The sequence below is a fragment of the Muntiacus reevesi genome, chromosome 1, assembly GCF_963930625.1.
Source record: "Muntiacus reevesi chromosome 1, mMunRee1.1, whole genome shotgun sequence".
NCBI classification, from domain to species: Eukaryota; Metazoa; Chordata; class Mammalia; order Artiodactyla; family Cervidae; genus Muntiacus; species Muntiacus reevesi.
This window is the reverse complement of record NC_089249.1, coordinates 186,473,866-186,690,485: the sequence shown is the minus strand read 5'-3', so window position 1 is coordinate 186,690,485 and position 216,620 is coordinate 186,473,866. Positions and strand designations below refer to the sequence as shown.

The window sequence follows — 216,620 nt, the reverse complement described above, 5'->3', positions numbered from 1 at the left end:
GGGTGCACAGGCAGGCCCAGCAGGGTGTCCACCCGGCAGGCTTGGGGGTGGAGTGGGGGTGAGGAGCCTATCTGGGGGGATGTACATTATCTAAGTATCTGATTAACCCTGAGCTTAAATGAAAGGAGGAGTTCGGCTGAGGCAGGCAAGGTGGGAGACGTGGCTCAAGTCCTTTGGGTGAGTGGGAGATCAGGATGGAGGAAGGGCAAAGGGGAAGAATACTGTCTGGAGTTCGGCCAGGTTCTGCTGGAGCATGTCACCAACTTCGAGTCCGGAGGGAGGGACACCTGGGCTCCCAGTTACAGCTTCAGCCTAGAGGGGGCGGCTCCTGCCCAGGGACAGGCCAGGTGGTCCCAGGTATTAGTTCTTGTACGGAGGCGGTGTATGTGTGTGTGTGGGGGGGTGGGCAGACCTAGCCTAGGCAACAACAGGTGGTTCACAAAGAAATATCAGGGAGACGCCAGCATTAAAAAAGAGAGATGTGTTTATTCCATGATCAGTACAGACCAAATGCATATTCACCGTATGAAAGTCACACCAGTCAATGACTCCAGAGTTTGGCCAACACTGAGGCGCCAGCGTCATGGTGTAGAGTGGGTTCTCATGGCACGCGTAACCTCACCAAGGGCTCCAATTATAAAATTAAAAAAAAAAAGTCAGGAAGGGGCAGCCGGTTGGTAGGGCCAAGCGCCGGGCAGGGAGTCTGCCTCAGTCTGTGGCCTATGGCCCCTTGCGCCCGCCTCACCCCATGGCCCTTCCTCTCCTGGTTAAAAAAAAAAAAAAAAACCTCAAAAACAAAACAAAACAAAACAAAAACAACAACACAGATTTTACATTAAAAATAAAAAGAAGAAGCCAACAAACGGGGGGAGGAAAAAAGGATAAGAAAACGCAGTTTTCTGGTTTTATAATTAAAAATAGACTAGTAAAGTTTGAAACTGAGTAAAATATAGGCAGTTTTTTTTGTGTTTTGTATGTTTTGTTTTTTTTTGTGTGTGTTGGGTTTTGTTTTGTTTTTTTTTTTGAGTTTTTTTTACACCAGTTTGGTGGAGTCACCAACAAACTTCAAACAAAGATATGCCAACTATGTTTCACTACACAGTACAGCCACGGTCACACACTACCCACAGCGCGGTGGCAGCCGCCGCTCAATGAGGAGACGATCACACCATTTCAGAGATAAGCAGTGCCATTGTGTCTGGAGGAGAAGAGAGAATTAAAAATAAAATAGAATTCAAAAAAAAATATATATATAGAAAACAAAACAAAACAAAACCAGAAACACAGGTGGGAAGGAACTGACTTTGGTTGGTGGCCTCACTCGCCAGGCGAGGCCGGCCCACACACACACGTGTGACAGTCACCTCGCTCCAGATTGCCATGGACACACACACACCTCCACGGCACTATTCCCTTTTGCACAAGCGAACACTTACAGAGAGCGGCTCTCAATTAAAGGCTTGTGGGGGGAGGGGAAGGGAGGGGTGGGGTCTGTTCAAGGCAAAGTCAGTGCCAGCAAGGGGGTGGGCCAGCGCCCTTGCCACCTCCAGCTCTTGCAATCCTGCCCTGGTCTCCTGGGTGTGGGCAGCGGCAGCTGGGGTGTGGGAAAGGACTCCCGGCGGGCAGGACGTCACGAACGTCACGCTCTTGGGGACAGTAAACCAGTCACGGTGGCGGCAGCAACGATGTCCTGTGTATACTGTGTAGACATTTGGCAGAGAGAAGGGCCTCTGCCCCACACGCGGGGACTCGGGGCTTGGGTCTAGCCAGCACTTGCTCATGGCGAGGCGTGCCCTGTGCCGACGTCCTGTGGGGGTGGCAGGACGTCCGACTGGCTGTAAGGCAGACAGGCTCTGCGATCCTCAGCTGCCCATCAGGCCTTCCCCAGGCATAGCATGCAGGAGAGCCAGGCCTGGAGACACCCCCTCGCCGCTGCTACTGCCTCCACTGCTGCCCCTAACACTATGGAGAGTCAACGTTTTGCCAGGAAATCAAAGTCAGAAGTCACCCAGGTGCTCTCAGAAAAGATTTTCTTCAAATATTGACAACAGATCACTCTGGAAATTCATGTCAATGGTAGCTGCCATCTGGAGGAGAGAGGAGGGTGGGAGGAAGTGAAATTCGGTGCCCTGCCCTTGCCGTGGCTCCCAGAACCTCAGCCCTCCCTCCAGCAATCGCTCTCCCCACAAACCCACACTGCAGCACTTCCCGAATCAGGCCTGAGCACCCCGGAGGCCCAGAGGCCAGCACAGCAAACAAGGAGAGCTCGGCCCTGAGTTTCTGCCCAGTGGCTCTCTGCTTGCACCCTGCCACCTCCTGGACCTCCTTTCTCAACTCCCCCAGGGGTGGATCTCTTCCCAGCGGTGGCCAGCAGAGCCCCCCCGGCTCACCGCTTCCCGGCGCCTTCGCTCCTGCTCCTGCTTCCGGGCCAGCTCTCTCTGCTGGTCCAGCATGGACTGGGGCTGGGAGCTCCGGGCCTGGGGGGCAGCGGCGGCAGCTACAGCAGCTGCCTGTTGCTGCTGCTGCTGCTGCTGCTCCTGGCGCTGCTGCTGCTGCTCCTGGCGCCGCCGTGCCTCCTCATGGGCTCGCCGGGCCTGCTCCAGCGCATCCTCATCCTCCCGGCTCCTGAGCAGGGCAGGGCTCCGGGTCAGTGTCCACATGGGAATGGCTTTGAGCCCAGGGAGCCCCATGCCCCACCCAGATCCCACATCCACCTCATGCGCTCCTGCCGCAGCCGCTCCTTCTCCTTCTCTGCGTGCTCGGCCTGCGCCTTCAAGGCCTTCTCGCGCTCCTCCTTCTCCCGAGCGGCACGGCGGAACTGCTCGAAGCTGTCACTCGAGGACTTGGCTGTGGAGGACGGGGTGGTGGGATGCTTCTGCACCAGGCTCGCCCAGGAGCCCATGTTCTTGATCTTTAGGTCCTGTGAGGCAGAGAGACCACGGGGCTGGTGAGGGACTCTGCTGTGCCTGGGCTCCTCGAGAGGCCCAGAGTCAGAGGACGCACCCACCAAGGCACCTCCCTGGGTGCCCTGGGTGGGGTGGGAGTGAAGGGCATTCCTGGGTCCAACCACTCCTACCTTTTTGGGTGCAACTGGCGTCTTCGGCTCCTGTTTCTGTTTGTCCTTGTCTGGGGCCCCTGGTGGGGGTGCATTCTGCTCAGGGGGCCGAATGACAGGCCTCCCGACATCCACAGGCTTCATCTCAGGTCCTGGAATACAAACAGCCCATGGGCCTGGGCCCTGCCCACCTCAGCAGGGCACGGCTGACCGGCCCGCAGAAAGCTCACACCCAGTGCAGGCCGGAGGCCCTCCACCTCTGCTGGGGCTGGGGAGGGCACTCACGCTGGGGCAAGTGGACGGGGGCCTTGATGCTCTCCGGGTGCTTGGGGGGCTCCGGCCGCAGTGAGGGGCTGAAGGGCTCACTGCGGATGATGGGTGAGTGGATCTTCTCCTCCTTCACCACCACCAGGGGCTGGGGCTGGACCACGGAGGCCGCGCGGAGCTCCTGGGACAGCATAGGCATGGCAGCCGGTGAGGCAGACAGCCACCTCTGGTCCCGCTCGCCCCCACCCCTGGGGGCTGATGCCTAGCCCTGCCCTTTACCTGCTTCTTAGGCTGGACATTTTGCTGGGGTGGCGACTGGTGGGTCAGGCTCTGGAACTGTGGCATCTGGGGGGAATGTATCATAAGCGGGGAGGGGGCTTCACGGAGGTGACCTAAGAGAAGAAACAAGGAGCTTATCAGCCAGTCTGGTGTGGAGGCCACAGGCCCTGATCCCAGCCAGGGAAGCCCTCCAACGGCTCAGCCACTGGCATCCGGGCTCTCTGCTCACTGCGCTGCACTCAGAGGTTCAGCTGTGTCTGACTCTGCAACCTCACGGACTATATAGCCCACCAAGCTCCTCTGTCCATGAGAATTCTCCAACCAAGAATACCGAATGGGTAAATTCCTTCTCCAGGGGAACTTCCCAACCCGGGAATTGAACCAGGGTCTCTTGCATTGCCAGTGGATTCGTCACCAGCTGAGCCCACTGTGTTCACTGTACTCACTGTAGAACAGGGTTCTATGGAGCCATGAGCTCAGTCCTGGTTGTCTGATACCACTGTGTGTCAGGAAAAACAGCGTTCATACAGATACATTTGGGCCTAGGTGGGGTCTGGACTTAAGCCCTTTTTATAATTCCTCAGGTGGTCCCATGGTATGACCTAGGTCAAATATGGGGGATGTCAATAACCCCACAGAGCAGGCAGCCTGGGTGCCCAGCTGTCCCCATGTGACTGGGCCAGTCTGCCTGGACAGCTGCTTTGGGTCTAAGGCTGGACGCCCAGGAACCTCCCCAACACAACTCAACCTGCAAGGCCCACACAGTGGGGAGAAGGCTGGGACTGGCCTACACCACAGCGGAATAAGCAATGGACATGTGGCTCTTGCAGAAAGTGGGCTGGCGCACCCACCTTCATCCAAGCGAACACTGGGGGGATCCAGGCAGCCTTGGCCCAGGCCTGCCAGAAATCCCCAAACACACAGCTACAACAAGCCCCCCGTGCGGCTCGCCCCCTTGGGAGCCCCTTCTGAGGCGGACCTAGATAAGGCTCCCAGGCCTGTGACATGGAGGCATCTCCTGCCTCCTGGTGGCTCACCCAGCAGCACATAAAGCGGAGCCCGGCAGCCTGGGGCAGCGCTTGCAAGTTGGCCGTCCCAGGGACGCATGGCAAGCCTCCTTGGACTCCAAAAACTTGGCCTTTGACCCAAAGACCCCAGCTGGACTCCAACACACATCACTCCCTGTGATCCATTCCAGGCCACAGAACTCAGGCGGAAATGGGCCCAGGGCCTGTAAGCACAGGTAGCCAGAGGGAACTTGCCCTGCCCCAGATGCTGACTCTTCCAAAGGCACCTCATCACCAGCCCACCCCTGGTCTCAGGCTCGAGGAAACCTCCAGACTTCTGCAAGCTGCTGGGACCACTACTGCTCTTCCCTGGAAAAGACGGCCAGCTGCTCTCAGCTCAGGATGCACCGCGAGCCGCTTGGCACCTGGCAGCTTTTACCGGGTTTAGGAATAGTCACAGCCTAAAGCCAACAGCTTTACTCAATTTGTTGGCAGCAGCCACAGCACCCCTCAAGCCAGGCCACACAGTCTATGTGCCAAGCCCAGAACACTCAGCTCTGGCCCTCACATGCCACCACAGCACAAGGCATCAACAAGAATACTGCCAGAGTGTTTTGGTCAGAGACACCTAGAAAACAAGTACTCAGGGAAGGCAGGAGAGCTTGGCCTGCCCAATGCTGCTGACTGAAGATGGGCAGTCGAGATGAGGCTAGAGGCTGGGAGCAGAAGACACAGATGGCTCCCCGTAAGTTGTGTGCTACCTTTTAGCGCTTTTACCTTTTAATCAGGCTACATCTGATTAAAACATGAAGTATCATTGCTCCTTTTCTGCTGCCTCTCTCCAACCAACCCAGAGCCTCCAAGGCTCAACTCTGAGCTCATCTCAGCCTGCCGCACCCAACTGACCCACCTGGCTCCTCGGGACGAGATTCTGGGCCTAGCCAGCCTCCCCAAAGCCCGGGGGCAGTGTGGGGACACTCACCAGTGGAGTAGGGGTCCGACTTGTGGTGCCGAGGTGAAGGGTGGTGCTGGATGACCTGTTGAGGCTTGGCGGGCTGCGGTGGGGGCGGCTGCTGGCCCGCAGGTGGGTGGGGCGGCTGCTGGCCGGGGGGCGGCGGGGGCTGCTGGATGTGGGTGGGGAACGGCATGGGCTGCATGTGCACGGGCCGTGGGGGGGGCTGGTGCTGCTGCTGGGGCGGGGGTTGGGGCTGGGGCGGCGGCGGGGGCGGCGGCTGCTGCTGCAGCTGCTGCTGCACGGCGGGGTGAGGCGGGGGCGGCAGGGGGGGCGGGGGCTGGGACTGCACCTTCACGGAAGGGAGTAGTGGCGTGGGGGGCTGCACCTTCTGCAGCTGCTGCAGGTAGAGCTGCATCTGCATGGAGGTGAGGGGTGGGGCAGGCGGCTCTTCGTCCTCCTGCAGCAGCACTTGGGGGGGCTGAGCCATGGGGGGCTGCGGGAGGAGGGGTGGCTGGGCCAGGGCTGGCGACACAGCAGGGGGACGGGACGCCTTGGGGGGCAGGGCAGCAGCTCGGTTACTGGGCCGTGATGGCTGCTGAGGCAGCGCGTTGTGCAAAGCTGCAAGGACGGGAGCCGGGTGGTGAGGATCACACACTGTGCGGCCCCCAGCCCAGCCTTTCTCCTCCATCCTAACCTCTGACTTGTTTCCCTCCAGCTGGCAACTTCTCCCCACCCTCCTCGGCTTCCCCAGAACTCGAGAGTCAGGACGGCATCCAGGGAGGGCTACAGGAACAAGCCCCCCCCCACCACCAGCATCATCCTGCCCTGCGCTCCGTGCCCTCAACTTTCCTCCCTCCCCTCCAACTTTCCTCCCCGCTCCAGGTCTCTCCCCATCCCCACACCCCTTCCAGGATGAAAGTTCGTGCCCCCTTCCCTACCCCTGACTGGGAGCCGCAGGAGTCCCATCCTTTCCCACCTCACACTGTGAGGCCTGGCCCAGCAGACGTGAATCAGTGTCTTCTGCACCAAAGCACTGTCTTTCTACACAAGGTCTGTCCTGTCCTGTCCACGCTCCTGGCGTCATTTCCAGGATGGGCCCCAAGGAGCGGCCAATCTCCCCTGAGCAACCAGACGGCTGAGGCTAAGAGGGGTTCTACCGGCCGCTCGGGGGACCCTGTCAGCGTGCTGAGACCCGAGGGGCGCGGTGGCCGCTCACCTGGAGGAGACACCACCGAGTGCTGGTTGAGATGAGGCGGAGGGCTGTGCTCAGCAGGCTGGGGCAGGTGCGGGGGCAGCTCGGGCTGCGGCAGGTGCAGGATGGGCTGGGTGAAGTGGCCGATGGGGTCGAAGACGCTGCCTGGAAGCTGGGGCTCCAGCACAGGCACCTGGGCGGCGATGAAGGGCGGAGGCGAGGACTTCATCGCGGGGGCCGCCTGCTGCGGCATGGCCGGGGGCGGGGGCGGGGCCGGGGGCTGTGGCGGCGGCTGCTGCTGGGGCGGCGGTGGCGGCGGGGGCTGCTGGGGCGGTGGCGGCGGCGGCGGCGGGGGCACGGGGGCCGCGGCCTGCTGCATCTGCTGATGGTGGTGGTGGTGGTGCTGCAGGCAGGCAGGACAGGCTGATGTGAGGCCGGCTGGCCGCGCGTGTCTGCGCGGGACGCGGGGGCCCTCCCCGCCAGGGCCCCCACAGGCAGGCGACCACTGCCCACCTGCTCCCAGACGCCCCGGAAAGCACCTACCTTCTTCTGCTCCCTCCCAGGGTGCCCCTTCTTTCTGGACTTCGGAGCCATCTCTGTGGAGGTAAAGAGAAGGCGGTGAGGCTCTAGGGGAGGAGACTGGGAGCGGGCCTTCTGAGCGCAGCAAGAAGAAAACAAAGTGTGACTTCAGGAGAAGGGCCAAGTGACGGTGAGAGGGAGGGTGGCTGGGTTCCGTCTGGGGCAGGGGTCACAAGGGAGGGAAAGGTGTGTGGGTGTCACCTACCCATTTTACCTGCGGCTTTTTTTCCTAGCGGGGCCCATGCCTAGCTTCCCCGCCACATTCCAGACCACCAGCTCCATGACAAGAGCACACCCGAACGCGTGGGGGACTGTGCTACGAAGGACCTCCTGGCCCAATCGTCCCCCCTTCTTGGCTAGTCAGAGGCCTCCACAGGAACCTGAGCATCTGCATCCCAACCTGCTTCGCCCTGGGACCACCACGGGGCTTGAAATGATCTTGTCCATTTAAGAAATTAGCCAAGTAAGGCTCAGAGAAGTTGAGGGACTTGCCCCAGCCACACAGCCTAGAAGTAACAACTCGGCGGCCTCCAGCTGCACTGCCCTGTGACACTTGCGCCTTCCCACTGTCCCAAGGGATGCAGAAATGCATGGGCTGGGGTGACAGGGACCACTGGTGCCAGCATGGGTCAAGGCCCTGGCCACAGAGCCGTAGGGCAGGTGAAGAGAGTGCTGACAAGTGGGAAGTGCTGACAAGCTTGAGCACTTTGTGGAGGGAGAGAAGCCAGCCAGCCAGCCAGCCAGCCTCTCTGGATGACCCAGGAACCAATGAGGGAGGCACTCAATGCCACGGCCAGCAGAGGCGGCGGCCGCTGGCCAGACTCCTCTTCCTCTCAGGAGACCAGCCTCAGAGAAGTCCCTGTGTTGGGACACGGTCCATGGGCTGCAGGGAGAAAACAGTGCGCGTCCTGGCTTCTCAGGAGCCCGTGGCCTGCTGCCGCCACTGTGGGGGCACACGTGGGGTCTGCCCGTCTCTGTCAGGAGTGTGCCAGAGCCAGCCTGAGCCCCTCTGGCCCCACTCTAGAGAGCTCCACCTTCTAGAGAGTTTGGCCCACGGATTCACCTCGCCAAACACTGCTGGGTGCACATCCTGGAGCGGGAGACAGGGAGGGGAAGCCGGGCCAGGGCTCGAGGGCTGGGAAGTGAAGCCGCCGACCACCAGGGAGGACTTGGGACCCCGCCTGTGGTGCCTTTGGGATTCCTGTCACTGAGAGGCACCTCGTCACTTCACCTGGCCTCCCCTGCACTCCTCACCAGGGTGCTGGCTCTTGCCGCTGGTGCTGGAGGACACACGCTTTTTGCCCAAAGTGGGGCTAGCTCCGCTGGTAGCTGCTTCACGGAGAGCAGTGCTAAGGAAGTTTTGGAGAGGCGTATGGCCTTGGTGCAGCGTGCCACGTACAGGGGTGAGGGGGACCTCGTGCTCTGCCAGAACTCACCATTCCATGCAAGAGGTAAGACAGTGACACAAAACTCTGCGGCTACAGACAGGTTTTTACACGAGTGGCGGTGACTAGGGACGCCTGGGGTGCGGGAACTGCAGGCCCAGTCCCAACCCCAGATACTAGAGATGCTGGGATACAGGGCTCAGGACTCTACGGGTCACATATGAGAGCTGGTAGAAAGGACACTCCTGAGTCACACGTATGAAAGGGAGCAGTTTGGGTAATTTGCAGGGCTGGACCACAAGCCGGGTGTCTGGGAGCCTCAGGGTGAGGGCATGCTGGACCATACAGAAGCTGGAAGCCCAGGGCCAAGGGGACCCTACACGCACAAAGCTGGAGCACGGCACACAGGAGGAAGAGGGCGGGGCGTTCTCCCAGGCCGGGCTCCTCTCCCAGCATGGATTCTAGCAACAGAAACTGCAGCTCAAGGGAGGCTGGGGGCAGCTGCTCGCACCCTGGCCTGCCTTTGGAGGGCCTGGGGTAGGAAGGTGGTCAGTGCATTAACTATGACCAGGACAGGACACTGTGTCGCAGGGAGAAGGTTGGATGGGGCTGGGGTGGCCTGTCATCTCACGGCCTTGGTGGGGAAACACTTTTTTCCGACACAAAAGAGGGACAAGTGGCTTTGAGCCCTCACCATCTCCCTGTAGCCATGAGCAAGAGAGGCCCACCCGGGGAACTAGTGGGGACGAACTGCACTGGGGCCCTTAAGGATCCAGGGAGTGGATATTAGCTGCCTTAGAAAGGTCACCAGGAGTAACCCCCCCCCCCCCCCAGGCTGCACAGAAGTGCGGGGCGGGGCTTGCCTAGAGCGGGAGAGAAGGTGGGAGGCACCCAGAAGACCACCAGGACCTGAAGACTCAAAGGGCCAGCGGCGGGGACCAAGGGGTGCCACAGCCTATCTGGGGCCGTCACATCTGGCTCATGTGCACCACTCGCCTTGTGGTAGGAAGACAAGACAGAAGTGCACAACTTCACCACACACCAGCCCCAAGACACCCCCCACACAAAACTCTCTAGAGAGGGTTACATGAAGATGGCCTCAAGTACTGTGTGATCTTTATTCCATGAACATCTTGAACTCAACACAAATTTCAGCTTTACATAGGATGGTAATTGTACAAAGAATTAAAACGTTTTTGTAAAATCTGATTAAAACACTGATTCCTCCCCACTCCCCCACAACTCAAGGGAAGGAGACAGGACGGAAGGCAAGGGCAGAGGTGCAGAGCCCCCTCAACTGAACCGACTGGAAGCCTCCGCACCAGCAGACACCTGGCCCACCACCCTTCCCGAGAGCAACTTCTCAGGCCCGGCTGGCACCGCCCGCCGCCCGCACACTGGAGGCTGCCGCAAGGGTGAGCGGGCTTCTGCTCTTCCTGGGGTACCGGTGCCAGCCCGAATCAAACGATTGAGTTCTCTGTCAGACGGAAGCACCATGGGCAAGGACAGGACCCCTGAACAGAGAAGTGCAAGGATCACACGGAAGAGCTGGACTGGGGCTACAGCCTCTGTGCCCATGAGTGGGAAGGGGTGGGGGTGGCACACAGGCTGACGCCGTGGGAATCTAGCCTGCCATTTGTTCCAAGACGGCAGAATCTTCCCAGAAAGACAATGCCAGCAGCTTCCCAACTGTCCTGTGGGAATCTCTGGGCATGAAGCCCCCGGACCCAAGCCAGGCCAAGCAGTACTGGAAACACATCAGGAACAGGCCAAAGGGCAGCTCAAAATAGTCTGTTTGGCAAATGAGCTCAACTGGAAGCCGACCGGCTGGAGGATCCGGGAGCAGCTGAGGCACTCCCAAGTATCACCGCAGGGCCCGAGGGGGTCCGGGGAGGCTGAGCACAAAACCCAAGGCCAAGGCCAAGGCCAGTCTGGGGCAGTTACAGCTGCTTGGGCCCAGGTCCCAAGGAGCTGGGGAGGGGGCCAGGGCTTCCATGCAGCTGCTGGCCAACTGCACCTCCTCAGGCTCGCTCCCAGGTGCAGGAGGAGGCTGATCCCAAAACGCCAGGAGACAGTCAGGCCTCGAAGTACACACCAACTACACTTAAAACAAACGCTATTCCTTAGGGGACTTTTCACGCCAGGCAGTTTTATGCTGAGATGTTGGATTCATGACCAAAAAAGGGCTGATGTTTATTTTTAGAGCCGGAAAAAAAAAAAAAAAAAAGCCTATCCAGTGCCTCTCAGAGGGCTTGGATGATGCGGCCCACCCGGTGGCTCCCATCACTCTTGGGGGATGAACTGAGGGGAGTACTTGCATGTGCACGAAGAGGGCCCAAAGGCTCCAATGCCCTCACACTGACTGGTCCAGCTCTTTCACGCTACTAGCCCAGATCCCGAGGCGAGGTAGCCCTAGCCAGCGGGGCGAGGATTGTGGGCTGGAGGAGTCAGGTCAGCCGGAGGCACGGCCACATCTCCCCAGATGTCCCTCACTCCCAGCCTGCCTGGCAGCTCCTGCAGTCTGCATCTATGTACCTGGGAAGGGAGGAGTGAGGAGGCTGCCTAGGAGGTACTTTCCCTGTGCGACTTTAGGAGAAGAGGCCAAAGAAGTTGGGAAGATGCCCAACAGACAACAGTGGGAACAATGAAAACGGAGAGGACTCCGGGGGGCTGAGAGTCAGCTGTGGCTGGTGGGAGCCTCTGGCCAATAGAGCCGCATGGGTCACCAGAGAAGGCAGACTGAGGGACAGCCCCGAGGAGCCATGGGCCCAGCTGGCCTCGCCTCTAAAGCCTCGCTCCTCACTTGGGGAAGCTCTAGATGTTACAGTGTTCTTCCTGAGGCTGAGTTGAGTGAGATCTTCCCTGGGCTAACATCATCATAAGGTCCAGGAGGGAAGCAGTTAGGATCCAGAGTCCCCCCAAAAGAGGGAGGGGTGAAGACAGAAAACGTGTCTGTGATGGGGCCTTGCACACGGAGCAGCACCACATGAATGTGTGTGCAGGGGGATTGTCATCACCCTCTGGGAGATGCCACCCACTCAGAGGACCCCAGACGACCAGGGAGGCTGGGCAGAACAGCCAGGCAGTCTTTACACAGGAGGCCCGGGCGGGCCGGCAGCCAGGCAGGCAGCCTTCCCGGAGGTGGGACTAGGTGTGAGCTGCTGGACATGACTAATCCACCCCGGGGGACAGGCCCAGGGCTCTGAGGAATTCCATAACTTGATGGAGTCCTGTCCCTTTCACGGAAGAAAATGGACTTAAGCTATAGCTTGCTGGGAAGGAATCTGGAACTGAAGACCGTTTTATTAAGAGTCCGTGTCCAATGATTAGGCAGGACCTACGTAGAGGGAGAGAGAAACCAGTGTGAGAGAAATGGTGTGGAATGTACCGTTCAAGTCACAAGAACAGAAGAACTGCAGACCAAGCCAGTCTCCGGTGCCCCGCCTGCTGTCAGGGCACGAGAAGACAGCGTTGCAACTGGGAGCTCCACCCCCTGCCTGGCCAGCTGTGGGTGGGGACAAGCCCACCTTCCCCTGAGAAGGGCCTCAGATCAGGCACGCACGGATGTCTCCAGAACTGCCTGAGCCTGCTCATGCCTCTAAACAGAACGGCTTCCAGTAACGAGCTCCATGTGTGCCCACTGCATGCTGGGGTCTCCTTTGCTGGGCTCTGCTGCTGAGAGATTACCCCACCTGTCCTCCCCTCCTTGCATCACTTCTGAAGTCCTGAGTGGTGTGCCACGCCCACTGGGCACCCACTGATTCTGTTGTTACCCCCCAGGGTCCGCTTTTCTGCACCCTATCTCAGCGAGGTAATGCTGACCCTGACTTGAGGCTCAGCTGGAAGGAGGGAATGCCCCTAAGAAAGCTCTGGAGTGCAAGACCTCTAGCTAACAGCCTCTGCATTCCTCTGAACTCCAAGAAACAAACAAAATTATAAGAAAGAGGAGCCAGTGACACATACTGTTAAGAGAGCAAATTAAAAATAAAAAAAAGTTGAGGAAGAAAGTTGTCCTTTCTTTTTTCCCAGGAATCAAATGCAGCTTCCTTTGACTGGGGAGAGGGGCTGGGGCTCTTTCCCACCAACAGAGCAGAGCAGATGCTTCTGTTAGAATCACGGATGCAACCGACACTGCACTCCCAGGGTCCCCAAGTGTGTGCGTGTGTGGGAAAAACCCGCCCACCGGCTGCTCTCTCATTCAAGGCACATTCCACAAGGCTCGCCCTCGCCCGTGAAGCCCTCGAATCCCTCCCTGCATGTGTGTGGGTGTGAGGGGTCACCTGGCACTGCAGGCAGATTGGCTATAGCCCCATCCTCCACATCTCTTCCTGCCCCCACCCCAGCCAGGGACTTAGCCCTTCCCCAGGAACAAGCATCACACCCTTGGAGTGGGCAGCAGCAGGCCTCAAGATGGGACAAGAACTGAGTCATTCCAGGACCCAGGGTCGCGGAAGCTGAGGCTGGTTGTCTAGGAAGAATGCCCCACCGCCTCTGTCTGCACTTTCCAGCTCAAATCTTTCCAAAACATACAGCATTCCTTCTCCCCCTGGAGTTATTAAGAAACACCCACATGCTCCGATCCTGGGAAAAGGAAACCAGGAGACTTAAAATAGCTGGTGCATGCTCCCTCTGCAACTAGAAGACCAAAACCAAGTCCAAGAGAATGCTCTGAACTCCTATCCCAGCGCAGGCTAGGGATGCTCCTGAGAGGGACAGGAGGTACTGGCCAGCCCTGTGTGCCCATAAAACCTGTGGGTAGCACTGGGGAGGAGCCAGACATCAGCAATGGGATGGGGTGAAAATTTACGCTGGCTCAGGGGCAGTGGGAGGGTGGCCCTTGTACCACTGTCTTTGTCCCAATACTGAACTCTCAAGCAGATTCAGAGTTTAACCACAGTCAAAGCTCAATGGAAGACTACGACTCAGGTAACAGTTGGGTTCAAAAGACGTGGTGGGTCTGGCCAACAGTGCTGCATGTTGCTCAAGGGAGGAGGTGCACACGGTGGCCTGGGACAGAAAGACCCCCCCGACCCCAGTCTGTGGATGCACCGCATCCCTGAACAGTAGCCCTGTCCCAATAACCAGCGCCCTATCCTGAGCAGTTGGCAGCACCCTTGTCTGTGGGCAGCGGCCAGAGATGAGAGCGTGCGTCACTGCCCCGGCCCCAATTTAGTGCCTCTGGTCAGTTTCTTTTGGTGATTCGTGTCCGGGGCTGTGTTGGCAGAACTGACAAATACAAGCCCTTCAGGAATTTCGGCTCTAATCCAAATGGAAACACAAGAACAAGAAGGGTGAAACAGTTAAGCCCCCAAAGACCAAGAGAAATACCCCCAGTGCCCCGCATCCCCTCTCCCTGCTAAGGCAGAACCACCTGTACCTAGCCACAGCAATCTACCCAGCTCCAGGGACCCCACACAAGGAACCACCCAGCAAGCAAGCAGTTTCCTGTGCAGGAAGGTGGTGGCAGACAGCCCATCCCCTGGAACCAGGGCACGGGCTCCCACTTGGGACCTGTAGCATCTGAGGTGCAGGGCACAAATCTACAGGGTGGGTCCCTCCCAAGAGCAGAAGCTCTCAGTCGGCCCCCGGAGCTCTCCAGAGCACACAGATGGCAAAGGAAAAGCCAGAACCACGAAGACAAAGGACAGCCTTGCAAAACCAAGGTGGGGAGGGCGCCTGGGGAGGAGGTGAGGCAGCGAAGGGAGCCACCAGGGCTGGACTGCCGGAGCCTGGGAGCCTGCAGGCTGGCGGCTCCGAGACTGTAAATCTTGCCCTCCTTCCCGCCAGGACAGCTGTTCCCAGGACTCTCAGATTACTTGTTGCACAATCTTTCCACTTTCTTTAAAGGAGGGAAAAATGTGAAGGAAAAAAAAAATCTCGGCAGCAGCAGAGAGCTGCTGGCAATGCCGTCATGGCTACTCCACAGGAGGTGGCAGCAGGAGGGGTGTAAGGCGCTCAGAAGCTCAGGAGTAAGGGACAAAGGCCATGGTCACGGATTAACGACTGGGACACGGGGTTATGATGGTCATGACACCTTAAGGTGCCAAGTTGGGTGGGGCCTGGTCGCGCTGTTTTAGCCATCAGGTCCTCTGCCAGTTTCAATCTCTGGGGTTTTCTTTGGTAGCTCAGATCCTTATGAGAAAAGGCTGCAAAACCCCTAGTAGGAGAAGCCTGCTAGAAAACATAGGCGGTATAATACCCCAGAAGCAAAGGCAAACCTGTGGTTTGGCTGGAACTGAGACTGAGAAGTCAGTAGCCACCTGGAATGCTAATTAAGCCCAAGAATACAGCCATTCACCCTTCGGAGGGCGCTGGGCCCTGGCCTGAGGCCCCACTCTGCCTCAGCAAGCATGGGGTGTGGTGCCCCCTACTGGCCAGCAGATTCTAAAAATGCACTGGAAGGGGAAGCTGGTTAGGAAGAAAGAAAAAAGGGTAAAGGATAAGAGAGGTGACCAGCAAACTACCCACACCAGTCTCTGCATACCACAGGAGCTCAATAAATACAGAACATCCTCAATGGATTTCACATCATTTGGGCCCACTGAAAATGAGCTAATCCAGAGCACTGATGTCCTAGAAAAGGCTCCCCTCCCCCTCCCCTGGGAAACCTGGTGTCCTTACAAGGGGAAAAGAACAGTGACAAGACTGTCTTGTCACTGTCACTGTCCAGGGACCCCCTGCCCCACAGGACCCACACACCTCACTGCAGCACCACTCTTCAACTGCTGCAGATAATCCTCACACCTCCTCAGCACACCAGATCACATTATCTATCTATGGGAACTAAGGGAAGCGTGTCGTTTACTCCCAGCCACAGTAAAGTATCAGAGACAGGGTTAGGTACACGGAAGAATACTCCAGGAGTCCTGCTGCCCGCTGTGGATGTGCACACTGCAGCCTGCCTGGAGGGACGGGCCCAAGGCAGGCTCGTGGGCGGTCTGCAGACTGTCGACTCAGCCAATGAAGACACCTGCCTGCCCACCACCAACCCTATTCACTCAGAAACAGAAAGTTGGCTCCACCTCACAGAGCAGCCTAGTCACCAGGCTTCTTCCCAGCCTCTCCTCTGGGCCAGTCTGAGCATCAGCTCCCCTGAGAATAACCAGAAATGCTTGTGTCTGGAGAAAAGGTCCCCTGCCCCACCACTGGCACAGCTCTAGGCATCTCCACCTGCCCCCGCCTCCCACGTCAAGGCTGCTGCTCAGCTGCACCAGGGGGCACACGTGCACGCCCGTGGAGCATGGAGAGAAGGAACTGTTAGAGGTACAGAACACGCATGTCCAAGTGCGTGCAGTTAGGAGCAGCCAATGCAGCAGTGAGCAAACTTCGGGGAGGACGGCAGTGCTCTAAGCCCCGAGAACAGCGGGGCCAAAAGCAGGCTGCTCTACACCTGCTGAACCACGTCACCTGAAAGGGCCGAGTTGCAGGCTATGGTGCCGCTGGGGGACTCTGAGGCGGGGCAGGGTCACGTGAAGATCAGTTCCATCATCTGCCCCCTTTCCTCCTTTCCCAGGGCTCTGCAGGATCAACACCACTGGCCACCTGTCTCGCCCACCAGCCCAGGTCAGGGGTGGGGTGGAGGTAGGTGCTGGGATACCCACCACCCCAGGTACAGGTCAGCATGGTGACCAAGAAGATGGACAGATGGGAGGGCCCCGCAGGCTCCTTTGACTGCCGTCTCTGCTCCCTGGTAGCCTAAGGGCGGAACACAGGCAGGAGTGCGGTAAGACTACATCAAAGACACCTAACCTGTTTCAGAGTCTTCGCTGTCAGAGGAGCTGGACTCGCTGGTGCTCTCCGACTCTGAGGACGAGAAGCCCTTCATCTTGGAGGAGCCAGCGATCACATCAACTTTCTCAGCTGCAATAAAGCAACGAGGACACGAGTCAGGCAGGGCCAAGAGCCCCATGAGCCAGAGAGCTGCTCCCAAAGCCCGGCTGCTGTCCTTCCAGACCCCGGTCCGACACACACTTCCCAAGGGCGCAGCTAGCCTACCACGCACAACAGCCAAAATCCCGGCTTATGCTCAACTTTCAAGGCCCCTTCAATCTCTCAAAACACCTGCTCAGAGTTCACTGAGGACTAGGAGACCAGGGCAGGAGGGAACTCCCTCACCAGGGACTGCTGGAGCATGCTCCCTCAGCTACTTCTCTGGCAGTGGGGAGAGGGCCTAAGGGGACCTGACAACCCGAGACAAAGGGAGACGGGGGCGGGCCCCAGGGGCCTCCCAGCACCTGGGCGCGCAGAGGGAGGCAGGTGTCACTGTGTGCCACCCTGAACAGAGGGGAGGGGTACCAGGGACCCCACGTTAGTTTGCGCTGGGATGAAGGCTGTGTGCAAGGCCCTGACTCAGACCCTAAATCCCGTTGGTCCTGAGACAGAACTGTGAGCCAGGACAAGGCACTGATAACACCAAAGAGCTACTTGGAAGACTTGCAGAGCAGGTCACAAGGAACTAGAGAAGACAGCAGGCACGCGCAGTGCCAATCTAATGCTTTTCTCCTAGCCATGTCCCCCACCCCAAAGAGGCCAGGGTGGGGGGTGGGGGGGTGTGGGCGGTGCCTTCTGGGGAAGACTCAGAGGCAGCAACGGAGGATGAAGACTGCTGCTGATTAGAGCAAGGCTTAGGACCCCGAGGGCAATCTGCCAGAGAGGTCAAGAAAGGTGCCCTACAGCCCAGGGTCGAGATTGATGTCACAACCCTCCAGAGGCTTTCACGTCGAGGACACAGACTTCATAATTGGAAATTTAAACAGCCTGTAGAGGGAGAGGGCTGGGATTGGAAGGTCAAGTTAACTAAAGGTGCCAATGGGGCCTCACTAATACGGGTACACGGGCAGCACCTGGCCCCATCTGCCAGCCCTCTCCCTCACCAGGACCAGGAACCCCCAGCCCCACCCCAGAGGGCCAAAGGGCACCTTGAGGTTTCCTCTTCTTCCGCAAGCAGGAGGTGACATAGCGCTCCAGCTCACGCAGGGTGGATGGCTTCAGGGTCTCAAAGTCGATCTCGATCTCGTCGGGGTTGGAGTTCTTGAGGGAGGGCTCCCGTGACTGAATGATGTGCACCACGCGGCCCAGCTTCTCGCCAGGCAGCTTGTTGATGTCCAGGCTCAGCTGCCGCTTTTCCTCGTATGACATGGGCTTGCACTTGTCCTCTTCCTCCGACTCATACGCGGGAGGGGGCTTGCTCTTCAAGGGTGCTGGCTCCTTCTTGCTACGAAGGGGTGATGCAGATACCATTAGGAATGGGTCCCTGCAGAAAGCGGGCACCCATCCCTTCATTTAGGGCTTGGGAAGGCTTCTACACCCCCTCCCAGTGGTCTTCACAGGGGACAGGGGACACTGGCAACGCCTTTCTGTGAGTGCGCAGCTGACGTTGAGACCAAAATCGGTGAGCTGGGGGCGTCTCACTACCCACCACGCCCTACCATCCTCCCTCCGAGGCCCATCCCAGAGAGGGGGCATTTGTCAAGCAGGGGCGGCCACAGACCTCGTGCTGCTGTTACTGCTGTTATTTTTCTTGGTCTTTTTGGGAGGAAGTTCCTTGGCTTTGCTTTTCTTATTCTCCTCCACTTCCTCTTTCTTTTTGTGCTTTTCTTTTTTCTTTTCCTTTTTGTCTTTCTCCTTTTTCTTTGGTTTGTTCTGCTGGGGCTGTGAAAGCGCCGCAAGCTGCTCATGCACGGCTTTGAGCTATGGTGCAGACAAGCAAGACACGCTCTTGTTATGACCTGCCATCTCACCAGATATCCACGGGGCCCAGGCCCACGCAGACCCTTGAACCCCCAGGGCAGACCAGTGTCCTCCCTGTCAGAGGAGCTGACACTGAAGCCCCATGACCATCATTGGTCTCAGGAAGAGGGTCCCTAAAGCGGCGGGGCAAGAGTGTATAGACACGTATGGGCTCTAAAGGCCAAATTGCAGGGAGAGGAGCATCCAGGAAGCCTCAGGAGACTGACAAACTGGCTCAACCACCTCCTTTCAGATACCAGAATGTTCCAGAACCTGACTTCTGCCCAGAGAACGGCCATGTCAGCCCACGTCCATACCCACGATGTACGGATAAGTATGAACATGCACTGACTGGGCACAAGGGGGCCGGCTGGCACGCGAAGCTCAAGATCCCGTGCGCACCCCTGCCCCGGGCGGGGCGGCCCCCGCCCTCGGGGGCCCTCACCTGCTCCTGCAGCTCGGCCAGCCGCTGGGCCCGCTCCTCCTCTGAGTCGTCGGTGGAGCTGTCACTGTCTGAGGAGCTATCACTGCTGCTGTCACTGGAGGAGGGTGGGGCAACAACCTTGGTGGGAGGCGGCACTGCCGGGGAGGACACGGCTGCAGCAGGCTCCTCGGGCTCATCCGGCATCTTGGCAAAGCGCATCTCGAACACATCCTGGAGGCAGGGGAGGGAGGGGAAGCCGTGCCCATGAGGGCTGCTGGGTGCCCGGGGGACGCCTGGGCTGTGGCCCCACACATGCCATTAGGCTGGGAGGGCTGACTCAACAGGAAGCAGAGGGGGCTGGGTCAGCAGTGACCCCCTTCCTGCCACTAAGCTGAGGCATGCACAAGGGCTCCCGATAGCTCTTCCAAAACTCCTCTCTCAAATCTCACTTGGAGTGAAAGGCACTCCCGACATGGCCTAAGTAAGGACAGGTGACCCACATCCCAGGAGACGGCTGGCCCAGTGAGGACATCAGCCTGGGGATCCCTGAAGCTGCAGACCTGGAGAGACTCAGAGAGACTGCTCTGAGGCTCCCGACAGCCGGGTGCTCACTCAGCACCCCCAGGGGAGCCTGCTAGACACTGGGCTGGGCACCAGGACCCAACAATGAAGAACAGGAGGCTTTCTTACGGTTCACATCCCCACAGGCAGCAGACAGGACCCGCAGTTTTAGAGTTCCAGAGGGAACGAAGGCCCCAAGGTGGAAGTGTGCCCAGCACAGAGCCCACAGCCTGCGGTGATCAAGTCCTCACTGGCGGTGGCGTCTCCAGGACACAACAGAAACGTGAGGAAGTTCAGAAGAGGTTCAGGGCACTGTGGACAGGCCATGGCAGAGAGCTGGCTTTGTGAGGCGCAAGCTACCTGAGCAGAGACCCTGGGTGAACCGAGCATCAGATCCTACCCCAGGAGATCCCAAGACCTTCCAACTCTTGAGATTCAGAAATCTGATGGAATTGTGTGGGTCACAGAACCCAGGGCGGGCAGCAATCCTTCCTGGGCTCCAGGGGTTCAGCTGTGTGTTGCCTTGCCAGCCAGCTGGCCACTCCCTCTCTACCCAAGGGGCTTTGTCACCAGAAATCCAATGACAACTCAGAACTGATAATGGTGGAAGGAACAGAGCTGGCTTCCCAGCAGGATTTTGAGATCTGTTTTAAGCCCAGAGAAAGTCAGTTTAATACAGAAAGTCACACAACAGAAGGGGGTGGGAACCTTTCTCAAGTGCGAGCAGATGTTTGAGAGAATAGCAGGGCCCAGAAGGGCCACAGGGTCAAACTCCAAGGCTGCTATTTCAACCTGGGGTGTATTTGACAGGGCACAGCCTAGGAGACTCCCTTGATGTCCCTGGAAACACATCTTCAGGTTTCCCCAGGCCCAGAGAGTTGGGAAAGCACGATCCGGGCAGCAGACTGTGGTGCTGTTCCCTCCCCTCCAGATCACTCAGTCTGACCTCCTCCAAGGCAGTTTCTCCTCTCAAAACAAGGTGCCTGCCTGAACTCTGCTGAGTGGGTTTGAGGTTAAGAAGGGCAATAGCTTTCTATTTCTATATTTATTCAGAAATAAATCCTGGAGCAGATCCAAGGGCAACAAAGAAGAACAACAGGAGAGATGACCAGACATCATCATTGTTCAGACTGCCAGGCGCAAGACCCTGTGGGCAAGACCATCTCTGCCCACAGCGCCCTGAATGTGGGCAGGCTCAGGCCCATGACTGCCCCCCACAAGCATCTAGAAGAGCTGCGCCCACACTTAAGAGAAGTGTGTTTAAGAAGGCGATGGAGCAGCTGGACCCCAAGAGAGGACAGCTGCAAGCACTTGGTGCTGCTGAGAGGTGATCCTTTACCAAGCAGAAGCTACCTGGTGTCACTTGTCCTCGAACCAGCCCCCCATGCCAGCTGCCAGACAGCTCTACCTTACCACAAGGGCACCCCTGTTCTTGCCCCACAGGCTACGGCTGTTGTAGAAATGAAGCCTCCTTCCACTTCCTGGCTGCTTTCTGGCCCTTGACCTACTAAGGCACCAAAGCCAAACAGCAAGGAGCATGGGACAGAAGGCCAAATGGGCTGCCAGCCTCCGAGGCTGTGCCCAGCTACACATCCATCATTCCATGGTCTGTTCCAGCCCTGGGGGGCCACCCCAGGAACACACTTGGGCCTGTGTGCCAGTGAGCTAAGCGCTGCTGCAGAAAACCTTCCCAAGTGACCGAGTCAGACCTGTACCTGCTCTGTGGTAAACAAGAATGATGTGCTCTTTGATCTCAAGGGGCAAACATAGATTGTTATAATGTGTCCTAAGTGCTAAGGCAGAAACAGCAAGAGTTGGCAAAGAGACTGTGGGGGAACCTGAGACCTAAGAATGAGAAGAGGGTAACAACAGCTGCAGACACACAGGACGGTCCAAATGAGAGAAAGGTCAAAGTGGTGTGGGGTCAGGCAAGAGATAGGAAAACCCAATGAGCCACACCCAGGGCAAGTGTCTCAGGAGGGGGGAGTGACAGGAAGGAGCAGTCATCAGCAGCACATACCACGAGAGCAGGGCTCAGGCCTTCTGTGATAGGACGGTAGTGTCTTGAGGAGAACCCATCTACTCTGCCTAGCATGACATGACCTCCACCCCACTCCAAGAACCTGAGCCACATCACAATTCTCAACATCGGAAAGGACACTGGTTTCAGAGAGCAAGTATCTCTTCTCACTATAGTGCTGACCAGAGCCATCTACCCTGGGCAGTATCAGACTCATGGGAGGAAGCTCCCCACCCTCTTTAGTGACAGAGATGCTCAGGTGCTAGGAGGCAGCAGTGTCCAAAGACTCTCAGGCAAACCAGCCTCCAGCTGAGCAGAGTTGGAGACCAAAGGGGAGGCGCTGTCCAGTCAGCCCTTCTTTGCCCCACCTGGATACTGCTCTCGGGCTTAGCCATACCTGGGCACACCAGGCTCAGGGGCTGGGGGCACGGAAGTGGGAAGCAGAATTCAGGCCGTGGAGGTCCACTTGGCCCCCGGTGCTGGAGACACAGCCACAAGTGGACACTCAGATACACACACGAACACACACAACCATACATACACTGGAGGTACATTGGGGTCCTGCATATATGTGTACCTTCCTCAGTTTAATATTTTTCCCTTGCTATAAAACAATTGTGTACCACCATGAATTTGCACTTTCTGCCAAAATAAAACTCTGGTAATCCACACAGGCACAAAACTTCCTAAATTACCCCTCCTCCCTTCACAGCAGAACAGAGAGCAATGGACATTAGCAGCAGCAGCTCTGGGCCCAGCAGCTAGGCTAGCATCCCTCAGCTCAAGTCACCTGCAGCTTCCCAAGGACACCCTGAGGCCAAGGGTTCCTAGCTGTCTTTGTGACCACAGCTGCCAGGTGGTGGGATGTGGGCTTTCTAAAGATCCAGCATTTGAAGGCTGGACAATAAATATAAAGTGGATCCTTTCCCATAAAACATTCTGGGTAAACCCCAGCCCCTGGGCACAGCAGGTCCCAATTCCTCTTACTGAGGCAAACAAGGGCCAGAATTTTTTTGCTCCTCCCCCCCAGTAGGCAATCTAGCCCCCTAAACCATGCTAATCCTGGAAAACTTTGAAAGAAAGAAGAAAAACAAAGCTCTAAACGCTATAAAACACAGGAACTGTGTTCCAGAGATGCCCACACAGGACCTGCCACATCGACTCTGCTGAAGCAAACATCCCTACCCCCTACCGGGCGTTTTACTTTCAGTAGCATAGAGATCCACCTTGCGAAGGTCAAAGCAAGCCGGGGACAGAGGCAGCCCTGTGCTGAGTGGCCCCGCTGGGCACTGCCCTCTGCCCCCCACCTAAGCGAACCCTCCTCGAGGGCAAGGACCTTGTCCCATTCCAGCCTTGCATCTGGAACCAATGTTTAGAAGAGAGCTGCCATGTGGCAACAAGAAAAATGCTGTGTGTGTGTGTGTGTCTGTATGTGTGTGTGTCTCTGTATGGCTTTGAGGACACCGCTGCCACCCGGTGTGTGTGTGTGTGTGTGTCTCTGTGTGTGTGTGTGTCTCTGTGTGTGTGTGTGTCTCTGTGTGTGTGTGTGTCTGTGTGTGTGTCTCTGTATGGCTTTGAGGACACTGCTGCCACCCGGTGTGTGTGTGTGTGTGTGTGTGTGTGTGTGTGTGTCTCTGTATGGCTTTGAGGACACCGCTGCCACCCGGTGTGTGTGTGTGTGTGTGTGTGTGTGTGTGTGTGTGTCTGTGTGTGTGTGTGTGTCTCTGTGTGTGTGTGTGTCTGTGTGTGTGTCTCTGTATGGCTTTGAGGACACTGCTGCCACCCGGTGTGTGTGTGTGTGTGTGTGTGTGTGTGTGTGTGTGTGTGTGTGTCTCTGTGTGTGTGTGTGTGTCTCTGTGTGTGTGTGTGTCTGTGTGTGTGTCTCTGTATGGCTTTGAGGACACTGCTGCCACCCGGTGTGTGTGTGTGTGTGTGTGTGTGTGTGTGTGTGTGTGTGTGTCTCTGTGTGTGTGTGTGTGTCTCTGTGTGTGTGTGTGTCTGTGTGTGTGTCTCTGTATGGCTTTGAGGACACTGCTGCCACCCGGTGTGTGTGTGTGTGTGTGTGTGTGTGTGTGTGTGTGTGTGTGTGTCTCTGTATGGCTTTGAGGACACCGCTGCCACCCGGTGTGTGTGTGTGTGTGTGTGTGTGTCTGTGTGTGTGTGTGTCTCTGTGTGTGTGTGTGTCTCTGTGTGTGTGTGTGTGTCTCTGTGTGTGTGTGTGTGTGTGTCTCTGTGTGTGTGTGTGTGTGTGTGTGTCTCTGTGTGTGTCTCTGTATGGCTTTGAGGACACTGCTGCCACCCGGTGTGTGTGTGTGTGTGTGTGTGTGTGTGTGTCTGTGTGTGTGTGTGTGTGTCTGTGTGTGTGTGTGTCTGTGTGTGTGTGTGTGTCTCTGTATGGCTTTGAGGACACCGCTGCCACCCGGTGGCGATGTCTGAGAATTGCAGCACAGTTATGAAGCCTGAGCAGCTCCTATAGGAAAGGCAAAAGTAAACAGTAAAAAAGGCAACTTTGTGAAGAAAGCAGACAACACAGCACCAAACTGAAGACAGTGCCCCGTCCAAAAACAAAAAACCTCAAATAAAATAATAAACAGTCAGCAGAAATAAAAATCTTCAAGTCTGAGTGCATGTTTAATTAATAATAACCAGGTTCACACTAAGAAGGTTTTCTTTTCTTTTTAAATACGTAGAGGTTCAGGACATCAAAGGCTGACCCAGACGGGTCCAAGTGAAAGAACATCTTGGCTCCAAGATGATGACATAGGAGACAATATGCTGGTGAGTGTGGGACAATGTGTGAAGCTAGCAGAGCTGGGAGACAGGTGGGCAGCAGAGCCTGAGTGGTCTCCGATAGACAGTGACCCAAGGTCACCAAAGGTCTTGTGCAAGTCCTTGCTTCTGGAAGCATTCCACAGCTGACAGAGAAAGCCCGGTGTAAGGAAGCCCCACCCAGACCCCAGGAGAGAGCCTGCAGCAGGATGTGTGACTTGGACCGTGTGACAACGGGTGGTCCAGCCTGCTCTGACCCTGAAAGCAGAAGCACAATCTGGGGTCCTGGGGAGAAGAGGCTGGGAATTTTCATTACATGTGATTTCAAAAAATTATAATAATGAAAACAGGTAACAGTACTAAATGTTGACTTTATTCTCCATAATTTTTAACTCCTGATCTTTCTACTCAAAATATATGTCTCTGGTGAAATTTGGGCATATGTCGTTCCTTGTTTCTTTTTAAAAATAAAAAGAAAGAAAAGTGGAGCTAGCTCACACATTTATGCTGTAATCTGCCCCCTCCCCCCCACCCATGGGTGCACTCCACAGCGTACACCACCCAGAACCAACCTGAAGGGGCCACGAATCCCACCCCATTGGGGCTCCACGGCCACACAAAATGTCTAGAAGCAGCCGCCCTGCAGCGGGAAGGCAAACTTCATGGCTTTCAAGGCTCTAGTGAAGAAATGCCCGCAAGTGAGCAGTTACTTCAGCTCACAACTGGGACAAAGTGTCTACCTGGCAAGAGCGTCCCTCGCCGACTTGAGACGGGTCTGTTTTGGAGAAGAGTTGGGCCATGCACAGGATGCGCACTCTTCCAGCCAAGGGGAATCGAATGCAGGGGGTGGAGGGGGTTGGGGGGGCTTTCAGTGGAACACCCCAAAACCCAAAATGCCCAAGACCAAAACCAACCACCCTACTTTAATCAAAAGACAATAATCCCAATGTAAAATAAATGTGTTATCCTGACTTTAGTCCACTCTTCCAAAGCAACATGGCATTATACCAAAGCAAGCGACAAGTAAAACCTGCTGAGGCCCACAGAGGCCTGGCCCACCCAGGACCCCAGCCTGTCCTGCGGCAGGACGCCACACCCGGAGCTGCCCCAGAGCCTCACCTGGAGCTTGCGGGCCATGGCCACCACTTCATGGTCAGGAGGGTTGTACTTGTAGCAGTTAGAGAACATCAATCGGACGTCGGCACCAAACTCCTGAGCATCACGGTACTCACGGGCCTCCAGTTTAGACTAAAAAGACAGGACGGGTCCTGGTTAGTCATGGCTGCCCCTGCTCCAAGAAGGGCTGTCTGCAGGAGCAGGTCAACTTCTCAATGGCTCAGAGTTTAACCCAGACCTCAGTGGGGAGAAGTTATTACCTCAGTTCTCAGCATCAGGTAGACACAGAGATACTCTAACAGCAAGTCTCAAGGCCAGGAAATGCCCTGCTAGCGTCTAACCCACTGTGCCTGGCAGGAGCACACACGATCCACACAGACAAAGCTTAAGCTTCAACTGTAAAGAGAGGGCTGGGCCTAGTTCTGACCTGGCCTGTGCTTGTTTTGTTGACGTCAGACAGGACACCAATCAAAAGGAACACAGCAATGTCCTCTGCTCTGTCCAAGTTTGGACAGGTTTACTCCACTCCCACATGGAAAAAATGCCAAAGGCTTAAAATAAACAAAACCAAAATGCCAAGAAAATGCCAGCACTAGGGACTTCCCTGGTGGTCTAGTGACTCAGATTCAGAGCTCCCAAGGTAGGGAGCCCTGGTTCAACCCCTGGTCAAGGAACTAGCTCCTGCATGCTGTAACTAAAGATTCCACATGCTGCAACTAAGACCCAGCACAGCCAAAGGAAAAAAAAAAAAAAAAAAAAAAAAAATATATATATATATATATATATATATGTGTGTGTGTGTGTGTGTATATATATATACATATTTAAAATGCCAGCACTCATATACCTCTTAAGAGCCTGTCAAAGTCACCACTCTCCATACCCTATTGGAGCACCTACCACGTGAAGATGTCTATGGGCACTGGGCCTCAAGACCACAGAGGGCTAGTCCTCAGATGAGGGAAGGGGCAGCACTGCTGTCCGTGACCAACATGCTCCCACGATCTCAGAGGCTGCACCCTCCACGATGCCCAGCAGGGGGCGCTGGGCTGCTTTGGGTTGGTGAGGAGATCTAGACAGCTCCTGAGACTGGGTCCTCCTCCTGCACAGGCCTCAGAGGTGCTGGTCTTTCCGGTTCTAAGGGGTCCCTTCCCCAGCTTCAGGGACACATCCACTCACCTTGATTGTGCTCATGTCCATGGGGTGCTTGATGATGTCACAGTAGTCATGCAGGCCCAGTGCCTCCACGTCCACGGGCTTGTAGAAGGGCCAGGCGTAAGCCGCGTGCTTCTTGGCGAACATCTCCTTAAGAATGCCGCTACAGCACTTAAGCTGCTCTGAGACCTTGCTGCTCTTATCTGGCGCTGGGTGCTGCTGCGAGTCAGGCACGTCCTTCTTCGGGGGTTTAACAGGCCGGCTGCTCTCCCGCCGGGGGCCCAGCTTGGCGGTCTTGGGCTCCGGGGGCAGCGAGGGCGGCTCATGAATGGGGTCGATGGTGGTAGGGGTGGTGGTATCCGCTTTCCTCTTAACCCCCTTCTTTGTCTGCCAAGAGCACAGGCGCGACAGGCATGGTCAGAGGCAGCGGCTGGCACAGCGGGCCCTCTGGGTCACTTCTGAAGCCAAGTCCTTTCTAGGGTCTCAATTCTCACAGTGAACAGAGCCCAAAGGTAATCCCACAGGTGAAGGACTGAAAACAGGGAGGCCCTGTCCCACCACTCTGTTCTGCAGCTGGGACAGGACCCAGCCAGTCGCAGGAGAAAGCACATAACCGAGTGTGGGATCTGCTCACCAAAGGCCAAAGAGACTTCTGAAAGCAAATTTCCTACAGGCCAGGGACCTCTCCCGAGCCCATCCCTGTCACTGGCCACCAACAGAAGGCACATTTCAGAGACTATTTAGACAGGAACTGCAAACACACAGTCCAAATTAGAACTGGGAAGGGGGCAGCAACCACCTGGGAGGTGTTACTCAATTACAGAATCTCTGGGTCAGCAGCTTTCAGGCTGTGCTGATTTAAACATAGCTTGATGCCCCCTCGAAATACCCACAAGTGCCCTGGGAGCCAGAAGCATTGGCAAGGATGGCTGACTGTCTCCTGTAAGTCTCATTGCAACTGGGGGAGTGGGAAGGGGGTTCTTCTCCCCCCTTCTGACGTAGCGGAGCTACAAAGTGGCCAGGCTGGGTCACACACGCACAGGACACTCACCTTCACAGGCTGTGGGGTGGCTGCAATGATGGGCGGGTGGCTCTGCACGGGCTGGGGGGCTGGCGCAGGGGGGGGCAGTGGCTGGGGGGGCACTGGCGGGGGCGTCTGCAGCGGCTGGGCCGGTACCACGGTCATGACAGGGGCCTGGACGATGAGGTCTGGGGTGACGGCAGGGAAGGGGTGAGGTGTGGTCTGCACAGGTGGAGGATTCTGCTGAGGGGTCTGGGTCTGCGGAGGAGTTGCCGCTTGCGTCGTGTTCGGTACCGCAGAGACACCAGGCTTCGCTGTCCCTGTCAACCATAAAAGCAACAGGGGTGAGATGCCAGGCGTGCACGCTGCCTGGCCTTGTGGGGACACGGCCACACGCAGTGAGCACACAGTGCCACGGGCACGGTACAAAGAGTCACCAGAGGGATCTGTCTGCGAGACGGAGCAGCCCGAACTCCCTGGCCCTCAGACAAATCTGTCCACCTGTCCCAGGAGGCTCCAAGGGCAGCGGCACGCCACATTCCACACTTCCTGGGGTGTCCTGGCTCCATGTCCTTACTCAGGCACAAAGACCCCTTCATGAGCACGAAGGCTTGAGCCAAAGGAACAGGAAACTCACACTGAGACTTAGCACCAGGACAGCGATAGCAAAAAAATATTCCTTGGCACTTACAGGCAGAGCTGTCCTCATTCCCAGAAACGCTGCCTTCTGAGTAAGCGTTTCTGGCAAGAGCCCGGGATCGGCAGCCCAAGCCAAGGTTTCTGGAAACTGGCAGCCCCCCATCCCTCTGAATCACAGGGGCAGGCTGGACAGCTGCTGCCCTTTAGGACTGGCTCACACGGCCTCCTTGCAGCAATGTGGGTGAGCCAAAACACACAAGGCCCCACAGCTACCCAGGTGAACCCCAAATCCCTCCCAACAGGGAGGGTGGGGCTCCTTGGTTCTGAGTATACTGGACACCCATGGGCAGGTTCCACAGCTAAGGGGTGACCCTCAAGACCAGCTCTCCTTGGCTACCCTTCAGCACTGCAGGGGAGACAGCCAACCCCCTTCACTCCCATGAAAATATTCCTTCCACGCAAGACAGGAAGTCAGGTGAAAGCTTGCGCCTTAAAGAAGCAAACAACTCACAGCACAGGCCACCTTGCAAGCATCATCTTTCTGCAATTTGGGTGCTACAGATGGCAAGATGCAGAAGGCAGCTGTGAAAACTTCCTGGACAGAAACATTTCACGAGTAGGCTACTCCCTACCAACTGGGCTTCAGAATGGTGTGTCAGGCTGGGGGGCAGGGGTGGGGTGGGAGCTAAGACAGAGAGAGTCTGACTTCAGAAGACTATCCAGTTAGCAAGTATGACTCTGACACAAGTGGATTAAGATAACCCAAGTGACAAACCTTAAGGCTCTAGGATTAGTTAAGACTAAGACTACCCCTGATCAGATTAATTTTATCCAAAACGAAAAAGATGATCTATGGCATTGGTGGGATGAAGAACTCAAATAATTTCAAAGTAATTAAAAAAAAAAAAAAAAGCCACACTTTCTTTTCAACTGAAGTCCATCGAGACAGGCAAGGCCCAATGTTTTCTACTGTGCTGGAGGGTCGTATGACCCTCTGCGCTGGCTCCACCGTATCCCAAACAGCACCAACACAGGGGGCATGTAACACAGCCGCCTTCCCTCCACTCTAGCCCCCAGGGGCCCTGGGGGAGGCTGGCCGACTAGGAAGGCACAGCCGCTCCCGCTGCCGCACAGTGGAGCCGCTGCGGGTACCCTACCTGCTTCTTTCCTCCCGCGTCCTCGTCCTTTCGCCTGGACTATCACGATCTCGGTTTCTTCAGTGGGCAGTTCGTTGATTTTTTGCAAGAAAAGCTTCTCCAGAGCTTCTGCCATTAAGACTATGTCATCTCCAGGCTAAAAGAGGAGACACACACACAGTGAGGGTTGGAAAGCCCTCCCCACCTTTCTAGACAGAACAAGAGCTCCCCATCCTAGGTCCCTAAGTGTGGAGCGTCGTATTTGGAGTCCTCCAATCTGAACTCCAAAGGGCCACAACACAGCTATGCTACCTGGCACTGCTGAGGCTTCACAGGCCTGCAAGTCTGCTGCCTCTCCAGCCTTTTAACTTCTGGCCTGAGAAACCATCCTAATGCCTTCATTATTTGTCAAGCACTGCCAACCACAAACAGGGGTCCCTCCCTTGACACAATGCAATTTCACCAGAATTACCTGGATTACATAGGATATATGAGCAGGGCTCCAATAACGTTCCCCAGGGTATTGCCAAAGCAGCTCACTGAGGCTTGGGGAAATGCCCATTCTTCACTGCCTTATGGGTCCCACTCTGCCACCTCACCTGTAACATCCTTCAACCCACTCAGCTCTAAATGGAGAATCCTACCTGTACATATTTCCCTTAATCCTAGCGAGCGATGAGAGCTGAGACTTTAAACAAATGATCTGGCTTCATGGCATAGCCAAGATGAATGGCTTGGCTACTGGGTTAAGACGTGATCTTTAGGCCTACATGTAAGACCCTACAAGGGGATACTTGATTCTACAGCCACAAGCTATTATTGATGGTCATGTCCACAGCTGCAGATGCAGCAGGCCGCACACTGTACCCTCTCTCACATTTAGGTTTCTGTTTGAGCACACCTTTCTTTACAACTGGGTTTCCCTGGTGGCTCAGCTGGTAAAGAATCCGCCTGCAATGTGGGAGATCTGTTTTGTTTAATCTCTGGGTTGGGAACATCCCCTGGAGAACTGAACGGCTACCCACACCAGTATATTGGTGTGGACAATTTCACAGACTAAACAGTCCATGGGGTCGCAAAGAGTCGGACACGACTGAGCAGCTTTCACTTTCTTTACATTTTTCTCCATTTTAGGAGGTTCCTTCCTGACAATTTGAGTCATCCTAACAAATTTTTTAGTGATTCTCTACTGTCCTTTTCACATCTTCTCTACTAGATATGCTCAAGAACCAACGTCCCAAGGGCATCAGAAGCACATGCTTCCAGCTAACAAGGACGGCTTGGAAACATAACCAAAAGGTTATTGGCCTCAGAAGACACATACCCAGTTCATACACAAAACCAACAGTCCCATTTACCTCTGCCACCAGTGGTCTTCTCTGCTCAGAATGCAGTCCCAGCTGCACCCAGTGCCCCTGCCCATGGGTTCAGACATGCCCACCACCTCCTCTGCCTTCTGTTTCTACACCAGCCCCCGCATCTCACCTTGTTGTAGATGTAACAATTTGTAAACATAGTGTTGAAGTCCTGGATACATTCCTGAGCATTCCAGTAATAGTTGTTTTCCAAGCGCTTCTTTATTGTTCCCATATCCATAGGTGTTTTAATGATCTTATAGTAATCCTGGAGAGCAGAGAAAGCGAAAGGTCAACGTCACCTCCGCAACCAGGCAGCACTCACCGGTGGGGCGTGGCTCTCACCCCACGTCTCACCACAGACACGCAGGCCTAAGTTCTTCTACCGCCTCAGTGAGCCATCTCATGGGTGGACTCCAAGATAAAGTGGTTCACAGAAGAGCTGCTAAAAGCTGAGTGGCAATTCAGAATAACTAACAGGGAAAGTCGGTCAACCTTTAAAAAAGTGGTTATCATCTGGTAAAATAACCCACGGTAGTTTCTACCTTCTCCCTACCATATGAAATTATCCACATCCATAAAATACTTTCCAGCCCACCAAAACAAACTGGACCCCTTGCTTCCTGTCACACTGAAGTGCCACGGAGCAAAAGCCTCTATCTTCAGTTCATCTCACTTCCATTCCTTTCACCTACATACAGTCTATCACTAAGGATCCACTAGTATCTCTGGATACATACAGTTCAACAACAAACCAGGTTAAGTGCCAGATGAGGAATCAAATGGAGTCCTCACAATTCTTAGTTTAAAAAAAAACAAAAAAACAAAAACTCAAAATTCCAGCAGACCCACTCCTCAAACCTCTGGATCTTACTGTACAAGTGCTGAACAGAAGACATCAGACAGCAGGTGTAGATGTGGCGAGAGCCCTTCCAATCAAATTCTCTTCTACCATCATCCCTTTCCCCAAATCGAAACCTATCTTAAAAGCAAATGTTCATTTTAAAAACCAACCACAGGAGGATTTGGGGACAGATCAGACAGTGCCTGGGTTCCAGGAGGAAGGGCCACAGAGGGGCAGGCGAGAAGGCGCAGCTGCACATAGCCAGCCAGCCCCACCGAGGGCCACTCTCTCTGAGGCCCCTACAATCAGGCCCAGGTGGAGTATCAGAACCGTGTCATGTCCCGGGGCAGCCTGATGGCAGCGGTGCAAGTCCGTGCTTTGGCAAGCACCGAGGTCCTGCCCAGGAACAGAGGCAGGCAGTGCTGAAAAAGTGAGCCAAGGGTGTGAGGTTCTGAGTTGCTCTGACGCCCATGAGAAAGGAACAGAAGTCGCTGGCATACACCTGAGAGCTGACACAGCTCACACCCCTGGCTCCAAACGGGGCTGCAGGCACAGGCCTAGGTACCCTGGCAAGCAAGCCTCAAGAGGGGACTGAGAGAGATTTTCTACACTGTATTTGCTCTGACCACCTTTCCCGAGAGAACCAAGTCCAAATATAAATGCCTTGGGGGAAATTCAGAATCTATTCCATGGCCAAGGACCGCGGTGTCACCACCTGAGACTGGTGCCAGGTGCTTGAAGCGGCCCTGGCGTGTGGAAAGCAGTGTGAGGCCCAACAGCACAGAAGCTGAGGACAGAGAGGGAGGAGGAGGCCAGCTGCCAATAGGCGAGGGTGAGCGCGGGGGCGCTGAAAGGGAGGCAGGGGCATAAGGGGCAAGACGACCATCTGCATGTTTGTGCCCAGGGACAGAAGCAGGCATTCTGCTAAGTCCTTCGGGGACCAGAGCCCAAGACTTGGAAAGATCTGGAAGGGATCAGAAAACAGAAAAAGAACAAGCTCTTGTCTGGGATGGCCCTATTCCCATTTCCTGGGGAGGGGACTGTCCCTGGAAAACTGGGCTTCAGTATGACACTGTCCCCAGCCGAAGAGCCCTGCCCCAGCCCTCTGGGTTAGCCCCTAGCTCAGCCAGCTCTGTGAAGACACCGGATCAGTGCCACCACCCCCCAGCCTCCTCTTCCTCCACTGGAGCTGCTGAGGGTGACACCAAGTCACACTGGGACCCCAGGGGCGCCTGGCCTCCACTTCAGAGAATGACCTCAAACTCCCAACCACTTAGCCTGACAGCCCACACACACCCTTGTCTGTCCTACTGACAGGCATGCTGCCTTCTCCACATCTCTGGTCCACTGACGCCCTTTCTCCTCAGTCTTCACCCTCTTAGCTCTCCATGCCTCTGCTCCCTCTGCATTTACCTGAACAAACCAAACCCTCCCTCCTTCACCTGGCCCTGCCACGTTTTCCCTTCAAAGTCAAATTTCTTGAAACGGAGGCTTCACATCCTCACCTTCCTATTCACACCAGTGCGAATCTGGTTTCTACTTCTGCGCCACATCTTCCTAAGGTCACCAATGCCCTCCTAAAGGTCAACGGAGGGTCAGGGTGGAATCCTTAGCTCTCTGACCTTCCTGTAGTCTCTGATGTGGATACCTGGGGGGCTGCTCTCTGTTGGTGATCCTCCTAGCCTCCTGCTCCCTCCAGTGCTATAAAAGCCGCCGGCCCCCTTGGACTCCAGTCGCAGCGCCTTCTCTCCCCACTCTTTGCATGTGCTCTATAGGAAGGTCACCTCACCTGTGGATCCTGCACAGCCCAGCCCTCTGTCTAGTTAGAAGCTAGTACCGCAAGCTCTCCCAAGAGCCTCCTTCCAGTGACGGGGCCCACGGCCTCTACTCCTGGTTGTGCTCAATGAGGAGAGTGACCTTTGGAGCCCAGATTCCATGAGGACCCTTCTTTTGTTCCCACTCGCTTTGCTCTGCCAGTTCATGACCCAGGCCTGCAGCGCCCCACCTGACTCTCCTCCTGAGTGCATACGATGTGTGTTCAATGGACAGACAGTACTGACAGCTGTCAGAGAGACAGCGACGGTCAAGCAAGGAAGGCGGCACTGATGGATCCCTCTTCCTTGAAACCAGGTGCTGGGCAGAGGCTGGGGTCCACAGCAGTGTAGCTCTGCTTTGCAGACTCACATCTGGGTCAGCCGCAACAATCATCTAATTGCAACTCCCTTGCCCAGGTGTGTGTGGGATTTGGCAAACAGCAGAAGACAATTTAAAGACAATTAGTCCTTGATGCTTTGAAGACAGAAAAAATTAACACGTTTATCCTGTTTCCTCCCCAAGGTTCAGTTAAAGGCAGAAGTTCAGTTTCCAGAGATATTTGCTAGGAATGTGGGCAAAGAGAAAGCTCACAAAGGAGAAAGGAGAAGAATAGGTGCACTTTTAAAAGAACAGCAGCAAGTGTAGCATGGCCACAACACAAACCCCCTCCAATCCAGGCCACCTCCGTGTACCTGGCTCCATTCTGCTACCTTTCCCCACCCCATGCTCCGAGTGACAATGAGGATGCCAGTAGCAGAACAGGTACTGCAGCCAGCCAATTCTCAGAATTTGACCAACCATGTCTGCTGAACCTACTGGGTCAATCTGGCCAACCAAGTCTGAGGAGTGAGGGCCTGGACCACCAAGTGACCCCACTTTAGCTCCCCTGAAGCAAGGGCAAGCTGCAAGCACCCCTCCACTTCTATTCCTACCTCGTCACACAATATGTCCCAGAATCGTAACATCAAAGAAACCAGTTACTATTTAATCCAGTCAGCACCTCTCCTCTTTCCCCACTTCCATTTATCAGGACTGCTAAAACCACTCACTCAAGCATACTGGAGTTTCATCAATCCACCCTCACAGGAGCAACATGGGAGGAGACCTGGAGGACGGCAGCCCTGGACCCTGCCCAGGTTACTCACAGGGAGGTTTAGCTTGACGGCATCCACAGGCTGCTGGAAAGGCCACGCAAACTGGTGTTTCCATAGTGTCTTGAGCACCACTTTGAGCAGATATTGCAGTTGGTTGGTCTGCCTCTTGGGCTTGTTGGGGTTGGAAGTCTCCGGGGGAGGGGGGTTGGTGCTGGCTGTGTTGGCTTGCTGGGGTTGGGCCTGGGCCTGCGTTGTAGACATCTGGGTAGTTTCTAGTCCATCCCCCATTACTGGCAGATTTCTCAATCTCGTCCCAGGGCCGCTCTCCGCAGACATGCTACTGATCCCATCACATTCTTCACCGGGCAATCTACAAAGGAAAAGCCACTGTCAGAGACGAGGCAGCATAGGGGAGCCACTCACAGTGACACAGCCCCCTGGGCTCTGGCCTCCAAAGGCAGAGCCCCTCTGATGAAGACCGACTGGGTCGGCTGGAGAGACACTCCAGGCACTGACTGAAAAGGCCCCACTGTCTGCTCCCCTCAAAGATTCATCATCCAGTAGGGGAGAGAGACCAGGAACCAACTGTGCGGGCCAGGCCATGGAGTCTAGAGTCAGCCAGGTGCTGAAAGGGGCTGTGGGAGCTACGGAGTTCATGGGAGGGTGGATACAATAAACCAAGCTTTCACCTCTTGAGTTTTTAGTGGACACTGTGTGTGAGAGAGGATGATTTGCAACCCTCAAATTATCTCTTCATTAAAATTCTTGTATTTGCGGCTCATGAAACATCTAGCCGTATCTGTAATTCCACTTGGTGAGTGGGGGCCAAGCAGTAAGGCCAGACTGCCTGTTCCTTTTTAGCCCATGCAATCCACTGCTGAGTGCTCACACGAAAAATATTTTCTTGGTAACTTAAATAATGTATGCTTGCGGATTAAAGAAATACCACACGGTAACTGCTGATAACATAAAAATGAATCCATACTTGACCTAACTGTTTTATTAACCAGCTTTTCAAAGTTTGTTTATAAAGGGATAGAGAGGCACTTCCTGTGATTCTTTGGGGGCTCGGGGTGGGGGACAGCACATGTGACCCCTCCCTCCCCCCAATCAGTGCCTTATTAGCACTGTGTCCATGCACTGCCCTCAACAACCCCTGCTTCAAGCCATACTATGGGCATCCCTACGATGGTGACTGTGCACCTGTCCAGTTATAGTAACAGGACAGCCACAGGGCAGTGGGTTCATGTTCCTAATGCCAAACTGCCCCTCAGAAAACACACTAACCCACCCCTTACTCTTCACTCTTTTAATGAGAAGAAACATCTGTTTAAAAGCGCACTGATCATTTGCATTCTTTGTGCACTACTTTTCTGACACTTTACTACTAGCAAGAAGAAGGAATAATCAGAAAGTGAGGCAGGAGCTGCTTGCATGTAATGAGAAATTCCAGTAATAAACCCAGGAGTTCGGTGAGGGTAAGAAAACCTTCATAGCTGAGAAACTCAGGCAAAGGCTTAAGGAAAGAGGGACTATAGGACTCTGGTAGGCAAAGGGGACAAGAAAAAATGGGGCAAGCTGGCTGGCTCTGTCCCAGCTTTCTTTCTGGAAGACACTCAGCACATACTAGGCATTCTGGTTCAGTCCAAGTGTAATTTAAAACAAGGCTTTCACAATGGTTTCCACAAATGCAGTTCTGGCAAAACGTTACTGTTGTTGTTCTGTCGCTAAGTCATGTCTGACTCTTTGTGACCCCACAGACTACAGCAAGCCAGGCTCCTCTGTGCTTCACTATCTCCCAGAAGTTGCTCAAATTCAAGTTCACCAAGTCAGTGATGCTACCTAACCACCTCATCCTCTGCTGCCCCCTTCTCATTTTGCCTTCAATCTTTCCCAGCATGAAGGTATTTTCCAATGAGTCAGCTTTTCACATCAGGGGGCCAAAGTATTGCAGCTTTAGTTTCAGCATCAGTCCTTCCAAGGAAGGACCGGCAAATTACTGAATTTTAAATGCACAAGGTAAGAACTCACTACATAAAAGCAACTCAGTAGTGAAGTCCGTCATGGGGGGTGGTGGAGAGCTGAACCTCTTGGTCTGAGGCCTGACAAAGCCGACAGGGAGACCACTTTCCTTCCAGGGTGCTCTGGCTGACCACAGACCTAGCTATCAAGAGGCTAGAGAACCCAAGAAGAGAGCGCTGCTCCAAAGAAAAAGCTGATGTGGGGGCAGGAACCCACGTGGGGAGCCCATGGCCATCCCATGGCAGACTGTGGATCCTAGCGATCTGAATACTTGTTTGCTTTGAAAGGTTCTCTACCCCCTTTCACCATATAGATATAAAACTTAAGAGCACCATTTGCGTGTTCTGAGATGGAATACCAATCACTCAAAACAAACAAACAAACAAATCCATCACCCTGAATAAGTCATTAATCATTTAGCTCACAAGAAAGGTCAATATTGTCAATGCTAGAGGAAGGCTGTGTTACAGCAGTGCCAGTCAGGTGTCTAGAGGTGGTCATGCAACTATTCAATAAGCCCAACTGCTTCCAATAGGCTAGTAAGACTTTAAGGTTTATGCCCTCCAGGTAACTCCCAAGACCCAAGAGGGAAGGGACAGCTCCTATGGCAACCTCTAAGTTTTATACAAGGAGAATACCAACCCAGTTCTAACAACGCTTACACGAAAAGGGGTTTTGCAGGTGCAAAACTGATTCCTGGTACCTCTCCTGCACACAGTGCTGGAGACGGTGAAGGGACACCCAGAGTTAAAACCAGAGAGGTGTCTGGCATAAAAGCATGAGGGAGACTGATGGGCCAGCAGCCTGTGGGAAGCACCCTCCAAGCCGTGAGAGCCGTGTGCTAGGAGCTGGGCCACGAAGCAGCACTTCCCGAAGGAACTCAATCTGATGGCAGGCCAGTGAACAGTGCAAAAGCACAAGCTCTCAGAAGCACAACTACGGGACAGGACAGGTTTGCTTCATGCTCTGAGGGTACAAGGCACTTTCCTTTCTCCACCAAGGGTACTTCTGGTACAAGTATGGCGGGAACTAAGGGCCATGTGGTCCTGAAAATGCGTCATGCAGTGAGCTGTGGTGGGACAGTGGGGATTGAGGCGCTCCTAATGGGAGCAGGGTAGCAGGCTGGGAGCCTGGAGAGGAGGAGGTGGATCCTGGAGCCCTGAGCTGAGTAAACGCACCCCAGTGAAAGAAGGAAGGAGGCCACAGACTGATTCAGGGAGGGGAAGCATCCAAAAGCTGGGTGGGATGAGGTGTGTACTCATCAGAAAGTGCTCAGAGAACAGAGGGGAAGACAGGACAAGGGGTTAGGCTGAATCACTCAACACTGAGTGTTTTGCGAGAGGAAGGAATGAATCCGGTTGAGAGCCCTTCACTGCTGACCTCAGGTGAAGCAGTGTGGAGGGCAGCCGAAGGGTGTGAGAGAGGGAGGCGGCACCCTGGAAGCTGCGTTTGGCCGCGTGCGGAACCTCGCACACAAAATGTATGCCTTCACTCCTGAAGTGAGTGACAAGGACAAGAGAAGACATTTCTCTAATTCTGAGGTTCAGGTGATAAAAGAGTGGGACTTCAATCCCACAGAAGCTGGGTCTTACAGCCACCCGCAAAGTAATATGACATGGCAAAGTTCAGCCAGGAGTTCACAGAACCGTGTCCCTGAAGGCAGCAGAGGAGTGCAGACTGCCTTTACGCAGCTGCCATTTACTTACTTATTCCCATCTTCATTTCTTTTTATTCTCACCCCAGCATTGCTAAGGAAAGCCCCTGTTTGTACCAGTGTTAAAGGTTGTACTTAGAGGTGTCAGCAGACAATAATACTATTTTCTGGATGAAATTTAACAACACTGTTTTGTTCTCATGGTTTCTAATGTTACTGATTATCCATATGTGACTTCTGATTTAGCTTTATTTCAAAATAAAGGTACTAGAAACAAAACAGTAAACTAATTAGAAAACAACATAGTAAAGGATACAAGTATCAAAATAGGAAAATAAAGTGGGAGTTGTGAGAGCAACTTGGCCTTGCCCTATGGTCCCATTCAGAGGGAACCAGGCGAGACCTGCTGCAGGTTCCAGGTGGGGAAGCCAGTGAAGGTCAAAGCCGCCCAGTCGTGTCTGACTCTTTGCAACCCCATGGACTATACAGTCCATGGAGTTCTCCAGGCCAGAATACTGGAGAGGGGAGATGCTCCCTTCTCCAGGGGCTCTTCCCAACCCCGGGATCAGACTCAGGTCTCTGGCATTGCAGGTGGGTTCTCTGCCAGCTGAGCCCCCAGGGAAGCCTAAGAGCACTGGAGTGGGGAGCCTCTCCCTTCTCCAGCGGATCTTCCCAACCCAGGAACTGAACAGGGCGTCTCCTGCATTGCAGGGGGATTCTTTACCAGCTGAGCAACTAGGGAAGCCCAGGGAAGCCAGTAGGCTAGGAAAATTTGCAGGAAACTGCTGGAAGAGGGAGTGAGGATGGAGAGGCATCCCCAAGACGGCGGAGACTATGCAGTGATCCCTTGAAGCCCTCCACAAGTAAGTGAATGAAAGCAATCATTTATTGGGCAGAAATAGAAACTGGAGTTTTGGGCCAATACAGGGAAGACAGAAGGACAAATGACACAGGCAACACAACAGCTGGCCAGGAGCCTTTTGTCTGGTGGCCACAAGCAAGGTACAGAGAGACACAAGATATGCTAAGTGTGGGACACAAGCACGGACAGAGGGGCAGCACACAGAGATGGAAATATGTCAGAGGGGTTTAACAACATCTGGAGAATAAATCAAAAAAAAAAAAAAAGAACACGTGGAGTTGGCTGGGGGACGGTTTCTATGCAGCAGGACCAACATGTCCAGAGGAGCACAGGGGATGAATGTTAACTGTGGCCTCATCATGAAGGGGGGAATTAAGTGAGGATAAAGACTGACGTGCACTCTGGTTTCTCCTCTTAGCTCTCTCCCAGAAAGAAGCTCGTAAATGACACAGCCAAGCCTATGCCAGGTTGAGTTCCGGCAGGCAAGGGACAGAAGCCACCCCACCCCAAGGAGACAGCCGGGCTCTAGGGCGGTGGCACTCTATCAGCTACAAGAATGCAGGCCGCCCGGTGGTGGAGCCAACCAGGGGTGGAGCCAACCACATCCCACCAGGAGGAGACAACCCCATAGTTTCCATTAAGTAATGACATTCTGGAAATCTTCAAGCAGTGTCCCCAAGGCAAGAAAGAGTCAAAGTAAATGACTTCTAAAGCTTCAGGGCTGGGCTGTGCCTTCTCTCTTTTCAAGTGGACTGTCAGCAAAGCCAAAGGATGGTGGGCTCTGGACATAACCAAACCATTTTCCTTCACCTTCAAGCCAGGCCCACATGGGCCCTTGAGCCAAGGAAGCTAAATTTTCTGCTCAAAGAATGAATACTTTTTCTACAGAAAATCTGACCCTTAACTTTGCTTCATCTCTATTTTAAACCAATATGTCTGTGACAGAAGCTAAAACATCCTTTCGAGCCTCTAAGAACTGGGCAAGTAAACTCCTTAAGAAACTTTCAGAAGCCGTTGATTCATACTGCAGCAAGAGCACCAGGGAAACCAACAAGGATCTCTAATCTGTTATGGACCAAGAGAGGCACTGGTGAGCAGCGCTGTGTGAGAGCCAGGATGACTTTTTTAAGGTACAGATCCAATTGGGTTGCCACATCAAGTAAATGGGTCCCACGGCAGTTGTCCCTAGCCTGCACTGTCCCAGTGCCTAGTATCAACACACCAAACAACATGGGGGCCACGATGGGCCCCTTCTCTTGTCACCTTCACGCCTTTCATTTGCTGTATCTGGTGCTTCCCTGACATGTCTTGTGGTTTTGATGGTCGCCTCCCCAACATACGCAGCTGGGAGCCCGAGGGCCATCTTGACTTCACTCTTGTCCTCCTAGCACACAGCAGGTAGTTACTCAATGACTCAAGTACTGAAGTCACCCTACACTGACCACACACAACGGTTACTCTGGGGCTTCTAGCTCAATTTCACAACTCTGGAAAAGGAAACCAGCTTGCATTCTCACATGGAAAACGTGACTCCTGTAGTCTCACTTGCTCAGCCAATGCATCCCATCTGAGCTACAAGCCATGCTTGGGGACTCTGTAGTCCACATGATGTCCTCTGAGTGATGAAGCAACACTTGGGCAAGTACCGTGAAAAAGAATGGCAGGGTTGCTGTGACCACTGACAGAGGGGATGGGCACTCCTATGGTGGATAAGGTGGAGAGAGACAAGGTTTGCGATGGACAGGGGAAGGTACCACTGATGCAGTAACACAGGCACAGGCCTGGAGGCAGGAGAGACACCAGTGCAAGTGCATGTGACCCCACTGGCCGCGTGTCCTCCGTGAGTCCCTGACTGTGGAGCAGGGAAGACAGTGAAAGGAGCACAGGGTGGGGGGTGGGGGGCGGAAGAGGCACTGAGGTCTGATTCTAGGGACACCAGGAGGTAAAAACTATGAAGAACCTCATTCCTGCCTGGAATACAGTTTCATCCTCAACTATACCTGCACACAGCAGCATGCTGTTTACAGATGCAGAAGATGGGATGCGCGGGGACAGGGTAAAACCCTGTGTGAACACAGGGTGGCTCTCTGTCTGCTCTTGAGTCCTGCAGGAAATGAACAGCTCTCAGCACCAGAGCTCTCTTTAGAGAGAGGAGGCTGAAAAGTCACTTATAAATCTGCAGATATGGAGGAATTTATTAATTAAATTCACATGACAAGTATAAATCGTCTTCAACTAATTCAACCGAAGTTTTACATCTGAAAGATTCAAAAATGCAGTTCCCCGTTTTCACACTGACCTGTGGCTGAGACGCAGGAGCCCCCGGGTACAGGGCTGAGACAGGGGAAGGTCAAGGGACAGGAAAAGGATTTCACCTATTGTTTTCAACCCAAAGGCTGAAAGACCCCACAGGGTGTCAAATTCTGGACCTACTCCCAACAAGCATCTTACAGCATGTTCCCAGTTTAGAGGAATAAGAAAAAGATGAAGAAAACTTGGATGGTCAGTATCCTGGTTCAAAGACTGACTGTTGAGGCACCACAGAGTGTCACAGTGGGAACTATCAGCGCAAGGTAATTGATGTTATACCCTACTATATTCAACAATGTTCCATCTTCCAAAGCCTGCATTCAGCAGTTATTGTCATAAAAAGCAATGCAGCTGGTCCTTCTTATCTGCAGATTCCACCAACAGCAGATCAACAAAATGTGGGGAGGGGATATTCTAGAAAGTTCTAAAAAGCAAAATTTGAATTGCTATGCACTGGCAACACAGAATTTACACTGTCTAAAATTATTTTTATAATGTTTACATTGCATTAGCTATAAATAACCTAGAGGTGATTTAACCTATAGGAGAGGACAGAGGATACACAATTGGTGATATGAAAACACTATGCCATCAAAATTTGTTTCTTTATTGGAGGCTAGCTGATTTACAATGTTAATTTCTGTTGTACAACAAAGTGAATCAGTTCCATTTATACATATACCAACTCTTTCTGAATACTGATTTATTGGCTGTGATGGGTCTTAGTTGCAGAACACAGAGCTTCGATCTTCACTGAAGCATGTGGGATCTTTGGCTGCAACATGCAAACTCCCAGCTGAGGCATGTGGGATCCAGTCCCCTGATTAGGGAACAAACCTGAGCTCCCTGCAAGGGCAGTGCAGAGCCAAGCAGCTGGCCCACCAGGGAAGTCCCTGACTCGTCTTTAGGCTCGTCTCCGGTGAAGGTCATTAGAGTAGAGCAGAGCTCTGTGTGTTACACGGTGGGTCCTTAAAAGTTCTCTATCTGATACAGACAGTGTGTGTCACTCCCAATCTTCCCATGGGTACCCCCCTCCCCCCACTGGTAACCTTAAATATGTTTTCTACAACTATGATTCTCTTTCTATTTTATAACTAAGTTCACTTGTATCAACTTTTTTGGACTGTACATACAAGTGAAAAGATATGTGCAATGATCTTATGATATTCGTTTTTTTTCTGACTTACTTCACTCAGCATGATAATCTCTAGGTCTATCCATGTTGCTGCAATATAAGAGACTCGAGCACCTCTGGATTTAGGCGCCTGGCGGTGGGTGTGTTTGTGTGTCCATGTGTCCTAAAACAGAATCCTCAACAGATACCAAGAGATGACTGTACCATGTAAAACTCAACATGGGATAGAAAATGTGGGTGACAGATGTCTTAAGGTTCCAGTTCTAAGGTTTAAGGAGTTGTGCTGTAGCCAAGAAGCACACATATTCCATAAGCAACTGGCTGTAGTAATGCAAGAATATATTTTTTCCTTTCAATTCATGTGTTTTCTTCAAACAGTTGTAAACTGTTGTTGGGATATTAGTACTTACTTTGTTGTTTGTACCTAACTATCCAATAAACAAACTTGTTAGGTATTCCCTGTGGCCTAATATCATGATAAAAAAAACTGATATGCTACTACTGCTGTGAACTAAAGTCTGGGAACCTCTGGGTTGACTAATAAAGTTAAAATGCCAACTCCATTTATCTCTGTCTGCGCTGGGTCTCCACTGCTGCTCGCAGGCCCTCTCTCGTGGCGAGAGGTCTGCTCTCCAGTTCTAGTGTGCAGGCGCTGCACCGCAGGGCTACTCTCACGGTGGAGCACAGGCTCTAGGGCACACAGGCTCAGCTGCCCGGCAGCACGTGGAATCTTCCTGGACCAGTGACTGAACCCTTGTCCCCTACACACTGGCAGCTGTATTCTTAACCAGTAAACCACCAGAGAAGTCCAAAATGCCAATTATTTTCCTATGTTTATAGTCCCCTGATTAATCACTCCTGCTGTGAAGGATATTGCTTGCTATCATTCCAATTCATCTAAGGACAGTGTTTAGCAGACAATACAACTGAAATGTTTTTCAAATTTCAACAGAAATATTTTCTGTCCTGGAGATTAGGAGGCGAGACAGACATGGGAGAGGCTTGGGTTTAGGCTTCTGAAAGTAAGCAAGAGAGAACAAGACAAAGACATGATTCCTGGAGATTCAGTCCCAGCTCTGCCTCTGGAGACAGGTTGACAGTTACACTTTGTACTTGAAGTTCCACCTTAACTCCTGGCCTCCCAGACGGCCCACAAGCCCAGTGATCCCACCTTGACTGCTTCCCGTCCATTCACTCGCTCTGAACTAAAGTGACACAGCACATAGGCAGTAAGATGCAAGAGAAGACAGAAGCAGTGCAGGTTAACTGGGAAGCCTCACGAACTCTCCCGTGAGATACAGGGACGATACGCAACATCTGTGCTAGGACCTAGAAAAGCTTGTCAGTAGATAACTGCTGCTTCCTGGGCTGATGCCCTATCCTGAACACTCACTTAATCCTCAAGGCAAACATACAAGGGAGGTGGTGGCATTACCACCTTCATCATCCTGGCAACAAAGCAGCATAATGGGTGGCAGTCTAGTCAGCAGGAGGTCACCCAGGGCTGTGTGTCTCTTGCGTGCTATGTTTCATAGCTGCTTCTGCTCACGAAGCCCAGGGGCAAAGGCCCAGACAACTGCTGGGCCCAAAGAGTGTGCTTTGGCTGAGGGCACCCCACTTTCATGTCCTGGCATCTATTTCTTAAAAAATGTCTTTGAGCTGTGCTGGCCCTTCGTTGCTGGTGGGTTTTCTCTAGCTGAGGCAAGCAGGGGCTCTCTGGCTGTACTGTGCGGGCGTCTCACCACAGCGGCTGCTCACTGCAGCTCCCGAGCTTAGCTGCTCTGCAGCATGCGGCATCTTCTCAGATCAGCGATTGAACCTGTGTCTCTTGCACTGGAAGGTGAATTATTTAGCACTGAGACACCAGGGACACCCTTGGCATGTATTTTAATCAACAGACTTGCCCTCTCTGCAGAAGCAGCTGAATGTCACATGACCCCCAAGTAAATGAGGTTAGCTTCCAAAGAATTTCACCCCTGCAAACAAAGTCAAGATAACTCTCACAGCACCTGGCCATCTGTGACTTGGCCATCATAGGTGAAATCAGCAGCACACTCCCCTGCTGATGCCATGGGGAGTGGGGTCAAGGGGAGCGGAGACCAAATTATTTATGCTTCCCAGGCAGTAAAGGGCCTGAGGGGCTGTGGCTTTAACTGGTTTCATGCCAAGAAAAAAGCTGGCCAATGCCAGATCACCCCATTGTGTCTTGAAAGTATAACTTGACGGTAGCATTCACCCTTCAGACAAAGGAGATGCCTCCTCACTACTACGAGGCTCTCCTACAAAAAGGAGGAGACACAGACGGTGATAGGGGTCCTTGATTCTGGAAGGAAAAAAAAAAACTCGGCCATGTCTCATTACTAGTTAATGTGCAGCAAATCGTATCCTGTCCTAGGAGCATCTTTGTGGAAATGTTAGTTACAATGATGATGGAACACTAATATCAGAAAGCATGTTCCTTCTGGTTCTTGAGGAGAAGCTCCTTCCCTTTCACAGTGAAGGCCCCTGTTTCACTGTGCGATCTGTATTGGTGGGGGAGCACAAACAGGATTACTTTTCCATCTGACCAGCTCAGACGGTTGGTGAGAACAGCAGTCATGTCATCAGCCAGACTGAGGTGTCTGGAGGCTGGCCAGTGGCTGTGCACTGAGGAAGCTCTCAGAAGCCTTAAGCCTCCTCCTTGCAGCTTGTACATGCCCCGACACCCTGACTTGCCAAGCAGGGCCCCATCACCTCAGAATCAAGCTGGCGGCTGCCTTGAGTCAGGCAGCTCCAGGTGGAAATGAGTCAGCCTTGCTGCTAAGCGTGCACAGACACACTCATGCTCTCTGTCCCCCACTGGAGGGAACCAGGCCCATGAGGACCCTGCAGCCGGAAGACCAGGACCCAGAAGGCTGGGCAGGCCACAACCCCGCCAATCAGAAATCCACTCGCTCTGCTTTAGAAACCAATCAGCAGGCACATTACATTAGGGGCAGTGAAAAATGTGTACCATCTTTTCCCTATGAAAGCTGCCAGCAGCTGGAGGTAAAATAAAAGGTTCCATTGTTACATACGGCTTACATCATGGGGTTGATGGTTAAATCTGGACAGATGATTTGTGAATTTAAAGTGTTCCTGAGATGGACATACAGTTAAAAAGAAAACAAAACTTTGATGTGGACAAGACTAAAACTACTAAAACATACATCGGTAGGGGGAGGCTAACTTTTCCCAGAGAGTAAATACAGTCAGCTATGCAGGATAAACAGTCTTTGTAACACTTCATTCTGCTGCTGCTGTATCATGAAAGCAGCCTGCTGACAACCCTGGGACAAGGCACCGTAGTTGTGTGTCAGTAAAATTCAGTCTGGTCGGCAGGCCTTAGTTTGCAACCCGTGTTTCATAGATTTCTAGACTTTGTGTCAAAATGAAGGAACTGTAAGTGACAAGAGTGCTATGTTAGAAAAGCAGAATACACAGTTACAGATAAAATTAGGTAAAGCCACACAACTGGGTGTGTACATGAAACCATAAAATGGAAGTGGGACATAGGGGCAGCTCTGTGGACAACTATACCTACTTACATTTAAAAACCAACCAACAATATGCCCCCCCTCTCACAAGTCCCCACTGACCTCTGCTGAGGTGGTCTTTTGATCTGTCTGCCTCTTTACCTGGTGAGCTGGCCTCCAGGCACTGCTTCTCAAAGCAGCCTTGACCTGTCAAAGTCTCCAAATTAGAGGCTGGAAGACTGACAGAAACACAACCTGCCATTAATTCACACTCTCCATTTCCACAGACCTAAGTCTAAGGTTGTGCCCTTCGTAGGTAAGCTAAGAGTGATACTTTCTTCTGGTTGCCTCTTTTAAAGCTATTACTCCTACTATTCTGCCTTTACTCTCCTACCATCTTCCTTTACTTTTAAACCTTTTATTTTCAGTGATTTTGTTTTCCAAAAGAGCTGTTCTGATGTGTGTAACACTAAGATTAACCCACACTACAACACATAATGCCAACAGAACAGACTGTCATTTCATGCAGAAAATTCCTGCTCGCTTTGAGAGGTAGACTCCTTTATGGCTAGAGACATGCAGATCACAAAGTCAAGGCAGGCAGAGAGACCAGGAACTTCCTCTGCCTAGATGAGAGTTTCCCAGTAGGAAGGAAACATAGGGAACAATGCAGAATTGAATAATCTGCAAGGCAGCAAGAACGAGAGATGGTGTTCATTTTGCAGCACAGAGAAAGTACTGAAACGAAAATGTCTGAAGAGTGAGGAACTAGCATTAGCCAAATGAGGCTGACAGTAGTGTCATGGGAGACCTGCATGTAGACCCATAAAGCTTCTGAGGGTGATGCTACACTGGTTCTCTGGAACTGTCACACTGACTCTCTATAACCCTCCCATTTCCAACAAAAGGATAAAAACCAAGTTCATGATGCTCATGAACAAAATTTACAACTAAAACTAGTACAAGGAAGACAACTGTGGTGTTTCTAGCACACCAAACACCAGGAAAACACGTTAGTGTTAAACCTTCAAGCTAGTGGTCAAAGTCGAGCTGTTTGGGAATTTGGGAGGCCAAGAGGAAGGTAAATGCAGTACAGATGATGAACAATCTGCAACAGGCAACAGGAAGCACTGGGGAAGAGGCAATCTACTGTCTGTGGCTGAAATGTTCCAGAATATGCCAGCTCACAGGCACACAGGTCTGCTTTGTTTAAGTGGAAACAGCAACATCCCAACCAACTTTCCCACAATGTCATTCCCTGAAATGAAAAGCAGCCTCCACGAGAAGGTCAAGCTAACAAGGTGGGAGATACCCCACAAAAGCATATCATGGCTCTGAGCTTCTCTCCAGAGCAGCAGAATGGAAGCTGAGAGGGAGACTCAAAACTACACTTAACTGGGACTTCCCTGGTGGTCAAGACAGTGCTCCCAACACAGAGGGCCCAGCTCTGATCCCTAGTCAAGGAGCTAGATCCCACATGCCACAACTAAGAGTTCACATGCTGCAACTAGAGATCCTGAGTGCTGCTAAATAAGTGTTTTTTAAAACTACACTTACTGGGGACAAATGGGGCTCAGGAAGAGGGCTAACACAAGAGCTTCCCAAGACACCACGACCCCAACATCTTCAGCCATGACCACCAAGGAGGCAGGAAAAGATGCATCTATCAAGGACAAGGGCACATACTGACTCCAGCTTTAGCGAAGGAGAGTCTAGTTACCTTGATGAAGAGCTGATGCTTACGGGTGACCTCTTCTTTAATGATACTACCCTCTGACCTTCACTGTGAAGCTCAACTTTAAAAATCAGAAAAAGGAATTATCTGTCATTATCAGACACTCTCAAGAAGAGGATGCAGCTAGGATGACCTGTTCCCCTCACCTTTCATCAGGTACAGAACTCAAATAATAGTGAGAGTTGACAGTGTCTGAACTAGACATCCACTGCCAAGGGTACAGCAAAGGCTGGTGCTCTGAGAGTCAAGCTGCCCCCGGGGAAATAGGCCGAGGGGCCCTGGCCTCCACAATGCACTGATTTCCAGACAGGTGCTTCTCTCAGGCAAGGGCAAGCCACCTCCATGCATTGCAAGGAGGTCTCTACCCTCAGCAAACATCCAGTGTTGACTTCTGCCCTCACAACCTCACCATGTCAGCTTGAGAAGGATGTGTGGATTTAACCAACCTCCTCTAGATCTCAGTAACTTTTGGAGTGCAAAGAAGCCAATCACAGACAAAACTCAACAATGCTTTAGATGAGAACAGCGAGGGAAGCAAAAAAAGAAGTGACAGGGATCGGTTTCCTTGTAAAGACTGATATTTTTGTTTGTCATTGATTCCGCCTAACTTCCACCAAAGTAACTGATTCACAGAAGTCAAGTGCCCCAACTCTGACAAAGACAGGAAAGTGGATACAGGTGCTGGAGAGAAAAGGTCAAATCTCACAAATCACATATGATCTCTTCAGCCACTGTGCTCTGGGCAGGGGGCCTTGCCACAGGCAGTGCTCTGCCCTGGGGGACCTCAGCTGCAGCACAATCTCACAGGCTCAGATCCTGTTGCACAGTCCAAGTTTACTCCCTGGCAGACATGGTCAGGTCTATCTTGTCCCCAGTGTCCACTTAGGAAAGTAAGGGTTGCTCACTGGTGAGGAGCTCTCAGTCCATCAGAAGTCAAAACCCCTGCCCCAATGAACCACACCCGCAATGAATCCACAGCATTTCCTGGAACTCTCTGCCACTTTTCTATTAATATCAGGAAAAATACTTAAGGATGCGGAACATACACCCGACATGAAGCTTCAAACCAAGGTCCAGGGCACAGAATGACTGAATTTAAAACATGTGCGCACACATGCCTCTGACTGAGAATGCCACCTGCATTCACTGGATTTAGTAACTGGTTTTCCCAGTGCATGGGGAAAGCTGGAGACCCCCATGCTGGGCAAACTGAGGCCTGTGGCCCTTCCCCAGCTCTCCACACAACTCTCTGGGATTCTGAGTTCTTCTAGCCTTCATGCCAGGTATGTCTCACCCAAGAGAGAGCAAAGCTGAACAGGGCCACTGACCCCATTGTCCTCTCTGGGGTCTCAGCGCCTTCCCACCAACGACTCCCACACCAGTGCAGCTTGGGGCCCGGGGCAAAGAGCCAGACAGAAGAGGAGCGAAGATGTGTTCTCCTCCTGTTTAACCAGGAACACAGATGGGTCTCCATGTAATAAGTCCCATCCCCCACAAGCCTTACCCAGATGAGATGTGGCTGGGCCCCTTCCCTCCACCAGTCTAACACTCAGTGGAGAAGCAAAGGCTTCAAGAGGTGTACCCAGGACTTAGGTGCTCCCAGGCCTTATTTAGGACAGAAGAACAGAAATGAGAGAGAGAATCCAGTTGAGAATTCACCAAAGAACAGCAGAGCCCAAAAGTTTTCAGGAGTCTTCAGAAGTCAGAGAAGGACCTGGGAGAAGATGGCAGTGCAAGCTACCGCACAAAGGAAGAGATTCTTCACTCTTACATCCTATCTACATGTGTCTGACAGAAATAAATGTGACCATTCAAGCACCATCATTTTCTTGTAGCCAGATTAATGTAAAAAGGTGAAGTTAACAATATATTTCGTGGAATCCAACATACTCAAAATTCCATTTCAATGTGTAACCATGTAAGAAACTGAGACACTCTACATTTTTTCATACTAAATGTCTTAAATTGGTGTGTACTCCACACCTTCAGCACATCTCAATTCAGGAGTTAAATTTTCATGCAAAATATTTTATCCGTGTGTACATTTTATAAAGTTTGACGTTTAAAGTCGATTCACGAACTTCCCTGGAAGTCCAGTGGTTAGGGCTCCAACCTTCCACTGCACAGGGTACGGGTTCGATCCCTGGTCGGGGAGCTAAGATCTTGCATACCATGATGCATGGCCAAAGAAAGAAAAAAATAGATGCGCGTGCCCACGCTGTTCCAAACATACTTAAAAAGTTCTCCAAAACTAAATGGTGGTTCTAAATTTTTAATTAGAATTCATTAAAAATTTAAAACTTAAAAAAAAAATTTTAAACTTAAAATTCAGTTCCTCAGTCACAGTACATTTTGATGATGCCTAAAATCCCGATGAGATTAGTACTGACCTTGACTGTAAAGATGTAGAAGGTTCCTCTTGTAGAAGCTAGGCAGAGTGGGGCATTCAGGTTAGAAACTCAGCTCCAGGGCCAAAGGGACCCAGACCACTACACATTCAGGGTTGGTCTGACCCTGGTCAGTTCAAACTCATCACTTTCATCACCCACAGATCCACCTGCACTTTGTATCAACTTGCTTTTTATAAATTTAAATACATCTATTTAAAAGAATATGCTAACATATCACATGTGGTGTGTCAACCTATTTGAAAGGGAAACAGACATTTTTGGAGACAACATGGGAATTCCTAATATGGAATGGAATTATTGTTGATTTTCCATAATGTTTACTGTGGTTTAATAGGACAATGCCCTTATTTAAAAAAATAAATAAAAACCTCAATAGCCTTTTATATTATTTATCCTTTTATTGTGGAAAAATACACATAACATGAAATTTATCATTTTAACCATTTGCAAGGTGGTTCAGTGGGTAAGAAGTTCACCTGCAACGTGGGAGACAGAGGAGACACTGGTTCAATCCCTGGGCTGGGAAGATCCCGTGGTGGCGGATATGGCAACCCACTTCAGGATTCTTGCCTGGAGAATCCCATGGACAGAGGAGCCTGGCGGGTTACAACTGTGGTAAACAGCTGGATACGACTGAAGCGTCTGAGCATGCATGCGAGCATACAGTTAAGGGCACTAAGCGCGATCATGCAGTTGGCCAGCTGTCACCACTGTCCAGCTCCAGAACTTTTTTCATCTTGCAAAACTGAAACTCCACACCCACTAAACACTAACTCTCCATTTCCTCCACCCTCCAGCTCCTAGTAATCACCATGCTACTTTCTGTCTTTATGAAACCAACCTAATGCAAGTGGAATCACAAAGGATTTGTCCTTTTGTAACTGGCTTCTTTTTCTTAACATAATGTCCTCAAGGTTCATACATGTGTAGCATGTATCAGAATTTCCTTCCTTTTAGGGCTGAATAATATTCAATCATGTGGATAGACCGTATCTGTTCATTCATCCCTCCATGGAAACTTGGGTTGCTTCCATCTTTTGGCTATTATGACCAATACTGCTATGAACATGGGTACACAAATAACTGCTGGGAGTCCCTGCATTCATGAAAACACCCTTATTGTGAAAGAGATGCTTGCTGAAGTACATGAGGTAAAACAGCACATCTGCAACCTACTTGAAAAGGACTGGGGTGGGGGGAAGCCTGTGCAACGAAAAATCAAACAAATGTGGCAAAATATTAATTGGTGAATCTACTTTTTGAAGCTACAAAAATTTTCAAAAATAAAAGAAAAAGTCATTAACTTAAAAACAAGCACCAGCTGCCATGAAGAGAAAGTCCGTGTAAAAACAAGGACAATGAAAACAATGTTGGCATGACTACTGGCCCAAGATTCTGACTGGCATTACAAGTGCACCAAGGGAGACTAGCAACAGTTGACACTTTTCCCTCAAAGTGAACAGAAGCACTGTACTGCGCCCTTCTCTCATGAGGACTGCTAGCCCTAGCACTCGCTGAAGTCACTCCACTTAGGGGTTAGGCATCCCACCATTTGGGAGCACTACTGAGGGGCTGGCGAGCAAATTTATCATGGAGACTACTGCAGGAACGAAGCAAGACCCAGGTGGGGCGGGGTGGGTGGGGGTGGTGCGTGTGGAGGACGGGGTCAGACCCAAAGATAATTTAAGGCGACAAATCCCAGTTGTTGAGGCTCAAAGGAAGACCAGAATTAACTGATGAGCCATCACAAGACAAACCTGTATCTGTGTATAGGAGCAGAGCACACCAGAGCTGAGTAGCCAGACTGAGTGAGGCCATTCAGGACACTGTGCCCAGAGATGAGAGTGCCCAAATTGAAATCCCTGCCAGGGAGGTAGACAGAGTCATTAGAATCAGCAGCCTCCTGAATGGCGACACCACAGAAACAGGTTAGAGGCAGTAGGTGTGGGTCACGTGGTCTCAGCATCACAGCTGCTCCTGGGATTTTCAATGAGGTGGTTGGCAACCCTAGGGCAAGAGTAGAGTGACCCAAACCATAGAATTTTGTCCTACAAAAGTTGAATAATGGATGTGAAAGGGGAGGAAGTGGAAAATAAGTCAGAACATGTTAAATGTGAGATACACAAAGGCTTTTAAAGCATCAAGACACTGAAGGAGAGTTTTAGATCAAGGCAAAAAACCCAAAAGAAAATAAATTTCAAAGATTCCAGAGCCTGGGCTATGATCCTGCAGGGCCCCCATGTTTCCCTTAACTAGAGGGAGGGGACTAGAGCACAAGTTTTAGTTATAAACTCAGCTCCTTCCCAGACGCTGTTTTGTGAGACACAGGCAGAACTCAGTCAGGACTACTGACCCTGCCCTGAGCCCTCCACAAACTCGGGTGGCTCCTCCCACTAACTTAAAGGCGCGCGGAGTCACGCTGCATTTCCCTTGTTCTGGCCTCAGCAGCTGGTGCTATGCAGGATAGCATGCTTCACCAGGCGGATGTGAGGAAGTCAGCCCGTGAGGGTGGTTTCAGAATAGGGTGGAGGGCACCAACCCAGGCAGAGAGAGGAAGGCAGAGCTCTGAGTCCACCCTCAACGGATGGCATGAATGAGCTCTTTCACTGGCAATGGAGAGCGTGCAGCAGTACCATCTGCTACAGGGAGAGAAAGGTCAGAGAGCAGGCACTGAGTCCTCGGCCCTCCAGAGTCGGGTGAAAACCACCTGCATCTCCACCCTGCCAAGGCTGCTGGAACAGGCAAGGCCTAAACACGAGAAGATGAAACATGTGAGCTACAGGCTCTGTAACAAGTGGGGGAAGTCAAAGTGCAGAACTCTCTCAGAAGAACTTCATAACTTCCACCTCTGGCTGCCCTGTTCAATTCCATGTCCCAAACTCAGCCCCCCCCCCCCACGCCCCCGTTTCTCAGCTCAGAGATTAGCACCCAGAGCCAGCGAGGGTAGAGATGCTTCACCAAGATGCCTCCAAATGACTCCAGCAGAAAGCTAGGCTTCCTATCAACTTAAAATCAGAAAACAGGCAGGCATCATTTCCCCAACCCCAAACTGCTAACAGGTTAGCTTAAGCTGATGAAATCAAGAGAATGGAAGCTGGGAAAGGTGTGGTTTGTGGAGGCCACTGCTCTCTCCCCATTGGGGCACCACCCATAGCCAAGACCATATCCACAGAGAGAGGAAGTTACAGGGCACTATCTCTCCAGATGCCACTGCCACCTCAGCAAGGGGTTCAGGTCAAGGAAGGCTTCCTGAGAAAGGAATTCACAATTTTGTTTTGTCTCTTGGAGAGGCAGGATAAGTTAAGTTAAAATCACCTGATCTCCAGGCTCAGGCTGGGGTAGAGAGTTTCATGCTTGAGCACAAGAATCCCCAATGATAGAGGCCTCTAAACAAAGTTTTGACATCCGGAGAATGGACATTTTACCAAATACCCACTTTGGATTAAAAATAAGCTTCCATCAACACCCCCACCACCCACCCAAATGACATTTAAAACCAGACTAACTTGACTGCCATGCAGATTATCAGAAGTGGACTCAAATGAAGTCAATGTTGAAAATTTGGTGTTGGACCATTTAAATTCTCTTCAAACTGCAACAAACTTATAACGGTATTTTTGATGTGCCTTCACTAATCCTGTTACCATGTTAGAGCACAGAATCTGTTCCCTTGGAGTTCACTGGTTGCCATAGGAATGGTATCAAAATGTATTATAATTTCAGGTGTAGAAATGCACCATAGGTGCTTAAGAAGAAAAACCCTTAACAAACCCAGTTCAAACTCAAATCCCTTTAAAAGTAAATGGGTACAAGTATACTAAGAACACAACTCAAACAGATGTGCTCCAGGTCTGGGGAAGAAAGGGAAATGTCACTCAACACAAACACAGAACACCAGCCCTGCGAAGACCCTCCAATGAAACACAGCCAACCTGGCCAGGACCCCCTACACCCCGCCCCAGCCTGGGCACACACACCCGAGGCAACAGAGCTCATGCACACATTCCCACTCCAAGCCCGCTTTTCTTTTTCCTGATTTATTCCACTTTTATACAGACCCACATTTATGAAAGCATAAGCTTTAACCCCCAGCGGATTCAAGTTCCCTAGTGAGTTACGCTCACTACCTCTAGAGAGTAAGGGCTATAAGCTATTATAGATGTGACTTCAACCCAAGGCATGATCTTAAACATTTTAAAAAGTGTTCTTTAAAAAGAGAAAAGCCTATTGCATTACAGAGGTAATGGTCCCCAGCACACCTAGATGGAAAGAGATAGGCATGATGGTACTACAGACCCCGCAGAAACCCAAATCAAGGGGTTCTGAAAAGGGCTGAGCTTGCTCCTCTTTCTGTTCACCTGCTCCTGTGATCCAACTACTGCTCTTCTCACTAACCATCTGGCCTGTCCTGCTTCTTACTTTTGCTTCCTTCACTACACAGATATATGCTAACATAACACATATTTGTGTTGTGTGAATATGTAAGGAGATGATGTTGAAGATTAAGAACAAGCTGAAAAAAAAAAAAAAAAGAACAAGCTGAAAACCAACTGATCCAGTCTGGCCAAGCGGCAGAGGCCTGGGGATAACTGGGTATAACCCTGTCATTTGAGGTGTTCCTAGTTTAGGTGAAAACTTTGGATTTGTTACAGTTTTCAACAAACACCTCACTGTGTATCTCTTACTTCTACAGGCTCTTGAGATTCAGCACGAAGACAACTACCCTCATGGGCTTATATTCTGGCCCAGAGGTGGGGGAATGGAGACAGACATGCAACCAAGAACTAAAATTATGTGATGTATATCGTAAAGAAAAATGATAGGGGGAACATGGCATTGGAGCTTTTAAAAGTAACTACTCCTTGGGACTTTCACAAAAAGCGAGGCTGTGGTTTCTGAGTTCTCCCCATTTCATCTATATTATGTATTAAAGGAATCTAGCTGACAAATTTTTTCCATTAAACTCTCATTCATGTGCAAATTACTCTAAAGATGGTTCCCCAGGTCTGTATCTATTTTGAACTCGAGGGCTTGTAGCTTCCTTAAAACCACGGCTTTCATCCAGTGACAGGCTCACCTTTAAAGATAATGAAAAAGGACAGAATTCATTTACTTTACAGGATTTACATATAAGACAAAAGAGCTCATTAAGCCAGTTCCATACTACAAATTCACTTTTTGCCTACACATTTATTGCATGCACGCACGCTGAAACGCTTCAGCTGCGTCCAACTCTTTGTGATCGTATGTACTACAGCCTGCCAGGCTCCTCTGTTCATGGAATTCTCCAGGCAAAAACACTGGAGTGGGTCGCCATGCCCTCCCTCCAGGGGATCTTCCCAACCCAGGGATTGAACCCGAGTCTCTTATGTCTCCGGCATTGGCAAGCAGAATCTTTACCACTAACACCACCTGGGAAGCATATTTATTATTTATTATACAAGCATATTTTCCTGCAAAGAGTCATGTCTGAGAGGCAAGTCATCCTTGATTCCACCCCTCAGGCAGGATACAGCCAGAAGAAGGCAGTTCCTTCTGGTACACCAGTTACTTGGGTTGCAGTAACAAAATAATGGGTTTCCCTGGTGGCTCAGCGGTAAAGAAACCGCCTACAATGCAGGAGATGCAGGTTCAATCCCTGGGTCAGGAAAATCCCCAGCAGAAGGAAATGGCAACCCACTCCAGTATTCTTTCCTGGGAAATCCCATAGATAGAGGAGCCTGGCAGGCTACAGACTATGTGGTGGGACAGGACTTGGTAACTAAAAACAAAATGATTCCCTAAATAAATGTCACAGTTGTAAGCCTTGCCGAATGGCAACTTCTCAGTTGATCAAAGCCTGATTTTTCATTTCACAAATATATTCCACCTTTAATTAGGAAAGCAGGTCAAAGACAGTACCCTAGTAATAACAAGCCACTGTTACACATTCCCTATCCTAATCTTCTATCTCAGAATCCTCAGAAGTTCCACTGCTTCCATGTGGCAAAGGCAAAAGTGTGTCTTCACCTGGGGAGGTGCCCTCACAACCCCCATCCACGACTGCTGACTCGGGGGATTTAATCTACACCCTAAGGGTCTCCTCTTTGCTGCTGCAAAGTCCTTGTCATTATTTATACTGAGCAATGGGCTGTGGAGAAACCTGCCAAATACAACCCCGGGAGCACATGAGAAAAGCACAGAGACACCAACCTGAAGCGGCCCAGGCCTTGTGTCTCACAGTCTCAGGCCGCAGAGGAGCCCAGCAAAGGAAGGCGAGCACATCTGTCCTCCTCACTGGGCAGGGAGGAGGGCGAGCGCCTCCTTTCGGATTTCAGTGCCCCTGCAAGGGCTGGTTTATGCGAGACCACCATGCCAGTGCACACCCAGGGGTCCTGACAACAGCCATCTACCATCGATGCCAACAGCTCAAGGGGGCCAAGAGAATCACCACTCGAGTCAGTGACATCCAGATGGAAAAAACCCATGAATAATAAAGTCACCTTTAACTCAAAACAAGATGAGCTGAACCTCAGATGCCAGTGTAAAACCAAAGCTGGGGAAACCATGAAACCCAACCACCACAGTGGCTATTTGGAGGAAGGGGGGGGGGGGTGGTTCTGGCCACTTGAAGGCCTAGAAGGGTGGCATCAGGTAAGGCTACCACAAAGCCCAACACCACTGAGAAGACAAGCTTATCTCCGTCCCCAGGACACCAGATTAGAAGCAGCCCATTGAAAGGGGAGAAGGGCAGTTTAAGGCACAGGAGGAAGCAACAGCTGGCAATGCGATAGCAGACAAGGAGACAATTATGCCGTTTTACTAAAAGAAAAAACAGCCAACAATTTAACTGCCGCTATGGCAGAGAACAACAGCCTTAAGTAACCTGTGCAGACCAGAAGCCATTAGACTGCAGTGATTATGATCAATATACAGCTAGTCACCTGGAAGAGGTAAGGTACACTCATTAATTTTTTTTTAATTGTGGTAAAATATACACAAGGTTTACAATTTTAAAGTGTAAAGTTCCATAGCATGAAGCACATTCACACTGTTACTCAACCATCACTACCATCCATTTTCAGAAATTTATCATCTTTCTAAACAGGAACTCTGTCCCCATTAAACAAGAACTCCCACTCCCCTCCTTCCCCCAACTCCTGGCAACCACTGTTCTGTTTTTTGTCTCTACAAATAGACTGTCTTAGGTATCTCATATAAGTGAAATCACACAGTATCTGTCCTTTTGTGTCTGGCTTCTTTAACTTAGTCTTTAAGGTTCGTCCATGTTGTAACCATATGTCAGAATTTCCTTCCTTTTAAGTTGAATAATGTTCCATTATATGGATATGCCACACTTTGTTTAACCATTCATCAAGTGGACATTTGGATTGTTTCTACCTTTTTGCTACTGTGAGTAGTGGCAGTATGAACAATGGTGAGGGTACATCTCTTTTTATCTCAGGACAAAGATTCTGGTAATTCAGTTCAGAACATGTTCTATCTCCAACTGACTGGCAGAAACAGCTTCAACACTTAAGTCCATCAGGGGCCTGCATCCCAAATTTTAACAAGGCCCAAATATAGCCCAAATAGTTAACTGGGCTTTAATAATAAACCAGACCACCATTCCCTCTGTCCTCACACTAAGAAGGTGCTCTACAATGAAGACAGCAAAGGAGAAATCCAGTCCCAGATTTAAATCAGGGCCTTTAAGCCAAGCATGCCCAGAAGAGTCTGTGACTTGCCCAGTGTATGTCTCTCTTCACAAGACTGTGCAGCTTCCAGATTCTCAATACTGAGCACTCGACCTGGGGTGCAATCTGGGTAAACAACAGTTTACAGACCTGTACAGTTAGCAGCATCTGGAAAACATTTTAAAAAAGAAAAGAAAATAAAGATGCCTGGGCCCCTCCTCAGAGAGTCCAGTGGCAGAGAGTCTTGGGTAAGGGCCAAGTATTAGGAGTCTCACATGCTCCCAAGGGGATTCTTAACAGTCAGGCCAAGACTGACCCACTGCACAAACCAAGAGCTGGGGTGCCAACGCCAGGACACACCAGTGCTCTGGAGTTCTCACAAATATACTTCACAACAACTTTCTCAAACTATATGCTGAGTAAAGCACAAATGAAAACACCAAAATCTAAGGCTCTCTGTCCTCCTGCATTTCTTCAGCTGTAACTGATAAAATAAAGGTCTGAAGGTGTAAGTGCACAGAGGAAGACAAAGACATGCTGGCCTCTACAAATACATTTGGCAGACAGTCTGTGATCTCCGCCAACTAGGAGAAAACCACCTTGTGCAGAGATTTCCTGGGTCCTCGTTTCCTTTCCAGTCCAGAAGCCAAGGGGACAGGAAGAGGAATACGATTCCGCTGCCAGCACTGAATACAACTAAAACTTGGCTATAATTGCAGGGCTAATTTCTGGGTGTGGAATTTCCCTCTTTCCCACTGTTTTTTTTCCAGAAAAGTTTTCTCAACATACCACAGCAACCTAGGGCAGGCTCCTGTTCCAAAGGTTCATGAAGTCAGCTCTTGGGATGTCTCTGCTGGGTTCCCAGGGAAGAATGCTGTAAAAGATGGCTGGATGCCAGGACTAATCCAAAATGAACAGGCTGATTTCCTTGGAGCCTAGGGCTCTAATATCTGGCTGACATCCAAGATTCATTCCAAGGATGCAGAGAATCAGCGTGAGGCAAGGCCTGGAGTTTGGGCCCTGTGTGGTGAAGTGGCAAAGCAGTCATGGATACACTTAAAGCTAATGAATGGTGGGGCAGGCTGTCCCAGACCCCAGAGGCCAGAGAACAAAGAACTAACACATCTGTTTTTAAGAAGAGGAAAGATAAAATTATTCTTCAGTTATGATCGTTTCCCCAATTGCCTCAACATTCAATATCATAATACTTCATCTTTTTTAGAATTTCAAAATCAGGTCCCAACTGGAGGTGCCACGAATAGGGACAGCGGCCCAGGGAACAAGTCACACAGTTGAAACTGAACCTTGGTAGTCTGCCCACTCTAGAGAACCAGCATGCTGAAGGAAGCTGCACCACAACTAAACTCCTCCTGCATTGTGCAGCTATGTCCCTGGCATCTCAGGGCACTGGGCCTGTAACAGGAGCCCAAGGATTCTAGCCAGAACCCTCCTCCTAGTCCCCATCTTTCTCAAAAAGATGCTTGCTGCTGCTCACTTATGCACAATTCTGACACACCTGACTTCTTTTCACTATACTAGGCCTTCCCTGTCTAAAAACACCCTGTCCTCCACAGCTCCCTATCCTGGCGCACCACTCTCCTTCAAGAAGCCTTTGCGGAGTCCCCACCCCCTGCCCACTCCAAGTGTGCCACAGGTGGCTTTCCCAAGAGTTCCTGTGGCCAATTTTGTCTTATTACCGTCACAGGATCTACTTACTACTGAGAAACTAGACACTGTCTCCTTAAGATCTTGGACCAAGGCAAGGATGTCCTTTCTTTTAATATTTATTATTATTTATTTATTGACTGCACTGGGTCTTAGCTGTGGCACTCAGAACCTTCGATCTTTGTTGTGGTATGTAGGATCTTTAGTTGAAGCATGAGAACTCTTAATTGTGACATGTGGAATCTAGTTCCCTGACCAAGGAGAGAACCTGGGCCCCCTGCATTGGAAGGGCAGAGTCCTAGCCACTGAACCACCAGGAAGACCAAGGATGTCCCTTCTCACCATTCCTTTAACACTGTACTGTAAGTCCTAACAAATGCATTAAGAAAAGGAAATAAAAAGAATACAGACTGGGAAGAAACAAAACTGTCTTGAAACAAGACTGTCTTTATTTGAAAATGGTATGATTGCATCTACAGAAAATCCGAAAGAATCAATCAAAAAAAAACCACCTGGAAGAAAGAAGCAATTAGGGCAAAGTTGTAGGATAGAGGGTTAATGTACAAAAGTCAACCACTTTCCTGTGTATCAGCAATGAACAATTAGAAATTATAACTACAGCACACAGATCTGTGATCATGTTTGTTCTCTTTCTCCAAGTTCATATTGCTACAGACAGCATCAAGTCAGTATCTGACAGGTTGGAAGGTCTCAATAAAAGTTCGAAGAAAGCTAGAAACCAGTCACAGTTGCCAGTTATGCAAAGCCCAAAGCCTGGGACAGAGACCTCCCAAACCCAGAGAGAGAGGGTGGGATGTCTGCAGACAAGTCAGTGTGTCTTCAGACAGTAGTAATGCAGAGAGTATGACATGTCAGCTAAAGTGAACAAGTAACCTAGAGGATCAGTGTGGGGGGTGGATCATCAACAACGATAATCACTGATCATCAAGGTGGCACCACAATATGCAGTGTGAGTGCGTGCGTGCTAAGTCACTTCAGTCGTGTCCGACTCTTTTCAACCCTATAGACTGCAGCCCGCCAGGCTCCTCTGTCCATGGGATTCCCCAGGTAAGAATACTGGAGTGGGTTGCCATGACTCCTCCAAGGGATCTTCCTGGTCCAGGGATCAAACCCAAATCTCTCTTGTCTCCTGGATCAGCAGGGAATTTCTTTACCACTAGCACCACCTGGGAAGCCCAATGTGCAGTGTACTGACCTCCCATACTGAGTTTCTGAGGCAGCATTTCACCCAAGGACAGAGCTTTAAATTTGAGTTTGGGAAATCCAGACACCTAAAGCTTTTGAACTATGGTGTCAGAGAAGACTCTTGAGAGTCCCTTGGACTGCAAGGAAATCAAACCAGTCAATCCTGAAGGAAATCAATCCTAAATATTCAACACAAGGACCGATGCTGAAGCTCCAGTACTTTGGCCACCTGATACAAAGAGCCAACTCATTAGAAATGACCCTGATTCTGGGAGAGACTGAAGGCAGGAGGAGAAAGGGATGACAGAAGACGAGATGGTTGGACAGCATCACCGATTCAATGGATAAGAGTTTGAGCAAGCTCTGGGAGATGGTGAAGAACAGGGAAGCCTGAGCAACTAAACGACAAAAGGGAGACAGACCAACTTACTCTCAATCTTTTGAAAATCCACTTAACAAATGAGATGTGTGGGAAAAGGCACCTCTAATTTGGTTATCTAAGCACATAAGTCCCTTTGCCTCCATTTCCTGGGGGATTGGTCTCTGATGGTGGTGATTCCCCCAGGTGAAAGACTTATCAATACTTCAAAGCCAGAAAGACCTTGGTTCAGATCCTGCCCGTGTGACCCTAGGCAGGCACCTTAGCCAGGGATCTTCTTTTGCTGGGATTTTGTCTTATCTACTTGTGTTCTTCTGAAAATTAAAAAGGATAAGAAGTCAGCACAGCTTCCAGCAAAAGATTAAAGAAAAAAAGTTCCTTCCCCTCTCACACACAAATAGGTAATAACAAGTTGTGAAACACTAGTAGCCCTCAGTTACAAGTGTCATAAGCCTCAGGAAAGACATAGCATGGAATTTCCCTGGTGCTACAGTGACTAGGAGACCGACTGCCAACACAGGGCCTAAAGGTTCGATCCCTGCTCCAGGAAGATTCCATATGCCAGGAACATTCCATGACTGCTGAGCCTGTGCACCTAGAGCTGTGCTTTACAACAAGAGAAACCACGGCAGTAAGAAACCCACGCACCTCAATGAAGAGTAGCTCCCACTTGCTGCAACTAGAGAAAGTCCTCACGCAGCATGAAGCCCCAGTGCAACCAAAAATTAATTGAAATAAGGGGAATGGTTGTTTAAAAAAAAAAAAAAAAAAAAAGGGAGGGGGACACAGCATGGCAACCAGGTCTGGCATCACTGCATTACATCACCTTCAAATGTCAGAAAGGTCAGGGTATCCTGCCGCCCTCCTGCTGACCAGGCCACACCAACTGGGAGGACTTTCCAAGATGTTCCTTCACAGTTCTAAATTTAATGAGAGCTTTTTCTCTTTTCGGTCTCTAAGAAAAGGTCAGGTATAATATGTTGCCCCCTCATCATCACAAACAAGCAATGCACAAACATTCTCAAGTCTTCTGCTCATCAAAGCCTGACACACTCCCATATCCTCCTTTGTTCTATTGGACAAGTACAAGGAACTTTCTATTTGCATAATTAATAAGCGTCCTTCAGGCTTCCCTGGTGGCTCAGATGGTGAAGAATTTGCCTGCAATGTGGGAGACCTGGGTTCAATCCCTGGGTCAGGAAGATTCCCCTGGAGGAGTCATGGCAACCCACTCCAGTATTCTTGCCTGGGAAATTCCATGAACTGAGGAGCCTGGCAGGTTCCTGGCTACAGTCCATGGGGGTACAAAGAGTCAGACATGACTGAGAGACTAACACTTTCACTTTTAACCCTCCTTCAGGGGCTTGTTGACATTTCATCAGCTTTTGTTGTTGTTGCTCAGTCACCCAGTCATGTCCGACTCTGCAATCCCATGGACAGCAGCACACCAGGGCTTCCTGTCCCTCACAACCTCCCAGAGTTTGCCCAACTTCATGTCCATTGCATCGGTGATCCATTCAGACATCTCATCCTCTGATGCCCTCTTCTCCTTCTGCCCTGAATCTTTCCCAGCATCAGGGACTTCTCCAATCAAGTCAGCTGTTCACATCAGATGACCAAAATACTGGAACTTCAGCTTCAACATTATTCCTTCAAACCCTGACTATTCAGGGTTAATTTCCCTTAAGACTGACTGGTTTGATCTCCCTGCTTTCCAAGGGACCTTCAGAAATCTCCAGCACACAGTTCGAAGGCATCAATTCTTTGGCACTCTGCCTTCTTTACAGTACAGCTCTCACAACCATACATGACCAGTGGGAAGAACACAGCCTTGACTAAACGGACCTTTGTGGACAGAGTAATGTTAACTTTTCTGCTTTTCAACCTGCAGAGTCTAGGTTTGTCACAACTTTCCCACTAAGGAGCAATAGTCTTCTGATTTCAAGGCTTTAGTCATCAGCTTTTAGATTTATCTTTATAAGGGGCTCAGGTCTAGTAGGAGACGCCCCACTTGCTGATAAAGGGAAAACAGAGGTAGGCTCCACCTAGGAGAGTTCTCATTTTCTCTTGTCTGAGGTGGCAAGAGGCAGAAAGCAGCTGGTTCACTTGGAAATTGACGATAGAACCAGCAGCATAGATGGACCCAGCCCATAAAGCAAACACCCTCACAGCAGGAAGGAAGAGGTGATGCCTGCGAATCCTTGTTCCCAATCTCGGGCATTTTTGCAATCTCATCTTCGAGGTGAAGGTATTAACAACAACAGGGAGTTGCTACAACCAGCAATGACCCCAGATGGGAGAACCACTATGAGCCACAGCACAACAGGCAGCCAGACATCAGGTACGCAGCAGCTAACTGTGATAAACGTTCCTGTGTGCCTATTCTACAAAGGCAATGGAGCACACCGCAGGCGGAAGACTCACAACCCAACTGGGACTTGATTCTTAAACTGGTGTTTTTGGTGGGCTCTGCAAAAACACACAAACATGGATAAAATTCCACAAACAGAAATATTTAAGTACTGCTGGAATATTTAATTTCTTTTTGCCCAAATCTTGCCTAAGTCTATATGAAACTGTGGTTAACTCCAATGGTAACTGAGAAAAGAATCACAAAATGCTTTCCTTGCATACTTAATATAAAAGCTTGCAGTCACATCATTCCTCTCCTCACTCCATCCCTGAAAAAGGGATGAAACTATACTTCTCTACAGCCTCCCTAACACTTGTGAACTAGACCAAATTATAACAATCTATTTCCTACAATCAGAAAATTGGCATAACAAAAAGAAAGCCAAATCGTTTATCCCGAGAAGACTACAAAGTCAATCCAACTCCACCCGAGGCCTCGAGAAAGAAAATCGGTACCACACTGAGAGCTCCCGAAGCAGTCCAGGCTACCTCCTGGGATTCTAGCACTTGGGTTACCGCTGACACCTCATGCTGTCACTTCTATATGTTGTGCCTCTGGCACTGTGGCAACAGCCCTCTTCTGCTGGCACAGAGCCGGGCACTATAAACATCTGCAGACACAGACGCTCCTTGGGGAGCAAACGTGCTTAGCTACCACCAACTGCCCATCTGAATGTGTTAGGTTCTGGACTGGCTCTGCTCACACTTGTAACCCATGTGACTATCTCACAGCAGAAGGATCTAGCATTTTACTAGAAGGGGACCATCATGCATGGGATGGGTAGAGCACCCCTCCTCGCCATTTAAAACAAATCCTCTCCTTCGAGAATTTTGCAATTTTCATACAATTCTTTCACAATTCTTTCTTTGTGCTCCATAGGCACAGTAACCAACTCAAGAGTTCCGGGTGGGGGTGGGAGAAGATGGGATGAAGGGACAGAAGGGATAGGATAGGACCTGGGGCATTCAAGCTATGGCCAATATCAGCTAAGAAGCAGTTTACTCTGTGATTCCAGGCAAGAGATGCCTTTGCCTAAGGCAGAACCCCCAATGTGGACAGATGTAGAGAGGCACACAAGAGGGACACACTTCCACAGCTTTCAGGAGGAGTGCACTCTGTGGCATGATGTTCAAGCTTCCTCCTCCCTCCCCAGGCAAGGCAGTGACAACAGCAGGCAGGCAGCCACCACTCAGAACAAGACCCAATATTCCAGGGCTATCTCTCCTTACATCAAGTGGCCATCTCCTTCTGCATCTTACCCACCAGGCTCATAGGCAAAAACATGACATATCGGCCGCTCTGGAGAGAGTTCCCAAGGCGGTGGCGCTCATCTCTGGCTGCAGAGAGAACTGTTTAGGGATCTTGCTTTAAACCCTCATGTGTATAGCTGGTGACAGGAGGAAGGGCTGACTGCAAAGAAGCACAAAAGGAGTTTGGGGGAATGCTGGAAATACTCTATCTTGACTGCAGTGGTGTATTTGTCAGAGTGAATTTTATAGCATACACACTTAAGAAAATGAATAAACCAACCAACCATGTCTGTGCCCCCAACTACTTCAGACTTGACGCTCTGCAGGGAACATGGAGACAGACCTGCAGATGAAGAACAAAAGCAGGCTGGCCTAAGCCTTGTCAACCTCCAGAGCTAATCTCTGAAACTTTTGGCAACAGACACTGTCATTAGACTTGTGACTCCTCATCTGTGAAAGAGAGTGGCTAACAGGACCCATCCTTAGGACTGTCTCAGGTTCAGGAGGCTTACAAATAGTGCCTGCTTTATGTGCAGTGCCCAATGCTGCTCAATCACAGCTTTTGGAGGGGGGTGGGGTTGAGAAAGACCCAAACTGCTCTACTTTCTGGGAATGATCCATCCACCTTGTGCAGACTGGAAACACCTCCAAGATGAAAGCAGCTACTGGAGCACTGCATAACAACTAAGTGTTATGAAGTGCTTTTCTGAAAGGAAAGTTTAAGGTAAAGAACAGGTTCTATGACTTGTGGTTTACATTTAAGACAGCAAAACAGTGAGATTAACAATCTTAAAGGAGTAATAAAAAATCTTTGTGGGTCGCACAACCACAAAATTTCGTGCACTCACATCAGTGGGGACATGGGGCTACTCCTAGCTCAGAAAGTTGATACCCAGCTATTCAAGAGTGTTTAATGTACAAGAAAATTTATTAATCTTTTGAGAAAATTAACTTACCCTTATAGAACAAAGGTGTTCTGCAGAGCAATTTTTCATAGTAAACGTTTCCTTGAAGACCTTAGTCCAATGTTACAGTTTTGGTTAAATCTCAAAACTAGTAAAGATATTTGCTGAAGGGCTGGGAGTGGGACTCCCAGGCAACAAGTGCCAGAGAATCAAGGAACTGCCTACTAGCCCTGACAAAAGAACATCTTCCAGTTCAGGGGGAACAAGCAACATTAAACAAACAGGGCAATTCTGCCCTATATTTTTAGAGCTCTTGATTAACACATTTAGCTGTTACTATAATAAAATGTAACAAAGCCACAAGTAGGGGAAAGGTCACCCTAAATCACGAACATCTGTGTTCCCATCAGTAAACTCAGAGGGTCACTTACAATCAATATCCCCCTCATACTGTGTCCCGGCATTGATGGCACATGTGTATAGACCCTACCTATCACCTTCACATGGGACATGACAGCCACGACAAAGGGCAAAGTTTACCACTCCTCAGCTCTTTTACACTGGGACATCTCCAGTTTTTCAAGTGTGGACATTATAGGATTGAGAAGGCTCAACAAATGTTTGCTGGCTTAATATTCCACGCTCAACTCAGTGGTCTCCTCCGTGAAAGGTGTTATGACAAACCCCTGAACAAAATGGCAGCAGGAACGCTGGAGAGTGAAACCGGAAACAGCTCGAGAGGCCAGTAACCACCATTACAGACTCCACAAGTAATGCTTGAAATCCATACCTTCAGTCTCCTCTGACAGTTGATCCTCCCAGGACACATGAAAAAATGTCCATCCATCCTTCACTGTCATTACTCTCCTCCAGAGGAAAAAGCAAAGCCTCTTTGATCACAGGATCTCTAACTGTACCTCATGACACAATCCCAGCCCATTCTCTCCACGAGTCAGAGAAAGCATACTGTGACACAAATGCCAAACATCACCAGATCCCCAGCCTTCGTTTGCTCACAGGACTTACACACTGGATGTCTGCACATGTGGTCGCTGGCAGTCACTTAAGCTCCTTTCAAGGACCACAGCTCCTGGTTAGAATGTCCAAACTCAACTTTGTAACTGCATGGGAGAGTTAGGAAGCGGTCACTTCTACAAAGCATCAGATCTACACTAATAAGCTCTAAGACCGAGCATCTGCTTGCACCAGGCAAGTTTGCACGCTGCTGAACATTCTGCAAGCCACCAGTGCCCTGCCAGGGGATTTGCTGAGCAGTCAAACCCAGTCTGGCTGCGGTGGTTGTAGCAGTTGGCAGGCAATGTACTAGCAACAACTTTCCCTGTTAAGTGCCAACTTTCCCTGAGTGTCCACATGTTTAGGGAATGCAGCTGGACTCAGAACAAGGAGCAATTACTGAACGCTTACTGAGGCTTGCTGTCTGACCTCACAAGAACCCTGCACAGAGTAGGGATTAGAATCTCATTCTGTAGCCAAGGACACTGATGTTAAAAGAAATCAGTCATTTACATGAGGCCACCAAGCCAGCAAGGAATTCAGAGGCTGCATGATTCTTCACCCTATACCCCAAAATCATTTCCTGATGGATGAAAGGCAAAACCTGATCAATTTTAGAAGATGGTGGCCCAGTGGCTAAGAATCCACCTTGCAATGCAGGGTATGTGGGTTTAATCCCTGGTCAAGGAACTAAGATCCCACCTGCCCGGAACAACTTAAGCCTGTATGCCACAAGTACACCGGACAGTCCAAGCACTGCAACAGAAGATTCTGTGTGCCACAACTAAAAACTGACACAGATAATAAATATTTTTTAAAAAGATACTAAAAAGTGTGTGTACATGGTGGTAGTGGTGGTGGTGGTAAGAGATACCAAACTATGAGGAAATATTTGTAAAATGTACTATCCACAAAGATCTGGCACTCAAATACAAAGAACTGCTGCAAATCAATTTTAAAAGATAAACAAGCTAAAGGAAAAGGAGCAAAAGTCAGAAACAGGTATTTCAAACAAGTACGATAAGCAAACATGAGACGATGCTCACAGCTGAATTAACTCGCAAATATAAGAAGTCTGTTAATGTCAAAATGTTGGTGAAAACACGGTTCAACATTTTCCGATGTGGGAAGGTAAACAGATGCAACTGCTTCTTTTAAGTAATCTGGCATTAAGGTATCCCTGATGGCCTAGTAATCCCACTCCCAGGGCACCTGAGACACCTGCATACCCCTTGGATGCATGCACACATGCAAAAGAATGCTATAGCAAGAATGCTTATCAATAGCGCCTCTTCCACCCTCCCTTCTCTGTTCAATAAAAGCAAATCTACTGACCTAAATGTCCACCAACAGAACAAATTGTGATACATTCACACTTAGGTGAAAATAAGTTACCCATAGACAGCTACCACAACATGGATGAACTTTAAATGAGGAAGTGGCAGAAGTCTGCAAATGGTACACAGCATTGATAACAAAGCTGAGAAACAAGACTGAACAACATATCGTTCACCAACACAAGCAACTGAGACAAAAGATGGTCTCCTCAAAATTCAGGATGGGGCCAGAAAATGTGTAGGGAAAGGAACACACACGAACCAGAAATTAATGACGTAGTCCCAGGTCCCCTCGAGTTGAGAAACAAATTACAATCATTCGAATTTAAAGTGAAAACCATTACAGCTTTAATCAGTATGACTACAGTATCTTCTTGAAATCAGACCACCCCAGAGTAGGCAGAAGCAATCCTCTGCTGTCCCTGATTCTCGTCACTAACAGTAGGGCCACTTGATCCCAGACAAATCTTCACCATCTCCAGGCAGGTGGAGTGCTTCTGTCATCCCATTTTACTGATAGGGGAACAGAGGCGAGAGGTTAAGGAGTCTTTGCCAGATCACTGCCAAAAGCCTGTGAGTCCATTTTCAACTTCAATACTATCAGTCATAGCTCATCTGCTCACCTCCTTAGTAGTACATTCCATTTTCAGCATGCTCTAATGGTCAGCATAAAACACACCGGAGGTACAGAGAACTTCAGCTAAGCATAAACCCTTAATGACTAGCTCACTCCCTTCCCAAGACAAGAAAATGACACTGGCAGTTTAACAGTTTAAAAAAAAAAAAAAAAGGACTTCAAAATTACAGCAGGTTTCAAAACTTGATGCACAGTCTACCTAAGATCCTTGATGAATCAAGTCTGCATCCTCTGGCCTCAACTAGAAGCTGTTTGGCAACATGTACGACAAGATGGATTCTGAAACACATCTTTATATTCAGGTACGCATGTGTGCCTATGACTAAAAACTGGGAGGGAGAGTGTGGATTGGAACCCTCACCCCAAGATCCCAACATTGTATTATCTAAAAAGAAAAAAAATCAAGACACTACTAGATTAAAAGTTTACAGAAAGCGAATCCATTAAATACTTAAAATTCAACCTCTTTAAAACATCAGGCATCCAGGTGCTTCACGTGCATTCAGTCACCTTGTAACTTGTGTCACATGACAAGACTCATCTGGGTGGAAGCTGCCTTTGGAAGTGGGCTTCAAGAACACTGAGAAACAAAGTATCTTGCAATGGCTGCTCAAGTTAAAGATCAGAAGGAAGAAAAAAAAAAGGCAAAAGCTGAAAACTACTTAACTTCTGCTAGGTTTAAAAAGCGATAATCAAGAAATTTAAAAAAAAAAAAAAGCTATAATCAAAAAATTATTCATAAGTGCCAGCAAGGATATTCAGAAACTGCAGTCCTCATACATTATGAGAATGTAAAATGGGGCAGTAACTTCTGAGAACAGTCCAGCAGCTCCTCAAAAGTACATATGACGCAGAAATACTACCGTGGGTATACAGCCAAGAGAAAGACAAACACAAAAACTTGCAAATGAATGTTCACAGCATTATTCCCAAGAGCCAAAAGGTAGAAACTGAAATGTTCATGAACTGATGACTGGACAGTCGAATTTATAAGGATATAACCAGATTTTCTGAAAATGGCGGGGGGGGGGGGGTGGCGGCGGGAGGGGGGGAGGAGCGGCGGGGCAGGGCAATCTAAGCTGCTTCCTTTTGGGGGAGCAAATTGTCTAGCTTATTGCATTCCCCTTTGAAGGAGATGCTTGGTACTCAGAAGCACAGGGACGCAGGATGAAGCAATTAAAGTTACCCAGGCTTGGGACTTCCCTGGTGGTCCAGTGGTCCATCTTCCAATGCAGGGGAAATGGGTTCTATCCCTGTAAGACCCCACAGGCCACGGGGTCACTGAGCCCCCGAGTCACAACCACGTGGGCCACACGCCACAACAAGAGAGAAGCCTGTGAGCCGCAACGAAGATCCCGCATGCTGCAAGGGAGATCGTGCATGCTGCAAAGAAGATCCTGTGTGCTGCAACGAAGACCCAACACAGCCAAAAATAAATTAAAAAATTACTAAGGTTGTCCAGGTTGCTCTGGTCACATTTTGAGGCAATGCATAGAGAAATGTTCAATTACAATAATTCTGTGAGTCTTTTTAGGGTTAGACTGGTTGAAATTAAGACACAAGTCATGGAGCGTATAGCCAATATTTTATAATAACTATAAATAGAATATAACCTTTTGAAAGTGTGAATTGTGTTGTACACCTGAAACATATAATAATGTGTATCAACTATACCACAACTTAAAAAAAAAAAGACATAAGTCAAACCAATGGCTGTGGAAAACGCTGTCTTGGTACTTTGGGGGTTGAGAAGCCAGAGCTGTGGGGTAACTGACAGACCTTGAGAAACCAAGATGGGGTGGGATCCATTTCAATTTTAACCAGTCGCTTCTTTTAGGATGCCCTGAAAAACAGCTAGTTGAATACCACAGTGCCACTGCTTGAACCATCTCCTATACCTTTTGACCATCTTCCAGAGCTGCTTGATAAAAATCCCCCAACCACAAATCAGTTTCAGAGCAAAATCAGAACATGAGAAGTTTACAGTCCTTTGCAAGCTTGTTTCAAGGTCTAACTTATTTTCAAAATTGCCAGGACTTCCCAGGTGGTCTAGTGGTTAAGAATACACTTTGCAATGCAGGGGACACAGGCTGGATCCCTGGCTGGGGAACTAAACCCATGCACTGTAACCAGCCAGAGACTGCATGCCTCAATTTTGGAGTCCACCAGCCACAACGAAGATCCCATGTGATGCAACAAAGACCCAACAGATAAATAAATATTCAAAACAGCCAAGAAGTGAAAGCAATTTAAATGTCCATCAACGAACACCTGGATGGATAAAGAAAATGTGGTATGTGTATATACACTGGACTAGTAATCAGCCTTTTAAAAAATAAGGAAATCCTGGCATTAATGATAACATGGATGAACCTGTATGACATTACGTTCAGTGAAACAAGTCAGTCATAAAAAGACAAAGACTGCATAACTCCACTGCATGAAGTATCTTAAACAGCCAAACTCTTAAAAACAAAGTAGAATGTAGTTGCCAGAGGCTAGGCAGAGAGGAAAGGTGAGAGTTTTCAGTAGCTATAGTTTCAGTTTTGCAAGATGAAAAAGTTCTCAGGATCTATTGCACAAGAATGTACACACAGTTAACACTATCTTATACTTACAAACGTTAAGATGGCAAAACTGTCTTATGCATTTTTGACCAGAAAAAATAGGTGGATGGCGTCACTGCAGCTTCCGCAACTCTAAAATGGTAATAAGGCCCTTACAAGGCTTGTGTAAGAGCCAAATGAGTTGCAACAGAAAGTGCTCAATAAACACTATTAACTCTGAAAATGTTCACGTTTCACGAGCTGTAAACCACAAAACGTGTAAAACCAAAGGCAGCCCACCAGCAACAGCTCAGTGGGCAGGTTTCTGCCCACCTTGCTCAGTTGACTCACTCCAGGTGAACCCACCACCGGCACCTTCTAGAGTCAAAGCTCAGTCTTCAATCTCTGCTTGAACCTTGGTTCACATTCTCCACAAACAGGTAATGGGGCCAAATGATCCAGCCCTGCCCCTAAAGGTCACAAAAATGAGAGTGGAAGGGAAGATGACAGATAACGCAAATTCCAAAGAGGGGTGGGGGATTTTCTAGGCTATAAAGACAGGCAGAGACTAGAGAACATAATCTTTTCTAGATAACTCCAGGATGAATAGCTTCCGAAGGCCAAGACCTCACCCTGATGAGGGCTAATTCTCTGAGCTCTCATCCTGCACAGGCTTGGCTCTCAAGTCCAGGCCCTTTCTGGGATTCCTCTCCCAACCTCCTAGGGGTGGAGGAGAGGAATAGAGGAGAAACCTTCCTATCCACAAATCAGGATTCAGTCCCCACTATCTTCTCATCTAAATGCTGGCCCCAGGTCCCTCATTTCTCCCCCCACAGCCCCAGGGAGACTTCTCTCACCTTCCTGACAATTGCCCAAAGCTTTCAAAGTCTGGCAAACCCTCCCCTGAATTCTAGAACTGCACATCCACCTGCCCATAAGGCCAGTGTTAACTCAGATACCTGAAAGCACCATGGGACTAAAATGAGTCCAGCTTCTCTAAAATCTGTCAAACCGAGCACAATGTTAGTCTTGAGCCACTTTCAAGGCCTTATGTGCCACGTGAGTGTAGTGTTAACACGCTAAATAACCCAGAAAACAAATGTTTCTATGACAGTACAAAGTTCCACTGGAGAGCACTGCTTTGAGTGGGTAGCCTTCCCCTTCTCCAGGAGATCCTCCCAATCCAGGGGAGGAACCCAGGTTTCCCATATTGTAGGTGGATTTTTTAACCAACTGAGCCACAAGGGAAACCCTAGAAACTGGGCAATCACTGTAAAATAAGAATGCTCCAAACTGGACCCTAAAATATGGAGGGAGTGCAGAAGCAGCAAACAATCAAGACATGGAATTGGGCAATGGTCTTGTGACAAAAGCCAGGAGCTCACAGTACCACAGGATGGGAATTTCAAATATGCAATTCTAGAGTTTTAGAGCAACAGAATTATGCAGCAATAAATCTATTATATTTTGATAATGTACTGAGTTGGAAAAAAGTTCCTTTGGTTTTTAAAGTAAAACTAAGTTTTACTTTAAAGTTCACCAAGAACTTTATTGAACAATGTATTCGCCATTTTGTTCTACTACCTTTTGCCACTTTTCAGGCAACTTTGTAATTCCGTCTTCCCAAAACTTACCTTTTTTGAGCAAAGAACTGTTTCAGGTGCCTTTTACAGTCTATCAGGGAATTTAATTTTCTCCCATTGAGAATTTATAAAGACCAAAATAAATGGGCATCCAAAGGTCCAATGTGTGGTGAAAACAGCAGACAAATCAGAACTTCCCAGACAAGCTGTAACAATTTTTGCCTAATTACCAAAGAAACATGTGGTCTTGCATTATCCTGATGGAAGATTATGCATTTTCTGTTGACTAATTCTAGATGCTTTTCATCAAGTGCTGCCTTCAGCTAGTCTAACTGGGAGCAGTACTGGTTAGAAATAATTGTTTTATTTTCAGAAGGAGATTGTAATAAAAGGACTTCCTTCCAATCCCACCATAGACACATCACCTTCTTTGGATGAAGACTGGCCTTTGGTGTGGTTGGTGGTGGTTCATTTCATTTGCTCCACAATCTTTCATTTCACATTACTGTACAGTATCCACTTTTCATCTTCTATCACAATTTATTTTAAAAAAAACAGAACATTTTTGTTACGTTTCAGTAAAGAAATCGTATGCGGAAATACTGTCAGGAAGGTTTTTTTCTGCTTCAGTTATGTGGAACCCAAACATCAAAGTGATCAACATAACCAAGATGGTACAAAAGATTTTCCACGCTTGATTTGGATATTTTGAGTATGTCAGCTATTTCCCACGTGGTGTAACAATGATTATTCTCCACTAATGTTTCAATTTGATTGCCAGCAACTTCAACTGGTCTACCCAACTATGGAGCACTGTGCAGTGAGAAATTTCCATCGCAAAGCTTCAAAATACACTTCTGACACATTCAGTCAGTCACAGCACCTTCTCCATACACTGCACAAATCTTTTTGCTTTTTAGTTGCATTTTGCCTTTCTTGAAACAATAAAGCATAATATGCTGAAAATGTTGCTTTTTCTTTCATCTTCAATATTAAGATGACTACACAAAAATTCATGGGGTCACAAAGAGTCGGACACGACTGAGTGACTTCACGTTCACACACAAAAATTCACCTTTTTGTTGTTTTTTTTAAATGCATGCTGATATGACAGCCGTCACTATACAATCTAACAAAGCTGTTTCGGATGATATTAAAGACAGCTAACCGCTACTACAGGTCTTATGGAAAAAAGCAAACGAACCTTTTGGCCAACCCAGTACTTTGCAACTAGCTTACTAGTCAAGTTTTGCAGGCACTTTGTTTAACATCTACCATTTTCTCTTGACTGGATAATTTTTTCACAGATACTCAGAGTCAAACCTTTATTCAATGAGATGATTTGCCATTTTACAAACTGAAAGGAAAGTTTTAAAAGTAAAATGAAACATCTATTTCTGCAAGGCACACTTGTTAAATGGATTACCACCGTTCTAACACTGGGTTGCTGCTCACCACTGAAGATACTAAGGTCTCTGAAACACCTGTCTCACTCCCCCAAGCCCCAGTCACATTTTAAATGTATATGGCATATAAACATGGGAGACACTTCTACTCATCACTGAACCCTCACTGCACACACAGAATAGTGAACACAGTACCTGATTACGTAGGAAGACCCATGCGCACACGAAGAAGGAATCATCCAAGTCAGCAAGTTTGCTTTCGGCAGGAAATTCCTTGTAAATAAGAGTCCCTAGGTGGGAAATAAGCACCCAAGAGCTGGAATTCAATTTCACCCTACAAGAAGCTGAGCTTAGAGACTGTGCAGCTCACGGTAATCTTAAGAGATCATCCAGCTCACACCGATTTAACAAGCCTGGGCTAAAGATGACACTCCAGCTTACTGCTCCCCCAAAATTCCTCTTCTGTACTCATATACTTCCACTGGAGTATCAAGGGGAAAACGGAGGTGAGACTAAGTCAAAGCGCTGGTGGAAACCTTTTCAGGGTGTAGCCTAATCCCACTTGTTTGCATTTCCTCATCAGACTCTTCAGGAGAGTGGCACAGAATCCTGGATGAAAAGATCTGTCCAGTGAAAGCAACGACCCTCCTCTGGTAATTCTCTGCCATGGGGACTGCCTCCAAAGGACAGGTGTTTGCTTGCAGCACTATCCAGGTCTCCATCCAAGCCTTAGCTATGCTCACTGACAGACCAGCCTAAATGTCATTTCTTTTCCAACATTCACAGCTGGATGGTTTCTTCCTTCCAGGACTGCCTGGCCTGTACCTCTCAGGGAGTACTTCCAAGATCTACCTTATTCTATTAGGTACCATTCCAACCATCTGCATGCGTTACATTCCTTCCTCCCTAGTCATAAACCCTTGAGCTCTAGAGCCAGGCCTTGACACTTACCAGCAACACTGTCCAAGTGACTGAGCTCTCTGGTTGTCAAATTTCTTATCCGTAAGACAGAAATGATACCAGTACCTATCTTCAGAGGACTTTAGAAATACAGAAGGTCTTAGAAATTCAACAAACAGTACACCTGGCACACAGTAATCACTCAGAATATTCACTAAAATGGAGATCATAAACAGATGCACAAGCTCCATCTGTGCAGGGGAACAGAGTAGAGAAAGGGAAGTGATTCACACTGAAGTTCCATACATGAAGGCTGACTCAGAGAGCAAGCTGAGTGACTTCTGTTCCAATCTACCACTTCAGAATAGGCCAGCAGTAAGAAACAGACCACAGCCATGAAATTAAAAGATGCCTGCTCCTTGGAAAGAGAGCTATGATCAACCTAAACAGCATTTTAAAAAGCAGAGACATTACTTTGCCAACAAAGGTCCATCTAGTCAAAGCTATGCTATGGTTTTTCCAGTAGTCATGTATGGATGTGAGAGTTGGACTATAAGGAAAGCTGAGCACCGAAGAACTGATGCTTTTGAACTGTGGTGTTGGGAAAGACTCTTGAGAGTCGCTTGGACTGCAAGGAGATCCAACCAGTCCATGCTAAAGGAGATCAGTCCTGAATATTCATTGGAAGGACTGATGATGAAGCTGAAACTCCAAAACTCTGGCCACCTGACATGAAGAATGGACTTGATAGAAAAGACCCTGATCCTGGGAAAGACTGAAGGCAGGAGGAGAAGGGGCCAACAGAGGATGAGATGGTTAGATGGCATCACTGCCTCGATGGACATGAGTTTGAATAAAATCCGGGAGTTGGTGATGGACCAGGAAGCCTGGCATGCTGCAGTCCATGGGGTCACAAAGAGTCAGACACGACTGAACTGAAGAAACAAAAAAAGGCAACCCACTCCAGTATTTTTTGCTGGAAAACTCCATGGACAGAGGAGCCTGGCAGGCTAGTCTATTGAGTCGGAAGAGTTGGACATGACTTGGTTAACTAAACAATAAGAAATCAAAAAAGATCTATTCAGAAAAGGTATTTCTACCCTTTGAAGGGAAATCTGTTCATAGGAAACTACTTGCTAACTCCTTTTCACAAAGAGTCAATGATCAAAGATAAGCAACTGTCTCAAGGTGAACAACTGGGGGGCTGGGGTGTTTAAAGAGCCACAGGCCAGGGAAGGTACCCAGCTCTCACAAGTGTAAGAGAAGGGTATTCAGATGGACTCCCAGAGCAAAGAGGCCCACAGGTGTCCTGAAAATGACACTGAGGACAGGCAAGCTAAGATGCAGGCTATCAGCTCCAATGTTACGGAGTCAAAACTGCACTCCTGGGATTACAGATATATGTGAGCTATTATCTTGAAATAGATGAACATGAAGGTGGTGTTACTTCCAGACGACTAATCTGTGAGCACAATAGTTTCCTGGAATCAAAAGGAAAAATGAAGACACATATGCAAACTTCATTACTTAACAGTTTTTTTTTTTTTAATATAATTTAAAGTACTTCAGAGCTAAAAAACTTTAAATGAAGATTATGAATGAAAACAACCTACACATGGGTGGTACCACCTCTTATAAAACTCCTTCATATAAGTTATATTTCTTTTAATTACAGAATAAAAAGAGCAAACTGTTTAAGCAACAAAGCCACGTCTGTACAATACATAAAACTGTAATTCAACTGGGCAGAGCAAAGGGATTAATTACAGCCAAAGACCAATAGAAAATGAATGGGGGAAATATCCATTAGCACATATAAATTTAATTCAAACTTTAGAGATTAGGGGAAAGCAAAGAGGTTTTGATATTGCTAAAAAGAGGAAAACAGGCCCAGAATGAGCCCCAGGTCAACAAACCACAGCTTAATTAGTTTCGGCTCTCCCAGAAATGGAATCTTAAAACCAGTCAATCAGGAATCACCTGGTCAGCACTAGTGAGGTAATCTGCCCGACAGACCCCTGTCATCCCTAAAAAGAAAGTGACCTTGCCACAAGCAATTTGTTTTTCAATGCCCTAGTTTCCCCCACCGCACTCTCTGTCACAAGTCTTTCCCTCCCTATCTGCTAGGTAGGATGCTGCCCCATTCACAAACCACCGAAGAAAGTCACTAAGACCTTAAAATTTACTCCACTCAATTTTTAAAACAATATGCACTATTCCTAGAAGTAATACAAGTTACTTTGCATCCTTTGACAACTCTGCCCCAATTACAAAGCACGAATTATTCAAGCTAATGATAATGAATTTCCCCTTCCTTCTACCAGACAAAGGATTTATTTGGAAGAGAGAAGAATGGCATCATGCACAGCACCTGTGCAGCACGTTTCAATCCCTAAGCACACACATACCATGCTGAAGAATGGCATTTTCTCATCCCACAAGTTCTGTCTCCCTCAGTCTGCAGGTTCAAATGCAGGCACGGAAAAAAAGGTCCCACAGCTAAGTGCAGGCACTAAGCTACATAAGGGACCACATCCACGAGTCTTTCTCTAAGTTTACCCATACCCAGCACAATCAAATGATCAGGCTGGCTAGCAGGTCATTGGATTACCTTCTGCAGCAAAGGCTCCAAGCCAACACCAAATCCGGGAAAACAGTTTTATGAACAGCGGAAGTTGCTTCAGTGAAGAGCCCTAGAACAAAAACCTTCCTTCACCTGCAGCCACTCCAATAGGCCCAGTCTGGCATTTTGAGACATTCCTCATATCCAAGAAAAAGAACAAGTTGAAAAAGAGGGGTGCAGAAGGCCCCTGGGCAGATCTGCACCACAGCTAACACAGGTTGACAGCTCTGAGAAAGCCTCTGGAGGATTTTCCACAAGGATAAACCAAAATGGGTGCTCCACATTGTTTCCTAGGGTCATAAAAATTGCAAATGTTTGGAAAAGCAGGATACATGCAAAAACAAAAGTCTTCAGAATCATCACAGGTCATTTAATTAACATAATAACTTCTCATTCACAAAGTAAATTCCAGGAAATTCATTTTAGTACATGCTTCTTGGATGGGCTCTAGGGTTCTAAGAAATGCCTCTACCCCTAACTATTCAATGTTCACACATATGCATTTTTCTGGAGAAAGGATCCACAGCTTTGTCACCTTTTCAAAGGGACCTCCAACCTCCCCTTAAATTAAGAACTGATGCTCTAATGAGAAGCAGAGCTGATCTATCCTTGGCCACTGGATCCTCAATTATTTTGAGTCCCTTAAAGAACTGAATAAATCCAACAGAAAGAACTGTAGGAAAATGATTACTCTAGCAGTGTTTAACACTTGTTTTTGATTATGGAAATCTGAGTAAGCTTTCTGTAATACTAGAGGAATGCCAAGCAGCCGACTTTACAAGAATTTAAGTATAGAAACAGCTTAACAAATGGCAAAATTACAAATGTAGTTTTTGTGTGGACAAAGATGAATCCAGTCTACTGAAACATTCATTCTCCATTACAATTTCATTCATGAATGAATATGCTGATGTTTACCTACCTGGTCTCTTAACCCAGTCTTCCCCTGCACTTCCTTCCATGTTATAAGCCTATCCCACCCCTGTGCTTCCTGAGGGCTGTTTACTGATCAAATTAGGCTCTATCACCAGCGATTGGAGTCTTCTTATCCACCCAAGAGACTATTGAAACTTGGCTTGACTCCTCCCTGAGTCCCCACAGCAAATCACTCTGTACCTGAACCTGGTATAAATCATGTCTTTCATTTAATTCTGGACCAAGGATTTGGAATACCCATATCCTTAACTATCTTCACTTTATCCTTTTTCTTGAGAAACTCGTTATAAGCTGATTGCAGCTAATTCTGGTTTTTATGACCAAGTATCGAAAATTAACTTCCCTTCAGTCATCCAAAATTTATTGCTTCAAGATAGGGGGTACACTCTACTTCAAATATAAAATGGAGACTGTTCAAAAAAATTATCCCATCTAGCATGACTCACAATGAGGAGCAAGATGCTGCTGGGGTTACCACTGGAGGTGAGCAAGTGGAGGGCAGAGATGAATGAATGAATGAATTATGTTCGAGTGAGGTGGCTTGGCATTCCCACTCTGAACATGGTCAGGGATGGGCAATGATCCAAGCCAGTGTCTTCTGTCATCAGAGCACGACTCAGGAAGAATCATTCTTGACCTCGAAGTCAGGGTATCAGCGATAAAAAACAGCTCTGATGTCCCTATTTGAGTCCCTGATTTCAGCTGTGCCTGAGGTTCATTCTAGACTTACTACATCAACCAGCAAATTCCATTCTGTTTCAACAAATCCCCTTTTGTTTCGTGTTTGTTATTGATACCATAAGTAAGTAACCAATATAGCCATTTCCTTTAGAAGTAACATCTTGCTTGATTAAAAAGCTGGGAGGACATGATCTCAAGAGTAAAAATAACTTGCCCCCCCCCCCCCAAACACACACACAAAATACTCTTTACTGGTTTTGCTTGTTGCAATCTGCTGACAGCCTTCCCCACATGCTTTCTCCTCAACTTCCCCATCCCACTCTACCCTCCAAAGAGTTTCTAGCAAGCACAGCACAAGGAAGAAAAGAAACTAAAGATCAATGCAGTTCACATGCTACTAGAAAGCATATTCAGGACAAACACCTTGGGCAAATGATAAAGAAATGATTGTAAAATGACCACCAAAAAAAAAAAAAGAAAAAAAAAATTCAGAGTACCCACAGTTAACAATGAGCGGTATCCAAAACAAGGCTATTTCATACTAGTCTGAAAAGATTCACAATAGGAAACAGATTTTGCCGTGTACACAATACACAGAATCACAGCAAAGGTTTTATGAAATACCCTTGAATGTGTAACACCCTTTGAAATTTCCTTCCCCCCCCTTAAACAATGATTTCAACCTACTAAATTCACTTCATAATCCAGAGTTTGAAAAACAGACCCAAAACAAGAATTACTTTCTCTTAAAACCTAGACTGTGGTCAAAGTTCACTGGAGCCCAAATCTGTTACCTCATTTTACATATGAGGTATCGTTTTTACATATGAGCCATGGTTTTTCCAGTAGTCACGTATAGATGTGAGAGTTTGACGATAAACAAAGCTGAGCGCCAAAAAATAGATGCTTTTGAACTGTGGTGTTGGAGAAGACACGAGTGTCCCTTGGACTGCAAGGAGATCCAACCAGTCCATCCGAAAGGAAATCAGTCCTGAATATTCATTGGAAGGACTGATGCTGAAGTTGAAACTGCAATACTTTGGCCACCTGATGCAAAGGACTGACTCATCTGAAAAGACCCTGATGCTGAGAAAGACTGAAGGTGGGAGAAGGGGACAACAGAGGGTGAGATGGTTGGATGGCATCACCGAGTCAATGGACATGAGTTTGAGTAGGCTCCAGGAGTTGGTGATGGACAGGAAGGCCTGGCGTGCTGCAGTCCATGGGGTCACAAAGAGTTGGACGCGACTGAGCTGAACATATGAGAGACTGAGGCCTGGGAGGATATGCAACTTGTCCAAGGCAGGCACACAGTAGATGCAGAGTGTCCAGCCCAGCTCCTTCTCTCCCTCTTGTGCACGGAGGCACAGGTGCACGCGCGCACAACCAGGACTGGCGGGTTCACGCTCCATGCAGTCCTCTTGTTTCAACCTTCAGAATTTGCTCACCTGAAATGTATGTTTCCTCAAACATAGTGAAGAATGTTTTAAGTGTAAAATCCCTCAATTTATCTTGCTCTCTCTCTTTTACACAAAATAATTTCAAAGGCCAATTCGCCTGTAGGCATGTATGTGTTACTGCCTGGGGTATGTTAGCCACACACAAAGACACAGAAACTACTAGTTCCTGTTTCTAGAAATTGCATAATACCAAGCCCAACACCTCTCCCTGGCAGTGCTTCCACAATGTGCCAGTGTCTCTTGGCATGAGAGTAACTAGAAACAAAGTTTCAGCCTGAAGTGCACACCAAAACAAGAGAAATGACCACAGGCACAGTGAGGCCTGCGCAGCTATTCTTGAAACCCTTCGGCAGAGCAAAAGCAGCACTCCCTCCCTGCCCCCAAACAAATATAGTACAAGTCAGAGACCCCCTTCCCTTCCCTATCTTAATACAACCCAGATGCCAGGCACCCCCATCTTTTGTCTACCCAGTCAACGCTTAAACATACAGATCCTGTTTTACCAATAAGGAAATTGAAGTGTAGGGAGATTGTGCAACTTGCCTGAGGCTGAGGTCAAGGTCAGAAGGAGGTAGGGCTGGGACTGATGCCCCAACGTGGACTCCACAGGTCTCCCTTTTCAGTACACAGCTCCACCCAAGCCCAACTCTGCTAGCCATAGCCTGAAGTCCTGAAACTCGCTACACTGAGAACAGGCCAACACTTGTCAAGGAACAAATCACAGAATAACCTATACCTAGGGTGACCTTTAAAAACCCTTTATTTGTAAGTATGTCACAGATCAAAAAGAAGAAATACACATTCATTTAGATGCTCCTTTCAGTTAAATGCTTGTATCTGATCAATCTCTGAAAGAAATAGACTCTTCGATTGGGTTTCACACACACACACGAAAAGCATTCCACATGGAACTGGATCCTGACAGTCCCTAGTAAAGGTGACTGGCATCGACTGGTTTTCTTCTGGTCAACAGGCCCAGAGTCCATCAGCAGGAACTTAGCCTCCCAGTCAGCAACTCCACTTTCCTGGCCCACCATACAACTGCCTGCCTCCTTTCCAAGGAGACCCTGACTTGTGATACTTGTGATACAAAACTTCCTGGAGACCAGAATCCTCTCACCGAGTCCAAATGTCAACGTACTTTAATTCAGTGCCAAACAGGCAGGGAAGGGACAGAGAGACGCTGTGCTTGTGCTTTGGAAAGACTTCCTCCACCAGCAGTTTCGGACAGCTGTTGCATTGTTCACATAACCAGGTTTTAATGAAATGGTTCGGTTTCATCTTAGGACTGAAAATACACTGGACCACCTTGCCCAGCTGGATCATTTCTCCAAAACCATACAGCCAACAATATCCCAGGGTGGGCACCCCCAGAGCTTGCTGAATTTCCATTAATCCCATTACCCCCCACTTTTAATCTCATTATCAGCTAAAGACAAATCTTCACTTGAAAAACCCAATCCACACTTTAAATCACCTCCCCCACTGAGTGCTACTCAGAGTTCACTCGAAGGAAGACTTTACAGCACAGAGGGGGATCTGAAAGGCACCTGGCTGATCTTGGTATCACCTGATGACACAGTGTCCAGGCATGTCAGCTGGTGCATCTTCCAAACCCTCAGCCACTCTACTTTCTAATACCTCTCCCCACTTCCATTCTTCACCCTGGGTAATGACAGCAAATAACCTTGAGAGAGCACCACCTCACTTTACCCTTAACTGAAAGGTGGACAAGTGAAGTTTGCGGAAGGTCGCGTGACAAGCTGAAAGTCACACGGCAGGCAAGAGGGCCAGGATTCAAACGGGGGTCTACAGTGCCACCCTGGCAGTATCAGTCCTTGGAACAGGTCAGCAAAAATGAGACAGGATTGGATGCCAAGAGGCTGTTCAAGCCTTCCCCAGAGCATTCAGATTACACTGGACTTCTATCATGGAGTCAGGAATTCTGAGACCTGATTTCAGGAAGCAAAGTCCAACTCTGGGCAGGAGAGAAGAAAGGTCAAAGAGCAAGATCTTCAAGACACTTCTGCTTCTCAGAAGGCTTCACAGAACACCAAGACCACACTTGGGTTTTACCTAATTGCTATTTGTTGGGGGTTGTTAAAAGCCTCATCTTTATAAACAAGACACTGTCAAGTTTGATTGGATAAAAGAAAAGTCATAAAACTTTTCCAGAAAACTAAATTGTACCAAGTTTCCAAAAACACACCCCCTCTGGTTTGGTAATTTCACTTCTAGAGATGAAAAAAGGGGAAAACTTGAAAATCATCACCAGAAACAGCAGAATTATGGTATGTTCACGTAATAGAATTTTAGACACCCATTTAAAATAGCGCATTTTGGAAATGTTCACAGTGTAATATTTTTTGAAAAGCTAAGCACGGAAAACCCTTACAATCTCTTCTGCAAATGATGTGGACCAACCAGTGCTATTACAGGACAGCTGGACAGAGGGCTGCTTTGCCCTAACTTTGAGACTGGACTCACTCTCCATCTATTTCTTTAGAATGGAATATATCCCACGATTTACAGTGGCCCATGTGGATGCAGTTTAATCAAGTTTAATCAGTTGTAGCCTGTTTGGACTGGGGGGGGAAAACCCTAAGTGTTTTTAAACATTTTACAGCAATGGTACAAGTTTGGGGTGCATCTTCCAGACTACTCTCTGTACCTCATCAGCACTTCAAGCTGTTCTCTAACAATTACAATTAAGAAACCAAATGGGGATCAAGCCATGCAGACTATACCACAGGTCAACAGGCTGACATCCTTGTACTTCCATTTCCCACTCTTTTAAATGGCTACACCACATTCCATTAAGCTTTTTTCTTTTTTAACCCCTCCATGAAAGTACTAGAAAAATCACTGCAATAAAAAGTCATCGCACATGGTTAAGTACCATGACCTAGCAATTCCACTCCCAGCTATCCACCCAACAGAAATTAATACAAAATGTGCACACAAGAATTTGTACGTGAATGTTCAGAGCTGCACCATTCACCATAGTCCAAAACAGTGGAAACCCAAATACCCATCAACTGAAGAACAGAGAAATAAAATGTGACATATGCACATAAGGGAACAGTATTCACTCATAAAAGAAATGAAGTACTGACTCATGCTACACCATAAATCTTGACAACATTACACCAAGTGACAGAAGTCAGACACAAAAGCTTATATATATTGTACAATTCCTGAAATACCCAGAACAGGCAAATTTATAGACACAGAGAGTACATCAGTAGTTGCCATGGATTGAAGGGATGGAGAGTGCCTGCTAATGAATAGGGATCTCTTTTTGGAAAGATAAAAATGTTCTCAAATTGGTTGTGGTGGTGGCTGCACCATTCTGAATATACTAAAAAACCACTGAATTATACGCTGTAAATTGGTGAACTATCATTCGTGCACAATATCTCAATAAAGCTATTACAAAATGACTAAAAACAAAACAATAAGATTTTACAATAATAGTATAACACTCAAAATGTATATAATTTATAGTCAATGTTTGGGGGTGAATAAATTAATTAAAATTATATGTGCCATAAAGAAATCATCGTGCAAATATCTTTTTGTCTTTCTTTATACATAGCAGAAGCTCAAAAAATATTTGATGAAACAGACTGGTCAATCATGTGAAATCAGGGCTCGATGCCTTTTTTTAAAAAAATTATTTTTACTGACAAAATGAGATTCACATTAAGAAATGCTACCCATACTTATTTATTACCCACTTCATCTCCCTCTTAAAATACTTTTCCCAGGTCAGGACTGAACCACAATCCAAACCCACTCACCACATTTCAAACTTCAAAGTGGGAAATGTACAGTAGACAATGTACAGAGGCAACTGCATGTCATGCTATTCCAACTATTAATAAATTTACCACAATTAGAGACCTTAACGTTATCTTAGTTAAAATTCACATTCCCTGAAAGTCACTACTTACTAATTATGCCCGTTAATATTTTAATGACTTAAGAGAAACTATTTGCATTTGGTATTATGGGCATGCCAAATTCTTCTTCAATTATCTCTCCAGTTTATTCACTCAATGAATATCACAGCTGCTCTTCAAAGGTGCTGAGGATACACTAAAGAATAAAAATAGGCAAAGACTGGCAAACAAAACCCTGTCCTCATGGAACTCACATTCCAGTTCTGTGGGGTTCTTTTTAAGTATAATTTAACGAAATTTTATTTATTTTTAACAAACTCATATCTTATGAATTAAATGTCAGCATCAGCAAAGAATCCCAATTCTCACCTTGCAAATGTTCAGTCTTTTCTAAACACTAAAAATCACAAAGATTTATTAAACATCAGGAGCAGTTTTCAATGACAAGCCACCCCCCCCCCCCCCCGCCGTTTTACAGCTGTATCTGGAACATAAAGACAAACTTGTCTACCTTACAATTTTATTCAAAACCAGAATTTGAAACGTTTTACATCCACACCATTGATACAGAAGACGACAGTGGGCTCTCAGAACAGATTTAACAGCCCAGGGTCTTCACATCATTGATTCCAAACGGTTTTTACTGAAATTTTAAATAAAGAGACTCCAATCTCCTTCTGAAATTCATAATCTCAAGTCATTCAATAACCTGAATTGTGTAACACGAAAATATTGCATACCTCCACCTCCAAAAGCAAAAGTGCAATTTAGTTCAAAGATCACAACAACTGGCTCAAAGGGGTAACTTTTAGAAACAAAGTCTAAATTCTGTTAAACAATTCAATAATTTAGTGGAAATTTTACAAAGTGGCCAATGATTCTCTTGTAATATTTTTCCTCATCACCCTCCCAACCAGGGAGGTTAGCCTTAAAGACACCTCAAAACAGCCAACCCATCCTTAAAATGCAGTCACTTTCAGGTTCTAACCTTCATCGGTTAGCAAAATTTCTTATCTTCAGCAATTTGGTTGGGGCTGAATTCTAGCAAGATGTACACATGTGGGTTCACGTCCTCAGATAAGACAAAGTAAAACCATCTTAAGAGACTCACTCCACAGTTTGAACCCTTAAATACTATGTTTCCTACTAAGGTTAAGTGGGTATAGCAGGTAACAGGGAGCAATGCATTTGTTTCAGATCAGACATTTCTCGATTTGGTTGAGGGAAATCATAGGAGAAGTTTATCCTTCCCAGGTTGAAGACTGAGGGGAGAACAGGTTAGTTACCTAAAACCTTGGGGGAAAGATAAACCCCATCCAAATTTAACCGAAAATAATGTTTTACCAGATTACTGGCAAGGTCATAAAACAGACTGTGCCATCCAAAAACTTCTTGAAACTGGTAACATACTCATAAATCCTATTGGGGATTGCGTTCTTTACAACCTCCAAGAACTAAATCCCAAGAACCAACAATTTAAGGAACCTGACAGCCCCATTCACAGAAATCTCCCAAACATTATTACAGAACCAAAGAGCCACTGGCTTAGAGGTACTCTGATGAGACAGAGAAAACTCTCTTGAAGGTAAGAAAAGCACTTTAATTTTCATGAGGCGCAGACTCCAGAGGTTACTTCTTGCATCCAGCACACATATAAAAAGTAACCCAAGGGCCAAGACCATACACAGGACCAGGTTGCACAAAATGTTAAATGAGTAAACAAAAATAACACTTCAAAATACAATGCGTGATCTTGAGTAAGAGAGATGTCAGCCGCACAGTAAAAGCACATGACTCATCCACAGGCCTGAACAAAAGTATTTGTACAGTCCACTACACCAGAGTGGGATTTCCCATCTTCATCCAAGCCTGGGCCTTAGGGGTATCTCAATCGGGAGAAGTTGTGCTATTTCCGTTTTGGAGGGGAGGGTCATTTTATTTCGCTGAATCACAACTCCCCCACATCCCCACCCCAAACCACCACCACGCAAAATACTGCAAATAGAAGAGACGGTGCAAAGGACGCCAGCGAGCACCGACCGAGCAAAACAAAGCACCCAGTGAGGAGCTGTCGTGCCGGGAGTGGGTGGGTAAAGGGGGCCAGGCTCGCCCCTCGGAGCACGGCTCCCGCCCCCAACAGCCTCTCTCCCGGTAGGTGTGTGGCGGCAGCCTCCTCTCTCCACCTGGGGACCAGCTCCGTTCTCCGCAGAGCTCCGGGGGACAGTCCGGAAGGTGAGGAAATGAGGGCGGGGGCGCGCTGCCCCGGCCTGAGCCATAGGACCAAAGCTCCAGAGGGAGGGCGCGTCGGGCCGCCCCACGTGAACACCGGGGCCGAGGCCGCCCCAGGGACCGCGGCCGGGAACAGCGGCGCTCGTGACCACCACGCCGTGCCCGGACTTACCCGGGCCAGGCGCACCGCGGACTCCGCGGCGGCCTCTTCCTCCTCCTCCTCCTCCTCCTCACTTGACAAAATGGCGGCGACAGGAAGTGCCGGGCGCCTCGGCCCGCCCCCCGCCCGCCCCCGGCCACCCGCCCCGCCGCTGCGCCCGCGCCCCCCGCCCGCGCCCCTGCCCGGCCGCCCAGCCGGAGCCGGGGGGCCGTGGCGCCAACGGCGGGGCGCCCGCGAGCCGCCCTGCCGCCCCGACGCCAACGGCGCAAGCGGCCCTGGTCCGGCGCGAGCGGCGCGGGGACGCGGGAGGCCCGCAGGCCCGAGCCCGCGTCGCCCCAGCCTCCCCGCCCCCGCGCCGCGCCGATGGCGTAGCTCCTGGCGCACCAGCCCCATTACGCAATGCAGGTTACGCGGACCGCGCCGCGGGCCCCAGCAGGCCGCCCCGCGCCGTCTGCTGCCCCGAAGGGCACCGGTCCTCACCTGAGACGCTAGGCCGCACGCCGCCCCCGCCAGCCGCCCGCCACCGCCCCCTCCTCTTCGGGCTGCCTGCGCGGCGCCGGGGCCCGCCCGCCGCGCCCGCCGCTCCGCCGCGCTCACAGGCCCCGCTCGGCCGCGGGCACTGCCGGCAGCCGCCGCCGCCGCAGCCCCTGCTTTGGCTCCTCGGCTGCGGGAGAGCAGAACAAACAGCCGTGCCGCCGCCGCCGCTGCCGCCGCCGCCGCCAGCGCACTGACGTCACCGCGCACGCTGCGCGCGCGCTCACGCGCTGCCGCCGCCCGGCGTGCGCGCCCCAAACCGTGACCAGCGAGAGCGAGCTTAAGCGAACTGGTGGTGGGGCGGTGAGTGGGGAAAGCAGGTGGTCGCGGTCCGCGGAGAGATGAGACCACCCCCACCCTCCGACACCCCAACCCAGACCAAGGTGAGATCGGACAAGAGATTTTGCACACCTGAGGTAGGGGACCGCTTCGTCGGAGGGAAGGGACCCCGCAGACCGAGGGAGGAGAAATCTCAGACTGGGAGAGAGGACCTCGCAGACCGAGAGGGGAGATACTTCAGACCGAGAGGGACCCCCCGCCCCAGACCGTGAGGGGACCCCGGAGACCGAAAAGGATACACCTCAGACTGAGAGGGGACCTCACAGACCGGGAGTTGGGATCCCGAAGACGGAGAGGAAACACTTCAGACCGAGCGAGGAGACCTGCAGGCTGACGGAGGGTGTCCCTTGGACTGAGGGAGGGAATAGACGCTTGGAAGGCTGAAAGTTGAGCCTGAGGGAAGACATCTGAAAACACAGGGCGACATCCAAAAATTTAAGAAGGGATTGATGATAGACCCTCAGAGGGAAGACAGTGAGGATAGGCTCCACAGACTGATGACCGAGGCCGGGAGAGACACCTGCCTGAGGGAGGCCGCGCTGCAGGAGAGGCTGAAGGGTGGCTGGAGTAGGGTGGGGCTTGAATGTTAAGGGAGAGAGCTGCGATGGGGGCGCTGGGGTGAGGGAAGGCAGGTGGGAGAGGAGGCTGTTAGCAAGGCTGGGGTGGCATCTTTCTTGGCTGGCTCGCCAGCCGCTGGGATCTAAGGATTAGAAGGTATCACACTTTATGCCCAGGGCGCCCTCCCTGCAGTTGGCCCCCAGCTGACCTTCTCATCCTTAAGATCCAAACCACAATCCAGCTCCCTAAAACGAAGAGATGAGGTTTAGGTTGCTGACAGTTTAGTGTGGTAATCCTGTTAAAAATTTTCAAATGGGAAGCCATAACCTCTGTTCCCCTTTTGCCCTTATTATCACTCTTTTAGCATTTTAAGTGCCATCTTTTAAAAATAGCAAACTCAGTTCTTCTAAAAAGTCTAGGTAATTTAAAAAAATTCCTGATGTCCCCTTCTTTCAGAACATGTTGATACACCAGGATAGCAGTCAAATAGTTTTGTCTCTCTTATGGGGTTTGCTCCCCTGAGAAATCTGTGTGCAGGTCAAGAAGCAACAGTTAGAACCAGACATGGAACAACAGACTGGTTCCAAATTGGGAAAGGAGTACATCAAGGCTGTATATTGTCACCCTGCTTATTTAACTTATGTGCAGAGTGCATCATGCGAAATGCCGGGCTGGATGAAGCACAAGCTGGAATCAAGATTTCTGGGAGAAATATCAATAACCTCAGATATGCCGGTGATACCACCCTTATGGTATAAAGTGAAGAGGAACTGAAGAGCCTCTTGATGAAAGTGAAAGAGGAGAGTGAAAAAGCAGGCTTAAGACTCAACATTCAAAAAACTAAGATTATGGCATCTGGTCCCATTATTTCATGGCAAATAGATGGGGAATCAATGGAAACAGTGACAGACTTGTTTTCTCGGGCTGCAAAATCACTGCAGATGGTGACTGCAGCCATGAAATTAAAAGATGCTTGCTCCTTGGAAGAAAAGCTATGACCAACCTAGACAGCATATTATAAAGCAGAGACATTACTTTGCCAACAAAGGTGTGTCTAGTCAAAGCTATGGTTTTTCCAGTAGTCATGTGTGGATGTGAGAGTTGGACTATAAAGAAAGCTGAGTGCCGAAGAATTGATGCTTTTGAGCTATGGTGTTGGAGAAGACTCTTGAGAGTCGCTTGGACTGCAAGAAGATCCAACCAGTCCATCCTAAAGGAAATCAGTCCTGAGTATTCATTGAAAGGACTGATGTTGAAGCTGAATCTCCAATACTTTGGCCACCTGATGCAAAGAACTGACTCATGGAAAAGACCCTGATTCTGGGAAAGATTGAAGGCAGGAGAAGGGGACGACTGAGGATGAGATATGGTTGAATGGCATCATTGACTTGATGGACATGAGTTTGAGCAAGCTCCTGGAGCTGGTGATGGACAGGAAGGCCTGGCATGCTGCAGTCAGTCCATGGGGTCGCAAAGAATTGGACACGACTGAGCAACTGACCTGACTGATGGGGTTTGCTCACTCTTCACTGAGGTCAGCTATAAATTAATGATAGGTCCTGGGCAAAGTAAAGATTTAACTTTTGCCCTTTATTTTAACAAAGCATGAAGTAACAAACTGTTAACTACCAGCAACAAAGGAGGTAATTGTAACACGTTCATTAGTAAGGTTTATTCTAGTACTGTATTACAGAATATTGAAGTTTGTGAATATCTCTGGCTCCTAATGTCACATACCTGGCAATTTGCAGAAGGTGATGAGAAATGGAAAAAGAATAAGAAAGTACACAGGGATAAATGAATATGGAGTAACAACTTTTTAAGGAAAAAAGAAGACAAAACAGAGTATATCCATTTAAAACTCATCTTCCCCATAGTAGCCTAGTTGTATTATCTACCTAATTTATTGTTGTTGCTGTAAACATGTTTAGGGAAGCATTTGGAACTGCCAGTTTGCAAGTAACATAACAAAGTCTTCTGTTACACTTCATTTTAGACAAAGCCATAATATCTAGCTTGATTTACTGGGCCCTACTACAGGGCTTTTGGCTATGACTGGAAGTCAGATCCAACCTGAAGAGAATTTACAAGCTGTGAAGGCAGTCCCAAAAGCTTTGTCCAAAAATCTTGTATGACAGCAATGTCTCACCCAAGATCACACGTTTACACAGTTTAGAACCCAGATCTCATGACTCCATGATGGATGTGTTCTCAAACTCAGGAATTAACTCTTTGTTGTTGTGTTTTTGGGTTTTTTTGCTCACTTAGTGCACTTTGTGGGACCCCTACCAGGGATCAAACCTGTGCCCCTCTTAACCCCCAATGAAAGGACAGAGTCCCAACCCCTGGACTGCCAGGGTACTCCCAATAAATGTTTTCTATAAAGAGCCAGGTAGTCAATATTTAGGTTTGTGGGCCATGCCATCTCTGTAACATTACCAATCTTTGTAGCTTTGCCATTGTAGTACAAAAGCAGACATAATTAACATGTAAACAAGAGAGTGTGGTTGTTTTCCAATAAAACTTTATGGATACTAAAATTAGAATTTCATGTAAATTTCAAAAGTCACAAAATGTTGTTCTTTTGGGTTTTTTTTTTCCCCCAACTGCTGAAAAAATATGAAAACCATTCTTTGCTGGAAGGCCTTGGAAAAAGAGACAGCAGTCCATATTTGTCCCATAGATTTGCTGATCTCTGCTCTTGAACCTCAAGTTTAGAGAAATGGAAATTTCTTTACCATTATACAGAAGCTATCTGCTTACAGTTTTTTTTTTTTTTAATTCATAGTTTTGGGAGAGCAGTTTTAGATTTAACATTGAGTAGGAAGTACAGAGTTCCCTTACACCTCTCACTTTTCCCCATCTTGCAGAATGTGGTACATTGGTTAGAGTTGATGGGCCAATAGTGACACATTATTAACTAAAGTCCATAGTTTGCATTAGAGTTCACTTTTTGTGTTGTGCATCTTATGGGTTTTGACAAATATATAATGACACACTCGTCAACCATTATGCTTGCCAATTTTTTAACTCAAAAGCTAGCTAAGAACAAAAATAAGTTTCAGAATAAAGCATTATAATTCTGTCAGCCACAAATAGGTACAAGGTGACCCTCTAAGGGTCATTTTGGTTCCTGCTACTGTGTTCATGTTTATTGGCTGTTTTTGCTTAGTTTCAAACTATTTACAAGTATCATTCACTATAACACTTAAAATAATGCGTGCTGGAAGACCTAGTGTGAAGAACTGTGCAATTGCAATTTTGAAAAGGAAGTGATTTTTTTTCCCCTAAGTTTCAAAGTGGACAGAAAATGCAAATATAACACATGGGATAAAAGTGCTTAAGAGGAAGGAGTCTGGAAGTCAAAGAAGGAATGATAGTTGGAGCTCTTATATACTGCTCATTGCTTGATTTAATCATTGTAGAATACATTTGGCCTTGTTTGGTGAAGTTGAAGCTCTGCACACTCCATGGCCCACTAATTCTAATTCATGGAAACTCAGTGACATACTTAAGAAAGTTCAGCATAGTCCTATGAGCCCACACTGAAAACAACCCAAATGTCTGCCTGATAGAATGTAGTATAATGAAAATGAACAAATCACAGCCACACACAGTAGCACAGATGAAACTCAGGAAAACCAAAGAAGCAAGGCATATGTGATGATTCAATTTCTATGTTGATTTCTAAAACAGATAAACATATGTAGAGATTTTTAGGAAAATTATACAATTTCCTGTCACCTGAGGGCTCTGAACCTGAGATCCAGCATCACAAAGTCCTGTGGAGATAGGAGGACTGCTGCTTCTGCATCTTTCCTTGATTTGGATGTGTTCTGGGCAAGAACCAGTGGAGTGGCTAGGAAATAAAATTTTGATCATGAGCTACTGATGGTCACAGGGATTCAAGCCCTTGTGGAATCATCATGGCATCAGAATGAAAGACAAGTCAAGTGAAATTGCTCCAACTGCTCAAAAATTCTCTTCAGCACTTGCTGAGCAGAAAAGGTTTCTTGACAGATCTTCACTATAATTGCAGCCAGCCTATTTTGGTGAAGGATACCTGACCATTTATTTCTGCAAGGACTTCATGGATAAGCCCATGTTGGAATGCTCTAACTGGAGTAAGTACATATCAGGACTGAAAGCTTACATCTCTTTTGCTCCTTTCATCTTCAAGACAAATGCACTGATGAAGCATGTTCTTGCATGTGGGGACTTCTCCAGCATCCCAATGGTTAAGATTCCGTGCTCCCAATGCAGGGGGCACAGGTTCAATCCCTGGCCAGAAAACTAACATCCCACATGCTGAGCAGTGCAGCCAAAAAAAAAAAAAAAAAAGCATCTGCATCTAGATTTATACTAGTATTGTCTGGTAGCCAACTTTCAAAAATGGCCCCCAAAGATTACCCTTATGTAAACTCCTCCCCTCGAGTGTGGTCTGAACCCAGTTACTTGATGATGACAAAGAAGTTATGGCAAAAGCAATAGGGTATCTCTTTCATGGTTAGGTTACAAAAGACTGACTTTCCAGCTGGACTCTTTTTTGCCTTCTCAGGTTCAACTTTTTTTTTTTTTTTTTAACATTTATTTATTTATTTGGCTCTGCCAGGTCTTAACTGCGGCATGTGGGAACTAGTTCCCTGACCAGGGATCAAACCCAGGACTCCTGAACTGAGAGCATGGAGTCTTTGCCACTGGGCCACCAGGGAAATCCCAGGTTCAACTTTTTTGATGAAGCAAGCTGCCATGTAGGAGAGGCCCATGTGGCAAGGGACTGAGGGTAGCATCTGGTCAATGCCAGCACTGGACTAAAGCCGTCAGTCCGACAGCTGCAAGGAACTTAGTTCTGCCAGCACATTAGTACCATTGAAAGTAGATCCATAATCAAACCTTCAGAAGAAACCACAGCCTAGGCCAACACTTTGATTCAGTTCAGTTCAGTTCAGTCGCTCAGTTGTGTCCGGCTGTTTGTGACCCCATGAATTGCACCTCACCAGGCCTCCCTGTCCATCACCAACTCCCAGAGTCTACCCAAACCCATGTCCATTGAGTCAGTGATGCCATCCAGCCATCTCATCCTCTGTCATCCCCTTCTCCTCCTGCCCCCAATCCCTCCCAGCATCAGGGTCTTTTCCGATGAGTCAATTCTTCACATCAGGTGGCCAAAGTATTGGAGTTTCAGCTTCAGCATCAGTCCTTCCAATGAACACCCAGGACTGATCTTCTTTAGGATGGACTGGTTGGATCTCCTTGCAGTCCAAGGGACTCTCAAGAGTCTTCTCCAATACCATAGTTCACTTTGATTACAACCCTGTAATTCCAACCAGAGGATCCAGCTAAGTGACACCTGACTTCCAGAAATTACAAAATGATAAGCGTCCTTTAATTTTTTAAGACAGTAAATTTTGGAGTAGTTTGTTATGCGGCAATAGATAACTAATAACACATCCTGGAACCAAATACCCTTTCCCCTAGGGAAGACATATTTCAGCCTTTGTGGGGTTGATGAACAGTGTGGCAAGCAAATTCTTCCTTCTCCCAAAATATCCCCTTAGTTGCTCTAGTTTTGCATTGTTAAAGTAGACAAAGTGTATTTGAGTCACTGGGGAATGTTGCTGTGGTCTTAGTTCTTTTGAGACAAACAGTATTATCTTTAAGTTCTCTTCCAACGGGAATGAGTGAGGAACTTATGTCTCTAAGGAGGCTAGAGTCTTCCTTCTGGGGACTATTGTAGTAAACAATTCACACATTCTGTTACCCTGAAGTTAGTCAGTCATTGACTCTTGGGGGTTATCTCTAAAGAGGAATTCTTCCACAGATAATTTCAAGGCAGCAAATAAGGGGAATTTATGATACATTTGTGAGCTGTCTGTCTTCACTCCTAGTTAGAGAAATGCTCCCAAATCTTTGTAGGCATCTAAGAGGCTAAAACACCCAAGCATTTCCCATGGGGCAAGTTGAGGATCTGTCCGGAGTTTGTATCTGTGGACAGGTTACTGAACAAAGAGTTGACGCATGCATCCACAAGGCCTTGGCCCTGCAGGCATTCAGCAGTCAATGTGTTGACCTTACTCATAAAGAAGCTGCTGTATACTTTATGTTCTTTATTTAAATAATCCAGCTTAAATGGATTGGCTGGAATTAAGAGTATTTGCAGGAACCTAGACACATGGTCGTCCACATAAACTTAATGCAATTCACAGTAAGGAGAAATTACTAAGGATATAAGTAACTTTATTTAAAAGAGTATTGTAAATTCTCTGGTGGTCCAGTGGTTAGGAGTCTGTCACTGCTGAGGTTTGATTCCTGGTCGGGGAACTAAAATCTCACAAGCTGTGCAGTGCAGCTAAAAGAAAAAGAAAACAATTCCATTTATAGTTACACCAAAAGAATACTTAGGAATAAATTTGACAATGTAAGTGCAGAAGTTATACATTGGAAACTATAGAACACTGCTTAAAGAAGTTAAAGAACTAGATAGTGGAAAGACATACATAATCATGAGTTGGAAAACTTAATCTTTTTACCGATGACAGTAATCTCCAAATTGGTCTGCAGATTCAGTGTAATTCCTGCCAGAGTATCGTTGACTTATATATAGAAAATAAGATAACCCTAAAGTTAATATGAAAATTCAAAGGACCTAGAATAACCAACGGAGAAGGCAATGGCAACCCACTCCAGTAATCTTGCCTGGAAAATCCCATGGACGGAGGTGCCTGGTAGGCTGCAGTCCATGGGGTTGGGAAGAGTCGGACACGACTGAGTGACTTCACTTTCACTTTTCACTTTCATGCATTGGAAAAGGAAATGGCAACCCACTCTAGTGTTCTTGCCTGGAGAATCCCAGGGACGGTGGAGCCTGGTGGGCTGCCATCTATGGGGTCGCACAGAGTAGGACACGACTGAAGCGACTTAGCAGCAGCAGCAGCAGAATAACCAAAGGGCTTCCCAGGTGGTGCTAGTAATAAAGAACCTGCCTGCTAGTGCAGAATGTGTAAGAGAAGCAGGTTCAATCCGTGGGTTGAGAAGATCCCCTGTATGAGGGCACAGCAATCGACTCCACTATTCTTGCCTGGAGAATCCCATGGACAGAGGAGCCTGTCAGGCCATGATCCATAGGGTTGCAAAGATTTGGACATGACTGAAGCAACTTCACATGCAGAATAACCAAAAACAATCTTGAAAAAGGGGAAGAAAATTTGAAGATTCACACTTCCTAATTCCAAATCTTACTATAAATCTACTTCATGGTATTGGCATGAGGCTAGATATAAAGAGCAAAAAAATACAGAGTATTTAAAAAATACAGAAATAAATCCATGAAGCTATGGTCAACTGATTTCTGGCAACTGTGGCCAAGATCATTCAATGGGGAAAGATGGTCTCTTTAACAAATGGTGCTGAGAAAACTAGATATTAACATGGAATAGAATTTTTGTATATGGTAGGACTACCTCCTACCATATACAAAAATTAACTCAAAATAGATCATAGACTTAAATGTAAGGGCTAAAACCATACAACTTAGAAGAAAACATAGGCGTAAATGTTCACAGCCTTGGAATTGGCAATGATTTCTTACCTATTACACCCAAAGTACAAGCAACAGAGACAAAAAGATAAATTGGACTGGACCAAAAACCCATGGAAGGGTGCCCAACATCGTTTGTCATTAGGAAAATCGGTCAAAACCAAAGTAAAAGAGTTCCCTGGCAGTACAGTGGTTAGGACACCATGCTTTCACTGCCATGGGCCCAGGTTCAGTCTCTGGTCAGGGAACTAAGATCCCACATGCCATACAGTGGCATAAAAAAAAAAAGAAAAGAAAACCTCACAGTGAGATAGATACCACTTCACACCTACTAAGATGGCTAAATTCTTAACAAGGAGAAAGGGAAATAAGTGTCGGTAAGGATGTAGTCTAGTCAAAAGCTATGGTTTTTCCAGTAGTCATGTGTGGATGTGAGAGTTGGACTATAAAGAAAGCTGAGCGCTGAAGAATTGATGCTTTTGAACTGTGGTGTTGGAGAAGACTCTTGAGAGTCCCTTGGACTGCAAGGAGATCCAACCAGTCCATCCTAAAGATCAGTCCTGGGTGTTCATTGGAAGGACTGATGTTGAAGCTGAAACTCCAATACTTTGGCCACCTGATTTGAAGAGCTGACTCATTTGAAAAGACCCTGATGCTGGGAAAGATTGAAGGCAGGAGGAGAAGGGGACGACAGAGGATGAGATGGTTGAATGGCATCACTGACTCAATGGACATGAGTTTGTGTAAACTTCAGGAGTTGGTGATAGACAGGGAAGCATGGCATGCTGCAGTCGATGGGGTCACAAAGAGTCAGACACAACTGAGCGGCTGAACTGAACTGAAAGATGTAGAAAAGTGGAACCCTTGCAAATTGCTGATTGGAATGGAAAATGGTATAGCTGCTATGAAAAACTTTGGTGGTTTCTCAAAATTTTAAACATAAAAATTACCATATGATACAGTAATTTCTGTGCTAGGTATATACCCCCCAAAATTGAAAATAGGTACTCAGAGATTTCCCTGGTTGTCCAGTGGTTAAGAATCAGCCTTCCAATGCAGGGGACTCAGGTTTGATCCCTGGAGGTGAACTAAGATCCCACATGCGCACACCACAACTAGAGAGAAACCAGTGTGCCTCAACTGCTGAGCCTGTGTGCTCTAGATCCTGTGTTCCACAACTCGAGAAGCCCCCGATTTCCCCAACAAAGACCCTGCAAAGCCCCCTCCCCCAAAAAAGGTACTCGGTGGATTTCCCTGGCAATTCAGTGGTTAAGACTCCATGCTTCCCATGCAGGGGGCATGAGTTTAACCCCTCATTAGGTAACTAGCATCCCACGTGACGTGCGGTGTGCGTGCTCAGTCTCTGAGTCATGTCCAGCTCTTTGCAACCCCAGGCTTCTCTGTCCCATGTAATTTTCTAGGCGAGAATTCTGGAGTGGGTTGCCGTTTCCTCCTCCAGGGATCTTCCTGACCCAGGGATCGAACTTGCATATCCTGCATTGTCAGGCAGATTCTGGCCACCTGGGAATCCAGCTGAATAAATGAGTACTTCATTCCCTTATATGGCTGAATATCCAATCGTATGTATATGCTACAACTGGATAAATGAATGTGCTGTGTCCTTAGAGTGGGATATTCAGTCATATAAAGGAATGAACTACTGATACTGGCTGGAACATGGAGGAACCTCAAAAACATTAATGCTTAGTTAAGAAGCCAACCATTGATAAATGCCGAGACAGGAAGCAGATGAGTGTGTGTCAGGAGACTGGGGAGGAGGAGTGGCGAGAAACTACGGGTGGGTAAGGAGTTTCCTTGAAGGGTGAGAGAAATGTCTTGGAACCAGTTAGAAGTGATGGTTGTACAACTTTGTGAGTATGCTAAATGCCACTGTGCTGTCAGCTTTAAAATGCTTAACGGCCCATTTTGTCACATAAATTTTACCTCTTGGGGGGAAAAAAACTTAGAAACCACTTTTTTTCAATAGTGCCAAGTATTTATTATACAATTTTGAAAAAAATATTTGGCTGCACTGGGTCTTAGTTGTAGCAGGGAGGATCTTCACTGCAGCATGTAAACACATATTAATAGTTCAGGCATGTGGGATCTATTTCCCTGACTAGGGAACGAACGCTGGCCCTCTACATTGGGACTGCACAGTCTTAGCCACTGGACCACCAGGCAGGTCCCCTTATCTCACTTAATTTTGATACCAGCCCTGTCAGAGTGGACAGATTGCTCCCTATCCCACCACATTATGTTATCCCCCAAACTGAATTCCAGTTTCTTTCAAATACATATAAAGTATACACTCAACCAGATGGCGTTTTGAGAGGAAGTACATAGACTCTTGAGTCTGATTATAGAAAACCAACTGAACCTCATAGGCCTCAGGGTCCTGTTCAAGATGAAGGAAGTGGCCCAATTCTAAAAGGCTCTTCTACTTTGTTCTAAAATTCTATTTGAACTCTCTGGTGCCTGTCTAATCACTCCTGGCCTCCTTTCTGCTGAGCCAGGATCACTTTCAGCAGTAGACATGATCTCTTTATGGTCCAAAATTTAAGAAAAGATTTACAAGTACTGATTATGTTCTCTTGAATGAGCACTTTGGTTATTGTATTTTTTTTCCTCTTTAGCAACTGTAGTAATTTCATAAAAACCCAATTAGATCACACAGACCCACAGTATTACCTAAAGCAGAAACTATTAATAGGTTGACATTCTTAAGATCATTTTTTTGCCTGCCAGTAGCAAAGAATACCACCTTCTCTAAACCTGTTTTCTTGTTGTTGTTGTTTTTAGTTGCAGCATGCACTGTTAGTTTGTGGCACATGGGATCTAGTTCCCTGCCTGACCAGGGATTGAACCTGGGCCTCCTGTACTGGGAGCTCGGAGTCTTGGCCACTCGACCGCCAGGGAAGTCCCAAACAGACCTGTGTATTGATCTCAGTATTTCAGACTCCCACATCTTTTTGTTTTTTGGCTGCGTTGGGTCTTAGTTGCAGGTAGTGGGATCTTCGTTGTGGCACAGGTTCTCTAGCTGTGGCTCGTGGGCCCCGAAGCACTCAGGCTTAATTGCTCCATGGCATGTGGGATCTTAGTTCCCCAACTAGGGATTGAACCTGTGTCCAAAGCATTAGAAGGTGGATTCTTTTTTTTTTTTAACTAACTTCTAAAATTTTTGGCTGTGCTGGGTCCTTGTTGCTGCACAGACTTTTATCTGGTTGTGATGTGTGGGCTTCTCACTGTGGTGGCTTCTCCCGTTGTGGAGCACAGGCTCTAGGGTCTGCGGGCTGCAGTTAGTTTTGGCTCCTGGGCTCTAAAGAGCACAGGCTTAATAGATGTGTCACAGTGGCTTAGTTGCTCCGAGGCACTGGGATCTTCCTGGACCAGGGATGGAACCCCATGTAGGTGGATTCCTTACCACTGAGCCACCAGGGATGTCACAGTATTCCTGTATCTTTAATGTGGGGCCTTAGAAGTTACTTAACTTCTGTCTCAGGTTTCTCCCCTACAGATAAGAAAGAACTGATAAACATTCGTTTCCAATGAGTAAGCCTGAAACTTATTCCGGTCATCCCAGGCATATTAGGACATCCTTTTGTGCAACCATGTAATGACTCCCCATCTTGGGGAATGAGGGCCTGATTTAAACCTAAATTTAGGAGTAAAATGAACCATGTCATTTCATACTGGGGGTAGGTGGTAAGAGTGGTGGGTGGTAAAATAACTTAGTAGAAATTCAGATTCAATGGCAGGCCTTGTATTAATTTTACAAGAAAAACAAGGTAATTCCCTGGCAGTTCAGTGGTTAGGATGCTTTCACTGCCGAGGGCACTGGTGATTGCGGAACTAAGATCCCCCAAGTCGCATAGCATGGCCAAAAAAACCCAGTTTCATAGTTTTGTTATTCTCAGACACTTTTGCCTCAAGAGAACAAGCTTCAGCGGGCATGCATAACTAAGCCACTTCTATGCAGTATTAGTCAGCAAATTTGGAAAACTCAGCAGTGGCCACAGGACTGGAAGAGGTCAGTTTTCATTCCAATCTTAAAGAAGGGCAGTGCCAAAGAATGTTCAGACTACCATACAGTTGTGCTCATTTCACATGCTAGTAAGGTTATGCTCAAAATCCTTCAAGCTAGGCCTCAGCAGTACGTTCTAGGCTTCTGAACCGAGAACTTCCAGATATACAAGTTGGATTCAAAAAAGGCATAGGAATCAGATATCAAATTGCCACTTGTTGGATCATAGAGAAAGCAAGGGAATTCCAGAAAAACATCTACCTCTGCTTCATGAACAACACCAAAGCCTTTGTGGATCACAGCAAACTGTGGAATATTCCTAGAGATTGGAATGCCAGATCACCTTATCTGTGTCCTAAGAAAACTGTATGCAGGTCAAGAAATGACAATTAGAACCAGACATGAACTGACTAGTTCAAAATTGGGAAAGGAGTACAAGGCTGTGTATTGTCACCTTGCTTATTTAACTTATATGCAGTGTACATCATGGGAAGTGCCAGGCTCAAGCTGGAATCAAGACTGACAGGAGAAATATCAGCAACCTCAGATATGCAGATGATGCCACTCTAATGGCACAAAGTGAAGAGGAACTAGTCTCTTGATAAGGGTGAGAGTGAAAAAGCTGGCTTAAAATTCAATGTTCAAAAAATGAACATCATGGCATCTGGTCCCATCAGTTCGAGGCAAATAAGATGGGGAAAAAATGTACACAGTGACAAGTTTTATTTTTCTCAGGCTCCAAAATCACTGTGGACAGTGACTGCAGCCATTAAATTAAAAGGTGCTTGCTCTTTGGAAAGAAATCTATGACAAACCTAGTGTATTAAAAAGCAGAGATATCACTTTGCCAACAAAGGTCCATACAGTCAAAGCTATGGGTTTTTTTTATTTTTGGGTTTTTTTTTTTTGGTATTTTTTTTTTCTTAAGCTATGGTTTTTCCAGTAGTCCTATACAGATGTGAGTTGGACCATAAACAAGGCTGAACATCGAAGAACTGATTCTTTAAAACTGTGGTGTTGGAGAAGACTCTTGGAGGCCCTTGGACTGCAAGATCAAACCAGTCAATCCTAAAGGAAATCAACCCTGAATGTTCCTTGGAAGGACTGATGCTGAAGCTCCAATACTTTGGCCACCTAATGCGAAGAGCTGACTCACTGGAAAAGACCCTGATCCTGGAAAGATTAAAGGCAAAAGTAGGGGCTGGAAGAGGATGAGATGGTTAGATAACATTGCCAATTCAATGGACATGAATCTGAGCAAACTCTGGGTGATGGACAGGGGAGCCTGGCATGCTGTAGTCCATGGCGTTGGAAAGTCAGACACAACTTAGCGACTGAACAACAAAACAAATGCAGTATTAAGGAATGATGAGTAGAAAAGATTCAGAGGCACCGTTTCTTGCTTACTAAGCAGTTTATTTGTTCTTAGTTCGACCACTTGACTTTTTCATAAATACTCATCTCACATCTCCAATAAGGCTCCTTGAGAGCAGTGCACATATCTAAGTTTTGTCATGAATCAGCACCTGGTATCTAACAGATGCACTCTTTTCTACCACCTCTTTTCTAATAATTTCCCACTAGCCAATGCTTTCCTAAGTGTGACAGTTCAAAGGTTTACAGGAAAACAGACCCAGCAGGATCACTTCAAAAGGGCGGTTATCGTCCAGTCCTTCTGATTACAGGAAAGTGTAACTGTTGCTTTTGAACCTTAACACATGCTCGCTTTTCTTTCTCACAGATTCAGAAACTTCCAAAGGAATATTTATTTAAAATAAAATGTTTATTCATCTTCCACAGATAGGTATCTCTGCCTATGGCAATTTATATTGATTTTCCATTCACAAGACATCAAATTTTCTTTTTAAATATATTTAAGTAAAAGTAACTCAATTTAAAGAAAAACAAGAAACCCTGAAGTAATGCAGAGGTGGGACATAAATGAGGTAAAACATGGCAAAGGTGATTTCACCAAGGACTAAAGTTTGGGAAACAATGCCCCAGGCAAAATATCCTCATTCTTTTTTTTTTTTTTAAATATCCTCATTCTTGAGGGTAAGTATGTGCTTCCAATGGTTCACGTGTAAGATTCTTCAGGCCTTTGAGAATTCACTGATGTGACAGAACCAAATCACATGTGAACAAGATTCTGCTACCTCTTGTGAAGGAGGACCACATACCACACAGTGTACCACAAAAGCAGAGATCAAAAACCGAAGCCAAAGTAAATTCTTGAAACTTTATAAAAAAAACAATAAAAGCTTTATAAAGCAATGTACATCCTAGTATTGAACTGCTCCCAGACCAAAAAATAATAAAAAGGGGTGCATTCAGCCAGTGGCTGTATTTAACAAGCAAAGTATCAGCAAAGTCTAATTATCCAACTTTTATTATTCCAACTACAGTGTAAAGAGCGATGTCACAGCCACTTGGGGGAATGTACAACTTTTGCAGCCTTCACACCAAGGCAGAAAGCCACACGACTCTGTGAGACAAGCCTGTGAGGTACACTTTTCTGAAGGAAATGGCTGAGTCTCTTCACCAAAATAATATTCCAGTATCACATACCCTAGTACTACTTACAAACCAAAGGACAGGAATAATGCAGAAAACAGATCCCTTGAAACAGGGAAAGGAGGCTCATTCTGTGGGAACAGCATCTCTGGACTCTGCATCAGTCTGTCCCGCTGTGGCTCCTGCAGCAGCTGTGACCGTCACGGTGCTTTCTGACTGCGCTGCCATGGCTTCCGCGGCAACTCCAGCCTCAGCAGCTCCACCGCCAGCTTCTGCTTCAGTGTTGCCCTTCTCAGGTGCCATTCCGCAGGGGGTCTCTACCTCGGGGTGGGGACCACTAGCGGCCTCAGCTGTGTCCGCAGGGTCATCCCGTTTGGTCAGCATTTCACCACTTTCTGGAGCAGGTGCTTCTTCCCCATCTACTGCCCTCACTGCTGCCGTAATCACCTCAGCTAAGACCTGGGCCGCTACCTCCTCAGGTGTCTCTTCCTTATCCTCACCTCCTAAATTCTCATCTCCTTCTATTTCTGCATCACCAGCTTCACTGGTGAAAGGGTCTTCACCCTGGCCAAGAAGAGGAAATTCAGGTTAGTGCAGTCTAAAGAACTGTCCAAATGAGAGACTGAAGCTCAGGCTGCTGGGAGTTCATGTTTTCATGATGGGCAGAGGCAACAAGAGAAACATTTTAAATCACATCAAGTGAGTCAATCCTACACGTACTCAGAAAAGACATCTCAGAAAAGCTTTACGAGTACTATTTTGCACTTGTTATTCAAGCATATAATGATGAGGAAAGGTTTAAAAAGGCATAGATATTCTTAATCCAATTTAAAAAAAAACAAAAACCCAAAAACCTCATTTTAACAGGAAGTTCAGGCTTTTTTTTTTTTTTAATATGGACCATTTTTAAAGTCTTTATGAATCTAATACAATACCACTTCTCTTTTGTATTTTGTTTTTTTGGCCACGTGGCATGTAGGATCTTAGTTCTCTGACCTGGGATCAAACTAGCATCTCTTGCATTGGAAGGCAAATTCTTCACCACTGGACCACCAGGAAAAGTCCCAAGGCTCTTTCTAAAGTTTCATTTAAGCACACAGCCCTTGCATGAAGATTACCCCCGTTTTATAGTGAAGAAAATGAAACTTCCTAAACAGTATCACTAGCAGATAAGAAAGTTTTAAAATACAGTGTTTAGGACTTTCCTGGCAGCCCAGTGGTTAAGACTCCCAGCTTCCACTACAGGGTACTTGCATTCGATCCCTGGTTGGGGAAACTAAGATCCCACATACCAAAAAAATAATGGTGTGTAGGGAGTTCCCTGGTGGCCTCATGCTTAGGATTCTGAGCTTTCACTGTCACGGCCTGGATTCAGTCCCTGGTCAGGGAACTGAGATTGCACAAGCTGTGAGGTCGGGTCAAAACAAAACCAAGTGTTTAGAAGCTTCAGCTAACAGCTGACTCCAGAAACTTTAAGTCTGTCTAAGCCACAAGGGAAAACCCTGATCAGTCATGGTTCTTACACTGGTTATTTAAATTCTATCCCTTTATGGCTGAAATGAATCTTCAAATACTGAAGAAATTAATAACCGAGAAGAGGGCAAACACGTCCTAGTCAGGTTATGCTGAATTTTAACTGCCAGCCCCAAATATTGAAGTCATGGGTCTGAGCACTTAGCAAAATGGGCTTCTGAAGGAGGAACCAGAGACTCTTCCAACCAGACTCCTCTCCAGGGTATCCTCCTTGGGATTTTTTTTGATTACTCTGCTCCTGATACTATGGCACCGCTAGCTCTTCCCTCTCCCTTGTTCCCCATCTTATTGTTGGTTGTCTCTGCCAGCAAAAACATGTTTTAGCATCTACATGGAGAATTATCATCTACTTCAGTTTTTTGTTTTGCTGTAAGCATTTCACCATCGTTTTGATTGCTATTTGATGGAGAGACAGTCTGGTTTTCTCATGGTGATAGTCAGCACCATTGCACAGATTAATCAAGCAGGACCATGTCCCCAGAGTTCCCAGGCAAGCAGTAAGTCTCAGGAAATGCACAACTGTGGAATCTCCAAGCCCGATACATTCCAACTTCTCTCAATTCTTCAAAAGACTCAGAAATGCTAAATACTGCACTTTGGATAGAATTCCAAATCCAGAGTTAGTTCATCCTCCATTTCCAAAGCTTTTCCCATCTGTTAGACTCTGAAGCACAAACCTTGAGGTATTTTTCCAGCATCTTCACTATATGTCTGTTGTTCAAAACACTCTTAGCCACATGGAGACTTGTTTTCTTAAACTGTTCAGCAGCCAACTACAAAGGGAATCAAACATGAGTTTTTAAAAACGGTGTGCACAGAGGAGCAAGAGAATAAACCAGCCTGGGTACACTGACTTGTTCGGAGATTCATCCTATGCAACTAAAACCTTTCTTCAGTATGGCAAGTCCCCAAGTGCTGGACTCCAATAATGAAAGCAACCAAGCACTGGCGAAGAATCAGAACTGACTCTGTGAAATAGTGGGGATAAGTCCGAGACCTTAAAAAGCGCAGGCACACCACTTGTACCACGTGTACAAGCAAGGATGAAATAAAAACACTTACAGATCAGAAGCTACGTGGACTCAGTAGGGGAAAAGGGCAAGGTTTTTCTTTTCATTTTTCTGAGTTATACTGACTCTACAAGTAAAAAGTCTGAATGCTGCAAACATTTGACTGTTTTAGAGCTTAACACATTCAGATGATAATCCCTTGTTTGTACAGGGGTTTTTGCCTGTTCTTTAGTAATACCAGGAGATGGGCAGGCAGGTAGCTCCAATCTGGTAGTCAGGTAAACTAACCACAGAGATGCTAAAGCAGGACTTGGCAAGCTAGAGCCTGCAGGCCAGATGCGGCCACACCCATTCCTTTACTTAAGGCCTGTGGCTGTTTCTGTCCATCAGCCACAGACTTGAAACTTGAGGATTAACAAGTTAAGGCAGAGAACTGATGGCTTGCGAAGCTAAAAATATTTACAGTTTGACCCTTTATTTAAAAAAAAAAAAAAAAACAACTGCCAATACTTTGGCATTTAGCCTCAGGCCTCATCAGCTAGTAAGGATCAAACCCATCCCTGATCCTGAGTCCTCCAAACCATTCTGCTCTGAGTGGCCCTCAGCCTCAGCTTGTAAGAAATCCAGACTCAATGTGACTTACAGGGAATATTCTCAACCCAGGAAAATTTCCAGCTACTGTGTTTAGTCAATGTTAAGCAACACATTTTCCTCACATTTTAATAGAAACTGGGGTGCATGTTACAATCACTTCATGAAATGATGGACTTGATGGAACATGGCAAAAGCCCCTAAAGATGTTAGCTTCCACATGAGACACACAAAGTGCTGAACCCCGCACATGGGCAGACGGGACTGCTTGCACACCCCACACCGGGGGGCACTCACCCGGCGGTTGTGATTGTGGTCGACAGAGTGCAGGTGCCGCTGGAGGAGCTGGGGTTGCGCCGGGATCAGCATGTCACAGGCCAGGCAGTGGGCAGCCTCTATTTTCTTAAAGAAGTGCTCCTGGCCAATCCCTGTTGACAATACCCCAGTGTTGTGGGACTTGGGTCGGCATCCAAGTGATGCTTCCCTCTCACTCACTCCCCATCAGGGCTCACATTTTCTCCCCGTGGCCCTAAGAATTCAGTTAGGACAGAATCTGAAACACGCATCACCTGCCCTCCAGCAGGTGCGTGGAGACAGAACACACACCCTCCACACCTGGGAACTTTATTTTTAACTTTGCTCATCCTTCGGTCCTTTCTCTTCAAACGAAGGAGGAAAAACATCAGAGTGCTTAAATAGCACCCCAATAAACTCCCTTAGAGCTGTCATTACATTAGGCCACACACGAAGGTTTCCTTCCCCTGCTAAACGCCCCTCCCATTTGTCTCTACTTTGTCACATTTTCAACCACCCTGACCTGGGGTTTGTAATCTGGACTAACACCCACCCCCAACCTCAGATCGTAACTCACCTTTGAAAGGATCTGGTTTTGGTTTTGTACTTTCCTTCTCCATTAGTTCCTGACGCCGCTTCTCAATTTTCTTATTTCTGTTTATAATGTATTCCTAGAGGTTGGGAGATGCACCAAATGAAATGAGGGGAGGGATGGCACACGTGGGTATTTTTTCAACTGCACCAGGGGCAGCTCACCAAGGGTGGCTGCCAAGCCCACGGTGGGTGGTGACAGCCTTATCTCAGCTGCTCTCAGGATGGGAAGACAGCCATCAGAGCAGCTCCATGGGCAGAATTAGTGTGAACTACAATGAGTGGAGCTCTCACTGTCCTTCTGCCTCAGGGACCTGCAGACTGCTATTCTGGAAGTCTTGGCCTAGTTTAGGCTTCCCTTCTCTGTGAGTGATCCAACACCCGTAGGATCACTGGGACATGTCGTGATGGAGGCTAAGTATGATTTACCTGGAGGAATTCCACCGTCTTATCAGGCAGCTTGGTACTTATAAAGCGTAGTGTCTCTTTGTGAAACTTGCTTTGCAAATGCTTCTGGATTTCTTCATCTTCAAAGCTACGGAACTTGCACACGGAACAGGCAAACTGAATCCTGGAGAAGGAAGACAAAAAGAAAAGCAGTGATGCAGATAATCAGCTCATCTCTGCATCAGAGTAACAGTTACTCCAAGCTTCCCCATATTAAGAATCAGAGTACAACCTTGCAAGTATTTCAGGAAAATGATTCCTGTAGCACTTTACTACTATACCACTCTTTGGCCCAAAGAGGTAGAGACTTTTCAGAACTGTGGATTCCCTAAGTCTCTAGCCCACTGCTCTGGGGGCCTAGAACCCAACTCCATAGCTTCTCAGATGTTTCTTTCTGAAGCCACGTGGAAGATATAAGACAACTGACCCCATTTAGTACCACAGAATTCCTGATGATCTCACAAAATTCAAAACTCACATGATCGTAGTTCTCCAATTGGACTCAACAGAAGGACACATCATACCTAAGGATGAAAACTGAGGTTCCCAGAGCAGGGTATTGCTTTCCTCAGCTCTGCTCCTCGTGGGGTCTAACAGCAAAGGCCCTGTGGCACTCAGGAATCCTCCTCTGCCAAATCAGAGTTCTGCTGGACAAGTGCCACAAGACGCCCTTGCCTTTGCAGATACCCCCGAAAGAGGAGTGAAGAGGAAATCTCCTGGGCCCTGTGTGCACAACTGTCAGGAAGCCACCAAAGAAATGCAGGGTTCCCGCTTCCCTGCTGCATCTTGACCTCCCCTGTGACAACGTCTCCAATTTTTTTGAGGCTCGTCAGTCACTAGGGCAGTCTAAGTGAAGGTCGCTCAGTCGTGTCTGACTATTTCGACCCCATGGACTGTCCATGGAATTCTCCAGGTCAGAATACTGGAGTGAGTAGTCTTTCCCTTTCCAAGGGATCTTCCCAACCCAGGAATCGAACCAAGGTCTCCTGTACTATGGGCGGATTCTTTACCAGCTGAGCCACAAGGGAAGCCCAGGGCAGTCTAAAGATTCCTTTAAAATAGTAATCTCAGTTCCCATGTGGCATGAAAACAGATCTAGAATAACCGTCATTTTTATTCATCTTTTTTTTTTTTTTAAACATTTATTTTTATTTATTTGGCTGCATAGAGTCTTAGCTGTGGCATGTGGGATCTAGTTCCCTAACCAGGGATCGAACCCAGCCCCCTGTGTCAGGAGCGCAGAGTCTTAGCCACTGGATCACCAGGGAATTCCCCATTCATCTTTTTAAAGATAAGATTTCAGTGAATTCTGTAATACCTGGAATTCCTCCTACCCTGCTTTCCAGCCTCTACTGTTTGCTCTTTTGCTAAGTGTTACTTGCACAGGAAAACCATCATCCCCGTTTGAGCCTTAAGGGCAAGGACTTCCTCTCAAGTCTTCAGGAGAACCTGCGCACGGGAAGTAGCCAGTTTGGTCAAGGCCACCTCAACCATGTACTCCGGTGGTTTACGAGGAGAGGCACAGTGTGCTCACACCAATGCCCTTTGGGGTTTGCACTGCTGCTTCTGAATCTTGCAGCTAGCATCTATACATGTCAAACTCCACAAGTGGTTTGGATTTATATGGACAAGGCGCCCAAAACACCTCGGCAGCTTGGCTAAATGCACTTCACCTGTCCGGGATGACAGCCAAGAGACAAGGGAACTCCTCACAGGCCTGCAGGAGGGCAAGCAACACCAGCAAGGATAAGACTCAGTATGTTTCCCAAGTTTTGCCCCCCACCGACCTGACAAGGCTTTCCTGACACACACCCGGAGTTAGACGGTAGGGTGCTGGATTGGAAAAGCAAGATAGGGAAGGACACAGAGAGCAGGTGGGCTGTAGTGTGAGTGGGGAGGGCAGGCCATGTCCCCTGCTCGTCCCAACCTTATCAGGCCCTGGGGGTGGGGGGGGGGTGGTGGAAATGAGGTGACCAGGCCCCTCGCCCCCCACACTACAGAGTGAAGACAGATGAGCTCAGGAGAGCCTTGACAGCGCCCACCTCATCGGCCTCCTCACCTGTCAGCTGCTCGGTCTCGCATCCTGTCTCTCCTCCTCTGCTTTTCCCTTCTCTTCTTCACTTCATCGTCCTCATCATCCTTCTCTCCTGCAACAGAGAACTCTGTTCCAGACACTGAGGTGCCTGTAGAGGTGCTGAGCACCAGAGCCTTGACGGGGGCCACAGGTGTGCCACCATACCCCATGCCCTGCTGCGCACTCCACGCACGGCAGGGTCAGGACACCCTGAGGCAGCAAGGGGCTGTCAAAGGCTCCCAAAAGGAGTGGGCCTTTGATGAGAACCCTCAGCAGTTCCCAGGGGAGTCACGTCACTCCCCCCCCAGGGCCTGATAAGGTTGGGATGGGCCAGGGACACGGCCTGCCCACCCCACTCACACTACGGCCCACCTGCTCTGTCCTTCCCTATCTTGCTTTTCCAATCCAGCACCCTACCATTGGGTCTTCTCCCAATGTTACGTAAGGAGACAGAGAAGCAATTCTTCCCAGATAGAGGCAGCAGCTGGAAGGCCTCAGAGAATAAAGCCAGCCACTCTACCGCCCTCCGTCCCACCTGCAGGTGGACCATGACAACTGTCCTGTTGGCCTCCTCTGAACTAGGGCCTCAGCAGGTCTGACAGTCCCTGGTGGCCCGGACCCTACCTCCCACTCACAAGAACCATTGCTCTCTGGCTCTCCCAGCGATATGCAGGAAGCTGTCCCAGAAACAGAAATGGGAAGAGACCAAGGGTCCTCCGTCCATCCCACGGGGCCAGCGCAGGCGCTCCAGGGAGAGCCGTGCAGCCCAGAGGTGCAGCCCGGGCCAGGGCTGGACGCTGAAACAAGGTTGGATAAGCATCTGAACTGTAACCCCTACCCCTGATGCCAGTCACGAGACTGTCCCACGAAGATGGCGACCGGCGTGCGCTGCTCAGAAGCCTCTCAAAAGGGCGTGTGGGATTTTTGGCAAGAGGTCACTGCCTGAAACTATTACTGCTGTTTAATAGCAAAGTCATCCCGGGTAGGCAGCAGGACCTGTGCGCAATAAACATGTCACCTTTGCTTTAGCATTTACCCCGCTGCACGAGCCGCTAAATGCTCTGTGTGGTCCCATGCTATGGATGTAATTGCTTCAATAAACAGGGCAGGAGGACCTCAGAGGGTTGGCTAAACCTGAACATGTAAGAGAAGGAGCATCTAAGTCAGGGCCTTCATAGGAGCAGCCTGTGGGAAACCAGCTATGGACATACCCATGGGAACAGGAAAAGAAACAAGTGGCTGCCTCTCCATGCCCCTCCTAAAGGGCTTAACGTTGTTCTGTTCTTGCCACTTATTTGAGACTTAAGTCTCTCACACTGGAACTGCTGGGACCTGCTGAGCAGTGACTGCCTTGGGAGGATCCAGGCTCCCCCACCCCCTGCACCCCTCCCAGGCAGGCATCTGATCTCTGCCCCACACTGTGCCAGTGTCCCCACCACAGAGGCCGAAAGCATGGCCCTGGCCTGGCAAGCAAGGAAACTGTGGACAGAATGAAGCCCAGGAGAAAACAGGACACGAACCTGCACTGGCCAAAGGGGAAACAGAGAAGACAGGCTGGAGGGCGCCTTTTGTTTTCCCTCTTGCATTTCTGAGACTCTGTCTTCCCTACCACTTCGAGCTACTACAGACACCCAGAGATGAGTCCCCCTGCCTCCAGGCCCTGCACTGAGTGAGGCAAACAGACCTATTTCCAGCAAGTGTTGCTGCAAACACCACGGCAAAGCCTCGGAGCAAGTGGCAAGGCCAAGGCCCACCTGGCAGTCACGGCCCCTCTTCCGCCCTGAGTCTCCAGCCCCTCCTCCAACCTGGCTCAGAAGCCCAGTTGAGTTGGGCAGTGAGTACAGGGCACCTAGGCAGACACAAGAAAGCTCAAAGGGATGCTGGGTGATGCCTACCTCTCTGCCTCCCGGAGTCAAAGAATTCGTCCTCCTGAAAAAGGGCACAAAGTCACACTGTGAGGTGGAATTTCTAGAACTCTCCACAACCAGCCAAGCTCCCTGCCACCACCTGGTGGTCACTCTGCCACCAGGAACACAGCCACAACATATCAGGACAAGTCCCAGGGCCATGGGATGGAGCCTGAGTGTCCTGTCACCAGTCCTGCTTGCCTTCCGAAGTTTTGTGCTAACAACTAACTTGCTTTTTTTTAATTAAAGGCACACCAGCTTTCGGTTCTTTTTAAAGCTAGAGAGCTACCCCTGGCAAATGCACAGTTCTGCACGTGGGAATACCAAAAGTTCATCCAACAACAATGTCAAGAAACCCCAATTTGTAGAAAGAGCTAGCCCTAGCACTCTTTACTGAAAATGGGATTTATGACATTTCCCAGCTACTTGTTTACATCAACCAAAGGTTATAACAAGTCAGGTATAGATAAAAATTCATGTAACTGAACCCATTCCTTAGATCTCAAGCTGATATATACAGATCTATCAGCAGGTATACAGAAATTCCCAGACTCAAGATCTGAACAACCTAGATGGGGCAAGCAAGACAATCAGAAGAGCTGAAAAGCCATGGTACCCAGGGCCTTCCTCCCCTCCCCCAACCGCATCTGACCATCAGAAGTCCCTGGATGAAGCTTCATACACCCAGATTTCCAGGTCCTGCCCCAGACCTGGATCACAGTTTGCAGGAGGCGGCAAAGGCTTGCACCCCAGGTGCTTGTGCCTGGCCCTGGCTCAGAGCCAGCCTCCGACACCCATCTCCCATGACTGGTTTCAAGAGTTGAAGGAGAGGGATGCAACTCAGCACCAGCACAGAGCAAGGAGTCTTCAGTGTCTGTTTGAAAGCCTCAGCCTACATGGCCACTGCAGTTACCATATGGTAGCCAGCCACATCACTGTGAGGACCTAGGAAGAGCTGGAGAGAGGACTGGGAATGTTTTCAGGAAAACAAGGACTGTTTCAAGTGGAAAACTCTCAGAAATCAAGCTGCAAGTCTGATTATTAAATCGACTCATGAGGTGGAGCTGAATCTACCACAGCAGCTGTTCCTGCCTCTCTGTGAGGAAGATGCTAAAGGAAGAAATCCCACACTAGAGACACTGGAGGTTGATCGGTAAAGGTGAACTTACACCCCTGAATTCTTCATCTCCTGACCGGAAGTCACCAGCTCCATCATCTACCAAACACAAAAGAAAAAAGAAAGTCAGTCCCATGGCAGCGGGCTCACTTCCTGTTTTCACTTCCCAGACTCACTGTCCAGAGTGACTGTGCTCACCCTGACTACAGTGGGACTGGGGGAGTGCGAGTGACGCGTCCTTGAGTTCCCCTGTGTGCACTGTCCAGACAGGCAGGCACAGCACCAAACGTGCAACTGACCCATCCAATACCCATCCTGGCCTCCTGGCCCCAGGGCATACCGTTTTCAGAAAATTCTCCTTCGCTGTCAACTCGAGCTTGTTTGGTGTCAGGCTCATCATACATCTGCAGCTGCTTCCGTTTCCTGCCCAAGCTTTCTGGGCCACAGCGATTGAACCCTCTTCGCCGAGGCTACAAACAGAAGCACACTCCCATGTATTGCTTACTCTGATGGTCCCCATTTGTCCCCAGAGCAATGAACAGCAAAGGGGTTGTAAGGTCAGAGAACAAGGGCAGAAAAGGTCTTTCAGAAAGCAAAGGAAGACACCACGGCTGGAACCTATGCCATCCTTACCCCCCCCCACCCCGCCCCCTGCCAAAACACAAAAACTTTATGCTGAGTGAAAGAAGTCGGACACAAAAGGCCACATATTACATGACTGCATTCATATGAAATGTCCAGAAGGACATCTAGAGACAAAAGCTAGATTAGCTGTTGCCATGGGTTGGGGGAGAGAAGAGGAAATGACTGCTAATAACAGGTTTCTTTCTGGGATGATGGAAACACTCTTAATTATATAGTAGTGAAGAGTGAAGGTTGCACAATTCTGTACATTTTCACTAGACAAACTGCACTTTTAAAAAGTGACATAAGGTCTCGTAAGATCTCTAAGATACTTTAAAGATAAACATATAAAAAGAAATGCAAAAAAAAAAAAAAAATGCAAACAAGGCAGGTTAGAACTTAGCAAAGGCTTACCTGATCTCTGATCCGGGTCTGTGACCGGCCACATCCATAGGGCACAGGGTTGTCATAACCACCTGCCCCCTGCATGCCCATCATGCCAAAGTCAGGGGCCATGGACTGGGAGAAGAGGGAAGGCGGGGGCCTGCCGGGGGAGGGGCCGCCAAGGCCCCGCCCACCCACATAGTTCATCTCTGTCCATGGAGTAGAAAGAGGCTCAGAGGAGGCTGCAGGTGGCAGGAAGGGGTCGCCGCGCATAAACGTGCTGGGGTTGCTCCTGTCCTGGAAGCGGCCCTGGCCACGGCCCCGCATGAAGCCATCGAGGGCACCCCGCTCACGGGCTGGGTCCCGGCAGTCACTGTACTGACCACCAAAGCCACCATTGCGGTCGGGTCCCAGGTCAAAGTCATAGTCGTAGCTGTAGCTGGGGCGGTAGGGATTGTGCTCAGGCAGGCAAGGCCTGGAATCATAGGACTCAAACGACTGGAAGCGAAAGGAGCTGCAAAGAAAGCACAAGTCGTCCGTGACCACACTGTCCAGGCACGACCTCAACGCCTCCTGCAAAGCGCACCCTTCATCCAGAGCAGCAAAACCAAACCGCGAGGCACCCCTCTGAGACGCTCACAAAGTAAAACAGGCCAAATCCCTCTGAAACACCACTGAACAAGGGGAGTGGAACCCTGGCCACAGGAACGGGGAGAGGACGCTGGGTGCCTGATGCAGAAGTAAGGGGTCTCACATAGTTGAGCTAACAGGCATGCCCTAAGGCCCACCACCCAGGAAGCCAGCAAGTCCTACCAAATGCCTCTGCCCCAACACAGGCTCAACTTATCTGCCCCACACTGAGGGGGGAGCTGGGGAAGAGCCCTCCCAGGATGAGCAGGTGCCCACTCCCTCTATACAAGGCGGGGCACGCGAGACCCCCGGGAAGGGCTCAGGTCTGTAATCACCTCTCCCGGTCCTGCATGCCCTCCCCACCGCTGCTGCTCCCGCCCCTTCCTCCTTCCTTGGACATCATGTCCAAACGCTGGTTGATCTTGGCGATGAGGGAGTCAGAACTGTCAGTACATGGTTCTGGGCCGTAAGAAGCCATGTGCATGGCAGGGCCCCCAGGCGCCAGGCCGTCGCTGGCCTTGGTGGCCTCCCATGAGGCTGGGCCGTAGTTGTAAGTTGCTCCCGCGGTGACGCTGGTGTTCTGGGCACCATAATAATTGTAGTTTTCATAACCTGATGGAGGGAGGAAGAGCTAAGTCAGATCTTAGCAGCTACAAGACCAGTCCCTGGAGAACAAGTCAGGCAAGGAGCACCCACCACCTGTGGAGAAGGAAGAGGGTCCTGGGACCAGGGGCTGCTGCCACTGCCCCAGCACTGCACATGTCACCTGCCAACAGGCGGCAGGAGGGCACAGCCTCAACTCTGAGCAGTGGGTTTTCTATGCCGAATCATAAGACTTGCTTCTCATCCAAAGCCAGAGAGCCCAGGAGCTGGCAGTTGGAAGACTGACGGACCCACCGAGCAGCAACTCTCCCTGCCCCCCACCTCCAGCAAGCTCCCTCGGAGGCCTGCTCCCAGCCCTCCCCCATGTCTCAGACCCAGTCTGCTGAGCCTTCATGACAACCGTGAGCACACCAAGGGTGGGAGATGGGGGTCCCTGCACCCCAGTCCCTCTAGGTAGCTAGTCAGAGGCCTACTCACCCACCCACAGACCCCTAGAAGGGCCTACCTTGCCAACTGGCCACACCAGTTCCATATGTACCTTAGATTAGAAGAAACGAAAACACAAGATTTTTGTTTACAAAACGAAGGCATCTAAGACATAATTCCTCATCCCCACCCCAGCCTAGACACCGAAGGACAGTCGTCACCTCACCCCACTATCCACAGGACCAGAGCTGGGGGTGGCTAGGTCATTGCTACAAGGAGGCACCCTTGGTAGCCCACTGAGATCAGGAAAGGTGGGATCCACCAGCTGTAGAACTCATTTCCTACAGAAATGCTCGGCTAGGCATAACCAGGGCATCTCTCCTAAGGACGCCGTCCACCAGGGCAACAGAAAGGACACCATGGTCTTTTTCCAGCAAGCTCGTCTAGCATGAGCCAGCAGCGAAGAGGCTGCCCAGGCCAGGTCCCCAGGCAGAGTCATTCTAAAGTGCCAGTTTTCACCAGGCGCCAGATCTAAGGCACCGCCAACAGCACGGAGTGCACTGGTGGAAAATCATGTCCCCGGCTCAACTGAGCAGGGGACATCATGTGCCTGAATAACACAGAAGGCCTCCCACTGGGAAACTAGGTGATGGGTGGAAAAGTGACTCAAAAGCGACCCTGCTGCCAGTGGTGCAAGGGCCAAGTTCCAGGCTCAGAAAACAAAGGAAACCTTCAACCAATCCCCTGGAACAAATGCTGGCAAAAAGCAGAAAACCTCGCCCACCAGAGAGCTCATTCTAGTTCTTCAAACACACTCAGCACCATGATGGGAACTCCTGAGCAAGGTCCATGAATGGGGGGCCAAATCTAGTCCACAGCCCTGTTTTTGTAGGCCCACAAGCTAAGAATGGGTTTTACGTTTTTAAACAGTTGGGAAACAAACAAAAAAAGTTGAAATAATACTTCATAACATGCAAGTTCTGACAAAAGACACATTTTTATATCTGTCAAAATTCACAAAACTGTGTAACAGAGTAAAAACTAATGTAGACTATAGATCATACAATGTATTAACACTGGCTTATAACACATTCTGCTAACTACAATAATAAAAGAAATTGTGCCTGGGTCAAAGATAGGCTGTGGGTGTGCGTATGAAGTTCTATGTACTATCTGATCAATCCCATAAGTCTAAAACTACTGAAAAGTCTGTTATTTATAAAAATCTTTGGTTATACCCTCGACTATTTACTTAAGATAGAAGAATACAAATTATTAAAATACTGTCCGATGACATAATGGAAATTACATGGTATGCAAATTTCAGTGTCTTTCTGTAAACATTAATTGGCACATAGTTCTACCTACTTGCATATAAACTGTCTATGGTGGCTTCTGCACTACAAAGATCACGTAGCCTGCAAAGTCAAAAAATTTACTATCTGGTCCTTTACAAAAAAGGCTTCCTGGTTCCAGCTATGTTCATGCTAGTGCTGGGGGTTGGGGGCGGGGGGGTAGCCCAAGCCTCCCTGACAAGCAGGTCCCACTTACCCTGGGTGTTGGTAGGTCCAGCACTCCATGCCCCATAACCTGTGAACATATTTGTGAGTTACAGTCATATCTGTCACACCAGAGAACAAGTGCTTCTGAGGAGCATAAAGGAATCTCCTTGAAGGAGATGAGCGCCAGCCTTTCAAGAAGGCAGCACAACCACAACAATGTCCCCCTAAAAGTCATCCCATAGCTGGCTTTTGCATTATCACCCTCCACCTGCCTGAGGTCAAAGCAGAAAAAAGAGGAGGCGGGGTGGGCTTCCAGGCAAGTCTGGTCCATCGCCTGCTGAGGGCCCTGGACCTAAGCATCAACCCACAACTGAGGAAGACACAGGACTAGCTACCAGCTCACACGCCATTAGGACAGAGTCTCCACCCCCAGCCCCCTCAAGCAGTCATAACAACCTCATGACTGGGAACAAACTTTGATTATCTGGAGACAACAGCTGTGCCTCTGTAAGCCCTGCTTCTTTTGACTCTGAACTGTCCTGTGCTCCCCTGAGCCTTTTAAGTCCCAGGGCTTCAGCCTGGTCCTAAGGCATCAGATGGCATTCCTGTCTGTGGTGGCTCCCCCTGCCCCTCCGACACTCCCATGACAACATCTATCTGGTCCCTCTTCATCTGTGTCTCCAGCCTGGCACTGAGCTGGGCACAGGCAACCATTCACAACCGTCAAATGACTTCACCTCTGCAAAGCCTCCTCTCTCTCAAATACACCCCGTCTCTCCTACCAGGACTGGAGAATGAAATGGCAACTCATTCCAGTACTCTTGTCTGGAAAATCCCATGGACAGAGAAGTCTGGTGGATGGCAGTTCATGGGGTTCCAAGAGCTGGACATGACTTAGCGATTGAGCACGAATGTTCCTACCACGACAATCCAAACCATTAGATGAATGCCTACTGTATGCAGACACGGGACTGACATTCAGCTGCTGATCCCAGAATGCCATTCAGAGGGAGCTGGGGAGCTAAGCCTCAGATGTTACGGGACTTGAACTGAAGTCACTCTGCTGAAGGTTATCTCCCATCACACAGCTTTCCACGTCTGTGCAGCAAAGCAGAGTAGTGATTCTAACAGCAACTGACCAACTCTGTGGCACTAGTCTAACTAAGCAGCTTAAGCCCTTCCCATAATCTCGTGACCCTTGAAATAAGTACTGTTTACTCTGTTGTACACAGGGGCTCCAGAGGATAAGTCCAGAGAACCTGGACCCAGATTGAGGTGCCTCCGACGGCCAATGAGCAACTCCTAAACCTCAACAAGTCTTAGGAAATAACTCTAGGTGGAAAAGCTACAGAAAGATTCTGGGAGGCCGCTGCACCTAAACCGAGTCTGAAAAGGTTTTAGGTAGGAAGGGGAGCTGTGTGTAATTCCTCTAAGCTAAGAGCACAGGTAAGGCAGGATTACTACTAGGTGAAAAATCTGGTTAGGGAGGCAGGCAAAGAATGGTGAAATCCAGTCAGACTGCAGAAAAGACCGGAGAACCAGGTTGAACCACTCAACGATCCTAGAGCCACCCAAGCACACCAGGACCTTTCTGCTTCTCTGCAATTTCTGCTGCTGGCCTCCTACTAACGCTGCCACCTTTCAAAAAGCGCCTTCCCTGCGGCAGTCAAGATCTGACCGCCTGAGTCTGAACCTCGTAAGCCGGGATAGAGATCCGCGCGGTCAAGCCCAGTCCTGCATATTCCAACTATTGCCTGCAGGCAAACGCGGCTTCCACCACGCAGCAAAGGCCTCCCAGGAGGCTCAGATTCCAGAGACAGAGCAAGTCGCCCGAGGGCCGTCCTGCCACAGGCCTTGAAACCCAAGTGGGTAAAGGGCATTTTCCTCCTCACACAGACCCTCTGGCGTCTCCAGGCCACCAGAGAGGACAATGTTTAGGAGAACCACCAGTCTGTCACGACCCTAGAGCACATCGGGTTTCCAGGCTTTGATCAAGAAGGTACCCCGCATCTGATCCTCAGTGTCTTGTCCCAGATCTGCAGGAGCCAGGTCAGCGACAGGCGCTCAGTGAGGCTGACCACTGCAGAGGCTGCACTAGGCCCCGCTGCTCTGCACCGCCTGGCTGGCGGCATGGGGTTCGACCCAGCGCCGCCCACACGGCCTTCGGGATCAGCGCCCCAGGCCTCCTGTGCCGCACGGAGACCCCAGCCAACCCCGCAGGTTCCCAGACAGGCACGACAGCCCGGGAAGAGGCAGCGGTCCAGTCTCGGTCCCAGGCCGCAGACCCCGTGCCCCACGAGCTCCCGCACCCCACGAGCTCCCGCCATAGCTCCGCCCCCCCCCCCGGCGCCGCCATTTTGTGGCGTCTTCCAAAAGGGACACCGGGCCTGCAGAGCGGCGGGGTTCGGCAGGGTCCGGCCGACCCAGCCGGGGCTGAAAAACTGGAACGGCCCCGACTGCCTGAAGCGCCCCCCGAAGTCCGCCCCATGGTCGGCCCGCCGAACTCGGCCAACGTCCTCAGGCCCCGTCGGCCAATCCGCACGCAGCGCCCCGGGAACGACAGGGCCAAGGTCCAATGAGCTGCGCGCGCGCGCCCCTGCCGCCTCTCCGCAAGACCGAACTGCGGTAACCGCGCTCGGGTGTAGTCTCCGGCCCGCGGCCCCCTGCATGGCGTCCGAACTGTGCCCCGACACCACCTTCCCGCCCCACCCCGCAGAGTCGCCCACACCAACCTCCGTAGCCTTGATCCATGTCTTCAGCTCCGCCCGCCAAGCAGCTCCTTTTTCTAGGCTACCACAGGACGCATGCGCTCAACGCACTTCCCGCCGTCCTCTACTGGTAGACCAGGAGCATACGTCACCCCTGCTACGCAATACCATTGGCCGTAGTTCACGGCTGCCCTCCTTTATCACCCCGGCTGGCCTTCCGGTTGTTCCGGGTCGGTGTTCGTAGCTTGCTAGTTTTGCTCCTGGCCGCTGTGTCTCACCGCTCGCAGGCGTATCCCTTCTTCTCGTCGCCAATGCGCAGGCGCAACCCAACCGCCCCAGGTCCCTCCCGCAGACGCACACAGCCCAGCGGTGAGGCCTGGATACCCGCCCCGGCGGACCATGCAGCACACAGGCAAAAGACGACGACGAGGTGGGATGGGAAGAACTTTTATTAGACTCAGCTTCCAGCCTCGGCCACGCGGGCCCCGCCCACCCCGAGTCATGGAGCGCCCCCTCCTCCCTCCTCGTCGTCGTCAGCCTCCACGTCGAGGCCCGGGATGCCTCGGATCTGGCGCTCCAGCGCCCCGCCCAGTAGGGGCACGGCCTCCTCGTCCTCCTCCGGGGGCGGGGGCGGGGGTGGGGACGCGGTCCCGGGTACTGGCTCTGGAGGTACTGGGGGCTGCGCCGGCGCGCCCTCTGCACCCACCGCGATTCCGGCCGCTTCGCCCAGCGCCCCCTCATCAAGGGCACCTCCCTCGGCCTCCTCTTGTTCCTTCTCCTCCTCTGGGCTGTCAGTGAAAGGGTTCTCACCCTGCGGAGAGGGGCGCGACATGAAGAACGGGAGAACCCGCGGGGTCGCGGCTGGGGACTGGGCCGGTGTGCCAGGGTCGTGCACCTCACCTTCAGATAGCGCTCCAGCTTCTTACTGATTAGCTTGTTGTTTAGGATGCTGCGAGCCACCATGAGCGAGGACTTCTTAGACTGCTCCATCATGAGCTGCGGGCAAGGCAGGCAGGGCTGCAGAGGCTGACCCAAGCATTCCAAAGGAGCCCCCCACCCTCACACCGCCGGGTCGGGTAGAGCCCACACTCACCCGCACACCTCTCCACCTCCACCTCGGGACCCAGCACTGCCAATGACTACAACCAGACTGCGTTAGGTCTGTAAGTGGACCCTCGAGTACAAGCGTGGGTTCACTCTACAAGCATGGAGCCAGGACCCGATTTGATCTTTCCTCAAATGGCCCATCTTTTCACGCCATACTTAATTGTAACTGACTAAACTCTTATGTCTTCACAGCTGTACTGCAGCGATCTGACTTGCTTATATAAAAATTTATAAGCAGTGAACAAACCTACTAAAATAAAATCCAAATGTGCAGCTCCTAACGAGGGCAACTGCCCTAAAACACACACAACTCTACAGGATAAACAGGGAGGATATAAAAGCAGGAAAAGAATGTCAAACAGTATGTTTAAGTGATATGAAAGTGTTAGTTCCTCAGTCGTGTCCGACTCTTTGCGACCCCATGGATTGTAGCCCTATCAGGCTCCTCTGTCTATGGGATTCTCCAGGTAAGAATACTGGAATGGGTTGCCATTCCCTCCCTTCTCCAGGGGATCTTCCCCACCCAGGGACTGAAACCAGGTCTCCCACATTGCAGGCAGATTCTTTATGATCTGAGCCACCAGGGAAGCCCTTAAGTGATATACATCCTTTGAATCCATAGGATTCCCAAGATAAAGAATTACACCCTTAAAATGTAAAGGTTGAAAAGAGACAGCTACGCTCTTGGTGAAAGGCTCAAGTGTTTATTTTCTGAAAAATCATTTTGATAGAACTCATTGGAAAAGATCCTGATGCTGTGAAAGATTGAGGGCGACAGAGGATGAGATGGTTGGATGGCATCACCGACTCAATGGACATGAGTCTGCGCAACTCCAGGGAAGTCAAGGACAGGGAAGCCTAACATGCTGCAGTCCATGAGGTCGCAAAGAGTTGGACATGACTCAGCAACTCAACAGTAATCAAAAGTAAAACTTTTTCTTAGCAATTCCTCCCTGGAGTCTAGCCTAAGTTTAAAATTGAGAACATGCAAGCACACTGGTTGCAGAGGTGAAAAATTGGAAAGCACCTTAGTGTTCTTCAGTGGAAAAGTGGTTACATAAGCCAGACATTCAGAAGAACACCATGCAGTCTTAAAACAGGGCTTCTCTCTCCCCTGGCCTAAGATGTGTGACAGGACAGAGTGCAGAGCATGCCAGTGTCTGGGAGGATTTACACCAAAATGCTACATGATTTTCTCCATGGTGAGTGAAGGCAACTCTCACTTCCATCATTAACGCAAGTAATGGTAACCCAAGTATAAAGCCATAAACAGAAAAAAAAAAAAAAGTAAAGCTATTTTTGGAGGGGTGGGGAAGCTAACCTTCAGGACTTCTACTCAACCCTAGCCAACTCTTTACATCGCATTTCAGAAAATCACTTCATTTGTCTGTTTCTATTCCCTTTCCCCACCTTCATCTTTTTTTTCTTTTTACTTGGGGGAAGCAGTCCTCATGTATGCTCAAAATGAAACAAGTTAAAGATGCACAAAAGAAAACTGTCTACATACTGGTTTCCCCTAATGGGGAATAAAAGGGATAACTGGTTCTAATCACAGGTGTAGTTGCGGGTACTTTAAACTCTGGAGCACTTACAAGGCTGTAGTAGAAATGGATATCCCGTGGATATTATATGTTAAATCACAGGTTATCTGTGGAATACGCACTCTCAATGTGCACACCATTGACTACAGCTACAGAAGTGTTCCTTTAGCTGTGACTCAATTTTCTCTAAGGGCAGAAACGTGTCACATTCCATTATTTGTAAAGTCACCAGCTGTTTGCTTTCTTACTTTTGCTACACTCATATTCTTTGTATTCAGGTAACTCAAGAACAAATATACGAAGATGCAATAAAAGTGAATTGCTTGATATATATTACTTCATGTATATCAAGCACAGCAATAAAACAAAAATCTCATATGTTTAAATTTTAGGGGTTTTTTTTGTGTTTTTTAAAAAATATACTTGACTAACATGCATGTGCTGTTAAAAAAATAGTTAACATGGAAATAACTTGAGATGATGGCTTTGTTTAATATCTTATGATATTTTTATGAATAATCCAAGTATAATGTGGAATAAAAATTTTATGAATGGAAAAAAAAAGATGCACAATTAGGATACTACTACATCTTACTCACTGACACACTATCTTTCTTCCTCTAGGTGCACAGACAGACACACCAGATTGTCTCCCAAGTGAGCAAACTTAGTGTTTTCAGATTTTTGCTATGATAACCAAATTAAGGATAGACTTAAATACTTCCATGCTAGTGCTTTTAATCCTACTGAACAGGTTCCCTAAAGTGACAGTGCCTGAGTACTCTGCAAAAACACTGTAGGCTGTGCTTCTTCCACCTGTACTAAGACAATGTACTTGTCCCCGCCTCTCCATCAGCATTAGATGTTTACCACTGTTGAATGTTTTTCCTGTAGGGTGAGAGAAAAGAATGTATGCTGCCTCCCGTGGCACTGCCCTGCCCACCAGCGAATCCGATATGCACACTGGGCTGTCTGTCCGGATTTCTATGAAGTCATCTCTTCCACAGTCTCTTGGTTTCCTAGCTTGTTCAGGAAGGCTTCCTTTAATGTCAAGGTGAACAGTTTTCGAAATGTTGTTCTTTTTTCCCCACATTTAAGATCTTGAGAATTTAATATACGGTATGAGGTAGGAGTCCAACTTTCCTTTCCAGAAATGTGTAAGATAAATCATTATTTCCCCCCATCAAATTGACATGGAGGTCTACAGACGTTCCTCATCTGCAAATCTGAAATCCAAAAGGTTTTTCTCCTAAAATTCATTTGGTGCAAATTATGAGCTGACATATTTTTATACCATCTTTATTATCCTACCTAAACAAGTCACTTAAAGAATTATCAATGGTTTAACTGCAAGGTGCTTTCCCAGATTCTGCTGGGGATGTTGGCAATCCTATCATGTAGCTGTTCTGGAATCCAAAAATTATTTTAAAAAACATCCCGGTTTCTGATAAGGGATCTGCAACTGACTATAATACTGAGTTCCAAAAACAAAGCATAGAGGGATATTTCATTAGACTCTATTCTAGCTCCACTCTTTATTTTTTTTTCCACTCTTTTTTAAAATCACTATGCCAATATCATTTGTTTTCAATTACAGTGACTCTCCATGAGTTATATATCTGTTACACCAAGTCCCTATACTCACTGACTGTTGTATAATTTTCCTGGCTATTAGACTTAACTCTGTCAATAGTAATATGGGAGGAACTGGTTTTTGTTTTATTTTGCTATTAAATCTCTCATCTAAGAACTTGGTACTTCCTTCCATTCACTGAGGTCTTGCTTGTTTCATATCCTTGAATTTAAGATCCCATACCTTTCTTCTTTTCATTGCTAGTTATTTCACACATTTTGTGGTTACTGTGAATAGATGTTTCCGCATTTATGTTTCTAATTGGTTATTACTATTAGAATGGATAAAAACTACTACTACTTTGAAAGTGAAAGTCGCTCAGTTGTGACTCTTTGCAACTCCATGGACTATACAATCCATGGAATTCTCCAGGCCAGAATACTAAAGTGGGTAATCTATCTCTTTTCCAGCAGATCTTCCCAACCCCGGAATTGAACCCAGGTTTCCCGCAATGCAGGCAGATTCTTTACCAGCTGAGCCACAAGGGAAGCCCAAGAATACTGGAGTGGGTAACCTATCCCTTCTCCAGCGGAGATTCCCGACCCCCGGAATCAAACGCAGGTCTCCTGCAATGCAGGTGGATTTTTTACCAGGTGAGCTATCAGGGAAGCCTACTCTTGGTATGTCCTAACCCTCCATGCCAGCAAATTTGAAAAACTCAGCAGTGGCCACAGAACTGGAAAAGGTCAGTTTTCATTCCAATCCCAAAGAAAGGCAATCCCAAAGAATGCTCAATTGCATTCATCTCACACGCTAGTAAAGCTCAAAATTCTCTAAGCCAGGCTTCAGCAATACATGAACTGTGAACTTCCAGATGTTCAAGTTGGTTTTAGAAAAGGCAGAGGAACCAGAGATCAAATTGCCAACATTCGCTCGATCATCGAAAAAGCAAGAGAGTTCCAGAAAAACGTATATTTCTGCTTTATTGACTATGCCAAAGCCTTTGACGGTGTGGATCACAATAAACTGTGGAAAATTCTGAAAGAGATGGGAATACCAGACCACCTGACCTGCCTCTTGAGAAACCTGTATGCAGGTCAGGAAGCACCAGTTAGAACTGGACATGGAACAACAGACTGGTTCCAAATAGGAAAAGGAGTATGTCAAGGCTGTATATTGTCACCCTGCTTATTTAACTTATATGCAGAGTACATCATGAGAAACGCTGGGCTGGAGGAAGCACAAGCTGGAATCAAGATTGCTGGGAGAAATATCAATAACCTCAGATATGCAGATGACACCACCCTTATGGCAAAAAGTGAAGAGGAACTAAAGAGACTCTTGATGAAAGTGAAAGAGGAGAGTGAAAAATTTGGCTTAAAGCTCAACATTCAGAAAACTAAGATCATGGCATCTGGTCCCATCATTTCATGGGAAATAGATGGGTAAACAGTGTTAGACTTTATTTTTAGGGGCTCCAAAATCACTGCAGATGGTGACTGCAGCCATGAAATTAAAAGACACTTATTCCTTGGAAGGAAAGTTATGACCAACCTAGATAGCATATTAAAAAGCAGAGACATTACTTTGCCAACAAAAGTCCATCTAGTCAAAGCTATGGTTTTTCCAGTGGTCATGTATGGATGTGAGAGTTGGACTGTGAAGAAAGCTGAGAGCCGAAGAATTGATGCTTTTGAACTGTGGTGTTGGAGAAGACTCTTGAGAGTCCCTTGGACAGCAAGGAGATCCAACCAGTCTATCCTAGAGGAGATCAGTCCTGGGTGTTCATTGGAAGGACTGATATTGAAGCTGAAACTCCAGTACTTTGGCCACCTCATGAGAAGAGTTGACTCATTGGAAAAGACCCCGATGCTGGGAGGAATTGGGGGCAGGAGGAGAAGGGGACGACAGAGGATGAGATGGCTGGATGGCATCACCGACTCGATGGACATGTGTTTGGGTAAACTCCTGGAGTTTGTGATGGACAGGGAGGCCTGGTGTGCTGCGATTCATGGGATGGCAAAGAGTCAGACATGGCTGAGCGACCAAACTGAACTGAACCCTCCATGGGGTTGCAAAAAGTCAGACACTACTGAGCGATTTTCACACTTATCTTTTCAACCCCTTAGTAAATTCTATTAATTCTAAGAACATTTTTTTTTAAGCTGGAATCATCAGCTTTTCTAGGAATATAGTCACACTATTTGCATATAAAGAGTTTTCATTTCCAGGACTTTATACTGATAATGTTGCTAATTTCTTATTGAATCATCCTTATATTCCAGAAACAAATTTTACTTACAGTGTGTTACATAATTGAATCACCACTAGATTGATAATTAGGAATATTTTGGGAATCCCTGGTGGCTCAGTGGTAAAGAATATACCTGCAATGCAGGAGATGTGGGTTCGATCCCTGGGTCAGGAAGATCCCCTGGAGAAGGAAATGACAACCCACTCCAATATTCTGGCCCGGAGAATCCCATGGACAGAAAAGCTAGTGTGCTACAGTTCGTGGGGTCAGGAAAGTATTGTATATGACTAAGCAACTAAACCACCAATCACCACATCAATGGATAAAGTTTCATTTGCTTCACATCCTTGACAACACAATTTTATTTAGCACTTTTATTCTTCAATAAACTAATCTATAGTTTCATCTCATTATTATCCTTACCAGATTTTTGGAATTAAGGTTATAAAGACTTCCTAAAGGAATTCCCTAGTGGTCCAGTGGTTAATTCACCTGCCAAGGCAGGAGACATAGGTTTGATCCCTGGTCTGGGAACTAAAATCCCAAATGCCACAGGGAAAGTAAGAGCATGTGCCCTAGAGCCTGTGATTCACAAGAGAAGCCTGTACAATAAGAAGCCCACACACCGCAACTAAGAGGACAGGCTCTGCTCTTCCCAACTATAGAAAGCCCGTGACCAGCAATGAAGAGGCCCTGTACCTCAACAAAGACCCAGTGCAGCCAATATATAATAATTAAAAACAACAATAATAACAAAAAAAAGGCCTCCCTCTCTACTCCGTTATCACCATTGAGGGGTGTATATTCCCAGAAGCAGGATTGTAAACATTTCTCACCGTGCCCCCTAACTGCCTGCTGCTAAGTTCTGGGCAAATTCAGCTGAGAGGTTGGGGCTCCCTCCTATCAAGCCCCACTCATGGAATGAAGTTTAACACCATGCATTGCTCTAACCCTGGCTTGTTCATAAGGCAGAGGTCCCATGCCTAGAGAGGCAAACCAAACCAAGTTGACCAGAGGCTACAGCTGCCTCCACACTGCTTCTCTCCTTTTTTTTTTTTTTTTAATATATTTATTTGGCTACACTAGGTCTTATTTGTAGCATGCAGGATCTTTAGTTGAGGCATGTGGCATCTAATTCCCCACGAGAGTTTGAACCTGAGCTCCCTGCACTGGGAACGCTGAGTCTTTGCACCACCAGGGAAGTTCCAAACCCTTCTCTTCTAAAGCAGCAGAGTCAGACAGTCTTGTCGCCACTCCCAGCTCTGAAGCCTCGACTCAGGAGTTTTGAGGGAAAGGCAGACCTTTAAACAATGAGCTCTCAAATCTCTTCCCAAAGGAACTCCTTTTTTAAGAATGTGGGGAGTTCAAAACTAAGGGCTCTCTCAAAACAACGGAGGGTGTGGAGAAAAGCAATTAAAGGAAAGTAGATATACTTCCCAGGTGGCATAGTGGTAAAGAATCCACCTGCAGATGCAGGAGACAGGGTTCTCATCCCTGGGTGGGGGAGATCCCCTGGAGGAGGAAATGGCAATCGCTCCAGTATTTTTGCCTGGAAAATTCCGTGTACAGAGAAGCCTGGTGGGCTACAGTCCATAGGGTCACAAAGAATTGGACATGACTGCAAATGGATTGCTGCCATATGACCCAGCAATACCACTTCTGGGCATACACACTGAGGAATCCAGATCTGAAAGAGACACGTGCACCCCAATGTTCATTGCAGCACTGTTTATAATAGCCAGGACATGGAAGCAACCTAGATGCCCATCAGCAGATGAATGGATAAGGAAGCTGTGGTACATATACACCATGGAATATTACTCAGCTGTTAAAAAGAATTCATTTGAATCAGTTCTAATGAGGTGGATGAAACTGGAGCCCATTATACAGAGTGAAGTGAGCCAGAAAGATAAAGAACATTACAGTATACTAACACATATATATGGAATTTAGAAAGATGGTAACAATGGCCCTATATGCAGGGCAGAAGAAGAGACGCAGAAGTACAGAACAGACTTTTGAACTCTGTGGGAGAAGGGGAGGGTGGGATGTTTCGAAAGAACAGCATGTATATTATCTGTGGTGAAACAGACCACCAGCCCAGGTGGGAGGCATGAGTCAAGTGCTCGGGCCTGTTGGGCTGGGAAGATCCAGAGGAATCGGGTGGAGAGGGAGGTGGGATAGGAGACCGGGATGGGGAATTTGTGTAACTCTATGGCTGATTCACATCAATGTATGACAAAACCCACTGAAAAATAAATTTTTTAAAAAAGGGCAAAAAATAAATAAATAAATAAATAAATAAATAAAGAATTGGACATGACTGCAAATGGATTTGATGAGCAATACAAACTCAATCACTGCTGTCTCCAAAGAGAACCAGTAAAACAGGTAGGAGGAGCCTCCCTAGGGTTCAGGATAAATCTCAAACAATGGAAATCCAATTTAATTGGATTAAAGCAATTTAATTGTATTAGGTCAATTCAGTTGGATTAGAACAATTCAATGCCTTTAGGCACTGTTGAAAACAACAGAGCTATCAGCCAACAACTTATGGAGATGAACTTATAGAGTGCAGTCCAGGAAAAAGAATGGAGAAAAGAACGGAAAAAGAAAAAAAAAATGGAGTCCTATCAAAACTACCACCAAAACCACCACCAAAGCTGCCACCACCATAGGTCACGTGGCTGTGGGCCTGGCCTGTGGCTTCCTCTTCTGAGGTGCAGTAACAGGCTCTGCGCTGTGGGAATTAAAGGATTTCACTAAAAAATTTTGACTGTTCACTCAAACACACACAATAACAAGACCCACAGCAAGGGAGGTCTAGTACAAAAAGCTGCCACAATATATTATCTAAACTGACTAGTTTCCAACAAAAAATTATGAGATGTGCAAAGGAAACTGACATTCAGGAAAAAAGGCAGGCAAACAACAGAAACTGCCTGTGCCCAGTGGCCAGATGTCAAACTTAAAAGACTTCTAAGCAGCCATCATAAATCCATTTAAAGAACTAAAAGGAAACATGCTTGAAGTACAAGATGACACTGTCTCATCAAATAGGGAACATCAATAAAGGGACAGAAATCAAATATATAAATTCTAGAGCTGAAAAATACAATGAACTGAAATGAAAAATTCAATGGAGGAGTTTAACAGTAGATCTGAAATTGCAGAATAAGCAAAACTCTGTAGGTTGGCAGAGATCACACAATCTGGAGAACAGAAGAAAGAATGAAGAAAAATGAATAGTCTCAAACAACCCTTGACAGCATTAGGTGACCCATCACACCCATAATGAAATTACCAGAAAAAGACAAAAGGAGCAGAAAAAAAGTCTGAATAATGGCTATAGACTGCGTAAATCTCAGGAAACCACACATCCAAGAAGCTGCTGCTGCTAAGTCACTTCAGTTGTGTCCAACCCTGTGCAACGCCACAGACGGCAGCCTACCAGGCTCCCCCGTCCCTGGGCTTCTCCAGGCAAGAACATTGGAGTGGGTTGCCATTTCCTTCTCCAATGTGTGAAAGTGAAAAGTCAAAGTCAAGTCACTCAGTCGTGTCCGACTCGTAGGGACCCCATGGACTGCAGCCTAGCAGGCTCCTTCGTCCATGGGATTTTCCAGGCAAGAGTACTGGAGTGGGGTGCCATTGCCTTCTCCAATCCAAGAAGCTGACAAACTCCAAATAAAAAAGATCCACAAAAAGACACATTATAATAAAAATGCTGAGAGCAAAAGACAACGGAAAAATCTTGACAGCGGCAAAAGAAAAATTAATCATTACTTAAAATGGAACCCCAGTAATGTTAAAAGCTGACGTCTCACCAGAAATGAGGCCAGAAGGCAGTGGGATAACATACTTAAAATGCTCAAAGAAACTGTCAACCAAAAATCCTGTGCCCAGGAAAGCTATCTTTCAAAAGTGAAACTGAAATAATAACAGTCCACAACAAACAGCAAGTGAGTTTGCTGCTGGCAGACCTTTAAAGAAATACCTAAGGAGGTCCTTCAAGTTGAAAAGAAGTGATCCCAGATTGTGCAAATCCATAAGAAAGAACAATAAAGGTAATCATACAATTATAAAGAAACACTATAAATGCAGTATCTTTTCCTGTCCTCTCAACTAATTTAAAAGGAGTTGTATAAAACAATACATTTTTAAATATTAAAAATATATATAGCTCTTAAACCTATATAAATAATTGTATTACTTAACCTGTAGTAACACATAGAAATGTAATATATTTGCCAGTAAGAGCACAAAGAAAGTCAGGAGAGTAAAACTATTGGGCTAATAAGGAAATGACCACAGATGGTAACTTTAATCCACAGGAAGAATTCAAAGAGAACCAGAAATGAGCAATAAGAAGTCTAGTTTAACAAAAGCTAGAAAGCTCTCCTTTCTTCTGTTGGTGTCCTTAAAAGACAAATTATATAAAATAATAATTACATTGTATTACATTATTGGGTTTGTAACACATATAAATGTACTACTTTGTATAACAAAAACCTATGCAGAGAGAGGTTCACAGGAGTAACTTAATCTCACTGAAATGATTGTATCTAAAGGAAATTTTTGAAGTTAATATATATAAAGTAAGGCCTAGAGAAACCACTAATAATATCCCCGAATTTCTGCAGTGCAAAAAAGCCATTAAAAAAGATTAAATATTATAACAAAGAAATGCTGAATACAAAGAAAGCAGTAAGGCAGTAAAGCAGCAATAATAAATGATGTAAATCTAATATCAGTAATAATATTAGGGACTTCCCTGGTGGTCCAGTGGCTAAGACTCCACACTCCCAATGCAAGAGGTCCGGGTTCACTCCCTGGTCAAGGAACCAGTTTGCACATGCTGCAGCTAAAATCCCGCATGCTGCAACTAAGCAGTCAAATAAACAAATATTTGAAAAAAATAGTAACATTAAATGTAAATGGATTAAACAATCCAGTCAAAAGGCAAAGATGGTCAACCTGAATAGAAAAACAAGATAAAATTATATGCTATCCATAGGAGACAAACTTCAGATCCAATAGATTCAAAGATACAAATAAATAGAAAGGAAAAGAATGAGAAAATATATACAAACATCAACTGTAAGAAAATGAACTGACTATACGAATACCAGACAAACAGACTGTAAAAAATGTTACTAAGATTAAAAAGGGACATTTTATAATGATAAAAGGGTCTCTCTATATCGGGGGATATTTAAGTATAGATGCACCTGACAACAATTCAACAATAGCTGATTTTAATATCCCACTGTCAATAATGCAAACAACAACTTGGCAGAAGATCAATAAGGAAATAAAAGGCTTGAACACTATAAAACCAAACAGGCATAATAGATATCTAAAGAACACTTTGCAACAGTAACAGAATATCCACTCTTCTAAAATGTACAAAGTGTAGCAGAGACTGTATACTACTAGGTCATAAACCAAGCTTCATTTAATAGAATGTATACTGTCTGACTACACTGAAGAAAATTAGAAATCAGTAACAGAGAGAAATTCTGGAAACTCAGAAATATATTAAAATTAAATGACACATTGCTGAATGACCAATGGGTCTAAGAAAAAGAAGGCAGAGGGAAATTAGAAAATAATTTGAGATGAGTGAAAGTGAGGATGAGACATACCAAAACTTATGGGATGCAGTGAGAGCAGTACTCAGCGGAAAACTTAGTTATAAATGGCTACATTAGAATAGAGAAGAACCTGAAGCAAGCAGAAGACTGGAATAGAAATTAATCAAGTAGAGAACAGAAAAAAAAAAAAAGAGCAAAAAAGAAAAAGAAATCAACAAAACCCTAAGTTTGTTCTTTAAATGTCAACAAAATTAAACCTCAGCAAGACTGATCAAGAAAAAAAGATTCAAAGCAATCAGAAATGAAAGAAGGGGACTACTGACAATACAGAAATAAAGAGGATTATAATAGAACACTAGGAATAAATGCATGCTGATAAATTGAGTATTAGATTAAATGCACAGATTTCCAGAAAGGCATTACTAAAACTGACTCAGAAAGAAACAGAGGGAATTCCCTGACAGTCTAGTAGTTAGGACTTGGCACCTTCACTACTGGGACCCAGATTCAATTTCAGGACAGGGAACTAAGATCGTAAGTGCAAAGAGATAAAGTGAAAAAAAAAAAAAAGAAAGAAAATCTAAATAGACCAGTAACAAGTAAAGAAATTGAATTAGTAATAAAAAAAAAAAAAAAAAGCTACTCACAAAGAACAGCCCAGATCCAGATGGCTTCAGAGCAAATTCTACTAATTTAATACCAATTCGTCACAAACTTCCGAACAACAGGAAGGAAAACTTCTCAACTCATTTTTTGAGGCCAGTATTACCTTGATACCAAACCCAAAATTATCACAAAAAAAATACAGACCAATATCTCATGAGTACAGATACAAAAATTCTCAAAAAATATTAGCCAAGCCAATTCAACAACATATAAAAAGAATTATACCCCATGACCAAGTAGGATTTTTCCCAATAACGCCAAGGGTGGCTTAACACCCTCAAGTCAATGAAATATACTGCATCAATAAATAAAAAACAAAAACTACACAATCATCTCAATAAATTCAGAAAAAGATCTGATAAAACCCAATACCCTTCCAGAATAAAAACACTCAACAAGATATGAATAGAAGGGAATTCAACAACCAGATAAAGAGCACCTATGGAAAATCCACAGCCAAACAGCATGCTTAATGGTCAAAGACTGATGCTTCCTCCCCAAGAGATAAGATAAGGAACAAGAAGATACTTCTCTTCAAGATTGTGTTGGCCTCCAACTAATAAAAAAAAAAAAAAAAGAAAAGGAAAAAAAAAAAGATTGTGTTGGATGTTCTAGCCAGGGCAATTAAACAAGAAAAAAAATTAAACAGCATCCATATTGGCGAGGAAGTAGTTAAACTATTTATCTCTATCTGCAGACAACTGATATACAGAAAATGCTAAAAAATCCATGATTAAAATCAATAAACAACTTCAGTGAGGTTACAGGATACAGTTATCAACAAACAAAAATCAATTCTATTTTGAAACAGGTACAAAGAACAACTCAGAAATGGAATTAAAGAACACAATTCCATTTATATTAGTATCAAAAGAATAAAGTACTTGGGAATAAACTAATAATCCCCAAAAGTAAAAAACTTGTACACTGAAAACTGTAAAATATTGTTGAAAGAAATTAAAGATTCTGAATAAATGCAAAGACATCCCATTTTCATGGACTGGAAGACTTAATATTGCTGAGACAGGGATACTTTCCAAACTGATACAGAAATTGAATATAATCCCATTAGGACACCAGCTGGCTTCTTCGTAGAAACTGTCATGTTGGTCCCAAAATCTATGGAATCTAAAGGAACACAGAATAGCCAAAACAATCTTGAAAAAAAAAAAAGGAGCAGAAGTTACAGGTGTTTGTTTCTGATTCTAAACATTACTATAAAGCTACAGTGTGGTAATAGCATAAGGATAAACACAGAGAACAACAGAATAAAGAGTGCAGAAATAAATCCATGGAGCTACAGTCAACTGACTTTTAGTGAGAGAGCCATGACCATTCAACAAAGAAAGAATACTTTCTTCTACAAATGATATTGGGACAACTGAAAAATCACATGGAATAGAATGAAGTTGAACCGTACCTTACACCATATACAAAAATTAACTCAAATGCATTAAAAACCAAATTGTAGGAGCTAAAACTGTAAAACCCTTATTATAAGAAGACAAAGGGATAAATCTTTGTGACCTTTTGACAATGGATTCTTAGATATGATACCCCAAGCACAAGGAACAAAAGAAAAAAATTTAGATAAACTGAACTTCATCAAAATTAAACTTTTGTGCTGCAAAGACACATCAAGGTGAAAAAACCCATGGGATGGGAGAAAATATTTGCAAATCATATGTCTCATTAAGGACTTGTATCGAGAATATATAAAGAACCTTAACTCATAAAGACCACACAATTAAAAAATAAAGTATCTGAACAGACATTTCTTCCCTTCCAAGAAGACAGACAAATGGCCAAAAAGTCCATGATAAAATGCTCGACATCATTAGTCAGTTATCAGGGAAATGCAAATGAAAAATACAACAGATACCACTCACTGCACACCTGAATGACTGAACAGCTGGAATCAAAAAGTCAGATAATAACAACTATTGGTGAAGTATTGGTGACATATGAATAAATCAGAGCTCACACATTGTTGCTGAGGATATAAAATGGCACAGCCACTCTGGAAGATAAGCTGGCAGTTCCTCAAGAAGTTAAACTGTTACTATTTGACCCAGACATTCCACTCCTGTCTAAAAAAACCATACACATGTCCATACAAAAACTTGAATTACAACAGAATTATCCATAATAGCCAAGAGGTGGAAACTATCTGAATTCTAAAGCATGAATAAACTAAATGTGGTATATATCCATACAAGAGAATATTTTTAGGCCACACAAAGGGATGAAGTTCTGATACATGCTACAATATGGATGAACCTTGAACACATGCTGAACAGAAGAAGCCAATCACAAAAGACCACATACTATGGTGACTGCATTTATATGAAATGCCTAGAAATACATGGAGACAGACAGTAAATTAGTGATTGCCTAAGGTTGGGGGAGTTATGGCAGTTACAGAGTGACAGCTATAACGTATGGGTTTCTTTTTGAGATGATAAAGATGTTCTATAATTGTGCTGACAGCTACACAACTGTGAATATATTAAAAACTACTGACTTTTATTCACTTCTAAATCTGGCATTTTACAGAATATAGTATTTATATTTGAACTCTATAACCAACTACTTCTGATGTCTTCAAAGTATCTTTTATCACCCTTCCAATCCCCTCTATGGTCGCTGGTTGTTACAGCAACTTTTTTTTTTTTTTTTTGAAACTTGCTTTGGAATCAGTTTATATTTTGCTAACTATCATTCATTTCACCTAAATTTTCCAAGTTTTAATACCATGCACTGTCCATTCTCTACAGTCTGCTCTCTGTTCTCTTTTAACCCTTATCAGCTACCAACCCAAGAGTCTCACCTTGGCAAGATCCCTACAGCTTCTCTGTTGCCAAAGCCAATGGACATTTTCTATATCTTTCGAAATCTGTCAATGGTATATGCCAATCCTGAATCTCCTCAACCATCCCAGCCAGATCTCTAAGCCCATCCCACTGTTGAGAATCACTGCACTGAGAAAGACCAGAGATGAATTTGATGGGCCTGGAAAAAGGCTGAGAAATGATTTCTTACACTCCCCTTGTGTGCTACATCTGCTCATAAGCTCTGTCAGCAGCGTCCAGGATGACGGCAGCCAGGCCTCTCTTTCTAGCCCAGACCTGGCCCTGGGCCTCCCAGCTCTCTCCCTACTACAAAGCTCCACCCTGCTCACTTGATCTCTAAAAGTCAGCTCTAATTCAGGATGTCACCCATTCAACCAAAAAAACACCCACCCTGGCTTCTGTGTTAGGCCTTGGGAATTCACTGGAACACAAGACAATTTTCTTGCCAAACTGGCTCCTTTCCTTGTACCATATGCTACCCCACCCTCCTCATCTTAGCAGCACCACTGTCCACCAGTTAAACAAGTCAGAAATCTGTAATAACCCAGACTTTCATCACTCCCTCATGCCGAACTCCTGTTCACTTTCTCAAGCTGCTCTTCCATCATCTCCCAAGGCCCTTCACTGATCCCCCCACCTCCTTCCCACAACAGGTGCCCAAAGTCTCTAGTCCAATGCCAACTCTAACCCCACCAGTCCCCCACGTAAAAACCCTGCTGCCTGTAGGGGCACGCCCAGGTCCCTCATCCCAGCCCTGGTGAGCCTGTGTCCACCCCCTCCGCCAGGAACCCTTGCACCACATACTTCTCCCTGTTTGCTGTCTGAACCTAACCTGGCCATTGGCCCTCATGCATACACAGGTCCCATTTCCCACAGCCTGCTACTTCTTAAGGTCTGGCTCTGATGCCACCACCTGCCAGGCAGAGTCCCCGTTTCCCATCCCTCTGTAGCGTGGCTGACTGCTCTGGGCTGAAAACGTGTCTATATTCCTGCCCCTGGCAGATCCTCATGGGCAGGCAGGGGTCAGTCAGCCCACAGGATGGTGGGAGGGCACTGGTGGCCACTCACCCTGCGGTTCCGGTTGTGATCCATGGTCTTGAGGTGCTTCTGAATGATCCCAAACTGCATGGGAATGAAGAGGTCACAGGCTGCACAGTGGGCTGCCTCCACCTTCTTCACAAAATGTTCCATGGCAATTTCTGTAGAGGGGAGAAGGAGGGAGTCGCCACTGGTCCCTGACACCTAAGAAAGACCCAGGAGTTGGGGGAAAATGCCAGACCAGTTCCTCACCTCACCCTGCCATTTCCACGTGGGCCTGAGGCTGTTCTCACTGACCCTCCCTGGGGGAACAGAGGGCTGTTGTGACCCTACTCTGAGAACCAGAGGAGGGAAGGCTGAGGTCCTGCCTGGTAGTGCTGGGATGGAACCTCCTCACCTTGTGTCAGATCTTGGTCTCTGTAGATCTGCTGGATCAGACCATCAAGGTCCTCCACGGTTTTCCTGAGCTCCTCTGTCTTTTTCGTCTTGTTGGCGACATATTCCTGCCGGATACACCAAGGAGATACCAAGTTTTGTGTGGGCCACTCTATGCCTGCAGGGTAACAGCAGCTGTCCAACCACTCCAAGGCTCACCTGCAGAAAGTCAGCCGTCTGCTTGGGGAGCTTGGTGCCTACGTACTTAAAGTGTTCCTTGTGAAACTTGCTGTCAAGGTGGCTAGCCATCTCATCCTCGTAAAAGGTTCGGTATTTGCAGAGAGAACACACAAACTGGATCCTGCCATAGGAGGGAAACGCAGAGCTGAGACCAAGAGGGTTCCGGGGAACAGTGCTGCTGCCTCACCCAACCCAGCCGCGAGCCCTGAAACAGGCCTTGCTCATGGGCCTCTGAGGTGTGGTCCCAGCAGGGGGACAGGCTAGACCAGTGGGGTTGGGAGTGCAAAGGGACAGAACATCTGCAGGCTGCAGTTACTGCAACGTAGGGGACAGGGCAGGAGCTCTTCCTTCCCACAGGCAGGAGGCTGAAGCCTGAGGCAGCAGCTGCTGCTGCAACAAGCAAGGAGTCACTGGAAGGTTGCTGGAGGGCCTCTCTACCAAGGCTGGGCAGGAGCCTGTGCACTTGGCCCAGCTGGGGAGCAGAAGGAAGGATGCCCTGGCATGAGCCAGGTGGCCCTGAGGTGCAGAGTGGAGTACGCAGTCCTGAGGCAGGGCCCAAAAAGGTGCTGCATCTTCCTTGTGGGGGCTGAGGGACTCAAAGACCCAGCCCATCCTCTGCTCAGAATGCTTGGGGGTAGTGTCAGGAGGGATGGGAGGCAAGCAGGCCTGGGCACCTTCTGCCTCATCTTCCTCTTCTGAGAAGAGACCAGTCTGAGCTGGAAGGAGGGCGCCCGTCCGGCCTGCCAGAGGGCAGCCTGGAGTCACCTGAGCGAGGTGCTCTGTCTGGGCCGCGTGTCCACAGCAGAAGCCCGGGGTCTGGGGCCTGGGCCGGAGCAGGCCGCCGTGGCAAGGGGCGGAAGAGGCCAGCTGCCACCGAGGCCTCGGGGCAGGTCCCTACCTCTGCCGGACGTCCTTATCTGGGCCACGGGGTCAGCTTTGTCTGGAGAGCCCAGGGGCCGGGCGCCGGCGAGGCTGAGGAAGGTCCAGCAAGAGCAAGAGTCTGAGGCGGAGGAGGAGGAGGCAAGCGCCAGTGCGGGAGCCCTGAGGGCAGACAGACCCGACCAAGGGGCGTGAAGGGCTCAGCCGCAGACAGGCCCGGCCTGAGAGGGCCGGCGGGCCGGGCAGAGGGTAGGCCTGAGGCTGCCACAGCCCACAGGTGCTGCCGTCTCTCCTGAGCACAGTGACGGACTCTTGGCAGCTAGCTGGGGTGGCGCAGGCACCTTGGACCTTGAGTCTCTGCCGAGCTGGCCCCCTCCCGCAGGGGCATCAGGCCCCCAGTGCACCTCGGGGCTCATGTGCCAAGTGACCTAGCGCCGGAGCTTCTGGGCAACGGTGCTGAGCAGTGTCAGATCTCAGGCCAAAGTCACTAGCGGTCGCCAGGCGGCCGCACAGGGGCAGGGGACAAATCAGGCCTTGGGAGCTGGGCCTGGCAGAAAGCAGGGTCCATGCACGGCCGAGCAGGTGGTGGCTCCCAAGGGAGGCCAGAGGGCGGTGAGGCAGCAGAGCTATGGCCCTGCTCTCCTGAAGGCAGCCCCAGAGCGAGGCAGAGGCAAAGGGGTGGAGGGAAGCTGGTTACCTTTCCACCATGCGGTCTCGCTGCCGCTTTTTCTGCTTGTCCAGGCTCTTTTTGCCTGCCTGCAACTTGCGTTTGGCCTGGCCACTCTCATCCTGGGCGCTCAGGACCCCTATAGGAACAGAAGGGCATGGTTACCAGTCTGTGGCCTCTGGCTGGATATCCACTGTCTACTCCAGGGGGTCCATTCTGAAAGCAGCTGCTCGAGCAAGGCCTCTGGCTGCGAGCAGGGCTGGGAGCCCTGGGATGGGTGGGGAGTTGACCCCACCACGTTCCAGGACATCCACACTCTGCAGAGTGAGCCACAGGGAAGCTGGAAGGTAAAGAGAGGCTGTCTCAGTGGGGATACTGGCAAAAGTTCAGAGGACCCAGGTGGCAGAATGCAGGAAGGCCTCAGGTGGGGCCTGAGTGCAGCCCCCAAGGGTAAAGGCCCCAAAGCTCACACGGCCCTGCCCACCCACACTGGGTACCGCGGCAACAGTAGGCTGAGGCTGGATTTAGGTTAGGTACCTGCTGACGCTCATCACTCGAATAGGGAGACACGGACACCCAACAGGGGCTGTAGAGGTGCTAAGGGAAAGGACACGCAAACCAGAGCCGTAAAAACTGCACCAAGGGTCCCAGCTTGGACACCAGCCACTGAGGACTCGGAACTGCACGTTACGAAGGGCCTGAGGGCAGGGGCTGTGCCTGGGGTTCCCCCACACTTTTGCTTGCTCCCCCCACCTGAAGGCAAAACCAGTGTACTGTCTGGAGATCAGGGCCAGAGTGGGAACCAGGTAGAGGAAGAGAGGTTACTCCCTACCAGCACATAGTCAGCCACACAGGGACGATCCAAGTTGGACATATTTCTGCCAAAACCCTGCCCTCGGCTGGACCCCTCCCACCACAAGCATCTGGAAAAGCCACCCCAGTACCCAGGCCACTCAGAAGACTCACCCTTCTCTGCATCCTCTTTGCCATCTTCCTTCCCCTCCTCTTTTCCCTCTTCATCTTCTCCTTCCTAGGACACAATTTCAGAGAGTCAATGTTAAAGGCTGTGCAGTTGCTCCTAACAGCTGTTAAGTGACAAGGCCCTGTACCAGGTCAGGCATAGAGCCAGGCGCCTCACGTCCTCCCAACAGGCCTCGCACAGAGGGCTCACTCGGCCATTTTCTGAAAAGGAAATCCAGCCTCTGGTTAGGCGGCCTGCCAACAGCCTGTGCTCTCTACCAGACCTCCACTTCCTCGTGCTAATCATGCCTGCATGCAGAGGTAACTCAGGCTGGCCTGTGGTTCTTCTGAGAGGCCTGCCCTGTGGCACAGGGACTCAAGCAGCCCACTGTTCGCAGGTCTCACCCACAGAGAGGGTGCAGGGCTGGGGCCACTTACTGCTCTGGAGCCCTTCTCCACAGCCTCAGCGCCTTCAGGGCCCTCTGCAGCTTCCCCCTCTGTGCCTTCGTCTGAAAGGTAAGAGGAGCAAGCTCAGCACAGGAGTTCCATGGGGCAGAGGGCAAGGGTCATGGGCCCAGCACCCAGGCTCACCGTTGTCCGAATCACTGTTATCGGAGCAGTCCGTCCGGGTGGCTTTGCTGTCTGGCTCATCAGGACTGCCGCATTGCTTTCTCTTCTTTTTCTTGGTCTGAGTCAGAAAGAAGGAGCCGGGTCAGGGTAAACGGTTTCAGGCACTTCACCTTCTCAGTCACAGACCAGGAGGGCCCCCTGTCACTCACCCGGAAGTCAGCCGTGGTCCAGGTCTTCCAGGTCCGCCTCATCTGCTTCATGCCATTGCCAAACCCAAAGCCAAAACGGGAGCCACCTGGGAAGGTGCCCCCGCCACGCATGCCCTGGAACATGCCGTACTCAGGGATGATGTTCTGGGAGAAGAGGGAGGGCAGCCGGGAGGCACCAGGCATGCACTGGCCCCGGGCCCCCATGGGGTCTTCCCACATGCGCCCATAGCCCGAGGCCATCGGCCGGCCACTCCGGGAGTCCCGGGCCCAGCCCTGAGCCCGTGGGCCAAAATTGTCGCTGCCACGCATGCGGAACTGGTCGCGGTAGGCATCGTACTGGCCCTCATAGGCCATTTCCATATCAGGGTCAAGCTCTCCGTAGTCATAGCCCGACCGGTATAAGTCACGCTCGCTCAGGACGGCCCTCGAGTCACAGGCCTCGTAGGAATCATACCTGCAGAGGCAGATGACAAGCATCAAGGGGGCCTCGGGTCCCCTCACCCTTCTGCTCCTGCCTTCCAGCAAACCTGCCCGTTCTGGGGACAGAAGACCCACTCCAGCACTACCCCAGCCCATCACAGAGGACTGACATTCAGAAATGCCAACTTAAAAGGCTTCTCGGGGCAGACTTCTAGAAGATGGCAGGTGCCCTCAGCTCACGTCCCCAAGCCTGCATATGACCACGCACCAGCTTTCAGACCCTAAGAGGACTGACTGCTAGGGTAGAGTAGGTCTCAGGAGAAGAGCGGGCCCACAGGAAATGTGTGTGTCTGTGCAGTCACAATGTCCACGGCTGCTCCTCGAGGGGCAGAGCCATGTGCCCCAGCATCCGCAATGCATGGGCAATCCAGCGCATCAGTGTTTTGTCCACCGGGGCTGGTAACATCCAAAGGAAACCCCCAAACCCCCTCACCATTGAAAACAAAGAGGAATACAGGACGTTTGCTGGTAAAGACACCGCAACCTTGCCCAATGACAAGAACAGAACTCTTATGAGCTCGTATCATCCCTGGAGCCCAGGACAGAGCATCACAGCCTACACAGCAAGTGGGAAGGCAAGCCAGACATTCTGACTGTGGAATCAGAGACAGCTGTTCTAACCTCGGCTGCAGCCCACAGGCCCAGACCCCACACGTCTCTTTGCCAAAGCTTGGTAGTTCAGAAGCACCAGCAGCATGAAAGAGGAGGCCAGGGCGACCCAATTGCCACTCTGTCTCTGAACCCTGCTTTCCAGCTTTAGGTTGCTGCAAGATGGTACACAGGCAGCTGGCACCAGCAGCAGTGTCAGCCCCCCCACAACTGCCCGCCATCGGGCAGTCTCAGATCCAACACCATGACTATCAGGCACAAGGAGAGGGGATGTGCTGGGCCTCCCCCAACACTTTTTGCTTGCTAGAGAGCCCACGCAAGCAAAAATCTCCTTGGTACCCTCTGCCCCCTAGTACTCCTGGAGCCTCACTTGGCCCTATCAGTGTCTGGCCAGGCCCCTCCTTACTCTCGGCTCTCTCCCATCTGTCAACTGAAGCCATTAGGCCACTTCACTCCATCCCGTGGTAGAAATTCATGTGCCTTTCTCACTGAAACCTCTCACTAGGGCACAAAACTCCTGGGCCAGCACCAGATCAGACAAGGATAAATCTGAAGGCAGATCTGAGTGGAGGCCCAGCTCCTGCGTGCCTCTGGGCAAGAGGTATGACCTGCGGGCACTTCACTTTCCTCATCTACAAAATGAGGACATCAACTGCTCCCGACAGGGGCACTTCTGAGGCTCAACAGCTACACATTTATAAGGCACCAAAGGGTGGCCAGGACGTGCCCCCATCTTTCCTGTGCCTTATGTGGGATGGCCCAGCTTGCGGTGCTCAGCTCAAGGGCTCACCCCATCCTTTATACACAACCCAAACGGTCCTGCCCTGACAGAGTGCAGGGTGCAAAGTATTGCAAGGACTTCAAATGGCTGTCTCCAGAAGGAAGAGTCATTCGACAATGACCCTGAGAAGAGCCACTCAGAGGTCACAGTGAAACCAGCCCAGAGTGGGCTTGCTCGGCCCTCTACAAGCTGGAAAAGAGGCTCACCACCAGGCAATGGGTGAGGATGGAGGGAGGACGGGACACAAGCCAGAGAAGGAACGTGAAACAGACCCTACACAGTCTCTGGGAAGCCTCAGTAGCACAGCAAAGAAGGAGAAAGCAGACAGATATAACAGGAAGTTCATAAAAGGGAGACTGCCAGGGGGCTGTGGGTGACCCTGCAAAGCCTCCGCCCCTAGGCTAGTGCCCACTCACCTTTCTCCACCTGAGCCGTACACGCCTCCTTGTATCATGTCTGTCTCCAAATGCGGCACCATATCTAAGCGTTGATTAATTCTGGACAAAACGGAATCAGCACTGGCACTACCCATGGCACTAGGGTTTGCATTTGTGTCAGAGTTAGGCATTTCCCAAGAGTTTGAAGTGGCCATACCATACCCATAGTTGGTGGTGTTATCCTGGCCATAGCCATAGCCATAACCATAGTTCTCGTAGCCTGCAATGATGGAGACAGAAAGATAGACAGACAAGATGGAGGGGGCGAGGAGAGACAGACACACACAGAGACAAGGACACCTTTGGTCACAGAGACAAGTCTGGATCTTAGCCACCCAAAGCTGGATTGGCCCAGCCTTCTGGGAAGGAACAGCCAGCCCCAGGGCACCTCGAACCCCTAAAGACAAGCCCCATCCCGAAACCTTGGTTAAGCTGCACAGTGGCAGAAAAGACTCAACCAGTCCAATCCCAAGGGAGAGAAGAGTGATCACAGGAATAATACTTGCCTCTGTTTGTCCCAGAGTTCCAAGTTCCATATCCTACAAAAAAGTAAAAGGGCAATTATATCTATAATTGCTTACAGTATGATGAGTCTAATTCCGGCATAAAAACAATGATTCCTAGAACCTGAGCGGAGGCTGAACCTCCCCTAACTGAGAAGCCTTGAGCTTGAGAGCACTATCTAACTGACCCAGGCCACATGATGCCCTGGTGCCCGATCTTTTGTGGCTCTGACCATCTGCTATTTAAGGAACCTACCCCATCAAGACTCTCAGGGAAGTAATTTGGCTCCTATATGGCTTCCGTAATAAGTCAGAATTGGAAGATTACTCTGGCCCTTGGCTAAGCACCAATGAGAGGAAGAGGTAAGCAGTTCCGGTGCTTTACACTGATCCCACGCTATAAAAGAAGCTCAGCAAAGAGCTCACATCCACTCCAAAATCCTGTCAATCAGACCACCCGACAAAGCCATCTGGAGCAGAGAAACTGACCACCCTAGTCCCTCAAATGTCTGCCTTAACAGGGAGAACCATCAAGCCCTTGAATTGTGTGAGTGCGCTGCATGGGAACACATAAGCAGAGGGAAAGACAAGACACCATCCTTGAGAAGAGCTGATGAAAATACAATTTGGATTATAAACTAAATGTACTTTGAATTTTATTATAGCACATAAGAAAAATTCTTTCCTTCGAAAACATAAAGCCATTGAAAACTGACCAAGTGTCAAGCCAAGGGCAATCTCTGAGTTGAGCACACACAATTCTCTCCCAAGGAAGTGTATGAGAACAGGTGGCCACCTTCCCAGTGTCTCTGTGGGACCTCAGAGTTATCTCCTATTCCGCAATGTCTACCCTGCAGACAGACAGGTCATGCTTCTCCCAGAACAGAGAACCAAACCTCAGCGAGACGGCAGTGTGATGAACAACAGAATCCAGCCACAGGAAAGCAAGAGTGCATACACTGAGACGAATCAGAGTGAACATGCCTGGGTGCAAGCTGAAATCCTATACTCAGGTTTCCCCTCGATCTACTGCACAAACGAATAGGGAGACACTGGAAACCAGCAAGGACCTGGAGATGAAACTAATGAACCGTGGACGTGCTAGAGCTCACAAAGCAAAAATCCTCTACAGCTGGGGAAACCAAAGCAGGAGCTTCTCATTCGTTTGTTCATTCAACGATTACCATGCTCAGAGCACACAGAACAGAGGCGAGCAGTCCCAGGCACTCCTCAGGTCCAGAGCACTGTGTGGTAAAGCAGACCCTGAGTGATTAGAGAGCAGCAAGGGACAGCAGGTGGAGATCACGCAAGGAGTGAGTGGTGAATGAGGCATTCAAACAGGCGAGAAGAGTGGCTGGCACAGCCATACAAGGAAAAGTGCACACTTAGTCCCAGCAGCTAAAAGGGTCTGGCCACGTGGCTGTCTGCAACCAGGACACTGGACACTGGCTATTCAAAAAAGACAGGACTGGGAGACAAAGGCAGCCCATCGGGGCTATGCCTGAGTCCCGAATATGGTGTCCCTACCAAACTCCAGGTTTCCACTACCGAGGACTTGCCAGAACAGCAGAGAGGCACGAGGAAAGGAATAAAATATGTGCAAGATTTGTGCGCAAAACCTACAAAACACTAAAAAAAAAAAAAAAATCAGACATAAACAAATAAAGTGACATACTGTGTTTGCATAGTGGAAGGTTTAATACTATTAAGATTTCAATTCGCCCAACCTATAGATTCAAGACCAATCTACTCCAGATCTCAGGAGAAATTTTTATAGAAATTGACAAACTGATTCTAAAATTTATAGGTATAAGCAAAGAAACAAGAATATGCAAGTCAATTTTGGAAAAAGAATAAACCTAGAGGACTCATATTCATAAATTTCAAGACTGAATATAGTGATCAAGACAGTAAGGTAGTAGAGGAAACTTAAGACATGCAAATCAATGAAACAGAATTAGAATCCAGATACAGACCCACACATATACATTCAATTAATTTTCAACAAAGGTAAAGAAGAATCTTGACCTATATTGTATACTTGGTAGAAATATTTACTCAAAATGGATCACAAAATAAACGTAAAACCTAAGACTATTAAGTGCTTAAAAGAAAATCTTGGTAGAAATATTAACTCAAAATGGATCACAAAATAAATGTAAAACCTAACACTATTAAGAGCTTAAAAGAAAATCTTTGTGACCCTGGTTTAAGTATAAATTTCCCAGATACAATTGGGAGGACTTCCCTGGTGATCCAGTGGTTGAGAATCTGCCTTCCAAAGCAGGGTCATGGGTTCAAACCCTGGTCAGGCAACTAAGCTCAAGTCACAAGTAGAGAGGCCCATGTGCTGCAATTACTGAGTCTGTGCACTCTAGAGCCTGTGTTCTACAAGAGAAACATCTTGTAACTAGAGAAGCTCCTGCACTGCAATGAAGAGTCGGTTCAAATGATTAAAAAAAACAAAAAGAAAAAAAAGACTGGGATTTTCCTGGCAGTCCAGTGGTTAAGACTCAAGTTCAAATCCTGGTCAGAGAATTAAGATTCCACATGCCACAGAGCACAGCTGCAAGATTTTTAAAACAAACAAGAATAAAAGACTGATGAACTGGACTTCACCAAAAATGAAGGATTTGTGTTCTTCAAAAGACACTATCAAGAGAACAAATAAATAAGCCCCAGCCTGGGAGAAAATATTTGCAAATGGCACATCTTGTAAAATGCTTTGGACCAGAATATATAAACCTGAGGGAAAATGGTTCAAAAAAGATGCGCAATTTGGGATTATGTCTAATGAAAAGGGTTGAGGTAGGAAGGGTAGGACAGAGAAGCCATGCAAACAAAATTTCTCTTCCTTATGAACTATTTGATACCTCTTTACTCATTTTCAGAAGATTTTCTTAAGTCTCCCTCTCCCCTGGGACAATCTGACAATCCTTCAGGGAATTTTACTTATTTCCACTTAATCAGTGACTCCTGAGAGAATGTGACTGTAGACTCAGTCTTTCCCTAGACCTTGGCAGTAAAACCAATTACCCATCTCAATAACCAAGGCAAAACCCTTTGAAGAAAGCTCCTTCATGACAGAGAACTAGGGTCATGGTCACAAATCACTGAGAAACAGCTTTACTGGCAGTTCTGGGTTGCTGAGAGACACCAACAGAATATCTATGGATCCTTCTGAATTAGAGATTCAGTGTGTCTGTCCACAGTTGAGAAATCAATGAGAAACTTTCTCTCAACCCTGTGTGTGAGGAGCCTGCCGGCCTGACTATGTCTCTAATAGCCATCTAGATTCAGACACGCAGCCTCTCCTACACTGGAAGCTCATGCACTACCCTGGGGTTAAGTTAATGGCTCGGTTTCTGCTCACACCAATCCTTTGGACTTTGGCCATTCTCCTCCCCAAACCCTCCCTCGAAGGGATTTATGGAACCTACATCTTTGTCACAGGCCACAAGTACTTCTAACAGTTTGTCAAAGGAACCAATCATATACAGCCAAGAACTCCAGCTTGCTCAATAACAGACACCTTTCCCATAATTGCGCCCAAAGCGCAATTCTAACCCCTCCGTAGCTATTCTAAGAGCCCACCATACCATTTCACACAAGTTTGCATTTGGAAAAGACAGTGTGACAGCAATGTTAAAGGCTACTACTAAACCAGTGGATTGCTCTGCCACTAGAAAGCAGAGCATGCACCCTCCAGTTCCCAGGGGCCCACACTTACCATAATCACAGGTGGGCTGGGCGCTGGTGTCTGAGTACGTTGACTGCAAAGTGGTTTCAGATCCCTGGACAAAGCCTAAATATATGTACAGTGTGGTTAATTTCTCCAAACAAGCCACATGAAAATGATCTAAGACTACCCTTCAGTGGAGACTGCCTGGCAGACCCTCCCCTCACAGGAAAGCCACCAAACTTTGGGTTTATGAACACCTCCAGAACATATCAACCAAAGGAAAGGCAGGCTATGTTTAACTTGCTTTGTCAAAAGATTGGATAAACATTTTTAAACCTTTAAGCCAGTATCCTGTATTGATAAATGGGTACCCAAATTATTCAGGTAAATGAAGAAAACGTTTACATCAAATCACTGAAAGGTGAGCTCCAACTCAAAAAACAAAGGGGGTTAATTTTGAACAATGTTAAGGTAAATAATACCTATCCCATTCCCCCAAATCTAAAGCTTATATACTTTTTTCATTTTCCCATTTAAAAAAAAAAGTGTATTACAATTACCTCTTAAATGTAATTACTTGGGGTTAGCATGTTTACATGGAACAAGTATTACAGATTACACGTATAATGTCCTATCTTCTCAAATCTTATACTATTTCTCAACTTCTAATGAATTAGTACCAAGTAAGGAAAATCTGAACTTCTACCAGAAACTACTGGTCTCAAATGCTGATTATCTTTTAATCTACACTTTTAAAATATTTCTGTAAAATATTTTTTAAGTGATTTGCCCTTAGCACTGAAATTATGACAGACACCATAAGAGGCAACATTTGCCCGTTCCCATCAAGATCCAACTCATGACCTAAAAATTAAAGCCAGCACCTCCAGTAGCTTGCTCACAATAAAAGCATACACCAAGTGCCTTTCCCTGAGCAGGCATTCAAGTATTTGCTGACACTCTTTCTAGTTCACTTCTTTTTTCTTTTTTTTCTAGTTCATTTCTTAAGACCATAGCAGCAAATATGACAGCAACAACAGCCAACACTGAACAAGTGTTTTTCCCACAGGATGCTAAGAGGTTCATCTGCATTATTTCGCTTCATCCTCACCAGAGCCAACAAAACGGACAGGGCCAAGACCCTTTACCCTGTCAATTCCAAAGTCCAAAAAGGTCTGAAAACCAAGTGTTTTCCTCAAATGTGGTGTCAACATGCATTTTAGGCAAAACTGACCCATGAGAACATTCTTTATCTTTCTTCATTTAATTACAAGGTGCTGTCCCAAACCCCACTGCAGGTGTCGTGGAACGTCCTTTTAAGCTAGAATTCCAAAACACACCCAGCTCCAAGGGTTTCAAATAAAGATCAGTGGATCCACACTTTACTTCCCAGAGGAGGGAACTGAGACTGGGCACTGGGGAATGAGATAGCTGGTGACAGAAGTATATAAATCCAACATTTTCTACATTCCCTAATTAAAGAGGGTACACTGGAATGGATTTCCTCCAGAGACCCAGGACCTTCCTGAGATGCCTAAATTGTAACCCTGATAATAACTGTACACAAGAAACATTGAAAGTAATCTAAAGAAGGTTCACCTGTGGGGAAGGCTCCCAGTGTAAGTACCACCTTACACTGGCCTTTTCCACTGCTTGCTCAAGTAGCTTTAGGAAACCTGTTTGTTCAGCAATAGTGCCACTGGCAAAACAACTCCAGACTTTAGGTAACGTGGTCTGAAAGTACTGCAGCTGCAACTAACCTACCACAAGCTAACAGGAATACATACTGGAACACAGTATTAAAGCTACAGAGCAAAAGATCTACGTATATTGAGGGGAGAGGGCCCTGATTCTTCCTTGAGAAAAAGGAAAGATAATCCATCAATCCATCAGACCTTCAGAGTTCAAAGGCAAACTCAGCTCTAGTTCCGTCCTCTCTACATTAATATTCTGTGCCACAACACTGCCCCCAGGGCAGGACCTTCTTTAGCCAGTTATGCTCCAATTGTGAACCAATTCTTATCTGGCTGAGTATCGATCTTGTCTTGGTTCAGCTTGATTTTTCAGCTTGATTTCAGAGAGGCTGGTATCTTTTTTTGCTCAAAAACACACAAAGCTTCTCAATTTTATTCTTTTCCCATGTTTTTTAGAACGGGATTCTTTGAAGAAATAATATTAAGTGACCAAAAACTGGAAGACAATAGGAAAGAGGTTAGGTTGCCGCCAACCTCTACTATCCAGAGAAAATCAGCCTCCAAGATGGCCTCCAATGATTCTTGCCTTCTGACATCATGTTGTCTCTTCCCAAATAGAGGGAGGCAGTTTAATCGAAAAGATATTATAGAAATGACCCAGTGCAACTTCTGAGGCTTCCTCCTCATTCTCTCTCAGATTACTCACTCTTACTATAAGACAGCATATAGTACTCTAGTAGGCCTGTGGAGAGCTCCAGATAGTATAGAAATCAATAGCCAGCATCAACCTGTCAGGCACATAGTTTGAGTCATCTTCAGCCCAAGTTCAGCCTTCAGATGATTAACGTCCCAACTAACATCCAAAATGTTATGAGAAACTATGAGAAATAATTTGAGAAATTATTTATGAGAAATCCCAAGCCAGAGCCATCCAGGTAAACCACCTGTGCATTCCTAACACAGAGAAAATATATGAGATGATGAATGTTCCTATAAAAAGACCGGTGGCATTTCAGACTTTTGTTTAAAGAGCTGATTCTGGATTTTTGTCCTGTATTTCTACTGCTCCTATCTTCCTCCCCTTAGTGGTAGAGACAGAACCTTCTTTCTCAAGTATACATTTAAAAAATTAGGTTAAAAAATTAGACAAATTATCAAAAAGATACATTTTAAATCACCTTCTACCCTTACTAATAATGGTAACATTTGCTTTAAGGCCTCCAGAAATTCTCCTTAAAGGCAAAGAGAGTTGTCTAAAATGTGACATAAAATGCCTGACATTCATTCATTTATTTACGACAGCACCTCCTGACACGTGGTGTCTTAGTTCCACCACCAGGAACTGAACCTGTGCCCCTGCAGTGGAATCTTAACCACTGGATTGCCAGGGAAGTCCCTCTGACTTTAGTGGTCTGCTTCTTAAAAGGCAAAGTCACACATTATAAAGCGACTGTGGTTTTCAGTTGGTTAAGATCAAGGGAAAACTAATCATAACCTCATTAGCTTGGCTACCTCACTGCCAACTCAAACACAGAATTATAGCCTACAAGATATGGAGCTGAAATTCAAACTTGACCATCTGTAACCTCTATACATCAGTTTCCTTGCCTAAAAAATTAAATGGATCATTATTAAGCTACCCCACAGCACCCAACCAGTCATCCCCTGGTTTCTTCAGCAGTCCTGTCCCTAATAACCACAGAACTGTCTTCCAGTTCTTGATAAGATTTGGTGAAAAGGATCAGTTTTCAATTCCAGATACGTCAGTATCAATCCGACTGACTTCCCTGGTGAATCAGAAAAGGTACACAAAGGCTAGTGCAGGGTTGCTCAACCTTGGCACTGCTGATGTTTGAGGCCAGATAATTCTTTATGGTGGGGCCACCTTGTGCACTATAGCATGTTTTAGCAGCACTCCTGGCCTCTACCCACTAGCTGCACAGGTAGCAACTCCCACTCCAAGAAGTGACAACCAAATACCACACTTCAAACTTTGCCAATGTCCCCTGGAGGGCAAACTTGCCTGTAGTTGAGAACCACTGGGCTAAGGGATGGTTGCTTAAAAAAATTGGAGCTCTTGCCAAGCTCCTGACCTGGAGGAGGGAGGACTAACACTACCTTCTCGTCTAAGGCCAACATACAGCTGCCTATGGAGCAGCCCCAGAGGCTCAGATTCCACTCTCAGTCCTAAACATTCCAAGTAGAATGCAGCTTACCCAGCAACCACACAAGCTCAAGCCTGTAAAAACCCCTCTTAGCAAGGGAAGCTCTTGGCTGAGAAGTCTCATCAGTTATTCCGAAAGCAATCCCAGACCAGCCTTTGAATTCATTCAGGGATGATTTGTAATCACCCAGGCATATCCTATGGCTCCCTCTCTAATCTCATCATCCCCTCCCTCCCCTTAGCTCAAGACCCACTGATCACCTCGGGCTGATCGTTTAACAGGCCAGGCAGCTCCTGTCACTAGGTCTTTATATGGACGGCCCCCTTGACCAGATATCCCTAACTCCCACTTTCCATTCAGGTCTCTGCTCAAATGCTCAATGCTCTCCAGAGGTCCCCAACCACCCCACGTAATAGAACAAGGTCCTCAGGGTACTGACTACTCCACAACACATACTACGTTCGTTTCCCGATTATGATCTGCCCTTCTCTATAAAACACTTGAAGAATTCCCGTCAATATATCAGAGTCTATTCAACCCCCGACGCCACGATGAATTTGACAGTTGTGGAATGAGTTAACACGGAAGCCAGTCATTCTTTACAAGGCTCAGTCCCTAAGGACGCGAGGTTCCCCACTCGGTCCAAACGCTTCATTTATTTATTCACCGCCCCCCCCCCCACCACACACACCCCCCGCGGCGTGGGGCTGACGCCTCTCCCACCCTGGGGCAGATAAAGGCGAGGGGGTGGGGCGGCCAATCGCGGTATTTGCAGGGAAACTGCGCGGGGGACAATTGCGACTGCAGCCGAGTCCGCAGATCGACCTGAAGAGCCGAGGCCTGAGAAAGGGCGACCTGAGGCGACGAGGGCCCAGGGGGCCGGGCCAGGAACGGAGGCGAGAACTCAGGTGCTGAGACCAAGGCCCACCGACACAGGCGACAGAAGCCAAAACTTCGGGCGGTTGGGAGCCGGGACTCAAGGTGGCCAGCACAAAGAACTGAGACGCCGAGGCGTGAGGGGCACGATACTGAAGCGACGGGCCCCCGGCGCCATTTTGTGACCGCAGAGAGGGCAGTGTCCAAGCCCCGGGGGAGGCACGGACGAGCCCGGCGCGGCTCGGCACACCCCTATCCCTCTGCACCCGGAGCCCGACCCCCCTCCTCACCAACCCTGCCGGGCCCACCTGTGTAGCTCATGGCAGCAGCGAAAACTGCACCCGAACAGTCTGGCAGTTACTCCACGCGTAGGACGCCGCCGCGTTAGCGGAGGCAATCCCCCGAGCCCCTTCTACACACAACTAAGCCCCGCCTCTCGACAGCATTGGCTCGCGCCGGACCCAGGCTTCACGTCTGTTGGATAGCCTTGCTGTCCATCTCGGAGCCTCCTTAGACCTGTGGCTGAGGGTTCTGCCAATCTCACGAGAGCCCCGCCCTAATCCCGCCTCCCGTTATTTTGGGACCATGCTGATTGGCTTAGAGGAGACGGCCTGGAGGTGGACTCCCGCAGAGTTCGAAGGGGCGGAGCTGTTCACTACGGAAAGACCTGAGGCCCAAGCGCGGCCAGGCGGGAAAGGCCTGTGCCCTGGAGGCCCGCCAGAGGGAGCTGGGTCTACAGGGCAGGGCACTCCTCCAGTCCCGGCTTTGCCGCGGGGGTGTTGTGCCAGTCTACACTCTCCTAACTTCCCTGGCCTTCAGCTCCAAAGCGAACAAGGTAAAACCATGTTGGAATGAAAATTACAGCTACGTGCCAAACAAGATACTGGGCACAATTTCAAATATGTGAAATAACATATGTGAAGAATTCAGTCCGGTGCCGGGTGACCTAAAGAAATGTTACATTTTGTTATTCACCATTACATAAAGATAACAGATATACAGCATGCTTATATCATTATATGTAATAAATATATTCGTATTATTTCAAATGCTCCATTGTACCTGTGAGGAAGTTGGTTTTTCTTTTTAAAAACTCCCATTTAAAAACGTAAGAAAACTATGCATGAGACAAGTGCTCGGGCCTGGTGCACTGGGAAGACCCAGAGGGATCCGGTGGAGAGGGAGGTGGGAAGGGGGGTCGGGATGGGGAATACATGTAAATCCATGGCTGATTCATGTCAATGTATGACAAAACCACTACAATATTGTAAAGTAATTAGCCTCCAACTAATAAAAATAAATGAAAAAAATAAAAATAAAAAGATAAGAAAACTGAAGCTTGACATTCATGACTTCCTCAGGGTCCTTGACACTTGAGTGTTAAAGCTGGAATTACCTGCTCTAAACCCTTCTCAGTCAGAGATCCTACAGTAAGAAGCCCAGCCAGGCTCCAGCAATGTATCCGCAGCAGCCTTTTTGGATGTGTCCACTGTCAAGAGTCATCTCGTAGTTGCTAAGAGACAACTTGAGGGAGCTGCAGACACTGAAAATTGTGCTTAATGTGTTTGTGACAATTCATCAAGCTGGGTGACTTGTACTTTTTTGTTTGTTTTAAAGTATGCCACTACTGACTTTTTGATATTAATCTCTCATTTCAATGGCACTTTTTAAAGTCTGTATCCTTCAGAGAAATATGCTGAAACATTAAGACATTAATTGGTCTGATGACCGTTAATTCAGATGGAGAGCAGCACATGGAGGGGCTGTAGCTGAAGAGACTGGTCCTGAGTTTACAGCTGATGAGTAGGTGACAGTTCATTTTACTGTTCCACTTTTCTGTGCTTAGAATTCTCCATGAAAGGTTTTAGCAACTCCTCCAAACCTGGGCCTATGCAAAACTTGACTGCCACGTGGGCCAAAGTTCACAATGCATTGAAAAACTCCATATGTGAAGTACCTGAAGTTCTGCCCAGTGTGCACTCCAGTGTGGGGCTCATTTCAATGTCACCCTCAGGGATACCTGCCTGCCCTCCGAACTAAGGCATGGCCCCAGGACACCTCTCCTGGATCCCATAGCTTCCTTCTCCTTCCTTCCTCCTGTGGCATGTACCACAGCCATATTTTACCCTCATATGTCGACTTCATTAATATCTAATGCTCTGCCTCTGAGACAAGTAGTAGAACTGCTTACGAGAATGTGACCACAAGTTTTAGGGAAAGATTCCTGTGTGTCAAGAATAGCATTCAACCCTTTCAAGGACTGGCCCTTATCGTGGCATCACTGTGGGTGGCAGAGGACCTACTTTCTAAGTTCTTGTATAGTTTGAACTTTTTCTTTACGTCCATCCAGCTTACATCACTTTTTAAAATTATTCTTTTTTTTTTTTTAAAAAAACCTATAAAAAGCTGAACGAGGCCTTTGGGTCAGATCTCATTCCAAGAGAGTCTCTACCAATTTTCAAAGTCTCACACAGGCCCAACCGCAGCACTGGTTAGACATGAGTAGTAGAGGCCCTCCCCCGGCAGGCAAGATGTGTGTCCTGATGTCATAGGAGCAGAAAAGCCAAGTGTGCAGGCCAAGACCACCCTTGGGGGGTGGGGTGTACGTATTGTCACAGCTTGAGTCCCCCCTTCCCAGTCAGGAGCATGGTTGGGGGCCCAGGATAATGGGGTTGGGGTAGGAGAGGCCTCTGCCCCAGAAGGTCATTCCGACTTTCCAGCCCCTGGCTGTGTTAAGTGAAAATAATGAGCTAAAAAATCACATCCAATAAACAAGAAGGAACATCCAATAAACAAGAAGGAGCAGCCAACAAAATCTCTTAAAAATCTCAGAAACGTTCAATAAACATTTGCAGAATGAGAAAATAAATAACAACAAAAAGGAGCCAGCAGCTCTTTTTCCCCCTTGTGTTAGTTGGGTTCAGGGTGCCTGTGTATCTCTCTACACAGGTCACATGTCTTGAAGGCAGGGCGGTCCCAGCAGCTGTGCGCTTGGCCCTCCCCCCACCCCCACCCCAGTGAAGTTCCCCACACCCTCAATGGACAGCTCCTGCCCTCGGAGAGCCCTTCAGGCCTCAGTCACAGCTCAATCCTGGCTCCCTTCCCAGACCAGCTGCCCAGAGCTCTGGTTCCTCTCCTTGGCTCACAGGAGAGCTGCCACACCAGCTGGCCAGAATCCCACCTGCCGCCCCCTCCCCCAACCACCAACTATGCCATGGAGGGCCAACAGCTGGGAACTTGGGCTCATCCCCAGACAGGTCTGGTGGGCTTGGCGGCCAACAGGAAAACCCAGGACTTCCAGGGGCTTTTGGCGGAGGTGGCTTGATCCCAGCCCTGGCTGCCAGACAGACAATGCCAGCCTGTCCACTCGACAGAAAAACACAACGCTGGCCGCCTGCCCCGGGGTGTTTCCAGAAGAGAAATTTAATCTAATTTACATACTTCTAGGTACATCGATAACCAAAATGTGGCCACTGAAAAAAGTTAAAAGGGCAATCGGCTCCCAGTTTCTAGCTGGCCCAGGATTGCAAAATAAAAAGATCCACGTTCCTTATTCTCTACACAAAATGCGTTTTTAAAAAAGTGAAAGGTCTAGGGAGCTATACATAGAAAGCAACAGTGAAAAGAGGGAGGGGGGGTGAGGGTGGGGAAGGAGAGTCCCACCCCCACCCACTCCCAGGCCCCAGAGCCCCCAAGACTCTGGGGGGGGGGGGGGCCTTGACACGGCAGGAGGCAGCTGTCAGCTCTGAGCTCTTCCTGGCTGGGAAGGCCCCTCTTGCAAGGGATGAGGGGGAGGCGGCCAACAAGGATTTCCGTGGCATTGTGGGCTCAGGTGGGGGGCTCCCAGGCCCCGGCAGAGGGCCGCAGAGGGAGCGTGCCTTCTCCTGAGCAAGCACCGTGGCGTGACGTGGTAGTCGTTCGACTTGGGAACTGGAGGGCTGGGGCCGATTCCCGGGTCTCACGAGGTCCGTGAGTGCGTGCGTGCGTGTGTGAGAGGATATTCACAGGGGCATGGGCAAGAGGGAACCAGGACAGGGGTCCTTGGGGTCTTTGCAAGTGGCCACAGATGGCAAAAATAGCCCGCCTGGCTGCTGGATGTGGGAGAATGCTGGTCTTCCTCCCTTGTGAACGGACTGGCTGCCGCCAGACACCTGGCCACCGCCGCTGCTGAACCAAGTGGGCGGGTGGGTGTAGACTGGAGGAAGATGCCCTGTGTGTGGCCCCAGAGTCCTCGGGCTAGGGGAAGGGTGGCTAGCTGGCTTCCGGTGCCCCGGCTGTAGTGTGCCCGGCCCGTGAAAGGTGCCGGTTTGAGGTTTTGGCTTGCTCCTTTGGAAACAGAAAAGAAAGAGGGCGGAGAGAGAGGAGAAAAAGGAGAGAAAGGCGGCATGAGAGGGGTTCTGGAATGCTTGTGTCAGGGTGCCTCTGCCGCAGCTGTCTGTGCCTGTGGGGCCTGAGGCTCCTCCGGCGGGGGGTCCGCTTTGGAGAAATTCATCTCTAGGATGTGCCGCTGTAAGTGCCGCACCCACTCCTCCTGGATGGAGAGGGGCCCCTGGAATTCCACCTCACAGAACCTGCAGGGGGCGCGGGGAAGAGAGAGAGGAAGAAGTGGCCATAGCAGTAAGGAGAGGCAGAACCACAGCCCTGGCCGCACCCTGAGCATCAGGCACCCCTGCTGCTACTCCTTGTGAACAACGCAAGCCCAGGATGTGAGGGAAGGGGGACCCAGAAGTTAGGTGTTCTCCTACGCACAGCTACCTCTATCCATCACAGGATCATGGCAGGGTCCCCTGGAGAGACCGCTCTATGCTCAGGGCAGTCTGCTAGCTCAGGTGCTGGGTATGCGTCATTGAGCTTCCCAAACACCTCTGCCAGGTGACTAAAGCATGTGCTCTGAAACGGAATGGGACCCCAGGGAAGCAAATGCAACCCTGCCAGGCCCCAGGAGAAAAGGATGGGAGCTAGGGAAAGGGGGGTTGGGCACTAACTCCCACCCGCCTGACTCACACTCCCAATTCACCCGCCCCTCACCCTCTCAGCCTCAAATCCAGAACCCAAGTTCACAGTTCTGAGTCATGGGTTTGAATCCTACTTCTGACTTGGCCTGTGTGGCCTGAGGCAGGCACATCGCATCCCGAACTCTCAGTTTCCTGGACACTGATGGATGCGTGGACTTTGCTAACAATGAACTAAGACCTATCTTTTTTCCTTTAATCCAGCAAACACTTGCCAACTGCTTACCATGTGGCAGGTACAGTTTGAGTGTTTTGTAACTATGCAACTTTTAATCCTAACAAGTCTATTTGGTGGGTCTGTTATCAATCCCGTTTTATGGTTGGGAATATTGAGGTATGGAGCAGGAAATATGCTCAAGGTCACTAAACCGTGCGTCAGAGCCCGCAACTGAACCCAGGTCTTGCTGGCTATAAAGCTCAAGGTCTGGGCCTAAGGCTAAGGTGTACCGCTGGCTGTGAGGATCCCTTACTCTGGGTCCAGCCACACCCCAGTCTGGCCCAGAGGCTCTGGGGGCCCAGCCCTGGGCGGGTGGTCTCCTTCCCTCCCCCAGGGGAGGGCTGCATACCTGCACTTGAGGGTGTAGATATTGCCCACAAACTTGACGAGTGACGTCTGGGGGGGCCGGGGCACCAGGGCAGGAACTGGTCGGACCCGGGGCGGAGGTTGCCGCACCTCCTCCAGCTTCTGGTGCAGGTCACTGGCCTCCTCACTGCCCCGGGCCACAGCGGCATCTGGAGGGCGGGCTTGCCGGCGCTCAAATTCTGAGGTGGGGAAAAGCGAGGGGGGAGGGACGGGAGATGAGCCAGAGGGCAAGGCCCCGGAAGAGGTTCCTGCCTTTAGCGAGTGAGGGTCAGATGCTGTGGGAATTTTAAGTCAGGATGGCTGGGGACTGGCCACCTCCTGGACCTTGGGACAGGCGGGATGAAGGGTGGATGGCTGAACAGGAGGGTGGTTGGGATCGTGATCTGAGGGGAAATGCACAGCAGAGGGCCCGGGGGCAGCCCGTGACCCTCCTCCACCAGCACTCACTGTTGATGTTCTGCCGCTGGTGCTCCTCCGCCTTTACAGCGCCTGGCGGGCTGGCCGCCAGAGGCCGCTCACCACTGTCGGCGGCCCGGCCAGCCTCGGGCCCTGGTTCACCCCCAGCACTGCGGCCCACCGCAGCCAGGCCCCCAGGAGCCAGCCCCAGGGGCGGCCGCTTGTCACCGTCGCGGCCATGGCCGGCGCTGCGAAACTTCTTGGTGAAGGGCCGGCCGCTCTGGATGTAGCTGCGGTAGGCGCCCGCCTTCTGGGGCCGGTGCTTGATCCACTCGCTCAGCGTCTCGATGGGGGAGCCATTCACGCACCACTCGGTCACGCCGAACTGTCGTAGGTGTGCCCGGGCATGGCTGGCCAGAGCCTTGCGGTTTTCGAAGTAAAGGCCACACAGCTCGCAGCAGGCCTCAGTGGCTGCAGGCAGAGGGGGTGCTGCTGAGCCCCAGCCCCGAGGGAGCAGGGGGACCCAGAAGGCACTGCCCGGGTCGAGAGTCAGTCCCGCCTCCCACGGGCACCTTGACCCCCACGGGGGGCCGAGCGGCACGGCACTGCCCAGCCCGACAGGCCCTGGCAGACGCCCTCCCTGGACCCTGCCGCCCACTGCTTACAGGAGTGGGAGGTCTTCTCGTGGAGGGCCTTTGCCTTGAACGGCAGTTCAGTCTGGATGTAGGTCTTGGCCTTGACCTCTGCGGGGAGGAGGCGGTCCTCCTGCAGGGGCCGCTTGCCTGCCACGGAGCCCAGGTAACTGGGGGCCGAATGCTTGGTGCCAGTGATGGGAGCCAAGCTGAGCTCGCGGGGTATTTGGGCTGGCCCAGCTCCGGGTTTGCCTGGCCGGCCAGCCATCGGTGCCAGGGGCAAGGGGGCCTGCATGGGCCCAGGGGCCACTGTGGGGGGCCCGTCCTCGGTCAAGGCAGGGGCCAGGTCGCCGGCCGGCGGCTCCTTCTTGATGAGGCATGGCTTGGATTTCTTTTTGAGGATCTCCCGCAGCGTGTCGATGGGTGAGCCGTTGACGGACCACTCGGTCACGCCCATCTGCCGCAGGTGTGAGCGTGCGTGGCTTGACAGGCCCTTTCGGTTCTCGAAGAACTCGCCGCAGAACTCGCAGCGGATGTCACGCACCGGCTCTGCCCGGGATGCTGCAGTGGGTCAGGGTAGGGGGAGGAGAGGGAGGCCGCGGCTGTTGGCAGGAAGCCTCCAAGCTCAAGGTCAGTGTTAAGTGCCCCGCTGCCCATCCATGCAGTCCCAGACCTGAATGGACCCGCTCCCTCATCTGCCTCCAGAGGCCCTTGAGTACATGATCCAGCCCTTCTGCTGCTTCTGTCACCTCAAATTCTAGCTGGCTTCACGATTACTCCCTATGACACTGTGATGGATTGAGGGGCAAGGGCTCCCTGGATCCTGGACTCAGCTGCAAGCTTGGCTGTGACTCCCTGTGTGAAGCTGGGAGTCTCAGTTTCCTCCTCTGCAAAATGGGAGATGGAAACCACCTCTCTTGTGTTCCTGGGATCTAAAGCAGGAGCAATTCAAAACATGTGGTTTACAGCAGTCGTGGAACGCATGTGAGCACTAAGGCAGAAGCCTGGGCCGTCCTTACCTGCTCGGCACACAGCAGCTCAACCAACTGGAGCAGAATGAACACAGTGACAGTTCGAGGGGGGAGCACTCTTGCTTGCTGTAATAGGGATGTTACAACTACTGCATACACGGAGCTGTTTCAGCGTTAAAGCTAAGGGCTTTACACCACTTCGGAAAACCATAGCGTTGGGAGCATGCGCATCTCCATCTTCCAAAAGAGGAAACTGTCCGAAGTCACATATTGTTAGACTCTGGAGCAGCTGAGACCTTAACCTGAACTCCAAACATCAAGTGCTTAGTGACGGGGCATATCAGAAAGACACCCATTTCCAGCACTTACACTCCTGGCCATGGCAGACATCACCGATTGATCCCTACAAACGTGTTTTTTTCCCCTAGGAATCTGGATAGTAGCCACTACCAATCAATCAAAGATGGCAGAGAGAATCTCTTTACCACTGCCTAATGACACAATTCTGCATCCCTCACAGGAATGAAGAATCATCAAGCAGCAGCTCACTCAGCTGGGGGGTCTGCGTAGCAGGAACTCTCGGCTAGCCCCTTGTCCTCTGGACCTGTGTACTTCCTTTTCCATTTCAACTCTGGGTGCTCCGGGTACCCCTGAGGGAAGTGAGGGGAAGACCCCTCTACCTGTTCTCCCTGTCCTGCCCCAGGGTCACACTTACACAGGTTCAAGGGGGTCATGTCTTCCCGAGGTGCCACCCAGGGACCCTCGGATGGGTGCGGTTCCCCATGAAGGGCCCCCGGCAGCATCTCCCGCTTGATCTCCACCCTCATTTGTTCAGGCTTCAGCTTCTTGGGCAGGGAGGGTGAGGAGAGGCCTGGGAACATCTTCCGGGCCGTGGGAGGAGGAGAGGCAGTTGGTGAGTGGCCCAGGGGGCTGCCTGGTGCTGGCGGCAACTTCTTGGCCAGGGGTGAGAGGTGAAGGTCTGCGGGGCTGCGGGCTTCCAGTGAGCTGCCAGGACCTCCGCTGCTCACCACCTTGGCCAGAGCTTTGGGGCTAGGCCCTGATGGGTTGGGGGGTCCGCCAGGCCGGGACTGGGTCCGTCTCTTGAGGATCTCCCGCAGCGTGTCGATGGGTGAACCGTTGACGTACCACTCGGTTACGCCCATCTGACGCAGGTGTGAGCGGGCATGGCTCGACAGGCCCTTGCGGTTCTCGAAGAACTCTCCGCAGAACTCACAGCGGATGTCGCGTGCCGGCTCCGGGCCCGAGGCTGCAGCAGGAGAGAGGGGCGGTTAGCTTCACTGGCACTGTTAGGATCATCACCTGTGGGTTTCCTGGTCGGCTGGGCGTGGACAGCAGCATGTCCAGGGACTGGGGTGGTGATGGAGGGTAAGTGCAAGGGAGGGAACTGAGGAGTGGGGTGGGGGTGAGGGGCAGACACCCGGCAGGAGCACAGGGAGGCTCTAGAGCGAGCCTGTGGGCCCTGGGTCCTGGTGGAAAAAGGATAGAACCAAGACGCCACAGCTCTGAGGGTCCCAACTGGGATGGGGGCAGGAAGTGGTAGCCCTGCCATCCAGACCAGGGGCAACCATGGGCACCTTCTATACCAAGAGGCAGCACCCCACCCTTGGCCTTCATTCTGAGGGAAGGTCAAAGGCCGAGAGAGAAGGCCTAGCAGCCAATGGCCAGCAAGATCTCTGGGCAGAACTGGGCCACTGCTAAGGGCCCCTGTCCACTCCCGGCCTCAGCAGGGAAGGAGGAGGGGCAGGGCTGTGACTCCCCACCCTGGGAGGGGCTCCAGGGCCCGCAGGGAGGACGGGGGCGGCTGAAGCGAGAACCTACAGAGGTTGAGAGGAGACGGCTCCACATCAGAGGCCCAGAAAATGCCAGCGGCTGCGGCGGCCGGGAGGTCCTGCTTCCCCCAGGGGCTGGCCGCACCCTTGGCCTTCAGCTTGGCCCTCTTGGCCGGCGGTGGGGGGAGGGGCAAGGAGAGGGCCGCAGGAGCGGGAGGCGGCCGCCCCAGCAGGGCCAGGGCGCCCCGCCCGAGTGGGAGGCGGGTCTGGACGCCGGCCCTCCGGATGAGCCCGTGGAGCGCGTCTATGGGGGATCCCTTGGCATCCGGGTCGCTGACGCCCAGGTGGCGCAGGTGGGCGCGGGCGTGGCTGGACAGGCCCCTGCGGGTCTCAAACCAGGCACCGCACAGCCGGCAGTCCAGCTCTCTGCCCCCGTCACTATCTAAAGCTGCGGAGACAAAACACAGGGGGGCGGTTCACGGCCGCCACCTCGGCTGGCCCTCCGGGGCTGAGGCGGGAGGCCTGCTGTGAATCTCTGCGGCCCAGGCTGCTGGCAGTCCAGGACTCGCTGCCGTGGATTTATGAGGTTTGGGGAAGGAGAAAGTCATGTTCCTTGCCTAGGCCTTTGGCATCAAGGTGAGTATACAGAGCTTACGGCTACAGAGACCGCAGCGTAGAGAGGCAGTGGCCCAGCTCTAATGACACACTCTCAGGCTTCCAGGCCCCCTTCCCAGGTAGCTCAGCCGTGGAAGCTGTGCAGGCTGGGCTGGAGGTGACCAAAGCAGGGGCACACTGGCTGCCAGGCATCACACAACCAAGGGCACACCTGCTCAGACCCTTGCTCCTGGAAGCACAGAAGACCGTGGAAGCAGATTCATTAGAACGTGAGGTGCAACTGAGGGGGAGGGGGCCAGACCCTAGGCTCACTCTCAGAGCCTGAGGCCCACAACTGTGCGGGGAGGTCTGAATTCCTAAGAGATCCCCTTTGTTAAGTCTGCTCACCACGCCTGGGAGTTGCTTCCCAAGCCCTTCTTTGCCATGCCCACAGGCAGCCCTAGAGGTACAGTTCCAGCCCTGGGCACGGAGGTACCTCTGCAAAGGACACCAGGAACAAGAGGATGTGAAGACAGGGCCAAGCATGGGCCCCCCTGGCTAGTGGACTGCCTGTTTACCTGCAGGACCCCAGGTGTCCCATGGGGTCCCTGGCCACCTTCACTGCCCCAACCCTCAGGCCCAGAGAAGGTCAAAGGCGGCCCTAAGGGGCAAGGATGACCCCGGCAAGCTTAGTAGCCACTGCGAGACTTCCACGGGGAGGAACGGCAAAGTGAAATGGGAGACAGGTAACACACCCAACCGGAGACACAGCACCTTGATTAACACGCTCTGACCCAGCCGATCCAGGACGCGCTGGTGCTAAGGTCCCCACTGTATCCACCCGAGCCCCACAGCCCAGCCTGAGGCCCCGCCCCTCCCTCGGCTCCCAGGACCCGCACTCACTGAGGTTCAGAGGCCCCTCGTCCTCAGACTGGGGCCACTGGGCCTTTGGAGAGGCTGGCCGGGGGCTCAGGGACAGCTGGGGGCTCTTGTCCTCAGGATTCTTATGGGTAGGGGAGCCCGCCAGGGCCAGCGATGCCTTCTTGAGGAGAGGGGAGTTGGGCGGGTGGGCCAGGCCCTTAGCTGAGAAGCCGGGAGGCGACTTGATGGCCTTGTTGACAGCAGGGACATCGAGGGGCTTGGCCAGGGCGAGCAGGCCAGGTCGTGGGGCTCCAGCGACTATCTCCTTCGGCGAGTTGGACTTCTTCGTCAGGCTTGGGGGCAGCCCAAGGGGTGTGTCAGGCAGGCCCTTCTGCTTCACGAGCTCGTAGAGGAGGTCAATGGGGGCACCGCTGCTCTCCGACTCAGCTACTCCCAGCTGCCGCAGGTGGGAGCGCGCGTGGCTGGACAGGCCCTTGCGTGTCTCAAAGCAGGCACCGCAGACCTCGCAGGTGGTCAGGCTCTGGGCTGGAGGGTGAGACCAAGGCCGGGAGAGCTGTCTGTGAGCTGCACAGGCTCTGCTCTCCCATTTTCCCTCCCCTTGGGGTCCCGCTCACCCAGGCTCCTGGCTTCCGTCAACCCCTCCCACACTAAAAATGATCCTAATGAGGCAGAATTTAGCCTGTTCAGTTTTCAAATATAGGAAACTGAGTCTCAGAGAGAGGGGGGAGGAGGAGTTGTGCCCAAAGGCACACAGCGGGAGGCAAAGCCCTTGGTGGTCCAGCCAGTGGCATGCTGTTAACATTTCTAATATACCAGGGTGTCCTGGCAACAGGTTTTCATACAGACGCTGACCTGCTAGACACACACTTTAACTTGTGCCCCAGATGCTAGGCTGGGGGCCTCAGCCATGGTCTCCGTGCAGCCCTGTCTGCATACTTTTTCCTGCAGAGCCCTCATCTCTACTCCTCTGCCTTGCTGCCCCCCAACGGCAGTGACCCCCAAAGACAAAGACCAGGTCTGTTTTGCATCTCTGACATCCCAAGGGTCCAGCACAGTGCCTGCCATTACTGAGTAACGACCTGAGAATCAATGGACAGACAAGGCAATTTCATGCAAAAAATCAGATAGCTACCAACGATCAAAGTCAGCAAATGAACTGGGTCTGGGGGTGCGCTCCTGATGACCGTGCCCACTGTCTCTCTGGATGCTCCTCCCCTGACCAGGGCTTGAGGCCAAGCATGCCCGTGGCAGCAATAACTCATGAAAGAAGACAGCTGGGGGTCTCCTTGGTACCATGAGATGTGAGAGAGAGCTGTGGCTAACCTAGGGCCCCCCCACCCCCATTAACCCTCCAGCCCAAGAGCTCCCTGAGAGCATGACCAGCCTGGCCAGCACCCTTGTCACCTGCACCACTCACCCTTGAGGTCCGGCAGCTCCTGCTTGCTGCCATGAGGAACCTCTGCAGCCATTTTGCTGCTCAGCCGATTGGCCACCTGCTCCAGGGGCCCAGGGACAGGCAGGCTCTTCTTGTGAAGCGGGGGGGAGCCCAAGTCCATGGCCACCATTGCGTTTTCCTCAGAACCCAAGCCTGTGAGGTTGGGAAGACAGGCTCAGCCCAGGTAAGGCGTGGGATGTCTACCCCTGTGAGGACAGACGGCCAGGGGCGTAGGGCTGGTGGCAGTGGGAGCTTTCTTCCTCATCCTTGGTGCCTGCTCTCACTCTGGGACGCAGCTCACCCCATGAAAGCTGAGGCTCCATCCATAACCCCGAGCTCCGATACGACGCAGGGATGTCGAGGCCGCCAACTGACAGCACAGCCTAGGAACGGCTTCCACCTACCACAGCACAGATAGGTCACCGGCCGCGGTGCTAATCTCAGAGAAAAGACCTCTCTGGGCAGAGAGATGTCTCTGGCAGAGAGATCCTCTCTGCGGAGCGGAGCATCTGTCAGTCTTGGGGGACAGGTAGGTGGCAGTCAGAAGGGGAATTCGGAAAGAAAAGGCCAGGGTCAGAGGCCACAGAGGCAGGCAGCACCGGACTGGAAGGGAGGGTCCCTGAGACTTGTGGGGAAGTCCACCAGGCAAGACAACTTCAGGGGCCTTAGGGTGGTCTTCTTATCACAAGCTAAGCCCAAGGAAAGGGTAAAGGTAAGAACTGGGAGCCTGGAACAGCCGGGGGCCTGACTGGGGACAGTGAGGATGGGAATCACAGAACTTTCTCAGAAGTTTCTGAGGCATCCAGCAAGCTGGAAAGCTTCTCTGGGTAAGATGAGGACAGGGAATCAAAGGTGAGTTTTCATGGTCAAATTTTTTTAGAGAAAGGGGCCTGACAGGCCTGTTGAGTCCGAGTTTTAGCGTTCAGAGCAAGGAGAGAGGTCAGAATGAAGGAACGGTGCGTCAGATGGGGTCCTGGAGGTGCTCCGTGTTATGGGCAGCGGGGATGGGGGTGGGGGCCACGGACAGGTAGGTCCCCGGCTCAGTCTGAAGTCTGAGTCCTACAGAGGCAATTAGAAAGGAAGCTGGGATTCGGCGGGGGTGGGCGCCTGGGACGCCGAGGACTTTGTCAAAGTCTCCGGGTGGAGTGGGCGCATCTGTCAGTCGGGGCAGCGACCGTGTCAAGACTGAAGTGACTTGGAGTCGGTTTCCGCGCCGGAGGAACAGAGGCTGCGGTGAGACACAAACCAGGGGCTCCAAGGAGCTTAGTGGCTATCTGTCAGATGGGGTGAGGATTCCGCAAAGTGGCGGCGGAGAGTGTTTTTGAAGCTCGGGACCCTGCGAGCCGCGACAGGAGGCCCAGGGTCCCCGCGACTGGAGCGCTTGGGGGGAGGGGAAGTCCCGGAGACTGGACGGCGGGTGTCTGGGGCGGCGGCTGCAGCAGGGGGCGGGCGGGACGCTAATTCTGCCCTCCCCGCACCCTCCCCGGCGCGGGCTCTTACCCGGCGCGGGCGCGGGCCCGGGCCCCGGCTCCGGCTCGGCCTTGGGCCCGTCCCGCGGCGGCGGCGGCGGCGGCGGGGGTGGGGGCGGCGGCGGCGGCGCGGGAAGAGCCGCGGGGCCCGGACTCGGGGGGCCCGGCGGGGGCGCCCCCGCGGGCGCGCGCTCACGGGCGCCCCCCGCGCGCGGCCCCGCCGCCGCCTTGCTCTCCGCTTTTGTCACTCGGCACTGGGCGGTGGAGGCGGCCATCTTGGCTCCGGCGCACGCGGGGCGGCCGCCCCAGGCGAGAGCAGCCGAACGCCGAGTGCCGCCGCCTCGGAGCCTGCTCCGCTCCGCCCCACCCCTCGGGGTGCGCCCAGGGCGGCCAGCCGAGCGCCGAGCACCGCGAACGAAACCCTCGTCCCCGCCCGACCAGAGGAGAGCTCGCGCACTCACGCACGCAGTGCTACTAGCGGCTGCCAGCATTGCTGCCCTAGCCTGCTCTCAACGGGCCGAGACTTTCTCCCCGTACCCTGGACATCTCTAAGACTACGATGGGAATCCTCCGACCACACGCATTCGCCTTAACAGCATCCAGGCTCCTAGAGCCCGACGGGCGGAGCCAGGACCTGCTCGGGGACACCGTTTCATTCCCTTCCTTGGAAGTCTCCCCTCCGGGTCAGGAATCCTGGAAGACACCTGATCCCCAACCAGGAGGATCCCCCAACATCATGCTGGCATCCAGCTGTCCCCTGACGGCGCTATCTGGCAATTCTATTGAACTCCCCACAAGGCCGGCACCACATTTCAAGCGCAACCTGTTTCTCCCTTCCCCAAACTAAACGGGTTGCCCCCAGCTGTTACTTGACAGCTGAGTGGGACCAGCATCTGACCACTGCCCCGCCCCCAACTTGGAGTCTGCTTCCTACAGCCCACTTTGGGAGGCATGGGAGATCCTTCTAAGGATGGCCGCTTCTCGTGGTTGGTGGCCAGACCTGGCCAGACTGTTGGACATCGTTCCTCAAGGCTTCTAGGATCGTCTCAACCACTCCTTAACACCCTCACCCCCAACATGTTCACTGAAAGACTGATCATAACCCTAAGCCCCCGAGGACAGGGCCAGTGTGGAACCAGGCTAACTCCTTTGTCCCAGTGACATGGTCAGCTTCCTCAGCACTAGCTGGGGGCTGGTACACTGGTCTTCTGGTAGAAACAGAACCTGGCTGCGGGTTGCGTGTTGCCATCCCCTGGGTGCCTGAACCAGGTGCCAAGTAAAGGGTGTAAGGCTGACATTCAGGACTCCGGTCAGAGAAAGAAGGGGCCAAGGTTGGAGCCTATAAACTGCTTCTGTCCCCCTCCTTCACCCCCTCCCCCACTCCCACCCGCAACTAGCCAACTTCAGAGCAAACTGCACCTCCCAACCACCACTGAGACACCAAGAAACCTAGCCAGATATGTGAGCTGAGTGCCTAGGGGATAGCCTTCACAGAGGCAAGAAACCTGAGGTCACAGCCCCACTCTGCCTCTCTCTGAAGTGTGACCTCAACCAACCACTATCCTCTCTCTGTGCCTCAAATCTCTTCCTAGTGCAAGGATGGGAGGGGGCTTCAACAGCCACACTCTTCCCTTTGCAGGCCCTCAAATGTCCTTCACTGGTAAGGGGTCTCGTAGATGGATCCAGCAAAGGCAGAGATCTGTGTGTGTGTGTGTGTGTGTGTGTGTGTCTCATGGATGGATCCAGCAAAGGCAGAGATCTGGGTGTGTGTGTGTGTGTGTGTGTGTGTGTGTGTGTGTGTGTGTGTGTGAAGTCACTACAGTCATGTCTAACTCTTTGAGACCCTATGGACTGGATCCAGCAAAGGCAGAGATCTGGGTGTGTGTGTGTGTGTGTGTGTGTGTGTGTGTGTGAGAGAGATCTGGGTGTGTGTGTGTGTGTGTGTTAAGTCACTACAGTCATGTCTAACTCTTTGAGACCCTATGGACTGTAGCCCGCCAGGCTCCTCTGTCCATGGGATTCTAAGAATTCTGGAGTGGGTTGCCACCCTGGACTGAACCCACATCTTTTATGTCTCCTGCCTGCATTGGCAGATGGGTGCTTTACCACTAGCACCACCTGGGAACCCCAGGACCCTGAAAACTCCAGGTAGGAGAAACAGAAGGAACCCTTGGCCCCAAGCAGCCCCTGGACAATTCCCCTGTTCAGGAACCTTCTCCATTCCTCAGAGTCCACTTTCTCCTCACTGCTGAGTTTTTCTCCTGTAAGGTTCAGTAAAGACTTCCACAAAGTGAGGCTTTGTAAGGCTGAGTCCTTCATATTTCCACTTCCTCCACGGAGTCCAGCCCCAGGCTCCTTCACCAAAAGATTACTTCTGGATCATCCCAAGCCTCTGACGAGACCACCTAACATGGTGTTCAGAAGTCTAGCTGTGCTGCTTTATGGCTCTGGCAAAGCAGATGACCCACAGTTTCCTTATCCAAAAGACAGGAACACAGAAATCCTCAGCTCCACGGAATTGTTTTGAGGTGTAAGTGAGATGAAACCCTGGGACACAGCAAGCACTCACTTAAGGGAGGGGTCATCAGTGCTGCTGGACACAGTGCATGCGTGTGTGCTCAGTCGCTCAGTCATGTCCAACTCTTTGTGACCCCATGGACTATAGCCCACCAGGCTCCTCTGTCCACAGGATTATCCCAGCAAGAATACTAGAATGGTTGTCGTTTTCTTCTTCAGGGGATCTTCCTGACCCAAGGATCTAACCCGCGTCCCTGTGGCTCATGCGTTGGCAGGCGAATTCTTTACCATTGAGCCATCTGGGAAACCCAGATGGACACTGTAGGCACCACTGAAAACCTAGAATGTAAACTCTAGATCTACACTGTCCACTTGGATCACCACTAACCTTGTACTAACTGCCTTTGACTCAACAGCCATATGTGGCCAGTGGTGACCCTGCAGTATGAATCTCTAAAGAACATTTCCATTGTCTCAGAAAGTTCCACCAGACAGTGCTGCTCCAGGAAAAAGACATCATTAAGCTCAGCGATTCTGAAGCTTATGCTTTCTGGGCTTTCAAACTCCAGCGCCACATGCTTTTAGCTGTATGACCTTGGGCATATTAATGAAGGTCTCTGAGCCTCAGTTTCCTAATCTGTAAAATGGGGATAATAACACCTGCCTTTAAAGGGTTGTTATGAGGATATAAATGAGTTCATATTTGCAAGAGGCTTAGGAGAGTATCTGGCTCCTAGTAAAGAGATCAGTAAGCCTCTGTTACAACCACTGTCAGGCAGGGCAGGGAGGAACTGGACCTAGACAGAGCCCTGGCCCAGCGACTGAGTAAAACAGAAAGGACCCCTAAGTGGCAGGACAGTAGTCAACCTACTTGGTAAAGTGACTTGAAAACACTTAAAGGAAAGCAGAGTGGCGGCCCACCTCCCACTCCTCCATCCCTCCAGGCCCGTGGGAAGGGTCAGGGCTCTAGCCCTGCCTGCCCCTTCTCCCCTTACCATCTCCGTAGGCTGGCCCAGGGTCCTCAGCCCAGGTGGGTGGGAAGGGCACTGTAAGAGGTAAGCGGGGCCGGCGGGAGGTCAGGAAGCCACTAGGCGGCACCCCGGCTTCACGGCACAGGGGGCTGGGGGGCCGCTCAGCAGCCGAGGTGGCCAGCAGCTCTTGCAGGATGTTGATGGGTGAGACGGTGAGCTCCCAGTTGGTGATGCCAAAGTCACGCAGGTGGGCCCGGGCGTGGCTGGAGAGGCCGGCCCGTGTGTCAAAGCCGGCCCCGCAGAAGTCACAGCGCATCAGGCTGAAGGTGCCTGGGTCGAAGTTAGCCACTGTGGAGAGAGAGAGGGGGGGGACATGGACTGCCTGGGCAGGGGTCGTGGGGGCGGGTGTTACTCTACATCCTCCGCTCTCCCCGTGCCCAGGGCTGCTCCCTCAGCGGATCACACGCCCAGTGCGGGTCCTCACCCTGGATGCCTGCCTTGCTCTTTGCTGTACATGGCTCCTGCTACATCTGCTCACTTCAGGAAGCCTTCTCTTCCTGGCCTCTACTGTCTCCCTTCACACAGCTCAAAGCATCAGGGACCTCACCCCCAGAAATACTTCTCCAGGATGGATTTGCAGTCATTTGGATGAGCCTTTTTCCTCTAGAGCTCATGTCTGTATCACCCCAGTGTTATCAATGAAACCTTGGCTGAATGAAGCAATGGATCAATGGGTGGGATGCCTTCCTCTGGGAATCTGCTCAGATCCCCTAGACAGAGTTGGGGATTCTTCTCTGGGCTTCCCCACACCCCTCCCCGAGCTGCCCCCATCACAGCCCAGGTCACTTATCATTGTAACTGCCTAGTTTTGTGGCAGTCAGTCCCCTGCCTGTTCCCTGCATTGCACACACACACACACACACACACACACACACTCTCTCTCTCTCTCACTCTCTCACTCTCTCTCTCTCAAACACCATACCAGCCCCTCCCTGTGTAGGCTCCATGTCTGCCAGCCAGCCAGAACTCCCCAGGGCACTCATGTGGAGACAGACCTCTGTAATCAGAACCTTGGTGCCTGGGAATCCACATACCTCACAGGCAGCCCCAGGGGTTCTGAAGTCAGCCAGGGTCCCACCATGCCTCTGGGACTGCACTTGGGAGGGCAGGGACTCATGTTCTGTTCATTGTGGTGACCTCACTCAATAAAGATTTGTCGAATGAAGGACTCAATGATATTTTCTGCCTGGGGCTGACTCCTCAGCCCACACTCCAGCTACTGGAAGGGCCAGACAGTTGGGATGTCCCCACATCTCCTCTGATGCGGTGACCTTGGCCCCAGCTCCCTGCCTTCACCCTGCTGGGCACCACAGGAAACTTTAGATTGAGGGTTTGTTGGTTCAGGACTCAGCCGCCCAGCTGTGTATCTCCCCGGCCTTGGCCTCGGAGGGAGGTGGGTGCTGGAGTGGAGCCACCCTACCTTTTTTCTTCTTCTTTTGGAAGGAGAACCTGCGCTCGATGGCCTTCACCTCCTCAGCGGAGATGAAATGCCGCACGTTGTAGCTGACGCCCACACGGTTCAGGTGGCCCCGCACGTGGTTGGCCAAGCCGATGCCATTGTGGAAGCGGTCAGGGCAGTAGGGGCATTTCCGCTCCTCAGGCTTCAGTGCCACCCCTGGGTCCCCATCCAGGAATGGGTCCAGCCCCAGAGGGCCGCCCAGTGGCGTGTCCAGGAGCAGGAAGTCCAGGGGGTGGGCGCCCCCCAGCCCCAGTTCCCCAGGCTGCAGCCTTGGGGGGGCCCTGGTTGCCGCAGCCATAACTCGTGGCCCGAGCTTCGCCACCAGCACTATAGGCACCATCCCGCAGAGCTGCTGCTGCTGTGCCCGCGAGGCCCCCGCCGTCTGCAGGGCTTCTCGGAATGTCCGCTTCAGCTCCAGGGCTGGCTGTGGGATGAGGCCAGGGCTGGCTGGTGGCGCAAAGACCCTGTTTTCGGGGGGAAAGTCCATCTCCGAGGCCAGCAGTAATTCCTCCTCCTCCTCCTCCTCCTCCTCCTCTTCCTCTTCACTCCATGGGTGCCTCTGGTCCTCCAGGTGGGCTGGGAGCCCCTGAGGCTGGACAGCACTCTTGCTTCTGCTGGCCTGTAAGGAGTAGGCGGAGGATGCTAGTGGTGAGGGGAAGGTTGGCCTTCCCAGGGGCCTCTGGCTTGAGCAGTGTGGGAGTGGCCTTGACAGTGGGAAATCCCTCATGCCCAGCTGCTGGCAGCCTGGGCCAAAGGCCAAGTTGGGGTCGTATCCAGCAGGATTCTCCCGCCACGTGGGGGCCAAGAGCGGCTCAGCTTTGCCAAAGTAGTCGGTAGCCTCAGAGAATCGGGTGTAGGCATCCTGGCTGGTGCCAGGCCGGCTGGCAGGGCCCTCCTCCTCAAAAGCCTCAGCATCCTCCTCCTCCTCCCAGTGGGAATGCGCGTGCATCAGCCTCACGTGCTCCCTCAGCAGGCTCTCGCTGGGCGCGGGGAAGCCACAGAAAACACAGGCGCTGAGGCCCGAGGGGTCTCCGTAGGGCTGGTAGGCGAGGGAGGTGGCGTCGGGGCCTGGGCTGCCTGCCCCGCTGCTGCCCCCAAAGGGCTCCTGGGCCGCTGGGCCCCGTGGCTCCTGCACGTGCAGCTTGGCATGCTGCACAAAGGCCTTGGAGGAATTGGTGCCAAAGACGCATCTTGGGCACTGCAGCCGTGCCTCCCGGCCCGCATCACCTGGGACCTGCTTTAGCTTCTGGATCTCCTCGATGATCTTCTCCCGGGAGGCCTGGTGCAGCTGGCGGTGCCGCTCGAGGGCACTGGGGTCAGCGAAGGCCCAGCCACACTCGCCACAGGCCAGCGGGGCCAGCTCAGCTGGCGGCTCCTGGCCTGGGGCCCGGCGGTGCTGACTCATGTGCTCCAGGAGGTGCTCCTTCTGCTTGAAGTAGATGCTGCACTCGATGCATGGGAACACAGCTGGCTCCTCGTCTTCGTCCTCGTCGGGGCTGGCTGCCCCCTCGGGCACCTCCTCCAGGAGCTCACACAAGTAGGGCCTTGTCCGGACGGAGGACAGCAGCGGTTGCAGCCGCTCCACAGATGCCTCTGAGTTCACCATCCAGGTCTGCGTGGCCACCTCTGAGGCGGACCGGGGCAGGCTCCACTCAGACGGCTGGGTCAGGCCCTCCAGGCCTGCCAGGTGCTCTCTGGTGCCCACCACTGGCCCATCCAACGTCTTCGTGGTATCATCTACGGGCACGAGCACTGTCCTGAAGGAGGTGAGGGGTGGCGGCTGGGGAGGCAAGTCCATGTCCAGCTCCATGTCCTGGAGTGGGACTGCCTCGTCTGCATCTTGCAGCCAGTCGAACCTGGGGCGGCCCCGGGGGACCTTCTCAAATACCTTCGATTCCCCCTGGTGGTGGTACAAGAACCTTCTGGAGCCCTCCAGCTCAGCATGGGGCTTCACGGTTCTCACGATGACGGAGTCCTCAAACCTCTGCTCAGATGGGAGGTCCTCCCCAGCCTCCTGAATCAGGGGGTGCTCCCAGGGCCCCCGGCCATCCGGGGGGCCTGGGTAGTGGCCCAGGGGATGGAGTGAGGGGGAGCCCGGTTGGAAGTCCAGGCTGCCTCCATCCCAGCAGCTGCAAGGAAGGGCCAATGGGGACAGATTAGCCACAGGCCTCGGTTTCCTTTCCTTGGGCAAGGGACAGTGAGGGGGTGGGGGTGGTTCCCAGGCAGTCTGAGACAGGTTCCAGAGAACTCAGCCCGTGGGCCACCTCCAAGGGGTGGGAAGTGTGTGTCAGTTGAGTGGTCGGGAGAGTATGTGTGGACCCTTCCAGAGCAGTTGGGTCAAATACAAGATCCAGTTCCCAGGGTTCATACTTGTGTATGGAACCCAGCCCTGCTGCACTGCGGGGGGTGGGGGCGGGGGTGTGTATGTGTGTGTGTGTGTGTGTGTGTGTGTGTGTGTGTGTGTGTGGAGTGTGCAGAGACCACAGCGGGGATCACAAGGAATGTCTCCAAGTCTGATGGCACAGTCAACTCTCATCTGTCCCCTGGGAGGGTCCTAGATGACCTTCCCATTTTGGTTATGTCACAGGCTGCTTTTTTTGTCTTGGTCCTCCCCAAATTGGAGTGATTTGTTCATTGAGTTTCCTCTTTCCAGCAAATTTGGTAAAACTTGGCAGCAGGAACCATTCAAGAGAATGCACTTTCCTCCCTGCCTCTCCCGTCTTGGGAGGAGGGCAGAGTCAGGCCCTGTTCAGCCTGTGGCTCCAGTGAACCTGCCCTCCTTTGAGGGGAAAGTGGAGACGCGGCAACCTCACTAGGCCTCAGTTTTCCAGCCCTAAAAATGGGGACAAGTCCCGAGAACCAACAGCTTCCGTGCCTGTGTGCAGTGACTGAGGGAGTTTTCTCACACTCGTAATCAAAGAAAACTTAACACGCTGCAGGTGCTTATTTAAATTATAGCAACCACAAGCTTTCAAATGGGAACCTTGACCCCGTGAAGTGCAGGGTGAACATGACACAACTCAGTGCTGGGAAACGCTTCACTTGGCCTGAAGCCTGGCTCCCAGTAGGCCCACGACCAATGTGGGTTCTTACTATGACTGTTCCTGATCGATTTATCTCATTTTCAAGATCTTGCCTCCATGAGCGGCCATGAATCACACCCATGGAACAGATGTGGAGATGGGTTCCACTGAGAGACTGAGCAGAAATCATGGGGTTACCTCCAGGTTAACGGGACCACTCCCTCCAGGGCTATGGCAAAGATTCAGTGGGGTAAGCTCCCGCACTGAGAGCATAGTGTACAGAAAGCACTAAATAACAGAGAGCTATTATTAATCCCAATATGGATGCTGTTACACATTAGCGCCTGCCCATCCATTTAATAGGGGGCTTCCCTGGCGGCTCAGATGGTAAAGAATCTGCCTGCAGTGTGGGAGACCCAGGTTCGATCCCTGGGTCGGGAAGATTCTCTAGAGAAAGGAATGGCTACCCACTCCAGTATTCTTGCCTGGAGAATCCCATGGACAGAGGAGCCTGGCGGGCTGCAGCCCATGGGGTTGCAAAGAGTCGGACATGACTGAGCGACTAACAGTTTCACTTTCAAGCCATTTAATAAAAGGTTGCTGTCATCAGCACTGCTGTTGATTCCTGCTCCGACGCTACATCCCTCTGGTCTTTGAGGTGAGGTTGTGAGACGCACTACAAGGATTCCATTTACAGATGAGGAAACTGAGACTCAGAGAGGCCGAACCTTATTCTAAGAGTCACCTGGCAGAGACAGGACTCCAAGGGTCCAACCTCCAGGCTCCTGGCCTTCTGGCCCTGCTCCCGGCAGGGATAATGAGAGTTGACTGTCTGTGTTCATCCCAGTCCTCCCACCACCCCTTGCAAGCACCCAGGGGCTTGCCTGAGGGGAGCCACCTCCTCCTGCCTGGTGTCCTGATTCCCTTCTGACCCCGTCTCATTCCTGGGGGCTTCTCTTGGGCCTAGGTGTGTCCTGCTCGCCCCCCTGCCCTCCCTGAGGTCAGGGCCAGCATGGCAACTCACCAGCTGCTGATCCGATGGGTGGCGGAGGTGGCACGGGGAAGGGCTTCGCTGAGGCCAGGATGGGGTTGCCCATCTGCAACAGAGAGGGGAGACCCTGAGGGGCTGGGGTCCCCCTGGCCGGGGCCCTTCACAGCACCCCAGCTCTGGGAGCCCGACCGGGCACCTTGGAAGGGCCCAGCTGGCTCCCCACCCCTCTCCCCTGAGAGGCCTCTGGCCTCTGTACTCCTGAGCCCCGAAGGGGTTTCTCTGGAGGAGTCCTCTTAGCTTTCCTAGGGGACCACCAGGGCTTACTGCCTTTGGTCTTCCTCTCTTTGTCCCCCACCTGGCAGCCAGGGTGATCTTTTTTTTTTTTTTTTTTTTTTAAAGTCACACCCTGGTAAAAACTTGCCTGGTTTCTCATCATACCTCTAATAAAAGCCAGATTCCCAACTACCACCAGCAAGGCCCTGCGAGGTCAGACCTTTGCGGGTCTTTCCAGCTTCACCGCCTTCTCCTCCTCACCCCTCTCTCACTCTTCCGAGACAGATCATGAAGTTTCAAGCCCACCTAACTCTTTCTGGCCTCAGGGCCTTTGCACTGGCTATTCCCTCCGCCCGGAGAACACTTCCCTGGCCACCTGCTAAAAACTGAGCCCCTGTGATTTTCTCGCTCATTGCCTTTTTTCTTTCCATAGCACTCTCTGAAATTGCCAGGGTCCTCCGCTGGCACATAAGCCACCCACCCCCACCCCAGGGGCCTCGCTCACTGTAGCATCTTAGTGCCAGGCACATAGCAGGTACTCAACCAATAGCTGCCAGATGAAGAGTGAGGAGCCCTTGAGCCTGAGCTGCAGAGGGCCCGTCCCTGCCTCCGGCCTCCCAGACCCCCTTTCAGGCCTATGACTTGGAATCGCATCCCTCCTAGGAACCCTCACACAGATAGAGCCAACTCTCCATTATCCGCCTGTGGAGCCAATGCCTGGAGTGACCACAGGAATCCTGGCCTGTGCCTCCTCTGCCTGCCGCGCCTGCCTGATGCAGGCAAGCATGCCAGTCGGGGCACAGGCCAATTGCTGGGGCCAAGGTTAACACACTGGGGGATCTTGTGCCCCATCCAGAGCCCAACAGATGCAGTTGCTGGGTCAGCTCCAATTTGAGGATGGTCCAGAAAGAGGGCTAAGCGCCGGGGTTGGTACTGATACTTTTCCCAATCCCCTACTCTCCAATTTGCCCAGGAGATTGAGAGCCGACTGTCAGGGGCCACAGAATTCAGAGCTGGTGAGGGTGGAGGGTAGCGGTCAGCAGGCTGTGATCACCGCCATAAGGGTCTTTCTGTGGAGCCCGAGAGAAGGTACATGACTGGCACGTGGCCTCCAGGAGGTGAGAGTGTGATGGGGATATAGGAGTCTGCATCATTTAGAACAGTTTCTCAAACGTGGTGCTGCTTACTTGTGGGGCCGAATCATTCTCTGGGGTGAGGGGGCATCCTGTGCATTGTGGGATCTTCAGTAGCACCCCTGGCCTCCACCCACCAGATGCCAGGAGCCACCCCACCCCCAGCCTTGAACCTGAAGTCATGACAACCAAAATTGTCTTCAGACATGGCCACAGTGTCCCTTGGGGGCAGAATCTCCTTCCTTTGAGAAGCTCTGTGGTAGGCGGATGGGGAGCAGGGCCAGGTCAGGGTTGAGCCCGGATGCAAGGGTCAGGGGAGTGCTGGAGAGGGTTCAAGGTTTGGGGAATGAAGGCCTGGACCAGCTAAGGGAGTGAGACCCCAAGAAATGTGTCTCTTGAGAACACAAGAATCCCAGACGTCAGCTTCTTGGGAGAGGCCAGCCAGTTCACGCAAGTCAGAGGGTCCAGATGTCCTGATTCTGAGATTCTGGGACCCCAAGCTCCTGAGATTCCGAGTGTCCCAGATTCGATGGTTCTGCGATTGCTGTTGTCTAAGAATTCCGCGAGCCAGGGGGCCGTATTGGCCTCTTTGTTTGAGCGGCTTCAGTGAGGCACCTATTTTTAGGTGCTTTGGAGGAAGCAGACCAAGCAGGGTCCCGTATCCAAGACTCCTGGGGGACCTGGGGGCTTATCCAGTGGCCTCCACTGCTGGGAGGGGGTGCAGAAGTCCCTATGGGTCAGACAAAGCACCTTGGATCCAGCCCCCAGTGACGGCTGTGCTGAGGGGCCCTCATTGGCTCCTGCCATCTGGGGTCCCCGAGAGGGTCTGACAGTGAGCAACTGAAAATGAGAAGGATGTCCATGAGCAGCTTGAAGCCCAAGCCAGGCAGCTTGGCAAAGTGGCCAAGAATCTAGACATCAGAGTCAGACAGATCCAGTTCAAGGCCAAGCAGGAAACTGAAGCGCATGCCTTTCTTGCTCCAAGCCTGTTTCCTCCTCGATATAAGGGCAACAGCTATGGCCGCAGTCTCGAAGGGCCAGTGACGGGTGCCAAGGAAGATCACAGAATAAATGCTCAATCCAGAGAGTCAGCAGTGGGGGGGAGGAGGGCGGTTTGCCCAGGTTGGGGTTCAGGGTTGGCTCAGACATCCCCCAAGTTGGAAGGTGGAGGCTTGACTGAGAACCTCAGGCCCACTCACTCCACACTCTGGGGCCCCATGAAGGCAGAGAATATGCACTGCTCAGCCCTTTGCTCCCTGGTCCCAATGCCAGGCGTGCACCAGATCCTTCAGAAATCCATATAGACTATCCCAGCCCCCCAAGCTTCAGGTGCACCCAGGAGGCCAAACAGAGAAGCCAAGCATTGGGTGAGGGGCTGCAGGTGAGGCCACGGGGGCTCCAGGCCAACAGCCATGATGGAGGACAGAGGAGGCAGTGGATTCATCCATATCTAGGTGGAGGAGTTTGGAGGTAGCCCCTCCAAGGAGTGCTCTTGAGGGGCTCCCAGGACTAGGCAGGGATGAGGGAGGGCCCAGGTTTCAGCATGGAATGGCAGTCTCAGAGGCTGTTCCTATTTATAGGCATCACAAGACTCCTAGGGCAGGTGCCTAGGGAAGGCGGGGTGGAACGGGCTAAGAGGGCAGTGGGGCAGACACTCTGTCTGAAGCCCAGGACCTCTCCACCTTCCAGGCCATGACCCTACTCCAAGTCAAGCCCTAGACCCATGCCCCAGATGCTCAGCGGTACCATTAGGAGTAGACATGTCCCCCCTCAGCAGCCACACCCCCGCCTCCTCCCCAGGCACATGCCCTGGACCCTGGTGGACTCCCCGGGGGAGTGAGCACACACCTACCCACCTACCTACTTTCTCCCTCTCTCCAGACCTGCGATTTTTCTTTTTCTGGCCACACTACATGGCACATGGGAATCTTAGTTCCCTGACCAGGAATCGAACCCACGCCCTCTGCAGTGGCAGCGTGGAGTCTTAACCACTGGACCACCAGGGAAGTCCTCAGACCTAGGACTTCTGCCAGGTAGAGCAGAACGCCCAATTCCTCAGAGCCAGATCCAAAGAGGGCCCTAAGCCCCAAAGTCCATTCCCCAGGACTCCCACAGAGTCAAAGTCCTGGACCTGCCCTGGTCAGCTGCATTACTTGGGATACGGTCTTGCCTCTCTTTGGGCCTTGGTTCCTAACAGTTTGGGGGAGGGTATGGTTCTTTGAGCAGGGGTCTTGCCCTCTCGTCCTCCTGCATGACACCTTCAGGTACCACTAGTCACCTCTATACCACTGCACGTGTGGAGGCCCCTGTCTGGATGTCCCCTGCCCCCTGCCTGACTCACTGTTCCTCATCCAGGACTCTGGGATGTCCCCCAGCCTGGCCATTGCCCATTGCATCCTCTGCAACTATGTCTTAACAGCTGGTGGCTGGTCTGGCTGTCTGACCCCAGATGGCAGGGTCCAGCGGGGGCGGAGGTGGAGTGTATGCTTGGTCCCTGGCTGCGCACCAGTGTCCAGCCCCAGGGAGGTGAGCATTCCATGCTTTGTAAGTAACTGAGCATCATGAGCCTCACTAAGGTGAGCTGGGGCAGGTCAAGGATGCCCTGACATAGGGTGGTGGTGAAGGATGTGGGCTGTCAAGCCAGGTTACTGCCTGGCTGTGGGCCCTTGGGAAATTGACTTGACACTTTAGGATCTGAGTTTCCCCATCTCTAACGCTGGATAATGATAATCGAGGTTACCCCGCACGGTTCTTTTGAGAATGACAGGAGATGATCACATAAAGGGCTTGGCATATAGGAGACCCATGATAAAGTACTTGGAGAGTCCTAGAAACCAAGGCCTTTAGAGCAGGCCAAGGAGATGAAGGGAGAAACGGAGTGCACCAGCCTACATGGCACCCACCACTCTTCAGTTACACCAGGCTCCTGCCTGGCCCTTGACTACACCAGGCTCCTCCTTACCATAGGGCCTCTGCACATGCCGTTTCAAATTCCACCCTTCAGGGAGGTTTTCCCAGGTCCCCCCAGGCATGATCCTGACACTCTGTTTAATACCCTAACAGCACTTGTCACTACCTGCCCGTATGTTATTTACACAGTTGCCTGTTGTCTGTCTCCTCTACTAGAACGTCCGGTCCCTGAGGGCAGGGACTCTTGTCGCTTTCGCTTACAGCTGTATCCCCAGCAGCTAGAATGCAGCCTGGCACATGGTAGTTGCTGAGTATTTAATGAGGGAATGACAACTCTTTAGGTGGGGATGGTGTGAGATCCCCTTTAGTTGGGAAACCGAGGCAAAAAGGGCCGGCTGTCATCCCTGACTGCCCAGTCTCTCCCCGGCCACTAGGGGGCATAAGCTGTTTGGGCCCCTGGTTCAGAAGTGGGACTCACCAAGACGGTGCAGCAACAAGGAACTGGAATAGACTGACGGGAATGGGGGCATACCTGGAGAACAGGTGGGTTCAGGGAGGGGAGCTCGGGGGTGCTAAGTTGAGCATCTGGACCCCATTAGTATACTCAAAGAAGGAAGCCAGGCAGACTTGAGTCAAGTCCCAGCTCCTTGCTCTCCACCGGGGCGGGCCTTGGTCAGGTCATTAGTTCCCGAGACCTCTGTTTTCACAACTGTAAAGTGGGCAACTAAGCAGAAGGCAAAGGCTCTGAACCCAGGCAGAATCAGGATCCCAACTCAGCCCCTGATGGGCTGGGTGACTCGGCCCTCCCTGAGCCTTGGGGACCTGGCTGGATGCTCCCCTCAGGGCCACAGGGCCCACCCTCTTACCAGAAATGCCACCTCTGCCATCCAGAATGTCTCGAGGGCCCTCCTTGGTGACAGGCAGGTAATGGGTAGACCGGAAGATGCAACCTTCCCCCTCAGCAACCTCGGCCCCACCTTCGATGTCCTCCCTCGGCGCTGGGCCAGGCAGTCTCTCGGGGCCTCGAGGGCGATCTGGGGCGGCCAGGCCGCCTGCCAGGGGCCCATCCATAGATGCTTTCTGCTTGGCTCCACTCAGCTGCTGGCCCGGCTCAGTGAGGCATTGTAGGTCTGGGGGGGGGGGGGGGCGGAGGGGGTAGAGAGACAGGTGCTCAGGGGAGGCTGGAAAGGGATTCTGCCTCAGTTTCTCCTTCCTCGAAGCCCCTGTCCTCACCCTTGTGGCTTGGTGCCTCAGTTTACCCCCCAAGCACAGATGAGCAAGTCCATAGTGCTGAGGCCCTATCCCTACACGTTGATCTCAATGGTCTCTAATCTCAGCATGCCTCGGCTTTCGTCCACAACTCCTTTCTTTGCACTGCCTCAGTTTCCCCCACTTTACAGCATTCACGCTCAGATACCTTGTTTTCTTGCAGCATTAAACCTATTACTTCTCCTAGATGCCTCCCTTCATTCATTCGTGGTTGCACTTTTCCCAGTTGTGAACTCAGTTCCATGCACATGCATATCCTATGCGCGTGCCTCAGCACTGCTACACTCTGATCCCATGCACTGTCTCAAGTCCCCCCATCATTACCCCTGCACTTTTCTCACTCCTGTTGCCCGGATCAGTTACCCCTCACTTTTCCCACACTCCAACCCTCCGTCCACACACAACCTTAGGGTTCTCCAGCATTAACCCTTTCACCCTCACACTCAGCCGCAAGTGACCCCAGGCTTAACCCTCTTGCTTCACCCCAACCTTACCCCTCATGCATACCCAGCCTGGGTTCCTCCATCCCACCCTCCCAAGATCTCTCCAGTCTGCGGGCAAAAGGGAAGGATGGAGCTCCTGGTCCAGAAATGAGGACCCTGGGGAGGCCATGGGGGGTGGGGGCTGTCTTCTCCACCTATAAATACCTTCAAGGTAACGGCGGAAAGTGAAGGGCAGGAATGAGGCGCCCTCCCCAGGGAGATGGTAGGGAGGCCGATCCCAGGCAACCGGGGCGGGGCCGGGGCTCCAGGCCTGGCTGCAGGCGCTGCCCTCGGGGGCCTGGGGGCTCCCAGGGGGCCTATCCGTGGACTGGCCGTTGTGGTGGGGGTCCCTGCCCAGGCCCCGAGGAAGCACCTGCGGGTGCCCACCGGGTGGGCACTGCCCGCGGGGAACGGGCGGGACCGCAACTTCGGAGCACTTTGGCAGCGTGGGGAAGGGGGTTCCCTCCTGGACGCCCCCGGGGGTCGCAGGGGTGGTGGCGGCGCCGCGCCAGCACACCCCTCGGGGCGCCAGGGTCCACGCGATGCGCCCTCCGCCCGTGCACCTCGGGGCGGGAGACCCCGCGGGACGCGCCGAGGTGGGGGGGGGGGACACCTGCCCCAAGACCCCCGCTCCTCCCCACAACCTGTGCGGCCCCGCCCCCGACCAGGCCCCGCCCCTACAGGCCCCGCCCCCGCCCCCCGCCCCGGGGGGTCCCGCCTGGCCCGGCCCGGCCCGGGCCTCCCCCTCCCCGTGCCGGCTCCGCCCCGCCCGCGGGCTCCCCAGGCCGGGCCGGGCCTCACCGGGGAGGTGGCGCCGCCGGCTGGGCGCCGGGGCTCGGCGCTCCCTTCTTTGGTGTGGCCGTCGCTGCCGCTACCGCCCTTGCCGCTCCCGGTGCCGGTGCCGCGGCCTCCGCAGCCGCCGCCGCCTCCACCACTCGGGGGACATTGTCCCTTTAAATCGCTCCCCCCGCCGCCCCGCCCCCCCGGCGCGCCGCCGTGACCTCAGCGCGACAGCCCCGCCGCGCCGCCATGATGGGGAGGTCCGGGGCGCCCCCCCGCGCCACCCCGGTGGGGGGGCAGCCAGCAGGCGAGCCGCCATTTTGGGAGTGGCCAGAAGGGTGACCCTTAAAGGGCCCGCACTACCTGAGAGTCCAGGGAGAGGCTCTGTTACCATGACAACACTCTTGTCCTCCTGTCCCCAATGGCTCTTCATCACCCCACTGGTTCTTCCAGTGCTAGGCCCGCTAATAGCACCAGAAGAGTGGGGAGGGGGCAGAGAAGTTCCCCCATGGGTCATTCATAGGTCATTGAGGACTCCACATGGCCAATTCCTAGCCTTCAGACCCTTGCTGCCTTCCAACCACGACCTCGTTCCCTCCTTCCCCATTACCTACACTGGACTTCAGTACTTTTCATGCCCCTAGAGCTGGCCTAGGTCCCCAGTGCAAAGCCCCCCCCTTTCCACCCAACCCCCAGGATCACAGTTGCCAAGACGACCCCATAATGTACACAATGCTACTTCTCCCACCCATCACCCATCTACATATCCAAACTACCCATTCATCTCTCCACCCATTCACCCACACACCCAACCACTCATTTACCCACCCAGTCGATTAACCACCTAGCCATCCACCCCTCCAACCACCTATCCATCCATCCATCCATCTATCCACCCATCCATCCAAACACTCACTCAATGACCATCCACCTCCCATCAACCTACTCATCTATCCACTACCTATGTAAATACCTACTTATCCATACAACCAAGCAAGCATCCACCCATCTCTGCACATAATCCTTTCACCCAGTCACCCAAAAGTGAAGTCACTCAGCCATATCCAACTCTTTGTGACCTCATGGACTGTAGCCTACCAGGCTCCTCCGTCCATGGGATTTTCCAGGCAAGAGTACTGGAGTGGGTTGCCATTTCCTTCTCCAGAGGCTCTTCCCAACCCAGGGATGGAACCTGGATCTCCCGAATTGTAGGCAGACGCTTTACATTTGAATCACCAGGGAAGACAGTCACCCAAACACCTATCCATCAATTGCATGTTTGTCTTCTCCACTAGAGTGTAAGCTCCACGAATACAAGAGTCTGTCTGTGGAGTTCATTATTGTTTCCCCACTGCCCAGCCTGAGAGTCTCAGGAGACCTCAACAAATGTACATGCAATACATATAACTGCTTACTCGCTTAACTCAAATATTTATTTCCTACTATGAACCAGGCCTTTTCTAGACAGACATAGCCATCCCAGCTAACCACCTACTCAGCTACTCGCCTACCAGGGCAAACATCCAGCAAATGCTTAACCTATTCATCTGCCTATTGTCCTATCCACCCTAACTCTCACCCATTTACCCACTCATGATTCAAGTGCCCATTCATTTTTTCAACCACCACACACAGAGTTTAACCTTCTCTATATCTACCCACTCCTTCTTTCATCTGCCTCCCAGACTCACGCCCTCACTGAATCAAGGAGCCAGTGTTGGAACTGGAGTGCTAGGAAGATGCTCTCATCTGAGATCTGGAAATTAGTGGAGATGAGATCTGGGCTTTACTGAGAATCAACTGCTACCCCTAACAATGACCAATACCTTTTATCAAACACTTTAAACTATAGGTCTTTTACTGTATAAGGAACTTTAAATCCATTCTATAAATGAGGAGATCAAGGCTCTGAAAGTGAGGGACTAAGGTCACACGCTGGTGGAGAATCTCCCTGCATCGCCTCCCTCCCTTGAGACCGGCAATTAGGGGAGAGTTTGAGAGAGCTGGACTGAGGGGATGGAGTTTGCTTCCTGATTGGCAAAACTCAGGGGCAAAAAAACCATCGATTTTTACTGAAATCAAGATTTTACTGGGTAACCTGATAGTGCCAGACTGTTTGGCACCGACAGCTCCACTCCCTACTGTAGGCCGCGTGGGTTTGAGGCAGGGGGTGGACAGACCCCTTAGACGGCTTTCTCTCTGCTCCCAAAGCACGTTGGGCCGAGTGGGCAACTCAAGTGGTGTCTCCGTTGACGCAGGGAGATTTGAGGGGCAGGGGCTGGCTCTGGGACTCCGATGTCCTGGGAAGAAGCTGCAGGTTCTGGATGGTATCCTTCAGCTGGGCCTGAGTACTCTCTATCTCAGCCAGTCGGCACTCCTGGGGAGGCAGCGGCAGTGGATTCAGAGCGGGGGTGGGCGGGGGGGGCGGGGAGGGCAGGGTTGCATCCCAACTCGTGGTCCCTCACCCAGCCTAAATCTGTCCAGGGCTCGGCCATGGGTCTCACCAGACTTTTCAGCCTGTGGCCCTCATTGGTTGGAGGATCGCACCCTGGATCCAACTTTGCAGTCCTGTAGGGATAACGGGTGAATGGAAAGAGTCAGAGGCTGAGGGACTCCCCTAGAGCTCCTGGCTGGAGTCAGGGACTCCCGCGCTGAGCTTGAGATGGAGGTGGGGTTTATCCGGCCTGGGGGTGGGGCCTAGATACGTTTGAAGAAGGGGCTGAATTAGAACCTGGACTGGCGGCGATTAAAGGACCAATCAACCAGTCCTGCGTGAGGTCGTGAGCAGGATAGGGCGGGCCCAGCCTAAGAGATAGCGGGTCTGTCCCAACTTGTTTGGAAGGAGCTGACTGAGGGACTGCACGAGAGGACCTCCCAGAGACCTCGGGTGGATGGAGGTGACCGAGAAGCGGGTCTTAGAGGTGTAGGGGCGGGTCTTACAGAGGGGGCGTGGCCGTGCCAGGCGTGATTTGGGTGGACTTACTGGGAGGCGGGGCCTGAGCCGATCTCTCTTTAGCAAGGCCGCCTGGGGCGGAGCTAATAGAGAGGGCGGGGCTTACCCTCCTCGGAGCCTGGAATCCAGGAGCTGAAGCTGGGTCCGAAGCTGCTCCTGCTGCTCGCTCACGGACCGGATGTGGGTGCTGAGTGACTCCACGAGGCCGGACAGCGCCTTCAGATCCTGACGCAGGGCAGCCACCTCGCACTGAAGCTCCGCCAGCTGTGGGGAGGGAGCAACTGTAACCTGAGCCACTGTCCTGCCCCTTCTCCCCACGGACCCTGACTGACCTCCCTGTTCCCCTTCGCTCTGCCTCCTCACCGCCCTGCCTATAGGGTAATGACGCTCAAATTGTACAGAAGAGGAAAACTGAGGCTCAGAGAGGGTTGGGTTAGGCTTGAATCACACAGCACGGCAAGCTCGGTGTTTGAACCGAGACCTGCTTATCTTTCAGTCTTTTTCCAGTCCTGTCTCCCCACTCTATGCGCGGAACTGAGCTGTACACCTCACCTTGCCCACGGGTCGGTGGGTGCCCAGCGCCTGGTCTTTGTCTCTTGGCTGGTCCATCTGGCGCTGCCAGGGCACCGACGGCTTCCGAGGCAGCGATGCTGAGGCTCCAGTCCAGGGCCGGCCGCGGGGCGCCGGTCCCACGTGGAGGGAGCCTTTGGGTCTCGGCCGCGGTCCGGCAGACGGGCGGCGGCGAGCGGAGCGGCCAGCCGGGACACTCTGCGTGCGCTGTACCGGCCGAGGCAGCCGCGGGGGCTGTTCCTCCTCCAGCCGCGGCCGGGCCCAACTACCTGCGCCGTGAACGCTGCGCAGGGACTGACTCTTGGAGATGAGAGGGGTGTGCTTGGGGAGGTCGCGCGGGGCCAGAAAGCCAGGCTTCTCCCCTGCAGAGATGCTGGGGGTGGGATGGGGAGCTCAGACCTTCCACCGGTTTCTGAGCTGACCCCACCTCTACCTTCCAAAAGAAATAACTCCATCCCTGATCTTTTACTTCTCTGCAAGCCCTGTGACTGAAGGGATCCCATTTTGACTTGTGATCCTGTTCTGGACTTCCGATAATACTGTCCCTTCTATGACTTCAATCTAACCTTTGATTCCTCTCTAGCCTTGTCCCGAAGCTCTGACACAGTGTTACCCTTGACTTGAGCCTCTGTGTAATTCTCTACTTCCAAACTGCCGGAGCTTGTCTGCATGCTAAATCACTTCAGTCCTGCCTGAGTCTTTGCAATCCTAAGGACTGTAGCCCACCAGGCTCCTTGTCCATGGGATTCTCCAGTCAAGAATACTGGAGTGGGTTCTCATGCCCTCCTTCAGAGAATCTTCCCAACCCAGGGGTCGAACCTGCGTCTCTTACATCTCTTGAATTGGCAAGCAGGTTCTTTACCACTAGCACCACCTGGGAAGCCCACGGGAGCTCGACCTCTGCTCAAAACTGTACCCTCTTCCTTCCCTATCTGACTTCCTCTTGTCCCCAACCTCTGACCTTCAACTGAACCTGTCTCTGCCTTCTGAAAAAACATGATCCCTGACTTCTGACCCCCAAAATGACTCTGCCCTTAAACTTTGACCCCATCTCCCCCTGGGCCTGACCTGAGATCTGCCCCTCATTGCTGAAAGTGACAATGTCACTTTCTCTCTCTGACCCTAGATGTGACCTCTGCAATGTCTAATCCCCACTTCAGATTCCAATCTGACCTGATGCTCCACTCTCTGATGGCACTGTTAGCCTCTCCCTGACCCCCGAGATGACCCTGTCTCCAGCCTCTGACCTCCATCCTACAATGTCTCTGATGATGAACATGACCCTGTCTCTGACCCCTGAGATGATCCTGCCTTCACCTCTGACCCCGTGCATGCCTTTGGCCTTTCGCCTACTCCCACCCATCAGAACTGGATCAGGTCAGACTCGAGGCAAGTAGTTACCTGGAATGGCCCTGGGTGCGGGGTGCTGGAAGACACATTGGCACAGTCACAGGTACAGGTCGGCCCTCTTCAATGGCATGCAGGATAGTGGGTAGCGGTTCCAGGTTGTCCCGGGTGGCCTAGGAAAGCATGCAGGGAGGATGCTGAGCAAACTCTCCAGGACCAGAGACCCCTACTCTCTTGCCTCCCTACCTCATGTTCTGGGCTCTGTTCTCAGGCCACACCTGGTCAAGTTCAGCAAAGATGGTACAGAGCTGGGCATGAAGGACTGCCAGCTGGAGGGCCAGGTCACTGCTGCCCTGATAACCACTGGGTGCTGTGTCTGCATCCACCGTGGCCACTTGGTCCAGGAAATGTTGCATGGCAGGCCCATGATCCTCCAGAAAGGTATTCATGAAGCTCATGTAGGCTTCCTTCTCACCAAACCTGCATCAGAGCCCAAGTGGGTGGGTCAGGTCCAGCATCTGCCACCCCCACTGCCCCAGTGTGGCTACTCAGCCTCCCAGCACCTACGGAGCACAGTTGGCAAGGTTCTGGATGACCTTGGCGATCAGTGTGAGGGTGCGGGCTGGGCCAGGTGCCGGGTGCTCTGGTGCTAGGCCGAAGAGGCTGGGTGACAGAATGGCAGGACACAGGAGCCGCAGAAAGAGAGAAGCACACACCAGTCGGGGCCCCAGAGCCTCAGAGCCACGTGCCTTGCATGCTTCTCGCCAGCCTGAGAACACAGTGCCCAGCTCTGCTGGGAACCAGCTGGGAGAGAAGAGGCAATAGTCAGAGGGGAAAGGTGTGAGCATAAGGTTCATGGATTATCGAAATCCTAAGGTCAGGGGTCACTCGACGCCTGCATGCTAAGTTCCAGGATAGAAGACATTGCGGATAATGATGCTTGGGGTTATAGGTCCCCTTGGGGTCAGGGCTTGTTGGTGGTGTACTCATTGTGGGGACTTCTGGAGTCTGAAATCTTAGATTTGTGGGTATAGGTTCACAGGAGGACAGAAGCCATGAGCTTCATGTCCAGCTGTAACTGGACATGAAACTGGGGTGCCAGACAGAGTACATAATATGAAGTAGTATAAGATTGGGTCACAGAGTCATCTAGATTCAGAAATCATGAGATTGATGTCCCAGGTGACATGGGATTAGGCACACAGGTTAACCTAGGGTCAGAGGTCAAGGCATTGGAAGCCTAGGAATTCCAGTTATATGAGATTTGGGATACAGCGTTGCTTAAGGTCAGGGATCATGGGATTGGGAGTATGGCATTACTGGAATCAGAGATCATAGGATTGAGTGAAAGTGTTAGTTGCTGAGTCCTGTCTGGACTCAGCAACCCCATGGACTGAAGCCTGCCAGGCTCCTCTGTCCATGGAAGTCTGGCAAGAATATTAAGAGTGGGGTTGCAATTCCCTTCTCCAGGGGATCTTCCCAAACCAGGGATCAAACCCAGGTCTTCTGCATTGCAGGCAGATTCTTTACTATCTGAGCCACCAGGGAAACCCTAATAGGATTGAGACCCTATGTTAGCTGGGGTCAGGTGGCATGGAATTAGGGTATGCGGTCACCTGTAGTCTAAAAGACAGAGAATCAGGTCCCATGTTATTTGGGGTTAGGTAGCATGACATTGGGAATGATTTGCCAGATTTAGCCAATAAAACTTTAGGATAAACAGTTAAATTGAATTTCAGATTTTAAAAAAATGAATACTTTTTTTTTTTTAGTATAAAAAAGTATGTCATAAATATGGTATCTCATTTAACTGGGCATCCTATATTTTATCTGGAAACCTTAATTTGGAGTCAGAGCTAGCATCGTGACTGAGAGGCAGTGGGGCCCTGACACTCACTTGTAGGAGTGGATGATGTTCTCAAAGACCTCCTTGCAGCTGTTTCGCAGTCTGCTCTGGTGCTGGGGCAGATCTGAGGCCGGGCATTTACTGGGGTCCACCTCACAGTCCTCGGTGGAGGCACAGAGACGCCGCACGACCTGTCCTGCGGTCCAGCACAACCAGAGAGGGCCTGAGCCATGACCACAACCCACAACACCCAGCCTCCAGCTCCATCTCCAACCTACCTCGGAGGCACCTAAAATCTTAGGGAACCTCCAGTTTGCGCCAGGATCCCAGCATCCCCAGGGCATCACCCACCACCAGAATCCAAGTTTACCCAAGGGTTCTCAGATTTCCCCTGGGTTGCCCTAGCAGGCTCAACTAAGCCTCTGATCCCTGCCCCACTCTGCTCACCCAGCGTCTCTTGGAGGTAATCCTGTGCCACCAGCTTCATGTACTCATCGATGGCCTTGGTGGCCAATGTGTTTTCCCGAAACAGCAGTGCCTCACGGCCTCCACTGCGTGCCAGCTCTGCGGTGCCCAGATCAGTCACCAGGGCCTAGGCATAGTGGGGTTACACTGCGCGCTGGGCGTGAACTGAATCGTGAGAATCCCTGCTCTTGGCGGCTCCCTCACCCTAGGGGCACAGGCCCTGCTCCTTGCAGCTGCTGTCCAGGCCCAACCCTCGATGCTGGGGCTCTTAACAAAACGGGAACCTCCCCATCAAAGCAGAAACTTGGGGCTCACAATGCAGAAGCTCAGTTCAGACCCCACCCCTCAAGCTGCCCGGCCCCTCGAAGGCACCACTCTGGTACTGGTCCCCGCCAACTCCCCCCTTGGAGCAGGCGATCGGTCAGCCCCTGGTCACCCGGGTTCGTCCCGTGGCGGCGCCGCACCTGAGCCCGGCCGGTGGCCCGCAGCACGCGCACCATGGCAGCGGCCAGCTCTTCCTTGGCTTGAGCGGACAGCGCGAGTTCGAGAGCCCCGCAGAGGCGCGCGTAGTGGAACGTGAGGAACTCTGCCAGCTCTTTGTAGCGCTCCGATGGCAGCACTCGCAAGCGCCGTGCCCGGATTCGTGCCCGCAGCGCCGCGCCGGCGGGCGCCCCGAGCAGCGGAAACCAGCGCTCCAGACCCGCGGCGGGCGCCCGGGGGACGCCCAGCTCTTCCAACGCCAACGCCACCCTGCCCAGCACCGCGTCCCCGGGGCCCGCTCCGCGTAGTCGCAGGGACAGGCGACGCGCTGGCGGCAGCGCCTCAAAGTGGAAGCGTTCTGCCCAGAAGAGCTGGCCCGGGCCGGCCCGCGGAGTCGTGCGCGCCAGCAGCGCCCCGTCCAGCCACAGCTCCGCGCGCACTCCTGGAGCCGCCGCCGCCGCCCGGGGCAGCCCCTTCACTTCGTGCACCCACACGCTCAGCCACGTCTCTTTCCGCTCCACGTTGTCCTGCGGACCAAAGCAGAGACAGGAGCGTGGCTTCCGGTGCTCCACATTGCGCACCAGAGGTGAAGCGCGGGGCGCGTGCTCCCAGGGCTTCGCTGGGCCTCTGGGGGAAGACAGCGGGACTACGGGGGTCCCACGATGATCCTATAGCTTTCCTGGGCCCTACCGGAGAGATCCGGGGTCCAGGGTATGGAGGAGCAACCGTGGGGTGGAAACTTGGCGACTCCCTGGGGTGCAAATAGGGCTTGGGTTGAATACAGTCCGAGCTGTGCAAGGGGCTGGTAATTTATGGAATCGGCGGAGGATCTCGGAATGGTTGCAAAAGTGTAGGAAGGCAGGTGTGTCCAAGGGGCAAAGTTTTGGCGCGAGTGGGATTTGGGTTGGGGGGAAGGGGCGGGGCCCGGACTGTGGGCGGGGCCTCCAGGTCTGACCTTGCGCACTACCGACCTGACTAGGCTGGAAGTGGCGACGAAGGTCCTCGATCCAGCGGTCTCTCTCAGCAGCGGAGCGACAGGAGAAGCAGCGACTCCCGCCCGCCCATGTTACCTGTTGAGGAGGGGGAATCCAAGAGTGCGGTTGAGGCCAAGGGTTGAGCCAAAGAGACAGGCGAGGTAGAGAGTTGCCTTTACTCACCTGGAAGCAGTGGGGCTCCTCCAGCAGGCTGGGGTGCAGTGGCCAGACCCGTACGTCCCGCTCGGCTCCGAGGTCCAGTTCGGAAATCGTGGCCAGCGATTCCCGGGAGCCCAGAGCACTGGGGGGCCTGGTGAAGGTTCACGTGAGCAAGCTGTCATTCCTAATGACTCCCTTGACCCCCGCAACCTGCCCTCTACAGCCCAAAGGGTGGAAGGAAGTTAGAGGGAACCTGAACCTAAGTTGGACTTGAATCCATCCTTTAGACACTTAATTCCTCACTGTCTGTACTCCAGTCACACTGGCCTTCTTTTTGTCACTTCATTCCTCCTCTTGACCTTTGCACTTGCTGTTCCTTCTGCCTGGAACGCTTTTCCTGTCATTTTTGGCCTGATTAGCTTCCATCTAGCCTTCAGATCTCCCGGAGGGAGGGAATGGCAAACCACTACAGTATTCTTGCCAGGAAAATCCCACTGACAGAGGAACCTGGTGGGCTACAGTCCGTGGCATTGCAAAGAGTCAGACATGACCAAGCGCACGTGCACGCACACACACACGCACACACGCACACACACGCACACACACACACGCACACACACACACCCTTCACGTCTCAGATCAAGCGTCCCTTTTTGAGACACTCACTCCCAAACCAAGGTGTAGACTCAGCTGCTATTTTAGAGTTACTGTGTCACACTCTGCCCCCACCCTTCAATGGAGGGCTGACTCCATGCTAAGGGTCCTTCAGTGGCTCCAGCATTGCCCAACAAGGGGCAGGACACAGAGGCCCACAGGGTATATTTGGTGAAGATCAGAATTACAGGCAGGAGGAATGGGAGGGGCAGTGTTGAATCCCAGCCCCTCTAGCTCCTCAGAGACCCTTACCCATCTCGGGAAGCACTGGCTCCTAGCTCTGACTTGGCCTTTTTCTTCTCTTTCAACCGCTTCAGCAGCCCCTGTGGGGAGGGGGATGTCAGCTGGGCAGAACCCTGTGTTCCCTTCTCAGGTCCTTTCCTCGCCCCACCCAGGATGTTCTGGAAGATCTGTTGATCTTGGGGGAAATCACAAGCTCAGACTACATTTGCAGGAGTATTAAAGGCAATCAACAGCTGCCATTTCTAAAGCACCAGCCATGGTGCTTTCCTGCATTCTCTCTGGACTTTACATAAACAACCCCAAGAAGGAGCTTCTCTCACCGGCTTCATTTGACAGATATGGACACTATGACCCAGAGAGGGTCAGTGACCTGGTCAAGATGGCCCAGGAGGATTTCCCTAGTGGTTCAGTGGGTAAGAATCCATCTGCCATTGCAGGGGACATAGCTTCCATCTCTCGTATGGGAAGATTCCACATGCTGCAGAGCAGCTAAGCCGGAGCATTGTATCACTGAGGCCAAGCTCTAGAGCCCATAAGCTGCAACTACTGAGCCAAGTGGTGATTCCTAAAGCCCATGTGCCAAGAGCCCACGCTCCACAACAAGGAAAACCACCACCATGAGAAGCCCACGCCCTTCCAGGAAGAGTAGCCCCTGCTCGCAGCAACTAGAGAAAGCCCATGAGCAGAAACAAAGACCCAGCACAGCCAAGAATAAAAATAAATTAAAAAATTAAGAAGTTAAAAAAAAATCCCAGGAAATTAATGGAAAAGATCACCCAGGAAAAGTCCTCCCTTTCACCTCTGAGGGCCTGAAATCTTTCCTCTCCCCTCCACCCACCACTTACCCGAACATTGTGGACCTGGTGAGGGCCAGCAGACTCTGGCTCTGTCTTTCCAGGGATCCGATCTGTGGTCAGGGGTGGAAGATTGGGGGGTGGGTGGAATCATCTTGGATTCTGCCCCACTTTCACAGGTTCCCAAATGCCCCAGCTCTCCTTGTCTCTCAAGCTTACCTGGATCCTTGAGTTTCTCCAAAGCCACTTGGATGTTGCTCTCGGAAATAGCGCTCCCCATCCCGGGCTGGCGAGGACCCTGTCCCCCAGCAGGAGTGGATGGTCAGAAAGCGGAAGCAGATAGACAGAAGGAGAGGCAGATGCCTTTCTGTTATACCCCTCATGCTTCCTTACTACTGTTCTCGCTCCCTTCCTTTCTTCCCCTTCCCTTGCCCGTTTGGCCCCTCTTACCTCCTCTTCATTCCCAAGCAGCACCAGCTTCCCATCAAGTAGTGTGAAGGCTTCGATGTTCCAGACGGGCACATCGGGGGTGGGAGCCTCTGGGATCTGTGCGGTCAGGGGCTCTAGCTCCGGCTCGGGCTCTGGGTAGAGGAGGAGGCACTAGGGACCTGGGAGTCCTTTCTTCTCCCTCAGGACAACCTTTCCACTCACCAAGGCTCATCAAGGGTTCCCTCCTAAGTGCCTCCTCTTCCCAACCCACCCAGAAGTCATGTCAAGTGCTGGACAAGCCTCCACACCTCTCTGGGCCTTGTCTCCAGTAGCCATGGGTAGTAATGGGTAGTGGATGCAGCCCCACAGACTATGTGCCCTGTACCATACTTACTACTCCACATTCCTTCTCTCATTTAATCCTCCAAAAGCCATTGAAAGGGCTATTATAACCCCCATTTTGCCAAGGTTGCTGCCATTGCTGCTTAGTTGCTAAGCTGTGTCCAACTCTTTGTGACCCATGGACTGTAGCCCGCCAGGCTCCTTTGTCCATGGAATTCTCCAGGCAAGAATACTGCAGTGAGTTGCTGTGCCCTCCTCCAGGGGATCTCCCTGACCAAGGGATTGAACTCAGGTCTCCTGCATTGCATGCAGATTCTTTACCACTGAGCTACCTAGGGAACCCCTTAACCACTGGACCACCAGGGAATTCCCTGCACTGGGCCTTGAAGAGCAGATTTGAGTTGACAGAGATTGAGGAGATGGTAGCATGAACAGAGTGATCAGGGTTTTCCAGCTGGCTCAGTGGTAAAGAACCTGCCTGCCAATGCAGGGGATGTAAGAGATGTAGTTTCAATCCCTGGGTCAAGAAGATGCCCTGGAGAAGGAAATGGCAAGCCATGCCAGTATTCTTGCTGGAAAATTCCATGGACAGAGGAGCCTGGTGAGTTACAGTCCATGGGGTCACAGAGAGTCGGAGATGACTGAACAATTCAGGCACATGTGCGTGCACGTGCACACACACACACACACACACACACACACAGCTTGAGCAAAGGCTGGCAGCTGGCACGTGGCCTGGTCCAGAGAAATAAAGGGAGGGGTAAGGAGGGCTTGGAGGGCTTAAAGGCTGGAGGGGAAGGTTCAGGAAGAGATTAGCAGAGCCTTGTGTGTCAGTTAGAGGAGATGGGGATTCCTCTTAAAGGTATTAAGGAGCCATGGGAGGTGTTTGACTAGGGGAAGACTATGTGGGCTCGTCAGAGAGCTCTCACTGGATGCTATGGAGTGGGCAATATCTGATACCTTGGAGGGGACTGAAGGGATACTTCTGCACAATGGGGATATGAAAAATGAGAATTAAATGACCTTTCAGAAATGGGAGGACTGAATCAACCCTCCCAGAGGACCCGTCTGTCCTACTGTTTTACCACCAGGGGAATAAGCGATAACTCCACTGGCTAACGGATCACATAAAATGTGCTGAGTCCCAGGCATTCCTGAGCTCCGATCCTCCTGGTATCCTTTACAATTCTGGATCTCTCTGTGTGACTCTTGGCCCCATCTGTCATCTCCTTATTTACTTGTTTACGGTCTGTCACACTCGCTGCACCACGAACTCCATGAGGCAGGCAGTTTCATCTGTTTTGTTCCTGCTGTGTCCTCACTGTCTAAGTCAGGGCAGTCCTAGGACACAGCAAATGCTCACAGACCTCTGTTTGAATGACCGAATGAATGAATGATACAGCCTTCAGGATAGGAGTCATGATTCCAGTTTAACTTGTGGAGAAACTGAAGGTCAAGGAAGAGGAGATACTAAGACATTGAGGCGGGAGGGCAGGAGAGTAGGAGACAGCAGAAATGGGCATCCAGGCAGGAGAGAAGATGCGGGGGCCACTGAATATGAGGAGAGACCTACCGGGGCCAAGAGCCATTTGGCATCTGGACAGTGCTGCCCCATCATTCTGTTCCCTGCCCCTTCCCCTGGCTGGACCCCCAACTCACAGGTTCCTAGCCACTCCCACCATGCCCAGGCCCCTGGGGTGAGGGGGAAAGAGGGAAGAGGGCAGCCAGCCGGGCCCCCAGCCACTTCCTGTTGGGCTTTTGCACTCCCCACAACTTCCTGTGTCTGTAAGGCTGATGCTCCGGAGGCAGACAAAACCTCCCTGCATCCGGGCCTCCCAGCCTGGGTGGGGGAGCCACGTACCTGGGTTTTCTGGCTCCGGTTCTGAATCCAGCGGTGGGCTCTTGTTTTTCCCCCAGAGGCTCTTGGATATTTTAAGGCGGCTCGTGCGTGATTCCTTGGGGGGCGCGGAGAGGACGCGACGAAACAGCGAGCGAGGGGCCGGCTGGCTGCTGGCCGTGGTCTCCTGGTGGCTCTGTGCCCTCCCCCATGCTGCAAGGCGGCCCCAGCGGAACCCCCCAGTCCCCTTCTCCCCACCACCCCCTGAGTGCCAGCGGTAGGAGGTTAGAGGGGATGGGGCTGCAGGCTGGGTTTGGGAGGCCCGGCTTGGTGAAGGTGGGTCCATGGCCGAGATTCTCCTGGGGGAATGAGAGGGTGATAATTCTGTCTGGTGTCTGCCCCCCGGACAGGGTTGTGCTGTCTTCATATCCACCTCCTCCACTCTCAGCTCTGCCCCCAGGGAACCCCCTTTGGGGGCAACACTCACTCCCTCTCTTACCTTGATTTCCTGACCAGCCTCAGGATCAGCAGCCGTCTGCACCCTGCCGGGCTTCCTCCGGCTGAATGCTACTCCACGTGACCCTGTCTGTCCCACCCCACCCCACAGTCAGGCTGGGAGGGCACAACAGGGGGCAGGATGCTAGCGAAGAGGAGGTGATAGAGCAGGACCCAGAATCTCTCAGTGACTGGGAGGCAGCCCATGCCGCTCTTTGAGCCTCAGTTGTCTTCTCTGCAAAATGGGTACATGTAGATCAAATGTTGAAACTCTCATCCACTGCTGGTCAGAACTCTCATCCACCGGCCCATCCAAGCTGGAAACCTGGTGTGATCTATGAGTATTGATCTCTTCTCTGACTCAGCAGTTCCATGTATTGGGTGTATATGGTAGGTAAACACCCAATAGACATGCCCACCAGCCCTATTCGTAGTGTGTGTGTGCGCTCAGGTGCTCAGTTATGTTCAACTCTTTGTCCTACTCCTTGCAACCCCGTGGACTATAGCCCACCAGGCTCCTCTGTCCATGGGATTTCCCAGGCAAGAATACTGGATCGAGTTGTCATTTCCTACCCCAGGGGATCTTCCCCATCTAGGGACCAAATCCAGGTCTCCTGTGTTGCCTGTATTGGCAGGTGGAGTCTTTACCACTGAGCCACCAGAGAAGCCCTTATAAAGACTGCATGCTTGTGTGCTAAGTCACTTCAGTTGTGTCCAATTCTGCAATGCTCTGTCCTTGGAATTCTCCAGGCGAGAATACTGGAGTGGGTTGCCATACTCTCCTGCAGGGGATCTTCCCCACCCAGGAATCGAACTCGTGTCTCCTGCATTTGCTGCACTGGCAGGCAGATTCTTTACCACTGCACTACCTGATAGCCCCTAACTGAAAACAGCCAACATGTGCTTATACAGTAGAATGGATAAATTGTGGTCTCTTCCCGTAGTGAAATATTATGTAGCAATAAGAATAATCGAACTCGGATGAATCACAAGCAATGCTGGACAAAAAAATACAAACAATGAAGACTAAACACTGTGTCTTTCCATTTATATGACATTCCAAAGCAGGCAGAACATGTGTAACAAAGTCAGGAGATGGGTTTCCCTCTGGAGGGGCTGGAGACTGGGGAGGTGGGGGAGTACGAGCAAGCCTTTTGGGAGTCGATTTTTTTTTAAATGAAGTGAACTTCAGGTAGTATAAATATAACCTCTTTTATTTCTTGAGCTGAGTGTTGGTTCCATGGGTGTGTTCTGCTGTGAAAATTCATTAACCACACATTTTGGCACCCTTTGTTGCATCTCTGTTATACCACAATAAGTGTTCACTTGGAAAAAAAAAATGTGGCCAAATGCTGTTCTAAGGAATGAGTGAGTTAACGTGGGAATCAGTAGAATATTGGCCCACTGGTCCCAGAGTGAGTTTGAGTGCCAGCTGGTCCTTCTTTCACTGTGTGACCTCAGGCAAGTCACTTCCTCTCTCTGAGCCTTGGTTTCCTGATTTGTACAAGATGATAGCATCAGTTTCAAAAGATTTATAATGGGACACTTTGTTTCTTCAACTAATGTTCCTTTTATGCCTACTATGTGCTGGTACTGGAGAAGCAACAAGGAACAAGATGAACTTGATTCCTGCCTTCCTGGAGCTCACAGTACAGCCAGAGAGACAAGTCCTGAACATGAATGTAGGACATCTAGCTGGTAAGGAGGACTTAAAAGAAAATAGACAGACTAGAGGAGAGGCTGAGCACAAGAGATCCACTTTGAGCTGGAAAAACCCAGGAGGGCCTCCATGATGAGCTGGCATTTGTGACCTGAAGCATGAGAAAGAGCTGATCGTGGGAAGGGCATACCAGATAGAAGGAACAGCTTGTGCAAAGGCAAGGGTGACCAGCGTTTACGTGATGGGATGGTTAGAACTGCCCTCATTAGCATGTGGCCTGTGCAGTCACCCAGGGCCCCATGCTCAGGGCTCTACACTGAGCTTGATTTAATGCTCTGCTGTTGTTGGCTTGAAGTTCCTGCTTTTTGGACAAGGGGCCAGCATTTTCATTTTACACTGGGCCTCGAACCTTCTATAACCTGTCCTGAGGAGGAGGGTCTTCAGCGAGGATCAAAAATCCTTCTCCAGGGGCTGGACATGTTCACGCAGGTGCACACACCTTAGCTATGCCCACCTCATTCATACTGCACTCAGTCCGCTCACTGCACACACAGGTAGCTTCTCCCAGTGTTCTGCTGGATCTCTGAGCCTTCACCACTTTATTGTGTACTGGCCCCACTCCCTACCATTTTTGCTGGAGGACTTTTCTCTGACAGATGGAGCCCACATTGCCCATACAACTAGCAATCCCAAAGTGCCAGCACGTTATCATCTCCCTGGGAGCTCAGGGCTTTCCATGTGGCTTGGTGGTAAAGAATCCACCTGCCAAGCAAGAGACATGAGAAGATCCCCTGGAGAAGGAAATGGCAACCCATCCCAGTATTCTTGCCTGGGAAATCCCAAGGACAGAGGAGCCAAGTGGGCTACAGTCCATGGGGTTGCAAAGAGTTGAATACAACTGAGTGATTAACAGGAAAGAAAAAGAAAGAAAGAAAACAACCAGGGGGCTGCCCTCAACCAATGACTATGGGAGTTGGAGGATCAGTACTCCAACTCCCTTGCCCTGTAAGTGGGATGTCTCTGAGGTATATACCCTACACTGTTCCCCAGAGGTCCCCAGTGGGATGCAGCTCCACATGCCTCCCATACCAACATGACTTCGCTTCCCTGTGTCATTTCCTTATTCCCCAGGTGATATGTCCTGGCATCACCACCCAGACAAACTACTTCCACTGGGATTCTTGTCCCAGAGTCTGCTTCTGGGCCACCCAAACTAAGACAGAACGTGCATATGCAGATGATGCTTGAACACAGGCTTTCCATTCATGGTGTCCTTTATTTTTTTAGTGTTTTTAAAAAATTATTTTATTTTCTGGCTGTGCTAGGCCTTTGTTGTTGTGGGTGGGCTTTCTCTAGTTTCAGCAAGTGGGGGCTGCTCTTCATTGCAGTGCTCAGGCTTCTCATTGCGGTGGCTTCTCTTGTGGAACACGGGGCTCTAGGTGTGCAAGGCTTCAATAGTTGCAGCACTCTGGCTCAGTAGTTGTGATTTGCGGGCTCTAGAGCCAGGGCTCAGTAGTTGCGGCCACAGGCTTGGTTGCTCCGCAGCATGTGGAATCTTCCCAGACCAGAGATCAAACCCATATCCCCTGGATTGGCAGGTGGATTCTCAACCACTGGATCACCAGGGAAGCCCCTCCAAGGTCTCTTTATTGGAGGTCAGTGGATAGCAGTATCATTGGAGGTGGTCTTCTCTTGGATCTGCTGGAGGCCCTCCTGGCAGTTCTTGGTTTCACATTCTGAAAAAGACAAGAGAGTTTAGGTTGGGGGTGGGGGTGATAATGGAGCTGGGTCTGCCCTCTTCATGGTTGCACCATTGATGGGTAAGAGGACAGGGGCCCAAAGTGAGGAGGTGGGTACAATCCCAACTGCAGGCCAGCTTATGGAAATGGAGTGGTAGTTTGAAAGTGGAGCTTGATTGTACAAGGGTGATTATAGAGGTGTTTCTGTCATTATGGTCGGTGGTGCAGTGCTATCATCAAGCTGAGAATGTGCTGACTAGGCCAGCATAAGAGCTGGCTCCAGATTGTTCCAGCATAAGAGTTGTCATCAAGGGTTAGGGAGCTGAACAAGGATCCTTGGGACTGAGATGGTCTGGGCAGAGGATTGCAACAACTGGGTTAGGGGCTGGGCAGAAGCTGTGTGGACTTCCCAGGTGGTGCTAGTGGTAAAGAACACACCTACCAATGCAGGAGACATGAGAGACTTGGGTTCCATCCCTGGGTTGGGAAGATCCCCTGGAGGAGGGCATGGCAACCCATTCCACTATTCTTGCCTGGAGAATCCCATGGACAGAGGAGCCTGGCAAGCTATAGTCCACAGGGTTGCAAAGAGTCTGACATGAGTGAAGTGACTTGGCACACAGCACAGAAGCTGTCCCATGCAAAGAGGTTTTCTATAGTGGGTCACAGGCTTGATCACTGTTGTGTGGACAGAGAGCCGTTTGGGTTGTGAGCAAAGGTGAGGGCAAAGTTAGGTGGCTGGGATAAGGTTGTGAAATGCAGATGGGCAGGGGCAGTAGGCTATGTTGCAAGCAGAATGACTGAAGCCTGGGTCTAGATTGCCTGAAGAGACTGCAAGGGCGTGCAGGGGTCTTGGCTGGGTTGTGGGCACAGGGTTACAGGAAGGAGTGAGAGGGGTCTGCTGGGGTTAGGCAAGAAGGCAGGGATCAGGGCACGCGCTGAACTTGTGAGCACAGAGGGGTCTCAGGCCGAGAAAGTGCGGGCGTCGGGGGACTCACCTTGTCGAAATGCGGCCAGGTGCTCAACAGGTTGAAGAGCCGGTCGCCAGGGCACTCGGTGCGCACGAGCTGGCGGTGGCCTAGCAGCGCGTAGTCGGGCCGCAGGAGGCCGGCGCGTACAGCGCAGCGCGGGAGCTCGTCTCGCACCGCGCGCAGCGCGGCCTCTGAGGGCAGCTCCGCGGTGTAGTTGCCGATCAAGGACACGCCGAAGCCGCGGGAGTTGTGGCCGAGTGTGTGCGCACCCACCCAGTGCCATCCGCGACCCTCGTACACGTAGCCGTCTGAGCCCACCACGAAACTGCGGAGGAGAGTGGGAAGCAGGAACCAGACGGCGTGAGGCCTCCCTCCGCATCTTGCCCTCTATCCCAGTTTCCACACCCGCGCCAAGGGCCACCGTCACCCCAAGTTCCCCCCGGTCACGCAGACTCCACCTCGTCCAGCCATGTCCCACTCTCCCTCCAAATGCCACCCCAGAGATAGTCCCGTTTCTCTGGATCTGTCCTCAACACTAACCTGGTCTCTTTCTACCCAGCTCCCTCCCCATTATTTCAAGTCTAACTCCTCCGCAATTCTGACCCTTTTCTGGCTGAGATCATATCCATCATTGCTCCGTCCCAGACTTAGTCGCTACCACAGGTCCTGTTCTCCCAAGCCTGGACTCCTTTCCTGGTTCCCACCTCAGACTCAAGAGTCCCACCGTTGAGCTCTTTCTAGTAGCCATGAAGACTCCACCCCCAGTCTAGGCCACGCCCCTCTCCACTCTGGCTCCACCCACCCTAAACTCCGCCTCCGTTTTGCCTGCTTAGCTCAGGTTCAAACCCCGCCCCCTGAGTCAGGCTCCGCCCATCCAGTCTCTCCACTGCACCGCCCCTTTATCTGCTAGCCCGCGTTCGGCAGGTTCCCGCCCACCTGTATCCTATGTCGGCCCAGCCTTGTGTCTGCTGGTGGAAACGCTGCATTGAGCGCATATCTGCGGCGCAGCGCTTAAAGCTGGTGCAGGGTGGCGCGGGCAAGTACGTGTGGTGCACAAACAAGAACCCGAGCGGCAGCTTCAGCGGCGTCGGGCGGCCCTGGTACGGTGCGGCACCCCAGCGGCAACGCGGGTGGATGGCTGGACACCCTGAGGGGAAGGGAGTCCAGAGTGGGAGTCAGCGAGGTTTCTCTGCCTGCTGCCTTCTCCCACACTAAGAGGGCGTGTAAGGATCATCCCTCCAGTCTCCTCCCAGATTTGGGGAGGGTTCATTCTCTCTTCAGTCTTCCCCAGTGGCTCAGATGGTAAAGAATCTGCCTGCAATGCAGGAGACCCGAGTTCAACCCCTAGGGTGGGGAAGGTGCCCTGGAGAAAGGAATGGCTACCCACCCCAGTATTCTTGCTTGGAGGATCCCATGGAATGAGAAGCCTAGCCACCGTCCATGGAGTCATTAAGAGTTCAATGTGACTAACACTTTTTACTCTTTTCACTTTTCAATCACACCACTCTGGTCCCCACTGGGAACTAAATCTAACAACATCCTAGTCCTGTTGGCCCCCTCTGGAATCCCCTAACCATAGATCCCACTAACCACAGATTCCCACTGGCACTGAGAAGGTATCTGTGAGAAGGATTGTCTCAGTGGGTGGGGGTCCTGCTCACCTAGGAAAGCCTCAGTGAACTCCTTGGAAGCATGGGTGGCCACCTGTGCCAGCTCTTCTTGGCTCATGCCCTGTAGACGAGGATGTTCTGGCTCTAGTCTCTGTAGCAGGATGAGGGCCCCCCATACTTGCTGGGTCAGGGTGGGGGCCGAAGTCAGAGCAGCTCCGTTGTGCCGTCGGAAGTTGCTTCGGAATCCTGGGTCTCCTGCTACCCCGGCTCCATAGTACTGGCTCAGCAGGTGACTGAGCGGTGGCCGGGGCCCAGGGGTCCGGCTGAGGTAGTCTCCAAGGAGGGCTCCATCCAGGGCACCATTGAGGAAGGCCGTGGTGAGGGGTGATGCCTCAGGACCCAGGAGCGTGAAGGTCCTGGGAACAGAGAGCTGGTCCCAGCATCCCTCAGTTCCCACTCCAGAATGATTCCAGGTCTGGGGGCCCTGGAGGAAGTTCAGGCCCAGGTCTCCAGCCAGGGTGACCACAAGGACGCTGTCCACAGCGGTTGGTAACTTGGCCTTGGTATCTGGAGAGGAGGCTTGGACATCTGGAGAGCCAGGTCTAACTTCTGGAGAGGTGGCTCCAACATCTAGATCTTTGGTGCTAACATTTGGAGACACAGCTCTGACATCCGCAGAGGTGACATCAGGAGAGGCATCGCTGAGCCCTAGGGAGGTGTCTGCAAGGTCTGGAAAGGTGACTCCAGTATCCGGAGGGGTGGCCGAGCTCTCTAAGGAGAGGTTTATGATTCTGTGTCCCTGAAGCCCTGCCCAAAGCCCTGCCAGAAGAGGTTCCACAGCCACGGTCGAGCCATCGGGTGCTAGAACCACCCCATATTCCTTCCCATCCTGCACGCTGTGTCTTGCCACCTCTCCCATCAGGCCTCGAAGCTCTGGGCTCAGCGAAGGAGGATCCAGATCGGTGGTGTTGAGACCCTTCCCCTCAAGCAGGAAGTGACGGAGGGGACTGTGGGTATCAGAGCCCTGGGCTGACAGCAGCCATGCAGCAGCACTACGGCCAGCCTCCGTGGCTGGCGCCTTCTGCTCCAGCTCCGCCAGGGCCTGGATGACAGAGTCCATGAGCAAGGGCAGGGTCGCTGTGGGAGGAGGGATGGCATTAACCCAGGCAGTACCCCCTGTTCCTCAGCCTCCTCCTGCCGCGTATACATCTCAGTGCCCCCAGTTCTTTGTGGACAACTTCACAACGTCTGACACTGCCCTTGTGTAGGTGAGGGAACTGAGACACAGAGAGCAGGTTAAGGAGCTTACACTACTAGTGGGCACTGGGGAGCCACGGCAGCTTCACGAGCAGGAGATATACATGGCCAGGTTGAGATTCTAAGATTGCTCTTTTGAGTGCCGTATGAAGAATATAATTTTTTGGAGGGCAGATCAGAGTAGAGAAGGGGAGAGAGGATGGAGGTAAGTAGTGAAGGTGGCTGAAGCCAGGATGGTGATGCTGTGATGGATAAGAGTGGGCAGTGTCCTCAGGTATCTTGAGGGAATGATGGACAGTTTTTCTTAGTGGACTGGAGTTTGCAGAAGTATAGAGGGAACGGTGTTTTGAAGGGTGCCCAGGGGAGGGTGAGCCTGTGCTATGTGAGAGAAATGTCAGTGGCTGAACTTGGAACTTAGAAGTGTGGGGCTCAGAGCTAGGGTGAGTTGTTGAATAATAGCTGACGTTAATTAAACACTTAATGTGTGCCAGGCACCATTGTAGGTGACTTATATAACTGAACACATTTAATCTTAACAAGGACCCTATGAGTGTGAAGAGGTTAAATTACCTACCTAAAATCACATAGGGAGGAAGTGGAGAGGCAGGATTTGAACACAGGAAGTCCTAATCCTTACACTCCACCATCTGCTGCAATTCAGACTCTTCTCCAGACAGTTCACTTAGTAATTCCTCTATAATTTTGCTTTACTCTCTGCCTAAAATGTCCTTTACTGCTTAACCACCAAGTAAAATTCTTCTTCCTGTCCTAGATTTATATCTCCTCCTCCAGTCTTCCTAATTTCTGTTCTTTTGACCCCAGTTTCTTCCCCCAGCCCTTGCCCGGATCCTATGGGGTTGGGAACATCTGTGTTCCCAGACTGGAGTTTCCGAGAGACTTGAGCCTTGTGAGTCCAACCTCACCCTGTAAAGAGCTGGACGCAGAGGGGCAGCAATATACTGAACTAAGAGTCCTGGCTTCAGGCCTCTGCCTTCTGACCCACCTGTCCCTGGCTCCGGCTGCAGCAGCAATCCATACAGGATCCAGAGTATACCCTGGACCACCACTGTGGGCTTCCAGTTTCCAAAGGACATAGCCGGTTGACCTCAGCGGAGATCTCAGCAGGGCTGAAGGAGACAGACAGGGCAAACAAGTAGTACCTCCAGCTACTGTCAAAGTCCAGCGGTGAATGACACAGCTGCCGCTTGTGGAGTTGTGGGCGGGAGGCCGCAGAGGCATGGGTACAGAGTGCCCATTTCCAAGGTCATCTGGGTCGCAGGGGCTCCCCTAGCCTATCCCATTCTTCCCAGGCTGAGGTCAAGGATCAGTAAGTTCCAGGATGGGCCTTGGAAACCAGATAGTTCAGACTCCAGCAGATTCAGCCCATTCCCCAAGAGAGGTAGACTAAGGCCCATCCAGCATTCCACCCTTCCTATGGCGATAGTTTTGTGGCTGCTTCTGGCCACCAGAGGGGACTCTCAAGTGCCTGCCCAACTGGTAGGACAGGCTGTGCTGAGAGTGGAGAGAGGAGAGACCTGCCTGAAGTTGACACTACCTCCTGCCTTCTTTGATGCCAGCACTTTAGCCTCAGGCAGAGGGTGGGTGCAGGGGCCAAGGACTGTTTTTGCTGAAGTCTGTTCGGAGCGTAGGGGGACTCGGAGATGTCACTTCTCATCTGGTTCCAGCTCCGGATCCCATGCCATCAGGAATAGCTGAGAGCAGGAATTGGGCTCGGGGAAGGTGTTCGGGACCCTGACTCTGTCCCCGGACCTGACTTCTGGGCTCACCTGGCCTCACCTGGGCTGGTGGTGAGGGGTTCTCTCCCTTTTCCGCTGGTGTCCGTGGCCAAGTCCTGCTGAAGAGAGCCTGTCTCCCCTTTATCTGGTGTCAGGTGGGATGGGCTCAGCTTGGCTGGGGCTGCCATGGATATTGCTTCACTGTGGGCCTCCCATCTCGAAACCAGCCCGGGGAGTTTCCAGGAGACCCACCAGGCTGGGCATTCAGCAGAGGGCGGGCCCTGGGCGGGCCTGGGAATATTCGGGCTGAGCCAGGCCTGGGATTCCCCAGGGGGCCTACTTAGCTATTGAGAGTCCTCTTTCTGTTTACCCAGCATGGGCTTCCTTGGTGGTTCTCAAGGTGGTTCAGTGGTTAAAAATCCACCTGCCAATGCAGGATATGCAGGAGATGTGGTATTGGTCTCTGGGTTGGGGAGTTGATCCCTGGGTCAGGAAGATCCCCTGGAGAAGGAAATGGCCACCCACTCCAGTATTCTTGCCTGGGAAATCCTATGGACAGAGAAACAAGGAGGGCTGCAGTCCATGGGGTTGCAGAGAGTCGGACACAACCAAGCAGGCACCTCAAATGCGCCAAAAAATCCAAAATTCGAAGCATGGCCTAGTACAAATCTGGGTACACAGTGGGGGCTCACAGTTAGGTGCTGAGGGAGGGGAGTGCTTAGCCCAGAGGCAGCTCCCCAGGAGATTCTGAGGAAATCTCCTCCCTCAAGCCCATTTCTGAGGATTTGGGGTCAGGGGCTCTGCCTGGTAGAACCATGCGGAGGATGTGGACTGTGTGTCCATTGGGTGCAGGACTAGAGTGGAGAGTGTAGAATTTAAGGTGGTGCTGAAAATCTCAGCCATCAAGATAATAATATTCTAATGCAATTTTTTATTCTGGCTGTGCCCAAGGCATGTGGGATCCTTGTTGCCTGACCTCGGATGGAACCTATGCCACCTGCATTGTAAGATGGAGTCTTAACGACTGGACTACCAGGGAAGTCCTGCTAACGCAATGTTTTACTTATTTATTTATTTTTTTAAAATGTATTAACTTATTTTATTTGGAGGATAATTTCCTTACAATATTGTGATGGTTTTTGCCATACATCAGTATGAATCAGCCACAGGTATACATGCGTCCCCCATCCTGAATCCTCCCCTCCCACCTCCCTCCTCATCCTATCCCTCTATGTTGTCACAGAGCACCAGCTTTCAGTGTCCTACTTCATAATGCAATGTTTTTAAAGACTAAAAGCAAAGCAAAAAAAAAAAAAAAATGCATGATGAACAAAATAGCAACATTTTCGTAAAGACAGGATCAGGGGCAGTGTTGTGCTCAGATATATTGGAGCCAGAGGTGAAAGGAAAAACCAGGAACTCTGATGCTGTCTTTGTGCCTCACTAGCTTTATCTTCATTCAGGCCCTAGACCCCCTGGGGGTAGCCCCCAAGGGCTGCCAGGTGGACTGTCCCATGAGATCCCTACCTGCTGTCCTCGCAGTCTGGAAATGAGCTTGATGCAGCCTCGTGAACCCTGGGTTTGTCTCTCTGATTCTCATGGCTGTTTGGGGGACACTTGCAGTTTTATTAAAAAAATTTTTTTTTGTTGGTCATCCATTTTATTTTATTTTTTAAAACTTTTTATTTTATATCGAAGTATAGCTGATTAACAACGTTGTGGTAGTTTCAGGTGGACAGCAGAGGGATTCAGCCATACGTATATCATGTATTCATTCTCCCTCAAACCCCCCTCCCGTCCAGGCTGGCACATAACATTGAGCAGAGTTCCCCGTGCTATACAGTAGGTCCTTGTTGGTGATCCATTTTAAATATAGCAGCGTGGACATGTCCATCCCAAACTCCCTAACTCTCCTTTTCTACCATCCTTCTCCTGTGGTAACCATTAAGTTTGTTCTCTAAGTCCCTTGAAGTTTTACTTAACCACCCATTCATGCTCATTTTACCCAGCAGGAGAGTGAGCTCAAAGAGGTTAAATAACTTGCCCAAGGTCACACAGTGAGAACCTGGTGAGAGCTCCAAGCCCACTGCGTGTTTTCACCGTCCTGTGGCAAGATCAGGGTCAGAGGCAAAACTGGTGACAGACCAGTTTCACACCCAGTAATTCTTGGGCCCGATGGGCAGCCTTGATATCCTTTTAAAGCTTGAAGTTTGTGGTAGGAGTTTGGTTGTTTTGGAGCCAGGGACATGGCCAGCCAGCATTTCCCCAAGGGTCCATCTGGGATTAGTGACTTTCTCGGGTGGGACTCTTCCTGCAGGAAACCTCCCTGATTACCCCTGGCTCCCCAGTTTCTCCATTCTGACTCCCTAGCCTAGGATTCCTACCTTTGACCCAGACCTAGCCATACAAAACCCCAAGTTTCTCTGTCTGGGATTCCGTCTCCCCCAGACTAGAAGATGTTGAATTTTCTTAGGATGTCCAAGGATGCCCACCGCAGGTCAGAGACCAGATGGGTAGCAGGGAGTGACTGTTGAGTGTAGGATAGGCCTTCTTGAGGACGTGGGGTCAGTTTGAGGTCAGGCTCCAAAACGCAAGCAACATGCAGGCACCCACACACCAAGGCACCTGGGCTGGGCGGGGCCTGGGAGGCGTCAGGAAGGCTGGAATTCCCATGATGAGTCATCCCCCGCCCCCGCGTCCCTCCCACCTCTGTGAGGGCCAGTGGCAGGGAAGGTCAAGGCCCCTCCAGGCTGCGGACAGACCAGGGGTCTTATGAGAGTACCTGGCACCTAGGTCCATCCTGAATGGAGGTAGCCTCAGCACACACTGTCAGAGCCCTGGAATCTGGATCTAAAGTGAAGCTGGGATCAAGGCCAGAGGACAGAGGAAATGGAGCCTGGGGGCAGGGCTGGGTTTGGGGCCAAGATTAGAGTTAATAACGTTCAGTTCAGTAACAGTGGGCTTCCCTGGTAGCTCAGATGGTAAAGAATGTGCCAGCAATCCAGGAGACCCCGGTGCGATCCCTGGGCTCGGAAGGCATGGCAATCCACTCCAGTGTTCTTGCCTGGGGAATCCCATGGATCGAGAAGCCTGGACTTTGTGACAGTCCCCAGGGTCACAAAGAGTCGGACATGACTGAGCAGTTAGCACTTTCACAACACTTTTTGGGTAACAGTAGCAATAATAAGAGTGAGGACCCTGATGCACTTGTGTACTGCTCTCTGAGAGAAGGTTTTATTTGTTTATTTTTAAAATAATTTTATTGATCTATTTTTGGCCGTGCAGGCTCTTTGTGGTTGCTCAGGCTTTTCTCTAGTTGTTGAGAGCAAGGACTACTCTCCAATGGCTGTGCCCAGGCTTCTCATTTCAGTGGCTTCTCTTGTTGCAGAGCACAGGCTCTGGGGCAAGTGTGGACTTCAGTAGTTGGAGCCCATGGACTCAGTAGTTGTGGCTCCTGGGCTCCAGAGCACAAGCTCGGTAGGTGTGGAGCAGGGGTTTATTTGCTCTGAGACATGTGGGATCTTCTCGAATCAGAGGTCGAACTTGTGTCTCCTGCATCGGCAAGGGGATTCTTTATCACTGAGCCATCATGGAAGTCCAAGATAAGATTTTGTGTGCCCATGTTAAACATTTTTTTTTCTTTGCAGAAGTGTAGCTGATTTACAGTTTTGTGTCATTGTCTGCTCTACAACAATGTGAACTCAGTTATACACATACAGATATTATTGTTTAGAACATTCTTTTCCATTATGGTTTACTATATAATATTGAATATAGTTCCCTGTGATATACAGTAAGACCTTGTTGTTTATTCATCTTGTGTATAATAGTTTACATCTACGTGTAACTCTATGGCTGATTCATGTCAATGTATGACAAAACCCACTGAAATGTTGTGAAGTAATTAGCCTCCAACTAATAAAAAAAATTAAAAAAAAATAGTTTACATCTGCTAACCCTGGGGGGTCAGAAAGATCCCCTGGAGAAGGAAATGGCAACCCACTCTAGTATTCTTGCCTGGAAAATCCCATGGACAGAGGAGCCTGGTGGGCTACAGTCCATGGGGTCACAAGAGTCAGACATGACTTAGTGACTAAACAACAACAATCCTGGGAGCCCTTCACTCCTCCACCCCTTTCCCCTTCAGCATCCATAAGTCTGTTCTCTATGTCTGTGAATCTGTTTCTGCTTTGTAGCTAAGTTCATTTGTGCCATATTTTGGATTCCAAGTATAAATGGTATCATGTTGTATTGATATTTGTCCTTCTCTTTCTAACTTACTTCACTATAGTGTGATAATCTCTAGTCGTACCCATCCTGTCCAACTCTGGATCAAACCCAGGTCTCTCACACTGTAGACAGATTCTTTACTATCTGAGCCATCAGGAAAACCCCTCTAGTTGCATCCATATCATTGCAAATGACATCACTTCATTCCTCTTCATGACTGAGTAGTATTCCATTGTACATATGTATCACATCTTTATCCATTAATCTATCGATGGTCATTTAAATTGTTTCTGTGTTTTGTATAAGCCTGCATTTTTTAAGTTCAGCTCTGGGTTTTGTGAAGAGATGTTTTAAAGCAGGAGTGGCCAAAACACAGTCTGTGGATTGATCATCTGTTTTTGTAAACAGTTGTTTTTTGTTTTCAAGGTGAAATTCACCTAACATAAAGTGAACCACTTAAAAGTGTACATTTCTGTGGTATTATTGCATTTACAATTTTGTACAGCCATCACATGTATCTTATCTAGTTCCAAAATTTTCATCACCCCAATATAAAACCCTGTACCCAATAAACAGCTACTTTTCGTTATCTACCAGCCCCTGGCAATTGCCAATCTTTTGGTCTCTGGATTTACCTATTATGGATATTTCATATAAATGTAATCATACAATATGTGGTTTTTGTGTCTGGCTTTTTTTTTCATTGAGCATAATGTTTTCAAGTTTCATTCATGTTGTAGCCTGAATCAATGCATTTTATTATGAATCATTCCTTTATATGGCTGAGTAATATTCCATTCTGCAGATGTAGCACAATTTGTTTATGTAAAAGGAACATTTCTTGGAATACATTCTCTCCCACTTGTTTCTACGTTACCTATGATTATTTCCAGGCTCTAACAGCAGAGTTGTGTCCCTGCGATGGAAACCATTTTTTGTGCAGTTGAAAATGCTTACAATGTGCATCCACCACCTCCAGCTTTATTGAGATATAATTGACATATAACATTGTGTAAGTTTAAGGCATGCAATGTGATGATTTGATGTAGGTATATATTGCAAAATGATTACCATAATAAGGTTAGTTAACACGTCCATCACCTCACCTTACATAGTTATCGTTTTGTGTGTGTACGGTGAGAATGTTTAAGATCTACTCTTTTAGCAGGTTCCAAGCATACAAAATTGGTGACTGTAATCACTGTGCTGTACATTAGGTTCTGAGAAGTTTTTTTATCTTATAACTAACAGTCTGTACCCTTTGACAAACATCACCCCATTTCCCCCACTTGCTGCCTTGGCAACCACCATTCTACTCTCTGTTTCTATGAGTTCATTTTTTCTTTCGTAGATTCCACATATAAGCAAGACCATACAGTATTTGTCTTTCTCTGTCTGACTTATTTTACTTCGCATAATGCCATCAACTTCCGTTCGTGCCGTTGCAAATGGCAGGACTTTCTTATATTTTATGCCCAAATTGTATATATCACAATTTATATACATACAAATAAATATATAATATATATCACACTTGTGATATATATATAATATGCATACATGCTTAATCTCTCAGTCATGTTTGACTCTTTGCAACTGTTTAGACTGTAGCCTGCCAGGCTCCTCCATCCATTGGATTCTCCAGGCAAGAATACTGGAGCGGGTTGCCATTTCCTTCTCCAGGGAATCTTCTCAACCTAGGGACTGAACCCGGATCTCCTGTGTCTCCTGTATTGCAGGCAGATTCTTTACCCACTGAGCCATCAGGGAAGCCCTTGTATATTATAAGATATCACATTTTCTTTATCCATTGAGGGGCACTTAGGCTGTTGGCTATTATGAAAAAAAAAATGCATCAGTGAACATGGGGTGCAGAAACCTTTCTGGGGTGTAATTTCATTTCATTCAGCTTCATGTGACCTTTAGATAAAATTTGCTGACCCCTGCTGAGCCAGCCCACCCAGATTCCTATTCTTACTCTGTTTCTTACTGACTAGAGAAAGACTTAATCTCGAGCCCTCATTTTGCCTATCTCTGGAATGGAAGAATAGTATCAACCTCATAGGGTTATTGTGAGAGTTAAATGGGCTTCCCTGGTGGCTCAGAGAGTTAAATGAGGAGATCCATGCAGAATGGATTGAAGGACCATGCCTTCAAACTGTGGTGCTGGAAAAGACTCTTGAGAGTCCCCTGGACTGCAAAAAGATCAATCAATCCTAAAGGAAATCAACCTGAATATTCATCGGCAGGACTGATGCTGAAGCTAAAGCTCCAGTACTTTGGCCACCAGACCCGAAGAGCCGACTCATTAGAGAAGACCCTGATGCTGGAACAGACTGAGGGCAGGAGGAGAAGGGGTTGACAGAGGACGAGATGGTTTGATGGCATCATTGACTCAATGGACATGAGTTTGAGTAAACCCCTGGAGACAATGAAGGACAGGGAAGTCTAGAGTGCTGCAGTTCATGGGATCGCAAAGAATCTGACATGACTGAACAACTGAGCAACAACTGTGCCAGGATGTGGAAAGTATTCAGTAAGTAGTCATTTCTGCCCATCCACCTGATTGCCCCGGCCTCCCCAGCAGAGGGCCAGCATACAGGACAATCTATTATGGTCAGACTCCCACATCCTGGATGAGTTCAGACTCACAGTCATTTATTATTTCTGCATCTGGGGCCCTTATCAAGCCAAGTCTTCCCCACTGCCCCGCTCCGAGCACTCCTAGCAGCCAGCTGGGCCTTAGGGCTGGACTCTAGGCAGTCTGAAACCACAGCCAAATTGTTCCATCCAGGGCAGACTGCTCCAAGAATTGATCAGATCTATTTTGCCAAAGGGGAAAACAACTTCTGATGTCTAAGAGTGACCTCACAGCTTCCAGCTGGTGTTATGCTATACTCTCTGGTGGGCAGAGGTTGACTTCAGTTGCCTTTTTCTGGGGGACTAGAGGTGAGATTTAATCTCTCAACACCTGGAATTAGAGAGGAGGGAGTGTGGCAACTGAGCACTCCAGATATTGCAGCGAAACCTTGAGCTCGGCCCTCGGCGGTATGCTAGAGGCCAAGAGTGAGTATGAGGTAAATGGGTTAGATGTTGGCACTTCCTGAGAAATATTTCCCCAGCACCAATGAGCTCCTAATCATCCTGCTTTGATGAAATGATACAGGGCAAAAGAATTTTTAACATTTTTTCCTAAACAGAACATTTCAAGTGTATTCAAAAGTAGAGAGGATTGGGCTTCCCTGGTGGCTCAGTGGTAAAGAATCTTCCTGCCAAAACAGGAGACATGGGTTCAATGCCTGGTCTGGGAAGATCCCACATGTTGCAGAGCAACTAAGCCCGTGCATCATAACTACGGAGCCTGTGCTCTAGAGCCTGGGAGCTGCAAATACTGAGCTTGTGTGCAGAAACTAGTGACTCTGTCTCCCCAGAGCCTGTGCTGGGCAACAAGAGAAGCCACTGCAATGAGAAGCCCATGCACTGCAACTGCAGAAAAAGCCTGTAACGCAATGAAGACCCAGCACAGCCAAAAATAAATAAATAATAAATAAAACTGTAAAAATGTTGCAAATGAAACAACTGACAGAGGATTAATCTTCAAAATATATAAGCAACTCAGACAGCTCCACATCAGGAAAACAAACCGCCTAGTCAAAACATGGGCAGGAGACCTGAGCAGACATGTGTCCAAAGAAGATCTATACATGGCTAATAAGCACAGGAAAAGATGCTCCACATTGCTCATTATTAGAGAAATGCAAATGAAAACTACAATGAGGTATCACCTCACCCCAGTCAGAATGGCCATCACCAAAACATCTATGAACAATAATTGCTGGAGAGGGTGTGGAGAAAAGAACACTTTTGCACTGTTTGTGTAAATGTAAATTGATACAGTTGCTGTGGAGAACAATATGGAGATTCCTTAAAAAACTAGGAATTAAACTACCATATGACCCAGCAATCCCATTATTGGGCATATACTGTGAAGAAACCAAAATTGAAAAAGATACATGTACCCCAGTGTTCCTCGCAGCACTATTTACGATAGCCAAGACATGAAAGCAGCCTAGATGTCCATTGACAGATGAATGGATAAGGAAGTTGTAGTACATATATACAATGGAATATTACTCAGCTATAAAAAAGAACACATCTGAGTCAGTTCTAATGAGGTGGATGAACTTGGAGCCTATTATATACTGAAGCAAGTCAGAAAGAAAAACAAATATCATTTACTTACATATATATATGGAATCTAGAAAGATGGAACTGATGAACTTATTTGCAGGGCAGCAGTGGAGGTGCAGACATAATGAGCAGACTTGTGGACAAATGAGGGGAAGGAGAGGGTGAGATGAATTGGGAGAGTAGCGCTGAAACATATATATTACCACGTGTAAAACAGAGAGCCAGTGGGAATTTGCTGTATGATGCAGGGATTCACACTCGGCCCTCTGTGACAACCTAGAGGAGTGGGATGGGGTGGCAGATGGGAGGGAGGTTCAAGGGGGATGGGACAGCAGAGACCAACACAATATTGTGAAGCAATTATCCTCCAATTAAAAATAAAAACATTTTTTAAAAGTAGAGAGAATTGTATTGGATTGGCCGAAAAGTTCCTTCAGTTATTAAGTTACAAATAAAAGGCACATTTTTCATTTCTACCAAGAACTTTATTGAACAATGTATTCACCGTTATGTACACTACCTGCTGCCATTTTTCAGGCAACTTCATAATTCCATCTTCCCCAAAATTTTTTATGTTTTGAGCAAGGAACTGTTTGAGGTATTTTTTACTGTCTTCCAGGGAAATCAAATTTTTTTCATTAAGAGTATTTTAAAGACTAAAATAAATGCAAGTTCAAAGGTGCAATGTTAGGTGAATAAGGCAAATGGGTCAGACCTTCCCAGTCAATCGGTAGCAATTTTTGCCTTGTCATCAAAGAAATAAAAGGTCTCGCACTATGCTGATGGAAGACTATGTGTTTACTGTTGACTAATTCTGGACACTTTTTGTTACGTGCTGCTTTCAGTTGATCTAACTGGGAGCTGTACTTGCTGGACTTAATCGTTTGGTTTTCCAAAAGGAACTTATCATAGAGGACTCCCTTCCAGTCTCACCATATACACAACATCACCTTCTTTGGATGAAGACCAGCCTTTGGTGTGGTTGATGGCTGTTCATTTCACTTGCCCCATGATCTCTTCTGTTCCACATTATTGTACAGTATTTGCTTTTCATTGCCTGTCACAATTTGTTTTAAAAAATGGAACATTTTTGTTATGTTTTTTAAAAAATAAGGTAGTTTTAATGTATTCATGTATTTTGGGCTGCTCTGGGTCTTTGTGGCTGCATGCGGGCTTTCTCTAGTTGTGGAGAGTGGAGGTTACTCTCTAGCTGCGGTTCTTGGGCTTTTCAATGTGGTGATTGCCGTGGAGCACTGGCTCCAGGGCTCCCGGGCTTCACTAGTTGCTACACATGGGCTCAGTAGTTGTGGGGCATGGACTTAGTTGCTTCACAGCTCTCTAACCGGTGATGGAACCAGTGTTGCCAGCACTGGCAGGCGGGTTCTTAACCACTGAAGCAACAGGAAATCCCTGTTCATTGTGTTTAAGTAAAGAATCGCATATGGAAATAGGATCAAGAAGGTTTTTTTCACTTAAATTATGTACAGCCCAGACATCAAAGTGATGATCATAACCAAACTGGTGCAAATGATTTTCAATGCTTGATTTGGGCATTTTGAGTATGTTGGCTATCTCCCACAATACAATACAATACAATAAAAAATTGTTCTGAATAAAGTTAAAGACAATTAAGTGCTAGTAGAGTCATCTTATGGAAAAAACTGAACACACCTTTTGGCCAACCCGTTGTAATGAACCCCCATAAATATCCATCACCCAGTTGATATATGTCAACTCATGAGGCATCTTATACTTCCATAACCTCCACTCACTGTCTCTTCTCTGCAATGCTATCTGCTATCGATGATTATTGCCTCAGTTCAGTTCAGTCACTCAGTCGTGTCCGACTGTTTGTGACCCCATGACCCACAGCACACCAGGCCTCCCTGTCCATCATCAACTCCCGGAGTTTACTCAAAGTCATATCCATCGAGTCGGTGATGCCATCCAGCCATCTCATCCTCTGTCGTCCTCTTCTCCTCCTGCCCCCAATTCCTCCCAGCATCGGGGTCTTTTCCAATGAGTCAACTCGTTGCATGAGGTGGCCAAAGTATTGGAGTTTCAGTTTCAGCATCAGTCCTTCCAATGAACACCCAGGACTGATCTCCTTTAAGAAGGACTGATTGGATCTCCTTGCAGTCCAAGGGACTCTCAAGAGTCTTCTCCAACACCACAGTTCAAAAGCATCAATTTTTCAGCATTCAGCTTTCTTCACAGTCCAACTCTCACATCCATATATGACCACTGGAAAAACCATAGCCTTGACCAGATGGACTTTGTTGGCAAAGTAGTGTCTCTGCTTTTTAAGATGCTATCTAGGTTGGTCATACCTTTCCTTCCAAGGAGTAAGCGTCTTTTAATTTCAAGGCTGCAGTCACCATCCGTAGTGATTTTGGAGCCCCCAAAAATAAAGTCTGACACTGTCTCCCCATCTATTTCCCATGAAGTGATGGGACCAGGTACCATGATCTTAGTTTTCTGAATATTGAGCTTTAAGCCAACTTTTTCACTTTCCTCTTTTACTTCCATCAAGAGGCTTTTTAGTTTCTCTTCATTTTCTGCCATAAGGGTGGTGTCATCTGCATATCTGAGGTTATTGATATTTCTCCCAGCAATCTTGATTTCAACTTGTGCTTCCTCCAGCCCAGCCTTTCTCATGATGTACTCTGCATATAAGTTAAATAAGCAGGGTAACAAAATACAGCCTTGACATACTCCTTTTCCTATTTGAAACCAGTCTGTTGGTCCATGTCCAGTTCTAGCTGTTGCTTCCTTACCTGCATACAGGTTTCTCAAGAGGCAGGTCAGGTGCTCTGGTATTCCCATCTCTTTCAGAATTTTCCACAGTTTATTGTGATCCACACAGTCGAAGGCTTTGGCGTAGTCAATAAAGCAGAAATATATGTTTTTCTGGAACTCTCTTGCTTTTTCCATGATCCATCGGATATTGGCAATTTCAACTCTGGTTCCTCTGCCTTTTCTAAAACCAGCTTGAACATCTGGAAGTTCACGGTTCATGTATTACTGAAGCCTGGCTTGGAGAATTTTGAGCATTACTTTACTTAGCGTGTGAGATGAGTGCAACTGTGCGGTAGTTTGAACATTCTTTGGGATTCCCTTTCTTTGGGATTGGAATGAAAACTGACCTTTTCTAGTCCTGTGGCCACTGCTGAGTTTTCCAAACTTGCTGGCATATTGAGTGCAGCACTTTCACAGCATCATCATTTAGGATTTGAAATAGCTCAACTGGAATTCCATCACTTCCACTAACTTTGTTCATAGTGATGCTTTCTAAGGCCCACTTGACTTCACATTCCAGGATGTCTGGCTCTATGTGAGTGATCACACCATTGTGATTATCTGGGTCGTGAAGATCTTTTTTGTAGTTCTTCTGTGTATTCTTGTCACCTCTTCTTAATATCTTCTGCTTCTGTTAGGTCCATACCATTTCTGTCCTTTATCAAACCCATCTTTGCATGAAATGTTCCCTTAGTATCTCTAATTTTCTTGAAGAGATCTCTAGTCTTTCCCATTCTGCTGTTTTCCTCTATTTCTTTGCACTGATCACTGAGAAAGGCTTTCTTATCTCTCCTTGCTATTCTTTGGAACTCTGCATTACTGCCTAGATCTGTTAATTCATTGGTTTCCCAAATGGCGCAGTGGTAAAGACTTTGCCTGAATTGTGGTAAACCTGGATTTGATTCCTGAGTCAGGAAGATCCTCTGGAGGAGGGAATGGCAATCCACTCCAGTATTCTTGCTGCAAGAATTCCACAAACAGAAGTGGAATGGGCGGGCTACAGTCCATGGAGTTGGGAAGAGTTGGACACAACTGAGCCACTGACAAACACACACACTGCAGTCTTTATCATGCAGTTGCAGTTTCAGTTCAGTCGCTCAGTCGTGTCTGACTCTTTGCGACTCCATGCACTACAGCAGGACAGGCTTCCCTGTCCAGCACCAGCTCCCAGAGCTTGCTCAAACTCATGTCCATTGAGTCAATGATGCCATTCAACCATATCTCATCCTCAGTCGTCCCCTTCTCCTGCCTTCGATCTTTCCCAGAATCAGCGTCTTTTCCAATGAGCCAGTTCTTTGCATCAGGTGGTCAAAGTATTGGAATATCAGCTTCAGCATTAGTCCTTTCAATGAATATTCAGGACTGATTTCTTTTAGGATGGACTGGTTGGATCTCCTTGTAGTCCAAGGGATGCTCAAGAGTGTTCTCCAACACCACAGTTCAAAAGTATCAATTCTTCGGTGCTCAGCTTTCTTTATAGTCCAACTCTCACATCCATACATGACCACTGGAAAAACCACAGCTTTGACTAGTCAAATTATTATCCCTTCTCTGGCCAGTGGGAGGCTCTCACCTTGACTCCTGAGCTCTTTTGGGCAGGACTTAGGTAGCATCCTTGCTATGTGATGTAACAAGATAAGGGACGTCCTGTACATTTCTTGCCTCAAACATGGAATCAGCCATTTCTCCATTGAGACCTTGTTCCTTTGATTGGAAAGTGGTCTACATACCACAGTCAAGGGTGCTCATGGCTAATGGGTTATTAGTTGTTTCTAGCGTTTTCATTGGAAGGACTGATGTTGAAGCTGAAACTCCAATACTTTGGCCACCTGATGCGATGAGCTGACACATTTGAAAAGACCCTGATGCTGGGAAGATTGAGGGCAGGAGGAGAAGGGGACGACAGAGGATGAGATGGTTGGATGGCATCACTGACTCAATGGACATGGGTTTTGGTGGACTCTGGGAGTTGGTGATGGACAGGGAGGCCTAGCATGCTGCAGTCCATGGGGTGGCAAAGAGTCAGATATGACTGAGCAACTGAACTGAACTGAACTGAATGTTTTCATTGGACAGAAATAGGAAATCTCTCACTAGTTTTTAAAAAATAAAATACATCATGAACTTACATCAACACTTTCAATTCATATTTAGCATTATATGACTTACTTTATCTGATAAATCTTATACCTGTATCCCCCACGCTGAAAATTCCAATTCTCAATGACAGTGACATTTTCTTTATTCCACAAGGCACGCATGTTATCTCAGAATAACAAAACTGTGCCTGAAACAGCATGATTATTGAAAATCCGCTGAAGTCTTTATTTCTGGTTTTTTTTTTTTTTTTTTTTCTCCTTTCTGTCCTTTGGGTATATCCCACTGGGAATGTGCTGTGAAATTACTGTCCCACATTGTCACTTGAGGGTCTTCCTTAATAGCTCAGTAGTAAAGAATCTGCCTGCCAATGCAGGAGACACAGGAGACAAGGGTTGGATCCCTGGGTTAGAAAGATCCCTTGGAGGAGGAAACGGCTACTCACTCCAGTATCCTTGTCTGGAAAATCGCATGGACAGA

At 49.9% G+C, this 216,620-nt stretch overlaps 6 protein-coding genes and 2 long non-coding RNA genes across 20 annotated transcripts; 2 read left to right on the top strand and 6 right to left on the bottom strand.

Annotated features, from left to right (window-relative positions):
* Positions 1–977: 977 nt before the first annotated feature.
* On the bottom strand, positions 978–87,581 carry BRD4 (bromodomain containing 4). 2 transcript variants are annotated; one of them, XM_065917558.1, is made up of 20 exons: positions 87,412–87,581; positions 34,449–34,767; positions 30,775–30,912; positions 29,311–29,446; positions 27,545–27,834; positions 26,518–26,880; positions 25,342–25,470; positions 18,894–19,103; positions 18,210–18,409; positions 17,638–17,933; positions 16,469–16,579; positions 7,299–7,351; positions 6,780–7,158; positions 5,591–6,181; positions 3,602–3,714; positions 3,341–3,503; positions 3,077–3,207; positions 2,715–2,920; positions 2,391–2,625; positions 978–2,087 (listed from the first exon to the last, which is right to left on the bottom strand). In XM_065917558.1, exons 2-20 carry the CDS (start codon positions 34,731–34,733, stop codon positions 2,019–2,021), a joined length of 4,098 nt encoding a protein of 1,365 aa, XP_065773630.1. In that variant the 5' UTR covers positions 34,734–34,767; positions 87,412–87,581; the 3' UTR covers positions 978–2,018. The 2 variants fall into 2 exon arrangements, with proteins under 2 accessions (XP_065773630.1, XP_065773631.1); XM_065917559.1 differs by lacking the exons at positions 978–2,087; positions 2,391–2,625; positions 2,715–2,920; ... (4 more) ...; positions 6,780–7,158; positions 7,299–7,351 and adding an exon at positions 9,803–12,056 and having other exon boundaries at positions 87,412–87,562.
* Positions 87,582–87,778: 197 nt separating this feature from the next.
* LOC136155624 (uncharacterized) lies at positions 87,779–90,936 on the top strand. Its single transcript, XR_010660850.1, has 2 exons — positions 87,779–87,881; positions 88,819–90,936. It is a non-coding gene; the product is annotated as an uncharacterized lncRNA (long non-coding RNA).
* An 11,212-nt stretch (positions 90,937–102,148) lies between these two features.
* On the bottom strand, positions 102,149–119,019 carry AKAP8 (A-kinase anchoring protein 8). Of its 2 annotated transcripts, XM_065917554.1 has the most exons (14): positions 118,903–119,019; positions 116,220–116,258; positions 114,748–114,780; positions 113,975–114,251; positions 113,040–113,523; positions 112,342–112,471; positions 112,054–112,100; positions 110,873–110,906; positions 108,963–109,050; positions 106,886–107,027; positions 106,443–106,536; positions 105,869–105,999; positions 104,648–104,743; positions 102,149–103,001 (listed from the first exon to the last, which is right to left on the bottom strand). In XM_065917554.1, exons 1-14 carry the CDS (start codon positions 118,919–118,921, stop codon positions 102,564–102,566), a joined length of 2,052 nt encoding a protein of 683 aa, XP_065773626.1. In that variant the 5' UTR covers positions 118,922–119,019; the 3' UTR covers positions 102,149–102,563. The 2 variants fall into 2 exon arrangements, with proteins under 2 accessions (XP_065773626.1, XP_065773627.1); XM_065917555.1 differs by lacking the exons at positions 114,748–114,780; positions 116,220–116,258 and having other exon boundaries at positions 118,903–118,992.
* A 124-nt stretch (positions 119,020–119,143) lies between these two features.
* On the top strand, positions 119,144–123,688 carry LOC136155622 (uncharacterized). Its single transcript, XR_010660849.1, has 3 exons — positions 119,144–119,308; positions 122,421–122,580; positions 123,570–123,688. It is a non-coding gene; the product is annotated as an uncharacterized lncRNA (long non-coding RNA).
* AKAP8L (A-kinase anchoring protein 8 like) lies at positions 119,319–151,062 on the bottom strand. Of its 2 annotated transcripts, XM_065917557.1 has the most exons (15): positions 150,939–151,062; positions 145,944–146,018; positions 142,217–142,249; positions 141,873–141,930; positions 141,690–141,770; positions 139,404–139,857; positions 139,216–139,312; positions 139,063–139,133; positions 138,631–138,694; positions 137,695–137,803; positions 136,098–136,239; positions 135,901–136,006; positions 135,534–135,664; positions 119,779–119,874; positions 119,319–119,689 (listed from the first exon to the last, which is right to left on the bottom strand). In XM_065917557.1, the coding sequence occupies exons 1-15, from the start codon at positions 150,949–150,951 to the stop codon at positions 119,378–119,380; spliced, it is 1,842 nt and encodes a 613-aa protein (XP_065773629.1). In that variant the 5' UTR covers positions 150,952–151,062; the 3' UTR covers positions 119,319–119,377. The 2 variants fall into 2 exon arrangements, with proteins under 2 accessions (XP_065773629.1, XP_065773628.1); XM_065917556.1 differs by having other exon boundaries at positions 141,690–141,930.
* A 2,975-nt stretch (positions 151,063–154,037) lies between these two features.
* Positions 154,038–180,420, bottom strand: WIZ (WIZ zinc finger). Of its 9 annotated transcripts, XM_065917543.1 has the most exons (13): positions 180,284–180,420; positions 178,598–178,861; positions 173,449–173,521; positions 169,363–171,530; positions 167,907–168,230; positions 162,908–163,078; positions 161,512–162,015; positions 160,064–160,462; positions 158,940–159,491; positions 157,287–157,814; positions 156,673–157,092; positions 156,209–156,404; positions 154,038–155,201 (listed from the first exon to the last, which is right to left on the bottom strand). In XM_065917543.1, the coding sequence occupies exons 2-13, from the start codon at positions 178,800–178,802 to the stop codon at positions 155,042–155,044; spliced, it is 5,700 nt and encodes a 1,899-aa protein (XP_065773615.1). In that variant the 5' UTR covers positions 178,803–178,861; positions 180,284–180,420; the 3' UTR covers positions 154,038–155,041. The 9 variants fall into 9 exon arrangements, with proteins under 9 accessions (XP_065773615.1, XP_065773617.1, XP_065773616.1 ...); XM_065917545.1 differs by lacking the exon at positions 160,064–160,462; XM_065917544.1 differs by lacking the exon at positions 162,908–163,078.
* A 1,823-nt stretch (positions 180,421–182,243) lies between these two features.
* RASAL3 (RAS protein activator like 3) lies at positions 182,244–193,893 on the bottom strand. Of its 2 annotated transcripts, XM_065932032.1 has the most exons (18): positions 193,855–193,893; positions 193,380–193,714; positions 191,198–191,328; positions 190,967–191,045; positions 190,799–190,860; positions 189,963–190,033; positions 189,081–189,207; positions 188,895–188,993; positions 187,908–188,450; positions 187,426–187,570; positions 187,030–187,174; positions 185,700–185,936; positions 185,411–185,612; positions 185,187–185,305; positions 183,768–184,158; positions 183,322–183,479; positions 182,767–182,830; positions 182,244–182,639 (listed from the first exon to the last, which is right to left on the bottom strand). In XM_065932032.1, the coding sequence occupies exons 2-18, from the start codon at positions 193,699–193,701 to the stop codon at positions 182,496–182,498; spliced, it is 3,039 nt and encodes a 1,012-aa protein (XP_065788104.1). In that variant the 5' UTR covers positions 193,702–193,714; positions 193,855–193,893; the 3' UTR covers positions 182,244–182,495. The 2 variants fall into 2 exon arrangements, with proteins under 2 accessions (XP_065788104.1, XP_065788103.1); XM_065932031.1 differs by having other exon boundaries at positions 188,895–189,207.
* Positions 193,894–196,802: 2,909 nt separating this feature from the next.
* Positions 196,803–202,181, bottom strand: PGLYRP2 (peptidoglycan recognition protein 2). Its single transcript, XM_065932030.1, has 5 exons — positions 202,091–202,181; positions 199,882–200,967; positions 199,157–199,367; positions 198,248–198,545; positions 196,803–197,246 (listed from the first exon to the last, which is right to left on the bottom strand). Exons 1-5 carry the CDS (start codon positions 202,179–202,181, stop codon positions 197,157–197,159), a joined length of 1,776 nt encoding a protein of 591 aa, XP_065788102.1. The 3' UTR covers positions 196,803–197,156.
* Between the last annotated feature and the right edge of the window lie 14,439 nt (positions 202,182–216,620).

Bases quoted from the DNA above. Each gene is read 5' to 3' on its own strand.
- AKAP8L (XM_065917556.1), bottom strand. The intron at 141,931-142,216 runs GCAAGTATTATT...CCATCATTGCAG, and splicing joins GAACTCTGGGACAAACAGAG to GCTACGAGAACTATGGTTAT. The intron at 139,313-139,403 runs GTGAGTGACAGG...TTTCTGACTCAG, and splicing joins GGACCACGGCTGACTTCCGG to ACCAAGAAAAAGAAGAGAAA.
- BRD4 (XM_065917558.1), bottom strand. From the start codon at position 34,733: ATGTCTGCGGAGAGCGGCCCTGGGACGAGATTGAGAAATCTGCCAGTA. The intron at 25,471-26,517 runs GTGAGTGGATGT...CTGTCTTTTTAG, and splicing joins TGGACATGAGCACAATCAAG to TCTAAACTGGAGGCCCGTGA. The intron at 3,715-5,590 runs GTGAGTGTCCCC...TTCTTCTCTTAG, and splicing joins GTCGGACCCCTACTCCACTG to GTCACCTCCGTGAAGCCCCC.
- WIZ (XM_065917543.1), bottom strand. From the start codon at position 178,802: ATGGATGGGCCCCTGGCAGGCGGCCTGGCCGCCCCAGATCGCCCTCGA. The intron at 173,522-178,597 runs GTAAGAGGGTGG...TCTCTGTTGCAG, and splicing joins TGGCAGAGGTGGCATTTCTG to ATGGGCAACCCCATCCTGGC. The intron at 168,231-169,362 runs GTAGGGTGGCTC...CTCTCTCCACAG, and splicing joins CCAAAAGAAGAAGAAAAAAG to TGGCTAACTTCGACCCAGGC.
- AKAP8 (XM_065917554.1), bottom strand. The intron at 113,524-113,974 runs GTGATTACAGAC...CTTTCTTTGCAG, and splicing joins GGCATGCAGGACCGGGAGAG to CTCCTTTCGCTTCCAGTCGT. The intron at 104,744-105,868 runs GTGAGTGCCCCC...TTCCCTTTGTAG, and splicing joins ACCACAATCACAACCGCCGG to TTGGCTGCTGAACAGTTTAA.
- RASAL3 (XM_065932031.1), bottom strand. From the start codon at position 193,701: ATGGACCCACCTTCACCAAGCCGGGCCTCCCAAACCCAGCCTGCAGCC. The intron at 185,937-187,029 runs GTGAGTGTCAGG...CTTCTCTCCCAG, and splicing joins AACATCATCCACTCCTACAA to CTGGTTCCCAGCAGAGCTGG. The intron at 184,159-185,186 runs GTAACTACTTGC...TCCCACCCCCAG, and splicing joins CGCACCCAGGGCCATTCCAG to CATCTCTGCAGGGGAGAAGC.
- PGLYRP2 (XM_065932030.1), bottom strand. From the start codon at position 202,181: ATGTCCTTTGGAAACTGGAAGCCCACAGTGGTGGTCCAGGGTATACTC. The intron at 200,968-202,090 runs GTGGGTCAGAAG...CTCCTCCCACAG, and splicing joins GCAGCCGGAGCCAGGGACAG to CGACCCTGCCCTTGCTCATG. The intron at 197,247-198,247 runs GTGAGTCCCCCG...TGTCTTTTTCAG, and splicing joins CCTGGCCGCATTTCGACAAG to AATGTGAAACCAAGAACTGC.